The sequence below is a fragment of the Apus apus genome, chromosome 16 (assembly GCF_020740795.1).
Source record: "Apus apus isolate bApuApu2 chromosome 16, bApuApu2.pri.cur, whole genome shotgun sequence".
NCBI classification, from domain to species: domain Eukaryota; kingdom Metazoa; phylum Chordata; class Aves; order Apodiformes; family Apodidae; genus Apus; species Apus apus.
This window is the reverse complement of record NC_067297.1, coordinates 2,209,341-2,497,698: the sequence shown is the minus strand read 5'-3', so window position 1 is coordinate 2,497,698 and position 288,358 is coordinate 2,209,341. Positions and strand designations below refer to the sequence as shown.

The 288,358-nt window shown below is 40.0% G+C and overlaps 1 protein-coding gene across 2 annotated transcripts; it reads right to left on the bottom strand.

The window, feature by feature from the left end:
* Positions 1-82,255: 82,255 nt before the first annotated feature.
* On the bottom strand, positions 82,256-271,920 carry MED13L (mediator complex subunit 13L). 2 transcript variants are annotated; one of them, XM_051633794.1, is made up of 31 exons: positions 271,100-271,920; positions 251,482-251,719; positions 181,492-181,576; positions 176,727-176,810; positions 135,893-136,038; positions 134,375-134,569; positions 133,812-134,003; positions 129,123-129,285; positions 128,193-128,297; positions 123,879-124,607; positions 122,389-122,611; positions 121,430-121,535; positions 121,004-121,128; positions 119,495-119,594; positions 116,917-117,137; positions 113,573-113,778; positions 110,266-111,212; positions 109,173-109,352; positions 107,328-107,551; positions 106,529-106,721; positions 104,366-104,810; positions 102,718-102,937; positions 99,934-100,122; positions 96,824-97,047; positions 96,249-96,391; positions 94,782-94,940; positions 93,635-93,811; positions 91,275-91,429; positions 87,994-88,155; positions 85,959-86,071; positions 82,256-85,179 (listed from the first exon to the last, which is right to left on the bottom strand). In XM_051633794.1, exons 1-31 carry the CDS (start codon positions 271,169-271,171, stop codon positions 85,047-85,049), a joined length of 6,654 nt encoding a protein of 2,217 aa, XP_051489754.1. In that variant the 5' UTR covers positions 271,172-271,920; the 3' UTR covers positions 82,256-85,046. The 2 variants fall into 2 exon arrangements, with proteins under 2 accessions (XP_051489754.1, XP_051489752.1); XM_051633792.1 differs by lacking the exon at positions 271,100-271,920 and adding an exon at positions 270,315-270,442.
* Positions 271,921-288,358: the final 16,438 nt, after the last annotated feature.

Genomic DNA, 288,358 nt, shown 5'->3' with positions numbered 1-288,358 from the left:
CTGTATTTTGTAGCATACAACACAAGGCATTTTAACATATCCTAGTGTCAGCCACCACTAGTTATGCTATTAAAAGTGTACTGATGTAGCATTGATTTCATCCTTTTCAGCACTGGACTTTTAAATGAGCACTTGTTGCTGGGAGAAAACAGATGAAAAAGTTCATTTACCACCATGTTAAGCCAGCCTTAATGATTTTTGGTTTGGCAAAAGTTTCTTAACAAGACTGCTTAAGGAAGATGATCCAGCAACAGAATGAACTCACAATCAGTTAGTGTCATAACACCCGAAGGCAGTCAGAGACCTCTGTCTAAAAAGCTTAATTTCCTTTTGTTTGAGGGAAAGTCTTACATATACATTTTCTAAAGTAGCAAGGTAATTAAAAGACAAATTCCTTTTGAATTCATCAACCCACACCATGCAAGCCACTTCTTACCTCTCTCTTCCCCAAAGCTACTGTCATTATTGCTTACTGTTAGCTAAATGAAGTCCTTTTAAATATAAATTTGCAAACAAACCACCTCTCCCAGGCTCATCTCTGGAGTTTACCACTTACAAGCAATTGAGACAGCACAGTGGGCAACACTTGTTTGACAGTGTTAGAACAAAGACGTGGGATGATCCCAAGGTCATTCCTTCCCAGGAAAATGCATACCAAATCTAGTAAACAGAAGTTCCACAGTGCTTTTAGGAGTTTGCAAGAGAAGAGCAAGTGGTCAAACTAATAGGCACAGGGTGCACATGGTGTGGGAAAACTGAACGTGAGGGGAACTCAAAAATCTCCCTATTAATGCCAACATGCTGTAGTCCAATACTAAAAAAAAAAGTATAAACCTCCATCTATTGAAATCAGTAAGACGTAGGTACCTGATCATTCTCAAAGAAGGGATTCTATCTGCTGACTTTTAAACAGACTCACACTCATAAGTATCTGTGTCATGTGCTAGTATCTCTGCTGGTAATAGCACAGAGGGTAGGAAAAATGACTTGTGCTTTTGAAAATGCTGCCCTACCCAACCTTTAGCAAAGAGTCAGTTTCTAGATGGTAGCTAGCAAGGAATCATGTTCTTCCAACAGGAGTAAGGTAAAGCTGAAAGTCCACAGGTGACTGCACTGGAAGCTGATTCTTACTCAGAGGGCCCAACTGAAGGCCTTCTGTTAGGATGACCTACTCTGATAGTATGGTCTACTTACTGGGCAGCAAGTGAAGAGAGATTAATTCCCTTCACTGGAACACTGAGGCTTGTAATTGATTTGAACAGAGATCTGACACCAGATCCCTTAGAACCAGAAGCTGCATGTTACAAGACTCCTAGGTGCCAGTTCAACCCCTACAAAGACTGTCACAGCTTCCAGGACCTAGTCCCAGCTGGAGACATAAGGAGGTTCACCTAAACAGGTTCCACAAAGCTGAGGTCTGCCACGTCTCTTTGTCTCAGTTGTGGCATGTATTGATTCTACATCCACATACCTCGCCTCCAGCAGATGAGACATTTTGTTCTTCCCTATACCTACTACCAAATTACTTTACGAGGCATAGAGATTGCTATTAATTGCACTTAGAATTTGAAATTCTAAGAAGCACAGGAATCGCCATTCATGTCTAAAAACTACTTAAGTAAAACAGGCCCTCCTTTTGTGGGTCGACGTGAAATAACCTGACCCTCATTAATACTCATAATAAACCTTCATTATCACAAATGGTATGGCACATGTGTTGATAAGGATCAGGTCCCTGGCATAGTGCAGAGGAAGCATTTATCTTGGAACACTAAAAGGTGGCTCTGTAACTGTTAGAAGAAATGAGAGCGGAACAACAAAACCAGCAACTCTCTTGGCAAACCTTGACTTTAACCTCTGGTAGTGTGTTTGCTCTGCCAGAGGCAAGGTGGCAATCATACTGTTTCCTTACCTTGCAGGGGTGTTAGGCTAGTTAGTTAATGTCTTCACAGTACAAAGGAAATGCTGACTATTATTACTGGCATATTATGTATTACCAAGTCTCTCTGCTCAGTAGGACAGGCAACACTAAGTGGAAAATTGCAAATGTAACAGCTAAAAAGCTTATTCACTTCACAAGTTACCTCAATGTTTTTCTTTTCAGCTGTCAAAGTGTTTTATAAGAAGCAGTTCAGCAAAGCAGCCCTCACCCTTTACAATTTGGTTTTGTTTGCTTCCTAACCTGGAAACGGGTGTCTCTTGTCTTTACTTCATTTCCATGCCAAGTCTGAAAAGAAAAATGCTCGAAGAAAAATTCCATAATTACTGGATCTGATTTTCATTTGAACTTTGGTTCTTTCGTATGGTATCAACAACTTTCCAAATTCAATGGAACTAATGTAATTGCAATTTATAAGGAAGAACAAGTGGGCAAGTTTGTGAAGGGCACATATATGATAGACTGTATGCCCGTAAGAGAAAAAATGTACTTACAGGATTGATACACAGTCATTGGAACTGTAATATATGAAACAGCTTTCCTGAAGAAACCAGCCTCCATTTGGGCATTAAAATAAGTGGGGAGATTTTCAAAACTCCCTAGTTTCCACCACGCTGAGCAATTTTGATTATCTGGCCATAAAAATGTCTCAGTAAGAACTGCTGGGTGCCAAGCACTTTTGGAAATCTGGGCTCAATTGTGGGCTCTGAGCATTTAAGAAACCCCTAGCTCCAAATGTAAATAGCAGTTATATGAAGCAATGGGTGAGAGCCATGTCAGAAGCATATATGTGTCTCAAAGTATGTACACTTTCTTAGTTTCCCTTTAACACTCTAATCTGTACCCTCCTCCTGCACGTTACCATGTAAAAAGACAATCACAATATGAAACTTTCCCCTGAAATAAAAACAAACCTCAAAATTACACTGTATCCCAATACTTTCTCCTTCAATGCAGAGTGTCCTAGGAGAACTATAGTGATGCTTCTTAATAATGTTCTGTCTTCACCCAAACAATGCAGGATGGTGCCAGCAGAGAAGAAACTTAATTGCCATGGCAGGAGGCGCTATAAAGTCATTAAGAGCTAGATTATGACAGACAGCATTCATCACACATTTGAAAGTGACACAGTCTTTCCAAGCCTACTGGAAAAAACAAATACACAGAAAAGATTAATATGAGTGGAAACAACAAACAACCACCTCTAACTCATACTAGTAAGTGCCATGTTTACAAGACAACATGAAGACCCATGCCATTGCTCTTTTTAGGTAACTGCCTGGATTTGCTTTGCAGATAATGTTACCTGGTTTGTTTCAGATATGGGCTCATCACAGCCCAAGTTCTCTGAACAGATTTGGTAATGCTAACCATTTCAGTGCTGACATTTAAAAACTGTCTTGCCCACCACCACTCCTTCACTCCCCTCCTGTGAATCCCAGGAAACACACCGCAGCCTGCTGCTTCCTGCTTCTCAGAGAGACTTAGCAGAACACTGATGTTTTGGGGCTAATTCACACAAGTGCCTCAAGATTTCATGGAGTGTGTCCCTCCCCGATACCTTAAAACTGAGGATTGGACTTCCCAGTGCTCCTGAAAAACGGTATGAACAGTTTGTAAGACCACTCTGACCAGCACCATTTCTTGGGGAACACTAGTATACGCTGTTGCCCAGAAAAGAACGAATCACAAAGTCCTTTAAGCAGTAATTACTACCATTTTGAACCACTCTCCATAAACATATTCTGCTAGAAAAACTGTGTTTGTGGGTAAGGAAGATGTAATGAGGAATTTTGCTCCTATGCCTCTGTACAAGCATCTGTTCTGTCAGTGTACAGGTAGCCTTGCTGACAAGGCTCTTCTGACACAGTGAGCTACATAAACAGAACAGGACAGAAATAATATCGTGATCTAGACGACCAACTGCATAAAAAATTGTGGGTATGTAAGGAAAAAATTATCTGAAAACTGTTTGTAAACAACCCACCAACTGAAATATAATCAGATGCAACATTTTTTAGTATTTTCCAATGACAGATATAATTATAGCAATACTTATGGCTTATTTACAGACAAAATTTGCCAGCACTATGTCATATTTTTTCTTTAAAAGTTCTCTCTAGATCAATTTGCAGCTGTATTACAATAATGTTGCACCCAACTCCATCACATTAATAATTTAAAGTGAACACATATCAACTGATTCAGAAAGCTGCAAGGTAAACAGGTACAGCCACTTTATGAAGAGGATAGTTTCTAGTAATCCTACATGCCAGTCATTTTTTTTTTTAATAAAAAGGGAGTTTGAACTGTTGTTTAGTGCCCCAAGGGACTCTGCAGTGCTGTGCAGATGCTGATGATCTCAATGGTCAGGCCAGAATTACAAAAAGAAATCAAACGCCCCACACAGACATAGCTTCGTTAAACATTAAATTAAACTGGCATTAATTAGAAAAGCATTGGCTAGTAATTTAATGAGAAAGATGGACACAGAAAAGAAGGTAAAACAGGAAGACAAAGAAAAACACAAGTGTTAAAAGAAAGGAAGAATGGAATAAAACATTTTCTTCAATTGCTTTTCATGCTCTTCAGAAGGGAATACACAATTCAGTGAAGTAACATTTGAACAAAGAGGGTATTTTTGTTCCAATAAATGCTTCATTTCCCTCAAATCTGGATGGCAGTGCTTTCTCTTTCACAAGTGCCTCCTATTGACTCATAATAGTTAATCCCCTCATTTTTAGGTGACTTTGCGGAAGTGGGGGGGGAAAGAAATCAGGAAAAGGTTTTTGTTTCTTATTTTGCATCCCTCACTGTTCTCTGAGAACTTATGAAAAGTACATTCTTACCTGTAACAAGATTTCCAAAAACTGTGATTTAAATGTGCTAATGGAAATGCTGGGAAAATTTGCAACTTCTACATGTTTGACAGTTTCTAAATTAAAACAATGAAACTTCTGTTGTGAAAGCTTTGGCCAAGGTTTGTTTGCTCCACTCTCCTCTACCCTCAAGCCCCCTCCCTCTCCTCTTCAGGTGCTTAAGAAATCAAGTGGCTGTGTTGTGCCTCAGAGTTGTAGCTCCCAACACAAATGGATCAGATAGTACAGATTATGCCCTTTGGGCCTTTACAACCCCAAACAATTTTTTTCTTTTTAACTGTATAAACCAAACATTTCTTCAAAGCACAACTGTTATTAAGCTACAGCAAACCTCTCTCATCTGTATCAGTCAGAAAATAACACTCATATGCCAGAAGAGGATTGGCGCACTCCCACTCACCAGCCTTAATTAGGATAAGGAAGCTGTCTGAAGTTCAAGTGTGCAAAGCATTTGGAAATTTTCTCTTACTAACACTAAACTGTTCACAGTAAGGTCTGTTGGATAGAAAGGGCTCCTAGACAGGAACATGAATTTACGTGCAGAGTGACTCTGCAATGAGCCTGAATGTGCTCTACAATCAATTGCAAGCATGTGCAGTCAGTCCAGCAGGCTGAGAATGTTGGGCTTAATGTGCCTGTCCCTGATCCCGCACAGGATCATACGTCTTCCGTGTGAGAACAGCCCCTGGGTACCCGTGAACATTCAGCAACAGCAGCAAAACTACAATTCCAGCAAAGCTGCTGAATGTCAGGAAATCCTGGGCAAACAGGCAGAGTTCAAAGTTCTTTTCTGTTTATAAACAAAGTTTCTGGACAAATCTGATATACAGTAGCCCACACATATGCCACAGGTAACAAGTGATCATCACCTTGAAAAAAGGAACACTTGGCAACCCAAGAATAGATGGCCCTTGTGCACTGTGTTGTCAAGTTAACTTACGAGAACTCTGCTGCATTTTGCACAAACGGCCAGATTTTCAGAATGTCTAAAATGCCAGTGTTTAGGCTCCAGAGTGACTAGACAGATTTCTGAATCTAACTAAACCCACCTGATGTGTCCTGGATGAACAAAATATTTTGAATCTGTATTTATTTGCCTAGGTGAGAACTAAAGGCTTCAGAAAATCTGCTCTCCTAACGTTGGATGGCAGTCAGAAATGTACTTTTGTCAAAGACAAAGCTAATCCTTCTGAATTAGACTGGTTAGTATCAGTGTAGCTTTTAACTTGTACTGGACCAGAATTTTCAATATAAGTAATCAGTATGAACTTATTTTATAAATTCAGTATTATCAGATTTTATTTTCCCACTTCATAGCAACTTGTAGCTTTGAATAGTATTGCAAATCCCCTAAAAGGTAAAGGATTGAGAAATAAATCTTTGAACCATTATGTATTCTTCCAGTTCAGTGAAAATTATGCTTTATCCTAGGAAACAGCTGCACTTCAGTAGTGAATGGTAGAAGGTATCTTATAGAATTCTACACGGAGTGGCTACTGTACCTTTTCAGGGAGGAACTCTCAGGAAGCAAGGACTCCCATGATGGCTGAGCAAAAGCTGCAGAGCCTCATCCTCCTTCCATTCTGAGATGACCTGCTGGTACAAGAAATTCCTACTGTTGCTCCCAGCATTAAACATCACAGACTTCCAGGAGATTTCTGCAGAAAAAAGAGAACAGATATTTTTCCTCTTCCCCATCTGCACCCATTAGCTTTTATCACTAATTTCTCACACCACAGACTTCCACATTCCCTAGGCCCACTGTGCTCCCTCTCACTCCCTTTTCAGATAGCCCTGTCAGCCCAGGGAAGGTCCATTAAATTACTAGGGGTTCAACTTGTAAATATTATCTACCACAAGTGTATGAATATATGCAGATTTATTTTTTTTTTAACTTAGGCACTCTACTCACACTCAGTACATCATACCTATATCACTAAAAAGAATCACATGCACAGGAAAGTGATATGGTTAACAAAATGCCCTGATGTTAATTTATTTACCACCCCCTTTTTTTTTTTTTTTTTCACTTTTATGCCAAGAAAACAAGAAATGTAGTTATTGTTTCTCTAAATTTTTTCATCCCAGACATGCTAGGTCACAGTCATAATCCTGAGAATGGTTCTATAATTTTTTAAAGTTGTATTAATAGTTATTAATAATAAATGTTATGGAATTATATGCAGTATTAATTACAGGCTCATTGTGGGCACAAAAGAGACTTTGAGATTGCAGTGTTTATGTACGGACACCACTGACAAGCAAAGATAAAAGGCAAAGCTATTTTTAGGGCTCACAGAAGACAAAAATTCTGAACATACATAAATGTACATGTCTGTAAGCAATGTGTACAAAGATTAAGTTCCTTTTGGGTGCTCATCAGCACGATCAAGAGACTTTTCAGGACATCCTTTGTAGCATCCTGAGCTTCACTGTCCAAAAATACAAATTATATCAAACCACCAGCAGCCTTCCAAAATTTAATCAGCTATGTATTCATGCAATTGCAGTGTATAAGACTGCTTTTTATTCTGAATTTCAGTCCTGCAACTCAGAGTACATTACTCTGCTCATTTCTCATTAAATTCCCAGTGACAAAGAGCAGTTTAATCTTGGAAATAATAAATGCAAATATCTCTCAAAAACAAAAATACAAATATAAATAAAACCACTAAGATTTCAATTGCAGAAGAAAAAAAAATTCTCAAACTGTTTTGCTTCTTTTACAGTAATTATTCTACTAAACTATACTGGTTTCTTTTTTCCTATTGTCATGCAGTGTTTCTAAACAGGATTTGTAAAGCTATGCATAATACTTGAAAGCAAAGAGACAAAGTGACATGTGAATTTGTTTTAAGTTAGCCAAAACAGCTATCTAAATAAATGCAGAAGTATTTTGTTCAGGAAAAGAAAACACATTATTTTGTACCTGTCCTAAATATCAATGCATTTTTTTTTTTTTAAGTATATATATATTGCACAAAGGATCCTATCTTGTTTCAATTGTTTTTAGAGACACCAACATCATCTGCATTTAGTAGCTAGCTGCCAGCAAATAGTCATGATGGACTTTTAGTGTATATTTCTTTCTATCTATTTTTGAACACTGCAAACATTGACGATACCTTTGAATTCGATTTCCTCTGTCACTGGCTTTTAACCTAGAGAGAAAGGAATATGAGCCCTTGTCTCTTGTGTACTTTCATGATTTGAGATATATGGAGGCAGAGGGTCTGTTTAATAGGAAATTATTTCCTAGTATTTTCTGCCTTGCTTGGATTTCCTTTCTTTCTAGTATTTTTAGATCCCAAGATAAAAAACCCCTTGGTTTATTTGTGTTGTAAGACAATCCACCAAATAAAGCACGGATCACTGGGAGACTTTCTTCAATGAAAGGTCCAGTTTAACTGGTTCACTTTTAATTTAATGAATGGCTCTTTCCCTCAGACAAGGAGAAACCGCCACAGACATTTACAAAGACACAAAAGCCAACACTGGGCTGTTTTATGTTAGTTTCTTTTCTTAAAACATTTGTTTTTAACTTGAAATGTTCAAGGCAGAACTTGCAGATACAAATCCTTCCCCTTATAGAAACAAAAGTGTTTATATAGCCCACGGTAAATAAACTCTAATTAAACGCATCCATCAACTACAGTTCTTTTAGTTAATTTACTTTTTGTTTTCAAAATCTAAGAGAATGTTTGATGGAGACTTAAAATTAAATCTTTATCATATATCCAATTTAATTTTTCTTCAGAATTTCACATACTCCTTTCTTCTTTAGGAATCTATAATTTTTTATATATGTGGCTTCTTACCACTAAATCCACTACAACTGTCTGCTCTGTTTGGAAGTATCTTGACATAAAACATAACGACTTTATGCCATCAGCTGCTGCCTCTAGTTTAATACAACTGGTAATTTCTTTGTCTTTCTACAAACATTATTTCCTCTTTTCCTCATCCTCCAAAATTAAAATGCAAACAGCTCACTGAACATAACAAAACAAAAAAAAAACCCAACAAAACAAGAAACAGACCATCTAATATAGTCCAGAATTTTTAAAATTGTTTTTACAGAGCTCCACAGTGAAAATAAGAAGGAAAAATTCATATTTTGTTTTCTGCCTTTCTAGTGGTTTGTGCTTGTTGTAGAAATAAAGTATTACAAATAGAAACCAGAGGGGGGGGGGCAAGGGGGGGCGGGGAGAAAGCTCCTTTAGTTTCCCTTTTTCATTTCCTTTGCTGGAATACTGGTTTGGAACATCTGAAGACAAAAAGGATTCCAAAGTTCAGCTTTCGGTGGCTGCTGAGGCGCAGGCTGCAGCCGGCCGCGGGCGTTCGTGGGGTGACAGTGCCCCCTGACGGCCTCCCCAGCACGGCCAGGCGCTGCGCTGTCCGGAGCCGGGCTGGGCAGAGAGCGCCACAACTCCCCACTTCAATAGTATTTAAAAAAACAATCTCTCTCCCACTTTTTCCCCTCAGACTTTAGTTGGGATATGACTTTGGCTTCTTCCAAAAGACGTTCATCTCCTACAGGTCTGGACGGCAAAGCTGTGAGCATGCATGAAGTGCTTGGAATTATTTAAACTATTCACGTAAACGGTTAGTTTTTCTGATAGTCTAACTATCATTACGACAGGCTTCCCATTATGTTTTTAAACTCTTATGTTTATTGGTATCACACTCAAGCAGGGAAAGCATTCACCACGTAAATAAAAGACTGCTGGATACATGTATAACCATTTCAAAATGCACCGAATAAAAATCTAGTAGCCATACACTGATTTAATTTGTATTCTTACAAAACCACTTAGTTCAGTTTGGTTTCAAAGCTGCGAAATTTAGTTACTTTGTATACTTTGTATAATAAATATAGCTAAAGCATGGTAGACTACTACAGATCTATTTTATTACTTCATTAAGACATAACACTACAACAAATTATCATTGTGAGTGTAAAACAGAAAACTAATCATGATATTTTTGAGACATGAAGATCTGTTGATACAAACTCTTTAGTTTATCTGGTGAAAATTGCTAGAGGCAGAAAGACAGACATTTTCAGACATATAATTAATCACAGATTTGGACCAATATATCCCACAAATTTTATTGTTATATAATTTCACAGTTACTGCCTTCACTATTTTTCTTAATATTGTGTAAACTCTTCCTTCCCAATCCATTCTTTCAGGAGAAGCTAAATAGGAGTTCACCACAGCAGGAAATATGATTAAGTTTTAGATTATTAGCACACATGTATTTCTTTTCAATGGTAAAGAGAATACTAGGCTCAAGAATTCATGAGTCACTTGGATATTTCACGGAATTTTGACATTGCTGATAATTTTTTCCTTCTCTGTATATACTTCAAGAAAATTTTAAAATTCATTACAGAAATTCAATATTTTTAAGTTTGGTATTTCAAAACGCTTCAAGTGTACCAAACTCAGCTGCTTAGTATCAATAACAGGCTCAGAATGGGAACCTGTACAAATATACATCCTTGATACTATCATCCTATATAGGACATCTCAATTCAAAACCTGAGTTTGCACTTTTTATAGAATCTGTAGAAATTTAAGCAAGGTTTAATGTATAATCTGTGGAGGTGTCTGCCTTGTAAACAGTTTGAGAAGTCAAAAATGTAGAAAGACATGCACATGTCAGTGTTTCAAATTCTGTTGACACAATTGTGAAGCAGAAAAAAAACCGAACCGTGTCCGATAAAAGCCACTACAATTTGTCAGTCATGTAGGTGCACACATACAGACGTTCATCACCTGGAGAGCATGATCTACATTTTTCTTTCACACCAAGCAAGGAACAAGCATCCTGTCCTTCCTTTCTCTCACAACTAAGACCTCCCTTTCTTACACACATCTTCCAACAGACAAAAACAGCACCTGCATCTAACTTAATCACTGTTCTGGTAAGGAGACAACAACTCTTATTCTAATCAGATTCATTCACTCATAACATCTGACTGCACAACTTCCAAACAACTTTTGTACTTCCCAAATCTGCCATGAGACAAGAAAGTGATTCAGTGGCTCTAAATTGAGTAGACACAGACGAAAACACAGAGCCATAGAAATCATTTGTAAAAAACACCTTTAGCATGCGTTTGAATGAAAGATACTGCTCCTATGGGAAGAGGAATACGTTAGTCTCCAAAGGTCATTTAAATACCAGTTGGAAAATACAAACTGAAGCAGCTTTACTTAAACATGGCTAGAAAATACAGGAGGAGATTTTTCTAAGAAATTCTTATCAAAACCAGAATCTACTTCCCCGATAGCTGATGTTCTGGCTGCACAGATAAATTATGTTTGTATATCTTACAACATTCTGGAAAATATATTAGCCTCCTTTCTGAGGAAATTAAAGACAATTTTTTAAGGTTGTGACACAAACCAACAAAAGCCAGGAAATGCAGTGTTGGGTCTGACGCTGTGTTCTTACCTCTCTCATCATTGTGCTTTTTCCCCACAAAATGTTCTTACAATAGTGTGAGGCAAGGAGGGAATATCAGCCTTAACTTACATTTCCTGGCTTCTTCCAGCTGGTGTCCAAAACCTTATTGTTGTTTAGACATAACCGAGTTCTTTTGTATTTCAAGTTTGTGTTGCCCAGACATAAACAAAAAATGTGTCAATGAGGACAACTAAAAGGCTGAATAAGCAACTTTTTTGTGCATTAAAAAAGACAAATCATTATTTTATTTCTATATTAAGAATGTGGACATAACTAACAGAAATAGCTGCCAAAGAGAAGCAGGTCATTTTCTGTCATTAATGCTACACAATGTCTTGTACTATTTATTTAACATCATGTAGCATTTTGGATTATTTACCAAGGGCATCAATGCAATGCAAAAAAGGCATCCTCAGTTCTCTTAAGAGTGCAGTTGGTGAAACATCCACGTACATTTGAAACATTTTGTCCAAGAGAAAGCACATACATAGAGAAAAAAGAAGAAAGGGAATGGACAGTTTGAATGTTACTACTATTAGCACTTAATACTTTAATGATACTGAGTGATAAAAGACTGAACATACAGGTTTTCTCCATGTTGATTCTCTGCAGGTTTCTTTGCATATTTTCTTCAGCAAAATGTTTAAAACTTAACTATATTTTAGCATTTGAAGCATATGTGCATGTAAAACTTCCCAGTGTGTACATAGTTATTCATTAAAACAAGTTTTATGGCACTTGCAGTTTATTTCTGCATTTTTAAGGTGCATGCAAAAAGCTTTCTTTTTTTTTTTAATGCATTTCAGTTGGATTTCATTGAATGTGTTGTACACCTTGACATTTTGGGTACTTTAATGGGGGTTTTCTTAGTTACAAAAACAAAGTTCTTGAAAGAGAGGGTTGGGGAGGGGGGAATCCTTTTAGAAAAAGGCTGGGGGGGAGCGGTGCGGTAAAAAGACTTCATTTTCTAAAGCTCAAATTCCAAAGGAGGAAGACGGGGAGAAATAGGAACTGAAACTAATTTACCTGCATTCCTTTGTCACTGCTTGGCCCTTGACTAGTAAATGATTCCTTTCACTAGCCAATAAAACAAAATCAAAAGCAGGCTTAGGGAGAAGAGGGGGGAGGGGGGCAATAGAAGAGAGAATCAACTTAAACTTTCACAAAAAAGGAAGAAAGCAAACTCACTCCTCTTGCTTTCCAGAAGCTCTCAGAAGCTATATATGCCTGACTCCTTCTTCTAACTTCCCAGCATTAGCACAGCACAAAGACATTCTCTACCTGCTTTCTTGCAGTACTAGCTAAGGTTATTCCATTGTTCCCCATGACAGATAGCATTGTTTTTGTCTCTAGTTAATGCTGGCTCCAGAAGCCCTGCCAATTTAGGTACAGTGGAAGGCCTACACAACTGCTTCAGAGGTGAACAGTATCCAAGGGCATGTTTGTTCTGCACAAATTTGGTGCCTGAGTACCATATCTCAGAGATCTGGTTTAAAAAAGCACTGTATAGCAAGACAACAGAAGCACTCAAGAACGCCAAAGAAGATGAGAGCCTGGTGCTGTGGGACACTGCAAACATATATAGCGGCAGCTTCTGCTCCTAGCCTGCTTTACATTCTATAAGATCAAGACAGTTTCACAGGACACAGGATGTATTGTCAGAGTCAAACTTTCAAGTGTCCACGTTTAAGTCCACTTATTCTTAGAATTCTGAATTTTTACCCTATTACTAATTTTTAATAAATAACTATCATGGGTAAAGAGACAAGAGCAGTTCTTCAAAACTAGACAACTTCAAGTGCAATACGAAAATTCTTGTTTTTGAAATCATCATATTATATTTTTACCATCAAGGGGGCTTCCTTACACCTGAGTATACAGCATTTTTCAGGATTGGATTTTTTTCTTCTTCTTTCTCTTGACTAGAAAGCAAAGCTGGGCAGTACTGAGAAAGAAGGCCAGTGAAGAGCATAATAGACAAAAAAAGCCAAATGCAAATCTCAGTTACACACACATCTCTCCAAGTGGTAGCAGTGATGCCAAATAAAAGTAATTAAATACAGCCACAAATACAAATACAGATGATCTATCAAGATCAGTAGGTGCAGACCTCCCAAAGTCAGGCTCATTTAAAACTTTATTCTTTAATTTTCAGGTATTATCATCTTGTGGAGAAAGGGCTTAGGGACTGTGATCCACTCGTGTCAGAGAGAAGATAACCAAGCACTCTAGCACCCTACACATGTGCTACGTGATCAACACTCACAGTGCTCCACATAGCATGTGGATGGGCAAGAGGGCGGAAATTAGATCAGATTTTACTGAGGTACCAGCCCTAAACACTCTCCATGTGCCTGTGGTATCTCTACAATCGCCGCAGACAAATGCTTACCTACTTTCTCCCTGATAGGACATGTTATTAGGCTCTGCCCAATTGACACACGTTAATCTCCACTGTAGAGGAAAACATCAGTATAAGCACAACCATGTTGTGGCATTATCTTAAAGGTCTTTCCTAGCCAAAATTATTCTATGTTTATTTATATTTGTACTGTAAAAGACAGTAGGCCCATGTCAGGGAATTGATGAACTTCCTTCCCACATGAGAGGGAGAGGAGTGTTTGCCAGTTGTTCTGGCTGTGGTCAATCAGCAAAATCTTTCAACCTTTCTCCTTAAGTAAATGCTGCCCCAAGAAATGAGTTCAGCACCCAAACAGCAGGTTAAGCAAACGTTTTTTCCCTTTCAACTTTCAGTCTCAGGGAACAGTCAAGATTCCCCTTAAACAATGGTTGGGGTTTCACGCAGAGCACAGTAAATTTATCTCTAGTTAGTAGGTAATATAACAGACAAGAAAGAATTCTATGACTACAAAATTTCACCTTTTTATGTTTTGCACCTACACACATATAAACACTACCTTTTACAGTCCTTGTTTCCCAAATACTCAAGCAACACAACCACAAATATAGGTGTAATTTAGAAGGTCCTGCTATGATGCTTAATATGGGGAAAAAAAATACAGTTAGTATCAGTATGAAATAAGATTTCAGGACTGCAAATAAGATGAGAGCACTGTATCAGTAAGGACCTATGTTCTGTAATAAAGGACTCCATTTTTAGTAATGAAGTGCAGACACAAAACTAAAATGCCTTGGCGTAGCTAGTCCCTGCATTCTTACAATCACACACTGCTCCAAGACAGGTGTACCACTACACATTTACAGTACAAACAAAGAGCATCAGCAGAAGGTTAACAATATTAACTGTTCTTCAAACCTTCCTATCCACCAAAAGAGCTTGGTTATTCAGACAAAGAGCTTTAAAGGCCCCAAACCTTCCAAAAAGGAATATGGGAAGATTAAGAAAATAGAACCTAACTAATATGTAGGAGTTATTTGTTGTTTTCTTCAAATGGCCAGGCACTGGTTTGGGAGGTATGCCTATTCCAGTGCTTGAAGGAAGGGAAAGTTAAAAGTAAAGGGACTTGTCCCATGTCATCTTATTTTCTCAGTTTCTCTGAGAACTCTGAATGCTGTGCAGACAGCATTGTCCTGATTCTTCCTTAATCTGTCTCATAACTAGAAACTTTTAAAAACCAGCGTTAACAGCTATCAAGCTTACATTGATTTTCAGTGGATGATCAGCATTTCATTCCTTGTGAGTTATTAATAAAAAATCCTTGTATGCACATTGTAGGGAATCCTTCATGCCTGGGAAAGCAACTTTCTTGAAAACACAGTGGACAGCACAGACAGGGAAAGTACTGCCTGAACTTTGAACTGCACACAGACACCATGAGTCAGCAAACTCTGGTGCACAATTACTCTAATATTAGACAAGATAAATGTTAGTGATATGTCATAATTATCAACATAAACAATCTAACAGTCATAACACACTAGAAAGAGTACACTGAAACCTGTATGTGAATTTATTCAGAAATCACCAACAACATCTGCCAGCTTATGCAGCTGCATTCACTGAGATTTCAGATCCGGATAAGCTCTGGATCAGTGACTACCTCAGTAAAATCCCACTAAAGGAAAGTCGCATCCTAGAAGCTCCGTATCTGAGAACAGACTCAAAGTGTTTCAGTGGGGAATTCCAGAGACTATTTCCTAGCATCTCTCAACCACCTACCCACTCAATTGCAGACTAAGAAAGTTATTAGAAAAAAAATACCCAAGCAAACAAAAAGCCACGACCAACAAAACAGCAAAAGAAAGTTAAGAGGAAAACACATGGAAGATAGCGTCACACCTCCTCCTGGTGGCTCAGAAAAATACATCACAGAAATACTAGCTTTTCAATACAGATGTTAAACAAACAAGTACATATTTTCCTTCTGTCACAAGAGCTTGACCAGACGCATGCACATGTCAGATATTCAGACACATTTGGAGGAATGGTAATGAAAAGTAAAATTAATTATTAAAAGCAAATTAAATCAGTAGGCATCTATGATGTCTACAAACCTACCTGAGAAGATGTTAGGAGCTAGGTTCAAATGAAAGCCACTAAGCTCCTAGCAGAGTCGTATAATGTGCTGAAGAACAGCTGGAGAAACTGGTGATAAGTAATGATAATTCAGGGGAAATACTAGGAAAATCTAGATGTTTATTTCAGCAAAAGACAGTATCAAAAAATGGGTTACACAAGGAACTGTTAAAGTGGCCCAAAAATCTCTATTGAAAATAAATTACTCTACAAAGGAAAAGCACTGCCCAGACAACCAAATTCAGTCCAGACTGAGATGTCACTATATGAAGCAGGGTATGTACACGTAAGAAGTCATGGCCCCTGCCTTGAAGTATTTGTGTTTAAGATTAAAAAAGGAATGCACAAATGTTGAATAGTTGGGATGTTCTATGGTCTGTTTGCAGACAAGCCATGATCAAAAACAGGGATGGAAAAAATTAAATTAATCAGGAGAAAATATGCACTATTACTTATCCTAACAGACCTCTACAAAGCCAAGAATTGCTCTTTTCCCCCCCAAGTGTGCCACTGATCACTTCCAAATATTTTAAACAAAATGACTATACAAACATACATTGTTTTGTACATTCTTGGACACTAATACAGTGGAGACAGTCATTCATCAAGTATAACTGTAGGAACTTCAGCATATTTAAGGCCTCTAATTTTTCCCACCAAATTTGGAAAACTTTTTAAGAGTAACAAATTACAATGATATTTTGTTTCATAAAATAATCTTCCTTGCTCTCCCTAATCTCTTTGTCTCCACAGAGTCTATAATATAATGGAGCAGGATGCTCCAAGATGTTGCCAAGGCCATTATCTCTAGTTGTATTAACAAACTTGCCTCCAAGACACACCCATATTAACAATACTACATGCACATACTGTAAGACCCATTTCACATCGAAGGTAGACAACATGCCTTGGCCCCTACAGGCAGCATTTCAAAGTATGATGGAAAAGAAAATATAGGTAGGGCGTGGCAAACATACATACACACATGCAAAAACCACTCTCAAATATACAAGAAAGCAGGCTGTGCAACCCATTTACCAAACTCTAGGCTTCCTTGAGCAAACAAGTCATCAGGAAACTCCTCAAACAAGCCCGAGCGGGCCACACAAAAAGTGTAACCCCTCCCTTTGGTTGTTCCGTGGATAATAGGGCAATCCCTGGCCAGAGGGCTTGAGGACTAGGAAGATGGTAACAAAGTATTTCAATCCCCAGCTCATGCAGAACCAAAATGAAAGATTGCCTGCTAGAGAACAGAAAAAGACTTAGCTCCAGCAACTTCATCTGCAGTAGACACCCTAACATAAAACCATGAAAAAGATGGTTCAGTGAGACAAACTTCACAAAAAAGTACAGAACTGCTTTGTCAGTCATCTGTAATTTGCCTAATAAATACATAAGTTAACAGCAGGTTAATATCACCATAGATACATTCACATTGAAAGGGCAGGGAGGTAAACAGCAGGCCCCTCCACCCTCATCTACCTAGGGACCCAGCCAGCTTGCCACCAGTGTGCTTTCTAGATAACACAGAAACAGGAGATGAGGTTGGTCAACTGTAAACAGACCCACAAGGGTAAAACACCATCCATTTTTGCCATAATTTTTTGGTCTGAGCTGCACTTTCAAGTTCATACTGAAAATACTACAGAAACAAAATGTTTCTTTTAGACCAACCTAATACCTTTCTAAAAGTCCTATTCTTATTCTAACCCCACTCTCTTAACAGATGCATGCATTAAGCCAGTCTTGGCTTTAGCAATGATAGGCTGATTTGCAGACATTCAAGATCTTGTAGCTTCTCTCCCTGCCTTTCTGCCAATCAGGTTTGGTCCCCCTGCTGGCTCTTAACATACTTGTTAACTCAGGTCAGGACACTTCTCCCCTTTTAATGCTTTCTGCAGTGTCTAGTCTGTTAGACCAATACAAGAGGCAACAGTGATTTCCCCCAACTTCTCCATGCTCCCTTCATACAATGGTCTTTTGCCACTGTAGTAGAGCCCTGCAACAGCAGCAAAAGCAGGAAGTAGGCACTGAATTTAGTCATGACAATTACCTCTCTGCCATTTTGTATCTGACCACTTCATTCCTTTTCCTTGGGCCATTTTATCTCTTCATTCTTTAGCACCTCTATACCCATTCCACCCTTGGCTTCCCTGCAAATATTGCCCAAAATGCTAAAGTAAATACCTGCCTGCCAACAACTACAGAAGAAAAAAGTTTCATGAATATATAGCCAAACAGTCACATCAACAGAAAGATGTGCAGTTCTTACCTTCTCTCCTTAAGCTGTAAGAAGGACATTCTCTGGTTTATTACTAATGTGTGGGTCTCATTCCTATCATGTGCCACACTGTGTGTGTTATATCCCTACCCCCCACCCCGATTTTACCCCAAAATAGAAAGAACGGAATGGAAAATGCTTTGTTTTCTCTCAGGAATTCTGAGAAATCTCTGTCTCTAGACAACAGAGAGTTGGGCAAGGCACCATGTTAAAATAACCAAGCTTTGGTCTTAGTTTTCATCTGGAAAAGGAAGTACCTTCCACGCTTTGCCATTTCCAGGCTTTTCTTTGAAAATTCTTTCTTTTCTTTAAATAACAAGGGGTAGCAGTCAAGTGAAAGCAAGGGCTACTTGATCCATTGTTTGGCCCCCAGCCAGGTTCTGCTGGTCCCGCTTTCCCTCTTAACCACCCGTTTCTCTATCGTTCCTGTAATTTGGGGAGATTAAGATGTATAGCCTGTAAATTGGCTAAACTTTTCCAGGCTGCTTTAATGAGACTTAATATAATAGGGTTGGCCTTTTTTTTTTTTAATATTTTCCTTAACGTGACCCATATGGAAATAAAAAGATATATTTTTTAATGTATGCTAGATTATGGCCGACATTTTCCTCAAATTAAAATCCATGCTTCAGCAGCAGCATACATTTTCAATGATGTCAAATATATTTTTTCAGCCAACTGGCTGGGGTCACTCTTATAACTCAAAGTTTAAGTGTGCTGGATAATCAGTAGAACATGTGAGTCTCTGTAGGGCACTGTGGTTGCCTCAGTGCAGCACAGGGCTGGACAGGGAGCACACAAGACCTATTCTACTCAGAGGCAGTCACGGCAGGAGATGGGGTGTAAGACAGTGCAACAGCTCTGCCCCTGAGTGAGCTGACAGCCACAGGGCTCACAGCAAGAACCATGGGGCACTAGACTGCGTCAGCATCAGGCTCTTCCAGCAGAGATCACCAGAATGCAATAGTCATGCTCAGCTAACTTTTGCATTACAGGTTGCTATTAGAAATCGCATCGCCATACGATTCAGTTAAAGGTTCCCACTTCCATCAAAAGAAGGATCATTCAGAATTGCAAAACAAGGTGGTTTGACAAATTTCATAGCTAGCACAATAATAGCTTAGGGTGGAAAACTAAGACCTTGCCTATACTTAAAAGTTGCATGAGAGTATTGGTATAGGCTAGGGGTACAGTTACCCTAATAACCTTAATATAAATGCATTTAAAATGAGTAAAAAAAACCCAAACCAACAAACCCAAAAAACCCCAACCAACCAACATTCAATTTGTTACTTAGTTTATCTTGGGGAGGAAGAAATCCTTATAAACTATGTTGACAAATGTTTCTTTTACACCAGAATCTCTGGCTCCACTCAGAAGATTCAGCGTTACAATCTATTAAGTGGCAAATCCTTTACAATTAATGCATAAATACCCACCAAAATTTCATTTACAGTTGAAATGGCAGGTAATTTAGATATAAGGGATGATGTTACTTCGACTCGGATGCGAAAGGTTACGTGATATCAGTCTTGAGCTTCTCCTATAAATAAATAAATTTGGTCAGTCACACCTGGCTTGTCCAACCCCTCCATCTTCTCATCAGTACTTGGCTTCTCTCATCCGGCTCCCTCTGTTTAATGTTTCATCACGTGAAATATTCATTTTTAGCCCAGGACTCGCAGACATCAAGTGCCTCGGAGTCTTGCTCTATCACTGTGCAACTCTACAGATAATGGCAGTTATTACCGAACAACTGCACCATAAGCCTATTTTTTTGACTGTGCATATTCCCAGATTTTCTGGACAAGCTTCACTTAGTCAAGTGGATACCGTCACCAAATGCTCCTGAAGCAATTTTGTCTCTGGATGCAGGAGACACGAGGGGAGCCGGGAAGCAAAACCTGTCACCTGACAGGTATGGGTCTGCTGAACACATTTAAAACAAAAAGCAGCATTCTGAACAAAGCTGTCTGCCTTTACAAGGAAAACCCAACATATTTTTCTGTACACGCTCTGGAAAAGCAAAAACAAATCTTCAGGTTTTTCATTGAAATTACGTTGCTTTTAAACTCTAAAAAGGCACGACCAAAAGCTTCGGGCCATTCATAGCGCGCTTCACCAAGAACAAACGCGGGGAAACCGCATTTTGCTTCGAATTTACTAATTAATGTCCCAGCCCTTACTCACTGGCTACTTACCCCTCACGGGAACCCTCAGCCCTCGAAACCTCCTGCCCTGCCTGGCGACCCAGGGCGGCTGCCGCAAGCCGGTACCGGGGGGGCTACCGGGGAAGAAAAGAACAGTTTCCCACAGCGGCCCCGCGCGGCCTGCCCGCCTCAGGGCCGCCTCACCGCTCCCGGGGCCTCCGTACCCCTCCGCGTGCCGCTTCCCGCCTCAGCGCCGCTTCCCGCCTCAGAGCCGCCTCACCGCTAAGTGCCGATGGATCGCTCCGCGCCTCGGGGGCCCTCCGCGCGCTGCTTCGCGCCTCAGAGCCGCTTCACGGCTACCGGGGCCGCCGTACCCCTCCGCGCGCCGCCTCAGAGCCGCTTCACCGCCACCCGCCGCCTCCGCGCCTCAGGTTCGCTCAACCCCCGGGGGTCCCTACCCCGGCAAGGCAGGCCCAGCTCACCCGGCCCCCGCTGAGAGGAGCAAACCCCACCGGTTCAAGGCAGGCTTGCTGCTAATTCAGCAGGTAAGTTAGCATCCCGGCACCGCAAGGACCTCAGTGCCCATTCCCAGGGCCAGGGAGACCCCGGGTAGGTGGGGAATTTGCACCCAGAAAGGGTGTTCCTGTCAGAAGGAGGAGGAAGGGCTGCCATCTAGCATCCTCTCCCCGCAGTCCTCCATCCTGAGAGGAGAGGGGGCCTGTGGAGATGCTTCTCTGTGGGAAAATCCCCACTGTGATCTGTTTGTTTCTTCTGATCGATGGCATTGTGACCCTGGAAAAAAACTACAATAAAATAATAAAAATTAAAGGAAACAAATGCCAAGTAGCTGCCTTTAGCTGAGTTACCTATTTTTTGAGGTCCAGAAAATGGCATGCATCGCATTCTACCGTCCTGTTTGAGGTATCAGGACTTGCAAATATTTTGAAAATGTCAGTTATGAACATTCTAAAAAATAAAATCCTTGTAAGGGCCCACAGAGCTGTCTCTACACAGCAGCAGAATACTTACCTATCAGTTGAAATGTGATTGTTCTGCTATCTTGGCTGTATAGGATTAACCCTAGGACTTCATCTGTGGAAGGATCTGTTGCAAAGAACAACTTCACGCACGTTTTCTGTATCAAAATATCAAATTATTGTACTTTGCTAAAGTAAATTCATGGTGTGCTACCACAAAGGAGAGGGGCTGACTTCTGAAACCTCTTCAGTTGTGTGTGCTTGGCCCCCTTTGGGTTGAAGGGAATTCCCTAACAGATGCAGGAGGTTGATTTCAATCTTGATGCAACAGAAAGGAGAGGGCTTTGAGGCAATAAGGAGGAAATGTGGTGGCACTACAACAGAGGGCAATTAACTGTTTTGTCAACATGACTGGATAACTGCAAAAATGGTGTCTACAGAAGTCACATTTCTGCAAATCTTTAATGCTAACTACAAATAAAAGTACTTTTTTTATACAGTAGACTTCCCAGTCCCTGTAACTTATTTATTTTAGTATGTACAGTGGTGCCTTTCTCACCACAGGGTATGTTATTCTATGTCACTGCAGATTTGTATGCACCAATGAAGAGCTATAAGTCATATAGAAAGACAAACTGAAGACTGGAGTTCTGATTAAAGAGAAGATATCACTATGTTTTAGCTGAGCTTTAGAAACATTTCTATCTGTTAGTGAACCTGTCTTCCACTGGAACTCATAGAGGCCCTATTATTACAGTAATCTGTAATTACATTGTATAAAATGTTCTGCAAGCAGCAGTTTCAGGACAAAACCAAGCTGATAGTCTCTCTCTAAATAGCTGTGACTCACTAAATGAACCAGGGCTGTGAGCAGCTGTGAGAAGGCCTGTGATTTTCCACCTGCCCCTCCTAGACTGTTCACCTGTGTGCAGTTCAGTGTTCACTTCTGTAAGATCTTCAGAACTTTCTGGAAGGTGTTAAATAGCCTTGGCTGCCACTGAATTAATTGAAATTAAGTAGTTTTCAGTGACAGAAAAGGGTTATATCTGCAGAATCAGATGCTAATGAAATGTGGGAATGGCTAAGAGCAGTCTTCATTCAAAACCTGAATAGAGCATTGATACAGTTATTCCTTTTGGTTATCAACATTCTCACACTGAATTGTAGTAACAAAGGCATTAAATCTGCAGTTAAATCTCATCATTTCATAGCTAAAACAAGAAACCTCTTCTGAGCTTTAGAAAGATTCCAGACTGGTTTTCTCAAATAATCTGTAGCTGTCCTGTATCTGCTGGTTTAATTTGGGAACTGAAGGATGAAATGGAGCTAAAAGCCAGAGGGTGGGGTTTCCAAACTGACCGAGACCCAGATATATTAGAGATTTCATTGAAATAATGGGTTACATATAAGAGTTCCAGAAAATGTTCTCAATGAAACCTGTCTGTAGAGAAATACCCAAACCCATCCAAGTAGAACAGATGAAAGTGTGAGTTGATACTTCAGATATTCAGAAAAGGGAGGGATACTGGAGAGAATAAATCTTGAGTGGGAAACACTAAGTATTACAGAAATACCCTACTTTGCCTGATGATAGAGAAAGAAAGAGAAACAGAAGATTTTTGAATACTCGGCTCTGAGAATCATCTCTGCTCTCTTTTTAGGTTGCTCAGATAATGGAGTGATGTGAAAACTCATGTGCTCTCTGGTACAGCTGGATTCAGTCCTACAGCCACGTGGAGGCAACCTTTGTTCTACCTGCCAGGACATCCAGCCTGTAAGTGTCAGTAGAGTAGGCTCATGGTGCCTACCAGTCCTGCCACACACAGTCCTGTGTGTGCCACAGGAGCCACAGGGCCATTCCCAGTGCAATGCCATCTTGTTCTCCTGGTGTAACTACTTGGCAGTGTTACTGTAATATTGTTTCAAGTGGTCAGCCAGTACTAGAAAGTTTCTAACAACATTGATGGATTCTAATGGAGCCTAGAGAGGAAACCATATTTTCTAGTGTTCGTTATGGCACTTTGGGAACGAAAATAGCTCTACTCAGAATAAACAAGGCTAAATTAAATGAACCAATATCCCTTCTATAGGACAAGTGTAATAACTTCTAGTTATGGAGCAGTGGAGGAACTGACAGCATCGTTTCTCTTGGATACAATGATGTCACAGAGCACAGCCGAAGTCTGTTGACTGAAGCAGATTTTGTATTCCCATGTATCTTATCATCAGCACTTTCAAATCAACTTTATCCTTTTGAGGAAGGGAAGTGAGAGCTGGAGGTTGGGTTTTTATTAGACACAGCTGGTCCGAGGGACGTCATTTGTTCCTAAAGCTCGGGCTGTCTCACATGAAACCCTCAGCAATGGGGGTGGATGGTGGGCAGAGGGAATCACTCGAAGTGGTTTCAACAGCTGGGGGTCAAATTATAGAGAAAAGTGCAGAGAAGTTAAATTTATAATCTATAATTTGAAACCAAAATAAGAATGAGACAAGCTTATTTGAAGGACTGGAAGGAAAAGGATGTGATATATGGCCTGATAGAGCCAAGCAAAATGAACTCTGCCATTGCACTAGTGCTTTGCGGACAATCCAAAAATCCAAAAGGGCCTATTAAGGCTGTCTCTGTGGAAATCTAATTAGGTCATACAAACAATCCCTGTTGTTAATAGGACCCGTTAACCATTCATGGATGCCTTAATAAGTCTGTAGCAAATATAGGAAAGATTCTGATCCATGAAGGGAATAACAAGTGAACAAGAGAGTAACAGATGAGGAATTGGCATAGGGGTATCTATAAAGAGAATGAAAGCAGTTGGAGAGGAACAGGTAATAGCCAAATTCTCTCCTAGAGATTACATTGTCCTGTTACATGGGACATAATCTGCTTTGCTTCAAGTTAAGAGAATGGAGGAGAGAAATCTGTAAGAAATGCATTTTGAGGCAAAAAAAAAAAAAGCGTGGGAAAGACCATGTTAAAGTGATTGCCATGATACCAATGGCTGCCTGTAACATCCTAGTGCAAGAAATAAAAAGGAAAGAATGGTGTAAATTAAAAGAGAATTATAAAAAAAACTAGTGAAACCACCTCTGGCTTCAGGATATCATGCAGGAAAGGTGTCAAGGTATGTGGCTCCTCAGTACAGACTGTACTTGTTGAGACACCCCCACCACAAAGTGACCTACTCACCCTTACACTGAAAGCCTGGTCCCTGTTGGCTACACTTGTTATCTCTTCCTTCTCAAGCTCCCAGGTAGCAAATAACTATTTCATACCCAGTGCTGCCATTATGTCCCCATAACATTCTGACCCCTCTGTAGCAGAGTGCCCCATTCCTGTACTTATTATAAGTGTTGAGTAATATTTCTATGAACGTATCCTAAAATTTTGAAAGAATTATGGACTTAATCATAGCAGGATACTCTGCAGGCCAGTGAATGTTCAGGTTATATAGCACAGTACCTGCAGAAGGAGAATTTAATATCTGAATATTGCAGAAAGCCCTCACTGAATGGTACAGTTGTTCATAACATAGTTGGAATGTGCTGGTTGGTAACCAGTGAGGTATGGTATTCACATCACCTGAGTCCTGTAATTAACCCACTTTGTGTGACTTTCGCAGATGGGATATTTACAGCAGGGTAGTTAGGAGCTTTTTGCAGTAAGGAATATTGCACACCAACATCTACAAGTAATAATGCATAATTTGATATTTCAGAATATCACAATCCACTTACAAATAGCTCAGTGCTATAAATGACCTAATTCAGTACTCAAAAAGTCAGACAGAATATTCCCATGGATTTTTAAGTCTCAGTGAACCGGATGGTAAAAGTCAACCATGAGAAAATAAACTTCGGGCACCCTCAGCAATCATATGCACTTTCATCCAGCAATGTAAAGGTCCTACAGCATTTGCCAGCAGTATTTAAGCTGCTCAGTACCCATATGAGAGACAAAGGAATTATATTGCTTTATGTCATGCTGAATAATTTCCTAAAGACTGTATAGGGAACCTGTATTTCAGCCTGTAAAAAAACAAACAAATGCTTCACCCAACCCAAACCTTACTTCCCATCAGGACCAGTGCAAATACAGCTATCCTGGGGAAGGAGAGCGCTTAGATGACCTGTTAGGTTTCTATTCTGCCTTATTTTGTGTGACTCTACGCTGGGGTCCATAAAAGAAGTCTGAGACTCTCCAGTGCTTGGACATTTAGCCTTTCGAGCAGCAAGTTACAGCAAGACTACCTTAGTGAAGTGATTGTCTCTACTTGTTGTTACCTTGGGTAGTTTTTAACAGTGTATATTGCCTCAGAAGCAAGAGGAAAGTTTGTGTACTGCTGGTCTTGGGAGGAAGCTGTGAATTTTAGAAACAGCTCTGAAAAAGGCCTCAATAATGCTAGCTACCTGAAGCAGAATTTCTTCAAACTCAACTACAGCTGAATAGGAGTCTGTAGAAAAATATCTTAATTACAGATCACTGTTTTGTTCACAAATCTGTCATTTGTTACTGTATATTGCAAAGGTAGCAGGCAAAGTTCAGCTTGCCATCACTGAGCTGCATTTTGCTTTAGATTGAGATGGAACTTTTTTTATGCTAGATCTTTGCCTGTTACAAATAAATCTCCAGAAGTGTGCTAACAGGGGTTTAAAGAAGGCCAAAAATAAAAGGATAAAAACCTAATTTTATGTATTTATTAAAATGAAGCAATATATATACCAATTATATTCAGGCACCCTGTATATCAGCAGGTGCCACCACAAATAGGAAACTGCAGGCAGTGATTTGGTAGTAAACTAACTGAGTTGATATGGTATTTTGCTGGCTCCTATGACATCATCATTGCTGGATGGCTCTTTGGAATAAATAACCTCTTCCATATGTCCCTAAGCACACAGCTCCCAAAATAAATTTAAATTACTGTAAGGCTCAAGGACGTCCTAAATCAACTTGGGTTAATAAGCAGCAGAAATGGAGGAGGAGGGGAATCTAGGATTTGTTTTTATTATTCCACCAGAAATATTTCAGATGAAGTAATTGTTAAATGCATTAGATACAATGCAGGGCAATCAGGAAATAAAAACAGGAAGGCGGGAGAGATGTTTATATCGGATTTACATACTGAAAACCTGGCAGAACATAGTGCTGTAACTATTGCCAGGCTGTAGTTGAAGTCATGGCAGCAATCAAGATAGATTGAGCATCCATAAGTGTTTAAGGAGCAGTGAGTTTGTCAGGCATCTTTGCAGAGGGTTGTGTTAAGAGAAGTTTTTCAGAATAGAGAAGTTGACTGTGAAACTCCCTGAAGAAAAAAAAAAAGCCATAGTAATGTTTGAAAAGCATTAAAGCACTTGCATTCTCACTCACAAACAGTACAATTAATATCCATGTAGATGATCAGTGCAGGACATGCTAATATAACTCCCACTTAGACCTAATCTGTAATTCTGGAGTATAAATTGTGCCTGTATCTCTTGCTGTCCCTCTAAACAGGAAAATTTAAGAAGACCTGAATAGATGTGCTGTGGCTGAATAATAGATAAATGCCTGTTTAAATTAGAAGCGTCCTGTGTAGGTACTTCTTTCAGCAACTAATAAGTGAAAGCAAGTCCTTAGCCAGTTTAGGCTGTATCTCTTCTAAAAGAAGTTGGAATTGGTCATTCCAATGTTGTCTTGGCTTACTAGTCTGTAATACAGAGGAAATTGTGTCTAGAGGTTAACTTGCAAGTGGCATGTTTGCATTTAGCATGAGCTATCATTGCAACAAAAGGTAGGTTCTATTCTAAATGCTCAGCCTGTGTTCCACAGAATTGTTAAGTTTTGGACACAACTTCAAGCCTTGCACATCTGTGTGATGCACCACAGAAAATACAAGGGTTACGTTCCCTGAAATTTTGTGAAGCTTGAATATGAATGTTGGTTGGGTTCCAGTCTCTAAAGCCATCTGAAGTCTCTTGCTTCTCTTCATAGCAGCACAAAATAGATCTCTCCCCCTTAAACCCAGAACCTTTAGACATTGAATTACTTTAGTGGAAAACTGTCCTTGGTAGCATCCCCAGAAGCCTGCTGCTCTCCAGGAGCTCTAGCAATTTATTGCTCACAGTTTCACAGGCACAGAAGGTGTTGATTTTGAACTGCAGAGTTGAGTTGTGGTTTATATCCAGACATATATCCTTGCTGTATTTCAAATGTGATCACATACTACTGCAGTGAAGGACATGAAATGAAAACTGTTAGATGGATACATGGCTGAACAGGTATTTCATTTATACTTAATGCATTTGCTCCCACACCATCCCGTAGGGTCTGTAGTCAGGCAGGGAGTGGAACATCTCCCTTATGAGGAAAGGCTGAGAGAGCTGGGTCTCTTTAGTTTGGAGAAAAGGAGACTGAGGGGTGACCTCATCAATGTTTACAAATACGTAAAGGGTGAGTGTCAAGAAGATGGAGTTAAGCTTTTTTCAGTGATGACCAGTGATAGGACAAGGAGTAATGGATACAAATTGGAGCATAGGAGGTTTAAGGTGAATATCAGAATTTTTTTTTTTACTGTGAGAGTGACAGAGCACTGGAACAGGCTGCCCAGAGAGGTTGTGGAGTCTTCTTCACTGGAGACATTCAAAACCCGCCTGGACGCATTCCTGTGTGATGTACTCTAGGTGACCCTGCTCTGGCAGGGGGGTTGGACTAGATGATCTTTCGAGGTCCCTTCCAACCCCTAGGATTCTATGATTCCAGAAGAGGTTCTGCAGTACCCCATGTGTTTTGTGTATCAGTCTCTGCTGCGTTTCTAACAGATGATGATTCCCCTCTGAGTTGAACTCACACAGACATTCCACTCGACTCAGTATCCTAAGCTTCCTGAAAGCCACCCTGTCATTTGCAAAAGAATTATCTTTGCGTTGCCCTTTTCTCACTATACCTGAATCAGTGTAGTGAATGGCCTGTCAGGCAGGTGGTAACTGGACAGAAGCAAAAGTTCACAAACTAGCCAATAAGCAAGAAAGGTAGCTCACATAAGAACACAGGTTTAGGTAAATTATAAGCACCAAACAGAAAAATATCTTGTCCTTATGGTTAGGAGAGAGATGAAGGATTTCTCAGTGAGTTTGGTGGGAAGGGGCTGGAATTAGAACTGGGAAAAAGCAATGACACTTTCCAAATATTAGGTTTTCTTTCTTCCCCACCCCCTGCACTAACCCTAATGATTTTTTCTACTTAGAATGGATAAAACAAAGTATAAAAACACAAGACCCTGGCCTGAGTATTGTTTTCCTTTCAGAACTCTTAGGGAGACCATTTACAAGGAGCTACTACCTCTGTGCAAAACAAAACCAGAGAGAAAACCTCAAGTTGGAGCAATCTTATCTGCTTTCCATGTGAAAAAACAGGCTCACCTTGCAAATTCAATTGGGAAAAGTGACCAGTGTCCATACACAGACACCACCTCCTTTTTTATGCTGCACACAGCAGTCACTTACAGTAAGCTGAAACCAAGTTCTCCCTAAAAGTAATGCATATATGCCAGTCGTCTCTGCGATTGGTGAATTTTTCTCCCCATTAAAGTATTTTCTCTTTTCTTTTGTCCAGCTCTGTCTTAAACCATCTGAACATCATGGTTGCACAGATCTGACAGAGTCCATTCATCATCTCACATTTCATCCCATCACTACTTGTTACACCCCTCCAGAGAAGCTGAGGCAATGCCTTCCACTGTATGGTGTGTTCACCTTCCCCACCACTGCTGTGACAGCTGTCAAAGGTGGAGGTGATGGGAAAGCAATGAATGAGAGACCAGATGGGAGCACCTAGCACTGTGAGATCATGCTAGTAAGAGATGGTTTAAAATTTCTGTCAATGACAGGCAGTTGAGAGACACTTGACAGTTTTATCACAGGATAGTGGAGCACATGGTAATTTCACTGTTTACATGATGCCATGTGCTTGCATTTTACTGGTGTTTGTCCATCTCATCACTTAACCGCCACATTTATTTCAATTCAGTGGCTTGATTCAAAAAGTTGCTTTGTGAATCTCAATCCTGTAGCATATGACACTGGACATCCAGTTGGGAGAATTTCATGTATTTATCCCAACTCCTAGAAAACACTAGGTGTTTTAAAACTGAACTGCATGGGAATCTGAGGAATGGTCCACTAAATAGTCACCTCAGATAAAAATCTTGCAGAGACTTCTGCCTTGGGTGAGCATTTCACCAAGTATTTGCTGTGTGGAAATGGTTCTCCCTCTCCCCCATCCTTCCCCTCTCTCCCCCATTCACCGCCTCACCCTTATATTTATAGAGCATGTCAAAATTACATTGTGCTGTTACTGTGCCTCTCACAAAGCAGATATGCCTAAATGGCAGCCTTTCTAGCTACCTCTTGCAGTGCTCAAGAGAACTATGGTTGACATTGTTTCTAGCTACATATATTCACCTTAAGGACTATGGAATGGGACAATCAGTGGCACTAGTGACATTTTGGAGGTCATTATCAGGACTAGCCACATCTTTGATCTTCACGTTCTAAAAGCCTCCAGCTTTGTTAGATCTATCCTATAAAGATCCCAAGCTACAATGTACTATCATATTGTGCTTGAAATCTCACATGCAGCAAGCCCAACCTTCACATTGAATCTCTTGAGGCAGAGACCTTGACAATCATTTCACAGAAGCTCAAGTGTTAAAGATGCCTGCATTAAGCCAGATTTTTGTAAGCCTTACGTTGTTCCACAATCCTTCCACAAAACAGTGAGCGCCTTGTGTGGCAAATTCTAAGTATGCCATTCAACATTGGTCTCAAGATTATTAGCATGTGAAAAAAGTACACACTTTTCCATAACAGCATGGAGTGGTGCCTGGTACATGGAAGTAACTGCATTGGTGGATGACCGGTGTGTGCTCTCTGACCTCCCAAGAAGAGAACACAGGTAGTCTCTGACAAGCCTCGTCCTTCACACCCTGAGACCTTGCTATAAGCACTGTTCCTCCCAACCAGTCAGGGCAGCAAGAGGAGGGCTGGGACAGAGGACAGCAAGCCCAGGGAAGTTTAGTTTAGCAGGCTATAAATCCCTCTTCCCCTCCTCCCCTCTTTATTGCCTGTCTTTGGAAAACACAATCCGATATAAACCAGGGAGAGTGGAAGCAGGGCAATAAAACTGTACGGCAGGAGCATGGAGTGTCGTAGGGGTGTTATATTACTGGCATTCCAAGTGGCTGATGTCAGGCAGCAAGCAGTAGGGCCCACAACCCACCAGGGCAAAGAAATTTCCCAACTGTCCCTTTCGGCCCTGTGACATCCCTTCTGCTCAGATCCATTCTTGACTGTTATGCCATTCACCTCTCCTGCCCTTTGCTACTTCCAAGTCCTTGAATTATGATTTGAAAGGCTCTGGTTTCAAAGCCATTCAAGTTGAGCACTCAGGACTTTTGGCCACAATATTTTGAGTCAAGATGTTCTTGAAATGTAGAGTGTGTTGTCTGATCTGTGTGTCACATGATCAACAGTGCCACACAGATGGAGATTTTTTTAATATTCATGTGGCTGGATTAAAATATATATGTATTGGCTTCTTATGAACAAATTAATACATGAATGTAACCCCTTTTAGATCGGGCCAAGAGTTTCAAAACTGATGAGCAGTTTTGAGCACCCTACATGAGTGATGGTTTTCACAGGATGGGCTCCCAGCACTTCTGAAAACCAGGTCCTTTAAGGTACTATAAATTGGACACTTAAGACAGTTTCCAACTATCTTTGCCAATGATTGCTGCGAAAAATTGAAGACAGACACTTAACCACAAGGAATGAGGTATAAATATGGCTCAGAAACTCAGACCTACTTGCAATCATAGGAGCTTACACAAGTATGATTTCTTGGGGCCAGGTTTCTCTCTTCAATTGTCTAAGTTAGGTGTTTGCTATAAACTAGCTTGCAAAGCTTGTATAATTGGTAGAGTGGAAAAAATGTCTGGAAAATAATTAAACCTGCTTTTTCTAGGATGTGGTTGCACAAACAAAATTAAGCCTGCCTAAGTCATCATGCAGTGACTCTTCTGTAACAATTTGGTTTCTCTTGTGTTGTTGTTGTTATTGTTTAGAGTTGGTTTTAGTTGGATCGGTTTCCTGACTGGATTTGTTATGCGGCTGTATGAATGCACGCTGGCACAAGAGAGATGGTGAAATATGCAGCTAGGGACAAAGGAATATGAGCTGAAGTTGTTTAGGGACAGTCTCTTCTAGCGCTGTGCTAAAGCAATTATGTAACAGCAACCTCAGAGATGTGTACCAGGATGGCTTTGTCATCTTCTAGAGTTGCACAGGTTTCTGTTGAATTAGTGTATGCAAACTTAGACTAGAGATCTGACTTTAGATAACCAAAGTTTGATGAAGTGAATCTCACTGTTATTCATCACTGTAAGTATATTCCAGTTCCAAGGAGTACACAGCATTGAGCTCACTGAAGTGGTAAATTTTGAATGCATATTCACAGAACCCTGTACCCTAAATTTTCCACCATTTTATAAACATGACACATGTTCTCTGGGGTAGTTTGAGTGTGTCAGGAAAAAAATATCCAAATTAACTTTTGAAGTGGACCAATTAAAACACAGTAAATCCCTGTGTAGATGCTCTTCCTGAGTATCAAAGAGGCCTTAATTCAGGTCAAACTAATTTATTTTGTATTGAAGTAAAACAAATCAAATCAAGGTCCCTTTAATCCTAAATGAGAGTGCCTGTGCAGGCGGGTGGAGGGGGCTTAAAGCTATTCAGGATTTAATAGTATTTGATAGCAATTACTCAGAATAATCTCCTTGATGAGGTTTTTGGACACTCCTCTTGAATTCAGTTGTACTGTATGACTGTTAAACTAGTTCAAGATGGTGTTGAAGAGTTAACATTGGAAGTTGAATTCTAAAGGGTTTTCTGTACATAAAATGTAGAGATTTTCAATGACCAAAGAAGCAGGAAAAGGACATTTTATAGCCTTGCCATTATAGGTATGGGTTGCTCTCACTATCATATTTCTACATATTTCTGCAAGTCTTTGCATAGCGCTTTTAGATCCGAGCTAGCTTTTTGGTTCAAGTGAACATAGTGCTTTAAAGAGAAAGCTTTTAGATTAGTGATTGAGTTTCCAGGTGTACATATGAAGGGAGGGTCTCTTCCATGCTTTTCTCCATCTATATGGATATTTAATGAACTGAACATCATACTATTTTGCATGAATATATAACACTTTCAGTCCTGGGATCCTAAAGTACCTTTTAAATGTCAATGAACAAAGCCTCCCCACTGCCCCTGGGAAGATTTAGTACCATTATCTCAATTTTACAGATAGGAAAGACATGATCCTAAGAATTGAATTGTCTTGCCTAAGGTCACAGACAAGGAGAGAACGACTGCATGAAATAAATTCTTCCAAATCCACGTCTTGTGACTCAGTCACAAGACTACCCTTCTCTATTGTGTTATAACAAGCCTTTATTCCACTATCTCCCTTTCCAGAAATGTTGCTGTCAATACAGGCCTTTCTGCAGTAGCCGCGTTGTCTGGCACTATCTGTTAAGAAAGATGGAGAAGTTAGTGGTCATATGATTTAGGGCTGCCGTAGCACTTCAATATGGTGGGCTCTTTCTGCTCCTAATCCATTGTATTAGCTTCTGGCAATTCAAGCACCGTCTACTGAATTGCTAGGGGTGAAAGGTCAATGCATTAAGCATAGCAGATTAATACACTGCAGTAAATCCCAGAACCAGCACTTTAAGGAGCCAGTAATATTTCACACGTGATTGTTCTACCAATTGATTGCACCATCTTGCAAGTGCGTGTGTGTATGTGTATTTCTTTTACTCCATTTACGAGCTTTCCCAAGCTCCCCTGTTTAGTGGAGATTGCTGTATCCCACACTGGTTGCACTTTGATCAGGGAAATTCAATACCTGAGGTCTGGGCTTTATAGGAAAGCAAGGTCCAGATTAAGGGAATTAGCCACAGTATATCACAACTAATAAAAGAGTGATTGAGCCCCACCACAGTGCTGCCCCAGGGGACAGGAGGAAAAAGGAGGGGGGGCAGTTAGCAGAGGAGGGGGAGAAAGACTTGCAGATAAAGGCATATCCATAATTAGAAAAGAGTAAACGTGCTATCACATCATGCTTCTTATGGTTCTAGTAACCAAAGCAAAATTTTTAACAAAATCATTCATCTACAGCCTTTTCTTTCCCTTTTATCCTTATAGATGTAAATTTTTTTCCCATTTCTTCTTTCTCTTAGCCCTGTCCATCTGCAGGTTTCCAGTACAACTGAATTATAAGTCCTTTTTAGGAATTCTGTGGAGAAATAAATCACATATTTCGCTGAGTCTTACGTCCAGTTCACACACTGCTTAACTCTCAACAGTAGGAGCTGCAGTTTAAGCCACTTGCCAAAAGCAAGGCTAGGAGCTACCCAAACTGACATTGTGTGGATGTTAAGGTTTCTCTCAAGATAAGCCTGAATAAAGGTTTTGTGAAGACCTGCTTATCTTATGATGAGCCAAATAAAAAAATCATCCTTTCCTTCTCCATGCTGCTTCAAAACTCAAACCAGATCAGAGTATGCAGTTTGCTCCAGAGTTGTTGCTAGACTAATTTTGTCTGAAGGTTTTCCCAGCAATATGCCAAGACATGGTAGAACATCTACAGATCTAAACCAGGAAACAGTATTTATTATTAATTTATAGACAGTGATTGAGGAAAAAGTAATGATCACACTATCAAAGAGAATCAGACTGTTGCATTATCACAATTACTCGCTTAAAAAAAAAAAATAATATTTTGTATATGCTATCTTCCCTTCAGCTATAAGCTTCATTTTCTTCAAGTTCACATTTTCTTACCTTTTTTTCCCCTGAGTTCTTAATCCAGACCAAACTTCCCTTGAATTGTTTTTGTTCATTTTTAAAGAGATTTGCTTGAAAGAGAGGTGGCCAAACCAGAAAACCCAGCACATAATCACTGTGTCTGACTTCTCCTTTGTCATGAATACATCTGTGGCTGAGTGCTCTGTTGTAGGTGCAGTTGTACATGGGCAACCTCAATTTATTTCCCAAAGGCAGAATACTTGAGTTTTCAGTTTTGATGCTCTTTGCCCCTGACATTTCTTTCAAAAACAAATATAGAAAAATAACTAATTTTATGGCATCCATTTGCATCTACATATATTGTTAACATATTAGATTTTGGTGCTTACTAATTTAAATCTGCCCCCATATAGCACAAGCACTTAAGCATACACCTAATTTGCATGCTTTAAAATCTTACTTGGATTCAAATAGAGTGAATCAGAGCCCAGCAATTTAAACTATACCTATAATGAAAGAAATAATGTATTAATTATATACTTAGCACCTTGCAGAGTTTTAGGATTTCTGCATGCTGAATAAATATCAACATCCTCTCCAATGCTTCTTTTAGTAAATCTCCTAATTGCAGTACTCTTTAACATTACAGTGTGAACAGTGGTGACTACTGAAGACAATGGAAACAATATATTGAACTAAATATATATTTTATCAGGGTTCTAGAATCCATTTTCATTTATTGTTGTTATTATGGTTCATTATTATGGTATAAAGTAAATGGATATTCTAATTAGACCACTGTGCCTCAAATCCATGTTAATTTGCCTGTTAATGCATTTTTCACTCAAATGGCACAACAGTATTGATTAATCATAGTAAAGTTTTACGGTGGTTTTTAGAACTTCTGACCATGCACAGTACTTTGAAAGTATAAGTAAATATTTTTTTTCCCCTCATGCCTGACAGTTAAATTTCCCCAAAATTCTCAGAAGTACATAAAGTACAGGACCAGTTTCCTGCTTTATAACACTTCTTTAAGAGCAGGAATCTTTGTGCTGAAGCAGACTTTTGTACTTGTCACAGTTTAGCAAACTATGTTCCCAACCTTCTCAGCTTCAATATAATTCCAAGAAATTATAGAAAAAAAATGAAGATGAAAGACTGTAATTTCAGACCAGAATATAATGTGAAAAGCTATCAATAATTCATGGACAAATGGTAGGTTAACGTGAGCAGAAACTTTGGTTTTATATCAGTTCCTAGAAAGATTCTTTCCTGACCCAATTGAGTCATGTCCTTGAATTATGTAAAAATTGGGCTGAACTTAACAAAATTATATGTTAGTTGAGAGATGATGACGCATCAAAATGTATGAGGCTTGCCTGAGTACAAGCAAACCCGCTCTGCTTTGATAAGTTGAAGCCCTCACAAGAATATTATTTTAGTTAAAATAAAATTGGAAATAAGATAGGTAAGTTCAGTTTTGTCATCACTTGGTTTTGAGAATTGTAACAGAAATTTCACGTCAGGAAAAACCTACTTGAGGATTTTCTCTTACACAGACTGTTACCTTGCAGTAACTAGAGACCACTTCAAGGGACAGACTGTCTGCAGCAGCACAGCCACTTTACCTTATCTTACTGAGAATGGTCATTTTAGTAAAAATGCTGAGCAGGTTTTCCCACATGAATCCCCCTGTATCGCCTCATATTCTGTCATTAATTGTAGTATGTGCTGGTTTAGATTGTCAGCTTTCATTATTCACTTGCCCAATACAAAAAAGGAAAAAAACCACCTTTCTTAAAAAAAAAACAACAACCAAAACAAAAAAGCCATAGTTATGCCAGATTATGCTTTTAAACACAAGGTCCTATGCATGAATGGATCACAGGTCTGGGCATGAGCAAGACCAACTTGTCAAGGGAAGTCATGTCAGTAAACAAACATGGAAACTTGTTTAAGAAACCTACTTTAAATCATAAACCCAAGAGTAATCAACATATCTAGTGCATTTGGATTTTTCTCAATGTTCCTAGTCAAGTCTCTGATAACTCTTCAAGCTAAGACTAGTGTCAGTTTACTTCACAGCCCTGTTCTGCTGTACCCCAGAAGCTAAACTCAGGGTTATCAAGAATGTCTAGATAAGAGTCAAATATTGAAAATCTTCATGTAGCCACTAATATTTTTCACACAATACCACCACAGAACTCAGTAATTGATCTCTTCAGAATAAAACAAGCAGCCCAAAGTAGTTTAGTTAAATACTATACAGAATTACTAAATGTAAAATTGGTGACATTCATTCAGTTCAAGGTTATGAAGAGAGAAGCTTTCCAACTGCTGATTTTTTTTTCCAATCCACAGACAATTTACACAGCAAGGGTTGCACTGCCACTTCATTAGACTCATTCCTTCTTCTATTCAAGTGAATGATAAAATTTTTATTTTAACAATGCAGGATCAAGGCTGGAAGACCCGATCTAAAGTCTGCTGAAAATTCCCATCAATCCCCATAGCCTTTGCAGCAGGATCCCAGATGAGTGTAAACTTGAAGCAGCTCAGTGGAATTACTTAGAATAACCCAAAACAAGTTTGTGACTGTAACTTAACCCTGCTTTATAAAGTGGCAGGAAATGAAGACACTGTTGATGGGCAGAACTCAGGAAATTGATTAAAACCCTCAAAATCTCTCTTTTGAGATCCATCCCCACAAACAGTGGGTGAATGCTACAAGCGATGATAAAATACCAGTGAGCAGGGCCAGCACACTCAACTGTTTCATAAGTGCTTGCCAGATGAACAGATTGGTTGTCAGAGCAGCAGGATAGAAATACTTTGATTGCCAATAACCATAAGCTGGAATTCTGGCAAGATCAGTTCTTCCCTCAGATCCTGAGGTTTGGATGTTGACTTGTGATCCCTGCTGAGAATGTAATACAATACATATAAATTAAAACTATTTAAAAAGTAGATAGGCTAGTAGCTAAACATTAGAATATCTGTGTAAAGATATCCCCAGCTGTACTGAACTGTGTGTTACTGTATAAAAGCCACCCCGAAAGGATGTTAAATGATCATGTTGTCATCTCTGCATAGTCATGAAAGATACTTTGAGACTTCTATATCCAGCTCAGCAGATATTCCCACTTCCACCTAGACAGTATGTTCAAGTAATGCTTTGTTAAATCCAATCTCAGGTATCTAATAACAGTCATCTTTCATTTTTACACTTTTTTTTATCCATTTATGTCAATATATATCTTACAAAGGAAGCCCATTTGTCCTTATCATTTCAGAGGTAGGTACAAGTGATTTACTCAGTCTCAAAACACTTCAGTGGCAGAGCCAGCAATAAATGCAGTCGGTTACCTGACTCAGTGCCCTTTTGCTGAACCAACTCTACTAGCCTAATTTTCCCTGGCATCTGCAATCACATACAGTAATCTAATTATCAAAACCCTAATTATCTGTTATTATGCATAGCAGTGATGTAGTGCTTATAAAGTGTGTCCAGCTCTCCTAAGAAGAAAGCCACTACCTAATATTAGAGATAATTAATACCTACTTTTCTGATTCTGCTTACTGTTTACCTAACTGGATAATATCGTAGTTATCATCCCCTCATCACTCTGTTCCTACTAATCATGCATTATTGAACCAATTTACTAAAGAAAAATCTCCATTTTACTAAGAGAGCAGGGGAGATCTTGACCTATGTAGTGCTAATATTACTCTTCCCTTTTTCCTTCACAAGGTCCCTTATTAAAGTGGGAACATCTATTTCAGTCCTTTTCTCTATACCAAATTGTCAGTCTGGGCTGTGTATTCTTCTTACACACACTCCAGCTGTCTTTCTTTTCCATATTTATAGAACACTATGAGCAGTTGTCACTGTGACAACTCAATGGAAACCTTTTCTCCATACAAGCGATTTTGTTCATTCTGTACTTTAGCTGGTATCACTTAGCCTCCTACAGTCAGCATCTACCACAATACAGGGGATACTAGTCACAAGATTGCTCTATATTAACAACTTACAGCTAAGCCATTAAGCCTCCTGTTTTTTCCTAAGAAAATAGAACATTCAGGCCTATGATTAATAGAAGGTAAGCAGATTGCTATCCAGATCAGCTTGAAATCAAATACAATCAAGGAATATTTTCTATGAATGTATTCTCACAAGATAATAAAAAGCTTTCAGTGCTTCCTAATATATTATGTAACAATAACAGTATGCAGGGATCTTCCTTGGCAGTCTTGGAAAGGAAATATTTGGTTTGGGAAGCTGACAGATGTTATACCATAGAGATGCCTATCATTTTATCCTGGCAGCTGCTTGTTCTAGGTTGCCACATTTGGCATGGCTTCTGATCACCATTATGCACAGATACTAGGCATGGCATTTTTTACTCAGGCTGCTGTGTTAAAAGGCTTTCTACATACCAACTCTGGCTGATCTCCTTTTCCCCAGGGCTAATCCTAACATTCAGAAAGGGTGAGTTTATTACTAAAGATAACATGGAAATAATACTGCAAAGTCAGCTTCTTAATACAGTGATGCCTCCAGCATGGACTTCTGTAACTGCAGAGAGGCCCATGAAGAAAGCCTGCTCTAACCTTGTATTTTTCTGCTATTTTGTTTCCATTTGGTTGTGTAGCTACTGTACCAATGAGAATGCAAGTGAATAGCCACAGATAGGTTTAAGATTTCCTGGTTTTCCCATTATTCTGATGACAGGCAGGATAGTGGTGTTCAAGAGATCTCAAAAGAGTCTTCACAAAAGTGATAAATGTATTTGATCTTTGCAAAGTGAGGCTTGTTTGGACTGGAAACTAAGGTGCCAGTGACTATAGTAGGGCATTAGTAAGGAGGAAAATAAAAGATCTGCTGTGTAGATCCATGTGCCTAGATTTGCCATGGTGCTATGTAATCAGCTGGAGAAATCCATTCTTCTGATGCACTGTGTAATTTAAGATGAATTTTTCTGGGGAAGGGTCTGGCCTTCTGTAGGCATGGAATGCCTTGAGGCAGCAGTAGGAGGAAAATGGAAAAGCCCAGTGAATTAAATGAAAGGAATGGATGATATGCCTATCACCATATGAATTGCCTCTATGATTGCATTTGGGACATCAGAGGATTTGGGCAAGTGTCCAAACTTGGAAAGCTTGGGACTTCTATCTTGCCGTTCTGTCCTCTCAAGTGGCTGTGTATCCTCTGTGCTTATTCTGCTATTGAGTTACGGCAGTTCCACAAAGTGCCTCCACAGCAAGTTGATTGCAAAGAGGAAGACTCTTTTCCATGAGCCCTCAAGGCCTAGCTGAGATAAACAGAATGCTTACTTCTTTACTATGATTCTTTCGTCAAATTTTCCAGCAGGCACTCCAAAAAATATTCTCACCACCCTAGAGGCAGGTTCTTAATTTACTTCCTGCCCTGCACGGTGTCTCACTCTTGCTTGTTTTTCTGTTTATTTTGAGGGTAGGGGACTGGGTTTTTATGGTGGCCATGTTAATCGTATCCCTGGTGGTCACAAAGGAGTTTAATAAAAGGGGTGGGTGGCTGGTTTAATTATTTTTTCCATCTGTCTTAGGAGAAGAGTGTTTCAAATAAATACAGCTCTGTTGGAGCAGAGGGGTTGCAAGGGTAACGTTTTTTGTTTTCCTTCGTCACCCCATCACACTCCTTCCCTACCCCCTAGTTTATTTCCTGCTGTGGAGACAAGTGACTTAATAAACTATTATTTATTTGTTAAAGATGTCTCTTTCCAGCACTAACTTTCCTGCTGGGGAGATGAGTGTCTGTAAAATATTTCCAAAGGTACCTCCTTTAAAGGTTTAGTGGCTTTCCCAATAGCACACTCCAAGTCCTGCTGCTATAAAGTTGGTGGCTGTTTATTTTTCACCATGTGTAAGAGCCTGAATGATGAAACTAGAGGAAAGTTTTGCTCTTCACTTTTTTTTTTTTACCTGCTTCTAGTTTGAGTCTCAGTTCTGTATGGCATGAGCTCCAAGCCAGCACTGAGCCTTATTTTGTTTAACAGGGTTCTGGTTTAGCTCAACTTTATACCATGCAGATTTGCTAAGCAGGATCAAGACCTTCATTTTAAACAACTTTGTGGAACAGTTGCTGAGCTGGGAGTCTTAAAGGTAAGCACTGGGCTTGAAGGCATTGGGCCACAGACCTAAATACAAGATAGGCCCACTCAGGCTTTTCATGTTTCAAGGCAAGTTGTCATTTTCTTAATACACTTAAAATCTTTGTAGGACATTGTAAATAAGTTTCCTGCTGCTCAGTGTGGACTTTTTTTCACCACTGATACACTGATTTTTTTTTTTTAAGAGCAGGCATTTATTTACATTTTTTCCCCTCAATATTCAGTCTGCCCTGAGTGCTGTCCAGCACTTTTCTGCTTTCCTCAAAGATGTCCATAGAGTTTACTGCATAAATACTGCATATTAATAGTATATGTCATTACAAATTGTTTACTTTTCTTCCTCTTTCTCCAATACTGTAGAATTAGGAATTACTGCTGTAGTAATCATTCCATGTAGTAATCACTCCATGTATGTAACACAGCCTTCATTACAGTCTGATGGCCCAGGCAAGTTTACCATTCCAACATCAAGAGTGATGAATCTGTTCATCATCCTGCCATTTGTTTTTTATAATATCATTGTATTGCACCCACAGCCATGTAAGAGCTACAGGTCAAACCCTACCTTCGAGTCCAATTCTTCCTTGGGAGAAAACATCAAGATTGATGGATTGGAGTTATGAGGTTTAAACAGAGTCAGAGTTGGGTTTTTACTTAGAGAAGCTGTTGATGAAGGATGTGCACAAACTCACAAGTTTATCAGTCTTCCCCAAAGTGATGCCAGTCCTGTTCTCAGGACAATGCAAACCAAGACAGTGCCTCTTCTTAGTGAGCCCTCCTGCCCATAGCAGGTTTTAGGCCAAGTTCTGGTTGTTCAGTGCTGTTGTTGGACCTGGCACAACTGCTAAGCCTTGGAGTCTGATAATGCATATTTAGGAGCCAACTTCCTGCCTGAAACAGAAGAGAACTCGGGAACCTTCCAAAAGCAAGGAGCTCTTTGTGGTTCTCTGCTTCCCCCAGGTGGAGGTATCTGTGCTAGCAATTGGCTCCTAAGACTGGCATGCTACTTGCAGAGGGCACAGAGGGCTAGAGGAAGGGGCAGTTTTACAGGAACAGGGTTAGCTGTGCTGCTGAGTTTCCTTGGGCAAAAAGGAGAATAAAAAATCACCTGAGAGTCCCTGAGACAAACTGGGTGGGAGGAGCAGACTTCTGAACAGAAGGCAAAACTACTGGTAGACACAAAGAAGAAAGAAGGAATTCCTAGGTTTGGCTGTATGTAGAATGAGATTGGAGTGACGGAGATACATGACTGACCGCTGTCTGCTATGCTGGATGACTTGCTCTTGAGACTCTGCCTGTAATCTTCATTGACCAAAAAAACCTATCTTCTCATCACAGGCTGAGCTCACTGTTCACTCAATGCATATACATCACTTTCAAAAGTGTTTTAAGAATATCTGTCTTCACCACTTAGATGAACTAAGAGGTAAGAAGCTATTCAGGGAGGAGATAGAAGGAAGCACTGAGAGGATTGGTGAGAAGAGTTCAAATATCAGGAGAAGGAAGCAGACACTGACTTTTGGTGATCAGCTCTTTTAGTCCTTTGTATTTTTAAAGTTGGCTTAGTTCTTTAAGGATGGCTTTACAGTGTTTGAGACAGTAGGATTCCTGTATCTTCTCACATTATAATACAAGTCAAGTGGGTTGTTAGGCCACAGGCACTCTTGTCCATACAAGGCTGGTCACCCTGAATGTAGCTGCTTGGGAGATTAATTCTTCCCAATCTGTGAAGAGATGGAGAGGTGTTTGCTTCCCCACTAGATACAAAGGGAAGGAAAGAGCCTGATCTCTTGAGGTAGAAGATACTTATATAAGTGTGACTACTAAAAAGTTGCAGTGGTATCTTCTGGGAAGGCACAGAATACTGACTCACATGAAGATCCATTTGCCTCATGGTGCACAGTCTTTTTTGACAACTCAGTTGTCTAATCACAGGAGCCCACTGAACAGAAATGAATCAATGCATGATAAGAAATGGAGAGTGAATGTTGGAACCAGCTTGTTTGTCAGCATCAACTGGCAGCTGTGTGAAAATCTGGAGGTAGATAATTGTAATGGTGCTTCAGTTCCACAGAGGCTATTCAGTTATGTGAATATAAATTACAGACCAGCCACAAGTACAGGACTCAGCTGCTTTTTGTTGTACTTTATACTTTTTGAGGCATTTGGGAGCAGGATAACTAAATGGACAAATATTTTATTTCTATGTAAGGCTGAAAAAAGCTAGAAAAATATATGAAGAGACATGCTATGTACTATGACTGAAATAATTTATATTATTTGAAACTTTCCAATTGTAGCTGCTGACATCATTCAGCATTATAGCAAAGCCAAAGTACAATCCCAGCTTTGTTAATATGTTTTTAAACAAGTTGAATCACATGAGCTGAACTGACTAGCTGACTCAGGAGTACTTACAACAGCAGTTCAAGAAATTATTACTTCTTACTCATCCACCCTGTTTCTAAAAAAATTGACCCGATGAGCTTTACCAATTTTGAACAGCAATGTGGAAGTTCTGCCAAAAGTAAATTGAAGAGATACTGAAGCAACTGCCATAAGACAGGTGATCAAACTAAGTTGGAACTTGTATATTCAACATAGCAATTAATTTCAGTCCCTCCTTCCTTGAAGCTAAGGTGTGATGCTGTTGGTTAAGGACACCAACTTATTGATAGATAGTAAATAGTGCTGCATGCTGTCACTTGGAAATCTAGATATATGCTTTATCAATATCTTGAACATGCAGTTTACCAGAAGAGTTCAGGTGATATTATCAGTCACATTAAATTAAAAGCTATGCACTTCAGACTTACCTATCATAGAATTTAGAAGTCAAGATAAAAAAAAAAAAGGACAAGGCACCCATTGCCCTGAATTCAGACACAATCTAAAAAAGCTTTGGCTGTAAAATGAGCAGCAGAACCTCCAGCATCATCTCAAAATGGCTTTGTCTACACAGGCACCTTAGGGTTTCTGGTTCTATCATTGTCCCAGATTTTGGGCTTTTTTTGCTTACACAGAACTGCAAAATCAAATCTCAGGCCACAAATACACCAGTGTGGAATCAGTATTCAAAAAAGCCATTGATGTGAAACAGTGGAATCTGAAATCAGCATTTTCTCTTAGCTGCAACACCACTTTTCTCATTCATGCCCTAATTTACTTCAAGGACAGTCTTGCATGTGTAATAAGCACTTCAAGATTTGGCCAATAGCCATAGTAATAAATTATTTCTTTATTTGTTTTTGAAGAGCCTGATCCTTCATCCATTAATGTTAGAGGAATTCTTACTTGACATCATTTGGGAGGAACATATCCCAAGGCAGTTGTTCTCAGGCATATCAAAGCAACTATTTTGTATTGAAAGTAAATTAAAATGCAATATTCATAGATTTGCCAGGAGTGTAAATCTCAGCACCACAAATCAAATCTTAATTGCCTATGTTAAATATTTCACATGAAACCTGTGACAGTCAGACAAGTTTGTTGGAAAACTGATGTTTTAGAAACTTTGTCAGAAGCAAGATTATTCAAAGGATTACTTAAAATCGCTATTTAGTGGCTGAAGTACAAAGTGATCTAGATTTAAAGCTTAGATATACCCATTTTAATTTGGAGTTTCTCTGTATTTTCTCAAGGATGCTTGAGGACAGACTGTCACCTGAATGAGTTACTCCCTACACTAACCAGAAGGTGACTGGACAATTTACATCAGCATCCTTATTGAAGGGAGGGCTGAAGAATCATTTTGTTGGTCAGTCTTGCAGAAATTAGGGGGGAAAGCTCTTTCTGAAGGAAAAAAAAAGTAGAAAAAAGAACAATCAAATAGTCTCTGATCCCATGCAACTTCAGAACAATGCTGAGATATTCAGATCACTTTTAGATCCTTCCCCTCCTAGTTTATTAGCACATATTCCACCTCTCTTTTGTTCAAAGTGCAGAACATTTCTGACCCTTTAAATTCAATATGTAGTGCTTTACATCTTGATTTTAAGGAACAATTCTTTTGCTTGTTATGCCAGTGGGTAATTTGGCTGTCTTAAGTGGTTTACATATTTTACTTGTTGTGGAAATCTTAGGGTGTATGCATGTAGATATACACAACACATTCTACATGTATGAGAAAAAGTTTTTCTGGTTTTCTCCAATGTTTCTTTCCAGGGAGAGCAACTATTTCTAGGTTTTTATAAGCTGATGGAACAGGCTTGTCAAATAGTCTTTATGAGAGAAGAAACAGGAAGATGGCTTGGTTTGCAGACAGAAGGTTATTGGGCAATTATGTTTTTTATAGAGCTGTTGTAGGACAAATCACGGGCCTGCTTTTCCCTTTGATGCTATGAGGCAGACGGCCCAATAAAGATCAGAACAAGGGAGGGCAAAGGGGGTCAGGGACAGAGCCTTCCCTTGGGGTCCCGCTTCTGCCTCTTGGCTCAGAAACCAGACACCCTTCCAGATGCACTGTAGCCACTCATCATGAGGCTTCATTCTGACCCTCCTGATGGGCTGTGCTATGAAAACTGGGGAGTGCCTCAGAAAGTGCTCACCCTGTACTGCTTCTTAGAGACTTACATGGATGTTGGTTAGAATGCAGCCCTCTGTGCTGTTTTGTCACAGCCAAGCATATTGTTTGCTCCCATGCATGTAAAAGCCATCATATACATTCTAAAGAAAGTTAGCCTATGTGAAAAAGCTTAGCTTATAAATATCTGTGTAACTGGTAAAACTCTTACTGCATGTGTCCCTGTTTTGATACCTATTTCCTTTGGTACAGTCTGACCTCATCTTTCAGCTGTTCTCTAGTTTTTCACAATTAGGAAGAATTCTCCTTGAGGCAAGTTGTCCTATCAGTTTTTATTTCACCTTCATCTTCAGCATTTGGTAGTGGTCCCTGTAAGTGACAGAATGTTGCTTTCTGTAAAACACAAGTTTGTCTATTCTTTTATATAAAACAATATTTAGTAGAGTGGTATGTTTATTTTCATGATGTGCATTTATCATATGCCCAGAGCAGGTACACTGGGGAGATAGCATCTCTGAAAATACTTCACACAGCATTTCTAATCCACAAACCTTTTTGCTATCATTTAGAAATACTTCATTTCAGCAGTTGATTTCCAAATTAGAATAGAACGATAAATTTGAAAAAAAGAAAGTGGTCACACATTTACCATTAATCCTTTCCTCACTATTGATAGCAGCACATGATATGAACCTGACCTGCTTCTGTTCTACTTACTTTCCTTTCAAGCACCTTGATTAGAGATCACATCCTCATCAATGTTGTGACTGGCATACTAGAGTTATCTTTGAGAATATCCTGCCTTCCTTTCAGTTAGGTGATGACTAAGATAAGTAGCAGAGGCCAGAATTGCAAGGGAAGGAGACCTGTGTCTTAGACACTTGACTGGCCAAAGCAATAAATACATACACAGCAACATACCTGGGAAATGCTTTGGGCAATTAATCTGTTAGAACATAGTTGTTTCATAGGAGTAAAACTGGCTCAGCTACTTGAGATAGTTCCTGTACTGATACTTGGTGTAGGTTTCTAAGTTAACCTATTTTGATCACTTTCACCACTTTTTTCCCCAAAAGGAAAGTATGTTTTAGCATAGAGGTTGAAGAGATCAGGAAGAGGAGACTAAGGGTAGGACAACTGGAATCTCACAAGGATGTGAAGTGTGTGTTATGTCTGGGAAGATGGAAATTCTCAGTGTGCAAGTAGTGCATTTTGACCCTTGATTTCCTCTTCAGAGTATTGACCTCCTTTCATCACTCATGCTATCACAATTTTGTTTAGAATGATCTGGACTTAGCTTTCACACTGTCAGTCAATTTTGTATTTAATGAGTCCTTTTTTACCTTCCCACCCTTCTGAACAGTGTGCCACTAAGCTATTTGAATACCAGTGGAAAGGGCAGGAAAATGCATTATTTAATGAAACTCACTAGTATTTGCTGTATATTTTATTTGCTAAAGGCTTGACCAATTACAGAGAAAGGACCCTGTCAAATTGTTAATGGAATACCAGCAAGATTAGCTAGGGAATACATGTGGTGTGCAGATTGATCAGTTCTGCTTACTGTACGTCTTGCTTTTAGTGTAACTAGTTTTCTTAGTTGATAAACCTATAACTTTATTTTATCTAGTGTCATAGTTAGGCTCTTCCTGAGATGTCTGTTGCTTCTTTTTGAGAAGTGGCTCTTTCCAGGTTTCTGTTGTAACAAAGTAATAGGATTAGTTGGTGTTCATTGTTCTTACTCACAACTCAACATCAAAAATTAGATTTCATTCTGCATTCTGACAGGTTGAGACCTCTGAACTGTAGCATTGCAATGACCAGCAGATTCAGAGTCCTGTATCAGGGCTCCCTACAGGGTTCATGTTTCCATGCTAAAAGATTCTTAAGTACTTCAAAATATGAGACTTGATGGAAATCTCAGTAAAGTTCCATGCATAAGGAGATAAAGGTGTGGAGCTCAGAAGATCTTACTTAATGTGTGTTGGAAGTCTGAAAGTCTTGAAGATGGCTCAATTACAAGGCTTAAGCCCTAGAGCTGGGAAAACCACATGTAGCCCATTAGCTGAGCAGCAGGTTCCTGACAATCTGAAGAATTCCAAGAACTGTCCCTGAGGCCTCTTCCGGTACAGTCATGGGCCAGAGTCAGCACCAAGTACCATGCCTGAGACATCTTGAAACCTAAAGGAATTATAACTGCCTACTCCCTGCCCTCCTCTCAGCCTCTGCCCTCAAGTCATGTTTGACTCTGTAATTCACCTACCTTTGGAAATCTGCAAAATTTCACCTGTGACAGCTCTGCTGACAAACAGGGGAGATCAGAGCCTTTCATCTGGGTGATGAACTGCCAGCCTGTCAGAGCAGTGGCGTATCTGTACTGTGCTGAGACAGGTCAGAGCTGCCGCAGGGCGTCTGCATTCTGACCTTGGAAAGGCTTGAAGAGGACTTTCAACTGTACCTGTTCCTAACTCTCAGGGTCTACAGGACAGTATGTGTGTGTTCTTGCAGGAGACAGACACATGCTGATACACAAAAAGGACACATCCCTCAGTGCGTACATGGGTCAGAGAGTTTTAGAGATACTTAGTTTCCCCACTGCATACAGTCATACTCCATTTCTTAGATGAGGGCCTCTCAATCTGGATGATTAATTGGCAAGTAGGTTCTAGAAACTAATAGTGAGGTAATTCCATGTAAAATTAGGTCTTTCTTTCAAATCCCCAAGTATGAAGCCTAAAACATGGCGTTATCTATGCGCAGTTACTGTACAGCACAATTTGACTCACCTATATTTCTGTATGTTTAAAAAGGATCAACAGCAGCAACTTCTGCTCTGCAGGCTGGTAGTTGTGCATAAATTCCACTCTTCTAGGTCTGACATAGTGTTATTAAAACAGAAAATCTGTTAGGTACTGACCCAGAATGAGGGGAAGTAAAAGAATGTTCTTGGCTTTTTCTTTCAAATCCTATGATCTGCTTTCCCCTGCACTTGTTCTCAGTGCAGTGGCTTGGATGGCCATGTGCTCAGTTCCAGGTTAAAACCTGATCTTAAACTATTTTGGGGGGCAAGCAGGAGATGGAGGAGTGGGAAGAAAGTGGCAGCAGTGTTAAAGGATTAAAGGTAGATGGTCAGGTTACCTTTAAGAGAGCTACCTCCATGAGTAAGGGTCTGTGGAGTATGAACTCTGAAATACTGTTCTGTATGACACCATATACATGAGAGTATCTTGTCACTTTCTCACTTGTCTTCCAGCCTTTGAAAAGAGAAGGGCCTTATCATTCCACTATCTGTTCAGGAAAATGCACTCTGGGTTGTGTTTTCTGCACGCTTGTAACCACATAGATCAATCCACTGAACAGCTCATTGCCGAGTATTAGAATAGAGGAACACAAATGCATTGACCACTCACTCTTGGTTGTAAACAAACTACCAACTGAGAGATGTCCATGCCCTTCAGCTCCTGTTAGAAAATACAGTATCTCCGACAATTAAGCCTCTTAATAATTAAACTGGGCAGAGGTGTTTCTGACAGCCATAAGCCAAGGCATAAAAAACAGGTTTAGTTTATATTAATTTATTCATTTTGCTACTAAGATGAGGCAGAAATTTCTATATAGCATTAAAAATGAAACATTCCACCTCAAAACAAAACAGATCTAGCTATTTCTTGGAGGAAGAAGAGTGGGCATTTGTAAGAAAAACAAAAAAACCCAGAGGTTATGGTCATAGAACTACTTGCCATTACTTGTTAACTCTTACTGAAAGCATTCATCAGAGGCTTTAGAAGGCCCAGTTTAATTATCCTTTTATATATCTGAAGTAATCTGAACCCACAACTAACATCTGAGTGTCCTGAACAGTGTACTACAGTTAGTCTCAATATTTCATTAAAAAACAAAATAGGACTAAACCTGAGTGGTCAAGAGCCTCTCTATCCCAATATGCAGCCTTGTGCCAGTGCTTTCTCAATGAAGATGCAAGATACAGGCTTCAGTCAAGAAGCAAATCAATGTATCTAAGCCAGGTTATTAGTTACAGGGATGAAAACTTCATCAGGTCCTCAACTTGGTTTTAACCCTTCCTTTCAGTTCAAGTGCTTTTGTCATTTCAATGTTATTTTCTGTCAACAAGAGGGAATTTTGCTGAGTAAAAGTTCCCTATCCTAACACATTGCAAACACATTTTTTGCTGCACACATCTTGACTGTGAGGTCAAAAATGGAGGTAGAAAAGGTGGCTTTCCTTCAGGTGAAAGTGTGTTCAAAGGGAATTAGTCACTGCTGTATAACATTCATTCCTGGGGGAACTGAGCTGGTACAAGATTACTTTGCTTTGTTTCTTATAAGCTTTCCATTTGTATCCACTAATGACCACTGTAGTCACCAGGATGCTGGGATAGATTTAGCAGTGGTCTAACCTGACTCCACTTGTGATTTAATGGTGGCTGTAAGAGCCTGTTTCTGCAGTGAGAAGATGTACAAAGTTTACCCCATTCAAATAGTATTGATTGGTGAAGTTAAAAGACTGCACTGCATGTAAGCACTTGACAGGACACTGACTTTGTTCATATGTGGAATTGAGAGGCCTCTGGAGGCAAGTGCCTCGATGTAGAGCATGCTATCATTGTTCTTTTCTCTCCCAAAATTTAAGGCACTGAACTGTTAAGATCAGTTGCCTCAGGTTAGAATGTTTCTCAGTGATATAACAGGATACTTTTCTCCTGGGGAAAGTACCGTGTCTAACTAGTTAGTACCTCCTTGCTGCTGGTGATTTATTTATAATGGCAGAAACTGGAATTCCCCTTTCAAGCTTTCCATAGTAGACAAATACAGTAGATTCTAGCTGTTTGTTGGGGGGGGGATTGTTGGTTTTGGTCTTTTGTTTTGTTGGGGTTTTTATTAGCTCTGTGTAATACTTTCTAACTATTCTTGCTCATTTGTAGCAGTCTAGTGCTTCAACACTTTCCTTCAAGTGTACCAAGGAGGTTTGCCAGTAAATTGCAACCTAGCATGTGAATGCCACGTTAGCTGGACTGGTAGTAAAATGCAAAAAACAGGGCACACCAAGATGTTCTGGGCAAGCGTTGATCACAAAGAGAAGAATCCAGTGGAAAGTAAACCTCATAAAAAGGGTGGACAGCCTCAGCAATGCTCTTTTGTAACTTAAGATATCACAGAATAACCCCGATGAGAAACTCATAACTCCTTAAAAGTTCAGAAGAACTGATGGTGCCTTTTGAGCCTCTCGTTGCTCTGTGAGCACAAAATACCCTTGTAGGATTGGCAGAAATGACCCAGGCCAAGCCACTGCATGAAAAGGTTTCTCATCTAGTCCTTATATCTTACCAGAACATAACAGGGGTGAAACATACAAGGAATGCTGAAAAAATATGAGAAGTAGGGAAGTGTACACCATGCTACAGAGCAGCCCCTGGAAGTCAGGTACAGTCAAAATGGAATAATGTGAAGGTCAGAGTCAAAGTTAGTATCTAATATCAAGGGCAAAGTGTAGATCTCCGTATCTGTCCCTACCATTAGCAAAGGAACTAAAAGATCTGCCTAAGCTTTTCTTAAACCTTTTGTTATTTTCCTTTCCAATTGTCTCTTGAATTAAGGTCTTTCAGCTATCTCCCACAAATTCTGCAGAACAGTGAAATATTATACCTGTATTGTCTGAGGAATCTAGAGAAAAGTGCTTAACTCTTCAATTAGTCACTTTTCCTCCAGTCTCCCTCTGTCTTACCTCTAGGAGATGTAAATTACATCACATTAAACTCCCTCTTGCTATAGGTACAAAAATAAAGTACATAAAGGCAAGAAAGGGAAGGGAAAAGGCAGGGAGGCAGCAGTTTATGCCCCTATAAAGTAGGTTAGAAGTGCAAGTTTAGTAAGAGATGTACAGTGTTACAGGTCACTCATCCTGCTATAGCTGTGTACTAAGTGCATGAAGGGTGATCTCTGAACGCACTGTGGCATCATATTGTGACTGAGCTCACTTATCTTGCTTAAGTCTGATCAGCTCTTATGTGCTTTATTTTCCTTCTTCATGGCATTTTATCAAGCATCCAGCTGTGTGTTTTACAAATACCTTCCACAGCCATACTTAGCTGGCATCAAATGAGTGGTGCTTGCTCAAGTTTGTTCCACAAAACGGATAGATATGCCTTGCTGCTGTCGTTTAGGGTTCTGTCACTAGTACCAGGAACTGATAGATTTTTCTACATAGGTAGAAAAATCTTAATCTTAAGACAGCCCTCTCTTTCCCCAAATAAAAGCATCACAGAGGGGCTTTCCTATCCTCTTTCTACAAAGAACAAGCCAAAATCCCATTTCACCCTCATGTTCAGAACTGCCTGCCTGTACCTGCTCCTCCTGCCTCTGCTGGTCTGGTGTGTGTGTCTGGAATGAAAGACTTTCCCTGCAAGCCACCCTGAACCCCTTCCCTGGCCTGTCAGGCTCTTTTATCAGCACAGGTTTCTCAGTGGGCCACAGTGATTTACTGACCAAATAGTGCTGTTCTTTGTCAGAGATTGTGATCGAAAAGCCATGCTTGGTAGCTATTAAGAATCTATTCCCTTTCCCTCATGTTCTTTTTTACTTTTCTTCAATATTGTTTTATGAGCCCATTGCTTACTATCTGCCTGACACAGAAGCTGTGCCTCGGGGCAACATTTTCTCACCTTTAAGCCAGAGGGTTGCTTCTTTGATGCTTGAAGAGCTTGGAAAAACTCCACATAGGGTATCTACCCTTGTCTCCTCAGGGCAATTATTCAGGTGAGGAAAGTTTCCTTCACACTGGCATTTTGGGCATTGTTTGTTTTCTTCCCACCCCGAATCAAAAGGAGGAACAACTCATATCTGTTTGAACCAGGGCGTGAGCCTTTCAATCTGGAATCAGTACATAACATCCAGGTCCTACCCAAAGCACATCGATTTATCTGGAAAGATTAAACAATCCTGACTTTCTAATGCTAAACAAATACAGTTGAGAATCTGCAGGATATTTTAAAGTAAAAGTAGATGTCTCTAAAAAAAGGGTACTGTCTCCTTATCAGTGGTTGTGATTGTTTTTTCTTTAAAAATGGCCATGCAACCAGAAATCCCATTCACTTTTAAAATAACCTTCAGTATTTTCCTGAGCTGTAAGTACAGGATCTGAGATCAGATTTGGATTGCAGTGGCTACACATAGCTGGAGGTATGTTAATCTAGCCCTTGTTTAGTCGGATTAGTCCATCTAAATGCTATCTAAAACATTGGATCCACTTCTAAACATCTATTTTATTCAAAGGTTATCAAGCTGGAGAATTATAGTAACCTTAAACATTAAGAAGCCTGTAGCTGCTAGGTCATGAGTTCAAGCCTTTATGTGAAAGTCTACTACACGTCTGAAGCACATCTCTGAAGGCTTCTTTCATTTCAGCTCTAGCTCCAGTTGAGCACCATCAGTACATGCAAACCCTTACTCAAATGTGACACTAATTTCCCTGATGGACTCAAGAGCTCTCCACAGTGTGCATGTCCTTGGGCCCTCTGTCTTTCTCACTGGAACTCAGCTGACTGGGATATGCCACCACAAACTGCTCAGGCTCCTGTTAACTAAATATCCTGAAGAGTAAAGAATCAGTACAGGAAGTTTCCCTAGATTTTTAGTGCATCTGGAACAGTCTCAGAGTTCAGTTATGTAGTTCTTTAAAAGGCTGGCAACTCTTTGGTCTGCCATGTAATTTTGGGAATTGTTCTGGGCACATTTCTTGGTCACATAACTAAGATAGAAGTAGTAGATATTAACTGAATATCCAAACATTTTATAAAGGGCAGGAACTTAACACTTACAGATGCTTGAGAACGGTAGCATTAACAGGAATGAGGAAAATGCCTATTACTCACTCATAGAATCACAGACTGGTTTGGGTTGGAAGGACCTTAAAGATCATCTAATCCCAACCTCCTTGCATGGGACACCTCCCACTAGACCAGGTTGCTCCAAGCCCCATCCAACCTGTCTTTCCAAGGATGGGGCAGCCACAACTTCCCTGAGCAACCTGTTCCAGTGTCTCACCATCCTCACAGCAAAGAATTTCCTCCTGATGTCCAACCTAAACCTCCCTTCTTCCAACTTAATAGATTCACTACATGTATCCAAGGCTAAACCCCAAATGCTTGGGTACTTTGTTCTGCATGTCAACATAGCAGTCAGGGAAAGAGACTGCAGAATACTTCCAAAAAAACCCAGAAAAACACAACTATCCTTTCACTAGCCCACACCTTGAATTACTGCTTGTCAAGATCCTACACAAATAAGAAAGGTGGTGTTTTGGTATTGATCTCAGGCAAACCAGACATCCTACTACTTCATGTTCATTAAGTTTCCCCTTAATTGTGCTATTTTTAAAAAGATCCCATCTGGTTTCTGCCTAAAAGTTTGCATACTGAAACTATAGCCATAACCTGTAAACGAAGTCTTGTCTTGAGATGCCTTCACCCTTGTGGAAGCATTTTGGTAAGCTGATAAAGGGATACTGCAAATACTCCAAATCTTTAATTCAAGCACAAAAAAGGCAAATCAGAGACATTGTTATTTCAAGCACAAGGCAATGGAGATGTCTCGACTATTCATAATTCCACTCTAAATGGATTTTTTCTTTTTTCCTCTTATTTTACAGAGGCACACAAGTGTGTATTTCACTATTTATCTTCATACTGTGAAAGTGTGTATTTTACCTTACCATCTTTTGCAAATGCATGTTATTATCTTGGTGTACACCTGAATGGTGATTTGACAGCCTATCATTTTCACATGTTAGAACACATTTTAAAGCATCATTAAAAGAGCCTGTTCTTAACACCAGCTACATCACCCTTCAACAGGGCTGCTTATTAATCATCATTCACATAAAAAGCTGTTTCCTTTGACTGTGCAACAAACACTAGAAAAAGAAAAGAGCAAGAAGGTAAAGATACATAGATTCTTTGAGACTTGGTTAAGTGCATTTGTAGTTTGCATGCCATCCCAAGGAGGGATCTTGTCAAATTCCATATATTTTAAACAGAATTACAGAGCAATCAACAATAAGAGCTCCCAAGTAAATGCAACCTTACAGTTAGTGACATAGATCATGTAATTCATTTAGTGGCATGGTTACTAAACATCCTGCAGCATTCTTTGCTAGTAGAGAGGTGCTAATACTGACATCCTGTCTAAATTCCAGCTGCAATTATATTCTTTCCATTAATGTCTCATTGAATTTTCAGTGGATACACGATTCTTTGCTTTGTCCTGAACTGTTGTATAACATTCCTCCATCATGTTAAATGGCTGCCACTTTCTGCCCTGAAGGTGGCTGCAATTAAGTGGTGGATTAATGCTACCCCTAGTTTGACCAAAACCAAGCTTGGGTTCTTGCTGAAGCAGCAACCTTCTCCAGCTATTTGAGTGCATTGCTTGGCTCTTAGAAGGAAAAGAAACAAACTTGCCCACTGGCTAATTTGTGCTGGGACTGAGAAAGTCAGGAGTACCTGTGTGTTGCATTTCATGTTTGACTGAAGGTCCAGAGACTACACATAATCTGAAATAGGCAAAACTTACCAAAACAGATCAGATTAATAGCTCCCCTTTGTTTTCCTTCTAAAGCCAGGAAACCCGATGCTGGAGTAATAGTAATAATGAAAACCCTCATACTGAAAACTTCTTCAAAGCCTGTAATGTGTTTTCCAGTTAACTTTAGTCTACTTTGCCTTGTGCCATTTAGCATCAAGCAAAAATTTGTTTTTTCTCATTTAGTTTTGTCTTCAAGGCTTTGGGATTAGTATTTGGCTGAAGGAGCTTGATGAACACACTGTTGCTCTGTTATCAGCAGAACCCAACACCTACCGGTAGGCAGGAGTAAGATACCTAAAATACTCATGATTCCTAAAGTGTTTTCAGCTGTGACTCAGATGAGTGACTGTTAACTGAGATTTGAGGGCATGGATGAAGACACTGTGATGCACCTTGAAATGTGCAGGTGAACAATGTTCAATAAATGCCACCACCAGCCAAGCACAGGGAGGCCTGTGTAATAAATTCACATTCAAACTGAAGATGTAAACTCTTATGCGAGAGCTGGTGATATGCAAGGCTAAGATTTTTCTGTATGATGTTTGGGTAAGGTGCCTATGCTCATTATGAAGAGTTTGTTTGATTTGCAATATAAATAATTCAAAACTATAATACTTCATTTGGTATAAACAGCCAGGGAAGTTTGATAAATCCTCAAATGCCACGTAGCAGGACTAACCTGACATAGCAGCAGTGTCACTGAATCATAGGTTTGAAGGACTACAAATAGCACAATGTTGTGACCATAAAAACCACTTGTTTGGAGTGCATCATGTCAATTGACTCCTCCAGACACCAGCTTCCATCGTTTGATAAAATGAATGTTGGAAAAAAGATGGCTAGTCTAGGAATAAAGAAGTGCATAGCACAGCTAGCAGCTTGACTACTCTCTACATATGCCAATGTAAAATTTATAGAAGTAGACTTGAAAGCAAATTACTTGAACTTCTTGCTTTGTGATTAATTCCTGGACAGAACTGCTTAGTACAGTAGAGTTTCCCTATCAGTTTAATGCTATAATGAACTCCACTAGTAATACAAAGACAAATATGAAAAAAAAATCAGACAAGAATTGAACTTCATGTTCTATCACCTGCCTCAGCCACAAGGGAAACTAAGTGAATATATTGTCATGTAGGCAATTAATATTCCAGAAGAAAAAAATAATCAAAACAAACCAACCTAAATCATCAACTGGCCAGGCCTTGGAGAGGCCACTTGCACCTGCCAGAAAGAACCTAGCAAAGGGTATCTCCAGATAAAGCATTTCAGTACTGGGCTGAACATCACCCTGAAAAAAAGCTATCACATTGAATACCACACCAAAGGCTTGCAGTCCTTTCCTCCTCTTTGCTACAGCACCTTGGAAAGAGCCTGCTCTGATGTATGGAAGTATTTTCAACCTTAATTCATTAAACATATTAATGTCAACAGTGACAGTTTCAGAACTTATACTGGCAGACTCACTCTTAACACTTCTGGTTTCTCCCAGACTTTAAGAATCAGTGCATCTTAGTTCTGTAAGAACAGGCTGCCACTCTCTTCCCCAACACTGCACACCCCTTTAAGAGCAGTAATCATTCAAAAGGGTACTGGAATAGCTTTTATTGTATGAAGAGCTGGTTCTTATATCCTTCATGTAGCTTCTCAATTAAAGCAAAAACTTATTGTCAGTGGAGCTTTGTTCCTCCAAGTCAGATTTGATTTTGTGTGTATGCCAAGTATTTATGTGATCTGCCTGGAAGTGTTCAGCATTAGTGGTATTTGTTATAATAGTGTTTTCATGGCCCTCAGACATGGCATCTCTCACTCTTTCCTAAATCTGAGCAGCATTTGAGAGCAAAGACTGTAATTAACAATAGCATGTCAGGTAGCTGCTGGTGGCTCCAGTCTTGGTTCAAAGGAGCATCTCTGGTCACACTTGACAGCTGAGGGGAAAGAGAAGGAGACCTGCACAAACAAAACTGCAAACCTATGCTCCTTTTAAAAACTGTGTTGTAGCAGTTAGAAGAACTGTTTAGGCTTTAGGATTGCATTTTTTTTTTAGGCTCTTAATTGTTGAACCAGCAGTTCAGCATTTTAGTCTGCTCTGCAGTTTTCTTCTACTATGCTTGTGTCAGAAGGGATGTCGTGCATCAGACCAAGTGCCCACTGGCACAGGCACTGAGGGTGTCCAGAACGCCAACTGCAATTAGGCATTTCTGGTGTGAAGTCCCACAGTTTGTGCATGGCGAGAACAACTTCCCTCACTGTGCAAGCCTGCCAATCTCAGCTGTAAGGAAACTAGGTGCCTTTGCCTCTCTTCCCAAGGAGGGTTTTGCTTTCAGGTATTCAGACTCTCAACAAACAGAGGCATACAATAAAGAGTTGCAGCATGTAGATTTAAGCAATGTGTGACCCTTTTGTGCATCCATACACTGCTTAAAGAGAGCAGAGATAGAACTTGCCTCTTTTCTGTCCTCAGACTTCTCTCCAAAATAATCATCTACTATGTGAGAGAAGTTCACTTGACAGCTTTGCTCCTCCTGTTAACATTAGTGTTCTTTGCAGACAGATTTTAAAAATACATGCTCATCCAGCAGATCAAGCACAGTAAAGAAAATAGTGCTCTGGATCTTATTGTCTCTTGCTGATGTCAGAGCTGACATAGGTTTTGTCTGTCACTATTATACACAGATAACATGCAACTGTGTATAATTTAGCACAGGATTTGGCCTGTAAACCACACTAATAAAGGGCTGGGGCAACTGGTCCTCCCATTTTGGTGTAAATTACTGCTCTTACACATTTATCTTGAGTCTGCAGAGCCAGCAGTTAATGTTGTGATCATTTTACTTGCAAATTAAGCTCACTTGGCCTGGAGTCTTTATAATGCAATATCAGGCAGTGCTTCCTTCACAGCTGCTTTTGCTGTAGATTGGCTCAGGAGGCCCTTGCTCTAGTACTCGGGGTTTATACAGGACTCAGAGTTTGCCACCTCAGGTGGCGTAACTTAATGGTTGTGATATTCAGCTAACATAGTACTTCATTTTTTGCAAACAGAAGGTTTTTCTCGCACAGCAAACAGGTTTGGATAGTGCACACTTGCTTCCTTTGGGGATGTAGGAGACAAGGCTGGAGGAATAAAATCCATTATATCTTTTTGTATATCCTTGTCATGAATGCCTGAGAAAAGGAACTAAGAGGATCACTACTGAGAAGAGCACTATAATTGTAGCTCCTGAGCACCCCATGAAGAAGATTGCCAAGGCAACTAATCATTCCACAGCAAGGGCAGAAGTAGTTGAGGTAAGATGAGGTTGTTACAAACCCCTGCTGTGCATAATCATATAGTAAGAAACATTTTTAAAAGGCTCTTGTAAAAAAATAGGACAGAGGGAAACGGAATGAGAAATTAATTTCCTGTTTTTCTGCTTGCCCACTGATTGAGGTACAAGAGCAAATTATATGCATGTCCTGCACCTGAGGACACTGGAGGCTGGCAGGGAAAAGCTAACTGCTTTCTTCACAAATCCTATGCAGAACCCATGACAGGTAGGGCAATGGGCTAGTTTTATCTGGAAAGGTACCCTTTAGCTCATGATGTGTTTTTAAATATGAAGTCTGTTGACAAAAGTGCTCTTCTAATGCAGAAGCTTAAATTTTGGCTATTTTTGTTACAAATTGCATTCTTGGGATACTGTTTAAAGTCAACAAGATTTTTTGTGAGTAAAATTTACTCATTAAGTATGAGATTTGCAAATCAAATCCCTAAAACTTAAAAATGTGTCTGGAATATCCTTCCATCAGCAGCAAACTCCTCTGTAGTAGCTCTTTCCTTAGCTTTCCCCACCCCAATGCTCCTAATTACTGATCTGTTACAGGTGCTGGTTCAAAGTAACCTTCCCATGTAGCTGTTCCAGTGATTCAGTCTATAGTGCTGCCCCACAAGCAGTTAACCAGCATAACTGAAAGCAGCACCCATAGCCAGGACTTGGTACCCCTAAGTCAGATTTACTGCCAAAAAAATCTACCATACTACTTTACTGCGCAAAACTAGTCATTTTTCAAATTCTAGACACTGCTCTCCTCCAGTGGCCTTCCACTTCAAGAATAATTAGTTCTTCACAAGTAGCTGTTTCCATTGGGTTTGCTTTTTCCTGTTTTGAGTCTGTTCAGTTGCTCCTTTGCTAAACTGATTGCAAACTAGGCTGGTAGCATTCTAGACCCCCTTGCACAGATTCCAGTTTCTATATGTTTATATTACTCTGATTTTCAGTAGCTAGATCTGCTATCTGACAGATTTTCCACCGTCAGCAATGAACAAAACACCACCCAAACAAATTTCAGCTCCTATTGATGCAACACACAAATTATTCAGTAGGACTTACTGCTTATTTCCTCTACCTAGGACATAGAGCATCACTCCAACAACCTAATATGAACTGTACTCAGCAGCACCAAAAGGAGGAGGATCAGGACAGAATAATAGTTTTTATCTGCAACTTGTATCCCCCATAAATGTAATAGACACATAGTATTTCCTCCAAAAATATCAAGGTTTGATTTTTTTTTAAATACTCCTCAGGAAATGTCAGTTTGTACAGGACAGTCAGCCTCTCTCTCAGGGCCATTGGACTTACCCTTCTCTATGAACTTAACTCCATCTCTTTGTAGACAGAGGGGACTTTCTGCTGCTTCTAAAGTTCTTCCCTAGGGTGTTAATAATATTGCTCTTTCTTCAGCCTGAAGATACCTCCTTGATGCTGTGGTAGACCTAAGGCAGAGTATAGGCAAGTTGTCTAACAAAGTGTGCAGAGCAGAGCTAAGACAACTGAAGAAAAGTCTTACTTGATACTGCTGAGTGTTGAAAGGGAGTAAAGGCTATGAAACAGATCAGAGTGTTGCTCATTTATGCACAGGCTGGTGCAAAGCACAGAGAGGTATAACTATTTTTTAACTCATTATTCCACTGTGTTTATTTGTATAAACTGAAACAAAACAGCTGCAATTAGTGTACTCTGAAAAAATGAACAGAGCCTCATGGAGGAACAGATGCTAGTTGAAAAAAAAAAAACACTTGGTAGAAAAGCTGAAGTACTATAGCACTCTATGACAGTCTGAAACTTTGCCTTGGAATAGTCTTGAAGTGTCAAACACAATATGATATAAACCTTTCCTTTACTGGCAGGACTGATAGGATTCATTCAGATATCTAGTGTCAGGCTAACTGCAGAGCTTTCCTGCATTGTTGTCTGATTTAGTGAAGTTCCAGCTAGATACTGTATATCACTTGGCCAGATATTTCTTTTACTAAAAATCAGGCTTTAGCTCATTTTAAAACTTAACTGTATGTTTGCCCATCTGTACTCTCCCCCCAGTGAACACTGACTTGAACTCAAGGAGCTGAAGAACAAGTTATTGAATTACTACAGGGCCCTTGAGGAAATTGCTTCTCCCATACAGAAGATGACCAAAAATATGGATAGTTCTCTTACATGGAAGGATATTTGGTAGTCCTGCAGCTCAAGTTCCACTTCAATATTGATGTTTTAAGCCCCCCCAACCCTTTTATAATCCTCAAAGTAAACTGCTTGTCTCTTTATTGACATAGTCTATTGAAGTCTTCCCTACCTTCAGTAGACAAATGGGTCCCAGTTTCAGTTATCCCAGTTATGTTCAGTTATTAGGAGGTCTTTCCCATTTTATACACTCCCTTCAGCCTGCAATATCATGTCTTTTCCATGAAGAATTTAGGTGTGGATTTTGTTTAGTTTTGGTGAGGAAGGATGCTTTTATGTTGAGGCAGACAACTACAGTTCAGGGTTTTTAGGTTCTGCCCACAGGGCTTTTCACTAAGTTAGCAGTATGTGTAGCAAGTCCTTACTTGACTTCTGTGGCATTGCTAAAAAAGATAGGGATAATACTTTGCTATTTCAATGCAATGAAGAAAGATAGAGTAGCACTTTTGAAACGTGCTGAAACAGCCTCTTTTCCCCCAACTAGAAGATGCAACTAGAAGAGGCAGTGGTTTGTTAGTGTTATCTATTAACCCAATCTCATCTGGATTTTACATGTTTTTGCCTGTGGTTGTTTATGTTGAATAGGTAGGAATACTGGAAATATGATTATATGCTGTGAAGTAAATTGCTCTTATTTGCTGGTTTGTCTGTAAAAGCTTCCTGGAGGAGCTCAAAGGTAATTTCAGCTATGTAATAGAGGGTTTTACACACCAATGAACATTTTATCCTCTTTGCTGTCCTCATTGCTGCCCCAAAGTGACTTGGGTGTCCACTTCTTCTCAGCCAGGTTAGTGAGGAGGCTATCTGGTGTGACATGGCTAGCTCATCTAGTTATAGCTAGCTTTGTTCATGCAAGTTGCCCTACCAAATCCATCTGCACAAGGATAAACTCAGAGCTTAGCAAGATTTATCTTTGAGACATGATGGCTTTCCCTTTGCTTGAAGCTGACTGCACTTTAGTTCCCTTCTGGTATGACTTGGAGACAGGACACAATTACTCTGTTTGACAAGGCTTTTACGCAGAACAGAAATCATATAAACAGCATTTGTGTAACAGCTCTGTGCCCACCTTCTCTTTGGGACCAGAAGGAAAGAATTGCACAGTACTATGATCATCCAGTTGGTGCTGCTTGGGCTCTTCTGAGCCCAAGATCTGTTGGCTGCTTTCAGTCAGACTTCTACCCTTAACAAAAGAATAGGTCATCTCTACTTGGTTCACTATGCCTTACTCAAATTCCAACACAAATTGTGCCAAAGTACTCAGGAGAAGTGAGAACTGTCTTGAACAAAGCTATAAAAGTCTTACCTAGTTTTACAGGCTTCATAACCTCCATCATGCACACATGCTTCTGTCAGCCTGTAATGCATACTGGTGGCTTGGACTGAGGAGGACAAGACTCTTCTGAACACCTGGGTTCTATGGCCTTGATTTGGCTCACAGAAGTCAGGAGCAGTCCTCTTTTTGAAGCTGAAGACAGCATTCCTAGTCCAGGGGAGCAAGGATTGGGAGACAAACTAAGGTGTTCTGCACTTCAGCACAATGCACTTTATGCAGCTTATTCCAGAGAAACAGTCTTATGTTTGTGCCAGTGAAATTTTGCCATTAAATGAGACCTTATTTCCCTTCCCTTACATTTGAAACAACACAGAGGGGGCACCAGCTTATCCAGCCCAAGATGCTACAAACCAATCTTTTATTTCTCATGTGAAAGCTGTGCATTCTGATGTCTCTCAGGTCAGCATTTATCTTCCCAAGTGTGTTGTAAGAGCAAAAAAAGTTATTAAACTCCAGGGAGAAACTAGTTCCTTTTCTGAGACGTTTTGTTCCCTTTCCCATTCCCTACAAATGTCATTGTATCTGCTGTTTGCTGAGCAGGAAATGCATTATTAAAGCAGTTTCTCCTCTGTAAACTGCTTTGCATCTGACTGTTTCATTGTAAATCCATAGCCACAAAGTCAGGCCACCTTGGGATAACCCAATGTGAAATCTGACCTGATGAAAATGGTTCATGCCTCCCAGCCTGCATTGCAACCTGTGAGAAGGGCTTTTATTATTTATTCAAAACCTGTTTAAATCCCCCTTTTTCTGAAACAACCATTTTAAAAATATTAAAACGCCACAGCTAAGCTGGGAGATTAAACAAGTTTAAACCTTATCATCGCAGGTGGGATATTAGTTCCAATAAAATGAGGAGAGATGGCAGGCTGCATGGTAACTGGAGCCCCTTCTACTCAGTAACTAATCACTGAGAAAGCATTTGGTGAAGGAGGAGGAGAGCGGATGAGGCAGTGAGACAAACAATGCATCCAAGCTCCTGGCAACCCTAACTGTTTACCATGGTGATGCACAAAAGGAAGAATGCCATGCAGAGCAGCAGACCTGGATCTGTCCCCATAACACTTGCCCTAGATTCAAGTGCTCTGGGAAGCTGAAAATGTGACCTTCAGATGTTTTTTTCTGTTGGGTGTTGCTGCAGCCAGACAGCACTGTTCCAAAGCTGCCAAAAGGCTGCAGAATATTTATCTACATATCTTCCATTATACATTTTTCTTTTAAATGTTTAGTCATCAATGCTCCTCTACCAGATCTCCACTCTTGTACTCACACTTTTTAAAGGGAACTACAGTCTTTCTGTGAGTCTTAACCCAGAATGAGAGATTCATTAAAAATAGTTTAATTAAAACCCATCAATTTCCAAAGTTAGCAGGGGAAGAAGGGATGACTTGTTAAAATATATTTTCCCCTCTTACGGGAGCTGAGATTTGCTAATGTGCCATTCCTGTTCTAAGGCATCTTTCCTTCAGCTTTCCATTCAGGAGTGGTCTACAAGAGCAGCTTATATGTCCCATAACCTTTACCCTCTTTTCCCAGGAATCCCCACAGACACAAGCTTGCATCTAGTCCTATGATGCAGAAGGACCACAAGTAGAACTACCAAAGACAGCACAATGAGCCCCTGCAAGCAGGTTGGACACCTGTAACTCTGAGGTACATAAGCTAAGCAGAACAATCCTGCAGTGCCTAACTATATGGCACAAGCAGAGACTTATCAGTGCACATACTTGTCATCTGAGTAATGAAAAAATCATTTAAATCCAAGAGATTGGTTACATTGGTTACTTACAAATGTTAACCTCCTTTTGTCACCATCATGGAAACCTATGCAGTAGGTCCATGTCTTGGGCACCTTTCCACACACACATAGTGGAAAGAATGCAATAGAAGTGCAAGCTCCATGCTATTTCAGGAAGTCAAGTACTCTGGCCATGAGAAGCTTTAGTAGGAAAATTCTAACATGTAAGAAACCTGCTATGATCTCAAGTAGCTGAAAACAAAAGAGCTTGGAACCACAACACTACTCCTGACCCTCTGTTGATTCTGGAAAACTGTTAAACCAGACACTAACACCCTCCACACTGCTCCTCTTCTCCCTCACCTCTTCTCTCCAGCAGGAGAGCTGCCCAAAGGAGACAAAGTTTTGACAGTTGGGAGCTGGCTAATTTGGGCTGGGCAGCTCTCTTCCAGCCATTGTTGAAGGAAGTGCTGGGTGTATATTAGCTTGTTTTAAACACAAACCTATTTCTAACAGATGAATGTGCTTTTACCATGTATTACTTTGTTCCTTAGGCAGGCAGCGTGATTTCTATAAACCCAAATCATTAAATAGCCCTTGGCCACTGCTTAAAGTGAGACAAGTACCTGCCTGAGCTACCTACTTAAATTCTTAAAAGGGGAAACAAGGGGGGCAATGTTAATGGAAATATCAGAGTTAAAACACAAGCAAAAGTCCTAGGAGGAGAACTCCTGAATGCTGCATCCAGAAATACTTAAGAGAAGGAAACAGAAAACAAGGCTTTGATGCCTCAGAGGGGCTACCAGTGGGTGTCAAGGATTTGAATGCATTGTTAGAGACTGATGGGAAAACCCAGATATAACCTTCCTGGGTTTGCTAGAGACAAGGGAGAGATACAACAGTGCTGCAGATCAGGAACAGTGTGGTGTGAGGCCAGCTATCAGGGATGCATGAGCATCCCTGCTTGTTTAGCTGCTGTCCACATTGCCAAGCATTCTAATATGCCATCTGCCTCTCCTTTTCATTAATGCACTTTTTTTGTTGGAATTAAGAAATCTGTGGTTCTGGTTGAAAGACCACACCACCAAGGTGTGGGAGAAGATAGATTTGATTGAATTAGAGATTTTCCTGAGATTCTGGTGAGTAGTGCATAAGAGAATGCACAGGCAGGACCCACACGAGCCACAAAGCATCCTCTTCTGCTTTGTATACGAGAATGGACTTTCTACTCATGATCTGATTTGGGTAAATTTCCAACTATCAGCTTTATAGGATTAGAGTCATTTCCCCATGTTTTATTTTTTTGATAGGGATTTGGTGGCAATTTTTTATTTGGTTGTTTGTTTTTCTAAATCTCCCTTTTTGCAAATATAATCTCTGCAGTCTGGGATATTTCCTTTTTCTCAAAGTGACACAGGCAGTTAATTCATCCACATTCACTGCTCCTGTATACAGCTTAAGTTTATGCAGGAGATAATAATCACTTCCTATCTCAGCTACATTTGTCTCTTCCTGTGTACCAGCAGCTTATAAATACTGTTTGGGATGCGTGATGTCTATAAAGCTTGATGCTATAGTGTTCATTGTCCACTTCACCATTGTGATGCCTGCGTCAAAGCAACACATGGAAAACATCTTGACCTGATGTGCATTGTTATAAATCACCACCCTAGATTATCCACAGTTGCCCAGTTTGCACCTTGAAAACGCCACAAGAGCAGCCAGTTCTGAGCATCTGTTGTGCTGGGTGCTGTGTTTGCAAGCACAACAAAAAGCTGCAGTGCTGCATAAACTTCTTGAAGTCTAATGGCACTAATGACACCTGGAAATTGTGAAGTTACTGACATGGTCCACAATATGTCCAGTGCTGCTTTCCACACTCAAGGCACTGCCCCACAACCCCAAGACAACACTGTCATCAGCAAAAGTGTTCTTTAAATTTGTGTCTGCTTTAATACAAGTAAACCAGATCTTAATTAGATCTCTTCCTTATGCAAAATTCAATATTTGTCAGACTAAGTCCAAAATCCTTCTGTATTTCAACATCTATTAGGCTTTAATACAAAGTAAACTATACAGAAGGCATCCCATCTGGCAGCAGGTTCAGCAGGTAGAGACCCACAGCTTCCACCCTGGCCTGCAGGTACAATCCTGCACATCAGAAGCACCAACAACTTCGAATGCGCAAACAAAAGATTTGCAGGGGGAGCTTCTGCCTGCTGCTGGCAGAGAGCAGCACAGAGGAGGCACCCCACGTAGTCCAGCTCTAGCACTTGAAATTCAGTTGTCACACAGGCCCCTTTTTAGAAACCAGTTTCTGTCGTGGGCTAAAGCCCCGCTGTGGGGGGTGCAGAGCCCGGGTCAGAGCAGTCGGGAGGCACCGGGCTGCCCCTCCCGCTCCCAGCCCGGGGCTGCGGCGACATCTCCCGGGGGCTGCAGGGACCGACCCCAGGCCCAGCAGCTGCGGCAGTGCTGCTGTGCCTGCGTGGCACCAACTTTCCTCTATGCGATTGTCTTTTGTCCGGTACTCTAATTCACCGTTTATAAATATCCTTTTGATTTTAGATGTTAGTATGGGGTCCAGAAACTTCGTGCCTACTCAGCATTTGTTTTATTCAGTCTTCAGGCAATCCTTTATCAGGAAAACTTTCTGATCTTGCATACACCACCATTAGGTTTGTAGGAAACAAGATAGTAAGCACTTTTCTGTACAAGAAAAGTGCTTGAATCTAAATGCTGTGATAGTGGGGAAGAATGCTTGCACAGTGGTAAAGGGCCCTATTTGCTTGTGGACCCAGTGCAGAATTGTCAAGGGCCCAGAACATGTGGCTGTATAGATGTATGCAGGTAGTTCCTGGGAGTTACTCAGAAATAAGTACATGCACACACCAGCAATGTTAAGTCCCAGTTCAGCCCAGAGACTCTCCCGTATTATGCAAAGCCTTTGTTCTGGTTATGACCTTTGAAAGGCAATGTATCAGAATGTAAGATGCTGTTGGGTGATCCTTTGAAAATTCTCTTTTGGTGTGACTGGGTAAGTCATTTCCCTATCAGCCTGTGTACATAATCCAGTTACTGGTGTCTGCTTCACTGTAAGAGAGACTGAGAATTTAAGACTCCTGTCAGAGACAGAACTTTCCCAAGTCTAAGCAGCAAGGAAGGGCACAGAATATCCTTATCTTCTTAGTGATTACTTCAGCTTCACTGAGTAAAAGTGAAGCCTTCCATAGCCCAAGTCACACACCACCACTGGGACTAGAACTCTCAATACAAAGCCACCAGGTGGAACAGCCTGAAGACTCTAGCTGCTTAGAAGTCTCACAATCCTAGTTGACTCTTGGGAGGAACTTCAATATTTGTACACCAACATAGATCTAAGGATGCAAAAGTATCCTGATAACCTCTCTGTGAAAAAATCCCTGGGATTTCACACAGCGTTCGGCTCTCAAATTATGGGGAAACTGGATACTGACAACAGGAAACAGAATTGACTTCTTTGTGCCACTGCAGAGACCCCTCATGTCAACCTAGTCACATCCTCTTTTGTCTCCTCAGAACCCCATTTCATCCAGGAATGGTTCTTACTGCTCTTCAGGAACAAACACACAGCAGTATCATTACATTCAGGCACACAAAAAGCATACTAAAGCTTCTTAATTTAAGCTAAAGTGGGATTCTAAAGTGTTTTTGGCAACTTGGGCATATGCTGTCTGTTACTACATAGTGAACAGCATAGGAACACTTGCTACAGGCCAGTATTTAGCTGTTCTCAGTATCTTTTTCCTCAGAAATGAGTGTTAGAGTTTTAACTGCAAGAGTGTTCCTAGATGCTTGGTTTTCAGTCTCAGCCTTTCTCTTAAGGGTTTTTCCTCCCTAACAGAATGGCACAGGTGACATAACAGAAGAGCACTATTACAGTTTCTATGAGGCCTCTTTGCAATTCTGCAGGCTTTTGACACATTCCTGAGGAAGCACAAGGCCTCATCTAGTGAATGATTCAGATAAATATCAGCCTGGCAGCTAAAGATGGAGCAGGAGATGAATATAGAACTGGCTCGAGCTTTCTGGAACCTCTTTGCAGTCCTCAGCCGCCTCCTCCCCTGGTTCCCATCTTCTTTGGAAAATAAACAGCTCTGATTGTTGTCCACTTGAGATTATGAAAACATCAAGTCCATTAGTATTTGGCAAAGTGCTCCCTCATTTCCTTCTGATGTAATAATTGAGAGAGAGGGAGCAGAGACTGCAAAGATAGCACAAGGCACAAGTTAATGACCTTCTCGCATGTATGTGTGGGCTCTTTTATAGGGAGCCTTTTCCAATCCCCATCTCGCCTCCACTCATACTGTTTCAGCTGAAACACTGCTTCAGTGTGGCTTTTATTATTTGATCTGATGTCCCTTGGCTGGCCTTCAGAGGCAGCTAAATGGCAGACAGGTGTGGGGGTCTAAGAGACAAAAAGCAAATGGAGCTAATGCTTCAACAGGCCCACTGCACAGAATCATTCAGGTTTCAGTCTCAACAGGCAAATGCCACTGTTGCCGAATTCTTGTTCCCTCCTTTGGTTTCTCTAACACATTTAAGTTAAGGGGGGGGAACATGCCCTACTTCCTCTTTTGGGGGACATTCTTTGGAAGACTGAAGGCCTGATAAAATCAGGATGTGGGTGGAATGACTAAGTGTAGAAATGGATCAACTGTTTAAAAGAAAATTAACAGAGGTCAGTGGCTGCTACTCTACAAAGTATTGGACTTACCACCCACTTATTTGGTTGCCAAATTTGTGGCTTTACTTTAGGTATCTAGAGCCAAATAAAAGTGGAATAAATTCCACAGAAGTGTATAGTTTCCTACTGACTCTCTAGAAGCTTTACTTCTGTCTTTTGAATTGCTTGTTGAAGCCTCTGGAGATGTGTAGCTTTCCACATTAGCTAAACTAGAACCTAAGCCAAAAATGCCATCTCATTAAAAAAAATATTAATTTGACAACTCAAATTTCGGGAAAACAAAGATTACCCCTCACCAGGTGGTCTCATTTGAGTACACCACCTTGAAGTGGCAAGTTACTAGGCTTCCTGAGGCAAAAGGTGCTAATAGATACCCTTTCTCCACCAAACTGAAGCCAAATCCCTCACTGTCTCTGCTCCCACTGGATTCACAGTAGTCAGCACCCTGGAAAGAAGAAGCATGCGCAGGATCACAAGGAAGTTTCAATGAGGTGTAGGTAAGGGGTTCTGTCAAGACAGACAGTGCCAGCAGGCAGGTCACTTTATCTCCTTGATGCCTAGAGAAGGTGTCCTTCCCACTTCACCCCCAGATAAGGGTGTGCATACACCTCTTCCTTTTGTATCTGAGAGCATTTTAGTAGGAGTTAGGCAACTTAGTTTGATATATTCCAAGTCTCAGCAGGGTTTGAGCAGTTCCTTTTTTGCCAACAAGGCACCCTAGGTTTACATGTTTCAGGATAAGTCACATAGCCTTTGTGTAGCAGCATTAGAAGACTGGCAGGGGGATCAGTTTTTCCTCTTTTCACCTCCAATTCCTAAAAGGAGCTGACAAATGGATTACAGAATTGATCTGTCCCAGAAGACACATGATTTTTGAAAGGCTCTTTAGAAGGGCCTCCAGCTGATTTCAAGGCTGTGTAACAGTATTTCCTTGCCAATCTAGCATACCCTTATATTTAATCATTAAAGTTCTCATATCATAGAAAAATGGTCTTTTTCCAGACCTAGCTGAAAGTGTAGCTGTTTCCTTCTTCCCTGCACAATTTCTCCCCCCATATTTTATACACGCAAAGGTAAATACATTCTTACTCCTTTCTGCCATCCTTGCACAGCTTCAGTTTTGATTTCATTGATTGCACACTCCAGTGTCCACAAAGCTGCCTTAAGTAAGTTGAATCAGTTGGGAATTCAAGGTGATTACATTTTTCTCCCTCAGATACATTCTTTCAGTTAAAAGCCACTCTGGCTGCTCCATAGCAAAACCAGACACAATGGGCCCCATTGTCCAACTCTTGGCCAAGGTAGCATGTATGGATTAAGTGATAAATTGCAAAAAGGGCCTAAAAGCCAAGTTGTAACTTCACAAAAAGGCCATTAAAGGTGAGCACTGTCAGTAAAGTGCCCATTTAGAAAGGCTATTATGATCATGGGTCTTCCAAAAATGTACATGAGCCTCAAATCATTCAGTCTTCTGGACTCCTGCTGCCCAAGAGACAGGAGAGGCCTTCTGCAAAGTGACAGATTTGCATCTGCACTTGGCAGGGAGAGCTGCTTGCCACAGGGATGGTGGCTCTAACACTTCCAGTTCGTGAGGAAAAATCAAAGCCTTGGTCATAGTCACAGACAAGTCATGAGTCTAACAGCACTGAAACGTCAAGATAAAAAAACTGGGGGAAAAAAGGAAAGAACAAAAGCACACACTTTTCTGGCTTTTTTACTCCCTAAACTTCACTCCCATCGATTCTGCATAAGGTCTGTTTATGTGTCCTTTGATACTTGGCTTATAAAGGGCTTTTCAGTGCATCTATGAAGCATTTCAGAACACCAAGTGTCTTACAGATTTTTGGTTATTAGAGGGAGGTACTTGAAAGCCAGGTAGGACTACAGAATAGATGTCATATAGGACAGAAGACTTCTTTCATGGAACTTATGGTTGGCCTCTGTCCTGTCTCCCTATCATCCAGGCAGCACTGTTGTTAAGAGCATCACCAGTTCTTTAGGTAGTATTTCATAGCAGTAAGTTTTTTACTAGACTGAACTTTCGATCCATGGAATATGAAGAATTTACCCCCAGAGTTGGTGAAGGAAGGAAAAGCAAAGGTCAGAGAAGGGTACCCACAAATATAGGCCTATGAATCAAAGTTTAGGTGGCCACTATTGATTAAGCTTTCCAGGCTTCCCGAGCAACCCTTGACAAGTCAGCTCCATCTTCTGTGCCTCAGTTTCTCTTTACAGAGAGATTAAGGTTATTGCTGTTGTAGAGAACAATGATCACACACTTCAGTTCTGATCTTAGGCTACTTTCAGGACCCTGACTAGAAGGGGCTATATATCACTATGAAATACTTGTCATTTTGATGCCCATTCTATGATCTAAGATTTCCCATTCTTAAGGTATTCAGTCAGGGTACCTGACTAATACACATACAGAAATTAGAGTAATATCTGCTGTTGATTGTAAGAGCAAAATATAGACAGTAAAAAGGATTCAGAATTTTCCTTCTAGAGGAATTTAAGCAACTAGTACAGCCTGTTATAAGAAAATTCAACACAGCTAGAAAACCTGACCACATTTACAGTCAAATTCAAACCTATCCTATAGTCAAAAGACTGCAACCCAGCTAGAACAAGTGTGTGTCCTAGAAACAGGAAGGCAAAAACCCACTAGCTTGACAGGACACAGCCCCACCAGCCCTTGTTTTCCACCTCAAGTGGAAAAGAAGAAAGAGCTTGGAAATGGAAGGAGTCAGGACCACTCATTGTGAGCTGTGGCATTCCCTGTGCCTACTCTGTACTGTTCCTGTAACCTTTCCTTTTGTACTTGGGACAAACATGTTGGAGTAACAGTCACAGTCCCAGGCAGAAAGCCTGAAAGAGCTTGTAAGTTAAAGCATTGAAGTACAAGGGTAGGCAGGTGCTAAAAAGGAGGCTTGTTTTCAGTTTAGGAATAGGAAAAGCAGTATGTTTATGGCAGCTGAACAGGAGGTATGAGGATTCACTGCTAACAGAGAAAGAACACACAGGAAGAAGAGCATGTCAAGGATATACAAGATGCCTCTTAGGCAGAGATTTAGACAAAAAGACCAGTCAGCAAATCCCATTGCACAACATAGAATAGTATAGTGCTCTAACTTAAGTCATATTCCTGATTCCTCTATTAGAATTCAGGGAAAGATTTTCAAGGCTATTTATCAACCCATGAGACTCTCAAGTACTTTAAACAATACCTTTGCAGGCAAAACAATATGGAAGACACAGGAACCATTGACTTCTGCAGATTGCTAAGCAAAGACTGTTTCTTTAAGCCTACATGAGCTTAAAGCTTGCCCTTCAGACACATGGTTTTACATCAGAAAAAGAGTCATAGGCTAAGAAGTAGACAGTAGTGGTCTAAACCAGTCTCTTAACTAGGAAACAACAAGCTAGTCACAACCAGGAATAGCTTTATAATCCTTTTACAGCTCCTGATGAAAAAGTAAGCTTACTACATCTTTGGCTGGCATATGTCCTTCTAAAGGAACAAAAAAAACCAAAACAACACACAAGCCAAAAGAAACCCAATCACCATGTTGAACAGCAGAAGAAGTACCAATATAGCAACACATTAATCAAAAGTTTATCAGCACAAGAGAAATCTTCTTACCCTGTAGGTGCTGTAGCTGGGAACCAATCCAGAGATTATTAGAAGTTCCTCAAATGCAGACTGCTCAGGGAGCCCAAATAGCTTTTTAAGAAAAAAAAAAAAACCCCACAGCCTAACCACAAAGACCTCACATAGGGCTTATAGAGCTATGGGAGATGGGAGGTAGCTATGTGCTTATATACCTCTTTATGCATACCTGAAAGGTTGAATGGGATTGGTCAGAAGGAGACACAGATGGTAATTTAGGGTTCACTGACAGCAAAGACAGGTGAAAATACTGAATGATTCAAGTCCTTTAATGAGAAGATAATGGAAGTGGGTTGAGCTGTGCCCAGATAGGGATGTTTTACTACAGCAACACACCTACACATTGTTAAGGGTACAGTATTTCTTGGGAAAGCCCAGACTGCATGCTGTTTCTGCTCCAGCAGGCATGCTGGGTATTTCCATATTTTGTTGCTGAGAGAGAGGCTATTCCAAAAAGTATAATCACTTAATTCAAAAGCATTTCATCTCCACCTGCTGCTTCTGCCCATTTGAGGGTAATGAGCCTTTCCACAGCTGTCTGTTATAGATGATAAAAGGTTCAGGACACAGCTGTTTTTATTCTTCTGTATCAGTTTTATTTTCTAATTACTAGGAGGCAAACTCAGGTGATGCTGCAGTCCTTATACTTTAGTCATTCTTGGCTGTATGGATCTCATCTAGGGTCAGGGGATTAAATTATCACAGTGTGTTAGATACTTCCCTGAAATGCCATGGCCTTCTCAGTCTAGGATGTTTCACTAGACTTGCATTCTGTAGTAAAATTAGAGTTATAGGAAGACTTCTAAGAGCACCAGAAATACCTTTTTGCTTTTCTGTATAAATGAAAAAATTTAAAAGTTGACACTAAGACTTTTTGGATATTTCAAAGCAATATGAGAGTTCTGAGTTTATCAACACTTTTTTAGGCACATCTTAGAATTTTGTATAGAGTGGGAGAGTCTACATAACAGAGATGAAAGATAAACAGCTCAAAGTGTTGTATCAAAACACCCTTTTCTGTCTTCCTTTTGCCTCTGCTTCAAGTAGTCAAACTTGATTACCTGTTCTGCATCTTGAGCAACAGAAGAGATCATGTTTACTATAGAAGTGAACCGTACCACCAGTCCAAGCCCTTTACCCAGTCCTTTTTCTCTTCTCTGAAAAATTAAAGGTTTTGGTTTCCAAAATCAGAGCACCTTCCAAGAGTATATTCCAGAGGCAGAAATGAAACTGCTGTGTTCGCAAGTAAGGGCTGGTCTGTATTATTGTCCATGATTGGATATTACGTAGATGTACTGAGCTATCTTCAGCTAGGTAGCACAGGTTCTGAAAGATGTCATGTCAGTAATTTAGGCTGCAGGTACAGCATGATCACCAGCAGTTGAAGACAAACCTGTACACTGCATCCAAAAGTTACAATTAGCTTGAGTAAGCTTCCCTGATCTGTAAGGTCAACTTTACACATACTTTACTGGCATAGACTTCCTAGAGTCTAAATTGTGCCTGAGTTTCCTTACATGCTGGATTAAAAGCTATTGAAGATGAAGGAGAAGGGACTAAACCTAATCCTGACTGTTTCTGTCAAGCTTGAAAAAAACCAGTTCATAGCGCAGTAGATTAATTACCAAATTTTAATTGGTCTCTGAAGGAAAAACATACATCTTTATTCTTCATGGGGGAACTGAAAGGAGCAGTTTGTTAACTTCTGTACGATGCTTTGAAATCTGTTGTTTGGTAGACGTGTGAAATGTTAGATGATGGTGGTCTGAAATACAGAGAGTTCTGCAACCCAAAGCAATTGAGTTTACCCAGAGGCTGAAGCATTGGATACATCATACAGCTTAAGTGAACAGTCATTTCTCACTTTGGTATCAGTAGCTGAGAGGTGTTTCTTGGGCAGCTGCATTTTAGCTTGAATCATATTCCCTGCTTTCTCCAGCTGTTGGCTGAATTTATTTTTTCACACGTCATGGAGGACAACAGTTTTGAGGCCATTTCTTTCTTCACAGCATCAGATCCTCTTCTAGCACTGCCTTTCTGCCCCAGCTGGCTTTGCTGATATCCCCTTCCTTTGACCTGCCTTGCCCCTTGATATTTAAATTCCTGCTTTGATCAAGGTGTAATTCTGAGCTGTAGATAAACCTTTCTCATTTCACTTTTGACTGAGAATAAAAGCCAAGGCTGTGAGCTGTAACCAGCTAGGGGAAGTCTTATTAATTTGATTGCAGTTATTTGCTCTGATGTTGCTGTTTCTTCATAAGTGACTCACTCCCCACCACCCACTTGGACATAGACATGCTCCTCAGCCCTAACAAAACCAGTTCTTTTGGCACAGTGCCTGTGTTTGGGGCTTCACTTTGACATGTCATAGCCTCACACATTGCTGGGAAGGTGTTGGGAAGGCACCACAGGCCCTCTCAGAGCAGTGCTCTTTAAACTTTCCACTGATTAGGAGCCTTTTAGCACTCAGCTGGCTTTTCCTAATGGATTTTTCCTTTTCATTCAGACTGTATTTTTTTTTCAGGCGTTGCCAATGTAAACAGTTGTGGATGGCTATTTGGAAATCAGGGGAAGGAAGAAAGGAGTAGAGAATCAGAACTGGTCCAAATGTGTCCAGACACGCACTATATATCAGTTGATATGTATTGAGGGCCAAGTGCTGTTAGAGTGAAAATCTCTGGGAGAAGGAGGCCATTTGTTGAGAGACAAAATGGACCAAAGATGCCATGCCTGCATCCTTGAGCCTTTAGGAGGAGCAGAGTGTGAGCTTGAAATTAATCATCCCCCTTCTGATTTCTTTCCAAGGTCTTGAAGGCAGAGGAGGCGTATAAGTAATTCAGACCTTAAAGACTTACAGAGTTTGTGCGTATCAGTCCTTCACTGCTCTGAACTAGATAATTTAAACTTCAGCCAGCTCACTTTGTGGGAACCTATCAGGCACTATCCCAAAAGAAACTCCCTTCCTCTGTGCTGCTCTGGTCAGTGGAAAACCACATCTCTCTTTGGAAATGTTCAAAATTTGGTTCAGGCCATTAAGGAAAGCTGTGCATAGCAGCTGTGCTCCCAGCTGGATCCGTGTGCCTGTTCTCCTTTGTGCAGGCCTTGAATGCACTGCAGATATGTATTATGGATGGAGTTCACTGGTGGCCTGCATTTTTTTTCTGTCAATCAATCAGGCAGGGCATATGTCTCTGAAAAAAAGTTGTCTTAGATCTTACAGTTCCTTCTTTGATACAAAGTATGAAAGGGACCCTTTGTAGACAAAGATCTTAATTCCCTGTCCCATCTCAGTACTGGTCTGGTCCTTAGTTCAGCCAGCTGCTGGATCCCTGCTCTTCTGCTTCCTGCTCAGATTAATTGCAAGAGTTCAGACTTTTCCTCTTCAGCTGGTACTTGATCCTTGCTGGAAGCTTCAGCTTTGTTTCATCTTGCAAAGCAGTTAAAGTTCACCTGGCTTGTTCTGGTCAAAGGTGAGCAAGTTCCCTTATCATCAACAGGGTATTTTTCCTCCACGTCCCCTCTACCAGACAGAGCATAATTGATGGATGGACAGTTTGGGCTACTGACAGCTAGACCTGATCAGAAGTCCCAAATGCTTAGGACCCCCACAGGCCTCCTGTCCCCACAGCAGTCTCCTGAATGTCCAGTCTCATGTGACTTTGATCCATGCCAGGAATGGATTCCAGATGGACACTTCCCCGGTGTTGGCTTACAGGCATGTTTCATACAGCATTGATGGGATGTTAATGATGCTATAATTTCAGCCAAGCTTCTTAGATATGCTGGCTGGGAGTGAGGAGAGCAGTTCTTCAATAAAAACCTGATGTAAACCAGGCACTTCTACCTGTAGCACAGCCAGAGGTGTTATTGGTCCACCTGAAAAAAGGAAGTGAAGGTGCAGTACCTGCTTGTTACCCACCTACTGAAGCAACAGTTAATCTGTTTTTCATTAGACTTTGGCTTGAATCAGGGCCCAAGATGAAGCCATTTTTGGAAGGAAAGTGCTCACCCTCTCAAACAGTTGAGCTTCCTGTTCAGCACAGTGCCCCCACATCTGCCCTGTGTCCCCTCCGGAAAGCCACCATGCTGGGCCACGAAGCTGTCCAGGGAAGCTCTCCAGAGTTTGCTGAGGTGGCACTGCTTGGCCTGTGTGGGGCAATGTGCAAGTGGTGGCTTGTTCCTGTGGGTTCCAGAGGAGATTTGTCACTAGGAGCTGCAAATCAGTTGAGAAGGGATTTGAGAGGAAGAATGCAGATGGGTCCCCACTAGAGGTGTAACTGGCTGCATCCCTGCCACCACCTGCTCCAGCAGGGCCTAAGGTGCTCTGGAACATGCACCTCTTTAGGTCAATCTTGTGTGTGAAGGGATGTCAGAGTGCCCTTCCCCTGCCCTGAATATCTTCCTGTTTCTTGGTGTGTGTTGCCATGCTACAAACAGAACAAAACTGAGCCTTTGAGCAATGCTTGCAGTGGCTGAGTGGCAACACCCACACTGTCTGAGGAGTCTTGTACAGGGGACTGACTGGTCTTGGTTCTGTTTCAGGGAAGGGGAGAAACCCAGTTTAGGAGGGTGATACATCTGGAGTGGGCGTCATCCCCTGCACTTAGCTGTTATCATGGTTTAACCCCAGCAGGCAACTAACCACCACAGAGTCTCTCTCTCACTGTCCCCAGCGGAATGGAGGAGTCAGAAGCTGCTTCATCCATCGCTAATCAATTGTGCTTTGGCTGCCATTGCTTAGTTGTATGGATGACTGGTACAGTGTCTGGCTTAGTTATAGCGTCTGTTGGTTATGTTTTTTCTCTCCTTGAGAGTGCTGCATAATATTGAGCAGTGTTTGATAGATGCTGGCCAGGTAATGGAATGGCCACAGCTTTTTTTTTTCCAAATATTTTATCACTGCATCAGGATCCTGCAGTTATTCAGGAGTGAAGTTCCCAACCACTGGTGCAGGACTCCTAGGTGTTGCTATAACACAAATGCTGATGCTACTGAAAAAGCATCAGCATAGCAGAACTACCTTTTCCTGCCTCAAAAACACCAAACCAGTCCCAATCTGCAGAAGCAGCTCAGCATTCTGGCATCTTTCATAAATCTTTGCAGGAAGTTTTAGTTTCCATTGTCCTGAATAATTTTATATGACTTTACTATATTGATTAAGGTTTGCAGACTAATCCTCTGCATTCTTCCGTCTGAGGCTCTATCACTTAAACTGAACCAGAGATCCAGGCAGCTGTACCAGTGTTGTTAAGACTGTTATAGACAAGGAGTAACAAAGCCAACAATCTGTCCCGTATCACATCAATTTTGGCAGGTTTAGAATCAGAGTTCAGATCTTTTCTCTGCACCCAGTCCTTTTAGCGTGCCTCCCTTATTTGCTTATTAAATCTGGAGTTGTTCTTCTGTGTAACTGGAGACTTAATAATTGGAAATCCATTGTTCAGGAGGCTGAACTGGTGGCTGGTAGTTGCACAGAAACTTGGAATAGCAGTTCCATTCCACAACTGCTTGGCCTCAGGCATACTGAGATTATGCATTAATGCTTTGTGCCAGTGCCCCTCACCTCCATAGGTACCCTGGGCTGCCATCTGCTTGCCCTGATAGTTGATGTGGTGGGAATGCCTGTGAACCTGAGACAGCACAACACTCTCCTGCTTTTTGCTACGTCACCACAGTGGAGGGAGGCCAGAGTAGGCAGAGGTCTAGCTGGGACTGCAGGAGATGAAGCAAGGTGTCAACCATGAGAGAAGGGAAAGATGGAAGCATGGACTGGTGCTCTGTGCAGGGCTCTGCCTGGTAGCTGAGGAGAAGGTGCAACTTGGCTTGGCGCCTTGACTGCTTGTATGCATTTGTGCATGGCTTTTGGGTTCAGCACAGGGAACAAGGCCTTCCGTCCAGCTCCCTGCCTGCATGGGTGCATGTGTGTGCTCTTAAGGGTGTGCAGGTTCCTATATGATCCCCAGCAGGAACTGAACCACTGTGTTTTTAAGTTGCATAACAGAAAATAAAAACTGGTTTCTGAGTTTCTAGCTTGCACTGAGATTTTGCTGTCAGGTTTTCATTTGCCATGACATTGGATAGGAACTTTTTTCCATTCTTATTTTTTAAGAAAGTGGGAGTGCAGAGTCTCAAGTTAGGCTTTGCATTCTTACAGTGTAGGCATTAAGTAAGAACAAGTGTCAAAACTGAAAAGAAAGTAATTGCAGTGGAGGACTCTACAGTTGAAAATCTTGCAAATGTAACACAGGTCACCCTAAGCCCAGCTCCTTGATCAGAATCTGTAGACTACAAAGTTTGTGTTGCCTGTATGGGCAGAAGACTCAGGGATATAAGTTGTCTCAGTAACTTAACATAAACAGAGATATTCTGGGAGAATGAAGCCCACCTCCCACAGGGGTGAAATGGAGCCGCTTTCTATGTTAGGTGTTCTTGGGTTGGTTGTTAAAACATTTTAATTCACCTTCTTCCTTTTTTAATTCAGCCTCTTCCTTTTTTAATTCGTCCTTCTCCCTTGCTTGTCTTTTTCCCCCTCTGCATTCTCCCTGCTTCCTAACTGAAACCGTTGGAGGGAAGGCTTTGCCACCTCAGTGCAAAAATGCACTTAAGGAAAGTGTTGTATGTTCACTTGAGTGTGCTGAGGAGGAGAGATTCTTTTAAACAGAAGCAATATTTCACTATCTTAAAAGGCCCAACATCAAAAAACAAGTCAGCAACATAAAGTGCTAAGAGAAGGGCAAACAAGTGATGGGGGGGCGGTGGGTGTGGAAGTCTCCAGTTCTGCTGCTGGCAGCGGGGTGTCCTGCCTCCCTCTGCCGTTCTGCTGCAGTAGAGAACAGCATGGATCTTGAGGAGTCAGGCCCGCTCTGAAGCGTGTTGTTTTCCACTTGGACTCCGTGTTATTTATATCTAAAGTCACCCTGAGACCAGGCTTGCACGCTGCCTATTTCGTGTTCCCACTCTGGTTGCTTTTCTCCTGCCCGTTGCTCGACAGCCCCGCTGTGCAGCCGCGTGTGTCATCGCAGCACGCAGCCCCCACGCGCTCCCGGCTTTTGAACGGGGAAAGAAATACAAGGGCAATCGCTTTTAACTCTGAAAGGCTGCTTAATCCAGCAGCTAGGAGAGTTGCTCACAGCACCTTTCTTTTAGCACTTCCATGGGCCATTACCCCGCTGGGATTAACAGCCTCCCTGTCCCTGCCGTGCGCACCTCACCCCGTCACCTGCCTCTTGTCTTTTCCTCAGGCACTAATGAAATTACCACCGAAACTGATTACAAGTAGGGGTGGAGCACTTTGACCAATGAACCCACACCTGCTCGCGTGGTTGACCTTTAATGATCCAGCTCAGTAGATGGGTGTAGTTTAATTTGGTTTTCTAAAGACCGTTCCATGCGGAATCTGTCGTTTCATTTGCCATCAGAACGTGACCCCTGCTGGACGCCGAGGGACATGACCGCGATTTAGTGGCAACCTCAGCACAGGGAATGGGATAGATGGGATTAATGTGACATGTCACAGCTGTGACTGATTGCAGTTTATCACAGGTAACTGAAAAACTGGGTGGCTTAAAAAAGACTTCCTAAAGTATTCACCCGACTGCAAAGGTAAAAAAACCACAACGTTGGTATTTGTGGGGTTTTTTTCTCGGTGGGATTACGTTTCACAGGATTGCAGGAACCTGTGAGCTTTTTGTGCGGGGGGGAGGGAAATGTGTGTGCGTGTTCATTTTTAAACTAGGATTCTGGATACTGGTATCTGGGGGCAGGAAGTTCTCAAAAAACTTGAGGTAGCAACAATGCATTTCAGAAGGTAGGTTATTCCTAGATTTACACCAGTTTGACATTTTATCAATGACATAATATTTAACTAAAAACAGTGTCAGGCTGGTAGGACTGTTTTAAACATATGTCTAATTTACTGTGTAAGGAAAATAAATTCCATTTCTGAAGGACCTAGGCCTGCTACAGTTGCCACGTGGGCTGAATCAGTTTTCTGCTGGCAGGTCTGTGTCTTTTAAAATGAACCAGCTGGAGTATCACTGCCTGTGAGGTTAGATGATGTTGATGCATAGATGACAAATATCTTGTAGATGCAGATACTTCTGAAAAGGGAATAGGCCAGAAACCACTTTCCTGGGACGTAAAGGTGGAAGCTGGACACCAGAGGGTTGATTAAGAACTGAAAACTGAAACATGGCTCTGGGAGTGGAGGAGGTGTTAAGAGCAGAGGTGCTGTAGTGTCCTCAGAGCCATGTGAGAGCTCAGTCATGCCAGTAATTAAACCAGTCTCTGAACCCTGTGGAGCAAGCAGTGGTAGCCAGTGAATTCAAGCAGGTGCTGCCCTTGATTCTTGCTGCAGGACAACTCGTGTAGAAACACTTTGTACCAAGGTGTAGCAATTTCAGCATCCACACTGGCTTTCTAGATGGGGCCTTGAGGTGAAGTATAGTAATTCAGAAAGACTTTAACAGACAATTCTCATAGGCAAAAAAAGCATTTATTTTCACTAAGCAGATAAGTGAGCATATATTACATGTTTATAGCTTATATTGACTATATTATATATGCTTATAGCATGGTTAGACTGGCTGTTGGCTGCCAAGTCCCAGTCTAGAACCAGAGTGAGAACTGATGTGTACTGAACTGGTACCTGCCCACTGCCCTGAGCAGGTGGCTCCTGGGTAAGGTGGTTCTCTGCCCCTGGCAGCTGAGGGCAGCCTGTACTCAGAATTGGCCTCTTGCAGAAGTTGGTGTCATCTTGTTTGAGGTATTTGAAGACTATTTCAGGTTTCATTAAAACAGCACTGAATGATTTCTGTCTCCCTGGAAAGCCCTGCAGGACCTGCTTTGGCACCTGGGAGAGGAAGAGTCAGTTACACATAAAACAGGGTCTGCCCACATAAACATTTGTTGGAGTGTTAAGGTTCAGTTTCAAAATAGGGAAGTGGAAGCAGCGTCATTTTATAAATACCACTTTGTTGTTCAAGACCAAAGACTTCCTGTTTGGGAATCTCAGGGCTGTTTCTTTTTCCACTATTAAATGGTGAGACTGCCCATAAACCTCATGTTTACTTCCATGACTTCTGATGCTTTCTACATGTGCTAAAACTCTTGTCAGGTGGCCATGATGTTTTGCCAAAAGCAGGAATGGCAGCTGGAAACCAAAAAGTAGTTTAATGTCAGCCGAAACTTTAAGACCGTTTTTTCATTGGTATCAAAGAAACCATCACCACAGTACTGTGCCCATAATACTCATAAATGTTACATTATGGTTACAAATCAACTGAGATTTTAGTGTTTCCATTCAATTCTTAAGAGTTGTCCTGGAACAGAATATTCCATTGGTAGCTTTTGTCTTTAAAGCCAATGAATTAGCCACAAGTAACTTCCATTTAAATAATACTGCTCTGCAGTATTTCCATCTCCTTCCAGCACTTGGAAGGCTGGAATGTCACTACTCTGGTAAAACTTGTACAAGGAACTGACAATTTACCAACAAGATACAAGCTTAATAATTAAAAAAAAAGGCTACATCTTAGGGACCTTTATTGTACAAATCTAATTTTAGATTTAGAAATAAGATGCACCAAGATAGAGGAAACCTCATGTGAACTGAGTGGCAATTCCTTGATAGAGGTGCTGGAGCTGTGACAGGATACAAGTGCAGGATGCATCTCTTCATGGAAAAATGAGGTTTTTGTATGCTTTGAAAGAGAGTGAGGGACGAAGATCAGTTCTAAAGGAACTTTGGGTCTGTAGAAACTCTCATTTCGACAGTCCCACTGCTGAAGAGGAGGCTCCCACCAGCAGCCAAGGCCAGCTGGGGCTGATGGTGTTGTCACAACTGAAAAGAAAGGATGGGACAGGTTGTACCTTGCTGTTGTTTTTTTTTCTTGTTTAAGAGTAAAGCATTATATAAATTATTATTATTATACAAATATAATAATAATTAATTATAATATAAATATACTTGGGGACATCACAGATTAGTCAATTCTGTAACTATAGAAAATTATCTATTATCTGAAAAATCTGTTAATTTTTTCCAGAACTACTCTGTCGGAGATGAATGCAGAATAGACCACTGGTCCTGTTAAGGTGTAGCACTTGTGAAAGGGCTTGGGGTCTAGCTGTTTATTTCTCCTTTTTTTGCACATCTGTGTTTAGAAGGTAACCTGCTAAGTAAAGAATGCCTTGATTTGCAGGGACCTCCTGCAGTCAAACGGTCTAACCAAGCCCCTGGTCAAAGCACGTATAATTTGATCAGGCTGCTCAAGGATGTGGCCAGTTGAGTCCCAAGCTTGTCCATGGAGATTCTCCAAGCTGCTGTGAGCAAGCTGAAGCACCAGATCTGGGTTCATGTTGCTCTTTAATCTGGGGCTGACTGCACTTCAGGTATCCTGCCTGTGATCCTGCTGTGGGTGGGAGGCCCCACGACTGAGACGCCACCGAAATCTCCTTTTAAAGGAATTCTATCATGGATGAAGCACCAGTGCTCAAAGTTCCTAAGGTAAAGCAACTACTGCTCACATGCCACCAGATTAACCCAGGTTGTCTCCACCCACACCACTTGTCAGAATTTTACATCTGTTCTTCTCAGCATGTATATTAGTGGCACTAAAATTCCTCCCAGAACAAACATGATTTTAAATTACAAGTCTGTTCTGGTTTGCTTATTGTTTCAGTTTTCAAGAAAGGTCCTGGTGCAGTGTGAACCTCAGCACCTTTCCATGAGCCTTGGCTTCAACACCATGCAGCAAATCAAAAAGGCAGGTGGGCACTGGGTTCATCCAGGGCAGGCAACACGGCATGTCTCTCAAATAAATAAGTATAAAGAGCCTTGAAATTAATTTTAGTTCCACCCATATCACATGGAATTTCTACCTTGTATTGCAAGCCCTCCTTCACTAGGAATGCTAAAACTTAAAGAGTTGAAGACAATACTCATAAAACGCCACAAACAGTTTCAGTAATTCAATAATTTATTCATCTAAAAAAGTGTGTAAAAGTATATAGCTCTCATCCACAAGGTATATATGAATGACATTTAAAATGGAGGTCTTTATTATTATTGTTTCTTTTTATCAAAGTCTTTTTTTTTTTAGTGTATTGTACCAGCGATATACTGTAGATTTAAAATGAACTTCACATTTTTTTTTTGTTTTCTTTCAAATTGTCGGCTATATATAAAAGAAGCTCACTGCAAAATGCTCAGAGAGAAAAAAAACAAAACAAAACAAAAAACCAAAACAAAACAGAAAAGAAATTCAGAACTCCCCAGAAATGTACAGCTTTTACATTTAAAAAAGGTTCTGAAATATACATACAAGCATGCTGGACATTCCCCACCCCCTCCCTCTCCCTTTAGCTCAAACAACTGTAATAATAATTCTGATTTAGGCATGAATTTCCAAAGTTAGAAATAAAAAAAAAAAATAAAATAACTTTCTTCACTCTGTAGGAAAGCCAGGGCTTGTACATTTCAGATTAATTCAGTAAAAAACTCACAAGTAAAATAATGCATATTTAAGGGAAATATTATACAGAACTTTTCACACAGAAGTACATAAGATTTTTCTTTAAAATCTATTGCCATTCATTTATTTTGCACAAAAACGTATAAATATGTCACCAGCTTCTCTTAACTTAAAAAAATTAAATAAAAGACACCAGATGAAAACTACTCCTTGCTGCCCTTTTTTTATTTTTCATTTTTGCTTAGAACCAGGTTTCTGGGGAAGAAACACCCCTGGATAAAAATGGCCCATTTAAAAAGAACAAACAAAATAATAATCCAAAGTTCAGATGAATCCTGGGAACAAATAACCCCCAAATGGTAAAAGATTACAAATGTCTACTTTACATTTTTTCCTCCCCAAGTTAAATTTTTTTTTATACAAGTTTACAATCTTCATCTTTTTATGCTCTTCAAAAGGCCTTGAGAATTTTCTTTTCTGATTAAGAAAAAATAGTACTGCAATATTTTTTAAAGTCAATTTTACACTGTACACATTAGATACAAATGGTTTGATATCAGATTTTTTTTTTTAACCTATACATTGCAAAGAGGATACCCACATGGGAGGTGCAGAGAATGAAATAATCCATTTACAGGTTTCTTCTCTGACTTCACCTTCTCATTACACAAGCAATTTTTTTTTATTCTTTTTTATTTTATATAATTTGTTTTAAATGTTACATTATCTCAAGAAAAATACTTTTTAAAATCATAGAATTTCATTTTTTTTAACCAGAACATGAAAGTCTTTTGGAAGAACTTTAAAATTGGTAGGGTTTTTTTTCTCCACAGATAGATAAGTAGGTCACACAGCCTGATCAAAGTGCCCGACCCCTCCCGTAAGGCAGTCCATGCCTGCTGCACAGTGCAACAACAAACATTAGAAAATGGAGTTTAAACATAAACCCCTTGAAGCCTGGAATGAAGGAGTCATAAAAATACTTCAATTAGCCATTAACCTTTAAAATGGCAATCATTTTACTCAACAAAGTAACTTTTCCACCACAGTGGTATAACTTCAAGTACTAATTTAATGATATAATTTTTAAAAATTATTTCTTTGAAATAATATTCCTATAGTCAGAAAAAATACACCAGATTTGTAACTGATTTAGTGTAAACAAAAACCATATTTTTGGATATGTACATGGACGAGTCTGCCCAGAATTCAAGGGCGACTTGGGTTTCAGTAAATAGTTTTCTAGCATCACTAAATTTACTGGAAATATATTTCAATCATACCTCTACAATAGATTAATTTACCACTTTCCATCTGCCCACACATTGGGCTTTAAAGTATTTTTCCTCCCTACCTCTCACTCACTCTTCTTCCATTAGGTAGTGTTATCCTTCATTAAACACTGGCCATTCCTTGCTTTAACCAGGCTACATGCAGGGGGGAATTCCTTAGAACACCAGTACATCCTTACCAGAACACACTTCCCTTCCCAGCTTGAACTTTGATTGTTAGTAGCTTCACTTTTGATTTCTAGGTCAGAAGAGTGAGAGGTATGTAGATAAATAACCCTACAGTGGAACGGAGCTGGATTTTTAAGATATTCTACTGTTCCTGGTCCTTTATAATTTAATCCCTCCCCTCCCCAAACCTAAAAATAAATAAAGTATCTCCAGACCATTCATATCTACATGGACAGGTAACAAATGCATGCATTCATCCCAATCCACTCTGACAGGAACTCCAGGTAGACAGAAAACTCCAATATTTATACAAGACTACATCTGTGTGGTTTTTTTCATTTGTTTTTTTGTTTTTCCTCCTGCAAAGTCCCAGTTTATGATGATCGAACAACAAAGTAAGTTTTGGACAATCCAAACCGGTCACTACAAGTTCTTTTTACTTGCAGGGCTGACACTGCTCTTGGTTGTTGATCAGAGTTCCTAATGCAAAAAGATACTGTAGTCTTCCTTAAAAAAATAAAATATTAAAAAAAATAATCACACTGACCAGTAACTACTGGGCCACCAAACTAACACTGGCTTGAGGTTACTCTGTGTTCACTGTTCTTGGATGTTCCCAGATTTTGGACTGAAGCTGCCAGAGATGTTAATGGGTAGTTTAGTTTTGAACACTGCAGAACTCACATGTGCTTTTGGAGGAACAGAAGCACAGCACAGGACTGGTCTGAAGAGAAGCAAAATTGTGATCTTTGCAGACTGTGGCACGTTTCTCAGGTTGAGGGGAGAATAAGCCAGAAGAACAAGTGCTTTTCTATCTATTAAAGTATATTCATGATGGCATTGTACAATTGAGTGAGCACCACAAAGTGGACAGGAAGGCAGGAGCTGCGATCCTGAGTGGCAGGGTTACACGTAAGCCAGGACAGTGCATTGTACTGCTCCAAAACAAACCTGCAGGAGAGAAATGCAGAGAGAAATTAAACTGGAATAGTTTACTCCTTTCCTCATCTTTTCTAGATGATCCGTTTAAACTTATCTCTGGTGTTTCCTGGAGATACAGTGTCACAAGGACTGCCTGGCTGTACTAACTTCAGTGGCGCTGGCAAAGTAGGAAACTCACTGAAAAGGAGCTTGAGTTTTATTTGAATTGAATTTAAATTAAGTTTTTTGTATTTGAATTTTCTAATTTTAATTTGAGCCAAGTTGAGTGTAGGCCCTCACCAGTACACAGGAGAGATTATGGAATCAGAGTAATTCAGGTTTGAAGGAACAACACACAACCCTGTATTAATTCAGAAAGAGAGTCTTCTTTATACCCCAATTCCTAAGATACTGGTAGCAGGAGAGCACTCAGTTTGGTTTGGTGAGTAACAGTAATTACTGACACAGTCCAAATGAGACGATCAGCTAAACAGAACAATCTTTGGGGGGCAAACCAAGGTGTCCACTGGGTCAGGCAAAGCTGTTTCTATGTTTTCTTTACATAAGTTTTGTACAGTAGGATGGTAAAGTGATGCAGTGACCATCCCAGTCCTGTCTTGGGTGGTGGAGGCAGCAGCTGTGGTAAGAACTGGACACTGCTCTGAGCCACCTGTGCAGGCACAGAGTTACAGGCTGTTGATAAAGCTAAGAAATCCTTGTGCCACACTGAAAAGGAAAGGTCCCTCTAAAGCTTCAGAGCTCTGTCCCCACAGCCCTAGAGAGTAAATGCAAAACCTAAGAGGCATTACCTCAAGACATCTGATGTAGTTTTAGAGTCTAGGGGGTGAGGGACTCGCTGAGAATTTCTGGCAGGTAGCAGCTCATCGGTCTGCGCTACAGAGATATGGTGATGTAATGAGGCCTGTGGAAAGGAGAAAAGAACAAATTAACTCTTCATGTAGCAAGTACTTCTAAAGATTCACAGTGAGCAAATGCTTTCTGAGTTATCTCAGGACAGCATGAAAAGCTGGCAATTCTTTGCTGAACCCACCATGACCATGTGTATTTCCAAGTTCCATAATGATTCCACTTTTTTAATACATTGACTTCTCTTTTGACTGGGATCAACAATCTTTGAAAAACAAATGCTGAATTCTGTTACTAATTTTGGTCAGGGAAGAAGTGACAAGGTGAAACACTTGGGATGTTGTCTGTGGTTCTTTTGGTATATCAGTAACAAACCATTCTGATTGTTCAAGCTCTCCCCGTAGGACACCCAGCACACAGCAGTGGGGTGTCCAACACTTAGTGCAGCCTTTGTCCTGCTCTCTGCTGGAACAGTTTCTCCATCTCTCTCATCTTCCTTCTGGAGTCAGGCTTGTGCATTAGTTTACACAAGAGTAGGAAAGGGATTTCATATTGATCATGTGCAACCACGTAACCCTTTCAAGTGGGTAGCCTAATACACCACACAGCCTGCTGGGGCAAAACCTCTCATTTATACCTCCTCCAATTACAGCACCCACATTAGAGGTGAAATGCTTTAGCTCAAAAAGACTTAATCCAAAGCAGACAGATGACTTGACTCTGTGTGCCTCACATGCCATGCAAGTTTCCTAATTGCAGCACGAAGCAGACAGCACCCCCTGCTCACGGAACAGTGTACAAGTTCCTGCATGAACACAGCTCCTTGCTTTTATTAAAAATTGTCCAAACCAGAAAGTATGTTCCAAGTCAAATTAAACATTTAATTCAGCCTAGATCTGAGAGAGCAACTGTGCCGGGCAGGGGGTGGTGGTGCAGGGAAGGGTGGTGGCTCCTTCTCTCTAGTACAAATCTAGCATAAGCTTACAGAAGGAATTCAAGAGGTTGCCTGGAGCTCTGCTGACTGGGTTTTACTGCTGGAACTGAAACACAGCCTTTGCATTACTAATTCACAAAAAAAAAAATAGTTTCAAGTTTTGCATAAAACTTCATCTCTAACTCCAAAACCATGGTGGTTTGTTTTTCATATTCTTTTGAGCTCTCCGTTCTGTCAGTTTAAAGAAAATCACATGCTTCAGGGAAACCTGTCCATGAAGAGGGCAGGGTGTATGGGATGGAGCAAGGCTCAGTACTTCAGTGGTGCAGGTGCTATATGGACTGTAGAGCCTGCCGTGCTGACTGCAGGTCATGGTTAACATCAGTCCTGAAATGGCTTCTTTTGCATGAGAAAAGAATCAAGAGATACTGAACACAATACTCTGATAATTGATAGACACAGGTGAGAGAATATAGAGACTTGCAAGAATGTTTAGTATTTGTTAATTAAGCTGGGAATGGATGAAGTAAGTAATACCTTTATTATTCTGTATGTTGTTTGCTTACATAGTTACGTGATGCTGTTCAAGGCTGATTTTTTTCACCTTCTTTCCAAGCTCCTTAATTTTTTTTTTTTCACTCATTCAGATAAGCTGCATGACACACTGCAGGGACCAGTGAATCTCTAATGGCTGAGCCAATTCTGCTCGTCTCACAAGCGAGAGCAAGTCTGGAAGGGGAGGTAGGTCCCTCCTGTCTGAGGCTGACTGAACACAGAAGCAGGGATGCTCCTGCAATACCAAATGCAGCTTTGCTGATTCTGTATTTAGAAGCTGCCAAACAATCCCATTTTCAGGTAAGGGCTTTAGGAACAGAGGATTAAGTTTTAATAGCCAGCTGTCTCCAGTGAATTCAAACCTGAAGTTGTATTTCTGTTTCCAGTACTGTCACAGCTGCGGTAATGCGCAAAGCCAACATTTTCAAAGAAAATTCATAGACTACAAATACAATTTTTTTTCCCTTGTGAATGTCCCCAAGACAGACCTTCAGGAAGAGGGGACACTGGTTTTGTGCCTGAGGACAGGATGACCAGAACCACTGCGGAAGATTCTCAGCTTTGGCAGTCGATACGAAGTATCCAAGAGCAAGAGGTTGCTGCTTCAGTTCTTCAGGGGCTTCTCGGGAAAGGAGACGTTCCCCTTGGCTCTGAAAGGAGTTCAAAAAAGTCAGGTTTGTTGTTTTATGGCATTACATCCCACTCATTAATTTTGTTTACTAATTACTCAGTCTTTAATCCAGTTCTGTCTTGTTATTAATGAGCTATCCTTTAGTCGTTCATGAATCTTAAGTCAGTTGTCTCAACCCTTCCTTCTTCCCCTGTAGTTCAGTTCTCCAAGCTTACATTCCAGAACCACTTTAGACTCCCCAGCAGTGCTGACCTCCTAAACTGAACTGAGTGCCTGTGGAATGTGATGCTGCAGAGTAACTGAGGTGCTGGGCTCTGGCTGCAATCTGAACAGCTCCTGTGCACATACAACACAGAGCAGTGTTGAATTTAAGTTCATGAAGCCTCACAGGCATTTCCCACACATACCAAACCCAGCAGTTTGCACTGGAGATCTTCCTGACTTCAGCTAGTGGAAGGATGCATTTACACACTCAAATATGGGAGAGAATATCTGCATCTTTATAAGGCTGGTTGTGTTTGCTCTTTTAGTTACATTTATAGCCTAAAAACCCCCAAAAAACTAGGTTTGCTATTCTTTGCTATTGACATGTGGACAGAAGACGCTGTTCTGTGTTTGTGTTTAGTACCACCAAGCTGAGGTGAAGTGTGGGGAAGAAGAAACAGCTGTGCTGCTTTTTAGTTACTTAATTGTAAAACTAATTTAATCAGACTTTTGAGTCACTGCCTGTCAGCATGTATGTCTGTGATGTTATTTCTGCAGAGGAAAAGCTAGATGGACCTTCCACAGCTGGGGCTGTGGGACAGGGACACTTGGTGTGAGCTTGGTTACCTCAGCCTGTGTGCGTCTGTTCATACCTGACATACCATGAGCCACATCACCAGTCCTACAAGGGTGTCTCTCAGGTTTCAGAAAGGGCGACTGCCATTCCATTCTAGAGCAACTTCCTGTTTTAAATACATTTAGTTTTTTGGAAACACCCTTTTATTGTTTTTCTTCTATTTCTTAGAGGAAAAACCCAAAAGACGCCTGCTAAGTATTTTAGCTTGAAACTTCTGCCAGCTCATTTAGTCCATAAACATCTTTTAAGTCAATAGGTTAAAAAAATAAATTATTTTAAAAATTCCACTCCACAGAAACCAGCTTAATCACAAAGCCTTCGCTACTAGTCCTTCAAGCAGGACTTTCTCCAGCAGCAATATCTTGACCAAGAATCAAAGGAAGTTAAACAGCCCATAAAGCTTGGAGAAGGCTGCAGCTCACCTGGCTGTGGGCACTCAGGAAGCCCATCAGCAACCCTGGAAACTGGCTGCTGAGCAATCAGGACCTGCACTGCTGAACTGCAGCAATCAATTATGGGCTACATGGACGAAGGCTCAACCTTCCCCGACCCACAAGGTAATGATCACACGCTGTTGCTTTTTTAAAACCAAAAATTACATGTCAATTACTAGGCCCTTGTTAATGGTTAAACTGAATTACTATGACAGCTTCATCTAGAAATGGCTTGTCCAGGTCTCTAGAGCTCTTTGGTCATTAACCTTCCAGTGCTGTTCTTAAGCCACTCAGATGGAGTTCTGTGGAGAACAGGTTTTGTAAAGGCTTTTCTAAAAGTGGTACAGAACACAGATTGTTGAATGAACTAAATAGGAGTGATGCATTGTGATTTATGGCTGGAGGGTTTGGAAGAAGAATTTAAAACTCTTAATTTGCCCACACACCAGTTTGAAATAACAAAGTGACAGTAATGTGCAATCACTGAGTCTTTGAAAAGTGGGCTGGAGCGTTAAGATCAGGTGAGGTGGTTGTGTACCAAGATCACAGAACACAGGCCTAGCATTTTTGTGGCTGATGCAGAAGTGATTTTTCACCCACAGACTGCATTAAGCTGACCACTGAAGCATTTTTGGCAGAGGTTGCAAGGAAAATACAGGCAGGGCTTTTTCCTTCTAGGGGGTAAAAAGAACACCATTTAGTTCATCATTTGCAAGGAGTGAGAATTCTTTCTTAAGACATATTACATTAGAAAATTGCACTGCTTTGTAGCAGAGGCTGAATGGGTGGCATCATTCAGGGACAAATACCTTAGCTGTACATCACCTCCTCCAAGTATTTATCCTGTATTTCCTTTCATACCAGATTTACAGTTTCTTTTGGTAAGACTGTTTAAAGCCACCAGTGATAGTCATAGATGCAGATCTAGTTTATTGAAGTATTACAGACCACTAAACCAGAACTTCTAAATGCACAGTTATCTGTTTCTTGTATAAAAATTAGCCTGTTTCTGTAATAAAATACTGCATTATTTAGTAAACAAGTAATATGCTACTCTTTTAAATGTACTATTTCTAGAATAAAACTTCTCCAGAAAAAAAGATGGTATGCCAAACTTCTATGGATGTGATGGAAGCCATTTTAACAGCACAAGTCCCTTACTCAATTACATGTCTGAAGTAAAAGAGTTCCATCAAACATGATCCAAATTATGCTAAAGCAGATTAAAAAAACCCTCAATTTACCAAAAATAATTTGCATTTTAAGTAATCACTGATGGAAGTAACTTTATAAAAGCCACTTCAAACAAAAATAACTGGCAGACGCTATGTGCTCTGGGATAATTTTCCCTAAGAAAACAACATTTGCATAAACATCCAGCACCTGCAGAGTTTCTGTGGGGAGGGTTTTATTCTGAGAAGAATTATTGCCCTTCTTGCCTCCCCTGGAATTGCGTGCGAACAAAAGTGTCAGGGCTTCCTTTCTCTCCAAGACCTGTCACTTTGTGCTAGGGACATTCCAGATGATATTCCAGAAAGAAATGGATGAGTAGAGATGAAGTTTATACAGGGTCAATAGATATGGCTCTGCCACACAAAAATAAAGCTTCTACCTCCTCTTCCTCCTCCCTTCCTCTCAATTGCCTTGTACACTAACAATGGACTTTAGAGATACGAACAGGCAAGGCAGAGGCATCTTCTACAATAGGATTTAACCAGCACCTTCAGTTTTAATATGAATTCTTGCTTGCTGTTGCCCTAATTATGTTTGAGAATCTACAGGGGAAAAAAAAAATTGTTGGAGGACTTGGGTCTTTTTGTTTTTGTTTTAAGTGGCATATGCTCTGAAGCGCAGCAGCCTTACCCTACTATGCTGGAAGTGAGATCCCACTCCAATGCCAGATGGTGATCCAGGGGAAGGAACTGGGGAGGAATTTGGTGAAGAGTGAAGATTCCCTGTTATTAAAATTCTGATGTCATTGTCCATGTCATCTGGGAATGGGAGGTCAAACATGTCATCTGAAAAGGAAAAGAGAGAAAAACAATTTCCAAAGTGCTTTACTTGTTTTTGTCAAGAAATTTTTGTAGTTTATTACCATTCCCTTTAATTTATTATAATTCCTTTTTTTTTTTTTTTTACATACTCTTAAGCCAGATGAAAGCAGAGATAAACACTTTACTGCTTAATCCTTCTTAGTACCTTTGAGTGCAACCACACAAGACTTGAAAGGAAAACCTGGCAGACATCTGGGAGAGTGATGGAGTTTAACAGTGGTCAGAAAGTGAGCAAGAATCCTGTCATACCAGCTTAATAAAAATCCAAACTGAACTTTGTAACAGAAAAAATGACACCTCTCTGCAGTTGGTCACAGAAATCCATTAACAAAATACTTGAGATGCATTAAACAAAGCTCAGTCTCTCACTCCCAGCAGGTGCTGCTACTTGGCACGTTTGCTCAAGAGGTTCTGGGAGCAGCCCCAGCAGCTCCCAGGAGCAGAAGGGCAGCAAGGCCTGCCCCACACTCCCAGGCAATTTACCTTCCTGACTGTTCCAATACTGCACCAGGATTTCATGCAACACAGCTTTTAATATTTTACCTTTATCTCAGAAAATAGCTATTTTAATTTGGATTATGTTAATATGTGGGAAGGGCATGAAGATCTAGTGAAAATGAGTTTGCATTCAATGAGAAGTACATTCCCTCATTCATGTGAAACACAGGTTATGGCACCACCAGTGACTTCAGGATGGAAAGCTAAGACATTATAAACACTGAGCAAAAAATCATAACCATCACAAGATGGTTTGTAGGGTTTTTTTTTTCCTTATTCAGGTTTCTTAGCAGGCAAAGATATTTAAACAGTAGAATGATATTTAAAGTATATTTTAGGGGAGAGAAAGGCACAGTGGGAGCTGTCTGAATTAACTGGAATCATTAGAATTGCAGCCAAATTTATACTAAAACACATGGAGCCCTACACAGGAGTCTTGCATTTCTATATTTTATATATATATATACACACACACTTACATATATATATATATATAAAAATTAATTCATCTTGAAAAAGAAGAATTTACCCTGCGTGAAAAGAGAAAGGAATGTGCATGTCTGAAACTAACTTCACCTGAAGTCCTAGGGTTGAAATGGGTAGGTAGTTGTTTTTCTTCATCTTCTGAGGAGAAATACTGGATTGCAAGAGCAATGAATTAACTTAGTTTATTAACTTCTGTCCTACGACCTCAGCAAACAAAACAGAACTCCTGTCATGCTCTGCTTAGCCTCCAAAGCATAAATGAGATGGCTAATAGCATAGGAAGCAGTTTAATCATTAAGTAGAACACAGTTAAGAAAATTAAATTTAACACCATTTTGGAAAACACCAGTTCTTGTAGCTGATTCTAATTAGCATCTGAAGCACTAAAGGGCAGGTTAATGCAGGTTAAACATTTGTCAGCACAGCCTTCAGTCAGGAGCTGGGGCCTTGAAAGGACAGCTGCCTCACTAGTGAGAGGGGTGACTTCCCTTTGGGGAGGCCTGCGGGAATTCCAGGAGGAACAGATCAAAGCAGACTCTTTCATTAACAGTAGTGCCCCTTTCTTCCTCTCTTTTCACCAAACACTTCTATTGTAAATGTTTGCAGTTACTCTTGATGGAAATTATTTTACAATCATTTTTTAAGGACTTAGGGCAAAGCAGGAAAATACTTGATATCAAGTGTTAAGAGTCTTGCTGACACAAACTGCAGTGTTAAATATGCTTGGAAAAGCACACTGCCAACATAATGAATTCTCAGGTTGGTCTGTTTTGCCTGCTTTACAGGAGGATTAAGATTCTAAACCAAGTACCTGCTTCCTCACAAGCTTTGTACACAACAGGCACAAAGCAAACCACTACTGCAAACACCAAGCTGGCCTAATCAAGTCACAATAAGAAAAAGCACTTTAAAGTCTGTGGCATTTCACTTATTGATTGGTAAGTATCACTCCTGGAATACATCAGTATGATTACCTATAAACAGACTTTAGAAGAACACGTTATTATCCTGTAAGCAGAGAGTGTGGTGCTGTTCTCTTTACACTAAATCAGGGTGGTCTTGGGGCTGTGGGAGAACATTTCTCCACTCTGTTGTCACTCACGAGCACTTCAGTTCTGCTGATGTTCTGGACAGGCCACCAAGCATTCACAAGGCATCCCACACACTGGACATCTGCCTACTCACCATTGGTAGGGCTGAATCCATCCTCATTGGGGTAATTTGCTGGTGCCACCTGGATAGTAGCAGAAGTTGGGAAAACCAGGATGTGTGTACAGGAGGCATCCTGAGGGGTGTTCAGCTGGGATGACTGCAAGTTCAGTGCAGTGCTCCGGCCAAACACTGACCCCATGGTGACAGCATCTTCCAGAAGAGAAGAACAGCAGAGACATTAATTTGCATCATCTTCCAAATGTATGTTCTGTGTTCAATTAATTTCTCATCTGGCTTTGCAAGCTAATACAAGTGTTTAAAGGTCCTTATCTTAAAAAGAATAAATTACTAGAAGAGCTTGAAATTAAGATCACAAGTTGTAGATAATGTTTAGCTATGTGAATTCCCATACAATGCCCCACCTTTCCTCTCATTCTGCTGCCCCTTAATCAAAGATTTAATTTTTAAATGAGCAAGTTAAATTTATTTTTGCCCTCTGTGTAATTATGCACTATACCCTGCTTCAGTTGACATGAAAAAAGCATCAACTTGCCATCTATTTTCTCACGTTACAGAAACTCTGCTTTGAAATTACTCAGTTTTATGAGTCATTTTCAAGCTTGTTTAATTCTGTTCCATGTAGCAATCTTTATTTCTCAACTAAAAAAAAGAGACCTTCATAAGGGTATTTCACATGTACATGACAAAATATATCCCTATGTAATACAAAAAATAAGTGAAGTGAACCTCAAAATTTCATTTAATTTCAGGTGAACTCTGAACTGCTGCTTATTACAGAACTCTCTAGCTAACTGGAGCATATGAAAAGGCAAGTATGTTTATCCTCACTCCCACATACAGACTCCTGCTCTTTCACACTACTGCAGTGTCTACAGTCCTCCTGCATCACATTTCAGCTGATGAGAACTGCTCTACCTGAAAACATCACCTCCCCAGGGCAAAGTCCCCCTAGGAGCCCACACTCCCAGTGTAGCATCTCCTCATGGTATTTTGGGGGATTCCACTGACTCAGCCTATTTCTTCCTACTACGTCTAGCCCTGCTAGTCAAGGTGTTCACGTTGGTCTCAAGTTCTCCCAAAATTCATGTGTTATGTGGTAAGCAGGGTAAGTAAAAGAAAAAAAGCTACAATGGCATTTAAATAGTTGGATCAAATGTACCTGGCATCACAACAAAGGACCCCTGTGGCTCCATGGCAACCAGGCAGGCACTGAGGATGGATGGGGAGTCAGCCGAGGAGATGCCACACATGCGGCACACCTCCTTCAGCTGCTTGCTGATTGTCTGCAGGGAACATTCCCCAAGGAGGATACTCCAGTCTGAAATGGAGAAACATCACAGTAGAACCATGGGGTGCTGAATGGTCAGGGACATGCTTGAAAATAGCAACAGATCAGTAACATTTGGCATGTCTTTTACTGCTGCACTATTGTGAACTGCCTGTGTGAGCAGGGCCCATGGCTCTGCAGGCTGCACAGCTGCAGCACGTCAGGCAGGGAGTCATGCAGCCAACACCAGAGGAAACATCTCCAACTTTGTTGTCAAGTACATTTCAGTGGAGGTGCACATATAGATTCAAAAAACTACATTAACCATTTAAATGGCATGTCCAAAAAGCAGAAGCTGCTGAATAAATTCCTCATCTGTTTTCCTTCCAGATTTAGCACCTGTATGTGTGATGGATACTAAATTGCCCTACTGGGGCAGGCAACAACTCTTCTTCCCTGCCTGGGAATACTCTCCCCAGAGTATTCCTTTGGCCTTTCAGACTGAATTGTTATTTATTGTGCATTGTTTTTCTGGGGTTTTTTTTCCCACCTCATGACACACAGAATCTCTCACAATGAGCAGCCAAAGGAATTCATGTCTCCTTCAGTTACTAATGTAAAAGGACAAAGTCATGGAATATTTTTATCCTCTTGCCTAATTTATCTTCATGTTCCAACTCAGGAGATGGGAGCAGGCTGAGAGGACCCCCTCAGAACCTCATTTTCTTTTCATCAGTTACCAAACAAAACCTGAGTAGTGGCCACAGCATCAGCAAAGGAAGAAAAGACATGAATGCAGGTACTGACACTGGTGACAGGAATGACTGCTGAAGACAAAATAGGCAGTCCTGACCCGTGTTGGATTAAGGCACCTAACAGTCCAGAGCACCCTCTGAAATCCCATGGCACTGTTAGGAATGCTAAATCTGGGGAACTCTGCAGGATGCAGAGAGTACCTCAGTGCTGCTTCACACTGATCTTCAGTTAGTTTTGTACACCACAGAAAAAATTAATTTACTTTTTTGGCCGTTCAGTAACTTTTTTGGCAAGACTTGTTTGTTTAGCTTAAGTTTAGAATAAGGACTACTCAGATCTTTTTCTAATATGTGACAAAACCTATGACTTCCACACAGAAATACACTGTGCAAACACTAGTTAATCTACACAACAGCTACAAGACACAAGGGACAAACATCAAACCCAGTGCAAACTGTTGATGCAAACCAGTGCCAGAGTGCAGAGCCAGGCCAGTTCCTGGTTTTAAAGGTTCATCCTCACTTCTGTAAGTTACTGCCTGGCACACCAAGGCCCTGTCTTCATTCCAAAGCCACCCGTGAGGACACCACTGACACCTCATACCTTTTAGCTCCCCGTGGCCCAGGCGGCCGAGCCGCCCGATGACAACTCTCCAAGGCAGGGATGTCATCTGCACAATCCCAATGCACCATTCCCACAGCTTCTGCAGGCCAATTTTACGTGCAGACAACTTGCTCCTCCTTGACCTGGAGGTTCAGGAAGGAAAGAAAAAATAAAAATAAGAGAATCAAGGACAAAATTCAGATTTCTGCTTTATGTAATGATTTCACTGCTCACCCTCTACAGGAGTTCCTGAGCTCTGTGCATTGCCCAACTCACCCCTTACTCACAGCAGCAGAACAAGCCTGTGTCTGCTTTCAGTGCTGATACTGCAGTGACATGTGAGGTGCTCAATGTTCTTGAAGGTAACTTTGTAGCAAGCATTTGTTAAACAAGTGTAACAGTAACTTTTGTCCTCTGCAGTTTGTTAGAAAAGTGCCAACTGAAATGTTATCAATGTAACATTATCATGATCACATTAGCAGGAAACAATCAGAAGGGATGTGCAAGAAACTAATGAGAGAATGAGGGATGACGACAATAGACCCAGATATCATGTAAGAAATAAAGGTTTCTACCTGTTTGGTAAATCAATATTAACTATGCAGGTTTCCAGCAATTCCCCATGAAGGTCAGTGCAGGATGCCAGAAGCCAACGCTGGTCATGAGACAAACAATACCCAACGAAGAGCACGTTGTATTTCTGACTGGCCTCTCCAAATGTTTCCCCCAGCTCTGTCTGTTTGTCTTTGATGGGTGCCAGGATGAAAGGAGGAGAGTACAGCTGGATTGGGCTGGGCCTCTGCAATGAAGGGAACACAATCATCACATATACCAAAAACTATTTAATGAAAGAAACACAAAAAGGCAGCGAATACAGAAAAATGTGAGTTTGAAATAATTAAATTTGAGGTATTCATAGTCAAGAGATATTGGGGAAAAGGGTGGTTATAGACAAATCTGAAATACCTGGAGGTGTTCAAGAGTAATACAGACATAGTACTTAGGATATGGTTTAGTTGAGGACTGGTGAGTGTTAAGTTAATGGTGGGACTTGTTGATGTTAAAGGTCTTTTCCAGCCAAGGTGATTCTGTGGTATCATTTCTGCTAATTAAAACTGATGCACTTCAGAACTTACCTAAGATTTCTCCAAACATACAGAGAATCTAAGGTAAGAAACAGTCTTCGGACAGGGTAACACCCATCTCTGAGACAGGCAGGAGTTTAAACCTGTGATCCTGTTTATCCTTCTGCTAAAATTGATGGCATCTGCTCACCTCCCTTAGTTCACATTATGTACAGAGCAACAGACAGGGTGACCAGATGTGAGGCAGAGGACTCCTTGTAGTGTTCAGACTTCATGTACAGTTTTTATCTGTGCATTGGGTGTAACAGACTGTACTGACATCAGGCATGATGTCAGAAATTCTTTAAGTCTTATAAGCCGGCAGGTTAATTTCAGAAATACTCTGGTTTTCAAAACAGAACTGAACTGATTCATCAGCTCTGCTGAACATGTGATAGTGCTTCTCTTGAAGAAACAAACTACCCTTCACCCCTCAGAAAACTAACCTCTAAAAGGTAAGAAGTCAAGGCCTTTTGACACCACTTAATGATAAGCAGACAGAAATTAGCATTGTAAATGATACATGTTCAGTCCTCCTGCAGAGCTTGACATGAAGATGTTATTAAATCCATCTTTTATTTTAAAAAAAAGATCATAAAGTCACAGGAGACTGAGACTGGAAGGGACCTCTAATCATCTAGTCCCATCCTCTAACCTTGTTGATTAGACCAGGTTGCCCAGGACTCTGAGTGTCTCAATCACTGGGCATACAGAGATAGTGGAGAGATCATCTCCCACAACAGGGATGTTTAGCCTGCCTGGGCAACCACTTCCAGTGTTCAATCATCCCTACAGTAAAAATATTTTCTGTGGTATTTTTGTTTGTTTAAAGGTAATTTATTCTATTTCAATTTGTGCCCACTGCCTCTGGTCCCACCACTGAGAAGAACCTGGCTCCACCTTCTTTACTCCCTCCCACCAGGTATTTATACACATTTATCAGAGCCCTCCTGGTCAGACAACTGCAGCTCTCAGCATCTCCTCAGGTGTCAGATGCTCCCGCCCCTTAACCTTGGTGGCCCTTTGCTGGATTTGCTCTGGAATGTCCATGTCTCTTGTACTGAGGAGCCCTGAAGCACACAGTACGTTCCAGGTGAGGCTTCACCTGTGCTGAGGAAAGGAGAACAATCCTCCCCCCGTGCTCCCCTGTCAGCACCCTTGCCAAGGCAGCCCCGTCTGCTGGTGGCTCTGCTGCAGGGGCACGTTGCTGGCTTGTCCAACAGCACCTCCAGGGCTGCTTCTGCAAAGCTGCTTCCCACATGGTCGGCCCCAAGCCCATCTTTGCTTTATAAACCTCTCTGAAGAGAAAAATGGGCCTGACCAGACATGCTCAATAACTTAAGAGATTATTAGGGCAGTCTCCTAATTTTTCAGGCAGAGCTTGGAAGTCTGCAGTGCAAATCAATAGGAAATGCATGGAAAATGGGAAAACCAGACACCTCAAATGAGCAGCTAAATGCAAGCTGCTCATCCAAACCTCTGCCCCTTTTTTGGTGTCTTTTGTTTCGTCCTGAAATTAAACATGAAATGCAAAGTGCATGTTAATCAGCTCAGAGGAATATTAAGTTACGGTGTGTTCTTAGAGACATTAAGGGGTATCTTATTTCTGCTGCTTTCACCACCTACAAGTACAGCACCCTGGGAGCCCTGCAGGAACATTAATTAAAGGGAGGGAGATGCTTGCAGGGGTCTTGCAAGTTTATTGCTCTTCCCCTTACACCTAAATAGCTTGAAGTGTGAGTGTTGTAACTTCCTGCAAAATCCATCCTGCTGAACAGATACCTGTTGAGGGAAGCGCGAGGAGAGAACCTGAGGAAGAGATGCCTGGGGAGATACTGCATTTAGAAACGTTCAGTGAGAGCTTGTGGTTTTACATGACTAATGAAATGTGCTGATAGGTTGGTTTCATAATGATTTTGAAACTAGGTTTTTAAACCTTAACAAGCATGTCTTTATCCCATGGTAAGTCTTTAAGTGTTTCCCTGGTCCATTAAATTTAAATAAAAACCAGTCATCGTTATCTTTCAAAGAATGGAAAACACTCATGGAAGGTGGGATGGATTATTCTTTTGAAATCCCTGAGATCCCAGAAACAGGGCTTGAATATTTACAGTTTAAAAAGCAGATGAAAGATAAGCCCACTGAAAAAGGGAGATTTCTCCATTACCTCAGGGAATTAATGTAATATCTGTAATTAGGCACATGAACTTATTTCATATATATGCATATATATATGTATCTAAATAAAGGTTGGACATAAACACTTTACTGTAGGAGTCCTATAGACTACAACTACAGAATGTCTCAGAATGCCATGTAAAGGTATATACTTTCTCTTCTTTCACACTGAACTTTAATTTAAGCTTTTACTTCATGATTCAAAACCAGAAGCTTAAAATGTTTGGAAAGCAAGTAATCTGACATTTTTCCTATTATTTTCTATTTAGTACTTCCTTACCTTTTCCCTTTCTAAGATTGCCTTCTATAGCTTGAAAAAATACTCCTAAACAGTTGAAGCGGTTACAGTTTCATAGCAGGCTTTTCCTGACACCAATACCCACCTCAGGATTTTTGAGGGTCATCTCAATGCTGGCAGCTGGCCCAAAGCCTGTGAGAGACTTGATGTGGATCTGGGTGGGCAGAGGCCTCCTGCACTGGCAGTACACGGAAAATGCCAGAGACTTCAAGTGCTGAATGTAGAAAACCTGCTCATCCTTCATTGTCTGCAGCATGTACTGGCAAGGCACAATCTAGAAAATTCATATAGACAATAAAACATGATTTAAAGTCTTCAAAGAGCTGTTCATTAATATCAAACCAGAGTCACACAGTCATTAGGCAGTTAACAATACTGTGTCTGTGGTAGTGAATTATGGGCACTAGTGCCTGTAGCCTCCTGTCAGGGCTGCTTGCCCTTCTGCAGGAGTGGCTACACCATCCAGCCACTGCATTCCCTGACACAAAGCTGCTGTTCCCATTACAGTGATATATTCAAGGCTCTTGCAGGGCAACACCAGCTGACCAGTACCACAGCACATCTATAGGAGCTGGCACTAGGAACTCTACAGGAATTTTGCTTTCTGAGATATAAACATCACTGAATGAGAAACCCACTTTTTAAAATTAAACCTTAAAAATCCTCAGTCCAAAACCAAACATCCATATTCAAACATCTCTCTATTTTTTTTTTAAACAGTTCTTCTGATCAACATTTTGGTTTGCAGGTCACCTTTACTAAGAAATCTCAGCATTCCAAATTTCAAGTTTAGGCAGGTTTGGTTCCACAGTCTGTGGTCAGAATTGGGATTTGTTTGCTGGTCATGTGGGAATGAGCAGCTGGGTGTCAGTCTTAGAGCAGACTGTAGAGAGCAGGATTAAAATTCTATTATCATGATTGATGTGGTTGCTTCTCCTTTTCACTTTAGTGAACAGTGGAACCTCAACAATCCTATGCTGCTGTTCATTTGCATTTGTTTCAGCAAGTTCTGTGAAGCCAGATACTTAAACTCACATGTTCAACCATCAAGAAACAAACTACAGTAAGATTAGCTGGGGAGGTTTAAGTTTGGGGGTTAAGACTCATCTGAACAACAAGAACAGGAAGGAGAAACATTCCTTGAGAAGGTAACAGAGCACAACAAAAATATCTTTTAAGTTCAAATCCTTTATAAAGTAAGAATAAAATCCCTGTAAACTCACTTTTTTTTTTTTTTAAATGTACTGCTGACAAATACATGATCCTACACATGATCCTTGCTTGGAACAGCAAGATCTTTGGAGCAGAAACCATCAATACAAAATGTTTACGTTGCATCTAACACTATGAGACCCAAGCAGATGCTTTTAACAAAAATTTTTAGTCATAATGAAACTTAGGTAATAAAGCCTTTATGACTCTGGTTCTTGTCTGAACCACTGGAACTCTGGTAGCATTTTCTACTTTCTAAACATGCCTGCATGTTTTTAAAAGAAAACTTTTTATCCAAGAATTTCAGGAGCTGGGCTTTTCCATTCCATATATGAGTTGTAATGAATCTGTAAACATTTGGGTTTGATTTGTTTTGAAATACCCCATATTTGTGTATACTATGGTACAGCTGTGGGAATATTGTGCTGGTAACTATATCCTGTTACCCTTTACTTAGAGAAAATTGTCTTCTGTTTTGACTTACACTGGCAAAATGCCACATTTTGAGAAACAAGGGGTAAGTGCCCAGAAAATAAACAGCACTTAGGAAGAATTTGTAAACTCATTAGTTGTCTTACACAGACTAAGAGACAATTGCAAGACACTGTTTACATGTTCTTGTATTTCAGACATGGCAATATCAATGGCTATTTTATTTTTAGTATCTTCAGGTCTGAATCAATTTAATAGTCTTCAGCCTTCCACAATATGAAGTTATTAATCTGATTTTCAGTTCATCCCCAAGCCTAATATATTTGGGTGACAGTTTCCCCCATCATTTCAGGGAAAGAGGAAGTCAAGATGACCAAAAATGACAAATGTTTTCCTTGTCAATTTGAGACAGTAGAAGAAACTCTAATTATTTTTATTTTTTTTTTAGTCATTTAAAATAAAATAACTTTAAGCAAAGTTGAGCATACATGAATTCAGAAATCATTCACATGCTAGTGCTTGCATGTTTTCACATGTGCATGCACAGGCAGTAAATCTCTGGCCTCCCCTTTTCCCCCCTCATTTCTTCAGGCTCTGTGGGAGCAGAGCAGGGATGGCAATGTGCAGGCAGGCTGGGCAACAGGCCAAGCTCTGCTTCTGACTACACAAATTCAATTCTTAGGAAATTCCATAGTAAGTGACTATTATTATATGCCAAGTTACATGGTAAATTATTTTTAAGAAGCAGATAATAACAATACAATAGTTAAATTATGCATTAAATGTCTGGTTTCACTTACTGCTTCTGGATTAAAAAGTATAAATCAGAGCGAATATGAAAAGCAAACAACCCAACATGGAAAGTAATGAACGGAGCAACTGGATGGTTTTGGCAGTGGAAACCCATGTTGCAACTTAAATAATTGAAATCCCTTTTCAGGAAGCATCTAGTGTTTAGGATTGCTAGAACCATGCAACAGATTTGATGCAGGGCACTGTGGCTGCCTTCAATTAATTTCTTCATCAAAATAAAAGTAATTCAGTTTTGTAAGCAATTTTATTTTTTAATATGTAGCCTTGTACTGGCAACAAAATAATGTGCAAATGTCACCGAAATTTGATATGATATCTTCCATTTTGAATTTTTCAGGATAGCATATGTACCAAGTGTACAGTGTGACAGAATGACCCTCCAGTGTGAGGGTACAGAAGAAGGCAGAGTTACCTGGAGAATGAAAGAATTCCTCATATTCTCAGGCAAGTTATCCAGCATTTCTGTGTAGCATCTCATCAAACTTAGGAGCCAGAAGTTGGTGGAGGCAGATTCCTCCTCTGCAGTGTAGGTGAAAGGGTCCACCATGTAGATGACAACAGCTGGAGGGTAGGCGTTGCTGTCGGCAGAGTCGGGCTCGGTGGGAATCCCTATTCTCTCCCTCTCTGTAACACTACAGACAGGAGGGTTGTTAACATTCAAAAGCAAGTTACAGCTGTTAATTACTGTTCTTCTGTAAAGGTGTGCAAGGCTGAAGCAGAGGAGGAAAAATGGGAGTACTAAGTGATTCTCATGGTCAGAAGCAAAACTAAGATGACAACAGTGATTAAGGAGAGAGGGCCTTTAGTCACAGCAGTTCTTAATACCTGCTACTAATTATGCATTAAAGATACTTACCATAAAGTCTAGCATTATGTCATTTAATGCAATCACAATAGATTGTGTGTGAACAATATGGTAAAGCTGGCTAACATGAGCTCTGGGTTCTCCATTTCTGTATGTACATGCCTGGGCTTGGGTGCTGTTCAGGGTTTTCTTTTGGGAGAGGTGGAAAGGGGACAGAAGGAGTTGAGAACAGAGGAAAAATGCCAAAGTAATATTCATGGATGCTGAAGTCCTCTGTTTAGTTGCAGAAAAGTTTCTACTGGAAGGAGGAACTGGACATTTTTTACTTGGTAAAACTCCTCCCTGCATCAGCCACGAATGGGAGGCTCGACATCTGGAAGTGATACAAGCAGCCGAGGCTGGTGGGTCAGACACCACACTGCAGCTGATGGTGTTTTGAAGAGATCCAGTAAGCAGATGTCTTAGGGATAACCCCAACTACAACAGGATGTGGGCTTTTCACTTAAGATACAGGAACTCCATAACATAGAGCATGACTATTAGCAATATGCATTATGATGAGAGTAATGAAAAACATGTTCACTCAGGAAGTTATTTACCTAAGATGTTAAAAACCCTTTTCCTAATTTTAAAGTCTGATGGATGACTATTCATAATGAAGTCTTTAAAAAAGTTGCGTTGCTAAAATTTATTTTAGAGCAACAGCAATATAATCCTGTTTCCTGATCTCACCTAAACCTGCCTGCAATACAATACTTGCAGTGCAAGCAGATCAGGAAGAAATCCCTGAATTTTATTTTCTATCTGTTAACTTCACAGGTGTGTGATGGATCTGCCTGGGCTAAGGGGCATTCCGGGCCACAGGAGATGTCCTGCAGTACCTGACACCTGTGAGACTGAGCCAGCAGATACAGCACAGAACCTGGGAGACACATGGTTTTCCTGTCCTGCAAATGCAGGGCAAGTGGAGTGTACTAAGGCATCCCCAACAGCACCACAACACCCATGTTCAACCAGCTGAGTCAAGCTTTATTTCTTTAGTTGAAATAGTGGGGATTTGTTTTTTCCACCTCCCCTTTATCAGTAACTACTACAAACAAAACTGGGCCCTGCTCCATTTACAGCTGGTCAGAGCACTGCACGTCAGAGGCTCTTTTCCTTCCAAGGATCTATACAAGGTTAAAGGTTGCATGAAAACAGAACAGTGGATTCAATTTGAGCACTTTGAGTCACTTGAGCACTTAAAGCAGCTTACCCTTCCTGTCCTTCTTGTTGCTGTTGGGGTAAGTTTTGACCCGATTCTGTGTCTCCTCCAGGAGCTGCACTTCCCTGCGAGCGCTCTGCTGTGCTTGCCCCAGTGCTGGTGCTTTGCCCTGACCCGACGTTCCCACTAAACCCCGGAGTAGAGGTACTGGCCATCTGGCTCACACCAGGTGTTGCAGAAGATGCTGACAGCTGTGGCACAGAGGATCCAGAGGATGAACTGCTTCCTGCAGGAAGGCTAGTGGTCCCACCACTGGGTGTGGAGCTCAGCGAGCTGCCCGTCGGTGCTGCCCCAGCAGCAGACAGACAGGTTGGATTGGAGGGTCCAGGTCCAGTGTTCCCAGGTACTGTTTGAGGCTGGCTCGCTGGTGCTGGGGTTTGGTACTTGGGTGGCAGCAAGAGGCTGCTGTCGAGCTGCAGAGTGGCTAAGTAAGGTGCTGCAGTGCATGTGGAGAGGAAAGGAGGTTACTGACAGTCTGTCAGATCAGGAAACTGCATTAACCATCAAGTCATATTATTTTAGAATATTCTAACAGTGTAAAAATGCAAAGTGAATATAATCTCCATTATAAATATTTACTTTGGAATCCATTCTGCAGGGTTTTGGGTCTAACTGATAGGAATCAAATCTCTCTGAGAACAGGGGTGACTTTGCAGAGCTTTGTGACTACAAGTCGGTACTGACACGTTGTTACCTCTGGCCAGATTGTGTTGTGATAAGAACTTTATACAGAGCTCAGCTCTGCCACCTGCTACAGGTTATCTTTGTTAGACGGAAAATCTACGACTCCTTTTTACCTGAGCTACAGCAATGGCAAACTTCAATAGTTATTTCTGCTCCTCAGTATCAGAGAGCTATCACAGTGATTACTTTTAAGTAATAAATGAATAAAAAACAAGGTCATCTGAGACAGATGAGTCTGCCTAACTGTCCTCAAAGGATGGGTAGAGCATTCAGCAGTCTATAGAACTGCCCAGCTAACTCTTGATATGTTAGCTTCAACTTTTTTCCAAAACCAGATCACCAAAGCACACAGAATTAAGTGTTGTCACACCTTTTTCAGAGCAAAGGGAGTAAGTGCTTTCCAAGAAATGAGTTAAAAGTTCCTGGCTCTTTTTAAACAAACAAGCAAACAAAACATTTGCACGTTTCGGCTGAGGTATGCAACATTCACCTGCCTGGTGCTCTTTGACCACTGCCTGTCTTGCTGACCACCCCTGTCTCAGCAAATGTGTTTCCGGGAACATTTTGGATGGGTCTGTGTCTTGTGCTAAGATCCCATTTTTAAGTCATACACACAATACATGTTATGTTGCTTCTGGACTCATTCTGGGATGTAACAACCATGTCTCTCCCCATATGAAATCTGTTAAGAGTCCAAACACTCATCGAGGCTCAGCCAGGACCAGTCTTCTAACACCACCCCAATAAACTTTACACCTTTCCATACTCAGCTTCCACACTCCTTCATGAAACAAGCACCCCTGATTTTATGTTAGAGAAGAACAAATATGGCAGGTTTCCATAAAAAATAATTTAAAAAACAACAACAAAACTATTCTTTTAAAATATGTCACTGCTTCAGGATGGAAATAAGCCTACAGAAGGTCCAGGAGACCATGTCTACAGGGTAATGTGGTTCCAAGTATCCACACTCAGTATACTGAGGCTCTGGTCATCAAGGACACTCTTTTCACCTGTGTTAACTCGCTCTTCCTTTGCAGAGTTTTATTGAACTTTCCTTTCATATAAATTAATGTTATGCTTGAAGGCATTATGCATATCATTGTGCCACACTGGGGTGATCACACGTATCAGTAGCACATAAACCAGATCAATTCACACCTTCAGTCTCGTGTGCAACATCTTTGAGACACAAACCACCTTATACCAAACTGACTTCTGGAATAAAAATATAAGAATTGGCTTTTGAATCTCTGGTATGATCACCAGACTGATGAATGGCTACAAAACCTTCTAAAGTAGGCAAATTTAAACATGAAATTGATTAACAAATTAAGACAAAGCCTCATAATAGCTTCTTTAAATCTTAGAACAGATCATGATCTGTACCTATAGAAAAAGCACCTTGCTTCCACCTCCTGCAAACACCCTCCAGAACACCTCCAGGAGGCCAACAAGTGCTGGACTTACCGAGGTGATGCCGGCAAACTTGGGCGTAGAGTTTGAGCCTGGAATGATTGTCACACTCCTCGGTGCCCCAGGGCTGGCTGAACCATTCGCTCACCAGCTCATCCGTCAGCTTCTGTGCCACAGTCTTTCCCACCCGCATGATTCCATCTCGTAACACTTTGCAGATGGGTTTGTGCTGGCCAAGCCTACACATCTGGTGAGGAAAGAACAAATGCTTGTAACCAGCTGCCAAGCACCTGCCTAAGTTATGCAGCCTGGTTTGCAGAGTAAACCCTTTATTACCAGCACGCATCTGGTGGCTTTTTAATAAATATAAAACCAAAAGGCTACATTTATCTGTTGACCAGAACTGCACTTATGGCAAAACTAAGGTTACAAAGTCATCTCGCCTATCCCTTGGTACAAAATGCACATGCTGAAAAAGGAGATGGTTTTATCTCCAGCCTGGCAATTACAGAAAACAGTTTTGTTAAATCTGCCCCTTGCTTTTTAGGTTTGGTTGGGCCTTCATGGTAGCAACTGTATGAATCCTAGTGTCATATCTGTAAATGAAGAGAATGCATGCTGGAAAGAGCAGATGGCAACAAATACCCCCAAATGTGCAGAGAATCACAGCATAACTCAATTAGATCGGGTTCTTGGACTCTGGAAGTGCAGGAAGTCCTCACAATGAAAAAAAATCCTTATTCAAGTTACGTTTACTTAAAAGAAAAATCCCACTGATTTCTCCCAATGAACATGCAATAGAGCAGAAATGACACTTAAGAAGAAATAATCCAGTGTGGTTCCTCTTTCCAACCTCGTATACAGCACTCAAGTCCCTGAAGAAAGTTTTGGCTCCATCGAGCAAGGCCTCATTTTCTGGACACACCACGATGTAGGCGACATCCCGATGGCCCCCGTACGGGTCTAGCAACAGCCTCTCCCAGAAGGGCAAGGAGAATGGAGAGATTGTCAGGAAGTCCTTGTCATAACCCACAAGTAAAGTCGGGATTGGAAGAGGCTCAGGAGATTCCTCAGAGCCTTCAAAGAAAAAAAAAAAGAAAGAAAGAAAAAAATGTTAAAATAGCTGGTGTAACTGCAACGGGTTCTCTGATGTACCATGAAGTGGGTTCCTTTAAAGGAATATTGGGAATCCCTAATTCCTTGCCATGCTGAGTATCCTAGAAGTTTGACCATAGACTGGGAACCTCTAGAGGCCATATCGTGCCTGATAAACCCCAGCCCTCTTCCTTGGAAAATAATATTTAATAAAGGAGAAGATTTATATTGTACTTAAGAAATGTCATAAAATCAAAGTTCATTCAGCCCAAGAGAGGGAGCTGATCCAAGCAGCATTTAAACTTTCCTAGAAAGCTGCAATAAAACATCATTCAGTGCACCATAAATATGTCTTGCCCTTCCTGAGGCTTCATCTCGTGGCTTTACTTTGTCATAACCATAACCACATCTCACAAGTTCCTATTCAATCAAAAGTAATACAAGAATCCATAAAATCTGATTTTACAGTTCTTCATCTACCTCCACCTGGTCATGCAAAATTACTAAGTAAAACGATTAGGCAAACTGATTCCCAGGTATGTAATACTAAGCAAAATTATCATAATGCTAAGAAGTGCCTCCTGCTCCTCTCCATAGGAAGTGCTGCAGAGCACTTGCTGCCAGAGCTGAGAGGAACCATCCAGTGGAACATGGCACCTCCCAGACACTGTGCTCATTAGAAGAAACACTGTGGAAAATTTCAAGCTAAAATGTACCCAAGTAGTTTCTGCAGAATATAATGCAACTTTATTAAACAGCCAACATTCAGTAGAAGTTGCTGAATCTGTATGGAAGGCTCTGCTACTTAATACATGGTGGGTTTGGTCTAATTCTCTAGTACCAACTGGCAAATCCTAACTTAGAGTGACAAATGCTGGAAAAATCCTGAGATTAGAAGTGCTCCTCCTGAAGCACACCAGCTTTAGACAGGAGCTGCATTTACCACAAAGTGTTCAAGCTGCAAAGGAAAGCAGCAATATATCAAATATCAACAGAGAGAAAATAAAGCAAAGCACAGCTGAACTGTAGGGAAAAAAAACCTAAGACTGCACTAGTTAAGACTGAAAAAAAAGGTAATAAGTAAAAAAAGCTAAAAGGTAAAAAAGGTAATAGGTATTTAAATGTCAGACACTTTTTTTTGCAAATGTGCAGGTACACATCTGGCCTGTGATTGTGACTTTTGAGAAGGGGATACTTAAACTGAAACTTCTTAGACTACGGGAAACCTTAGAACCAGCAAACCTTTGGTGGAGCAAGGATACCCACTTAGTGTATTTGTATAGCTCAGAAATCCCCTCTTCCCCATGACTGGCACAATTTTAACAGCTCCCTCAGTTCCTGTTAGTTATATTCCAGGTAGCTTCAGCACAAGCCAAAACACAGATTCAGGCAGGGAGTTTTATCCTCACCCAGCATTTTTCCACTCCAAATATTCATCAATCTGGAAGGTAAAACCTCCATGACATGATTCAAGCATGTGCCTTTTCAGGCATGTTAAAGCTACATGAAGAGCCCATTTGTTCTAACATTTCCAGAACAAAGTGCCCATTTCTGGAGAATTATGCTCTATTTCAGCTCTTGGCACACACCACAAGATACATACCATAGGTTCCCCGTCCTGCCATCTTATGGAATTGCTGCCAGGTGAGTGGTCCCTGCACATGCTGGATGTTCTCCCAGGTCCTTCCTGTTCGTTTCTTCTGGATGGCATCCTGGAGAAAGGGCTGTAGGGAGAGCAGCATGCGCACCACATCCTGGGAGGAGAGCATGCTGATATCCAATACTGCAAGGGACACAGGAGCATCAGTCATTTTCAGTGAGGAACAGGAAGCAATATTTTGAGGTGGCAACATTGCCTGGTTTAATGTTCTTCTGTATTGCTCTTCACAGTGCCCATAAAATGTGCAAAACTCTAATTAGCCTGATGGCATTTAATATGCACTTTATGAAAACATAGCTGAAATAAAAATGTCATCACAGTTCTTCTCACATACCTTTCAGTGTTAAGTTGTCCAGCTCAGTTCACAAGAAGTCAGAGCCTCTTCAGCACACAAACAGGTAATATTTGATTATAAATTAACTTTTTTTTACTTGGTGACAAGTTTCATACAGAGCAATTCTTGATTGCTTATACCCTTCTCCAAAAAAAAAGGGGCCATAATTCTGCCCTCCCCTCAATTTCTTTTGCATCTCTTCTTCAGATTTGCAAACTTCCACAGATCATATCATCATAGAATGGTTTGAGTTGGAAGGGACCTTAAAGATCCTCTAGATCCAACCTCCTGCACAGGCAGGGACACCTCCCACCAGACCAGGTTGCCCCAAGCCCCATACAACCTGCCCTTCAACACTTCCAGGGATGGGGCAGCCACAGCTTCCCTGGACAACCTGGGCCAATGTCTCACACTAAAGAATTTTCTCCTAATATCCAACCTAAATCTCCCCTCTTCTAGTTTTAATCCATTACCCCTTGTCCCTCTCACTACAGATTGCTATACAATTTAGACCACACAGTCTAAGAACAACTGGATCACTGGTACTTCAGGTGTCATTTATAAAGCTTTCAGAAATCTACTTTTATCTTTTATCTTATTATTTCCTACATAAAGATTAAGCAGCTCAGGATGGGAAAGTTTCAAACCAATTTATGGAGGAGACAAATTCGAAGAAACAAAAATATCTGTTCTGACCCATACCGTTGCTGTGAGGCCAAGAATGTACAGTGGCGCTTCTGACAAGGGCTTCATCCACTTTTCCACCAGTGGGGTTGTCCACGTACTGCCTGCCCTGCTCAAGGGCATTGAAGCATTCGATCCAGGAGTCGTTGCTGTCAGCCTGCAGCCTGTCGTAGCTCCAGTTCATGCACGGGAGCGGCTGACGGTTGTTGGAGGACATGTAGTCCAAGCAGCTCAGAGATGTGAAAGGCTGTGTGTGCTGATTCTGGAGGAGGAGGAGGAGGCTCATCGGAGGTTCCTGGGTCCTTCTAGCTCCCTCCCCCAGCTGAGAAATCAAGTTGCTTTGACAGATCATCAGTCGTCTTTCCGCAGCTTGGCCAATGTCCGAGGTCTTGCCAAAAATATCCAGCTCATCCTCAATAAAGAGCCCAGAGTTGTAACCCAGCTTGCGGTTCATGATGGCGCTGAAGCCGCAGGTGCAGCGGTACTGATCCTCGTTGGACGAATCCGGGATGTACAATCCCACGTCAGCACCCTTGATGTTCATGTTGCAGGCGCAGATACAGCAGCTGTCAAAGTTCCGGTCCTTGAAGATGTTCAGCACCGAGTCTGAGAGGATCAAGGTGACGTACAGGCTGTGGGCCTCGGGGATGGGCTGCACCGTGCCCGGCTCCACCGAGTTCAGCGGCCGGGTCGTCGAAGGGGTGGAGGCAGGTGACCCTTGATCTGTGCTGTCGTACTTTACAGACCCCTGCCCGCTCGCTGTGCCCCCTCCTCGGGGAGTCCTGGGGGTCCTGGGGGTGCGGGGGGTGGGGACGGAGAAGCGGGGAGTGGCTGGCGAGGGCAGGACCCCTGCGCCGCTGTTGCTGGCTGGGGCCGCGCTGTTCAGCGTCACCGGCGTGTTCATCTGGGGAGTATTCATCTGAAGATAGTCCTGGTCGGCCAAACTCCCCACACTAGGCACATTGCTACAAGAAAGAAACGAAAACCAGTCACGTGCCATCACCAACTGGTTGGTTGTGAAGACCTGATTTTGTCAGAACCTATTTTTAATTACAAGGAGATGATGAAAACTGGCAGGATTCAGCACAATTGGAGTAAAGGAGGAACACACCTTCTGCTCATAACTTAGGTCTCTCAACTAAAATCATAATTCTCATCACGAACACCATTGTTTCTTATCAGTTGAATAAAAAAAAAAAGCTATTATCTCAGGCACTTGGCCCTCTTAAAGATTATTCTCATGGCCTAAAACTCAAATGCTCCTGAGAAAAATTATCTAGAGAAACGATTATCAAGATTTTAGGGAAAAGAAACAGAACTGTAGTTGATGTTCTAAATACAATTATCTGCAGAGCGATGTACATCAGTGGAAATCAAGAAAGTATATCAGAGGCACAGAAATATTACTTTATCTCAGAAACCATCATTTTTATTACTGTCAGAAGTCAGGGGTGTGGCACTTGCATCCCCTCACGGTGGGATGCAACTGACAGCAGAACTGCAGATACTTTAAATGCAACTGCCCATTTAGGATTACACACTCTACAGCACAATATGACACATTTCATTTCAAACTCTGAGTCAAGTAAAGCTAAGAATTGTATTTTTGGGTCGTATTCTGTCATGACTGCTTTTTATTACTCTGTTTTTGTCATTTTTTTTCCAAATTCAAGGGACCTAAGAACAGTTTGTACATTTCCGTGAGATCTATCTTGTCTCTGCAATGACTCATTGTATCAAGAAACACGTAACATGGGGCCAGTCAAAAGAGTAAGATCTTAACTTTTCTCTTTCCAAGCTGCAAATAAGCTTCTCCCTTTCCTTGAAATTTGTTCATTACATATTAGGACAAGGCAAAAGTGTAAGAACTCAATGAGGCTCTTGATAAAGAAGGGGAAACAGTTTTTTGTCATTATTGTCTGTTCTTACTGTGTATTTTGTGTGTTATTTAAAGGGGCATGAGCTTAATGCTCACATATCATCAGTGACTTGCAAAGGAAAAGAGTGAAGTCCTTATTCCTTAGGGTAATTTTATTACCTTGAACCAATATATGTCCAACCCAAAGGAAGAGAGGAAAAAAATAATGAAGCAAGGTTTGAAGGAGTTGTGAATCTAAAGCACACGGAATGCCTGGACTGATATGAAAAGGTGACCTAGAAACCTTGATTGGCAATCACCACTCTGTTGGAAGCCTGCAGTAATCATCTTCACTCTAATTGGATTATACTGAAAATGAAAGGTTTTCCCCCCACCCAACAAATACCTGAAATTAATAACCAGCTCAGGCCTGGTGAATCAGTTACTCTTATGAAAAAACTGAGAATTAAATTGCTCCCTAGGCACTATCAAGGGCTTACAATTTCTTTTTTGCAATTCTTTTGAGAATACTGAAGGATCCTTTGGAGCTGGAAGAAGACTGATTTAAAGGACTTACAGACTGATTTAAAGATACAGGCTGCTTCCTCGAGAAGTGAATGCAGGAGACCTTTGGATTATTATTATGTGTTTAAAGACGTTTTATTAACTGAATGGTGAACTTAATAGCATTCAAAATCTCCAGTAATTAATTTCTTCCATAAGAATTGCTAATTTCTGAGAACTGATTAAAGAACACGAGGTTTTCAATCCAAGAGCAGTGTTTGCACATAGGTTACAGCTCTGTCACACTTGGCATCTTGTTGTGTTTAGAAAGGGGAGGATAGCATGTATCTGTTCATCAGCAGCTCCAGCTGTGACCCATTCAGGTTAAATCACAAGGACTCAGAGGAGCTAACATGAGGAGGTGGAGCAGAGAGCTGCCACAGGCCTACACAGCATCTGAAGAGTCCTCAGAAGGCAAACTGGTGTTTCAGGACAATATCATCAGACTGAAGCCCAAGGTGAACACAGGGGCACCAACAGGAGGAGAGCCTACCTGCAGGCTAGAGAACTGCACACTGCAGTGGGAGCAGAGAGACAGGAGAGGTTAACTGCACCAATTTTCTTCCTTAACACTTCTGGGTCACGTTGAATGACAATATTTTCCTGTGTCAGTAATTGCAATTAATTCAAGTGTTACATGTTCCTGTTCTTTTAGTAATGCAGTGGACACACTGTAAAACCACCCATTTGTAAAACCTGTTATTAATTCAAATGTTCCTACTATGAGAAAGTTTTTTTTATCTCAGACAACAGCAAACTGAAAAGGTTTAAAAATATATTTGCAGGTTATTATATGGTTCTGGTGTGTGGTAAAAGCACTGTTAATATATGCAAACATTTTAGTTCATAAGCCATCTTAGGTATGGGCATGACAAACTGATTTCCTACAAGACTGTAACTTACTTGTAACCATCTCTAATGAAAGTGGCTGCAGGCGGCAAAGGAAGTTGTTCAATTTTAGGAGGAACAGCCCAAGAAGGCCTGAAAATGCAGGCATCTGGTATCTTCAGAGGTAGGAGGCACTGGCTTGGCAGTATCTTCAGTGGAGCAAACATGGAGGAGCCCACGAAAGGTTGAAATGATGGAACTTTGTGCACGTACGAAAAATCCTGCAACATCCAAACGACATCGTTTGCAACAACATGGTAAGGTTGCTCCTTATAGTTAGATATTTATTTTCATTTAAAACCTATGGCACTCTTTGAACCCTCTACAACTTAATTTTTTCCAAAGTTAAGTATATTTACTCATTCTACAAAACATTCAAGGAAACTCAGCTGAGGCTCCTTGATACACGGAGCTGTTACACAGCTTTACTGTCAGCAGATTTAACAACCAGATTAGACTCATTTAAGATAACCTATGTCTGAAAAGTGACTATTGTACTATGAAATTTTCATACTACCTAACTTTAAGCACCTAATTTAGGCACTTAAGATTCATCCTTGCAAGACTATTAAACTGCTACTGTAGAGAGGCAGTCACTACAAAATCTTGGGTGCCTGCAGTCAGCCTCTCTCAACAACCCTCACGCTGGGGATTAATATCACCCACAGAGGACACTTTATACATTCAAAATATTAAATAGAAATACATAATCAATCTAGTAAACATAATATTAAATATCACTATAAATGAAGTCCAGTCAAACTGGACTTCTCACAGACTGTCAGATTTGTTTGCAGAGAACGATGGGAAGAACTTCAGCCAGAATTTCTAGAGCTATTCCAAGTTTATTTCAGAAGAAAAGAGCTAGTCCTTTTAAGGCACTACTGCAAAGTAAAAATCATTATTAAAATAGTAACAGTAGTCTTTTTTAGCATTTCAGTATTTAACAACTTATTAGATCTTTGCAATTTTTCCCTTGCACCTTGACAAGCATTGAGAGATGAGAAATGTGTGGATTACTATCTTCAGCTGCAGCACAAGGAATCTACTTCCATGTTCTCAGAATGATTAGCAATGGGTTTAGGTGCTTGTTTCCCCCACTGGTGTAACATGAGCAGGTGTGACACATTTAAAAGCAAGTAAACTGTGCTGTTGGAAATGTTATCAGGCAGAATTAAAATATGTATTTTAATACTCCTAAAATGGTTGTGAGGGAGATCAAACTAGCTTCAGTATCAATGACACCCTACAATCTGTTCCCACTCAAAACCTTCCATCTTAACCAATTCCAGTACAGATTTTCTTTCCAGACCCGGATTATCCTCATCTTATGCAAATACTTTACTGAAGAAACAGAAGAAAACAACCAGCAAGGTATGTGGCAAGGTAAGTTCTTAAAAACCTTATAAAAAATTCATTTCAAACTTCTACGGTGGTATGAAAATTGGTGGATACACGAACTATAAAGGGCAAATGGACAACTGTTCTTCAGCAAAACCTGCAAAGAAGATGCCTTTTCTCATCACACCTTCAAGTCAGGAAATTGGGGTGGAAGGAAGAAGAGATCTTGCAATAACCAAGCACTCTTGCTATATATGCCCAGCTACATATGCCCAGTGGTTAAATATCCTCACCAGGGGAGCTCTGATAACCAATTCCCTGACACTTTCCCAGAGTCTCCTTCTCAACAGAATTGTGTGTAAAACTCTCTACCAGCTCAGCCCCTCACGGGTGTCAACTTCATGTTCAGCCCTGTGAGCTGGAACTCTTGGGTCTGCTCCACATACTTGATCCTACTCTGGAGACATAAACCCTGAAATGCACCAACCTGCCTGAATTCCCTCCAGGGACAGGGACTTCCTCCTCTCCCAGGAACAAAACAGTGCTCTTGTGGAGGAAGTCACCCCAAGGTTTGCCTGGGCTTTACCTTCAGTCTGCCTAAGACACACCAGTACTGCCATGCAGGAAAAATTGCTAATCCAGAGATGACTAAACTATTTATCCTAAGGAAAAATTATATATCAGTATTCCCATACTGATATATAGCCACTTCTTGTCCATGCAACTGCAAGTGCTCTGTCCTGCCATGTACAGTTCTCCCAGCAGTGCAGATGCTTGAAAATAAACCTTTGGTTAATTCCAACATTCACAGCAGCACAAAATGAGAGGGAAGGAGGTGGTGCTGGGGAAAGAAATGGCTGCTGAAGTAGAAGAACTGGCTGTGGCAGATTAGGGGTAGGGTGAGCCTGAAGGAGAAGAACTGAGCTATAATATCAAGGGTTGGGGACTACCAGAAAGACAGTGTCCTAGTGCCTAACTCTCTTTTTATCACCTGTGTACAAATGAGCTTGCTGCATAACAAGAAAATGTGCATTGTTAAAGAAAAAAAAACCCTGGGGCTATAGGCATGGAAATATGGGAACAGTAGCTTTGACAAAAGTGGGAAAAATTGGCTCAAAAAGTTAAGTAATGAAGAATACACACAAGCAGGCAAAATGATTTTATCCTACCTCTTCACCTGTGCTGAAGATGGAACAATGAAATACAAATCAATGTGCTCTTAAGTGCATATGTTAAGTCCTCTTATGTGATGCTATGGAAAAATGGATACATCTGGATATGTAGAGTCTGGGAGGCGAGTACTAGTACCCAGCAGCAGAGTCCCCATTTCAAAATAGTTCTTTACTCAGATACACTATAGGACTCAATAGAGGAGTAACTATGTGACATTACCTGACCTGTGTTATACAGAAAGTCAGATAAGAATGGTCCCATCTGGCCTTAAAACTTGTGAAGTAACATCAGCTGAAGAAGAAACAGAGCAAGTTCAACCCCTGGGCTTTCTCACAGATTTTCAACCCTAACCAAAAAAGGCAACATTTCAGAGAGAAAAAGGCAGCCCTTCTACATGCATGATTTTATCCTAGCTGCATCCCCAGGGACTGGCAGCAAGGAGGGGCTATACATAAAAGGTGCTACAGAAAAAGTATCTGAACAAATCAATAATTTAACAGCTACTTAGTCACAAGTATGTTTTTTCAAATCTGTACATTCTTTCAGTTAGGCATAGGGCTCATTTCACATACAATACTGTTTGTTTCCTGAGAATACTCAAAAACATTACAAATATAAAATTACGAGAAGAAAAACACCTCTAGGTAACGTCAGGGAAACAATTTAAAAGCTCTTTTACCAGAGAAGGACTTTTTTTTCCCAACTAAAGACTGGTATGTACTTTACACAGATCCTGTTCACATCTGATACAGTAGGTCTGCTACACACAGTAGGTGTGACTTGTTTATAAAAATTAGAACATACACAGACAAGATGATAAAAAGACCACATCTCTGGCTTGTTACCTTAATTTCTTCTGGTTTAGGGCTACCTAATCCATCTTCCACCTCCATTTTAAACTCAGCAAGCTGTGTTGGAACCATGTTGACCATGGGACTTTCCATCATTCCCAAGGCAGTCACAGTCTCTGAACTTATTCCATCTTTATAACTCATTACTGGGGAGAAGGCAGGGTGTTGTTCTAAAGAGGGTGGTGTTGGGAACATCCTTTGGAGATCTGCCACAGCTAAATAGGATGAAATAATGCACTGTTAATCATTGAAATACAAATTCTGAAGGAAATTCAATAAAACTGAAGATCTATTTCATCAGTTAAAACCTAGCAAAGATTACTGCAGTTCTGACACCAGTATAAATCTAGATGGAAAGCTAGGGATAACCTCCAAAAATTCTTAGTGATACTTTAAAAGCTTATTGTTCAGCAGAAAGAATAAACTGGTAGGTACACAAATTCTATGTACAGTTTTAACAACAAATATTTCAGAGTAGAAGAGACTGACATTAATGCAAAGTTCACCTCAGCAGCTGTTACTATGGGGATACAGAGTGGGTTTTTTTCTCATTTTTAGAGCTGATGCTGAGCCCTAAAACAGGAGGCTTTTGGAGTTAGTGTGCACTGAGCTGCATTTTTCCATAGATGTAGAGTTATTGTAGTCTCACTGGGTCCACAGTGACACAGCTCCTGAAGAGCAGACAGGCTAGTGTTGCTAACACAAACACAGACTGCCAGGCATCCAAACATGACAAGTGTCAGAGAAAGCCAAAAATCATAATGGTGCATCACAAGACATTAAGCCAGGAAAATCCCTAAATTACTTCTCAGTAAATGAACAGAATGTAATCAGCCTTCCTATAGTTTTCTTCTTTCAGCAAAACAAACAGGACACCCCAACAGAAATGATGAATGAAATGTAATGCAATCAAACAAAATCAGAATAGTCTTGTATCTTCTCCCCAGCTACACTCTTTTTCATTCCAATTCCAACAGATGAAGTCCTCTCAAAATGGATTTCTGCTGGTAATAGTCAAAGCTGAACCCAAAGGCTTTCACAACATAGAACAGTAAATAATAGGCTATGAATTATTATTATGATTATTCCCACTCATCTTTTTTTTTTAATTCCCTTGCTCAGTCTTTGAATTAAAAATTTAGAAGACCTTAGTCTTGTCCTGATACTGGATAAATTCATGTTGAAAACAGGTTCAATAGAATGGAAAAAAACTATTTTCCACCCAATGCTAACATGAAATATAATCTTCAGGTTGCCAGCTGGGTTGGTCACTGTCTCTGTTTTTCAGCAAAGAGAAGTGTGCTTTAGAAACTGGAGAAAGGGGGACAGGAAGGAAGGTTAAAATGAAATGTGGTCAGAAGGGCTTTATTGTGATGCACCAGTCAGTTTGGTCCCCTGCAGATATTGTTATGCCTCGACAGCGGGTGTGAAGGGAACAGCTACAAACCAGAACCGGGGTGTAACTATTGAACTTCCTTTGTACAGCCCCACAGTATTTCATTTTCACACACTCAAGATTTCTGCAGTGCAGATTCATAAAAAAGTTTAATTACAAAAGATCCCTCGACCCTACAGCAACAGGCTAACCATCATTATTCATTTTCATGTGTGTCATGCTTGAAAAAGCTTTGCATATTTTAAAAAGCTATGGATCAACTAAACCTGTCAAAATTCAATCTCTGTATACTTCAGACTTCCACATTTGAGTAAATCAGCCCAGCTTTTATGGCTCCATAAAACTCTGACTCATCTCCTTCCAACTGTTTTTTTCCTTCTCCTCAATTTGTTCTCATTACCAGCTAAAGTTAATGAGAAGGCATTAAAGAATGACTTGCAGAGAGATTTGATTTCTGCCTATAGTGGCCAGAAAAATCAAACATTCTTCCTGCTCACCACTAAGTAATTTTTAATTCATAATACAACTGGTTAGTATTACACCAAAAATTCTCACCTTTCTTCTCTCATACGCACAAAGACACTTTTTCATCTCAAGAGAAATGCCTCCTATTTAAATAGAACCATAGAATCATTTAGGTTGGAAAGGACCTTTAAGATCATTAAGTCCAACCATGAACCTAAGATTGCCAAGGCCACCACTAACCCATGTCCCTCAGCACCACATCCACGTGGCTTTGAAACCCCTCCAGGGATGGGCACCCACCACTGCCCTGGGCAGCCTGGGCCAGGGCCTGACAACCCTTTCAGGGAATAAATTGTTCCTAACATCTAATCTAAACCTCCTATTACAACCTGAGGCTGTTTCCTTCTTCTAAATGAAGATTTGTAACAGAACCTTCCCATACTTCCAATCTAAGACAATCATGTCAAAAGAACAATTCAAATCTCAGCAGGCAGATTAAAAAAAATATGTCTGTATTATCACCCACTGTTTTTATTAAAATCTGCTTATCCTCTTTTAATACTGGCATCTGGTAATAATGGAACCAAATAAGCACACTACCTCTTAGTCCTGAGAAAGTGACATTATAAGGCTCCTGGCTAGAAGGCAGCATGGTAGCCATAAGGAGGTTTTTGGCTGTCAACAAAGCAGTCACCAGTTGCTGCTACTTACTTGGTGGGTAAGGTACTGCTGTTCTACCATCCTTCCCCACAGGGCGCTCCTCAGATCCCACCGTGGGCATCTTTGATGACCGAAGAGCTGGTGACACAGCCTAAAAGCAAAGTAATCACATACCAGATGAAAAAATACACAGAACATTAACATTCATAAGCTAATAAAATTCTGAAAACTCTGAATGAGCTTTCACAAGGAAGAAAAAAAAAAAAAAGGGGCACTTTTCTGCTCTCTCATTATCCCCCCAGGGAGTCTGGATTTCTTTTTCCTCTCTTCCAACACTAAAAGTCTCTGAAGTGCTCCCCTGTCTGTACACCCCTCCCAACGTACAGATACATACATATCTACATATCTACATATCTATCTATATACATGCAAATTATATTGAAAACATTCTCACAAACACTGAGCTTGGAATTAATGTTTTGCTGTTTGCTTCCACGTTTGGGCTACTCTAAAATAATAAAGAGAAAACCACAGAGAGAGCAGGAATGCCATAAGCTGACTGCCACGGGACAGCTTGACACATGCAAGTATTAAGACAGGAGGAACATCAGGTCTGTCCAGGCCAACTCCACAGTAAAAGGTCTTTTTTTATTTTCACACTTCTCTAGTTGATTTGCATATTAACTGTGACATCTTAAGTGCGGTCTGTGTGGACTCACAGGAGAGGGAGAAGCAGTAAAAATATCAGTGTACTTGAAAAGTACTGCCGAGAACCAGACATTAGATTTTTCAACTCTCTTATCTACTATCAGAAAGTTTAAAAATCACCTTCTCTATCATTATGGCTATATTAATCTTAAATATAGTCATTAATCAAGTCTTTGCCTTTCCATGTGTCTTGCTTGTTTTTCCTGGAAACTGATCTAACTCTGCTTTTCCTTTTGGTTTTCTAATATTCAGCAATTATTCCTCTTTGCACTGAAATAAAACTGCTTGTAGGAATAGAAAGAAACCTGCTTCAGTGAATTACTGAAATTCAGGAAGGTTGAACTGATATTTCTTTGGGCAGCTTCTCAGCCAAGATAAAAAACTAAATCACCAGTTAATGAAACTAGGATCGTTTCCATAACTCTCCAAAAGTCACAAAATAGAGGCAAAAAGCTAAGGACATAAACCTGGATGTACTGCATTTAAAAAGCAACCACTTGATTTACCTGTGGAAGTATTCCTAGAGCCTGCCTATGCAATGACTGTGTCAGCACGTTGGCTGTATACAGGCTCCCCTCCTGGCTGAAAAACTGCCAGACAACACACACTCTGATGTTACATGAGTGACTTCCTTATACACCTGAATTATACACAGTGATTACTTCTCTCTTGGATTCCTGAAAGAATTTCTCTTTTCTAGCAATTTTTCTGAGTTCAAATCCAAGCCTGCCTACCTCCCTATCTCCTCTCCCTCCTCTTTGGGATAATCTCTCCCGCCTAGGATTCCACCACCCTCCTTTAGGTTTTTGGCCAAAGTTCAAGTCTGCCAAACCCAGTCCTACAAAGACTTACACCAAGCTCATCTTCATCTGAATTATCAAAGATATTATCTAGATCATGGAGCGATGGAGCCAGATCTGTCACCTGGGTGAGGCTCCCGGAGCCTGCCCGGCCCGCAGCGCTGTCTTGCCGAGTATCTGCCAAAAAGGAAACACAAAATTAAACACAGAACTGCCTTTTTTTTTAATTTCTCACTTGAAGCAGGGGACAAGCAAGAATCACCAAGGCCCCTTTTCTAAGATGTGGCCTAGAAAAAGCCTTGCAGCCAAGTTTTAAGCCAGCACCAAAGGACATGGTGTAATATAAAAAGAACAAGAAGAGTCAAGTTTTGTCCATCCCAGGATCTCTACAGCTCTCATGTTGCAGCAAAATGTTCAGTCTGTGATTCCTCCTTTCAGCTTTTACTGCACAGCTTTGAGTATTTTTGTCTCTACTCACCAGTCTTAGGAGCAGAACTGAAAATAGACATGGCATCTTTTCCATCAGGAACTGGTGTAGAATGACCCGTTGTGGGGATTTCCTTGGTACCAATTCCATCTTCTGGCTATATAAACAATTCAAGAGTTATTAATGGATATGAATTTACACTATGTAAGAACAACTGTTTTCCTCTGTCAAGCCAAACTCAGGGCTCTGGATTCAATGCTTTGAGAAGGAAAAAAGGATTCCACACATATCAGTTAACAGCCAGGACAGATAAACTGCCACCTCAAATCCTCCAGTAAACACATCTAGAATCTTAAGCCTGGTGGCCACCCCAAGAGTAAATGAGGAGCCAGACACTGAAAGAGCTCCATACTGGGTAAGATATATAAGAAGTATCATGCACACAGGGCAGGTGATGACCAAGGAATGGTGAACAAACTGTTTTCCTTCACATACAGAAGAACATCCCAAAGGAAATGTTCAAACCAATAGAGCAACCCTGCCACAAATCCTCTCAGCTACACTAATTTTGCCCAAGGGAAGAAAAATAAACTTGGGCTGAGAGATCTGAGCTTTGCAGTGAGGTAACATGTCAAGCTTAAGCAAGGCGTGTGTGGGGGGGAAGCCCAGCAAATGTTTTCATCTCTACAAGTGAATGTAAGGCTCAAAATATTTTATTTCTTAGCTTAAATCTGGAACCTGCTGCTGGTTAAGCTGAATATAGATAAACAGGAAGTACTCCTTGCAGCAGCAGTGTTTTCATACATCAACAGGTTCAGAGGGATGCCAGCAGATGCTTGTTCAAAAGCACCAGAGTGAAATGAAGGGGTTTTCTGTGATTTGGTGCAGGGAAGAAATACAGAATCTCTCTGATTATGGTCTGTGGAACAGTTTTGTGTCTTCTGAGAGATGCAGAGCTAATAATGAGCTACAGTTCTGAAAGTCCAATGAGAATGTTAAAGACATGTTACCTTGTTCTTTTTCAAAGGATCCTTCTCAGCCCCAAGTCTGCATTTCTTACTGCCAGTGAAGCTGTACTTTATATCACCATCCTCAAAAGTGTAAGGATCACTAGTGTCTCCCAAGCCTTCTCCTGGCTGTTGTAATAGGGGCAAGGGGTCAAGATAGTTCAGTGTCTGCACTGGTTTCTGCTCTTCCAAAATTTTAAACCGTTTATTAGGTTGTGCCAAGAGCCTGAAAGTAAAGATAAGAAAGCAAACAAAGCCATCATGAAACATAACAAACACACCTTTTAAAGCAAAGAAAAATAACAGCTGTCACACACAAATACAACCCATGTCTCACTCCATCCTCCTTGATCTAGCAGAAATTAGTTTTTGTCCTCAAATAAAGGATGCATTTGCCTACCTTTAGTATTAAACAATTTATGTATGAAGAACTTCTACTTTGGAACAATTAACAAAGAATTAATCTTGTCACTATATATATCAAAACACTCTGAAGTCCCCAACCTTTTCAGCCTAGCAAACACCATCATAATTAACAAAATCAGTGTTGTCAGAACTAAAAAATTCGTCCTCAATTAATTTTAGTTTATACATTTTCATTAACTCCTCTCTTTGGTACATCTTTTCTATTCATTGTCACAATGCAAAATAGTTTTTAGGCCAACAGAAAATTAATTCAAATTAATTGCTATGCTAAAGCTATACATAAATGCTAAAGTTATAAATAAATGAATGAACAAATAAATATCTTTGGATATAAGAAAAATCCATGTTTAAAAAAATAAGAGACAGCTAAAAATTCCTTCAAGATCAGGTAGTTCATGTTCTTCTCTGAAGAAGACACTGTATGTTAACTGTATTTTTTCTAAAGGAACATTAACAGGAGATAAGCATTTGCTCTTTTCTGTGTACAGACCAGAGGGGCCTCAGTCTATCAGGGTTTTCAAACCTCAAGAGGCTGCAGCAAACAGTAAAGCTTCCATCAGTTTCAAAGATCTGACAGTGAGTTTACAAAGAAGCAGTATTATTCCATAATACAGTATCAGCTACTACTCACAGGAAGCAGAGTACACTGCAATTTTAAGCCCACACAATTGGACAAACCACACTGAAGTGCTTCTACAGTGCCATAAACACTGCTGCACTAAAAACCAAGCATTTATGTAGCTGGAAGTTTGCATAACTAAACAATTTGTTTGTTAAACTATTAAAAGGGGTAAGTTTAATAAAACTCTCACATTTACTCAAATTACTGTGATATGGGTTGCAAAAAGATTTATCAGTTCTTACAATGTCCAACAGAAAGCCAGATATAAAAAAAAGTAGGTATACTAAAATAGCACATTTCTATTGAAGCATTCAACGTTCTCTGCAGCACACATCAACTCTGATGTCACAGTGAAGCCTTTGACTTGTTTCAGTTTCAACTGAAAACAATTTGGTCATGCTTATAATTAAATCAAGCCCCCACCTGAATGGAAGTGCACTCTCACCTTTTCAGTGCAGTGCTGTCTGAGCTCATCTCCATCTTGGCATCGTATCTCTCACAGGGAAGGTCTGGCGGCCTGAACTCTGGGTCATCACTTGATGGGACACTATAGCTCCTCCACACATCTAGAGACTCATTGTTCTGCATGATCCCACAGTACAACGCTGTCTCACTGACCTCTGCCATCAGAGGTAACCTCTGTCCAACAAGGACTGCCCTATCATCTAAGCTGGGCAAGGGCTGAAGCTCCAGCCCACTGCCATAGAGTGCTGGGTTTACAGGTACGGAAGGTGGGTCCAGGTTCTCTGCTTCCTGACCTCTTGGCTGGGGACTAAGTGTGGGAGGCAGAGGGGAAGTGGGGGAACGGGGTGAATCCATAGGATTCATATTTATTTGCTTGCTTGGATTTCTAGCAGGTATAGATAGAGGCTTCTCATATTTTCTGGAATTAGGGACTTCTAAGGAGGGTTCCATTCCTGCTAATCCCAGTTTCTGCCCTGACGTGTCCTGCTCCATGCATAGCTCTTCAGTCACAGAGGGCCGATGGTGAAATGGCATCATAGGCCTTTTTTGCAGTTTCTCTCCTTTTTCCTGTCTCTCTGTGGTTTTGTGCTTTGAAGAGGCAGGAGGTGGCAGGGACGAGGAGGACGATGTCCCCACGCTGAACCCCGGCTGGCTGATGGATGGGGGGCGGCTGGAGCCAGCAGCACAGCGCTGCTTGAAAACCTTGTGCCTGAAAGCAGAGGCAGAAACAAGTCACTGCAGGGTCAGGGTCTATCCAGTTATCTGATCTAATGGAAGGGAAAAAAAAAACACAACACAAAACCCAAAGAAAAGCATCGAGAAACATTCTGTCTATTCCTGAGCTTTTAACAGATTCTGCAACGGTCGCAGGAGCTGGACCAGGTCATTCCAGCCACCTCGGCTGCAGTTCCTCTGACATGCAACATGGAAAATGACAGTCTCCAGAAAACAGCATTCAAAGAAAAGACTTAATGTTTATAAAAGATGAGTACCGCTCAAGCGGAAGGTAGAAGAGCAAAAAAATGGAAGCTCATGTTGTTTTCATTACCCTAAAGACAGAGTCCTGAAATAAAACGACAGCTGAGGAACCACACCAGTGCTCCTGCACACTCCTGAGCATCTGCTGCAAGGGATGCAGACTGGAATTCAGCGCTGTTCACAGATGCAATGTATGGCAGGATGTTTCTGTAAGTGTCCAAAGGGTGGGTGCAGGGAGGATGGAGCCAGACTCTGTTCAGTGGTTCCCAGTGACAGGACGAGGGGAAACAGGCACAAGCTGGAAGATGGGAAGTGCCACTGAAAGATGAGGAGATACTTCTTTCCTGTGAGGGTGACAGAGCCCTGGGACAGGCTGCCCAGGGGGGTTGTGGAGTCCCCTTCTCTGGAGACATTCCAAGCCCTCCTGGCTGCAGCCCTGTGGGATGTGCTCTGGGCAATCCTGCTCTAGGGGGGAGTTGGAGCAGGTGATCTCTAGACGTCCCTCCAACCCTGACAGTTCTGTGATCCCAGTTAAGATCAAGACCAAACCAGAATAAACCACCAACAAAAAAAGCATGAATATTTGAAAATATTCAAAACAAAAAGTGCAGTAACATCCAAACTTGTGATTGGTTTCATATTTTAATTTTTTTTTTTCAGTTTGCATCTTTGAGCCTGGGAAGCACAGGAGTGAGTGTCAGTATTTCTGGTTCTGCTAAACAGGTTTTTCATCACATACCTGAAGGTCCCCAAGGATGTTACAACAGGGACATCAAACTCTGCCCACATTTTTATTGGCCTTTGTTGGTTGTTCGGGGTTTTTTGTTTACTTGTTTGGTTTTTTTTAGCTAAGCATCAATTAAAAGGTATGTTGTGCTTAATATTTAGACCTGTTCAAAGTGAAATGCCTGTTCAAAGTGAAATGCCAGTTCAAAACAAATCATTTATAAACAAAAATAGGGATGGAATAAGAGAATTGAGGACAAGACCAAAACACTTAAAAGCAAATATTATGTTTTTTACTCACAAACTACATTATAGCAAGTGGACTACTAGAAAAAAGAAAACCAATTCTCCTTTTATGACTTAGCTGTGCAAACACTCCAGCTTTGCAGCACACAGCAGCTGTCAAATGGTACAAACACACCTTCTGGTACTTGCTGCATCTTTTTCCTTTAACCATCCATGTCATGTGGTATTGTCCTGGCTTTCTTTGTGGGCTTTGCTGTTATCAGGACATGTTGCAAATTCTCTGTTGCAGCAGATGGTCTTTAGCTGCAATCACCCAGAACGTGGAGCTAATGCCCCAGTAACTGAAGACTTGCCTTAAGCGTGTTCTTGTAACATTTCATTGACCTAATTCTCCATCATTCACTGTTTTAACTGACCACAGAAAATTATTTCAGACATTCTGCTCTTCAACACAATAACTTGGATCCATAGAAGATTTAATTTGATGCTGAGGAGCAGACAATTCTTTAAGACTCCATATTTAAGATCCTATCTTGACATTTATAGTCTCATTTATATAATATATAGAATGGGCACAGTAATGATTAAAACAATATCTAAATGACAGTCTCTGTGGCTATACAGACATTTTTCATTGCTGACTGAAATCAGGTACTGCCTTCATTTTAAGGATAATGTTTTCATTTCCCAGTTGCAGTGTTTACTAACTTCACCATGATGTAGTTATCACTGGGGGTGTTAAGATACACTGTGAAAATGCAAATGAAGCTGAACCTTTCAACAGATTCAGGTTTCCATTGTCCACTTTGATTCCCTATGCTTTCCAGGCAAGGCTGGACCTCAGTTTTCCATAAGAAACACCTGGCAACCTGACAAAACATGTATGTGTTCCACATTCTTGTGTATATTCATACAAGCAATAAATGATCAGGGGTAAAGAGCAAGGCTGTAGAAGTTGAGCACTCTCCCTTAGGATACAGCAGAGTCTCCATGTGGAACACTCTGTCCTCTGTATGATGCACAGCTCCTCTGCACCCCTTTATCTCTTCTAAACACACAAAGAAATAGCTTCATGAGAAGTCAGACACAAGAGATACAAGGACACAATCTTGCTTCATTCAGTTTCGACAATGGGCATTTCTAATCACCAACCCTGCAGAGATTATGAGAACACTCCATTCCTCAATTTCTCTGTACAGTCAGATCTGCACAGAAAGCTCTGCAAAGACTGCTGTGGCAGGTAAGATATGTAAGGATTTGGTCAGACAATATTTAATTTTACTGTTATTAACAGCAGTATTTTCTCGAGTTTGCGTCACTGAAAATAAAAAATAAAACCCAGTTATGCCTCAAACAGACAGAAAGCAGAGAATCAGTTTGGTCCCATCACTGGCTGTTTTGCTGGCTATTATTTTGGCAAAGAACCTTGTTTGCAGCTGGGGGAGGACAGGAAAGGGGGATAGGCAGGAAAAAAAATACCAAAGGGATTAGCACAGTGTGGTAGATCAAATGAATGACATCTACATCTGATCAAAGTTTAGGAATAACTTCTTCAGGTCACAAGCACATCTTTCCCCTTCTTACAAGTCGATGGTGATCACAGGAATTAAAAAAATCAGTAAAAGTCATTTCACTGGAAGCTGCTTTTTTATAGCCCTGTAACATCTCTCTGATAGTTTTAAGAATGTTAAGCAGAAATGGTGGTGCTGGTTTGCCTTTCCTGGGTAGTGCTGGAACTTCAAGAATTCATCAAAGATGACAGATAATTTAATAAACTCTTCAAGCGTTTGTGTAAGTGAGCTGTGACTCCTTTTAGATCAGTTGACAGCAGATGACCATGCTCCAAAGGTTTTATATTCTCTGGAGTGGTTTTTGGTGTCTGATGAGTGATGGCAGACTGACTAGAAGTGTATGGAGTACAGTGATTCTTAGGGATATCCTTCCTCTTCCTTTGAACAGGGACAGCAGCATTATCCCTCCATCAGGATGCTCTGTAACTTGGGCAGCTTCTGCCCTCCTCTCTATGAGTCTCTCTACTCCAAACTGTAAAGCTCACACTTCTGAAAAGCCTGAAGGGTGAGTTAATTGCAAATGAGAAATGTTTGAGTGATTCTAGCCCTCATTCTCTAGTCTAGGATGATTTTTCTACTCAAGTTGACTACTGCAAGTGACAATGATATGAGATGCATATTAATCACCTCAATGAGAGTGATGATCACAGCTTTGATAGTAGAATTTTCCCTTCTCTCAGCTAATGCATAGCTCCCTTTTCTAAGTCTACCTCTGTCTGAATTAAACAGGGCTCTTCCAATATGATAAATGCTTTACTCTCTTCAAAGCTCACCTGGAACAAGAACAACTGACTCTTTGGACTGGATCCACAAAATCCCAAGAAACAGTATTGTTAGGAACTTCCTCTTCCAAATTTGCAGTTGTAATTTGATTCCTCCTGAAGAAGATAAAATTATTTTAGCAGTTAACATCTTTCGAAAAACAAAATTTAAAAAATGCATATGCATAAATTCACATACGTTCCCCTCAAATAAATTACAACCTTCTTTGAAACAGAAATTCTGTATTTAACAGCAGCTCCCTCTACTACTCCTTAAAGCTTCATTTTATTTATGTGGGAGGATGGTACCAGCTCTGTATCAGATAGCTCTGTTTGGAGTTGGAGCAAGAGGCAAGCAATTTAAACTGAATCCAGACACTCTTCTGACATATCTAACGAAGAAGCTGCACAGAAATAGTGAAAAATTAAGATCTCAGGGCACACCATGCCAAAATATATATTTTACATCTCCAGTAATAAGGACCCATGATACTAACAACATGAATTTACTGTACCCTTGTCAAGTGGAATTTAGTCCAACACGTGTAATGCTTTACAAATATTAGCCTTGGAGTTGTAAACATCAGTTATATATTGTTCCTTCTTCTGTCACCCAACTTTCAGTCTAGTAACTACAACTGGAGCTAGCAACTGCAATCAATAAATCTGAAGGCATCTAGCTGAATGCACATATTGTAGATTTGTAACCTCAAAGACTGTCATAATTAAGACACACAACTACATATACAAGGCTAATTATGAGGGGTTTTCAACTGAATACAGTAGTCAATTTTCTTTGATAATGCTGTTCTGCATCATTAGCTTTGATTAGTGGAAAAAATAATTCTGTGATGAATACAATTATCTAAGGCAAAAGTACTGTAATTGTATCTATATATTATTAGACATTGAAAAATAAAACCGTGAGGACATCTGCCTTACTTGGACTGTGACCTGTTGAGGATGCATTCCTTCCAGACACGGTGAACCATATGATTGTGAAATTTTGGAGTAATCTTGCCTGATTTCTTTGGACTGTGCACACTGACTGTCCCCTCCTGCACAGCTGAATGGCTGACACTGCTCTGAGAGCAGCCACTTTCTCCTGCAATACAAATTAAGCATTAATGTTATGGCCGCTCTTAATACTCACATTTGATACGTTTTCCTGAGAAGACTTTCCCTCTTATGAGGCTGCTGACTACACAGATGTTCACATTCCCTAGAAAATGCTCAAAGCACCATTACAAAAGACTAAACTATATTTCAAAGCAACTCTTGCCTTCAGGGTAAGAGAGATGACACTGGGTTACAGCAGGTAGATGTGCAATGCAGTCATGCGAGTGCTGCACCTCATGTGACTCTGCTGCTTAAATTTAGTTCAGTTTAGATACAGCCCCCACATCACTAAGAAACAGTGCAAAGTTCTTCCTGGATGACAAACTTCAGTTAATACAGTCTTTGGTGAGTTGCTTTCAAGACTAAGTTTATTGTAATAGGGATGGTTCCAAAAGCACCTATTAAGAAAGCCAATAATTTACACATACTGTATCAAAGCAAGAATCAGTTCTTCATCTTCAATGAGGAAATGAATGGATTAGTGTGATGCTATTGCTTTCTAATATGCTTGAATTAAAATACCAGAATCAAAACTTGCTTTGGTAAAATCTTAATACCGCTAGAGAAATTGTTCAACATTTGATCATCAGTATTAACAGAATATGTGAGATTCTCAGTAATACCGTATTATTATTGAAGAGATAACAAAGGTATTACTTCAACATGCTCATAATCTGAAAACTAATTTACATTCTGCACTTCATTTCCTTCTGCCTGTGATGCAGAAACCTCACCAGCTATTGTAGAGCAGATGTTTCTTTTTCTACTATGAAATACGTTTTTGTTTTTGATTAACTGAGATCACCAGAGTCATATATCCAAACACCAGCTACAACAGCAGAGGGAGCTTTAGGCTCACTTGGCCTGGCGACTGAGAAACACTGCTCTGTGCTCTGGGTGGGAGGTGAGGATATGCTGCATTTTAACAAGGTCAAATCAGCGTACGGAACACTTTGTCCTTCTGCCTGCAGCAATTTAAGAAGCCTTAAGAATGAAACACTGAAAGGTTTCACTGCTACACATCACTGATCAAGGTAATTCTGCTGTTTTCTAGGAGGTGACTTTCAAAATACAACTTCTAAACTTGTATGCAAGCTGAGTATCTGATTCTTTATGCTTATAATATTTATTTTTTTCCTCCAGGTAAAACTTCCCTGATTCTCTTTTTGCCAAGAACTCCAACTTTAAAAGAGGCAGTAAAAACCATAAATCCCCAGATATACTGAGGTTTGTGGCTTTAACAATTTATTTCACTGGCTTTCAAATGTTCTACAACATCGTGAGCTTGACAGCATACAAAGATAAACAGATCTAAACTTCAGAGTTAGCAAATCTGTCCTCCTTTGGGGGGCAGGGAGGAGGAAAGAACGTGGATATATAAACAAACATCATGTGCACACATAAATATCACATGCATTAATAGCAGGACAGTTACAACTGTCAGGGAAGAAAAAAAAGGAAGGAAAGGGAAGGGGAGAAGCTATGAGAAGATAACCAAGGAGCTACCAGAGCTTTCAAGTTACATTTCAGTGCATTAGCTACTGGTTTCCAAAATTCTGTAATTGTTTTGTACCACACAATACAGCAATACGTGGCATAGCATGAACACAACTTTGCAGCAAGCAAAAAATTCTTCTTCTCATACACTGACACAAATTTTTATCCATGGAAATCACCAACAAAATACTGGAATACACACAGATATCTATGTCATATAATGGTGTAACTACTGGAGGATGCAACCAGCCACCCACCAGAGGTCACTTCCCCATCCTATGGTGCTCTCTTGTTACTACAAGTGAAAAATGCCATTCCCTACTTCCAGTGGCAATTTGTGTCCTTACATAGTTTAGAAGCAATCATAGAAAACATGACTGAAAGAGACCTTAAGAGACCATCTAGTCCAGCCCCTGTTGAAAGCTGGACCAACATATTTGACTAATCTGCTCTTTATCAATAAATCATCAAGCTCACTCCCCACCCCCCAAAAAAAACAAAACCAAACCAAAACCTCAACAACCCACCCATCTCTCCACTAACTGAAATTCTGTAGCTCCCCTCCAGGCCATTTATTCTAACACTTGATTATCCTTCCTCAGAGAAAGTTTTTCCTCATGTTTAACCTAGTTTTGCTTTGCTCCAGTTTAGGTTCATTACATATTGGTTACAGAGAAAAGATCATTCTTTTTCTCCTTTTATGTCTCTGAATACTGCTACACCACCTCTCCTTACAATTTCTCTTCTCTAGACTAAACAACCTCAGTTCTTTCCATCTTTTCCTGCAGGTCCTGTTTGCAAAATCTACAGTCATTTTCACTGCACTTTTCTGGACTCCATCCAATTTGTTCGCAGCTTTTAGTGTTTCAAACTGGACATGGCACCACAACCACAGTTTCACCAGTATGGGCAGAACTGAAGGCATGAATCACTCATCAGCCTAATCCACTTCTTGTATCCCATGTACTGATTCTGAACTGCATGACATGCATCAATACTTCCACAGAGATTGTTACTTGTGAGTCAACCATCTTAGTTACTAACGCATTTTATTTTGCTTTGAAAAACAGTATTCAAAAGTGGATTTAAATCTCACATTCTGTATTGTTAGCAGGAAATACTACATACTTTGATTGTCTTCATACACAGTGTTCGTGGACAAGTGAATGCAAACAAGTACTTCCATGGCAATGAAGCCAGTGATGATTAGTTTTTCTTTGACTCTGCATCAAGATTGATCCTCTTGATGTGAGAGAGCTACCTAACAAAGGCTAAGCTAGCTTGGCAGCTCCTTAGACCTCTATGAGGGTATAAAAAGGATTCTTTACTCCCATCTGGCTGCATAATCTCCCAGAAACTTGTAGGAGCTTCATGTCGTCAACACTTCTGTTGCTCCAAGTTCAAAGAAAAAAGGACAAGTTCAAGCAGAGGTTGCCTAGTGGTGAGCAGTCTCTAATGATTGTCTAATGTGACTCAAGTCAGAGAACCTTCTGTGAGCTGAGAACTCAATTCAAAATTACTGTTAATTTGCAAAGCACAAAACAGGCCAGTGTTTGTGAAATATTAATAAAGGTTACAACGATAGGCTGAGAAAGCTGGGGAAGGAATGTTATTAACATATACAAATCCTTGACAGGGAGAGGATCTAACCAGTGGCATCCATTGAAAGGGAAGAAGTGATGGGCATAAAGTAAAATAGAGACAGTGCCACTGAAACATGAGAAAGAACTTTTGACTGTGAAGAAGGTCAGCCTTGCAATGGGTCACCCAGAGAAGCTGTGGAGTCACTGTCCTCAGACATACTCACAACCTGACTAGGCAACGTTCTGGGCAACCTGCTCTACCTGACTCTGCTTTGAGGTTGGATAAGACAATTTCCAGAGGTCCTTCCAACCTGAACTATGTTGTGATTCTGTTAGTAACTGCAAGTCTGTAAAGAGCAAATTCAGAAGACAATCTACACAGGAAAAAAAAAAAAAATTACTTGTAAAGATGTCTTCAAAATATTTTTGGAAGGGGGAAAATAAATAAAAATCACTGACTTTCTTCTGTATCAGATTTTTTGTCTGTCACTCAAACAGACATTTGACTCTTCTATCCTTGAGTTCTCACTTCAAATTGCAGTCTCAAATTTCTTACAGCGTAACCACACTGACAGCAATTCATCTTCAGGTCTTGTCTCTATTCCCAATGAGGACAAGTTACAGATACTTGTTTTCATTCCTCAGAAGCAACAGAATATATATATTACTTTCAGTGAAGCAAGATGTTAAGGATCCACTACCCAAAAGACTAAGCATCTGGATGGCTTCTCAGATTAGAACTACTATAGATCCACATGCTTGAAAGGGGGATACTCTATCCAGAAAAAATACGTGACTCACTTGCAAATATGAAGCAGCCCTCCATTTGCCATCTGGGTAAGATGCAAGCCTATGGCAGACCTCAGCTGGGAAGCCCAGCTCCTTATTATCAAGTCTAGAGACTTATGCATTTCTTGTGAATAGCACTTGATTAAAACCCAACTGTGTCAGGTAGAAACAGTAAGTAGTATTTGTAATTTTTTATTATACTAACACAAATGCTTAGTGAAGTGCTGCATTTCTAGCTCTTTACAAAAAGAGCTACGTACTCCTGTATGTTCACTGTACTCTTGTAACCACTATGAATCAGGATCTTCCTCCCATCCCAACACAGGAAAACACTTCATAAACACTGGCAAAATCTGCCTAAAGCACTGTCAGAACCTAGACTCTCAGGAACTCACACTGGTGCACTAAGATAATGCAGCTACAGAAAATGGAGCTAAACTGAATTCACAAAGTTTTGTTTAAAGATGTGTCCCCTTCAGAGGTGTTTAAAGCTCTGGTTTTAACTTGCCTCAGACCCACAGAAAAAGTCTTCTCCTAATTTTCAGTCTATTGCCTGTCTTTAATCTGCTACTGTTCTCTTCCTTACTCTCTCTTATCATGAGCTATGCAAAACAGACCCAAGTCTCCTGAGTTTATTCCTTACCCATAACAGCCTGCTCTGGAGAAGTGGGTGGAGTGAGTGGCATCCCACAGGTACTAGCAGGATCTTTCATGCTTCCAAGCCCCTGCTGTCCCATATTTATATGGCCTCCAGTACTGGCAGCATTCTGTGACACAGGGATGTCACTCTGGGAGATGAGAACAAAGGCTGAAGGATATACCATCCTTACACCACCTACAAAGAAATGGAAAAACAGAAGTCTTAAAGATACCTGATAATATTCATCAGTCCTAGCTACTTCCAACTCAGTTTCAGTGTCAATTAGACAAAACTTACTACCCAAAATACAAAGAACTAAGGAATTTCACATACTAATACACATCTACCCCACAAAGCTGAAACAAGGAGCTTGATAGTCTGAATAATAGCATGTGGGATACAGGGAGTACAGAAGCTTGAGGCAAGATAACTAGTCAGATGTTACAGTGTCAAGAGAGCTACAAGAGGAGATAGGAAAATTATACAGGCTGTTTCTGATTAATTAGATTTTCTTTTTTAAATCATGTGGAGGAAAATAATCCTTCAGGCAGAATACTGAAACTTACCAACAATGACTTCAACTGCCACAGGGAAATCGTTGTCATATCCCAACTCTTCTTCCTCTTTCATCCCTTCTTTTTTCTTCAGCACCATAGGGTAAAAATACTGCCACTCCTCCATCAATTTACGAGTTGCTGGGTCTGACATCTTGTATGACTGGCCCGTGAGTGTACCATTTAAACCATAAGGACTCACCAAAACTGCAAAGGAAGAAACAACAGTCCCTGCAGTATGAGTATTTCTACCAAGCAGCAGGCAGGCTCTGCCTCCCCAGCTGGAGTCACTGATCCTTTGGCAACCTGATTTAAGGACCTGTCTTCAGGGGAAAGCTACTGCAAAGTCAGGTGAGGGGGTGAATTTCAAGATGTCTTACACTGCAGTAGCTTCCTGTACAGCCATCCTTACAAGCTAAAAGTGCATGTTTTTGCAGTTTAGTTTAACAATTTCCACAATTAACTACTCTTAAGAGTGCTGAAGCAGCCCCTTGCTATGGCAAAAGACTGATCACACATGGAGATAATAGAGGACAGACACAACAACAGGGTTTTCACCAGGAACTTACATTACTTGTCAGCATTTAAAAGGACAGAGGTAACAACATACAGAGAAGACTACAGCCATGACAAACCAGGAGAACTAGTTTCTCAACAACAGGTATCTCCACTCAGACCTAATTTTGCTTTTACTCAAATTTGACTCGAGAGCAATGCATTTAGTTCACTTCAATAAAACCTTCTATGATTTAAGTGTCTGAGCTTCTGTCAAAAACTTTACATTTTGCAACAAAATGTTTTTCAATAAAGTCACTATAAACTAACGTCCCTATAAATGCTCATTTTATAGTCCCTGGGCGTTTCTTTACAGTATATTTCATTTTATAAAGATCTGCTTTAACTGCTTTGAAATTATAATTTCAGACTGTAGCAAAGACACTATAACTCAATGACTCAAATATTCTTCATATTTTTTTGACACAAAGCATTGCAGCACAATTGCATCATGAATTTAGTAAGCCGTTAACTTAATTCTGTAATTCTTACACTGGCAAATGAACAGTCACAAAACATCATGATTTTCATTGTTTCTGATCTATTTTTTTCTTCTTGAAAAACAAAATAGTTGACAATCCATAAGTGAAAAGTACTCCTAAATTAGACAATGTTAGTATCTGTATTCATGTAGCATTGAAGTCACAGATTTGAGCCCACTGCCCCCAGGCATCATGTAAGACAATCAAATCAGTGCACTCACTTTCTCAACAATTCTTGTTTAAACTTTTACTTACTATACACAGGTAGCTTTAAAAACAACGTTAACTAACAGAAAGCTGTGGAAAATTCCCATACCATTTAAGTCTTCACATTTTCCCTGTCATCCACAACCTCTTGAATAGAAATGTAACCCACTGGAAGTGTTACTTAATCTTACTTTGTTCACCTCTAAAGATAGCATCCTCAGGAGCAATGTCCCTGCCACAGAGGAGTGAGGTTCAACACAGAAAGTTCCAAGTGCAGCTCACTTACCTTGGAAGGGTGAGGGGGAGGACTGGGCCATATGGATATGCTCTTCATTGATCAGGTAGATGGGCTGGTGTTGAGCAATCTCCACACTTGTGCACACATTGCTTTCCCCGTGGAGAAAGAATGTGAAGGCACAGGACAAATGTTCACTGGAGGAGACAAATAAGAAGCAGACTTAGCATGTTAGTAAACTTGTTAGAGGTAGTGATTCTATAGCCTCAGAGGCCAAATATATCCTCTCCTGTTTTGCGACTTGTGGCTGTGGAATACAGGTTCAGTGACTGACTGGTAATGACATGGAAGAGAATGACAAGTCAGCTATCTGACTATGTTGACAACTATCTCAAAGATTTGTCTTCCTACTTGTTTCAATTATTAAGATCATTAGAAATAAATGGGACTTAAACCAGGATTCAAGTAGTAAAAATAAAGGTCTTGAGAAATTCTTCAGAATTCACACTGCAATGAGTTTTAGCTCAAAAGGAACAAAAAAGGAACAGGAAAGATGTTTGTCTAACACCTCAGGAGAGCCTCCATTAAAGAAAATAGAATCACATGAATAATACAAGAAGTTGACAATGGTCTAAGGTGAACCATAAATTTGCCACTGACAATTAAACTTCAGTTGAAATGAATGCTATTTAAAATGTTCCCACTTTATTCTACCCATAGAATGACCTCCCATCATAGCTATTTGCTTAAATATTCCTTCCCGCAAAGCCACAAGAAAACAAAACACATTTCATGCTTTTTATCATCATTTTAATCAACTAAAAATTTACAGAGCTGAAGTGGTAATTACGCAGTAATTTTTCTGTAGAATACAATAGCTGCACAAAGCTCTGTAGCTGTTGGCTTTGGCACTAGGCCAGCCATAATGTAACCAGTATTTTAAAGATAGCTCTTGACTACCTTCACCAAACAGAAATAACACAGGCAACTACAGCAATCTCATCTCAGTATTTAAACCAACCAACTGCCTTACTCCTGTCAGCTATTTTTAAACAAAAGCACCAATGGTCCAGAATAGGAAGCTGTTTTAATCTCACTAAATCTCTGAATGAGTCTACATACCACACAGAACAACTTTTTGTCCTGTACTGCAAGTGACTCTTCTCCAAGTCTCATATAATACCACAAAAAACTCAAAGAAAATGGTCAGCTAAGAAAAATCTGGAGAGAAAAGCCTACTTAAATGACAGACAGCAGCTAGACTTCCTTGGTGCTATCATCACCAACTCAGAAGTAATTTCTAGCAATCATTTAATTCCATGAAATAAAAGGTTTCACTAGATCTCTATTTTCACAAGAGAAAGGAATTTCACTATCATCAGTGTTGCACAAGTAAATGTATCATCACTTTACATGGGAGGGGACAGGTCATGGGACAAAATGGATTATAGATTCCATGTAATTCTGTCCAGCTATCTTGCCCTAAGAAGAAAAAGAAATCAATTAATGCCAAAAAAAAAAAACCACCAAAAAAAAAAAAACAACAACAAAGAAGAATGGATTTTTGCACAGAAAGGAAATCCAAAAATAAAAGCAAATATTTACTCAAAACCTATTAGTTCCCTTACATAGGATGACAGCCCTTAATTTAAAAGAGGTCTTAAAAAATAAAAGATGAGAAATCTGGTCTAAGACCAAGCAGGGATAATCTCTGCAAAGAGTTCAGTGTGCAGCAGGTCAGCCTCTCTAAAGCAGAGAGCAAAGCTATTTGTAAAGTAGTAATTTTCAACTCCTGTCCTTAGGATATTACACAGAAATCCTTCTGATTCTGCAAGCTTCCTACAGTGTTTGCATGTAAAAGTCTTGCTTGTACTGAAGAACTGAAGGAAAAAAAAAAAAAAAAAAAAAAAGCTTCCTGGGACCAGACAGGGACTCGTTCAAGTCTCTTGCAAAGTGGTCTGGCATGAAAAAACCATGTGCAGCCTTATGCAACATTCACAACTACCCATAAACACTGTCAGAATAAGGAACAGACTAAATCAGAGTTTAAAAGACAAAGGATTCATTTCTTTTTGCAGGGAAGGGAATGCATGCCACCACCTTTTTCAACTGAAAATCACCTAACACCAAAATTAATCATTAAGTTCAGACTATTAAACAGCCTCAGATTAAAAATGTACACAATGAATGACAGTATTAGCCCATTTCACTTTCCACAAATATGAGAGATTAAGGAATAATAGTAATGAATATTACTACCCATGACCAGCAATAAATACTTCATTAGTGAAAGATGGTGCATTTCTAGCACAAAGTAAAGCATGCTCAGCTATAGAAAGAGAACCAACTGATCACATTCACTCCAGTATTCCTCTTTTTCAGAGCAGAGTTAACAAGCCCTCATGGTACCAACACCCTCTGCCCAGCACCTGAGCCTGGGACCAGGACTGAGCTTCCATCTGCTCCCCTTCCCAGCCCTCCTCCTAGGGCAGCCTTGCAGTGCTTTTCCAAGAGCACAAACAGCTCCATCAATTCTGTGCTCCCTCTGGTGCCACAGCCACTGCTATAAGCTCAGCTTTCAAGCCCAAAAATAATAATAAAAAAAAAAAAAAATCAAGGCTTGGGGACTTCCTACATTCCTAATTAGCTTCTGGCAGATTCTGAGTAATATGTTTACTTTAGTAACAAATATGACTTTTATTTCAAGAAAATAGCATCAGTGCACTCTGTGATGTATTCCACTCAGGCATGTACACCCCAGCCTCCTGACATTCCTGTCTTTAGTACATTTCACACAATTCCTCAAATACCGATCTGCAGAAATCATTCTCACTACAAATGGGAGACAGATCTCCAAATCAAATTCAAGCAGAAGAAAATTTACCAAGCTGAAAGGAGCCTTCAGAAACAGACTGAGCACTGAGGCTTTACTTCTCATACCCGTTTAGCTATGGCTCTACAGCAGACATCAAGACCTCTGTACTTACACTGAAGCTCTAAAATACACAAATGGTGCAGGTTCTCACTGGTGTTCCAACAGTGTTTTATCAACCTCCAGTTTTCTTAACAGCCCTGCCTCTCTTTGTGCTAAGAAAGGCAACATAAAAAAAAAGCTAAACACACAATGCAGACCAGACTAGTTTCTAAACACATTCAGAACCATATTGAGACAGATTTTTAAAATATTATTTAAATTTATTTCAACCTCGTTCAAAACCAAAGCTGACAGGCATCTGAGAATCCACACTACTATCTTTCCAGGTTTCTAAATCTTATCCCCCTGACATTCAAAATACCAGAAACCGCCAGAGAGGCATGTGAAAACTGTTTACTCTACAAAGTCTGTTGGAATGCCTTGAACTGTCAATTTGCACCCGTCCAGAACAAGTACAATAACAAAAATACTACCAATTTTGAATAGTGGAATTATACATTTACTTTGCACATATTAATGAATTCCACAAGAAACAAAACGAGTTTCAGAATCACAGTTTTGAACTTACACTGCTACCCAGAGGGAAGGAAGAAGGGACAAAGTCTCTAGGTGGAAGTGTGAAAGCAAGGTGACCATCCTGAGCCAGACACTGGACATTCCTGATCCCTACCAGGGGAGTACAACTTGCCATATATTCCCTAGAAGTTCCATTCCAGATACCTGACTCAGTTCAGGGTATTTCAAATTATTTGTGCCTCAGGTGTAGTATGAAGTGAAAATGCTTGGCTATGTACCCATGAATTTTGCATGAAATACACTTCAGGTGGATTAATTCAGCTACCTACCATATAGGGTTTGAGGGGTTTAGCTTCTCCCTTTCCCTGGGTCTTTTCAAGCATACAAACAGTGACACCAAAGACAATAGTAGCAGGTTTTAATCAGAAAAATTTCAACACCAACTTAAGGCAGACCTATTCTTTTCCTCCTCTTTTATAAAAACTAGAGACATTTTAAAATAATGTCATTCTGTAATGCTACTCTCAGCACACTATGCAGGAATTACTGTCTTCTTTTCACAGGTACCTTTTCAAAAACATTTCTTTCTTTACAAAAGACCAGTGGCTGCCTCAGGATATAATCTACCCAAATTGAATATATAGAATATATATAGAATATGTTCTTTCCAAATATAGGTGCACTAAGGCCAAGGTCTGAAAAATGCTTACACTGAGCCAGCACAACACTTGAGTATATACTTTCAAGATTATTTCCATTGAATGCACTCAGAGACTTATGTGCCATAATTAAAACAATAGTTTAAATAAAAGGCTTCTATAAATAGAAAGAAAAACAAAGAATTAATCACTCCTCAACTACACAGTGAGAAACCCTTTGTGTCATTTCACTTAATTTTACTTTGAATCTGTTCTTGGTATTTACATCCCCACCTTTTAAGACCAAGGAAATTGGCATGAGAAAGTCCCAAAACCCCAAACCAGCAATGGCATATAAAGTTTTGTAAAAGAAAAGGTCTGTGTCCTTCACCTAAGTATTACAAGTATATTTCCCCCCCAAATAACACGGAAAAATCTTCAAACAAAAAGTATTTACATTAATTAGATCTTCAATTTGGCACCTCATCACCTACAACTGACAAGTGTTTCTCCTGGGATCTTCATCACCCTAAATAGCCTTTGAGAAGCCTAAAAATGTAGTTGCACACCATGTCAATGTACCACTTAGGACCTCCCATAGTCTTTATGAAGGTAAATTCCTCCGTTACTAAAAATGACTTAAAAGGAAATAACATTATGTTTAATTTACTTATATAAAAATCAGATTTAAACTACACAACATTGGCAGAGAAAGGACAACATCTGATGGATTTTCTTTTTTTCCATTTGTTAGTAAGTTTATATGACTGCCCAGTGGAAACTGCACTAGTCTGGATTCCAACTTTAAAGAGAGTATTTCCATACAAAAAACCTCAATGAAAAAAATGCCAAAGGATTGCAGTTCATAAACTGAGCTTTGAATGTATGCACTGAATGTACATCTGTGTGTGAAGTCAAACTGAACCTCATAACATTTCAAAATACCTAATTCTGGATGACAAATATGGAAGTCAGTTAATTCAGGAAAATAATGATAAAAAATGCCAATAACAATTACTTCTTTGGGATTTGGGGGTCACGAAGAACAACCTATAAAAAAAAACTTCAAAGACCACCACAGTTATTTCTTCCTATTAGAAGGATATTCCAAAAATAGTTTTATGATCCAAATTTTCTCGTTACTATGTTAATGACTTGAAATAATTGACTGAAAAGCACTTTTCTGTTTTGAAAAACACTCACTGCTGTGCAGCATATAGTTTCTAAGCTAGGTTTTGTCCCGAGCGTGGCAACCTACTTATACACCCAGAAGCCATAAGAATGGTAATAAATATTATTTTTCTACAGATGAGATTGAGCTCCTTTTCCCTGCCACAAGCTGCTGGTTCCTCTATTTTATAAGCAATTGCTGATCAAGCCACCGACTGCACACAATTAATTATATTTTATGACCAATAAATTGTACTGCTGTTCTAATTCCCCCCAAAATTAGGGTTGGTACCTGAAAGCCCTCAACTCACAGTTACCCCAAAATAGCTTTATCAAGTCTGGTCTCAGAAAAGAGGCAGCAGTCAGCCACATGGATTAAGAACACAGACTAGTCACTTGTTTAATGCACACTATAAATAAAGAGGGCATGAAAAGACTCTGTGCAGACTTGGAACATAGCATTAAGTGAAAGCATAATAAAAGAATTTCTTTTATATGTGTCTATAGCAACAGGACAGTTGTTGGCAGGTCACAGTGGTGGTCTGGACAGGAGATGGCAGCACCTAGACAGACCTGCAGTCAGTGACACTTGAACAGGTGAGAGTAAATTATTAGCCCAGTATGAAAATTACTTCTTTTTAAATGATCCAGAAATAGAAATCCTCAGTGAAGTTAGAATTTGAACAAGCTCCCAAAACAACCACAGACTGACTGTAATTGGAAGAGAGAAAGAAGGCCTTCTGCTTTGATTTTAGAAAAGTCAGACCTTCTGTTCCAATGCATTCTCCTTAAATGAGAGAAATTCTGCACACTCATAGTGCCCAGATGATCTCCAGTACATTTCTCTAGGACACACAATGGTCCAGTTTAGGAACTGGTTCTACTAACAGGGACCTGCCAGGGAGTTGTGTTAGCAGAGAAAGCTTCTTCACACATACCAAGGAAGCAGAAGAGGACCTAGAACTGAGACTTCACCAGTAGTAGCAAATAAAGAAGGTCAGGAAACATTTTCTGTCCCTTAGGGGAAACAGCATGTTCAGATGGTAAAAGCTCTTCATCCCCAGAAGAGTGGCACTGATTTACTGGAAATGGTCCTTGGCTGTGCCACCCCCAGGACCTCTCCTGGGCATTGCCTTGGCAGAGTGCTAGCTGCCACTGCTGAAAGCCAAGTAGGGAGCATGCAACAGGAAAGCAGTCTGGATGAAATCATGACCTGTCTGGTCTAGTAACTAGTGTAGACACAGTCTGAGAGGCAAAACATTTATGTGGCATTTCTCATGTTTGCAAGTAACCCATAACATACTCTCTGCCTACCAGATGGACTCGAATGTTTCCCAAGCTGAAGTAAGACAAAGTTAGATATTCAGAAGTACAACTTCAGTAGTTTGCAATATACATGCATGAAGCACTGCATAATTAGTGGCAGTTTTTGCAGAAACCACAACAAAACTAAAATGCAAAGCATTTCCAGACATAAGGCAATTCCAGAGTTTTCTGGATACAACAGCCTTCCAACAAATGGCAGGGAGCACAGAGCTGACCACATTTCTGTACTAGGCATGGAACTCCCACAGTTGGTTTCTCCATGCTATGGCCTCAGATGCAAGCCCATACCCAAATACGTGAAACAGCAACCTGGAGCCTTCTTCATGCTCTGTAACTCCATACATTAACCACTGGCAATTGAAGACTTGCTGCCCAGCTGCATCCCCCATATGGTGTGTGTTACAGCTGGAGAGAGGGCTGTGGCATTTCACTGCAGCAGGAATTCATTTGAGAACTAATAGGGAACTCTTCAGAAGAGCTACCTGACCCCCCTGTATTGCAGCACTTTCACTGTAGCACTGGACTTGAAGCCTTTTTTTTGCATGATACACGCCCTGGTGTCTCATGAACAAGGGAAACTGGTCCTGGGAGCAAGCTGGTTACACAGGGAAAACATGTAACTGTGTTTCTCCCAATCTGCCTTTCCACAGCTGTTTCTGCCCAAGGTGAGAAAATCTTTGTGTGGCAGAGAACAAGGAACAATGCCCTTTGTCTATTATTGTCTCTTTCTCAGAAAAGGGAAAAAAAAAAAGGGGGGGGGGGGAGGGAGGGGAATGTGGGGGCTTGGGAGGGGCAGAGATCCTCAGCTTCCAGAAATACACAGGTCTTTAAATTATTATATTTTATAACATTATATGTTGTCTCACACATGTTGCTGGATTATTTTTTTAAATGTATGAGATGCATGCAGAGCAACTCAGTCTAAATATTAATTACCTTTAGTGTTTCTCCAGTGGTGGAGTAAAGTACTAAGATAACAGTTTCACAACGCAGCACACATTTAGATAACATTATCTAAGCACTTTCTGTGTTACAGACTTATTATCTCAACAGTTCTGCACTTGTCACCAACAAAACCTCTTGCCAAGGCTAATATATGCCTCACTTTGGGGATTCTCTCCCTGATCCCATCTATAACAACCTGCTATTCCTTTCTCTGTATAAATGTATGCACAGGATGACCTGCTAGCCTGGAGGGATCCTGGAGTTTATACTTCAAATGGATACATCAATCTGCAGCGTGACAGGGCTAACAGCAGTATGAACACCTCCACGAAGTCAGGGGGAAACTGCTGCACATCACATTAGCTAACATTTTGAGGAGTAATTACATTGTAGTCTCTCTACATACTAGACTGACTTCATGTCTTTGCTGGAAAGGTCACGTACACTGCACATAACCTTTAATCTGAACACACTACAGACTGCTCTGTGTTCTCTGCACTGGCTGTTTATGATGTCTTCGACTAACTTAGTTCCATGCTTGGTTTTTTAATGACCTTAATAAAGATGGACTGGACTATATACAGAACAACAGAAGTGGGCTTACACGCTGTGAGTGAATTATACTGTGACAGAGCTCAAGCTTCGGAGAAGTTTTCACTTTGAAAAAGATCAGTGAGCTTCTGCCACACAACTTCTGAAGGGAGGAACATGTTCTACAGTAATAGCAATCTCATCTTTTCCCTGAAACCTATACAGAAAAATAAACATATTTTTACAATCCATTAAAACTGAGTTTAATATTTGGTTTGTTTTCTTATTAATGAATTATTTAAAACATGTGAGTAGCTCCTCCAGACTACTGGCATTTCAAGATTTTTCTTCCATGTACAACTGAAGTAGGAGTTTTATTCCTCTGATCCTCAATTAAATGCTACACCATAACGAGTGAAAGTCTCCCATAAATATTAAATATAAAAATCTTTTCTGTATTAAATAAGTGCTGCATGTTGAACATGGAGACTTATTGATATATCACTAGCTGCATATGTATATTATGTGGCTTGTCATGCTGTTCTGATCTAAAATTTGCCCCTCATTATTTTAAAGATGACCTGAAATAATTCTTAGACTGTTGATGATTACTAAAGAAATAATCTAAACTAACACAACATTCCTGAATAATTAAATTAGGCAGCAGCAGGCTGCCATGACCACTGCTATATATTTCCTTTCTCTATATCCAAAGACAAATCCTACTTTTCTTATCAGTTCATACCAAAGACAACATGGAGAAAGAAGGAAGGCTGAAAGCCCCTGGATTAAGTATAAGGTTTATCCTCGTGTCATATATGTGGAAATATGGGACAAGGACAAATGGCACAAAGAGGTTGGTCAATACATCTGCTAATAAAAAATGACCCTGTTAAAATCAGAGTGTGGCAATGCAGTATTTTGTAGTTAACACTTCATGACTAGAAGCACAACCCATTCAAAACAACTATACATCATTCCTGCTCTGCAAATGGGACTAGATTCATCCCTGTAATAAGATGCCACCTGCAGATCAAACTACAGGAATCTACATGGTACTACTAATAGGTGAAGATTATGTACATCTTCCTACTAATACTTATAACTCATGAACTTTTAAGGCACTTCAGCTTAGAAAATATACTGTCTGCAGACAAGAAAACAAGATAAACAGTTTCCCTCTACCAGAAATTCAGATCACTTACAAATTTTGTTGCTAAATTTTTTTTCATAAATCTAAATTGGCAACACACACACACCAAAAAAACAGTCTAATGGATCTATAAAATAAAATTTCTGCAATGAAATCACAACCAACACTCTTCCCCTGGCAGTGGGTAAGTGATGTAGTCAGCAACACACCACAAGGTACAGCCTGAGGCACAAATGATTACTGAATGCATGCTTTTTTTAACATTTATGTTACACTTCAGAATAGTGCTGATTTAGAGCTACAACTTTTTGAGTTATTTAAAATGTCAGTACAGAAAAATGATTCAGCAAGTCTGTCACATTCATTAGGAATATAAATTCACTGTGATGAAACAATGGATTCTGCCCTATTTAGGAAACACAGACGTTGTTGTCACCTTGTTTTTACTGTAATACAGGATTATATAGTCTGGACAATTAAACATAAAAGCACACCAAAAAAGAAACATGAAAGCTATTAAAGGTACATTCAGGTCAATGTTGAAATAAAGATACATTTTTCTTTGGAAATTCTGAGTTCTTCAGATATATGTCCTTAACAAAACCCAGGAATTTCCTGTATCTGTACCAGTATTACCAGTTATTCTAAAAGCAATAGCACCAACTGGTAGTAGCTACAAAATCAATGATAATTAACTAGAAAATTATCAGAATGGATGCAATTTTTCTTGCTTTAGAATACTCAAAATACCAAGATCAGGAAAAAATGCATATAACACTTGTAAAATCACTGCTGTTATCAGCCTTCTGACATCTCTCTTTGTCTGAATCACTAAGTTTTGACACAGTGTTTGAGATGGACTCCTTTGGAAACCTGATTTCCATAGGAGATCTAATACTCTTTAACAGGAATGCAGCCAGACAAGCACATAAATTCAAAGTGACACCTAACATTAATGGCACATGAATAAGTTACATGTTAAGATACACACAGTACCTCCAAAAAAGCCCTTTTTTTGTGTTGCTAGTCTTAGTGTTTTATGAAATACCATGCAGGCATAAAATCACCTCAGAACTGTCACGAGCAGTTGTGCTCTAGAGACTAGGGCTGAAAAAAATCCTTTTGAATATTAATAACCTAAGACTCAAGAATAAGTCTGACTAGACCTGAAGGAGCTTTGCCAACCAACTCTCCCATTTTTTCAGCCTGAGGCATAAACTGACCTTTTCTTAACAGCTCAGTATTGCAAAGTTTAAAACCTGGGTCTCCTTAAATTTAAGCTTTCCTTGGAAATTTTATCACAGATAATACAGCTATCAATTACCTCCTCTCACAAAGTGAGCTGTATTAGAGTCATTGACAGGGAGAGTTACACAATGATTCATCTGTGGGTCACAGACCCACATATAACTGAAGCTTCTCCTTACCCACATAAAGATGCTTTCAGCAGTCATAGAGAGGGTAAAATGATCATCCTTTCCATTACTATTTGTGTTGTGCTGCTCCTGAATTAGCAGCTGTTGCACACTGGCACTGGTGGGCTACTGAAGCATCCACTACCAGACACCTAATCTTCTAGTCAGCCGTGCCACCTACACTCTGCTGGGCATTGTAACCAGGACAGCAAAATCCTCCCACCCCTCTGAAGAAAGGGAAAGGACAAGGGAAATGTCGACAGGTTCAACACTGATAGACAACAGGCACTGACAGCACAAGGAAAGAAAGTGAAGCAGATAGTCACACACTGCCACTTGCACACTACTGCTTGTATCATGTGTTTAAAAACAGGAAGGGTTTGTGTGCAGCTTTAAAATTATTTTGTCCAAAATCTTCAAAGACTGTAAGATTACTGTACATAAATCCCTAAAATGGGGCTCAAAAAATAATGAAAACTGAGATCTCATAAAAGAAAAGACAAACGTTTCTTGTAATAGTGGAACCTTATTTTCTAACGAGTATGCAGACTTTTCTAACAAGCATTGCTTTTTCACTCATTTAAGAAGCACTGGCATGGTCATCTCAATCCATAGAAATTTACAGGTTAATAGACACTACAAATAATCTGCTGGATCTCAATTTAAATTTCTTTTTTGCTCAGAGATGCTCTCCTCGCTTGTACACAGGTTCTGTCACCATGGTTAAGAGACCAGATCACAAACACAAAGCATACTTTTGACGTGTAAGTTATAAAAGCACAGCATATCAAATGTTACTCCCCTTCTCGGCAAGGCCTCTGAACACAGGCTTACTTTTGCTGTCTGCTAATGTAGGTTAATGCACCCTTCTCCCCTTCACCCCCATGAATGCTGAATGCTATTATCCAAAGTAGTATTATATTAGATTAAGGCCATTCAGAAAGGATATTCTTGAAAAAAAATAGGAGAAACTGGGAGGGAAAGAAGGGATATAAGCCCATACTTCTTTGTCATTAAGTTCACTGAAGATGAAATTACATTTATCAGTTTCATTCACAAAGCAAGTAAATCAACAGGGGGAAATGTGATGACTTGGTTGCTTCAACACAGAAAAAAAGAAGCATATTACTCTCAATATCTAACAGCTATTAATGAAATTTTGATTTGTGCTTTCAAACAGCTGCTTAACATGGGTATCGCAAGGGAAAAGTAGAAACAAAATCGCTATTTCATGAGTTTCATGTCACAGATCTACAGAATCTTAACATCCAAAATCATCAGGTATTAAACCCATGTACCCATTTTCCAGTAAGAGCCAATTGTTAGTTTTTCTGGCAGGTAAGTTTCAGCATTGGGAGCTCTCCAGTGAAGAACCAGCCGTGTTCTTAGAACCAGTAATCTAGGTAACTTCCAACCATTTTATATCAATTTAAATATGACACATAAAAACAGGATTTGTAATTGCTGAAGACTTAATTCCCCTCTACGTTTGTTTCTCCCCCAGAACAAATCTTCTGATACCTCTACATTGACAGAAACCTATAATAATAAAACAGTATTTAAATTACAGAACAAGAAGTGATACTAATCTTGATGTAGTGCTTTAATATTCACAGGAATTCCAGCTAAGCTCCTAAATTTGGCAGCACTACCGTAAAAGAAAGCCTTTTCTGTCCCCTAAGAGAAAGAAAAAAACCCACATTTTAATTATACCTTGACTGAATAAAATAAATAAAAACCTCACCAACAGAAAACCCAAACTGCAAAGCAAAGTATCTAAACCTCTCGATCTGTACTTTATCTGTACTGCACACCTTGCTCAAGTACCAAGAATTAAGTATATGTCCTTCACACTTACAGAATCACAGAATAATTTTAGTTGGAAAAGACCTTTATCATCAAGTCCTTCTAATTAAAAAGTGCAAGGTTTAATGACTTACACAGAATGGACTCAAATTTTTAAGAGACCTAACCTGTTTGTTTTACAGCATCATTCCAGAGAAAATATTATTCTTTGCTGTTGTGTCTGTAAAGAGACTGCAAAAGATGTAAATACCTACTAATTCACATTTAAATTAATGCTGTAAACCTGCTACCAGCTGTCCTTAAGGATGATGGTTGCACAACATTATTTCACATGCATCCATTATGCAGTATGATCACAACTAATGGAATAAATTTTATTATTTAAAACAATATTAAGCAACATGTAGAAAATACTAAAACTATGAAAAATGCATTAATTTATTCACTGCCATGCATCTGTGATCTTTCCACTGTCAGAGCAGAGTTTAATTGACTAGTTTAGATACCAATTAATCCTTTTACATTTAAGTCAATTACTGAATACTCTCAAAATAATTTAGCTTCTACATACTGATTCCCATTTGAGGCCCCTGGAGAGTGAATGCAGTAGGAACAGGTGGGAAACAAATAGTGTTTAGGAACAGAGAAAGAACTTCATGAGCAGGGATACGAAGCATTAAAAATAAAGACTCACAATTCAGTCAACCATACTCAGTCTCTATTTTCTAGTGCTCCAGCTCCCAACCATACCCTGAATGTTTTCTTTTTAAAATAAAATTTAAAAAAAATCACAATTGCAGGTCCCAGATAATTATTTTCATTAGTTTCTAGTCCTCATCTACCTGCTGCTCCTCTTTTCTCTCGATATGGTTGTACAGCTGTTTTTCTGTATCACCTTAGTCTTCTGCTCTTCTGCCTCTGGTGTGAGCTAATGCTGAATTCACCTGAAGTAATTTTGGGAGATAATGTCTTGTTTACCCTCTTGTTTCTTGACTTCAAAGCCCACACTTTCAGGTCCTGTAATGACCCTCTTCCTCCTAGGATTACTCTCCTGTCATCAGGATTTTACTTTTTCTTGCCAAGCACAAAACCCCTAGTTTTAGCAGATTCAATTGCACTGTATTGCATCATGTGACTTTATGAAGACCCTAACTTCATTTCTTTATGAGGTACAGGAAAATAACTTGGTAGCAAAGACAGGGAGAGCTGCATCTGTCAGCCAAGAAAATCATTACTCAGAGGGGTAACAGATACTGGACATCATCCCAAACCAGTTATCTCCTGCAACACAATCTTAAAGGGGAAGAAATTGAGGTTTTGGCCTATTAAAACCACTCAGTCTCACCAACATTGGAACTGGATAGAACTTTTTATTTTCCCACAAAATAACACAGTGAAGGGTATCAGAATGAACACAGGATTTGTCTATTTAAACACAAAGGTAAATCTGAAAATGAGCCAAGCAGTTCACCTTTTCTGTAAGCTGCCCAACCAAGCAAAAAAGATAAAAAGAAAAATTACTTCAAATCAACTGTAGTTAAAAACACTTCCCAAAACCACATGAAGCTCAAATGAACAGAAATTAAAGGCAAATATTATTTCTGTGCATCAGTCCAAGATCTGTTGTATTTTAAACATTTACATAGACATATGATAAACAAATTATCTGAAAATTGAAGAAAGTATGTTCCAAGAACATGATTCAAGAAAATCACATGAAGGAAAATATAATTATTCTATCATGGTAAACCAAAGATTCCCTGTCTTCAGTTCCAGCAAGTAATCTTTTAATATAAATTATTTCCTCCTTAGTTTTTCCCTTGAATTAAGAACAAGTTTCTGTCTGACACTGCTACTAAAATAAAAAAGCCCCGAACCACACACAGAAGCGTTTCTGCAGTGAGAAGTATTTTATATAAATGCCTGACATACCAATTATGTGCTTCACAAGAATGAAACCACAAATAGTGCTGCAGAGTATGTTTAGCCAAACAGAGAGCCCTGGTGAACAGCACCCATTCCCGTTGGGAGACCCCGAAACAAAATGACCACTAGAGAAAGAAAAAGTAGTCTCATTTATTCACTCCCTAATTGTGATAAAGCAGAAGGGGGACATCTATAAACAGTTACTGATTTCTGCATTCTGAAACACATGAGAACTTTGTGCAACCCCTAAGCAGGCTCAGACTCTTTAAAACCCAGTGTCTTGGCCTATATTGCCATCTATACTGCTGACTCAGGAACTCTGCCAGTTCAAACAATTCCTTAGGCAGGAATGTGCTGCAACCATCAATTTTGCACTGAATTCTCACCCACGTAGAGGAATGAAATGGTTGAAACTTTAGGCTAGTTCTGCGATGCTAGCTATAGTAATGTCAGGTTTGTTTGCAAGATCAAAATTACTACAACCCAAAAAAACCCAAAACAAAATAGGAGAAATTACTCAAAGAGCTTACTCTATGAATTACTATGCAGAAAGCACACAGCTCTTGCCTCTGCACAGCCACTGTGTGCAGATGTCTACCCACATGTAGTGCTGAGCTTCAGTGGACAATGCAAGCCCACATGTAAGTAGCATAGGGACAAAAAAGATTCAGTCTGCCCTGATCTTTAAACCAGCTTCACTAGATAATCTATAAAGTACTGAAAGGGAATCTAAATAGCTGGAAAAGCTGAATTCCATAAGCTGTATGCTCAAGCTATTGTAAGGTAAATTATCCACACTTACACATACCTCTGAAATGTTTAGACTGTACAAGGTTCATGAAACTTTTCTGAAAACCCCTAAGACTTCATTATTTCTAATAGGTCACTGAGACTTGGCAGGATTTTCCTCAAGGTCAGAAACAGTCTCTTCATGCTTTCAATTAAATACTGTTAAATTCTGAATGAATTATAGGGTGAAGAAAAAATAACCACTTCCCAATTCTGGTTCCTCCTGTCCCCCTACCTCTCCCCCACCATGCTAACTTGACAGCCTGCCAACATTTCGAACATTTAAACCAAGTCCATGCTACAGCTATTACCATTACCATCCTACTGAAGAATCCAGAAACAAGAGAAAACAGGTGTTACCAGTAAACGTGGGAGAAGGGAAATGAGTTAGACTGAAATCACATTGATATCCTTCAGTACAGTCTGCAGCTTCAGGATCCAACTTTTTTCAGTCTAGCCTATAGAAAATGTCTCATACCATACTTAATAACATGGAACCAAAAGAAAAGGAGTGGTACATCCATTTCCTCTATTTTAGTTTTTTTTAGCTTCTCACATTTGCATGTCAGATGAAGCAATGCTTCATCAGCTATAAAGCACACACAGTTTATTGAGAAGCTACTTTGACAGATAAAAAAGCCCTTCACTCCCAAGAAATCGACTTCCAATGCTTCATATTGCCCCTCTGAAAGAACCTATTGCAACTTTGTCTAAAGCAAGCTTGTTTGTTTAGATGTATATCCTCACTCAATGGCTGATACATTATCTTTTATACTATTGTGACTTGCTACTGCACTGGAGCTCAGAATGAGCAAGGGTAGCCCAATACTATTTTTCTTTCTTGGTAGTTCAGAATTCCTGGAACAATTTAGAAATCATGCCTGCAAATCTTTCCAGCACCTTTGTTACCATGGAAAAGAACTAGTGCTGTTGCAAAGAGCAGACAACTGGAAATAAGTCAAGATACTGAAAAGAATGTTCAAAGATTATCCCTACCAGGAAATTCTCCCATAACATCAGCAAGAGTCTCTGTTGCATCTTCAAACTTTGGTCTCTATATTGGCACACCACTCCATCTATGGTGCAGACAAGTATTCTGCACAATGTGCAGCCTCACCCAGGACTCACTCTGCCCTCAAGAGCTGTGTATCAACCCTGAGCTGTGTGGATACACCACACCCCAGTAGTTACAGCACGTCTCTGTCCTGGTACCCTCTGCCCCAAAGGGAAGTAAGACAGCAGCACAGAACAGCAACCTCTTGGTAACACTGAACTGCTCTTTTTTCACACCTGAAGATGGGCAGAGTCTTCACAATATTGTGTTTGCATGCCCTATGAAGGAGGGGATCACTTCCTTTTGAAAATATTCTAGTAAATGGTAGGATTGTTCACCAGTCTGACTTCTATCAGGGAACACAAGAAAGTTTTTGAAGATGCAGGTACAATAGGCTGCATAATCTTAACACTGTTCCCACAGAGATGTCAGGCTTCCATCATGCACTGAACCAGCTGTCTGCACACAGACCTATATCAAGCTCCTTTGTTTTAGCATAATCAACTATTGCACAATATACATTCATGTAGTCTTGAAAAAACAGGCACATAGCTTCTTTGCAGAAGAGCAAAGTCAAAGTGAAGGCTGTAATGTCTGGTCTTTTGTGGGAATAGGGTGGCAACACTAAGACTGCAAATGAATGAGAAGAGTAGAGCACATGCAAGTTATTTCACCTTTTCCTTTAGGGCATATGATTTCCTCAATGTCCAAGCTACCCACCCCATGTAACTACTGGGAAAAAAAATAAGCCTCCTTTCTCGATGCTTAGGGACCTATTAAAAAATTCCACTGTACAATAAGACTGTCTTCAGGTGTTACAAAAGGTCTTGAGAATCAGAGATACCATTTTTTACAGATGGCAACAGATGCACTGCACAAAGAGGTACTACTGAGTTCCTTTATTCTGCCAAAAAAAACTTTTCTGACCTTACAATCATGGAAATGATAGAACCACCCTGTGGAAATGTCCTTATCAATAGAACAGCGAAAAGGTTCAGTCCGGACTTGCCTTTTTTTCCAGGCTTTAAGTCTGAAATGTAAGACACAACTGTTTGCACAAAACTGGTATAGAATGGAGTCACACAATGTTGATTAAGAATATCTGTAAATTCACTCTGTTCTCAATTTGAGGGGGAAATGAGGCAAAGCTGCCCTAGTGACATCACACCTGCAGCTTTACTACTAAAGCCCTGTTACCATAGCAACTGCGACAGTCTCAGTGTCACTCTCCACAATGACTAACTGGAAACAGAGTGTATCACAACCCAAACAACCACACACTTAGAGAGAGAATGAGGAAAAAGTCTTAGTTCACAAGGGTTAAAACAAAGGCCATTTACTCCCTCCAAGTGCTTTTGTTTTTTTATACTTATGTAAGTTTGTTATACTCACCTCCCAGAAAGTACACTGAATGTCAGAGAACACGCTAGTAGTTGTGATCAGATCCTACTCTGGATGAAGAGCAAAATAGTCTATTGTTCCTTTGAGAAAACCCAAAGCCTGGAAAGCAGTACTCCTGGCAAGACCTCCCTCTGGGGAAAGGCAGCATGATTTGGGAAAACCCAAATCCTCCATGTGTAGAAAAGTCTCTGAGGTAAATACATTCTTCTATTGTTCCTTCCCCCCCCACACTCCCAATCACAGATGAAAAGCACACCAGAGTATATGGAGTACAGAGGTATGTCACTCTGAGGAACACTTAGTCCACAGGTATGTTCAGTGAGCAGAAAACAGTGAGCAAATTCTAGCTGTCTGCAGTCTTTGGCTGTCTCGTTAAGTGACTCAGATATTAAGTCAGAAGTCTTTACACGTGCTTTCATTTCTACAGTTAAAACATGAAGGAAACTTACTAGGGATGGCCTGAAAAAATTTTCCATGAGTGTCATTACCTTCTACAAGTGATTCTGAGTTAAAGAAATTACTTTCAGATTAACAAATTATTTGTATTAGGGCAGTGGGCATTTCTACTGAGGCTAAATTTTTTTGAGAATCAGTCTGCAGGCATTTGTCTTCTGCACACAAAAGACTCTTCTTTTGTGATGTTTTAGTTTTACCAATATATTAATAATAACAGCAATTACTTCATAAAGACAAGGCTTTATTTTCCTTTAAAAATTATTATTATTGGGAAGAAACAGCAGATTTAACAGCAAACTTCAAAATGGCCAAAATATACAACAGGAATGTTTAGCAGCACTATGAACATCACTCTCAAAGGAGAGAGTATTTCATTAGCACTGATTTTCTTTTTTTAAAGGACTTAATCAGAATGAGAAACTTATCTTAGAATGAAATTCTGGACAGATTTTACTTTTTTCCGCAGGTAGAAAATATGAACTATAAAAGGCTACCAAGTGAAGGAAACAGAGACGAAAGGAAAACATTAAGCTTGCAAAATATACTACTTCCTTGTTTTTAGTGAGGGAAAATCAAGTCACTTATTTTGGAAAGTGGAGTATAGTGGATAGTGGGTAATTCTGTTTGTGGAGGTTTGCTGTGTTTGGTTTTTGAGGGGGTTCTCAGGTTCCTTTGGAACTGGGGTTGGGCTGGGTTGTTTTTTGAACTCCAAGCCTAGCCTGGCAAACCTTAGTAGAGTGTTACTGCTTGAAGCCCCAAACCTCCCTTCCCTCTTGTCATCTTTTTTGTTAACCCTGCCAGAACAAATCCAGGAGGTTCTACACTTAACATTCCTCTGGGCATGTGAGAAATACAGAACCCTCTAGCCTTTTTCCTGTACAAGGAAGGGACCTAACAATTTGATTAAATGGCCAAACATGGAACACAAGTTTGACTCACGTTGTACAGAGGCCCCACAATCTTAAATTTCTTAAATTAAACATTTGTTTAAAAAAAAAATAATACAAAAGCATAGCATAAATAGACACTACCAGACTTAAATATCTTTAAATACCTTTAATCTCAGGATTAAAATGTAAAATGTCATGATTGCATTTTCATTTCATAATGCATAAGACTCTTCCCACTGTCAGAATCCCATACAATTACTCTTCATGAAGATCATCTTCCTGTGTTATCTCCCTGCTCCTCACCCCAATAATACTAGGTACAAAATAGGGAAAACACAGATTTTCAATGCTGCTTCAATCTCAGATTAGATCTTCTCTCCTCTTAAAAGAAAATTAATAGACTAGTTTCCCCTCACTTCTTCCCCCACTGCTCCATCTTACTGAAAAAAGGGCTTACTGGTAATGCATTTGCAAAGCAAATCACATGGGTACTCTATGTCCAAAAGCAGAAAACAGATAACATGTCAGAAGCTATAAAGGATTTTGCTGCATTCCTGCTGAGAACTCTGCTTGTTAGGCACAGCATTCGTACATTTATGTCTTGTTCTGTTACTCTCCAGGAAGGGCAGACTGAAGCAAGCACATCTTTGGTACCTTCCTCCTTTACAGAGGACATGAAAAACAACCCCACTGTAGTACCTCTTACACCACTGAAGAAACTACATCTCCATAATTTGAACAACATTAGACAAAAAGAAATGAAAACTCCTCTTAAAATGCCATTGTACCCCCACTAAGTCCATCATTAGTTTTACATAAAAGTTTTTTAATTACTTAAATCAGTATTTGGCAGTAAAACTCTCTTCACATATCTACACAGAGCAGAGAACTGCTACTTCCAACCATCAGTACTCTGCTACTCCCTATATGCAGTAATAAATCCACAGAATGGGAACATAAGGAAAATCCTACTGCTCCAGATTGAAAGCTCAAAGCAATCAGCTTAAAGAAAGCACCTGAACAAGCTTCAGAAATGTCTTTATAATATATATCATGTCTGAGAGAAGAAAAAAAAAAACTGAAGCCCGTGGCATAATTCTACAGTGCTTATTAACACCACTCTAAAAGGCTAAGGAAAAAAAAACACACAGCCTTTTTTATCCATACAGGTCTGAATGGTGTGATTCTGAAAAATAACTTTATGGACCATGAGTTTCAGACCTATGAATTTTAATCCCATTAAGGCTTGAACTTTTCTTAAAAATGCTTTTTATCTGAATTTAAAAAACAACAAGAACAACAAACCCCCCCCAAACCCCATAACCATTATATTGACACAAATACTCTTTTTTTCTCCCCTATAAAAACTAAGTTGCCAGAAGAAAAGCATTTAGTGCTTTGTAATAGATCCCTGTGGAAATACAATGAGAAGCTTTCTGAAGAACTACTTAGTGGCACTACACTGTGTAGGCAATAGTGTCCCTGATAACACTCCTGTGTCTGAGAAACATTTTGCCTATCAGATGTTTCCTGTAACATTTATTTCAGTAGCCTGCAGACCAGGTAAGAGGTTTACTTGGTAAGACTAGGGCACTAGAACAGAAGATAATATCACAGTAACTATTTTCTAAGTTTAACAGAATTACCACAACTGAAGACTGAGAAAGGTAAAAAAATACAGGGCTCTAAAACTGCTCATTAAGCTAAGACACTACAGTAAGTGATTAAGCAAAATACCCAAAATGAGAAAATGTTTTTGTGTTTATTCTTATACTCAGTCTGCTTCAAGAACAAAACTGAAAAGCAGATGTGGAAAATAATTCTTCAGATACATCCATAAAGTTACAGTCGTTTAGTCTAGCTGCACAAAGGCAAAAATAATGACATGATTGTAGGAATTTCTTTAAGATATGGCACACACTGCAGATAGGAATGCAGACAAGCAATAAACAGCTTCACACGAGATTTTCCTTCCGCTTCATTCCCAATGCAGCACCAGCTGCCAATACTGACAAGCTGACAAGTATGGCTCTTAGCAGGTGCCCTTGTCCTTAGTACTTAAGGGAGACTAATGTTTTATCAAAAAAACCCCACCCAAAAGTAATTTTAAAATATCACTTTTTCTCATCACCATTTGTCAAAACCAAGCGAATCTCTGGAATTCTATTCACTTACCATCTAATTTAAGGTCAGTATGGATTAGTATTTGTAACAAAACTGTGTTTGCTACTGCTGTACTGCTACACAACTCAACAATTTTTTCACCCACTTTTTACACTATCCCATTTTCTGGGATAGTGAACTACTCGTCCCAGGCCCCTGCAGGTACCCATGGCATAGCTGGCCAGCTGACAGACCCTGTAACAGCTCAGCCCCATTCAGGGCAGAAAAGGCACAGTAACTCTGCCTGCATGCACAGTCCATCCCTGCCAATACCTGGAACTGTACATTGCACCAAGGTAATGGCTATTAGCATTCACTAGTAATTAGAGCTGTACGCCATGAGAACCAAGTATCTACCCATAAAAGAAAAAATACTGAATATACGCATGAATTAATGAATTCAAAGGATTTCTGCAAAAACAGAGGATTGGGACTTTAATGAGAGGAATAAGAGAGCCTTGAAGAGCATGCTAAATGACACTACAATTGAAAAACTGATTCAAGGAAAGGAAAGTGATTTATGTTCTCATCTCATCATTCTAACTTTTGGTCAAACCCAATCACTTAGACTTCAGTACACAACCCCACTACATCTAAATTTCCTAATGAAATTATTATTAAGCAACTTCACAAAGCCCATCAAGAATTCAAATGAAGAAAAAAAAGCAAACCAAGGAGCAGAACATTTATGATCTTGAGGAAGCAAGAGATCAATACACCACATCTGCCCTCCTGAACAAAGCCAAAACCACCAGAAGCAGTAGTCCCCCAGTTTTAAGTTATTCTATTAAGTGATTCTGTTCCAACCATCAGCAACACAATTCAACAGGAATTGCTAAAACTTACAAAAGAAGAGGAAGAAAAAAAAAAGCCCCTTCCCATCACCCCAAACATGAAATCTCCCCAGCTGCATTAACAACCTTACATGAGTGATTCACTTTCTTGGTACTTCAATGGCCTATATCAGGATCAAAGTCCCTACATTTCTTACGCATTCTGTGGGCTTTTTCTTCCAGATTTATAAGAAAGGCTTTCAGAGAAAAATAAAACTTCCCTGGAATACAGAATTTCACTCTGTTCTTGTGTAAAAATTAAGTGTAAAATTAACATTTCAAGTGTAAAGGTTTTTGTTACAGTGGCCAATAATACAGAAGTGGCAGAAACTGTGAACATTTTATGTTTAAGTAGTCAGCAACTTGCAATGAGTACCAGCAATGAGACAATTTGTTTCTGTTACTGTGTATGCATTATACAGAATTCATTATGTAAAATACAAATGTGTAGCTTTTTACATAAATGTTACTTTCAACAAGAATCTGCTTAGAGGAAGAAACATCTCAATGATAAAAATTAAATTACATGTTTGTGAAAAGTTGTATTTCCATATTCACATGTAAAAAATATTTTTGTCACATAAGTAGGCAGTTTCAAAGTAAGAACTGCATTAAAATCCTGTATGAATCTACTATTCTTTCATCCCAGAAGAAGTACTGCTTAAGCCTGAGAGGCCAGCAGTGGTGTAATGGCTAGCAACTGCCAACTAAACACTGCAAAAGTTTTTGTATGTAGTGATGGAACATGATATTCTTCTTATTTCAATCACACAACTAGTCCTCCACCAAGCTTAAAAGGGAAGTCATTCTTTCTGGTACTTCTAAGAACATGTATACAAGAGTTAGAAACAGCTTATCTCATTCAAGACATCTAGTCTGTTCTCCTGACCCATTTCACTGGCTTCTTCTTGGAAATAAAAAGAATCACCCTGATAAGAAATACAACTACACTGAAGCTGAAAAGAGCACGGAACACTTAGAGAGGATTTTTTCACATGTAAAAATCCTACTGAAACATAGCTGAGACCTCAAGAGGAAAGCTCCAACTCTCTTACTCCTCAAAGACATAACTATGCCAGCAAAAATCCTACTGGAGATTAATCTGTATGAGCAGTGTTACCTTTTACTAGAATGATTTCTTGAGAGCTGCTTTAAACCACTGTAATACAGTAATTCTTGCCAATTTCAGCCATGCCAGTATTAGACAGGCTTGGTGGGTCATTTCTTCATCAAGTCTAAGCAGAGAGAACTTTCAGTAGTCATAGCTGTTGAGTCACTACAGTCAGGATTCAGAGGTGGGAATGGTGAGGTACACTTACTGAAAACCCATCTTTTTCCACTACACATTCATAGTGACTGCTGAAACAAGGCATCCATAATCACCTTTTAAAAAACCTCTCTGTAGAAGTATACATATAATGATCATATAGGGTACATGTGAACTACAAGAATAAGGTCATCTGAGTGAAAACACAAACATGTAACTGACTGTAAAATACTGCCTCTCTCTGGGATTTGGGAGGAAGGCAACATATTTTTGCAGTACAAAGTTACTGGAGTGAGACACATAGGGGTTTAAAGAAATGACCAGTGCTGGGAAAATTGGCAATGGCTGTGACACCAGTGCCTGGCTTCAAGGAACAGCTGGTATTGTAGCTACCTAGGGGTGCCTCCATATCAACTAGGACACAGCCCAGGCTGGGTACGCTGCATACTCCCTAGTTGTTGCAAAAGAAATAAGCCGTATGAAACTAGTTATGGACTGGATTCTGTACCACTTTATTTTTTCTTCAGAAAACAATACCAAGATTCTTGCAGTACCTAAAAACATGTCTCTCACAACAACTTGGTAGCTAAATATGTTTTTCCTTGCAATTTCTTCTATAAAATCACAAAGGCTGATCATAAGCAGCACAGTACTGATCCAAGCTAGCCCCAGAATTTCCATTTCTAAACATCTCTTCATAAACCAGAAAATATTTCGATTTTCCAGAATGGGAATTCAAAGGAGCAGAGGGGAAAAAAAAAAAAAAACAACAATGTTAGATGCCAAATTTTTTTACTTGTGGGAGTTTGAAATAAATATAAGGAAAATTATTTAGAGAAAATCATGCAGATTTAATACCAAGGCAAGACACTGCCATCAAAAGTTTGTTTTTCTTGTGTTAGGAGCAATCCATGAGTTGAGTACAAGGAAAGACTTCCTTCAGGGTTGAAAGGGTAATTTAGTTTCTATGGTCCATTAATTTCTTGGCTTCTTTCCCCAGTCTGCTCATTAGTGTGAAGTGCCGCGATGAGTTTCAGAAGATGGAAGTTGAAAAAGCATTTGCAAAATTCCTTCACAAAATGACTGCAAAACATCTACCAGAATTAACATAGCTTTGAATATTTTTTTACCTAGAACACATACTGGTGGCCTGCATCAATAACTGCATTTACCTTTAAAAATTGTATGAAGTCAGTTAATTATATTATTCATGGCTTCTCACGGTTATTTATCAGCATTTAAGCCAACAGCCTCCAAACAGACAAACTAGTTCTACTCCAGCTGAATTAGTAACAGATGGAGAAGATACATTACCCTCAATCACAAGGTTAAACAGATAATTATGAAAAAAAGCTAGTCTTTGATATTATCTGATCCTATTAATGTTGCATGTGCAAAAAGTAACACATAGATGAGTTTAGGAATAAGGAGAATTATTTAGGTCACTTAAACAGATTTCTCTATTATTTCTTTCCTTCTTCAAGCACAGACTGCAACCATTGAACTGCAGAAACCAAACTGGAGTCACATATAAGCTTGAAGTCTCTGTGTGAGTTCCAGACTCCAGAAAGAGTTCCCATTCTGCAGTGGTATTAGCTTGGTTTAAATACTAACAGGATTTGACCCTTTCTTTCCAGAGGGCAGGATAAAAAAGGCTGACATTTAGTCTTGTTAGCCTATTTAAGACAACTTTGTATTACACCTTTGTATTCTCTAACACACAAGAGCCACCCTTTCTCATGCAGAATGAGGTGGCCTGGGTTAAAAATAGGTAACAACATAAAAGAGTTAGGAGTAGTGAGAAACTAAGATTTCAGCTTACCCTTCATGCATTCACACCCTGTACCTCAGGACATGGTCACTCATTTATTTTCTTTTTTAAACCAACAGTAAAAAATTGTATAAGCTTGAGGAATGAGCAATTATTTTCTTAGCATCCATCTTCATTGTTAATATTTTAAGCAGAGTCTCAGTGGAATAAGGGAAAAATTTAAGTAAAAAACTGTTTTTTTTTTCACTGACACCACTTGACAAGGGAACACAAACTTCACTAATCCCTACAATTCAACATGACTACACTAGAACTGCCTGTAAGATGTACCAGATCTAACTCAAGGCACTTGGGGGTTGCAAAGCCTAACAGCCTATTCCAGAAGAAAGTTTATTTTCCCTGCAGTGAAACAAACTGTGACTGCTGTTTTCTTTTAGGTTGGTTTTCTACAGCAAGTTTCCCTTGACAGAGAGGGTAAAAAACTCTAGCAACATATACAGCTTGTCAGAATCCAGGAGTAGATCTTTTCATGACCAGCTGAACCAACCAGCTCCAGCTAGTGAGTATAGCAGGATTTCACAGTGCTGGTCTACACAGGGTGAGCAGCAAGAGCTGGAAAAACCTAGAGAGTGTACTACAGAGTAAGAGGAGAGAATAAATTCCATGTTAATTTTGCCTTGTCCTTGTTAACTTTGCTTGACTGTGTTAGTCTTTCAGTTCACAGCTTAACACTTATGGGCAAATTATCACACAGTGATCCCAGCAAGTTTCATGTTACTGCTCAGAGTTGTCCAAGAGCCACCTCTTATGGGAGTCAGCCCTGCATCACAGTTTGCTTCTTCCCTCCTGTGTCATTCCAGACTCTGATGGTAAGGTGGTGGCTGTGTCTTAACTGATTAGCCCAGCACAACAGCATTTTGACAAAAGGGAAAATAACCTTGTATCCACCTGCTTTTGAAGGCACAGATATAAAATATAAACTCTGCCTTAGAATGATTTACTTCCTTGAAAAAGAATCAGACTACCTGCACTCCTTTCTTACATCTACCAACACTCGCCCAGTATTGAAAAGACCAGGGTGGAACAGGTCAGCTAACATTCTTCCATCATTAGCAAATGTTTCCATAATGCTACTGGTTAAAGGCAAAATTTTAGTCAAATTAATTTTCTTTGTGATTCTTAAAATGCTACTATCTGCAACGAAGACTAGGTCAGAGCAAGCAGTAAGGAAGAAAAATCGAAATATTTACTTAAATTATTAATTACCTGGCCACAAAACTCTAATCTAAAATTAGGCTCCTAAAAACATGGCTACATTTTTTTTTAAGTGTTTCTTGAAATGCAAGCTATTGTGTGCATTCTACCAACAAAATAATACCACAGAATCAAATTAGAAAAAAGAACACAACAGTGATAAGGAGAGCATTATATTTCTAAATACATGTACAGAGACATAACATACACCCACACATGATCATTCTCAAATAATCACCTGCACAAAACCTAAGGCCACACAGGGAGGAAGAAGCTAACACCCTTCATCCTGTGAGTTAATATAGCCAAACATAGGGTGTGCCTTGGAACCTAATGTCACATTGGAAAGTTTTAAGATGTTACAGGTACATGACTGGAATACAATTAATGAGTTAATAAAAAAAATTATGGGAATAAGTATCTAGCATAAGATAGTGTAACAAATGTGTAGTAGGAATATGCAATTCCTGGTTTTGTAAGTGCTGGCACATACAGAAGGGTTTTATTAATACATGTTCAGGATTGCTGAACTGCTTTGCAAGTGGAAAATCCAGAAGTTAATTAGGCAGCTTATATGTCGGTTAAGCCTTTACACTGAATTGCACCATCTTATATTCCAAACATAGCTAATACCTACTTTAGCAAACAGTCCAAAAAAGTTGCTCAATTTAAAATGGAGATTTCAATTGCACATTAAGATCAGAAAGATGAAGTATCACTGGCAGGCTGTTTGGCTGGGAAAAGAATCTCTTTGAAGCTGCTCATGAGTTTGGAATGTACAAATGAAGACTGTATCCTAATTCAGCCAGACAAGGAAGGACATAACTTTAAACAATCATGTGGTTACAATGGCTTCAATGGAATGTGATATTCTGAAATTATGCGTGGCTCAAGTGTTTTTTTAAATAGTAACTTGAAGTAACCAAACTGCAGATGAAGTCAGAGTACTACTAAAACCAGCATGAATGACATACAAGAGCGCTTACACGATGCTGTAACCGAACATGCAAAACGCATTTCTCATCTCATTACTTGCCCTAGCTCAGCACACACTGCACTTCTGCCTTCTGCAAGACAGATGTGTTATCGAGTTTATGCTCACTGAGAGAAATCCACCCCCAAAACCTTGTTTCCTGACCATTACTCTCATTAGCTGATTTCCCTTTTCATTACTCATGAGGCCTACCTCATGATAAGTCAAACCTGTATCAGCATTTTTTTATTTGCAAGTAACTACCTTGAAAGAAAAATAATTACACAGAGGTTAAGTATTCCTTTGCTCTATGAATTTGATAAGGAAAGGGTTTTTTGGGTGTTTGGGTTTTGTTTAGTTGGTTTTAATGACACCAAGTTACAGGTCATACTAGTACAGTAGGTCCATGGTTAGGTTTTTCCAGCCACTGACACAGATAAATGTAATTTCATTCTTCAAACAAACCTTTACAGGGTTTTTATAAGTAATCTAAATGGAACTGTATACATGCAGAATTAACTAATAGTGAAGTGTTTACCACATCTTGATCTTTAAGCAGTACCATTTGGCTTTGGAATTTGAAATTCATTCTAACCGCTGTTATTTGGATTTTTAGAGAAATATTTCTACAGAAAACATTCATTTATTCAATGACAAAACACAAGCTCTGTATATGCATTTCAGCTTTTCACTGAAAATATCTGAAAACTATTTGCTCACCAGAGAATCTAGTTAAAAAGAATAGTGGCAACACATCTCTCTCTAGAGCTGTACAGAAGCTGTAATGTGTGGACATGTGCCATAATGGCCCTTCAGCATCTAGGCTTCACGTTTTTGTACTGTTTCTACAGTTTATTTCACTATAAAGGGCCTCTTCTAAACTAATAAACAAAGCTAAAAGCAAAGAGTTTTTAAAAAGATAATCACATACAGATGTGTCATCTGTACTAAGGCAGAACTGTAATATAATTTGATCAGCATCATTCCTTGGTATATAGAAAAGGGCCATCTAATAGCCAGGAAAGCCATTATCAGAGGAAATCCCTTCTACTTCATTGACCATACGGATAAAAGCTCCTCAGATGGGGTCAGGTCTGCATGGTCAGCAAAAAAGAAAGTAAAAACAGCTTTCCACTCCCACTTCTCCAGGGAAGGTGGAATATTAGGCTATTAGGTAGTCAGATACACTACTTTATAGCTGGCAAAGCCCCTGGGTAATAAGGAATGAGCACAACTGCCACAGGCAGCGTTACAGGAAATTGTGTGAAACAATGACAGATGCTCCAGAATTGTTTCAAAATAAAGAAAGCCAGGAAGAGCAGTGTGTCAGCTGAGGGTTTTTTGCTCATGAACTATATTCTCTAGCATTCTGAAACTACATGCATAAAAATTACATTTTGAGATTATGCACATATGTACACACACAGCCATATGAATGCAAAGTTAAGAGAATTCTATGCATAATGAAAATATTTTAACAAATACATATTTCTGTTGCTTTTCCCCAAGACAGTTGGCAAAGCCTTCCTCATTTAACAGAGATTGCTTGAGAAGCTGACCAGGAACAAAAGCTAGCAGGAGTGATAAAATAAAAGCTTTCATAAAACACTTCCCAAAAAAGTTTAAACCTTTTGTCAAAAAACACTCAGGTATTTAAAACACTCTATCTCACAAACCCTCAGTTGGATTTAATACTCACTCTGAACACAGAACTATTAGTTCTGTTAGTCGTTAACTAACTTTGGGGCTAGATTTTAAAAGACAGCAAGCAGGATCTTAAAGAAACAAATAATGCCCAACTTCAACTGAAAGAAACATGAAGCAGGTGCCTAAACATGTCTGAAGACCCTACAAGTAGTTACCTGCACATAAATGGCAGAGATGCTACTAATTGCTCCCCAAAACAAGCTTCTCAAGATTTCCAACTACAGTGAAAAGTTATGTTACAGATTTAGGAACAGTAGAAGAGAGATGAGTCTTTTACATGGAATCACCTGACAATCTCCTTGGTTTTGGCAAAGTGACACTGATCTTGTTTTGCAGTGCCATCTGACTGTTTAATAAATACAGCTGATTATCTCTGATCTTCTAGGTGTTCCATGTGTGTAACTACCCACATCTTTTTCTTGCTTAATAGATGTTTACACTTCCATTTTTTTGGTATGAACTGCTTTCATCTATTTATTTGCCTTAATAAGCTACCAATGCAGTATGTAAAATTCATTGGCTGGCTTTTATAGAGACCTTTATAAAAACTAATAATATTTAAAAGCTTAGCAGTAAAATCACATCAATAAAGTCAGCTCAGTACTTTTCAAAACAAAGAAGTGGAATTTCAGTAAAGTATGCACCTGCAAAGTGTAAAGACAGGTGAAATTACTGTAACTTTGCCAACTGCATAAGCACTTGATTTCAATTGTGATTCTAGTTGCTTATTAACATTTATAGAAAACATTGTTACCTTAAAAGGAATTTGGTCTGGATTATTTCTTCAAATTCTAAACTTCATAATCTAAGGAATAATGCTTAACCCTCTTCAAAGAACTTCGAACACTTAAGCGTGAAAAAAAATCTTGTAATATGACACAGTGAAGAAAGAACAAACAACTGTCCCAGCTCCAAAGGTGGTGGAAGCCAAGAATTTTTTTAATCTCTCCAGTTCTGCATCAAGCAAAGTGTGTGCTCAGCCTTACTAAAGCATTCAATAGCAAAACATGGAGCAGAAGGGAAAAAAAAAGTACACCTCCAAGTAGCAGACAGGTCATACATGCATGTAAGTAACACACAGGATGCTGCAAGAAAGCAGAAAGGCATTATGACAGCCTTAAAATAGATTAGTGCTATTTTTAATTTTTAGTTGCTGTTGATTGCACTGTTCCAGAAATAGATTCTAAAATAAGTATGGGGGCTTGGTGAAAAGTGTCATGGTCCATGTGTTCTCCATAACAGTTGCATTTTTCTGTAGTACTACACAAAGGACACAAGCTGCTGTATGTGAAGCTGTTGTTAAAAATAAATATATAATTAGAAGAACTTTCACCCAAAAAAATGCCATACAGCAAAGTCAGTCCAGTCTCTGAACAGTGGTTTACAGTTTTCAACTTGAACAGAACAAAAATCACTGAAGTAACACTCTTATTCCTAGATCTGTTATGATAGTACATGGAAAAAGGACTGACTAGTTTATTTTTCAGCTCCAAGTAAACCATCTCCACTCACATAAAAGTCATTGGAACATTAGGTTTTTCTTTTAATACTCTTGAACTACTTATTTAAATCCAAAACCAATCTTCAAAGATCATAAATGCTATATAATTGCTATACAAAAGGAAAAAGAGAACAGAGCTGAAATTACCAGTGTGTGTGTGATGTGATTGTGAACGTCCACATTTTTGTGAGACTAGTGGACATAAGAAAATGAAGTGCTGTACTGCACTCCTCATTGCTTATGAAGAAAACACTATAACAGAAGGGAGATTTAGTCCCATTAAACATATTAGTGTTATATCCTGTAAATAAAATTAAAATGTGATGCATGGGGTGAGGGACTAGATAATTAAACCCATTGGCCAGTACAATTTCTCAATTAACTGTCTCACAGTATGCAATTCCTTCATCAGAATAGCTTTTTCTATGGTAACTTCCATAAGTAAGGTATTTATTTCTCTATTGATTTTTATGAGTTATGCAATAAAGGTCCTGTAGGTTTGGATTAAACTGTATCAAACAGGTTTGTGTGGGTAGTTTATACATGGCTCCAGCTTACTTTAATTAGTTCGTTTAGTTCTCATTTATACAAACACTACAGCTACTTATGTGCCTCTCCTGAGATCACTTAACCTCTTTTGATTTCTTCACCATATTAAGACAGACCTTGACTTAACTTTGCATTTAAAACAAATTTCACAATTATTAAGGCGAAATAATGGGAATTAGAAGAAGAGGGAGAACAGCACAATAAAAAATTATTCTATTTTTGTGATACTGGAAAAATATGAAAGCCAGAACTCAAGGCAGAGAACTTCAGGGCCACTTCACCAGAGCCAGTTAAGAGGGTGAGGAAAAACCACAAACTAATTGAATACATATAAATGTACAGAAACTATACGGGGGGGGGAAGTAATTCTGTCTTAGGGATTCTGGCTTTGAATAAGATATTACTGGCCAAGAAAGAAGTTCTTGAATCTAGAGTAAACAGTTCTACACAGATTCATCAGCTCAGAAAGAATAAAAAAATCTCAAACAAAAAACCATTACAACATCCAGAGTTCAGAAAGGGATGCAGGACAAACAGAAGATCCCATTGCAAGAGCTCAGAAAACCATGAAGCATTTATATAAAAATAAGTCATATTCTGATTCGCCTCTATCCAAAGGAATGACAGTAGAGATAAAAGATGCACAAAGAGGTAATAAAACAAGGTGTGAAATATAGAATGATTTCCATACAAAGAACAGCTAAATACATATGGAGCCTTTATTGTGAAGAATAGAGTAGATGTACTAAAATGAAAATGATTGAAACAAAAAAGAATATAATTACATCCTCTCCTTCACACAGGAAGCAGAAGACCTAGGAATACACTAATTAATGAAAAAATGAAAACAAAAACCCCAGACCTTTTTCCATCCATTGCATAGATGAGCTATGGTATTAATTACCAACAAGTATTTGTGCATGCTGAAATTCTGTGTGGGTTCAAACTCAATTAAACTCACAAAAGAAAAATTCATCAACAGTCGTTAAACACAAAAATATGTCAACTTGTATTGCCAAAACCAGCAGGAAGCTGACCAAGTGTACAGAAAAATAACTATATTCTTGGCACGACCTTATAGTCTTCCTTAAACTGTTCCACTTTTGACCACTGCAGGAGACAATTTTTACATTACGGGATTATTTCAGAAGAGTATGTGGGTATCTTTCTTTTTAAGAAACTAGAGGAACATAATAGCACACAGCTTCCTGAAACATCCAGAGTGACTACATTACACTGCTTTTTATGGTACTCAGTTAAATGCCACATCTGTCTCATGGCTGTGTCCAAAGTAGACAGGATCTGAAACTCTTCAGGCAACATTTCCACTCCTTCTTAAATTAAATGTTTTTCTAGGAATAATTTCACTATATGTGAACTGTTCCTCAAAACATCAGATCACAAGTGTGGTTTAAGCAATACTGTGTGCATGCAGACATGTTTCTACAGAATCTGAAGACTAGTAAGAAGATAACTCCAAACATCAGACATCAAATTCCATAAATTAGACTGATGGAAAAAAAGAAGATATTTTAATGTTCTTCCTTCAGATCTTCTCCCTCAGCTTTCCAGTCAACAGATGGAAATTATATAATTAAATGTACTGATATCATCATCCAAAAAACACTGGCAGTTCCCCACGTCGTTAACAGCTGGTGACATAAAGAAATTAAAAAGAGGTGAGATCCCTCAAAGTAATTTTTGCAGCTTGCTTTCTTCAAAGATGACAGAAAATTCCCTCCTCTGGTGGGAAATCCAATCTACTCCTGAATTACCATCTTGTTCTTTTTAGATTCGTCTTGTAACAGTCCTATCATGACTGTGGTCAGAGCGGCCATAAGGATTCCTCTCACTCTCCTATGCCATGTCATGGAGCATGGGACTGTATTTTAGAAATCCTGCATGGTGGTGCCTCCCAATTCTCATGAATGGCCTTCCACTTCTCCCCAGGCAGGCAAATTCCAAAAGAAGAATTGTCACCATGACATACAGACAAAAAAAAAAAAAAAAAGAAACAGGGAGGGCAACTGTTCTCCATGTAAGTTGCAATTTTCCCAAATATACTGGTGTCTAGTAAGGCACTGCTCTACTGAAAGGTGGCAATCATTACTCAATATACCTTAAGAAAACTGCTCTTCAGTCCAAGTCTGAACTGGTTCTCAGAAATTAACAGAAAACTTGAACAACAAGCCAAGAAGAAAGGGTGGAGAGGAGAGTGGGAAGTCTACTCATGTAGGAAGAAAATCTCTTTGCAAGTCACAGACAGAATAGGTTCAGACATCACTAAATCCCATGATGCATGAGGAATAACTGGGGTTTTTTCTTATAGATCACCAAGGATCAAAATGCATTGCCACAAAGAGATCTGAGATCAGAGTGTACTTCATCTCTAATTCCCTAAATAGGTGAACCCTGACCAAAATAAGTAATTCTACACAAACACTGGTTCAGGATTCCTTTCCCCTATGTGATGTAAACTCTTTGTAACAGATAGAAGCTAATCCAAAAATAGTACTTTAAATCCTGAAGAACAGTATCCACACCCATGTATTACAATGGCAAATCTGCAGAGGTGTAATTACAACAAAGCAGTTTGGACCACGTTTTCCCACGGAGGCAAGCCCTCATGGGATCCCCGGCTGCAATGACCCAGCCTGACGGCAGTAGATGGCAGTATGACGCACAGTACTGGTAAAGAAGATTAGTTCGTAAATACTTGGAAGAGAAGAGCTCTTTGCCAGGCATCTGGAAAAAAGGTCTACTCCTTAGTAATTACTCAGCCTTAGCTTTATTATCAGGGTAAAGTCCAGAGAGATTAAATGCAGCCTGATTTACTACAGCTATTTTTATGCTTACTGATTTTTCGGCAAGAAAACAATGCTGTGACTGGCAAAGAGAACTGCCTACATCCTAAATCAGAATCAAGAGAGCTACAGTGGATATACCCACTTGGATATATAATGGTTGGACTTGATCTTAAAGGTCTTTTCCAACTGAAGTGATTCTATGAACCTGAAGTCAATCTAGACACTCAGACCCAAGCACAGCAAGTGGCTCGTTTTCTTTTTCAAAATTGTACCCACTGTTTGCTCACTGGTCCAGGATTTCTCAAATTCATAAAGTGCATACATACACTTAGAACTTAAAAAGTCACTTTTGTGATTGAGAAATTACCTGCTTCGCACATACTCTTCACCTTGCCTCAGGCCTGAGACCACTTCCAACTTATATGAAGTCGAGACTGAAGGAACAAGGTGCACCGTGCAATTCCAGACAGGAGGCTGTTCCTGAAGTTTTGCCCTCAAAGGGCAAAATTTCTCAACAACTCAGCTGAAAATCTCAGTTTCTGGGAGGTACGTAGGCAACTGTTGGCACATCTGTTGCCAGACCCTCATCCTCCCATCCTCTCTACTCTTCTCAATGAAAAAGCTGGACTTTTTCCAATTTGAGATTTGTAAAAGATTAAAAGCAAAAGCCTAGTCACCAGTCAATACTTCTTCCTACAATGCACTTGGAGAAAGCATCCAAGAATAACAACCAGTGGCTTCTTAATACACTATCCAGTTTGTAGGACAAAACATAACTGCTCTAATTACTGCTCCTCCCATTCTAGACAGGTTTAACAATTAATACCACTGAGCTCAGAACAGAGCTAAGTTACAGTGATTATGAAAGAGAAAAGAACGAACCCTCAGAACCAAAAAGCAAGGTGGGAAGTAGTAACTCAAAAGCCTCGGCATTCCTTTTGAATTCCAACAACAGGCTGGAGCCATACTTTAGAATTTAGTTTGCTTTACTCAGTTGCCAAGTAAATTGAAGAAAATTCATTAATGGTGATACATTTTAAGATGTATCCACTCTGTAATTACTGTACATCAGCAGATTGGTCCCCTGCAATGTTCAATTTAGTCACAAAAAGGATGGCTTACACCTTACTGGTTCATTATTAAAGGAAAGAACATAAGTTTGTTTATATTACTAGTCTTTCACAGAAGAATTGGTTTATGTAGCTTTATTCAGATTATTTATGACATACCAAGTCTTCATTCAAGTTCACTCTCTTCTAAACTAGCAGTAAATTAATATCAAAGACAAGCAACTTCAAAGCTGCGTTATTATCCTGAATCTGAAAACGTAATAAGCCAAAACACAACACATTTAGAACATTAATTCAACTTTCTTTTCAACTTTATAAATGGTTCCAGCCAATCGTATTTTAAAAATAAGCATTTCCATACATTCTTTGATATATCAGCCACAGAATACTCCATTTATATTGCATAAAATCTGACGATTTCTTAAACAAGCAACCTGCTTGCATAATGCCTAACAGACAGTTTTTGTTTTGCAGTATTTTAAAATACTTGTTCTACAGACCAGAGATGCACAGAACACTGGGTTGGCACACTACCTGCCCAGCTCACATTCCAGAGAACTCACTAAAGATATACCCAAATAATCCTGAGATTAAGATGAAGAGAAAGACTGGGAAAGAAAGATTTGGGGGATGGAAAGGAGAAAAGAGAGTCTGAAATAATTGCTTTAACCTGTTATATTTAACATGACTGCAAAAATTACATTAAAGCTTGAAGGTGTGCTAGCAGACAGATTAACCAAAAATGAAATGGTTCCACAAGAGCTAAGAGGAGAGAAAAAAAAAGACTCAATCAAATACCCTGCAGTACAATTCCCTTTTAGACTGAGCCTTCAGAAAACCAGGGTTAACAAAAAATTAAGTGAACATTAGTCTGAGAAAACAGATTTTCAGAATAAATAAGCTGGATACTTCTGCTCTGAAACAAAGTTGTATTTCAAGATTAAGTTATTTTTAAGAGGGATAAAAGTGTCAGAAAGAAAAATTTAAAAGGTATTACTGTTGACTGTAATAGTTCAATGGAATTGCTTTCAACTGAAGTTTTCTTTCCTACTTTTGGAGAGAGACTGAAGAATTTTTTGGCTTTAGGCATCAATTTTTATCCAGGAATACAATGAAATGTATTTACTTCTGAATTGGCCTGAAAACAAATCCTATACACCAAAAGACCACATACTGCCTACAAGGATTTTAAATCTGTTTAAGCACAAAATCCAGAAAGCTGCTATCTCTTGTTTGTGGACGTTCTTGCAGGAGCTGGAACTACAATTAAAGTTGCATCAGATTTAAGTATTCAAAACTAAGGCTCTCTAAATATCTACAAAAGCCCTTAAGTCAATTCATTACTGATAGAGTAAGTGACAACACTTGTGTTTGGCAGACAGTGCAACTGGGAGTCCTGACAAATCTAATTAACAGCACATCAGGGGCACTTAGTTTATCCTTTATATACAGTGCCAATAGTGAGTGTATAATGAGAAAAGGAGCTTAAACATTAGTGGGACTTCACTAATTGGTCACCAAGTCCTGATTAAGCCAGGCTTCATATATAATTATTGAAATTCAAGTGTCTGACACCAGTGTATCTAAAAAACACTTAATGAAGATAAGTCACTTCTAAACTACATAAATAAAAATACGGCACAAAAATGAGAAGAGAAACAAACAAGAAATATGCAACTCTAATTGTACTGAACTACTTGCCATTTGTATAGCCCTAGTCGAAAACATTCCAACTGTTTAAATAACTGTTTTTAAAAGTTATCAGTGTGAAAAATAATGTAGTGCTTAAATTACATTAAATAATGCCAATATTTGGAATATATATAGGCATTCTAGTAACCTTAAATATAAATATTTGTATATACAATAAATGTTGCCAACAAATAGTAACTACAAAATAAGGTTTACAGAAGTTAAATATGACAAGAGCAGCTTCATGTATTGGTTCATTTACATTAATTAAATCAGTAAAAAGATCCTCAACTCCAAATTCTAGAGGTAACTGATTTGCATTATAAACTGGAATCCATAGAAGTATATGCCATCGTATCCCCCCAAATGGTCAAAAGGTGACCTGAAGCAGCTGAAGGGGGTATATGCAGCACACCAGCACTGCTCCAGTGACACCTTACCACTGACTCCCCCTAGGGAGTCCTTCTGTTGTTCCCAGGACTTTATCTTGATTGACAAGGGTCAAGGAATCCAAAGACTCACGCCTGGGGTTGCTTTGCCACTGTCTTTCTAATGCTCTTATCACAGGAAAGGAAAATGAAAAGGGTGTGTTATTATCATGAAGAAAGTAGTCCTCAATGGTAGCTGCTACAAGTGAAATAACCCAGCTCACTGCCTCATTTATTGAGGGATGTTCATAAAAAGTAACAGGTGTGGCTGCATACCATAACGTAGAGCTGTGCAGGGGTAATGCAAATTGGGTCAGATATTTAATACATTCCATGAAAATTTTACAGTTTGGGCTGTGAGATTTCTTGTTATCTTTTAGAAAACACTGTTCTATTCTTTTCATTATTAAATGAAAAAATCATTTCATTGACATGAAAAATCATGTCAATACTGGACACTCCTTTATTTACAGGTTATCTAGAAAGTTACTTTGGTAACAAAGAACATGAACATTATGACCTTCACTCCTTGTTCCTGCACAGTGTGCTGATTTTTCCATTAGGAAGAAAACAATCACTAAAATCATTAGCAAAGTTTTTTTGTCAGTAAGATGTTAAACATGTTATGGTGGTGCTTTCTGAAAGAAAACATCCCTGTATGAGATCTGGAAAGTGATTCTGAATAGACCACGAAGATGAATTTTCAGCACACAGAGGATGGCACTATCCAAGCCCTGTACTGAATTCTGTAAACTCCAACCATACTGATGGCCTCTAGAAGTCATGGAGATAAATAAGCAAGTTTGCCATTTTGCAGCAGTAGCACAGAAACATACTTTAGACACACACTGCTGTAGAACAGACGATAAAACATGAAAAATTGTTTAGTAAGTGACACATAATACTAAAGATACTCGGGAAAGAAAACCCACAAGTTCTGCTCTAAATTTCCTGTCAAAAGCATCTGGTTTGCACTGTAAGCAAAACAAAACTCCCCCTGCTGTTCCCTCACTCCTTCTGGCAAGACTAGAAAAGCTCATCTTGCATACTGTTCCTAACACTGCCTTGGAAGGTCAGCTATTGTTCTTAGACCTCCTTTTCACATCTCAGACTAACTAGGTCACGGCCACTGCCATGCTCCACTTCATCTTTGACTTCATTCTAAAATCACAGAGCTCCCCGCCCTCCTCCTTTAGGGCCATTCACAAAAATCACAAGCCCTGAATGAGTGCAGTCTCTGAAAGGCAGCTGCCTGAGCTTTAACTCCTTCCCCATTGTTTATACCCAGTCCAAGACTTTCCAGTATACTCCTGAAATGAACTTAGTAACTCAGGATTATTAATATTTGAGATTACAAACTTTGTCACAACTGAAAGCATAGAAGTAGACTCCAAAACCATTTGTATTTCTTTGTCCAAATTATACCTGCTCAATTTTTCTCCATTCAAGGTGGGTTTATATCTGTATAGATCTAATATATCCATCCATCCATCTTTCCACATTTAAGAAGAATAGTGCACACATTTTCAACAGGGATTTCCTGTTTCCAGAGTTCAACCTGTACATCACTGTACATACATGCAATTTGTTGCTTGTATTTTACATATGTAAAGTGATTTAACAACCACTTTAAAAAAAAAAAAGTCACTTTTTTTGGGTTATGAAGGCATTACTCCCACGGCTAAAATACCTACACACTCCCAGTGGGCCTCTTCCTGTGATTGTTCCTTACTGCTTTACCTACAGCAAGTGGCTGCTTACAACAAGATTTTCACCAAGAATTTATACTAAATTAACATGAATCACTTAACTTGTGCTATACTGAGAACAAAACAACTTAAAAGATTAAAAGTGTCCAGACAGATCAGTCCCCAAAGCCACCTGCTATTTGCTACTACTGTCCACAGTTGACTCTACTCTTTAACTTCTGCAGTCTTCACTCCCATCTTTCAGTAAGATTAGTTAACTCCAGTAATTTTTTTATAGAAGAAAAGTTAACAACCTGAAGCAACACAAAACCAATCTCAAATTAAGGCATAGTTAGTACTGCTAAATAAATGCTCTTAAAATGGTGTCTATCCCTAGGATCTATAGTATCAAGTACACTTTATAAAAAAAACCAACCAAACTTAACAACCCCCACAAACCAACAACAAAGAGTCTACTCTTCAACCCTAAAATTCTCTATTAAAATGTCACAGTTTTATATACAGGAATGATGTAAATGCAACTGAAGTTGAACATTAGTTCATTTTTTTGCAACATGTTCCAGACCAGATACATTCATGTCCATACTGTACGTATCTTTACAATGTAATGATCCTCTACGGATCATCTCACTGTACAGGTGATTCAGTGTTACACACATGTAAGTAAGAAACACGACCTACTAATCTGCCAGCATTCTAAAGTAATGATACCTTTCATGCCAGTGCTGCTGCTGGCTTTGACAGACACCATCTACTGCCTCAGATACTTCAGTTCTTAAATCGATACATACCAGGAACAGACACAAATCTCTTATATACATTTAATCTGAGCACTAAGATTGCAACAAAGTTGATAAAACAAGTAGCTTTTGCTGAAAGGAGCTGTCTCTCTTTTCCAGAAGCTGGAAAAGACACCACTTCTTACATCACTTTAGGGAATTTATCTTCCAGAAAATTAAACTTGATATTGTTGTGATCAGAAAAGCAGCAAACAGAAGGGAGGAAGGTGGTTAGAAACAGCCAGGACAGAGACAGGCAAGGAAAAACCTGGACCTTTCAATGGCTTCTTGCCATAGATCGATGTGAAATCAAAGGTTACACACACACAGTGTAAATCTACTTAGCTACAAAGAGTAAATAGCAGAGATATCCCCATGCTAAGTTAATGCTTTCAGTTTTCAGAAAGGAAACAAATCCATGTTCAATTACTGCGTTATATATTTAAAACAACTGCTTTTTGGCAGTACCTGGTTAGCACAAAGTCTCTTACAGTGTAACACCACAAACGATTGGCTTAATTCTGTAACAGATGTCTGACATTTCTGTTGTAAGACAATGCAGGGAGATCAAAGGATGAGAGGGAGAAAGTACGTAAGATCTACAGAATCACTTCCACCTGTACCTACAGCTGCCATCAGACACACTGTTGTGACTGTAGCTACGCTGGATCAAGAAGGTACCACCCCACTTCATCTCCACTTGCTCATTACCTTTAAATCTTCCAGCATAACTGCGTGTTTAGTCACTTCCTAACCCAGTTCTGTCAAAATGATTCCTGTTAGAAAATCTGTGTTTCAGCTTAACTCAGATTATTTTTGACAGAACTTGTTTAGCGGATGCCTATAAATGCAAGTACCAGAAGATCTGAGAACATTGTAACCTTCAGAGCTAGGAGAGGATACCGCAGTGAGCAGGTGGAGACAGCCAGCACTTTCCCAGGGTTGTGTTGCTGCAAAAGAAGCCCATTAATCAGACACAGAGGTCTGATTTGTCGGCCTGCCTAACGAGGGAGAGCTGTGCATCAGGGCTGGCAACTTTAAAGAAAATAGATAAGTAAATCTATAAACTACTTATTTTGCTGCTTAAAATGTCAGGCTGGGTTAAGTGTCCAGAAATTCAAATAATTGGATATAACTATCTGGAATTCTGCTGTATAAAGACAAAAACAGGCAGATGCTATTCAAAAGACATGACATTTCTGTAGAGTTAAGGGATAAATACCAGCCTCACCTTCTTATCTTAAATTACCATAACAAGACCTGAAATACTATTTCACTGCTTTCTACTTACTGCTGAAGTTAAATAGTGTCTGTGGTTTTACTTGTTACACTGTAAAAGTGCAAAAACTACCACCAAAATGCAGCATGGAATTACCATCATGTAATACACAGCTTTGAAAGGAACAGTACTTAATCTATAGACCACGTTACCTTTTATTGACAGGCTTCTCATCCTTGTCATAGGGCCTTATGAACCATTTTCCAATTCTTACGAAGTTTTTATCCATCAAGCACCTAGAAAATAATTACAGCCACAATTACTAGCTACATCTTAAGATGTAATTAAAAGCAGTCTTTGAAGGCAATATATCTAAGGGATTAAGCAGCTGAATTTCCATAATTTTGAAATTAACTTTGTAGCTTTTGAGTTCCATGTAATTTTGCCACTTTCTGTTTTCCCACACTAGTCATAGAGAATCACTGTCCAACTACACGATGCTGTCACTGATGTTGATCCTCACACATGCATTTTCCCTTTACATCCAACAGGATCTTTTCCTGTCCATGTTACTCTTTCAGTGGAATGATCCAACATCCTATTTTTAAAACTCCTTTTCTTGAACAAAGACAGGTCGTAGCACTGATTCTTTTCTATACAGTGTTTCTCTCAGACTTCATGATAAAGAATACGCATTCCTGTATTTATGGCAAGTAAATGGCAGAATATAGCATATGAACGAAAGGAAACTATATTAAGCAAATATTAACAATGAACCACTTTTTCTTTACATGATCCACAGCATTATTTCAGGTGTTGAAGCTTCAATAATTACTGTTTCCTCTCTCAGAAAACCTTATTCCAGCAAACATACACCCATGGCACTAAATTTAGAGCAGTAAGTTACCCATTTTCTGTGATCCCTTTCTAAGTGCATAATTCCTTTACAGAAACTCTATATTCTAGGGCTTTTAAAAAAACTAACAGTGAGGATGCCAAGTGATCAATAACCAATTTAGGCAGACATGTTGAGGACTGCTTGATGCCTTTCTGAGTCTACTTGTACAGATGAATCACACTAGCAATATGCCAACACTACCTAAGTATGCTTCATACATTAAACATGATGTTGAACATACTGCTCAAGGGATCATAGACAGGAACTTGTTACAAAGGAATATTTTCCAGTAAGGTAATTTATTATGTTTCAAAAATCTAGAAAAACTGTTACTAGTGGTTTATTTATGATTATGAGCAAGAAGCAAGCACTCCCTATGCATTTAATGTCTCATCAGCATTCTTTATTTAGATGGAATAACAATACTTCTCTATTCTTCAAAGTTTTTCAATAGTTTATTTATATAGCAGATGCTAAAGACTAGCCAAAACAAAAGTTAAAAATCACATTAAACCTTCTGGGAAAGTACATTCTGCAAAGTTTAAAAAACTTGTGTGATCCATACTTCAAAAGCATACCTAGAAGATACATACAGGAAATGGATGACAGATGATGTAGATACTAATATGCTCCTAATTCTTCTGTACAATCTTGGCAGGGCTTTCCAGACCTAAAGCTAGGCTGAAGAAAATTCCACAGAGCACTTTCTCAAAGCAGAAAGAATCCAGCCCAGTTGAACATACCAGTATCTTAAATTGAATTTGGAAGCTAAACCATCAGAGATCTAAAGACACTGCTCTTCTCCTGATGGGAAAAAAAGCATGCTTACCAACTGTTTCCCTAGGAAATATTTGCTATCAGAGAAAGTCTGTCAGTGCACTTTATACAAACAAAAGGAAGCCTGTGAAGTTTACATCAGATCCCTAAAGAAAATAATCTGTACTACCACTGAACATAATAAACTCTCCTCCACCACATGCACACTTTAATGCCACATCACCATGTCTCACAATGGCAAGTTTAACTGCCTCAAACTAATGCTACTTTACCACAAAAAAAGTCTTCATGGGTAGATTCTGCCTTAAAAATCAGCCAACCCTCACAAGACCAACTACATCAAAGATTATTTAAGGTATAATCCCATACAAAATGGGAAACATGATTGCAGAAGCGTGGATCTCAAAGATTCAGCTGAGAGAACAATTAATGACAGAGCAGTGTTATTTTTGCTGTGTAAGCACTCAATGGTAACTAGTCTTTAACAGCAACAATGAATTTGTGTAAAAATAAAACACTGGTCATAAAACTCCAAATGAGTATGCACTTCAAGGCAGTTATTTAATCATATGAAATACAGACATAAAATATCCTGAACTCCTTGGCTTACTTCTCTAGTTAAGGCTAGTGTTTTCTTCCTGAAGAGAACAGCTGTTTAGAGCATTTCCCTGTCACTCAACCACTCCTATTTCTCATTTTTCTACGAAAAAAAAATGACCTGACAAGGGTACACTCATGATTATTAAATAATACCGTAATATTTTTAGCATTATTTCCTCACATCTTCCAGAATTCATTGCCAATGAACAAACTTCTGATCACCAACTTGGGTACTGAGAATTAAAACAAGATCACACAGCGGCATAAAACACCCTTTCTTGCCCTTCCCAGGGTTAACTTACACCATCCACCTCTCCTCCCTTCTACCTTGCCACACAACTTCTCCTGTTTACACCCCAGGTTTTCCTCGGTCCCTCCCAGCCGCTCCGTGAGGCGAGGGCCAGAGATCCCCTGCCCTTCCCGCCGCCATTTGCTTCCCGCCACAGGCTTTCCCTTCAGGAAAGCTTCTCCTCCCTTCCCTCCAAGCAGCTGCTCTTTCTTCCCTGAACGGGGCTGAGCCACCGTGCTGTGGGTTCCTGAGGGCTGGAACCGGTTGGGAGCGGCTCCCTGGAGCCACAGGTGCGACCACTCAGCGCAACCTGAAACCGCACCTGGGAGGGACGTTTTGAGGGAGAAAACCCCACCTTCACCACTGAAAACCAAACCACTGAACTTCCAGCGCAGGCAGCAGCCCCGGCTCTGTCAGGCAAGATCAAAAAGAAAGTTCCAAGTCTTCTTGTTTATTAATCGAGCTCTTCCCTAAGCCCAGGGTAAAACGGGTCTTTAAAAATTAAAGTGTTGTTTCTCCTTTTAATAAAGCTTATGCCTTTCTGCTGTTACTTTAAATGAAATAATCACGATGTTAACTTCAAATTTGGTAGGACAAGCAAAAAAAATTAAAAAAAAGAATTAAAAAAAAGTGTGTAACTTAAACTCAACTATAAAAATGAGGTAACTAATTGTACAGACATGGGTTAAACATGATCCTAAGTCACCTCGACAGCTATTTCATGAGGGGACTTCTGAAGTCAGGCTGTTCCTCAGATCATCTCAGCCACCTCGGCACCCCCAGGGAGCATGGGGACCCTCATCCCCAAGGATCAGAGTCTGACCAGCTTATGGTGACACGACACGAGGCCTTGGGGGAACACCTGAGGGGCGGTGGCATTTCCAAGATTTGCTGAGAGGAAAAGAGCTGTGAAGACTTATCAGCCACAGCTGGGCAGAACCATTCTGCTAACTCTGCCAACTGATTTCAACTCAGTTATTTAAAAACTAAATGAAAAAAAAAAATAAAATTACTTCACAAGCTTAAAAAAGGCCCAATGAATAAAAATAACCAGCAGGAGTCTTACTTAAAAGTCAGCTGGCTGGGTACCACAGATGAATATACACATACAAAATGGTTTTTGTTTTGTTTTTTTTTCCCTTTTATACTGCAAAGCTACCAAAGAACTAGAACATTCTAGCCAGTGAATTTCATTTTTATGCTTTTATTCACTCTAAGTAGTCAAATACTTATGTAAAAATCCCCTAAAAAAAGACTCATAAGTTAGGAAATAAAACAACTAGTCCCTGTACATGTGTACATGCACATAGGCAGCCATTCAAACTTCACTTGCTAGTAGATATGGACTGCAAGTCATGGGGAAAGTTACTACACTCATGGAAAAACAACCTCAAGAACATAATACAAGCCTGATTACTAGTGAATCCACATCAAAGCAAAGAGGATATAAATGAGACAAGATAAAAGTATTTTTAATTAGCTTATTTTCTGAAAGAAATAATACCCTGTGCTACATTCTGCAAAATTGCTGTAATACAAAAGTACAGGAGAGGTGCTTTGTATTTTCTTGTTGTTATTAATATTATTCAGAAAAAGGGGGAATGGCCTAATGACACTTAATTCTGAAAAAGATCTCCAAAGTTGTAAAAAAACCTGAAATATAATACAGGAAGGTGATGATGACCTGAAGAACTGCAGTAACAGAGAAGGAATAAAATGCAGTAGTCCAAGATGCAATGTCATACACTGAGAGCCAATCTTCAGTACAAGATTGGCTCGTACAAGTTCAAGACAACCTTCAGTAAGCTTAAGAGTTGATAGCTGGGCTAAGAAGAAAAAAGCTCTAAGTGCATTAACTCTATCATAGAGTATCTTTGCTGTCAAGTCATATATATTTGTATATATAATCTAGACAAAAGAAAGCAATGCTAGGATACCTGAGGCCTGTCAAGAGGCAGGAACTGTTAAACTTCAGCCTGAATATTGTGCCCCAATTTAGTCCAATTGCAACATGCACGTAACTAGGACGACTGGAAAAGAAGAGTTAAGATCTTTTAATGTTATCTGTTAAGATATATACTGTTTAACCTCATTGAAGAGGTTGGAGGTCAGATACTCTGCAAGCACCTCAAGAAGATGAAAACTTTTTTTTTTTTGCTGTTGAAAGCAGCTCCCTAACAAGAATGCAAGCAGATATATTTATCGACATTATTCTTTGTATGAGTGTTTAATGAGTCTGCACAGCATTTTATGACACATTACCAGAGTCAATAACTTGAGATCCATCTCCATCCTGCACCTCCTGAACTAAAGTTTCACTAAAAATGTGGTTGAAGATCAATAATAATATAAATGGCCTGTAGGTATCCTGCATTATCAACATGAAATATTTGAGTGGAATAGTTTTTCTTACCTTTCCAGAAGATTGTGAATTGCTTTGAAGAGCAAGGTCCTACACTCATAGGAAAGTCCATTCTCCCACAATCCTTCTTCCACCACTACAAAAACATAAAATGTCAAAATACTCAGAATAGTGAAATAAAAACATTTATTAAAAAACCAAAACTCCAACAGCTTTAATTTTCAACAGCAGCATATTCCATGAAACTGTTTCAACTGTTACCTATACTGCCAAAGGAGCTTTAATTTTTACTTGCAGAAGACACCAACTTAAAAAAAAAAGACAAGACAAAAGCATAAAAGCAACCACATTTGTTCACAGCACTCAATATTAAAGCAGAGGGGTGAGGAATTCACGATCATTCTTTGCCATGACTGCTGAGAGATACTTTGAAACTTAGCCACAGATGCAGACAATCAAGAAACAAAGTGAATCATTACAGGTGTGAATCCAATTTATGTAACTTCAACAACTCTCCTGAACTTCTCAAGTGAAATTCCTCCATTGCACTGACGTAAAAGCAATACCCTGCAAATACATGAAATACACAGCAGGTTTTTTTTATTCCAAAATGAAAACTGTGAAGTCAGTAACTAACTGCAGAGTTTTTTAGAGTTCAAAATAAATCAATCGATCAGTCTCTCGGAGTAGAGTGCAGCATGAACTGCTCACCCAGCTGAGGGCCTGAGGGATATACAAACCTCAGAAGTACCTGCTGTCCTTACTCCATTGCCTCTGGATGCTAAAACTACCAAGGCTAAAACTATTTTTGGTATGCCTGTAGCAGATTCTAAACCTTATTCAGCCAGAAGATGCAATCTCAGCTACACAGTGAAAACAGATGATTAAATAACTTTGTTGAGGAGTAAGAATTTGTTAATTGTCTGCATTCTGTCATTTCAATTTTACAGGAATACTCTGCAGATCTTTAGAAATGCAAACATGAAATTCTGCAGCATGTTAAGAACTGAATAGTTAACACCCTCCTTAGCCAATTTAAAGGATGAAACCTTCCAACAGCATGTCTATCATGCAGAGATTATTATCTAAGTATAGTTTACTCTACAATCATGTTTAAAGTACAGCTTCTAAGGGGCTGTGTGAAAAATACCAATATTGCCAGCAGTCTTCAGCTGCAGCTTCAAAGCCTCAAAACCCAGCATTGTTCGTTATTCTGCTGCTTCTCCCAGTAAGACACATCACCTCAAACAAGAGGCAGCACCTTTTCTGAATGTGTAATGTTGTGATATGCTAATCAGCATAATGTTGTGATACACTAAGCCAGGGCTCCAGTACCTAAACCACCTTATCAAACAGCACAGTTACTTCTGAGGAAGAATGAAAAGGCAGACTTGTGCTTTTGGGCACAAGCACGAGCCAAGTCTCTTTCCCTGTAAAAGCATTAAAGGCCCCTTTAATGCTTGCAAAAACTTACTGACACTGAGTATGCAACTTCACAAGGCCTCACATTTCATGTTTAAAACAGTATTCTTAAGAAACTCCAGAATCTCCCTGCATTTTCAGAACTATTGATGAATTAATTCCACTGTTCAGAGCTAGTGAAGCCAAGGAAACCGCAAGACTGGCACAGGCACTCAGAAACTACACAATTCTTCAATACCTGAAGAGTTATACCATAGAATCATAAAATGTGTGGGGTTGGAAGGGACCTTTAAAGGTCATCTATTCCACCCCACTGCAGTGCCCAGGGATCTTTTTTACTAGATCAGGTTGCTCAGAGCCTGGTCGAGCTTGACCTGGAATGTCTCCAGAGATGGGGCCTCCACCACCTCTCTGGGCAACCTGTTCGAGTGCTTCACCACCCTCATTGTAGAGAACTTCTTCCTAATGTCTAATCTAAAGATAAATCTACCCTACTCTTGTGTAAGACCATTGTCCCTCATCTTCTCCCTTGTCCAAAGACCCTCCCCAGCTTTCCTGGAGCCCCTTCAGGCACTGGAAGGTGCTCTGAGGTCTCCCAGGAGTCTTGTCCTCTCTAGGCTGAACACTCTCAGCTCTCTCAGCCTGTCTTCACAGGAGAGGTGCTCCAGCCCTTAGAGCATTTTTGTGGCCCTTCTCTGGATTCATTCCAACATAAACTTCATATTTAAATAAAATCTCAAATTTATAGACAGTGTCATGAAATGGACGGAATCTTTAAAAGTCAGAAGAAACTCCCTATTACACAGCACTGAGCTCTTCTTGAGTTCCACCTTAATCCCATCAGAGCACCCATGCCAGAAGACAGCACTGGCCCTGCTTTAAGAACTTCCCGCAAAATGGGAGAGACAAGAATCTTTTCCATGCTTTTACAGGAAACTTCTGACAGCCAGTTCTGATGTTCTTCATCGTAACTCACTCTCTGCTCCCAAGCATGCACAGCAAATTAATGGGACCCAATTAAAAAACAGCTTATAACATCTCTCAAAACTATTTTGTGCAAGTGTAATTTTTCCACCAACTCCAGAAGAAATAAGATCTTATTTCTTTACACTGTTTGTGAGGTAAGATTCTGGAGAGTTGGAATAATTTTAATACCAAATGATTTAGGTACTGGATATTGTGTGGTATTCTTTTGTCCTGCTTAGCTGTGACACAGCTCTTCTTTGGGCTACACCATCCTATTAGTCTTCCCCAAGCTGAGAGCCATCTCCCCAGGACTGGTGGGGTGTAAAAGGCCTGCCTATCCCAGTAAAACCACTGAAAATGAGGGAATGGGAATTGGCAGCAATTCCTCTCTCTACACAACACCACAGCTGTATCCGTGGCTATCCTACACTCAGCACAAAGAATGGCTATGCAAGGGAATGTGTCCCAAAGCCCAGGAAAAAGCAATCTTAACTTGGCAGTGGAGGTCCATGTCATTAAGTCCCTATGGTCAAGTCTGCCAATGACATCAGACTGGCTGAGGAACAGCAGTTGAGTGGGACAGGGAAAAGAGGACAGTCTGAAGCAGTACCATGCTTCAATATTCTAATTTTACAAATTGGCTTTCCTATTACTTGGCATTCACACAAGTTATATGTGAAATTAAACTATTTCCCTCTTAAATTTAGCTCCAAGTATATCATAAGACATCTTCATAACCATTTTCCTATAATAAATAATGCCTTGGATTCCCAGATATATTAATGGACTACACTTACTGTAATTACCTCTAATACTTATTTATCCTACTAAAAATGTTAATCTCACAACTGAGAGTGTGCACATATGTCTGTTGCAGTAAAAAATTGCAAGGAAAAAAAAATAACTTCAGCATTTCACTTCCCCTCTGCTCCTTGGCTCCCTGATCCAGTCTGCAAACGAAAAGAGCTTAAGTAAGTGGAGCAAGTTACAACTTCAAGATGCAAATGGTGACCAGTAACAAAACCTGGCAAAACACTAGAGATGAGACTGTAAATCACAGAGTTCTTCACATGGCAACAAGAATTTGATTTTGAAGAATATTTTAAATTCCTTATAGATGATTGAAGACTGGGAAATAATTGTTGGTGTCTGTCTACACAATGATTTGTAACCCTTGCAACACTCAATGCTTTCAATTCAAGCCCTCATCAGCCTTTCAGTGCTGCCTGACAGCATTTTCAGGCACACAGCTCACACAAAGCAGGTGCTGCACAGGCTGAGAAACATCCTTGTGCCAAGCACCTAGATACTGTCCTGAAGGCACTTTCTGCTACTCTAGTCGGAATATTTCTCTTTAGAGGCAACACAATTGACACTGTACAACAGCTGTGAAAGCCATCTTCAAAAAGAAAGCTGCAAGAGGAAGAATCAAGATTGAATTTTATAAGAGAAAGACCGTGGCAGAGCAGGTAACTGCTCCATAAAAGTCAGAGAGGGACATGAGTTTTGTAGAGACAGCAAAGCAGATGGACAAAACTGTGGGTCATCACTTCCCAGGACCTGTGCAAAGCCATCACTAATCTGATCAGTTTTTTGCAGCAATCCCATTTTGAGTAGGATGTCAGACTGGATGACCTCCAGGAGTCCAAGCTCCTTCTCACCTGTGTGATCTGTCAGATCACTGATCCTCACTGTGATACATTTATACAGAGAGCTATCTATGTACATATGTATTGATCTGTATTGGTCCCTGTCTTATCCCAGCATGTGCACATTCCAGAGTAGTCAGGGATGACAACTGGGACCACCATTTATTTTCTTGTAAAACAGGCAGTTCATCCCTTTCTCATCGTTTCTCCTGTGATAGAGGGATAACTTTCCCACTGTATTTCTCACCAAATAAGCAACTACTGTGTGTCTTTTGTTGTTTGGTTAGTTGGTTTTGAAAAATGAAATCACCTCTCAAAATAAACAACTAAATCTATTAATACTCTAGTCAGCTAGTGAGTCTCACTGCCTTTATTGCATCGTTCTCTGTACATGCTCTTTAAATCCAGTGGAGATCAGCACTAAAGAACCATATGGATCCAAAAAGAAGCACGAAATTTTCAGTATCTTTCAAAAAGGGAAGAAAAAAGAAAAGAAAGAAAACAAGACTCGAGATAGCCAGCTTTGTACAACAATATTCTATTCATTTATCTGAAGAGGCATAATTCTTTCAATACATAAGTTATCGAAGTGAAGATTTTGATGGAAACCAAAGCAATGTTTTAACAATAAATTATTCTGTGTAGGCTGACAGGGCACGGTGTAGTAAAAACAAATACTATTACAGCTGAGCAACTGCCTATTCCATTATCCAAACTACAAGCATGCACAGAAATAAGGTAAGAAACATTTTTTGTTATGAACACCTGAAAAATAAAACAATGCAGAGTTTTCCAACTGCAATCAAACCTTTCACAGAGAAAATACTTTTTCTTTTCTCCTTGTCAAGATATTAGCAGAAAATCCAACAAGTAAAAAAAAGTGTATTTGATTTTTATAATGGGTTATGACTGAGGTGCTAGATCTCACTGCCAGCCTGCATACAGAATGGGCATTGATAGCCTTCCTATATCAAGTTTTGAAATGTTTATTAGAATTTTGTTTTCATAGGTTCAAAAAAGGTTTAGAACACTTGTGCTGATTATAAGTTTACCCTGGCAGATCAGATGTTAAAAGAATTAAAGGCAACTACAATAATTTAGTCTCACACTGGAAATTTAAAATTTAAACATGCATTAATGAGCAGCTTAGTTGGCTTGGGGTCTTTTTTTATTTTCAAGTCAGAGATATTAAGGTCTTCAAAGTGTCCAGCAATTTTTATGAAGCCAGCTATGTTCTCAAAAAAAAAAAAAAAAAAAGAACCATTAAAAAAATTTCAAGGAGAGAAGTCAGAGCAAAATATCAAAGCAAATACTTCAATAATTTTAGGTCTCCCAGCAGAGATACTGGAAAGATAATAAGATCTCTGTTCTGCTTCAGTGACCAAAGTGACATATTTTACTTTAAAGAAATCTAGGAAGGAAGGAGAGAAAGCAAGTTCAGACTGTGTCGGCATCGCAGAGATGGTTCTACCTTTAAGAAATTCAGCCACCCACATTTTAATAATTCAGGTCACACTGCCTTATGCAGTTTAAAAGTAGAATTAGTTTCAAAGAACACACATTTCCTCAAAGCTATGTTACATATTTCCTTTTAATGTATCATATTGCAGCAACAGCTGAAATGAACGTCTAGACATCAAAACCAGTCTTTATTCCCACCTACTGCTTTTTTACCTCAGGCATCAAAACTAATGAAACCCATTATCCAGAACACTGACTTCAGTTACCACGTTGGCCACTGCAAATATGAAAAAACACTCTGGGACAGGACCAGTTATTCAGCCATTAAAATTACTGAAAATCAATTTCTTGCTACACACTGCAGAAACAGTGATAGATTAAAGCAGGACACATGGGACAAGGAGATTACATCAGGGAAGATTACTATGTCAAACTATGACTACGAAGGGGAGTTACTCAGCTGCTCAGGATTCATACTCAGAGCATGTTCCCTCTTACTCTGTGGTATTTTGTCTCCTCCTTACCATGAAACATTAATGTTTTTAAAAACATACAGCCAAATAACTCCGACAAGATCAGAAAGTCAATTACCAAAAGCAAGCATTTAATTTTTCATTGTAATTTGTATTAACTGTGCCCTTAAAAAAATATTTCAAAGACCAACTAGCATTTTGAAGCATCATTTCTTCTAAAAAAAATCGAGTTAAAAGAGTAACAAAGAAATGCAACGGTACATTAATTCTGAAAAACTATATTATACACATAAAAATCCAATTAAACGCCATGCTATTGATTGATCATTGTTATACTGCCATTGATCACCTTGTAAAATCTGCGTTTGAAGTCATTAGTGATTAAATTGACTTATTACTAAATCAGATTCAACCCACTTAGAGATCTAATTTCCTTGCACTGGTTATGATTGTAGGGAAATTGTACTGCTTACTCTTACAGAACTGAGAATTTATCTTGGCTTTCTGGCTCCCAAGCCGACTCATCAGCCAAAAAATAACTGATGCAGAAGAAAGGCTCACCAGAACAATCCAGTTGTGTTCATCTATTTATCAACAGAGGCTGAAAATATGCACTGTACATGCACAGAAGCATCTACAATCAATGTCCTACCAAGGTATCCCTGAACAGCACGAGTTGTGCTCCATATTTTCAAAGAAATCAGAGTATTAATGCAGACTCTCTCTGCAGATTGCTGTTCAGACCCAGCCCAAGTTTGCATTTCAATGGATCACAGTTTTCAAAATAAAAACTAACACTTTCAAGCAGAGTTGACTATGAAACTAAAATTGTTGCACTTCAGAAAAAGAGAAATAAAACCTTCAAAGGCAACAGCTGTATCACAGGAATACTATGAGGCTTTAATTGTTGTGCATTGAAACAGAAATTAGCATAATAGCTATTTATTGAAAAACAGATGGTAGGTAACTATCTGCACTTAGGATTATGCTAGCACTACTTAAAGCATTACTTTTATCACTTCCTCACTCCTGGAAGGTACAAAATGTGGGGTGTTTTTTTTTTTTCCTTAAAATAAACATTAAAACATTACATTCCCTTCCTTTTCCTGCCCGAAACTCTCACATGGCTCTGCTCCTGCACAGTCTCTTTTGCCTGTCCCTTGTCACACAGCACAACACAGATCTTCAGAGTGACATTTTCTCAGTATCACAGTTAACTATGCAACATTTCAAAGGGCAACAGGAACAAACTGATCCCACAAAATATGTAATCACTTCTGGTTCTTTAGAAGTTCACTTCCAAATATTCAAAAAATCCAGGGGTAATATCTAAGTTCTCCAAAACCAAAATTATTATCTAGGAAATCAGTATAAACATTTCTGTGTAATTAGAGCTCAAGTCTGCTTTCTGTGTAGGAATGCAAAATTAACTATGCCAGAGAGCAAAGCAGCTTGGTTCAGAGATACAAGAGATTCCAAATAAAACAGTGAAGTTTGCTGTGTGGTTTTTTGCTTTGAATGTTTTTTACAACCACTAGCTCTGTCCCAAGCAACAGGAAAATGAACATAAACATGGCACAATTTTTATGCGGTTTGCACTGCTTCCTACAGCAAAGTGGGAAGTTGTTTGGAGTGTGAAACCCGCTCTTATGTGCCAGAAAATTCCCCCCAAATCCCTGATTTACATTTTTTCATTTGTCCCACCACTTGGTTGTGTTAAGCAGTTTTATTTCCAAGCTACTTTTAATTTATTTACAGAAGCATTTGCTACAGATGAAAAGCGACCATAGTGAAAATGGACTAAAAGGTTGGAGGGATTCTCACCATCTTCTTTCCAAGTGTTCAAGCCTCAGGATGCCACTAAGAAATAAATAAGTACTTGCTTAAATTTACTCCTGGGAGTTTGTAGCATTTCCTCCCACACTTCTGAACTTTTCACTTTCCATTACTTCTTGCTTCCCTCTTCAACTCTTCAGTTTAAGGGCATTAAAAAGCAGTTTCTCAGAAGAACATAAAAGTAACCCAAGAAATTTGAACCAAACTGATTTTTTAGAAAGTATTCCTAGGCTTTCTTAGTCCAAGGAAACGATCTCTGCTATCTACACTTGATTTGCTACTTTCCCTCCCCAAACCTCCAAGTTTTCTTTATTTCCTCCCGTTTTCACTGCCTACCTACAACTTGGAGCCAGCACAACCCTCATTCCAGCCAAACTCCCCCCGCTTCTGCCTTTTGATCTTTCTGGGTTCAAGGAAAATAAAACCACTGAATTACATCTACATCAGTAAGATCTTCCTCTCTGCACAGATAGAGCAATGAGTATGTGGGCTTGTATTTTCTTCTCTAAACAGAAATGTTTTTCATCAATAGCACCTGGGGTGTATTCCCCCACCCCTACAGTCAAGGCGTTGTGTTGGAGGTAACAGAGGTAACAAGGGCTGCGAGTCTCTAAAGAGAAATCAGAGCAAGTTCAGCCATCACCAGAGTAACACCAGGCTTGTTCTTTGGAAAAACACAGTTTGTATTAATCCATACTTGGAAAGCGAAAGGAACCAAGTCTCATTTATAAAATATGCAAGACGTCATTCTTGAAATACAGATAGATCATTTTGGAAAGCAGTAGTGGGATGCTTGCTTCCCTCTTCTTGAACACAGGTTTGCCTTAAAAACAACTGCACAGGTCAGGACAGATGATTCCACTTTGAACTGCAATTCTGAGGAGCCAAGTTCCCTCTCAGCCTTCCCCTGGCACCCCACTCCTGCCCTGGCCCTGGTGGGTGATCCCTGCAGCTGGTGGGGAAGGCTGGGCACTGATCCCTGCAGCTGGTGGGGTACACTAGGGGCTGATCCCTGCAACTAGCAGGGAAGGCTGGGCACTGATCCCTGCAGCTGGCAGGGAGCAGAGGGTGCTCGGCAGCCTCTCCCCCCAGCCCAGCCCCCGCAGTTCTGCGCTTCCTACAATCATCCCAAAGAGCATTTTCCAGGAGGTTCAGCCCTGGCTAAGGACGCTGTGCAGCACGACCAAGAGAACATGGACACACGATTCATTCGACATGCCTGGAGCGCTAACAATGGAAGCGCGCGGTGCTGCCCCGCTCCGCGCAGCTTGTGCGCTGCCCTGCGCGTTACACAACGGGCAGGGAAAACACACCCGCGTCTTGAAGAACGGCAGCTTCTGTCATTACCCCTTGCTGCTTTGCGATGCGCTGGCAGGCTGCTACAGTTTTCAGTTGATAGGCTGAGTATACAAATAGAAGGAGGACAAGATCTCCAACCTATGCGTTTATAGAGAAACTGTGGGGTGTAAATGCTACCCATAGTCATGGAGAGACTGGGCATCTTCCACCCACCCACCCAGGCTGCACTTTGTAGAACAATAAACCTGTCGTGTTTTCATCTCACTTGTATGCTTATTTGACCGAGTAAATCTTTGGTTTTCCATTCACTACAACCAGAGCTTACTTTCCTGCATAAGAATTCAGAATGGTGCTTATTTTGTCTCAGTTCACGCTGCCTTTTGGCACCGTGTCCCTACTTACAGCCCCCAGACTATTTTTCCTTTCCTTCAATTTTTTTCCCAACCTAATGGTTATAGAAATAACAATTTTCATTAGAAGGTCTTCTTTGCCATAACTTCCTTCTAATGTTATCTGGTGAGAAAAGAAGACTTTGATTTAACTAAAGAATACAGGAAATATTTTTATGGCAGCCTCCCATTTGAAACATGTGTCATGTACCACAAACACAAAACAGCTCAAGGTTGCAAGTGTGAACTACAACACTAATTCCATTATATATGGAACATATTGGATAAGTCCTCTTCATATTACTTTCTGAAAACCAGAAAAAGAGTTGAGCAAACACATTTGCTTCTAGTTTATACATCACTTGAAAATAATGTTTTAAAGCATACTTTACTACTTGTTTTCATACCTCCCTACTGGAATTCATTATAATATTTTACACAGGAGTGAACTACAAAATGGACTTGGCAACTTGTTCACTTACAAACTTGTTGAAGTAAAAGTTGAAGCAATTCATAAAAAAATAAAGAAAAAAAACACACAGCAACAAAAAACCAAAAAAACCCAACAAACTCAAACCCCACCCATCAATCACCAAATATGCAAAGAGAAAGTAATAGTTAGCAACAGGCAAAACCAAATTTAATATTGCTGGCAGATGTTCTGCGTAGCAAAGTCAAGCAATAAATTTCAGCTTATAATGTTTATATATATGTTAGAAGCAGAGGGTCAAGCTTCAGCAATAACCTAACATCATTGCAAAAAGGTTTATGGTCAGGTTTGATGCTTGTAAATGAAGTACCAGATTTTCAAAAGCAAAGGTAATTTTCCAGACTCTCAGTTTTGCCACTATTTTTAGAAAAAAAAGAAAAGAAAATGCATCTTAAGTTTAGGTATTAAGAACAGCAGAAGTGGTTGAAATGAAGTCTCTCTCTAAAAATGCGACCCTGCAAACTGTTTCCCTCATACACGTCTCAAGAGAACAGTAGACTTTCAAAACCACAGGCACAAGATAAAAGACTAGAAAAGACTTCAGAGACAAGACAATCATATTTTTGTCATTTTGTTTGTTCTTTTCTGGATTTTAGTGCTCTCCAGGAAACATGCCAGAATACTTTGTGCTCTTCTATGAGCACGTTTACTGTAGTTTGCCATGATTTAAACTGAAGTGAAAACACCAGCTTTTGTGCAACACCACCATGCTTTGAGTTCTACCAACAAAGTGGGCTGATATTTAGACAGCAGAACGTCAAGCAGGTTTTAAAAATATATTTTTTGTGATCTTTGGACTAAAAGCCAGCAGAGGGAGCTGCCTGTAACCAGGTCCTGGACTCTTCCCATAGGATCTGTTTTTCAGATTAAGGATACAAAATCATACACACTAAAAACAGAACTTCTTAAAAACATTACCACATTCAATAGTAAATGTATTAGAAGAGGGCAGATTTTGAGTAGGAATAGTTTAATTGCTACTTTGAAAATAAAACCCTCCATATGAAACAGCTTTTAAAGCAGAGTAACTTCCTTGAAAAATAATCTAGTTCAAGTGCTCAATAGCAAATCTGTGCAAAGACCCCTTGAGAACAGCTAAATAAGATCTTGGAGAAACCCTATGTCCGTTACTTCCATTGGTTGAACAGATAGGTACATGTTTGCAGGCATCTCTGATTTTTAACTAATGCTGTTTCACACAGTTAGTCTTTCCTGGAAAGCTTCAGAATGTCTAAACTCACACTTAGCCAGGCTGCCACAACAGGGAGGGACTGTGCTCTGCAGATTGTTACCGTGCTGAGCTTCACTACTGCTACCTGCTCCTACAGGGGCTATGTTGGCAGCACCTTTCAACACAGGACACTTTGGCTATAAAATTAATCAATGTAGATATGCTCAGCTTCTTGCTCCCCCCTCACAGAACTATCAAAATGGCAATCAGACAAGCTTGCTGCACGGCTGTTTGTGCACCGTCCAGGCCAGAGCAAAAGGGACACCCAGCACTGCCCCAAGGCACAGGCATTAAAAACTCCCTGTTGGAAAACAATCCCCCTCCCTCTCTCCCCCCATCTATTCCAATCTGCCTTTTCAAGCAGGGAACACTACAGATGCTCCTTCAGATGGCGACAAAAACTAATTTCTTTGTCAGCATATTCTTAATTATAAGAATGTATTTATTTATTATATATAAACAGAAGGGATTATAGAAAATAAAAAATAAATGAAGAGGACACAACATGGTACAGAGCATTGGGGATGGAAAGAACAGATTACTAAAGACTGGAAAGCCATTCTGGAAAGACATGAATCCTTGGAACTGTGCACAATAACAAAGCAAGCATCAGTATTTTTACAGACCGAGACGATCAAACAGGCACCTTTTCTCATCGTCATTAAGGCTGAACATATATATATCAATTATCAACTTCAAGCCAGTCCTGTTCTATAGCAATCTCTTCTATGAGAGTCACTGCAAACAGGAGAGAGAACTGAGGACAATTGCCCTGCTGAGCAATAAGCCAGCAGTGAGAGGAACAGCCAGGAAGAACGGACAACTTCATGTTTGACCAAAAAAGTGATGCAACTTCTGGCTCTCTTATACTTGGAACTCCTTTTAAAGATCAGTCTTAGGGATCTGAGAAAACACATCTATTAAAATCAAAATTTCCCCTTCAAAAGCATCTCCTGTATTCACTGTTGGAGCTATTTCACATATCCATGTTTCAATGTATCCATGTTTTCAGCCATCTCCCTCACCCTGATTCTGCAATGCAAATGTAATATGTTGTTCACTTTACAGTCTGTTGCCATGGATATTAATGTGATGTCATAAATTGTTACATCTTCATTGCAAAAACAAAATGAAAGGACTTGTAAGCAGGAGAAAAATAAGAACTCATCTAAGAAAGCATGTTTAAGAATAAGCAACTGTTGTACAAATCACAAACAGAATACACATACAATTGTATTTTAATTTAGTATTGTTTAATGTTTCTCTACATAAGAACTACCTAAAAGATTACAAAGTACCTATTTAATTCTACTCTTGAATTCTATTTGGACTGTTAACCTGCACAGCAGGATCTTCTCGGCCACAAATATAACAGCACTTGTGTAACTTAGCCTTTCATCATGGTTGGAAATACCTTGTTTCTGAACTCTCACATGGGCAGTGGCTCCCCATCCCAGCAGTGGCTCCCCATCCCAGCACAGCCTGTGTGACTCATTCCTCCTCTTCCTTGTATTCCAGCTACTCTTTTACTAAGAATTACACCTATCGTGTGTGGGCCATGTCAGAAGCGCAGGGCTGCAGATTGCCCTTAAAAATCATTATCTACACAGTTCTAATGTTATCATTATCTACACATAGTTCTAATGTTTTGCTCTCCAAGGACTCCAGGAGTAAACAGTGAAAAAACCTGTCTTTGCCTTATAACAGTAGTTAAGATTATGGCAAATCAATCTACTTCATCTGTAGATACACGAAAATTAAAGAATAATTTAGTTTAGAGAAAAGTGTAATACAGTATAAAGCACACTCAATGTTCCCAGTAAATTGACATCTTTTAGGATGAAGAGAATCCAGGATTTCTCTCCATTTTCAATTAGTTAAACTGTCTCGTTTAATCTTCTTCCCAAACACTTTATCTTTCCTGAAAGCAGATTTAATCAAGTCAAAAGACACACAGCAACTGGGGGATGAATGGATGTTTCTGCCTGCTCAGACCTGCTGACCTGCCAAGCAATAAACTACACGTGAATTACACCACTCACATGACACAGGGATCAGTGTGCACCCATTTCCTGCCAGCAAGGTCACCAAAACACCCAAGAGCCACCTAAAGGTGGAGGCAGCACTTTCGTAAGGAGAACTCCTGTGCTGTCTGACCCCCTCTACTACTGAAATGCTCCCCAACCTCCCGGGAAGTAAAGTCACTCCTCCTCAACTTCTGAATATTCCCTTTCTTTAGCTGACAAAGGAGATATTAAAATTAAAAAAAAAAAAAAAAAAGGAAAAAAAAAAACAGGAAAAAAAGCCTCAAAATTGGCCTACATTTCTGATTTCTTGTGGTACTTTTGCCTACGTCTATTAGTTCAAAGATGAGTAACATCTACTTACAATGGTGTGTGAAGTGTTCTTACCCCTTTTCAAACTTACTTGAACTGCATATGAAATGGAAAAAATCCAAGGCCTTCCATTCCAACCAGCTATCCAACACTTGCGCAAGTTTAGACAACAAGAGATCTCATCTTTCACAATCTAAGATTGTTTTCCCTTGTCTTGCCTGTGGTTTCCACTTCCCCATTCAATCTAATGAGAAGCCTTAACCTTTTCCTCAGCCTCTCTCACTACTTAACTCTCCACCCTAATTCATTAAATACCTTTTTGTTTCTATGTGCCCACCCATCTGGGGAGGACTTGTGCAGAAAGAGGAGAAACATTAAGAAGTGCTTGCCATTCAAATTTCTTCAAAACTCAAATGGTTACTGAATAGCTGGACAAATAGAAAATATAAACTTTGGGAAGCCAGGTGTTCTGCAACTGCAACTTTACTAGTCTTTGGAAGATGTTCTCCTTGTTTTTACTTGTTTAATTCACTTGCTTATGAGATCAGTACTAATACTGAAAACCACAGTGAACAGAAACCCTCCCAATGAAACAGAAAGCTGAGTCCCTCACAGCAATGTCACCAGTAGCATCAATTCTGCAGTAAGTGCCCCTGAGCATCAGGTGTTTGGAATCACCTGAGCAGCTCTGCTAAAAACAGGTTACCTATACATTGTGTTTCTGCTCCTATTTATAATTCAGTATCTGAAAGGGCAAATAAGCCACAAACCAACATCACCCTAGTCAATGCTGAATTCTTATGGATATTGGAAATAAGACCCAGACAAAAGTGTCATATGCGAGACCAGGACTGGGGAAAAGGGGGCAGGCCATGGTGTGTTATCCTCCCCCTGCCAGACCTCAGCTTGAGGCATTAAGTGTGGGTTAGTTTAAGAGCTAAGGCAACTCAAAGGACAGATAATTTTGCCACGCACATGGTTTGGTTTCTGAAGTGTAACCTAAAGGACACAAGCAGGAGTGTCACCCATCACCTTTCTTGACTTTCTTTCTTTTCTTTGTACAGGTTCTCCCATTTAGTGAAACCAAGGTTGTACACCCACATTAACTGCTCACTTTCCAACCATTTCTTGATTGGGATTGTTTCATTCAATCCCAGACTCTGCAGGTCCCTAGTGTAGAAATAATACATATCCACTGCCAGGACATCACCAAAACAGGCAGGCCAGCAGAAACAGCCATGGAGATAAGCTCCGAACAGCGAAGCAGTAGCTACTGCACAAGGCATAACATTAAGAATTTATCTTCCTTGAAGGATATTCCTCCTATCATTCTGCATACTTAAGGAAGTCCGGGGTCAAGGGCAATGAAAACAGACAAGCTTACAAAGACAGCCTTGAACACACACTGCAGTACCAAGCTGAAATATCAAAACCATCAAATGGAGCCAAACAGGAGCAAGAGCAGCACAGGTGATGGAGGAATATCTGCAGGGTGCAATATGAGTGCAGAGGTCCCCAGAAACTGGCTCTGGTGAACCTACAGAGTGGTACTGCACACTCAGGAGCTGGCATCTAGCTGTGATGTAGCCAGATTCCCTCAAGGGCAGTGCTATGCATACACAGCCGTGCAGCTTCTTTCTAGACTCCAAATGTTTCTGTGCATCTAGCCCAGGGGTCTGCTGGGAATGAGAACACAAAATGCTATTTCTAAAAATAAACAAAAAAACCATCCATCCCACCTAAAAAAAATGAGGGTTTATTTTATTTTTAAAATGTAATCCTGATTAAAAACACACCTATACCAAGGTTATACTTCAGTCTACCTAATTTTTTCTTCTTATATTAGTAAAGAACAACCATATTTTTATGGATCCTAAAAGAAAGACCTTAGCTGTCAAGCAGAAGGACCTATGCACGGAATTCTTTGCAAGGACTTAATTGAAATCAGAGCTGACACTGTGATCCCAGCAATCTTCATATGCCCTAAGCTGAAACTCTGCTGTGGCTGACCATGCAGCCCATGTCAGCACACATTAGCTTCAGCTCACACTTGCACAGCGGTGAAGTGTTTCGTCCTTTTGTGCTTGCCTTAGGCCACTGCCTCCTCTCACATTCATCAAACCAACTCCACTGGACACTCCAGAAATCTAACAAGCAAATTCAGGATACTGACCCAATACGACAGGGAGTCTGTGGGATCATTATCAAATAGGGGGGCGGGGGAGAGAAGAAGAAACGTGCTGGCAGGCTGTTTTAACTGACATTTTACTACTCTAATGGACATAATAATTTTCCCTTTCTGTCAACAATTTTAGTGTCAAAAATTAAACACACAGAGTTATATACCCAAAAGACTTGCCTGCAAGAACTGTGGCTGTCCTTCATGTAAGCAAAAATAAGCTGATTTTACATAGATGAGAAACCTCTCCCTTCAGAATGCCTACAATCATACACAAATTCTCACCTCCTTCCAACAGAAGCAGGAAAGCCATGCTTAATTGACTTTGTCATGCTAGGGATGTAAAAAGCAACTCCTAACTACTGCCAAAAAAACCCCCAAAAACCCCACATACACACTCCTACATCACTAAATAAAAATCACAGCACTCGAGTTTAAACTGCAAATTAACAATGAAAAAATCCCCATCTGAAATATCACATCAAGCTGGCAGCCTCGCTCAGCTTGATCTCTCTTGGCCAAGGAATTTCACTAGCTTGTAACATTTAAACATAATCTGACAGTAAATGAGGCTTACAACTGAAAATTACTATGAGGTTGAGATTTGCTCACTTCAAACCCCCGCCCCCCCCCGGAGATTATAAAACAACTGAAAACATAACCTGTTGGAAGTTTACTAAACTCTCTATTATTTATCCTGATAAAAAGCAACTATCAAATATAACTGACAGACCAGTGATTGACACTGCTGCCATTTTAATTTATTTTCTTTTTTTCTTTCCTCTTTGTTTATTTGATGCCCAAACAGCGTATGAGGCATTTGCCCTTAAGCACAAAACACAATTACTCCAGATACTATTTTGCTGGCATAAAAATCCAGATATAATATGTTTACAAGTCCACAAATCATACCTAGGTTGTTTAAAAGAGGGTAACAAATAGGGAGATAATCCCAGTTTAATAACTCTAGATGTAATTGCTCTGAGCTACCATCTTAAGCTGCCTTACATAAAAATCATCCCCTGTATCAATCTTTATACTCCTTCCTTCTGATCACAGCTTTCTACACAGCTCTGTCTCCTGACCCAACTGTGCTTGACGACTCAACCCACCACCATCAGTAGAACCTTGGCTGTGCACCTCTTCGAATTAATTTTCAACATGATCACGGCAAAGATTGTTTTCCATTAAGTTAATTCTACAGAGACGTGAAAATTGCCCTAGTATTTTGCAGTCAGTACCACATGAAAAGGAAAAGACACCATGATTGCACAAATCACAACCAGTTATCTACATTCTGAGGTGCTTTTTTTTTATTAGATTGAAGCATTAGCACGTTCAAACTGTTAATATGCAGCTTATTTCTAATAACAATTATCAGAGAAGCTTTAATGTCTAAAGTAATTGCACCACCTCTGTTTTAGTTAAAAAATAAAGGTCACTACTGCTAGATTTTCATTATCTCCAAAACTTACTTTCAGCCATAAGAGTGGTGGGCTTTACCTCTGAATAAAAATCAGGTCATTGGCTTCAGGGAGGCCTTGTTACCATGTTCCAGGACTTAAAGGGTGGCTACAAAGGAGATGGAAACATCATTTTTACAAGGAGTCACATGGAAAAGACAAGGGGTAATGGACAAGTTGCTCCTGGGGAGATTCCAACTGGACACAAGAGGTGTATTTTTCCCCATGAGGACAGTCAAACATAGGAAGAGTCTCCCAAGGCAAGCAGTAGATTCCCCCACACTGGACAGTTTTAAGTCTCATCTTGACAAGGTGCTGAGCCAGCTCATATAAACTACTGTATTACCTGAAAAGGTTGTACCAGATGATCCTTGAGGTCCCTTCCAATCTGGCATTCTATGATTCCATGATGCTCCATGTTCTCACTACTGCAATTTTTTGCATTTCACAGGAACTGTTTTGAATGTCTTTTCTTTTGACAAGATGTCACCCTTGAAATGCTGTATTTATTCTGCATTTCAAAAAATATATACCCCACTCAGCCTCCTCTTGGTCTCTCTATATATTAGAATGCTTTTTAACATGACATCAGACTCAAATTAGTCCAAAAGATTTAAAAGTTATGGTATCATTTCCTCTTAGTACAAAGTGTCTACGACAGGCTCAGTACTGCTGCATCCACTGGTGCCAATGCAGCTTCCAAGACAAGGTTAAGGACAATATTTAGCACTTACACATTTATAGCACCCTGGCAAGCTGTCCTCATGCTCAGACTTTATTATGCTGGAAATGCTAAGTTCCTAATTACAGAATTAACTGACAGCTTCTCCTTGCTCCAGCCACCACAGAAACAGAGAACTATGGAGATGAGGACATCCTCCCCCTGTCCTGGATCCTCAGCCTTAAATAACATTCACTTACTGATATTAATTTACATCAGAGGAGCTTAGCAAAAAAAACCCTTACGATATATTAACTTTGATTTTAAAAATATTTCACTAGAGGCAGATGTTCACGAAATACAAATAGATTAAATCACCATTTGGGTCTTTCAAGAGAGACATGATTTCTGGATGTCAGGAGCCTGTTTTCAGGCTTTAAAGCCCAAGTTTCATTGAGAACAGCCCACAGGATCAGTCTGGCTGTTAGCAGGAGACACTGCTCTCTAACACCAACCCAAGCAAGTAAATAAGATGAGAAAATTGAAGATTAATGGAAGTTTCTTTGAACTTCCTGCTTGCTTAATTCTCAGCAGCTCTTTTTTACAAGAAGTGATCCAAATGTCAGTGACTCCTTCCTGTGATAGTCCCAGCCCAGAGATGTCTGCAGGGCAGCAGAACACTGACATCACTGACCCCCTTACCAGCCATCATGCACTGATACAGTAAATGAGGAAAGGATTAAAGGACATGCTAAAGTGACATGCCAAAGAACAGCATTCCCTTCATGCTTTGCTGAGTGGACTAGGAGGGTATTTTGAAAGGACGGGTTACAGAAATACAGGGGATGTCACAGTGTGCAAACACATATTTTTAAGTGACCTAGTTTTGGTAAAAATTACAGAATCATCACAAGCTAAGAGGAAAAAAGTGATTTAACTTTTCATCTATTTTAAACTACAAATTAAGAAAGAGAAGTGGCAGACATCATCCTGCAGCTGTTTACTTCTGTGTATCAAACCAAGATATACATGTAGACACATATAAAACAAATAAGGGTTTTATACCCTTCACCACCCTTTAAAAACATTACATTGATTTTCAAATAAATTCATTATTCAAGAAATAATACAGAAAGCTCCACAGACACTTTTAAACATGCTTTATTTTAAATTTCTTGGTTTTTTTTTAAAGCACCTAATGTATTATGTACTCATAATGCTTAGGAACAATACCTTCCAAACTCAGAGATATTCATGTCAAACAAGTGCACACTAAAACCTTGGAACACATAAAGGCTTTTCAGTGGAAGCTGTTAATGTAGTGCTGGCTGGCTGCCCAGTGGATACCAGAATACATTTTATTCCAAACAACAGAATGGGAAGGAGGAAGCTCAAAAGCAATTTCAAATCTATCAAGATTGAAATATTACCTCAATACAATAACATCATTTTCACTTTGGGAGTTCGGCCAAAAAAGAATAGTTACCCTACAGTAACTATTGCTCTTTGGTATGTTATTTTAACCAAGAAGCCCCTGTAGAAGTACAACTATCTCTGCTAGCCATCTCTTCAAGAGCTAGAAATACAAGTTGTGTTCAATGTCTGCAAGAACCACAGACATAGGCCAGAAGGATCCCACTGCAGCTTGCTGACAAGAACCATCCTTCCAGGCTGCTACCAATAAAGAACTATAGATTCATCAGTCAAAAAGGTTTTGCAACACTCTTCTCTTGACCTTGACATATGACCCAAGAATGACTGACAAACAATGTAATCCTAATTGCTTGCTTACCTATTTCAGGCTTCTAAATTCCTGAAACAAGCCAAGTAAATGTTGACAGGGAGGTGTGAAGTCTCGGTGTGAGTAAGCTTGGTGTGCTAGTCAGCTAGAGACACAGCAGGCATTTCAACACATCTTTGATATTCCTTAAAATCTACCAAAAACATTGGCTATACAAACTTGGCACCAGAAGCTAAACAGTAAATTGGACAGAGAACCTCAATTTAAAAGATAATTATAGGAGCTCAGAGAATCAAGATTGCTGCCACTCAGATCTTCATGCCTCAGAAGACCAAGCAGCACAACCCAACAGGCAGGAGCATTCACTGTTTTGTCCCATCAAGTGTAAATATCAAAATACACAGTGAGAAGAGATCATGTAATTATTAAATAAAAGGCAATTAATAATTGTACAATGATAATTAGTAATGATATTTGCAAGGTACAATTCTTGCTTGCACCTGCCAGTTTCATTCAGTTAAGCTGGTTGCCATTTTTAACAGCTAAATTACTCGGCAGAAAAAAACAGAACCCACATCTGAGAAAAAAGGTTTAGGATGAGGATGCTGTTGTAGGGGTGTACATCTATCTTTTCATGACTATTAGATAGGTTTTGCTGTTCATGGATCAGTTATTTATAGCTCATCTGGGCAGCATCCACATCTTTAATTCTGTAACAGCTTCTCTTGCCTTTTGAATTAAAAATTGAACTTTACTCCAACTGATTCTCAAGGGAAAAGCATTAAATGTGCCAAATCCTGTTCTTTGTTTCAAAGCAGCAGTGTGAAATAATGTAAAGAGCTAACACAGCCCTGATGATTACTGCATATTTCATTAAGACTCCAACACTCTTTGTCCCACTTAAAGGCTGACTCCATTCTTTTGGCCATATGGACTTAGTTAAATAGGCCCTGTGATTACTACTCAGAAAAATCTACAACACAGAGACTCTCAGACAATTCTCAGTATTACCATTATTAAACTTGCATTTTTTTGAACCTTGAAAAGGAATCTTGCACATCATTGTTAGTAGGTACTACTAACTTAACTACTTCAAAGTCAGACTCCAGCAATCTTTTCTAGGGCAAAATGGATGGCCAGCAGGTGACACATTTGTGACAGGTCACCTCAACCAGGACCTCCTGTAAGCTTAGTTACTTGTTTTGCCTGTCTTCTAAAACTTTCAACCAATTCCGTTTCACTGGATCACTTTTTGGCTCTGTAACATGGACAAATATTAAATCACAGATGAATCTGTGACCAAAGAATTCTCACATGGAGCCTTACAGGGAGCTGTCTGATGACTCCACTCCTGCAGCCATGAAGAACCCCAAGTCCACCTCAGTGCCAACCCACCAGTGTGACTACCCAGCCCACAGACAGTAACAGCATTTTCTCCTGCTCTCTGCAGGCACGCATCACTGCAAGATGGTTTATTTTCACTGTCCAGATCTATTTGATTAATTAGATAATGTTTGTACAGCATCTGGGAAAGGAAGACACGCTAATAATGTAATCTCGGTTGACAATTATATTTAAGTTCACCACAGACCTTTTAAAAGCAATCACTTCATTTTGCTCACGCTGTACAGGCTCAGAGGCTGCCCCTGAGGAGAGGCTGCCCATGCTGCACAGCCCCTGGCACAGCCCTCTGCCTGCAGAGCACAGATGACATTTATAGCCAGTTGTCAAGAGAAAGAGGACGCACTGAACCAAGCTTATCTTTCTGAGGCCTTTGGCTTGGCTCATCTCATAAATTCATCCAGGATACACTAAAACTACTTAGCTTTTCTCCTCCCAAAAGCTAGGGGGTGGGGAAGGAATGTGGTGGGGTGACAAAGGAAGGGAAACAAAAAACGTTACCCATGCAACCCCGCTGCTCCAACAGAGCTGTATTTATTTGAAACACTCTTCTCCTAAGACAGATGGAAAGGATAATTAATCCAGCCACCAACCAGGAGAGCAGTGAAGAGCTGGCTAGTGCAAGAACACAAAGAGAACGATAGCCTAGATGGCAAAAAGAAAGACATAAAACGTCTGGAAATGCCAGAGACCACCTTCACAAAAGTTTTTCAGTTCTTATCTAGAATTTCCTCTTCTCTAGAACCACTTCTCTCCCCTAGCTATTTCAAGTACTGACATACCTACCAGCTTCTAATGGTTTACAGGAAATCCAGTCAACCTATTCCCTACTCTTAAACATCAAACACTCAATCTCTTCTTTGCATTTCTGCTCACAGAAAGGGCTCTCCTTCCCACTGGCACAAAGTCAGTGTTACACTGGCTGCACAAGAGAAAGTAAGTTTTAAGGTGATGGAAAGAGAAGGTGAGGAACAAATGCAGAAAGCAGTTCTCAAAAGGGCTCCTTCATCCCCTCCCTCAGAGGAGATGTCCCCAGCTTCAGCATCCCCACATGGTCCCACAGTGACCCCAGGCTCAAACCTCCCTGTGTTCTGCAGGGACCCTCAGTGGGACTCTAGGGAGGCGCAGAAGGAGGAGAAAGAAAAAAAATATCTCACTCCCTTGAGAACCCAGAAACTCCAGAACAGAGTAATATCTAGCTGAAGAAAAACACCATCTATAATTGCTCATATACACGTAGTTGATATAAATGGGTTTTTTATCACATTAATTTCAATGTAAATTACAAGACTTTTGAAAAATCAACACCGTAACAACCCAACAGAGTCCTACTACCCACGCTAATCACCACACACAACACAGCAGCATCATCCACTCACTTTGATTTAGGAACAGCCTGTTTCCAAAAGTTAAAACAGGAAAATTGATTATTTAAGCAGGGAGAATTTCTGCACCGTTCTCACTCTGGCACGCAGTTGATAATATGTGTAGAGCATAATTTAACATCTTGGGCTTAAAGATGTATATATTAGGTATTAGAACATGATGTCTTCTATACAACAAGCCTTGCATTTCTTCTGTCATGTTCATTCAGGCCAGAATATCTATACAAGCAAAAAAAATCTGAAGGCTTCATTTTAAAAGACACATTTTCATATTTTTTTTTTATTTTTAGCTTAATGATTATGATGTCCAGTAAAACGAATTTTGTTGTAACTACCTGCACGACTTCCCTTTAAAGATGGGTTACAAAAGCAGTATTTAAATTTTTTCAAAGCACAGTTCAACTGATCTCGTTTCCAGAGAAGCATGTGCAGTGTTTGGTTTATTTCACTCTGTTCAGCCCACTAAGAATGTCTAAAGAGGAGAAAGTTCTCCAAAATTGATCAGTAAAATCAAATTCATCAGGAATTCTATTAACATATTTCAGGTGTTTTAATATCAAGCAGCATATATTCTCCTTTACATCATTTCCCTGAAAGAGGCTCAGTGATGTTCTATGACTTCATGGCTTATTATAGTCCCAGTATTATAATGGATATTTAAAAGCAAAAAGTAAAGCATTTTATGCAGAAAAACAACACTTACAGCATATGCAAAAGCCAGTTTAAGACCAAGCACAGAATTAGCTATAGAGATATTTTTTTCAAGTTTGACAGTTAAGCCTTCTGTGCTTGTCATGCATATGCCACATTAGGAAAAATAATATTCTTATGTAGTACTGAACACATGTTTATTTAATGGCATCTGCCCAGAGGAATGATATATTTTCTAGTTAGCATTCACAGAACTGTTTCTCTCAAACCAAATCACATTTGAAATATCTAGGTTAAAACAGATCTGGAACGGTTTGATTTTTTGAAAAACAAGACCTGTTTAACTTTTGAGAATTCCAAACCTCTTTTTTAATACGTAGCTGCATTTAATGTGCAGCAAATTATCCACATCTGAGAAAGGAGTACATTAAAAAAACATATTTTTAAAAATATTATAACATCTATGAACAGAAAATATGGTCTCAAATAAAATGCTGGGAAATTTTATTGTCAGTTCCCCCCAAACCACACTGGCTATCCTGATCTGTGTCTTTAAGCTAGAGCCACAGGGAAACAGAAACTAATGCTTCAAATAAAAACAGGTTTGCATGGTTTTGCCGTGAATTTGTGGGAGGTTTTTTTGTGGGTTTGGTTCTGGGGGTTTCTTTGGGTGGGGTTTGGAGATTTTCATAAAGTGAATACTTACTACTTAGGGTATTTGTTGAAGGAAAACATCCAAGTGCAGAAAAAAAAAAAAAGCTTGTACAAAAACTTGGTCCTTTAGAAGATAAAAAATGATAGGAACCAATGGATAAGGCTCTAAATAAATAAAAATGAGAAATCCCATCCTTCATCTTTCCTCCTCTTCTTCACAAAGTGATGGCTTTAACTGAGTGGCTCAATATTTGTTCTTTAGCCTCATCACCCAGAAAGACCAAACAGTGTGAATTCATTCATCTTAAAAATAAGAAACCCTCCCAGCCTTTCACAGCAGTGTCTGGAGAACTCAGTGTAGAGCAATTCAGGAGAGCTGAGGGAAGTGACATTTCTGCACAAACACCCACTTTGGATGGACTGAAATTAAAAAAAAAAAAAAAAGAAAAAGAGGATTTAGGTCTCCTTCCCTTTCTAACTTTTTTTTGTTTTTAAATCTGCTTATGTCAGAGGAAGAAAAACAGTTAACCTCCTATGAAAATACCCTATCATCAGACAAAGGAATTTACATTTACTGTACTAGGTTCACACACAAATTTCAGATACACCCTAGATCTTGCTACACTCTGGCTGTATCGACAGATTAGATAGAAAGGCCATGTTCAACAGGATAACCACAGATTCTATGTTGGCCACTTCTGCTCTGACTCTCTTCCAGGGGCAATTAAACAAGAAAAAAAGAAACTACAGAAAGCTTCTGGATCAGGAGCAATAAAAAAATTCCTAGTGAGCAGAAGTCATCTACATATTGTGGTGAACACACATAGTGTGATAACGGCTGCTGTGCGTGCCACCCTGCAAGTGTGGGGGGAATTACATACCTTGTTAGAGGTGTGGATTGTCACTTGCTGTTGACTAAATCTGCGTGCAGGTCTGATAAAACTATGACTGGAAATGTCAGAGACACAGAAGCTTTGCACAGAAGGAAGTCTGACCAAGTCATTCTTACTCAACACTCAGGGCAAGAGCTCAACTACCCTCACCAGCCAGGACTCACAGCACCCTGCTCCCATGCTGGTGCCCTAGAAAGGCCACATAGATTTACTCCAAGGGTCACATGTGACAGCTCAGACCCTACTAACACTTAAACCCTGGAATTTTTTTCAGGACCTTCGAGAACTGCACTCTATATATTTTAACAATTCACATCCGATATTGTTTTCTTCAGAGAGCACCCGAAACTTGGATTCGACAAGAAATGATGGTTCTGAAACACATTTTGGGCATAATAGTAGGAAACCACAGTAAGGAGTTTTTCTCTGAACTTTGTATAAGCACTTGAGTCTCCATTCTTCTTAGTTTAGAGGCTCCTACCCATAAGGCCCTCAGCGTATTACAAGGTCTACAACTTCCCAGCTTAACATCCATGTCACAGCACAGGCTGAATATGTATCCCAGCATTGCGTGTGACATTTACTTCCTGGCTTCTACAGCCTCACTCCTTTCTCCAGTATTTTTTCCTCTCCCTATTTCTCTTCCATTCTGTCATCTCCACTTTTCCCTCCAAATCTTTTTCAGCTTCTATCAGAATCTGCGAGGACACAGACCTCTTGTGACTTGCAACTCCAACAGTGACAAAGACAGGGACAGAAAAGCATGTCCGGAGGGAAGGGGGAAGGAATTATCTGCTTTTTTTGGAAGTAGATCAGACTCAAAAGAAGATGATCTTGAAGCAGCTCCTTCTAGAAGCAGGAACACCTAAGATTTCTAATATCATTCAGAATACAGGCTTAAGGGGAAATAATCTGGAAGCAGAAAATAAATTGCACAGTGAATTATCATTTAAACAGAATTCCTACAATACACATGATTGTACATTGGGGTTCACATGCTGTTAACAACATGTTCCTGTCTGAAATGTCCAGGCAAGCAATACATGTAGCACACACAGTGATTACAAATACCATGTTGTGCTTCTCTACAGCCTCAGAGGCTGAAAAACAACTGCATGAATATCTAAGATGCTTTAATCCTGGTTTGGTGGCAGAAAGCTGCAATACCTGAAAAAGGCATTTTATGTTATGACATTTTCTAGTGCTTTCTAAGAACAAACTTCTTATTTCTACTGTTACAAGGAGAACAAAATTAAGTAACAAGCCAGTCTGCTCTCCAACTTGTTTCCTCTGCCTTCCTCCTGGAAAATATGGCACGAGGTTGCTTCCATGACAGTGATTAAGAGCTAAATGCTCTAGATTAGCAAAGGAATATCACAATTTCTGAACAATTCTTTGCCCCTTTATCAAGGCTGGAGATTTGGGGGTTTCTGTCAATTTTGCATTCTTTCCTATCTTTTTACTGCTAGTGTACTAATAAATTTATTATAAGCTATAAGATAAATCATGTATTTCAGATGGTATCTGAAGCTGAGGTATTTGTCATCCATTAATTAACCTTTCAGAGGTTTTCAGGGATGAACTAGAGAAACAATAAGCCACCGTATAAATGGGGATTTAAATCCCTTACCCTCTCATCTTTCATTTCTCAGAGAATACTCAGTGTGAGAAAGTCTATTCAACAAGGATCAACATACGAAACACACAGAAGCCATCCACCCTACAAGTGCTTCCTTCAGAAGCAACTGCTGTGATTAATTTACACTAATTTCTAGTTCAAGGAAAGGAAACACTGATAAAAATCTCACTACTAAAAATACAAAATGGAGAAACACAGAACACACACAGCAGAGATAATACTTCACAACTCTGTGCAAATCAAAAGCCAAATTTGTAAATAATAAGAGTTAGTGTTTTCATCCTTCTCACATTCCACCTGAGAACTGTCAGCATCCCAGTTCTTGTCATTGATATTTAAAAAATGTAAATATGTTCTACATCTTGGTTTCACCTCTTACCCATGCATTTTACTTTCTGAACCTCAAAAGAGTACTAATGGCCTAAGATGCAGGAGCACAGTGTAACCCTTGCAACATGCACACAAACATGACAATTTCTGAAAATTGCAGATTTGTCTGTTTAATTTTTAAACTGAATACAGTAGCAGCTTGGAAGGTAGTGATTTTTTTTTGCAGTCGTTCACATTTATTTCATCTAATGAGGAAAAAGATCTTAAATGTTTTATTAGGTTAGTCTTTGTATTTTTTCTTATGCATGTCTTATTTGCTGAAAAACAAAACATAATTTCTAATTATTCATTCTCCTTCCGTAACAGCCTTCCATCCCAAGGGCTAACCTGATTTTGATATTAAAGATCAGAACCACTCCACACACCCAAAGGCTTAAAAGAGCTGACAGCCATTAGCTGGAGAGTAAAACAAGTAATTGTATTATTTCATTGTGGCTTCCTTGTGTCTTGCTATAGGAGTAACTGCACTATTAGTAAAAATTGAAACATGTATTAAGTTGTCATTTCATGTACATCTGCACCACTACAACTTGGAATGCCTACAATAATAATATATAATAATAATAATAATAATAATAATAATAATAATAATAATAATAATAATAATAATAATAATTTCCTAAATTTCAGGTTAAATTAACTCCATGGTGACTTAGAAATGTCTTATCCTTCCACCTAAACAATACATTCAATTATTAAATTCATTTTTGGTTAATTCAATTGTCTGGCAAACATGTGATATCGACATCACCCATCACCCCAAAAGGCTTCTCTTGCAGCCAGCTGCACAGCCAGCTGCCATTCACCAGTTTTAATCAACTTTCAGGTAAAGTTAAATTAGAACAAGAAAATAATGTCTCAAGTGTTTGTATCTTCACCCTTTCACCAGTGCTGCAATTCAAACCTATTATGGATGTAGGCAGGTACTTTTCAAATCAGCTTATAGGTTATTCAGGTACTGTGTTGAGGTTTGGCCATCGTGTTTACTTTGTGTTTTCTACTCCTTATCTCAACTCATGAAATTCTTTACAGCCTTTCCTGTAATCCAGAGGAGACATAATACAGCAGACTCTGCCCGTAGCTCATGACACAAGTGTCTCAATCTGGACAGGAACCCTTCCCCACAGGCTTCATCCAAAGCTCACCTACAGAAAAGAGCTAAATAAACCAAGAGTAAATCACCACCCATCTCACCCCACTCTGCACATCCACAGCTCTTCTAAGTGTGACACTGAGAGGCCTTATTATGCAAACTCACATTTTTGGCTTTGCTCTAACTTAGGTTTTGCAAAAAACAGGAACATTGCTCACTTTTTACTGTATTTCAGTGGAGTTTCACAATGTTACATTTACAGCTATAATGAAAAACCGATTCCAGGAAACAAAATTAGTTAAGTAAGCTGAAACAAAGACAGAAAGTGGTCTAAGCCCTCATATAAACATTAAGTGTGCTTACTGTGTGCTGTGCTTTTGGAATGGAAACTCCACTTTAAACACTATTCACAGTACTACCTGGAAGTGGTTTTTGGAAGGCAATCAACACATTCATAAAAGGGACTTTTTTTTTTTCTTTTAAGCCAGCATATAATAATTGTGCAGGTTTCAGAACTTTTTGGAGCTGATCTGTGGGTCACACCAACAAAGTAGCATTTCTCTTTTTTCACTTTTTCTTACCCTCTCCTAATCACAAAACCATCTAATTTAAAGTCAAATGCATTATACCTATGTAAAATATTATCTTTTCACTTTTTTAAAAATAGATTGCACGCATGTTATCAATAAGAATATTTTCAAATACACAGTCCTTCAAATAGCTTTAGAAGGACAGAAAAGAACAGAAAGACAGCCCTCCTATAAAGGAGGGAGCAACCTGGCTTTTCTGTTTGGGGTTTTGTTGTTGTTTTTTTATTTGTGAGGAAGAATCTAAACAAAAATAAGAAGAAACAAGAAGAACAAAACATGCCCCAGCTCCTCCTAGAAGCTGGCTAACAATCTAATCCAACATTAGTTTTAAATCTTGTGCTTTACCCAACAAACCCTTCCAACCTCCTCTCAGGCACAAAAGGATATACAAGTAACCACAGATTTTAACAAAAGCTTTCCTAAGCTATTTTAGCTATTTATCATAGCAACATGGATCCAAACTTGAATCCAGCTTTGCTTGCACATTTAGCCCCTAGAAAGCACAGTGCCGACTGGAATCAATCCTGGGCACATCACCTTCTGAAGATTTAATCACTGAAAAAGAGATTAAGGCTACATCCTTAATTCTTTCCAGTTCCCTGAACAGAGCTGAAATCAAACAGCAAGAAATAGCTGTTCTGCTCACAGCTCCAAGTTTCCTTCTACACAACAAATGATCCCAACAGTTTCCAAGGTTTTCTTAGGGCTCCGTTCCAAAGTTTCTCCTGCTCATGGCTCCAGTTTTCCTGACCCAGCTTCTCTGATAGTTTCTCCTGCTTCTCTAAAACGAACACCCAAGTCACTGATCACAACTCTTGCCCTTGCAATTGCAGTGTTCCTTCAGAGGAAACCTTTCACCTTGCCTGGTGGAGCTTCTGCTCAGCCTTTCCAAAATGTCTGTGTTTTGGCTAGTTGTGCATCCAGTTTTATTAGTACAGAAACATGGTTTTATTTAATCTTGCCTTCACTTAAACTGTTATTACATAGGCCCAGCCTCCCTTCTTATCAATGTCAATAACTTCTCAACACAAAGATGTGTGCCAAGTAATCATACTATAGCTAGCACACCATCTTTCCTCAGATACCCAGTCACTTGTCTAAAAACAAGGAACTACAAGTTTTGGCCCCTTGAAACTGGTGAAAATATTGTTCAACACAACAAAGCCAGGACTTGACTTTTGTATTAAAAAAGATACTGGGCTTGTGCTTTCAGGACTGAATGTAGATATGACAGGATGAACTGGCCTTTTAAGATAAGACAAGTTAAATCTCCTTTCTGCCTAATTACCAACTTCCCCAACAGCAGACTTAGGTTTAGAGTATAAAAATCACACGATGGACCTTCATATGATGAGAGTTTGGAGGAAATATTTTCCTAAAAGAGGAAGCAGATAACATGCTAAAAAAATAGCCTGATTGTATCTCACAAATTATTCATTCCCTCTCACCAACTTCCTCTAATTTTCTAAGCCATAACTTCTAGGTGGAGAATGGATTACTTAGCATGTCTGGCACCCAGGATCTCACACAGGCAGAGCCCTCCCCACTGCACACCTCCATTAAGAATAAGGTCCCCTCAAAATACCTTTCTTATTTAAAAAGTCCTGTCAGAAAGTCACAGAATATTCCAATGTTCAAATCTCAACAGAGAACAGGGGGGCAGCAGGTAGTTAAAAGCAGCCATAGCACACATTCACATACAGAGAAAGAAAACCTAACAAAGCACACACAGCCCTGTCAGGCAGACGACCAAGTACAATCCCTACAACTGCCTTGAACAGGCTCCTGCATTCAGTTACAGAACTCTGCCAATGCCTCCAGTCTTTTAATTTGGATGTCATTTGTACAACTGGGCATAAAATACTCTTCTGTCCAATCTACATCATCTTCAATCTTGCCTGCTATATATCAGGAAATTACAATTCTAAATTCAAACAGAAAGCAACTCTGGCCTATAAAAGAGAGGAGAAAAACAAGTGTGAAAGGACAGAGAGCCTGGCAAGTGCTGTATTCTTCTCAGGCTGTACTGCAGAACAGCACCTAAATGCCTTGCAGGACATAAAAAAGGGGTCAGTGAACAATGCATCACCACCCATTAATGACCAAACTGCTCTAAATAACTAACTGGATGTTTCAGTTCAGAGAACTTCAATTTCTTTAAGACTAAGATACTATAGGAAAAAAGTTTCTACCTCAGAAACAAGCTAAAAAAAAAAAAGGGGGAAATTTTCACAAAGCAGAAGCTGTGGGGCACAGGGAGCATCAACTAGAGAAATTATTCCCAGTAGTCATTCTCTCATCATGTCCAATCCCTAAAGATTGTCTTTCATATTTCTTGGGGATGCACAGAGAAAAAGTCTGCTTCTTTCTCCTGTAGAGCCACCCAGCAGGTAGCCAGGAACAGTCATCAGGTCCTCCTTTAACCCTGTCTGCTTCAGGCTACAGAGAACACAGCCCAGTCTGCTCAAAACTGTACTGCAGATGCAGTCTCACCTGTGCCTTGTACGAAGAATAATCAATTCCCAGAGCAGTAGGAAGTTATCCATAAGGGAATCACTACTGTTTCATATTCAACTTGTTGCTCACCAGGACCCCAGATCATTTTCAACAATTGGTCCCCAGGCTGTTAATGGTTGGTACAGCACATTATTCCATGCCAAGTGCAACATTTTGCATCAAATCCAGTATTAAGTCTTGTGAAACAGCACTGCTAGCTTAAACACCAAATGGACTTTGAACCACTGACCACTTCTCTTGCAGCCTAGCAGCTCAGCGAGTCACTTTGCCACTACAGAGATCAAAAATACTCAATAGCAGACCTGAGTTTGGCCAAGCAGAGTCCCGAAGATGGCACTGAAATCAGAAAAATCCAACTTCTCCCAGTCCTGTTGCCCCTCTAGAAGCCTCACACTTCATGGTCTTTTCTGCCTTTTAAACTGGCCCAGGTCAGAACGATCCAGTAAGAACAAAATACTCCCTTTAAAAGCTACTAACATATTTCATTTGATGCTGCTGCAACAACCAAACCAATCTCTTTCCCCCCCACAGCAAGTTATATATGCTAATATATGCTAACAGTTCAGTGAGCTAATCCTCCGAGCTGAAAACCTGTTTCAAGAAGAGGTAAATTTCAAAACATGCATCAAAAAAAGCTTTCAATTGAAATACATATTTATTACCTTCACAGACACAAATGTACCACAGCACACTACACTGCAGGTGGGCTCAACAGCAAACTGAATCAAGTGCACACATTTGCCCAGAACTGAGGGACAAGATGGACTTGTTAAGAAGAAATCCTCTTCTCCTTAGAGGAGATAAAGAAAACAGATGGACTGCACCAAAAATACTATACACTGCCAGTCTGCCTGAGTGTAGAAAGCAGGAAAGCTGTGTAGTTTTGATCTTTCTAAAGATTATTTTCAGAATTTAAAGAATTTGTAGTGTAGCTTTATTAACAGGAGCAAATACAGATTATGTTACACTGAGTGACACAGTATTTGTTCCACATTGTAGATTCTACTTAGTAAGAAAACCACCAGGAAATCAGTCTCCATATACTGTTTTGACCATTTTGTGCTTTAACAAATTCAAAGAGAATGCTGTGGTAATCTAAAGTATGTCACATTTTGTTTGTGTGTGTGTATATATACACACAATGCCTATGATTAGGGCAAATTTTTATAATTACATATGCAGGGAGCTCTGCAGACGTATCTCAGGGAACTGGTTCGAATGGCACAGGTTGCGTAGAAATGAGGAACTGTCACATAAAATCTGGAATCTGTTACCAATCCAACTGTTCCACTTAATCAAAAGCAAAGCGACTCCAAAGAGCTCTCTTGCTACTTCTGACAGCCAATTTCCCAAAGAAAGAGCAACTGTGCTAACAGATCTTAATAATTCACAGGGCCTGGAGAGCTTTTGCTTCAAAAAAAAAAAGGGAAGGAGGTAGGAAGGCTTTTCTTTTTGACAAAAACCAGCAAATGGCCTCATGAAAACAGCAAGAAAGGAGTCTGCCCTGCCTACATACAAGTCTGCAGAGCAGGAGAGAGCCAAACTGTGCCCCATTTCTCATTCATTCTGTGTATTTCATAGCTTTTTCATGCCTAGGAAGATGTACAGCACTGCTGTCTCCAACGTGCGCCCTCCCACACAAAATGTTCCCCTCCCACACAAAATGTTCCCCTCCCACAAGTGCACCAGCTCAGAAGGATGCTGCCACCTTTTAGAGATGTTCTTGTTCAATAGATGACCTTGTCAGGACACCTTACAAGAACCACTGCTACCACAGCCATTTAGTTGAAATTTAAGCAAGAAGAGTCTGGTAAGAGATTTATTTCCTTTAAGTTACAGTAAAAGAACATGCTATAATTTTTGTAGCTTATGGAAAAACCTCCCATAATAAGTAATAACCATTACCTAATTCCTGAAACAATAACCAATAAAACCAGCTGAAACAGAAAATTACTGGATATCGTGACTGTCAGATAAAGCTTTCAGGATTCAATCAAATGAAATTTATAAAGGAATTTTTCTATAAAATGAAACCAACTTTTTCTTACAGAATAGTAGGAAATTTCTTACGGTATTTGTAATAGAGTATGGCTCTGAAGAAGTGTTCAACTTTATTCTTCACTATATGAAAAACACATGTTACTGCAGAAGAAAGGAAAGCCTAACTTGGAAGAGAAAAAAATCTGCAAGATCCATTAAAAAAATGTAGGCATGAAAATGGTGTTCAATTCCGAAGGCAACACAGCTGTGCAAAGCAACTGGAAAATTACTCAAGTAGTCTGATAAGAAAATAATTTCATATGAAGGTCTATTCTAGCTGGTTTTTAAAGAAAAACACCTATTTTTCACAGTCACTGTGGCTATATGTCTGAGCAGTTGTGCCAGAGGTCACGGTCCTCAGCTGCTTCTCACAAAGACAAGCAGGAGAGCAGAGACTGGCTCAGACCTGCCAATGGGGCTCCCCCACACATGCTGCCCACTCACCGTGCCACATTAGCAAAGCCTCTGAAAACTCTACAGCCCCTAAATTGCATACATACAAATACTACAAATTCAATTTCTGAAGTGACCTAGACCTAGTGTTGCCACCAGGCTTTCCAAATTTGTGGAGCTAACAGAACTGGGAAGGCACAATTTGCTGCATTTTCATAGAATCATGGAATGGTTTGGGTTGAAAGGGACCTTAAAGATCATCCAGTCCCATCCTCTGCATGGGCAGGGACACCTCCCACCAGCCCAGGTTGCTCCAAGCCCCATCCAACCTGCCCTTCAACACTGCCAGGGATGGGGCAGCCACAGCTTCCCTGGGCAACCTGAGCCACGGTCTCACCACCCTCACACTAAATAATTGCCTCCTGATGTCCAACCTCAATCTCTCCTTTTCCACTCCCCCTTGTCCATGTTTTCCTGGTGATGGTGTCACTCGTCTGTCTTGCAGCTCAAGTTCAAGTCTGCAGGAGGGTGGCTCTTAAGGCCAGGTGGAAGTACTGCTTAGAAACAAATCCACAAACCAATTCATTTACTTCATATTACCTATCATGCGGATTCTGGCAATAATTCCCATTCACCCTAATTCCCTAAATACCCGGGGAGGAAACAGCTCACGGATCAGGCCTCCCAACAGGAAACAGTTACGAAACAGCAGATGCAGGCTGGCTGAGAGAAGGCACATTCTCTGCCAGAAATAACTCTTCCTAGCTGAAACACTTCAAACAATAACAGTTTTACTTTTTTAAGCAATGCCTCAAGAAAAATAAGTACAAAGAGGACTGGAAAAGCTGGCGTATTTGTAACACCAAAAAAAGGTAAAATACAACAAAACCAAAAGCAGGGTCAGAAAAGTCTCTTATAAAAATTCACTGTAAAGTTTTGGAAGGAAAAAAAAATAAGTTAGAACAGCCTAATAAAAAAAAAAAAGAGAGAAATTTTTTTCAGCTGTTTTATGGAGCCTAATAAATGAGGAATAATGAGTCTAATAATAATAACAGAAGCGTAATAAATGAGGAATGTAGGAATGGTTGAAACTCCATTTTATAGATCAGTTTTGTTTTCTTGATCTGTAACTTGATTTGAAACCAGAAATATGCTACTGTTTATTTTCTGGCACTACTGTTCATTTTGTTTTCTTTTACTTCTGAAGAAAGATAAGACCTTTGTTTCCAAGCCCATAAATCATGAATGAATAAATGAATGCCTTCAGGGTCTTATATTGTTTGCACGGCACTCCAAACATCTCCTTTGTCATTCTCTATAGGGACACAAAGATAAACAAGGTGGATAGTGAGGTTACAGAGACCAGGTTAAAGGCATCAGAGTGAAAAGCTGCCTGCTACAGCTCTACCCTTTAGAAGAACAGCACAGTCTTGAGAGTTCAAACATTAGAAATAACTGTCACCAGTCCTACATGACAGTTGAGGCAAATTAGTTTGATGTACATATTAAAACCTCATCAGTTAAGCTCAGAATCTGTACAAGTCAATGGGACTGACAAAGGACACCTCGAAATGGCAAAGCCCAGAGATGCAGAAGTTTCATTAGCACCATGCCATTAACAGGCTGAATTTCACAGATGTCATTTTACTTAACATGAAGTTTTAAGCTTTCAAGGCAGAAATATTTAAACCAATAATTACATGCAGAACAGGGACTGCCAAGTATGTTAGACTGTACAGTTTCTGCTACTTGACAAATGAATTACTTAAGTTCTGGGCCTCATTGCAGAAGAAACTCAACCTTGACTGATCCAAATCCATCTGCTCGAAACCTGTCAGCCACTGCCTGAGAGGGGCAGATGAACTGAGACCATCAAGCACTGGGAAGCTCACATCTCCACTAGCATCTCTGAGAGTTGCTTTTTTCATGAGTTCAGGCTCTGGAACCCAGAACAGGTAGCAGCAAACGGGAAAGCTGACCTGGCAACTAACCCTTCAGAAGGCTCTACCTCAGACATTTGAAAAGGAATAATTTTGTGCACAGAAGCACAAAGCCAGAAGAATCACTGCATTTTGTACAATTCACAAACTACTTAATCTTCTTTTTCCTATGTCATGAATAGAAATTGTATACAAGCCAGCCCTCGTAGGAAATGCAGAGTTTCAAATATTTCCACAAAGTCTTCCCTGCAAACAGAGGAAGCATTTAATATTTTCATACCTGCTTGCAAGTCCATACTCATATTTTTGGAAAAGAAAATGCAAAGACTCATGTCTTAGCTGATCGTGTTTTGAGGGACACAATAACAGGTCCGAAACTGAGACACATGAAAGTATGAGCTAAAGCATAAGCAGAAAAGCCTCCAAAAAAAGGACTCCTGTGGAAATGGCAGGTGTGCCAATGGCGTCCCCATTCCCACTCACCCAACCCACAACAAATAGTAACTGTAACCAGTCTCCAAGTGTATAGATAAAACCCAAGAGCAAAGTGTTTCGTTGATAAACCTATAAAAAGGCTCTTTATCAGGAGAACACTAAAGCTAGAAGAAATTACTACTCTACAGAAATTAATCTTGTGCGTAAAGCAACACCAGCAATACAAGATTTAAATAAAAATGAAATAATTATACTATACTTTAACATTATTGTTTAACTATTATTATAGGCTTGAAGAGATTTTTATGGAGATTTCTCAAAACAGTTCAAGGAATTCAGACACCATTTCCATTAAATTGCAATTCACAGGCAAAAAAGCCTTTGAAAGGCTGCGACTATTTTAATAAAATGTATTTTTAAAAGAACTAAAGAGTCTCCGAAAACAGAGGTTCATAAATAGAAAAGGCAACACAGGTGACCATTAACTTCTGACATTTACAGAAACAGGACTATTTTCCATGAAAATATAGAATTCTGGTGACAAAAGGTCACAAATTCAAATTAATACTCAGCGACTCAAGAGCACTGTAAAACCTTTAATAACAACCATGTAACTCTTCTAAGACAAAGCACTGAAAAGCATGGCAGCTTCAACTCAATACACAGCAGCCAAGCCACTTGGTGCATCAGCACGCACACACACACACACACACACACCACTCTCCAGAACTCTCAGGTCTCCTTGTGCCAGTTAATACCGCAGCAAACATTTCTTGCTCAGCACAACACTCACAGGATTTTCAAGACTAACTAAAAGTCAAGCTTACTACACCTCACTATTGCTTACTCACCCAACAACACTGTTTCAAAACCTAGTAAAAGCAGCTTTATCCTGAGTTTCACCTCCTTTCCCTCCTCTAAAGCACCAAACACAACTTCTGTGAAACCAGCAAGTCTGATTTAAAAGCGCCGACTGACACATAATGCCACTAATAATGACAGTCAGTGTAATGAAATACTTCATGTCATACGTTAAAACTTGCACATTTTGAACTTGCAAAGTCAGGAGAAAGTCAGATAATGACACAGCTTTACTATAAAGTTCAAGCCCCATCTGGCTGCAGTTCATTTTCCAAACCGCGGGATCATCAAGCACAATACTTGACTTTTCATAAGGATAAATGGAATGGAAAAGTGGTTTGGTTCCCTTTCAGCCTTTAAAGAAAGATTTGCTATCCATATGGATACCTGTGCTGGATTATAACCATGCCTGAACTACAGGTGTGCAATATTAAAAGCTACAGGAGGGGGAGGTTTAGAGTAGATATTACTCTCTTTTTTTTGGTTGCTTGTCAAAAACTATCCATAAAGAAGGAATTTGTGCTTCTTATGTTTCACAAATCCCTGCCTGCATTATTTGATCACAAACAAATCCAGCAAAACCTACACACAGTATGCTTTTAACAGCTCATTTTATCCTGCTTTACATTTTAAAGAGTCCACCTACACATGACCAGTATCTGCTAACTCTGAAAGATGATCCAACTGTTTTCATCAAGTCCATGCCTGTTCAAACTCTTCTTTTCAATTTTAACCCTGAGCAACACTTAACAAATTCCTAGTAAATTATATCACACTGTATTTATTACATGTAACCCACTCCAATTTTTTCACAAGCATTATTCAATGAACAGTGAGAATACACAGGCACCTTTGAGACCGACTATGTCTCTACAAACACTTCCCTCTTGTTAACCCTAAACCTAACAGGTTTAGATTAATCTTTGATGTCCCAATGGAGGGTAAAAAATTAAATGTTACTGATGCAATTCCTCTGTTTGAAGTACAGCAAGTATCCTTTGCCTTTTTAATGTGCTCTTTTATTTTACAATGTATTGGTTTTCACACTTCTCTCCAATACTCTTTTGCATCACTTATCCAATCTAGACCAGAGTTCTGCTCCCCTCTCAAACATGAAGTTCAATAGCTGCCAAGAGGATTAAGAAGTCATTTACTGCTCTCTTTGTCCTAGCACTAAAAATAATCTTTAACCAGCCATGCCAAAACCACCCTATCAGCCCAGGTCATCCAGAACCATTTCTGACCACCTGAAGCAGGTGCCCTAACAGCCTAAAGATGATTGTTGGACACTCATTTCACGTATACAACCTCAAGCATGTATGCCTGATTTGTCAACAATTTATACACGTATCACTTAACAGAATTTTAACTTCTACAAGAAGAACATAGTAAAACGTGATTAGCGATTTTGCTTCAGAGCCATGAAGTGTTCCATTTCCAGAAGCTAAGGAGAGGGTCAAATCCAACAGTGATACTATCATTTGTTTCACAAATTCTGAGCAATGTAAAACAGAAACAATACAATAGTTTAGCACATGGCCTCTCCCAAAAAGCTGTAGAGAAAGGTGAACCTCATCTTTACCTCCAGAATTTTGTTTTTCTTTTTGCAGCTAAATAATGGCAGCAGAATTTCCGAGTTCCAGGAAATGATTACGAGGATCTCAGTAACAGCAGCTAAATACACTGTTCTCAGGGCTAGGAAAGCCATTTACCATGCTTAAACTCCCTAAGAAATGCTTACCAGACAACATTAGATCAATGCAATAAAAATAAAGAAGCAGCTCTTGAAGAACATGATTGCCAAGGCTCCACTAAAAACGATATTTGATGTAACACTAAGGGCAGTTCACCTAATGAATCTGCACCTTAGCCAGCAATTTTTAATCTCATCAAATTCTTCCACTGAAGCCCTGGATTGCCATTTTGGTCATGCAAACCTGAATTTGCTGTACCAGGAAAGCCTCCTTTTTGCTCTTAAAATGCAGGAACTCTGAAAGCTTTCAAAGCAAATGCCCAGGTTCAAGAATGAGTGTATCTGCCTAGATCCACCTGCCTAGAAAGCGTGCTAGCATTCTCCAGCCTAGGGATGGCAAGGCTTTTTGGCAGATCATTGCCTCTAATGCCAGCCCAAACCCAGGTTGATATAAGCTCAGCATTAGTATTACTACTGCCAACACCAATATATAAAAAGCTTCATTAATTATCATTTCAGATGAAATTGTCTCTACAAGAGTAGCAAACTTAGCAGCACAGCAATTTTCAAACCAAGACAGACAGAGGAGCTGATGTGCACAGAAAAGATACTGCAATATCTCAAAGGGGTTTATGAACAGAGAACTGGCAGGAGTTCTGATTGAGTACTGGGTTGAATGTCCCCTAAATGTGACTGCAGATCTTTAAACTGCTTAAGGTTTTGCAAATTCTTGAAAAATACAAGTGGAAAGGGGACTAGGGGAAAAAACACACAAGTCTTTTACACTTCATCAGATTTTTAGTTCGGGAAATCAAAATTATAATTATCTTTGAGGTTATTGATTATCTCAGATAATGAGAATGAAGAAGTCTAGCAATTCTTAAAAATATTCTGATTTCATTATTGCTAATGTCCTATTAAAAAATGAAACCAATCTCACCAACACTCACTCTGACTCCACAAAGACAGATTTTTGAGAAAGGTCAAAGTTTGTTTTTTTGCATCAAGAGTATTTGACTCTTAATGCCTCTTGTCATGAATGAGAGTATCATTAGACTATACCATCCTGTAAGAGGAAAAGAACACTTCTGTAATTAAATTGGAAATAAATAATTCTGCTTTTTTAATGTATCGTTCTAAACTATGCAGATATTTATGAACTAGCATATCATGTGTAATACTGAGCCTTAGGCCTGTGTGGAATTATGTGCAACATCACTGAACTGGAAGAATAGTGTCAGATTTCAAGTGACCAATACAGAGTCAGCTTTATGGCCTTTCAGGACTCCCAGTAATCTAAAAATGTTCAACAACTTTGATACGCATTTTATTGAGCCATCTAAGCCCACATCTGGGTTAGAATTAAAAAAGAAAAAGAAAAAAGAAGAAGCAAAAGCAAAGTCACAGCACTAGTTACAATGTGAGCGATTCAAACCCTCACACAGCTCATTATGTATCCAAATAAACCTGGCATGGCCTGTCAAGGGAATAACTTCCATATGTTTGCACTTACTGTTCTCTCTACTAAAGAGATTGCATTAAATTGAACAATTGCTTACTGTCTGCAAGATAAATCCTTCAGCAGGTGTGGTGATCAAATCTTGTTTTCACCTTTATTGCCCTCGGACAAAACACTCCAAACTTCAGTAATTGCATTTACAACTCCAAGCCAAATGCATCCCATGTAAGATGACATTACTCAGTCTGAGCTAATAAAGGGATTCCTCAGAGGCACTTAAGCAATGACTTTTTCTGCATCTGATTTTTGTAATAGCTTGAATGCAATAACACTTAGAATACCTAGTGTAAAGCAGGTAATAAATACTTTAGTGAGACTGTATTTACCGAATAAAAGTTGCTTAAGATGTCCCTGACCATTTTAGTCACATCCTTTACATCCAGGGCATCCTTTGAACTGACTTTCAGATGAGTGTGTTTACGTCAAGAAACAGTTCACTCCGTCAATGGCCTTGTCTTGGTGTTGACCCAGAAGTGCCTTGCAGACAAGATGCATTTCAGAACTTCGTTTATAGCATCAGAAACCCACAAGTCTGGGTTTTCCTAGAGGGGGGAAAAAGACAACTCCAAGTCTGCCACCAGAAGTTACCCAAAACAGCCAGCTCCTGTTCCCTTTGGCTGCTGCCCTCCTTCCTCACAGGGCTGCTTTACTGCCAGAAGGTGTCCAAAAGCATTCAATGCAAGTCAGGCCAGTTAATAAATCTCTGAGCTACATTTCTATGCAAAAAATGATTAAAAAAAAACAACTTTAAAAAACTCTTGCAAGGCTTGAAAGTACTGTTCCCTGCTCATTCCTCCTTCTTTACATATCCTAAACGCACAGTCACCTCTGTTGGCCAGTGGTGAGGATGCTTGCAGATTACAATTAATGCTTCCCTATTACCACTCCTATCAGGTATTAGATTGAGTGAATCCCTTTAAATCACTTTCATTAATTCCTTAAAAAAAAAAAATGAATTGTTAGCTTTGACATTAAGAATTATGTAGATTACAGAAGTAACCTTCTAATGCAATTCTAGACACTATTATTCAGTACAAATACAGTTTTAATTCTTTTTTAGCCGAGTGCCTTACACCATTCACAAGGCTTTATTTTAGGAGGGAAACAGGCAAGGTGGTGTTTTCTGTTTGTTTTGTTTTGTTTTTTTTTAATTTAAGGAACAACCTATTTTTCCTATTTTTAGCAGGTTCTCATACCTTATTTTCCTTTACATCATGTAAATTTACTCATGTCAGCTGTAACTAGATAGGAATAACCTCAAACAATTATTATGATTTCAGAACTTCTAGCACCTACTGGTTTGGGGTTTTTTATTTTAAACACAGATTTGCATAAACCTCTGCCTGTTGGCATTTGAAACGTATTGGACATCACAACTTGTCTTCATTCTGTACTGAAGGGCAGCTATCAATGTCTGCACAGACAGTACTGGTTACCTGAAAACTAAAAGATTAAATCCAGGAGCCCTAAGAGACTAGCAAGTGCCCACAGCTCTAGGAGACCTGTGAAGACTGATGTTCCGTATAGAATCAGTTCTCTTGCCCTTTAAAGTGGGAGAGGGAATGGAGATAATGGAGACAGGAATTCCTAACACCCAGCAGATTCAGGGTTTTAATTACTTGCCTGAAGTTACCATAGTAGATAATCCAGAGATTATTACAAACTCCTAAAAATGAAAATGCTACCATTTCAGTTTTGGCTCAATTCAAAACATTACAGAGGATGTGGAATCTCCCTCCACAGTCCAGAATCCATACTGCTTCACTGAAGTAGAGAACAGCAAAAGTTCAGTGAGTTGGGATTGAACAAAGACCAATTATGCAGTCAAAAAAATCCCCAGCACCTCCTGATTCAGAATTCCTACCTGGGAATACACAAACCTGTCCATCCAGAGGGGCACACACACCAAGCACAGCACAGCAACCCCACTACTCAGCAGCAGCCGCAACTCAGCTCCACCACCCTGCAAGTCAGAAGCCTCACTGCTGCCAGTAAATTAAATCTGTTCTCCATGGCTGTGTAGCCAGGGGATTCAGAATAAAAATTAAGCCTTTTAACAGGGAACCTAAACCAAACCCACAGACCTTTTCTGTTTTTCTGCTCAAAACCAAGAAATAAACCCCTGCCTCCTTGCAATAAATGTTATCCTACAACCTACCCAATTTATACTAGACAGTTAAGTATATTTTAACACTCACAGGCTAATACGTTTCCAAATCAAAGAGCAGAAATAAACCAGGTCTTTCAATAGGATCTACCAACTTCTAAGGCTAAATAATTTAAAATTTTCATCTCACTTAACATAAATAAAGCCCCCTAATGTGAATAAACACCACAATATATATCCTGTTCATCATCTTCCACTCAGCTTTTTCCTAGTGACAGTATTTCTTAGTTTAAATAAACAAACATATTCTCAAAGTATAGTCAAATATTTTTACAGCTGATAGAGTTCTTCCCTCACTGAACATGAAAGCTGAACAGGGAAAACAAATAAGCAAGTGGTTTAAAAATTACAGAAAAAAGCATCAACTACTACTTGAATTAGGTAAGTAGCACCAATAGCCAAAAGAATCCCAACATGGACTAAAACTGGAGTACACAAACACATCTACAACTAATCCATGTTTAAGCATCATATGCTCAAAGTCCTGAAAGAACAAATATAAATTTAGCTTTGGAGTGTATCTCCTCTCACTGATGGGAAACCCCATGAACCCTGGCTAAGCAAAACAAAAACAGTCACCAGAGATGTCTGCCAGCTCTATAATCTTGCTTCATCAGGATTTGAAAATAAAGACCCATCTAACAGAAGGGCCACAGAAACAAAGAATCACAGAATTGTCACAATTGGAAAAGACCTCCAAGATCACTGCGTCCAACCATCAATACCCCCCCAAAAAAAAGCCCATGTCCTGAAGTGCCTCATCTACATGGCTTTTAAATACTTCCAGGGATGGTGACTCCAGCACCTCTGGGCAGCCTGTGCCAGGGCCTGACCACTCTTTGGGTGAAGAAATTTCTTCCTAATATTTTCTCAGTGTTGACCAGTGATAGGACAAGGGGTCATGGGATCAAATTGGAGCATAGGAGGTTCAAGGTGAATATTCGAAAAATTTTTCTTACTGTGAGAGTGACAGAGCACTGGAACAGGCTGCCCAGAGAGGTTGTGAAGTCTCCTTCTCTGGAGACATTCAAAACCCACCTGGATGCGTTCCTGTGTGATGTGCTCTAGATGACCCTGCTCTGGCAGGGGGGTTGGACTAGATGATCTTTTGAGGTCCCTTCCAACCCCTAGGATTCTATGATTCTATGATTCTATGAATATCCACTCTAACCCACCCCTAGTACAACTTCAGGCCATTTCATCTCATCTTGTTGTTACTCACTTGGGAGAAAAGGCCAACACCCACCTCCCTACAACCCCTTTCAGGCAGCTATAGAGAGCAATAAGGTCTCCCCACAGCCTCCTCTTTTCCAAACTAAACAATCCCAGTTCCCTCAGACTGTCCTCACAGGACTTGCTCTCCAGCCCCTTCACCAGCTCGGTTGCCCTTCTCTGAACAAGAAACTGCCCTCATAAGAAAAGCAAACAGGAAACAATGGCCTGACAAAGTACAGAATTAAGAAAAAGAAATTTAAAGCAATAAAAGTGGCTGAGAAGACTCTTTCCCAAGAAGTTTAGAGGGTTGATAAAATTTATTGAAGGGAAGAAATGCTCATCAGGATGGGGACCATTGCCAGAGCATTCTTTGAGGCGACAGCCCCATCAGCCAGCACTGATCTATTTATTAGAACCCTGATCCCAGCAGCTTCTGCCCAGCACCTCCACAACCACGGGTCTGGTTGGAGCACAACAGCACAGCAGCTATGGATGAGGATAAAGAGTGACTCACACACCAGGATATCCACCATAGGAGTTGTAGGGATCAGCTGGAAAACCAATTTAAGGAAGAGTATTTTGTCCAGATAGAGGTCAATATTTCTGCTGCCCTAGGAATTACTTTTCATTTCAGAAGTGTCAAGAAAGCCAAAAAATGTTGAAACACACAAACACAAATAAAACAAGACCAGCAGGAATGCATCAGGGTATTTATTGCTACCAGCTTCTCACTGTAAATAATTTCCTGCCAGGCTCAATATTTGAACGCAACTTCTCGAACAATATCCAACCATCATCTCTCTTTTGGTGTGGGATGAGGAAACATCCATTAGCCCACTCCATAAAAGTGGGGACATTCTCAAGCTCACATTCTGGCTGTTGGCTGAAGCACATTTCTAGTCAGCTTTGAAAAAGGCACTCAGGGTGGCCAATAATTTTATGATGGAAAAAGAACTATGAACACTGAAGCCCCAAACACCTTCTCCATCGGCTTAATCCGCACGTGTGAGCACAGAACACAATTTATTTGGAATAACAGAGAACAAAGAATAACACAGCAGGAAAACTTGGGCTGAACCAAAGAATTTCATCTAATGGAACCAAAGGTAGAGGAAATTGGTTTTCACTATTCTAGCTTCTTGAAAAATCCACTTAAAAAGATAACTTCTGGGCTTCAACAAGTGGGGTTTTTTCTTAATTTTTTTTTCTTTTTTTTTTTTTAGCTCTTTCTCTGAAGAGAAAATTACTTGCACTGCCCTAGGCAGCCAGAAGATCTTAAATAATAAGCTCACTAGGAGACAGGGCTCTTATGACTGCGAAGTGTATTTTGAAAGTCTAATACTATTTTGCCAAATCAGAATTTTAAGCAGCTCAATCTATTCTTTAAATTTATTTATGAACACTTCATCCACATTTTCATTAAAGAAAGTGTGAGTTTAGTAAAAATAATAAGGTCAAAAATATCATAAATGCACTAGTTTTGTATAATTTCCATAAATTGTTCAGCTCTACTTGTTCAAATAAATTCAGCAAGCAACAGTAAAGATAATGAGATTAAGATGTAAAACCAATTCAAACATGATGGATTCACAGAAACCTAAGAAAACAACAGAAACCCAAAAGGGTAGTTTATCATTACTATTACAAAAGGCAGCAAACATTAAATTCAATGCCAAATGCAGGAAGCATTAATGAGGTAAAGGCAGGGGTTCAGGAACACAGCAAGAGGAGATGTTCATCTGAGATCAGGCTGTGCCTCCTGCAGATGAGACTGAGCTACAGAGAAGAAAGAAGTACTGCTGTTATGTTGGGAACCAGAAATATAAAACTCCATATAGAAAAGTCTGTTTAATGCAGAACTATGAGAAGTATTTTACCTCCAAATGCTAAAATCTCATATTTTGAAAATTCTTAGGTAACACATAACACCAACCTCTTTAGTTTTGTAATAAATGCTCAAAAAGCCACACCTCAGAATTTCAGCCAGAGAGTAAAAAGGAGGAAAGACCTCTAGTAATTTTGCTTTTTAATTTATATTCTGATGCTGAAATTGTTTCCTAATACATCTTAGATGAACAGGGAAAGTTATAAGAAGAGTACACCTAGTATTATTCATTTTCTAAAACCAATCTAAATAGAATTTAAACAGGTAAAAAAAGACATGCCATAGCATGTATTTTTTCAATAGATGCTCCACAAATCACAGGTATTGGCAGCTGCATAATCACCCCAACCCCTTATCAATTTTTAAATCTCTCTGAAATGCTAAACAAAATAGCTTTTAAAATTAGTTTGCCTTTTCAATCACGGATCTTTTAAGACCAGACTCAGTAAAAAAGGCACAATGTTAACATCAGATATTGCTTGTTGTACAGTTTTCCTTACTACATTACAACAGATATTGGGAATAATCAGGTTTCTTGCAGAATTTTTCCTGCAGCAAGTTATTTTCCTATCACACTCCAACTATATTTTTAATACTTAAATACACACCTTACAGTCTCTTGCAATTAATCCCCTTTGTATTTATAAATACCAAAGTCTTCCAGGCTTTAACAATAGAAAAAAATCCTGTGTCACCTTTTAAGAGATTAAGATGTTTAGGGTTTGGACATATCCACTGAATAAGTACGTAGGAAACTAAGCTCCTGCAGATCTTACACTTTTCCTCGGTAATCTTCTTCCTTCTGGGTATCAGGGCTATCGTGATATTGCACAAAATAGTGTTATTGAGGAGCCTTGGTTTTTTTATGAATCTACTTAATACTAATTAATACTAATAACTTAATATTAATTTCCTTTTCTCTTTTTGTTTTTTTAAAAGCAGTGATGCTACCCAAAAAAAAAAAGTCAACAGTAGAAATCCAGAACAAGATGGTGAGTTAGTGGTCGAGCTGCTAGATCTGCTTCACAGAGAATTTTTATTTGACCCCAGGAATGATAGTTGCTCAAGCAGACTAAACAACTTTGATTTATTTCTATGTGTTAGGGTTGGGGTGTACAGATCTAAGCCAGCCTGGCAAGGCTTAATAATAGTTCCCATGCACCATTTCTCACCAGTCTTCCCTACCCCACCCTACCCCCCATCTGCCAGGAACAAAGTATGAGCATCTCTAAAGCAAGAGAACAAATTCTGAGTATCAACAAGTTACCATTCCTTTAAAAGAAAGGGCTGCTCCTAAAGCAGAATTATTGAGGGCTATTATTCAAAACCTGTATCATAAATTTTCATCTGGGATAAAGCATTATGTTGTTATTTTGTGTTATTAACAGGCTTCTTGACTCTGTTCCAACTTTCCCTGATACTTATGCATGAACCCATCTGATAGCACTGTCTACAGGAACGCAGGCACTGATACAGTCAGCAACAATCTGTTTGCCTGGAGACAAAACTTATTTTCTTCTACAGACTGAAGTTAGTTTTATGCCACCTGGTTTAGATAAGCTGCTCAGGTTTTGCCTGTTATGATTTGAACAGCTGCTCCTTGAAGATGAAGGGATGAGGCCAGTTAATAACTTTCTTAAATGGAAACACTGTTGAATCATTCATTTTCCTCACAACAGATTGTGCAAAACCTTCTCAGTGTTTAAGTCTAACAAACCTTTTAACTAGAAATAGTAATCCTTGGTGAGATTTTCCTGTCCTGGCACCAGTTTCAAATGTCCATCTGGCTTCTAGCTAAAGCTGTAAAAGGCATTTATTAAAACCAAATTTTGAGAGCTAGGGGAAGGGGTGGGTGGAAAATTCAAGAAAACACCCAAAATCTGTGTAGATTTTTTCCTACAATGCACAAGGGTCTTCTCCTTTCCCTAATTCAGAAATGTGTGTTCTCCCCACATGTTCTTCCCTCTCCAGCCTTTAACTTGACCACTGATTCTCTACGCCAAAAAATTCTTCTCTATTGGCTTTCACAGCTGCAAGCTTTGTGGCTCTCCCTCCACCTCTCCCATATTGCCTTCAGTCTCTCAGGTGAGACACCTGCTTTCTTTCAATTCATCTATTTTATCAGAAGAGGCAAGTAAACAATCAATGTATTCACATATACTCATGCACCAAATAAACCAAAAGACACTTCTAAATTGATAGTACTAGGAAATCTTGCTCGTCATGCCATATTAGCTTGTTTATTTTTCAGCTAGAACTGGCAGCTTCCACCTTGTATGGAATCAATTTCCCCTTCTCTAGGTCTTCCTCAGTTTTGCCTTCTGTTTATTCTGCCTTTACGTACTTCAGGTTGAATCATTAAATCATACATTAAGCAAGAAGATAAAATCCAGCATCTCTTCCCAAAAACTGTCCCCTGACCAGTTTTCCAGTTCCTCTCCTCCTGTTTTAACCCAGCCAGCTCCTCAGCCCACTTCAACAGATGACCCTACAATACATTCACTGGCACAAAGCAACAAGCAGCTAATGGGCAGACCCTTCTTTTCCCTGCAGAGCAAATTGTGACTTAGACCCCCCTGGAGCAGGATGATGCCAGCAAAATCTCAGGCACCATGCTCCAAGGAAACTCCATGGATGAGTTCAACTGGGGAACATCTTATAAATAACACTATTAATGTCAGCAATTCATGGTGTCCCAAGAAGTAGGTCTGATAAATTTTAAGGAGCAGAACAAGCAAAGATTTAAAATACAATGAAACAGCCTCTGGCTACAAAATGTCACGAGGCTGGAGGTTGCTGAAATTTTGGAGACAAACTGGAGGACACACCACTGTATTCTTGCTTTCCTCTTGCATTTTTTCCCTAGACATTTGCTAGGTCATTATCAGTTGCAGGATATTAAATGGATCTTTGATCCGACCTAATTCTGTCAGATCCCTGAACAAATCCCCCCACCCCTGGGGGCTCAAATACTTGGGCTCAGGCCAACTTTGACAGTGCAGCCATCCAAGCATGAATCAAGTGCTATCAGAAGCCTCAGCAGGGCTTTGTCCCCCTTCTGCTGCCTGTAGCTCAGACAGAACTTAAGGCTGGAAGCCTCAGCTTATGCTACAGGTAAGTCTGTGCCTCCCTGTGCCTGGATTTGTACCACCCTGACTCTGATCCTGAGCCCGACCTGGCTTTCTGGCTTGACACTGGACCTGCTCCATCACTAAGGACTTGTTTGGTGGCCTGGACTGTTTGCTGACCTCATGGACCGTCTGTTCTCCTTGAGCCAGCACTGTGACACTGTGACCTTGCTGGGGAGGCCACGGCCTCTGCCTGACTTACTCTGATTCTCTGCTCCCAGCTGGAGTTTTCTGATGGAGCATCAACCTTTGCTATGTTTATTACTACTCTAGTTCCTTAATCTTTCTTAGAAAGCAAGAAAATAAAAAATTCAAGGTGGATTAATGATAAATTATACAGGCATTTTACAGGGTTCACGAAAGACAACAAAACTGACAAATCTCTAAAGCAAAACCACTGCAACAGTCACCGTGACACCAACCAAGGAAAAGGGTTAAATTTAATATAAAACCCCATTAATTCAAGGTGGTATCATAAAAAAAAACACACAACAACACAAAAAACAAGCACAGCACAAAACCAACCACTTGTAGATTGTTCACATTCGCTTCTTTTTTTTTTTTTTAACAGTAATTATTATCTTACTTGCTATTCCAATGCTGGCACCAGGGAAGTTTAAGCTGAATTTCATCCAAAGTTAAAAAAAAATGTTAACTGTAGTTTAAAATAGTTGGGATTGTTTACTCCTCCTCGGTTCTCCATGCCAATTCAAATACTGAAAAAATGATGAAAACACTAAAGCTGCCAAAATGAGCACCTCTCAAGTGCCCAAGTCACGATGCACAATAAAGAGAAGCACCAAGATCACGACTACATGGCCCAGCATGAATGGAGTGCAATTAGCAAACTCCAACTATGTTCCCTATTCACCTCCCACTCCCTCACCCCCCGTGTGTGCACCTTAATAAAATTAAATACTCATTAAAAGTGAACAGTATCTTTATGAAGATGTTGAGTTGCTAATTAAATTTGAAACACAAAAGATGCTTAGTACTCTGCTCAAATGCTGGTTTTTATATATACTAAATATATATACCAGTGCATATACATACACACACACACACACACTGTCATCCAAAGTAACTAAAAGAGATCAGCCAGAGGGCTTTTGGTTCCCCCCAAATCTAAGTATTTGAGCCATAAGTTAAAAATCTCAGTGGTTCCAGAGGGGAAACATTTCACTGATCCCATAGTAAACACCTTTTCTGATTAAAACATCTGACTCTGTAATGAAAACCTTTTTAAAGTTGAAAAGTGTTTTTATTTTGAGTAAGGCTTCTGCACAGAAGTCCCCTTTCACAAGAGCCTATCAATTACTACAAAGCTACACAGAGTATAAAATGCTACACTACATTTCCTCTCACAGCATGTGCTGTGGGCTAGCAGGCCAGGGGTTAGAAAGCTTTACTCTTCATTCTTTGGTAAGAGGGTAGCTATCAGGCTATGAGAAGATAAGTGTCTGGGAAAAGAAAACAATCAAAAAAACCAAAAACCCCACCCCACATGCTGCTACTACTACCCACATCTTGAGAAATCAGAAACCTTGTAAAATGTCATCTTTGTTTACCCCTTGATGCCAAACTCCTGCCAGAAAAAGGCACAGGGTGTGCAGAAGCAGCATGACATCTACCACGTTCAGCTTAGGGGAAAAAAATATTAACAAACCTAAACCACATAACTTTCCTTGTACTTCAATTTCAGAAAGTCATACTTGTTTAATCAAACTTTCACGGAATTTAAATCAAAAATATATCAGCAAAATGGAAGTTATAATATTTAATAGTCTTTTTCCATACTAGTCAATGTACTTCATGCATGCACTTGGCCACAACACATGCTACCATAGATAATTTCTGTCAAATTCTGCTCAATACCACCGGAAATGAGAACCAAGCACGGCCACATGCATCTCACAATAACAAAGTGCACAGACCCACTTCTAGGGATGCTTCTGGTAACTCTTTAAGCTCCCCTCTAAAAAAAAAAAATATCTATCTATTTCCATCTCCTATGTTAAATATCAAGCAAAATAATATCGCAAAGCCTTTATATTGTAATTTCTGTTTGGCAGAAGGTTGTAAAAGTTCTTCATTTTTGGGGGGTGGGAGGTTTGCCATCAGGCTATTGCTGAATAAATTTTGCTGCTGAGCTCATTAAGTGTCAGGAATTTTGTCTGGGATCACAGCTAACATTTAGCTACTCAATCAGCTGTCACAGACCTGACAAGGTATTTGGGGCATACAGAGCCAGTTTCACACTAAAGACACACAAAGAATCCACACAGGGACAAGAGGACAGTTTTGTTTCGTGCAATTTACACCAAAAAAATTCAGATTTAACCACTCTTAACATCAGCTTTAAAATAAAAAAAGCTTTCCATAGGGCAGATGCCTGTTTAAGAAAATGGCAAACAATCTATTCTGTATTTTGAAGTGTCTGTTTTATCACAAGACAGGTTCAAGCACAACCTTTATCAACTTCATCTCTTAGATGACATCCATGCAGATTGATCAAAATGTCGTCTCATCACTTCCTCCACAGCTCGAATGATGATGATTTCCCCTTCCACAGCTTCATTGGGAAGGTGGAACCTATGGCTGCTGCTTTGTTTTCTGAGGTTGAAGTCAATAAAACGCTGCCTGAAGTTAGAGCTGCCTTGTATCCATCCACTGGGGGAAGCATTTCCTTGAAGAGGCTGGGACTGACACAGAAAGGAAACTGGTTCTGCTATTCCAAAGACCTGAAGGCAGTTATGAGTCAAGCAGAGTGGCAATAAAACCGTTCACATAAGGATGTACTTAAATACATCAGAGATAGTGCTTCTGCTTTTATAGGTAAAAAAGATCAAATGATGGATGAAAATAGTCGGTACTTCAATGAGTTTATAAAAGCCTTTCATGAATGGCAGGAAGGATGACAGAAATTAGAAAATACCTTCAGCCAAGTAAAACTCTGCCTGCCTGCATTGAAACTACACCACCTGCTTTGTGTTGCCTCTCTACTTTTACAATACTATCCAGAATTACAACGTTTAGAGAAAGTGAACACAGAGGAGGGGGGGGGGGAAAGGATTATTTACAGCAGTAAAGTCCTCCTTTTACTTCCATGTTCTATATAAATATTCTGGGTGCTTCAGCAGCTTAGTAAAACTGGCTTTTGTAAGCTGAACACAAAAAGCCAACGGAGGAAAATTCAGTGTTTTTTTCCCCCCTCAGCCAGAACACACTGAAAAGAATGCAGTGTTGAAGCAAAGGCAGAGTAAGCTAATTATCAAGCACACAGCTGCTCATACCTGGCATAAAGCAAAGGAAAAAAAATTCTCTGAGTCATCAAATGCAGTTCCTAAATCTGGAAAACCCTTATAAAAATAAATTTGTACGAATAAGGGACTAGCTGTGGAGAAAAATGTAATGCAGATAAGAAGATCATTATTTCAGAATGAAAAACTAGTTACAGTTCAAAAGGAAGAATTTTTTTGGCAAGGCAACTACTAAATATGTCATCTAGCTTAAACAACAGCACTTCTTGTGGTTTGCTGGGGCAGAATGAATGGGGAGATCTTCTACCATACTCTTCTTATATACAGAACACTGAAGGGGGGTTGGAGGGGTAATTTCTAACTGAATTAAGAAAATCTTTATTCCTCTCCATTACCATCAGTACTTCTTCCCATCCACCTTAACCAACACACACTGAACTCCAGATATTCAAACACAAATTGCCACTTGACTAAGAATGATCCAGCAATTTTCCCAATAGCCTAATTTTAATGTCTTACTTTAAACAGGAAGAATAATCATCACTTCCCACTTGCAGATGTACTTCTAGCCATAAAAATATACAATTGCTGTGTTTTGGTAGAATAGCACATAATTTCTCATCTATTTTAGAAAACAGCAAATAAGATCCTCAATTATTTGTAGGAAAATAAAAGAATTTGCAGAAAAAATACCCACTTTTTTGCTTCTTCACACACCACTTGAAGTTTTAATTTTTTTTTATTTTTCATCTTTGTTATTAACTTTACAGTTTCCCTCAGTTCTTCAGGGAGACGTTTTTTACAGTTACATATAGAATGACTGTTAAAACTATATTATGGTGGCCTTAAATTTGAAAATAGATTGAGACTAAAAACTTAAAGCCAGGTGTGACATTTGGGGCAGGGTGTTTGCTGTTGTTTTCCTGGGCTGTGTTTTGTTTTTTAGCCAGTTCTCAAAAGAGGTAAGTTCCAAAACACCTACATAACCACTTACATACAAGAGCTACTGTTGCCAACACATTATCTTACTAAGACTCAGTAAATCAAAACTGAATTTCCTTCAGTTCTCCTAATTTTTTTTTTTTCATATTTCAAGCCCTGAGATTAAAATTATTATTAAAATTATTTCTGAGAAGACATTCACTGGCTCCAAAACTGATCCCATGCAGCAATTCCATTATAAGCTGCAAAATATCCCTAAAACATGTTAGAAATGCCAAAGTCCCCTTTATGCACAAATTGTCAGGTCTTCCTTCAACTACTGCAAGCTTCATCTAGTTTATACTTCCACAGTTTTCTCCTCCTAATAACACTTACTAGAATTTTGCTTCAGGATAATTTTAAAAGGAAGTCATTAGATTTACAATTAACATTCCAAAGTATTTCTTGTTTAAGGTTCTCCCATTGCTAATCATTTACCCAGTGACAAAGCAAGCTCGTTGTTTTCTATGCATTATGAATCTCACAAAATGTAGCAAGCACAGAGAAAAAGGCCATATTTACAAGAAGGTTGTCTGTCACATTTCCAGCTTCCTTCCAAACTGGCCTTGTATTCCCAAATTTTGCATTCCCAGTCAAAATTTATTCAGCTAGAAAATGCTTCCTTTTGATCAAGCTTCTATTGAAGATGACTATAAATGAAAAATTATTGCTAAACTAAATAGTTATATAATTATAGTTAAATATATATATTTATTATGAATAAATATATAGATAATATATAAAAATATATAAAATATATATCAATAATTCATACAGACTGGCAAGAGGTTTTTGGCTTTGTTTTCTTTCTCCCCAAGATCCCAGAAGACATCCATTACATTAGGTCTAGTAAATACAAGTAAGATTAAATTGGGTCATCTATAAAAAAAGTCTGTTAAAATACTAAGAATGAATCGATGTGACAAACCAATTTAATAATGAGCATTTTTTGCTTTAGAGGTAAGTCAAATTAAAACTTTATCCTCGTCTTCCAACACACTTACAAATCTATAAAAATATATCTATCACCTTTTCCAACTGTGATCACAGAGACAGCTGATAGAAAGACTCACACCACCTGATCAAGTAAGAAAAAGTGACATAAAGCCCAGAATTCAGAATATACAAGTCACACTGAGCAATAAAAAGGCCAGTTACTCCTGGTTAAAAATTAATCCACCCCAGATCATCACAAAACACAGTGTGTAGAGACCCTCTGCATGCCACATCTTCGTAGCATTTCATATTAAAAAGAGAGCCATGAAAACAAAACAAGCCTGTCCTTCAGGAGGTAGACTCCAGAGAACGTTTTTACAGTTTCAGCTCGGAAAGGTTTACACATTCACACTGGTTTGTACTTCCTGCAAATGTTTACTTCAGTTGGTATTTTCCATTACTGTTGCAACTTCTGTCACTTGAAACACTACAACAACAGACACACTGAAGCCTCACTACAAAGCCAGAGAGAACAAGACGCTGCTCAGAAAGGCCACAGCTCATTTTCAAATCAGAGGACACCTGTACAAATACTTGTTTCTGAAGAGGAAAAAAAACCACCAAGACTTTTTCAAGTGAAGAATAACCTCCCAAAAACATACAAATTAAACCAAAATAGTCTAGATAAAAACAAGGAAGCTCAAATGCACCTCTATTGCATAATAAAAGGATTGGTTTGTTATCTACAGTGATTTTTTTCCTAAGACAACATCCACCCAGACAAATATTTAATATTACTCAAAAGCAACAGTCACTGTTTCAAACTGTTCTCTAAGACCAACAACTCTGTTCACCAGCCAGTGTTTATAACAAAAACGTGCTTTTTATATCAGACAGTTTGTGCTAACTCTGCAACATTCAGAGTTCAGTACACTCTGTACCCGTGGTACTTGCCAGAAACTCAGCACTCCGAAAGCCTTTTCTTATTTATTAACTATTTCTTTCAAAATAAAAGAACTAATCACAGTATTTCAACATTCCCTTCCCAAATATTTAACAAGAAATTAGTTTGCCTAGCAAAAATACATGGAGAGACTAATGTAAATATCATAACAGCAAAAAAATGTGAACTATGTAAATCATACAATCTGATGTTTCAGTTTGAAGCCAGCGCAACGTGAAGCCAACAGGCACATGACTCACGAGACAAAATTCAAGAGCCATGCAACAGCCAGTGCTAAAGGCTTCTTGTCTTTTCTCAAACATCCATTTTAATTCAGTAGGTGTCCTTTCTTTTAATATATGTTAAAATGTTTAGTAACTTGCATAGAGAAGGGTAGTTGATTTTACAGTCTAATAGAAGGGCCAGGAACACGGGCACTCGCTCACATACAAGCACAATACTGGAAAGAAGGCTCCAGAGAGACCTTAGAGCACCTTCCAGTGCCTGAAGGGACTCCAGGAAAGATGGGGAGGGACTTTGTACAAGGGCAAGGAGGGATGGGACCAGGGGGAATGGCTTTAAACTGGAAGCGGGGAGATTTAGATTAGACGTGAGGAGGAAATTCCTTAGTGTGAGGGTGGTGAGACCCTGGCCCAGGTTGCCCAGGGAAGCTGTGGCTGCCCCATCCCTGGCAGTGTTGAAGGGCAGGTTGGATGGGGCTTGGAGCAGCCTGGGCTGGTGGGAGCTATCCCTGCCAATTCAGGGGTGTTGTGACTGGATGGTCTTTAAGGTCTCTTCCCACCCAAACCATTCTATTATCTATGTTCAGGGTAGCAATGCACCTCTGGCACTAGGAAGGAAACATACATCCCCAAGAACAACCAACACACCTTCACAGTGGCTGCTTTCTCTCTTCATACCTAGAAACCATGCCTGAAGCATGAGGGCTTTCAACATTTGTCTGCAATTTTCAGGCATTTGGCAGTCCACATATATACCCACCACAAGCCACCCCTGCAGCAGACCTGCAGAGGAACACATCCACAACCAATTCAAGGCATCCTGGGTTCCTCAGGTTTATGGTCCACATGTTGAACAGACCTTCTTGCACACTAAGTACAGGATGCAGCAAATCCCATACTCAAACTTATGTATGTGACACAAATACACGTTGTCACAACACATGGAGTCTCTTCAGGGAAAAAGCCACTGGGAAGTAATGCCATCCATGCAGACAAACAGTAACTCCCAGAATCACAGCAGTATTTAAGAAGCAGAGATACAAGGCAACTCCAATCACATTTATCACTCTGCCAATTCTGGTAGATGCAGAACAGATTCCTTTTGGCAGCAACAAAGCCAGGATCTCTGTTACACACACACACTGAAATACACCCAACCCCAGGAGAGGACAAAAGATTCTGAACTGAAGGGTCATTCTTTCATTTAAAGCCCTGCATGGTGAGGGCTTCTAGTCCAGCTGAAACAAACGCCTGAATTTCATACGGTGTGTACTGCAGGACCTCCAACCCCAGAGCTTTTATCTATACTGCTGTTCTTTCACTGAATTACTCACTAACATAGATATCACCTCTGAAAAACTTAATCTACTTTCACAAGAATCCGATAATGAAATTTCTGCTTAGGTTGACTGTGCCCTAGCCCTTCTTTTGTGTCTCACTCTCTTATTCTGAACACTGCACAGGACAGTCAAATTCTCTGCAAAGCTTCCATTAAATAAACTACCATTATATAAACATAGCTACATTTTCACAGTACATACATTTTTGAAAACTCCTTTATACACTGGCCAGCTAAAACACTGAATAGAAGCTACAACCACAGTTATGCTAGATGGCATTTTTCTGACTTCAAAGTTTAAGTTTAATGTTTTTATTTGGTTGCAAAATTCTGTATTTCTGACTTGTGATAGGGATTTACAACTGCAACTGCTCAACGTGTTACAGTGACAGGCTGGGACAATACTTACTAAATGTTTCTCAACATATTGTCAAAGACCATGGCAAATAAAACTTGAGCCTTTGTACTCCTAATGCACTCTATTATTTTCCAATGTATTTATACAAAATATCTTAACTCTTTCAATTTTCTTCAAGTTCCATATATTCAAAAGCCTTAAAAAATTTACAGTTCATGGGATTTTAGGGTTGCATTTCCTTTTTCTCATTTTTCTTCTTTTATTTTAAATTTATAATCTCATCCCAGATGTGGCATCAAAAGCACACAGCTGGATAGCTTCCTAAAGCTTTACTTTGTAGAGGTCCTTGTGTCATCATCCCACATTCTTAATCACATGAGGATTAGCATGAAGACTTAGCTGGGAGCAGTGTGAGCAACACAAAGGGATACTGGTTATCTGCTGCTTTTAAACAATTCCACACCCCCTCTGCTCTGCCCAGTGTGCCCTTACTACCAGAACAAAGTGAAGTTGATAAGCAACCAAACCTTAATTTTCATTTATCATCTGCATTGCCTGCTTGTTTATCAGAGGCCAAGAAAAGCTATCATGGAGCAGAACTCCCTCAGCCTGGATACACATCCTGGATAACCTCACAAGTCAAGGTGCTGAGGAAACTTAGATTGGGTAGCCAGGGTGAAAAAACCAAACCCACACACCTTGGCTTGGCTACAGTACCTCAGGGTTCCTGGCCACAATCAGTTCAGCAGCTAAAAACCCAAAAGCAGGAGTAACCACTGGTATTTTCTAGCCTTACAGCAATCTGTGGAAGAGCTTACAAACGCCTGCAAACAGCCAGGTGAGACCTAGTGTAAAGATATGACAGATTCAACACTCAGGTAGAGCTTATCCACTCCATTAGGAAACCAGGATACAAACTAATTCCATTTGTTCTACAGGCAAACAAGCAAACTGGTTTATTTTCCTCCACAGATCAAAACCAACAGATGCTGGGGAATGTGTCCATTTTTAGCTTGTCCCTACAGGTTCTTACACTGAGATTGCTTAACACGTGCAATGCTGAGACAACCACAGAAAGCCTCTTGACAAACTGTACAGATAACAATAAAAATAGTTTTTAGGATACAGCCATTCACTATTTCATTGCAACAGGTTCTTTTAAATGGCTGCCTGGGATTAAGTAGTCACAGTTCCAAAAAATTCAGACTCTGCATCGTCGAGCGTAAGCTGCAAACTCCAGGAAAAAAATGGATCTGCTGACAAGAGAACTCCAAGCCAGAACAGGAATGAAAATCCATAGGTCTGATACAGGGACTAGTTCTAACAGCAATTAACAGAGGTTTGTTCTAGCATGAAATTATGAGATATCTTAATATCACAAAAATAATCTTCTATTCAGATCACTTAAAAATTAATTAAGAGCACTATTGCATAGTTACCCCTAGTTATCATTTTGAATACATTAAAACCTTGCTGCCCCAGACCAAGACTTTAAACAAACAAGAAGCAGCAAGCAAACACAACCACTTCATTAAACCAATTACACAAACTCTCAAGCCAGACTTAATTTGAATTAATAATAAAGATAAAATTGAATGTGTAAACATGCCAGTGTAAAGTATAAAGTTATAACAAGGATTAAGTGGTTGATGATATCACATATCAAACACCTGACAATTTCATTAAACTCCCCTTGTCATTCCTATGACATGATACATTTAATACTTGATAGATCAGATAGGTATCAAATTAAATAAAAGCTGAAGTCTTGGCCCTTGCAGGACAGATTCTGCAAAGTAGTAGCAAAATTTAAAACTACTACTGGTAGAGCCACAATATAAATGCCAATACCAAACACAATCAGAGCAAATGAAGAGTATTCCACTGTTTGGGAGAAGAGCTGAAGTGTCACTTATGACACTGCCTGAGGTTATATATCAGTTATTTAAGATGCTGTGGATTGTTCTCTGAAAAATTTCTGTCCTGTAGGCTGAGATCTGCTTTCCCCAGCCAAGCTCCCAAGGGGAGACTCTCAGCCCATTAGTTACATAAACTACTTCTATAGTCTTACTCACCTCAGTAGGTCATCTAAATATATGCACCAAGATTTAAACACTGCAGTGCAATCAAAGCACTTTTTCTAGAACAGAAGAGCTGACAATTTATAGGCTATTCAGTTTTGCATGCTTTTATCAGGCTGGTTAGTTGAAAGAAAATGCAGACATAATTACTTAATCCCATTAAAACAAAGACAAATGACAGTACAAAACTACAGAGCTCAGCAGTTTGAGCAATGAAAGATTCTGAACTAACATAATAATGAATCATGCAGCCTTATCAGTGTGCAGCTCCTTCCACAGCCCTCTGTTATTTCAGCTAAATCAGCAGCATGTTTCTTGTGTATACCATTCAGCTACATAAAATGGAATCTTTAATAATGAATAGCTACCATAGATTTTCCAATGTCTGAGTAATCCAAGATCACTATTTTTTCAGTGGAGTGATTACATGTCAATTAAAGTAAGCAATTCAGATGAAAATACTAAAAAGTCAGTTGCTGCTTCTGATATTGAGGAGGGTGGGGGAACATAAGCAGGAGGCTACAGAGACAGCAAGTGCTCCAGTTCTATACTCTACCTGTTAAAAGTTAAGATATTTTTCACAGAATCACAGAATCCTAGGGGTTGGAAGGGACCTGGAAAGATCATCCAGCCCAACCCCCCTGCCAGAGCAGGGTCACCCAGAGCACATCACACAGGAACGTGTCCAGGTGGGTTTGGAATGTCTCCAGAGAAGGAGACTCCACAGCCTCTCTGGGCAGCCTGTCCCAGGGCTCTGGCACTCTCACAGGAAAGAAGTTCTTCCTGATATTCACGTGGAACCTCCTATGCTCCAGTTTGCACCCACTGCCCCTTGTCCTGTCACTGGACATCACTGGACAAAGCCTGGCTAGAACTTACATGTGTCAATGGATAGCTTCTCCAGGTACAGAGCATCTCCAGAGACATGCATGAAACATGTTGCTGTTCATTGCTTTCCACTTCACCTCATCTGCTTATTAGCACCTGAACAAATCATTTCCCAAAGAACGGGAAAGGGAACTCCTCCATTTGGACTGTAAAACTCTTCTGGGTGTAAACTCTAGCTCTGAGTTTGTGCAGTCTAACAGAGGAGTTTATCTTGACTGGAAGTACCAACCAGCCAGCAGAAAAGAAGGAACAATGCTGACATTACTTCAGGATACCACTCCATATTTTTAGTGTGTCCTATTGAATAGCCCAGCTTTTGACTTATCTCAATCCTTTCTCACTTTGCTGAATTACAGCAGTTCATCCCCAAAATATGCAGTTTCTATATAAACACCATAATACTTCAATAAACTGCAACCTACATAAAGAGACATGGTTCCTCATGTGAAGCTTAGGGTGACATGCAGTGTACTACACAGCACAGAGGCAAAATGGCACAAAAGCCTAAAACTGAACTACACTTCCTTGTCCCAGGAGGCAAAAGCTTATCAGTCTTCCTTTTTTTTAATTTATTCTGAAGTGGCTTACAATGAAAGAGAGAGAACTGTCCACATTAACAGTTAAAAAGTTGCAGCATATATATTCTTTCCACTTACTGCTGAAATCAACAAGGAAAGAAGAACCACCTTTGCTTTCCAAGTGTTGAATTAGCTGCATCTATTTCTACTGCAGCAATGCAAACCCCTTGTGTTTCCATTATTGCTCTTGGTGTGTAGCAGCAAGGAAAAATTGTATTTTACTTTTAAAAAAGAAAACCAGAATTAGCCTACCAACTGAGGGCTGCTAAGGACACCAACAGAATCCATCAGTTATTTATAAGTCGTTCAAAATAAAATGCTAGCACTAAATAAAAATAAAATTGTAACTTTCAATAAGCCAATTGCATATCAAAATACACCTGTACAACTTTTGCCAGAAAGACACATTCCTCTTGATAAGCAGCCTTTTAAGGCAGCAGGATTTCCAGGCACATTCAGAAGTATCATTGGATAGAGCAGGATTTTCAGTTAAGCTTTTCATCCTTCTATCCCAACCCAACACAGTCCAACATCATAGCACAGTAGAGAACATCAATCAAATACAGAAGCCATACTTCCTTTATAATCACCTCTGATTACCATGATAGCATCCTTTGAATACAGGGGAGACAAAAAACCCACACACTTCCCCTTGTTTGCCTTAGAGAACAGATTCCAGTCAATTTTGTTGACATACATTTCAAAATATCGCATAGAATAAATTTTATTGAACTCAGAAGGGGCCAAGAGATTTTATTTCCATTCCCCAGTTGGATAACCAGCTCTCCAGAATCATAAACACTTCAGACTATAAGCCTTCCTGCTCCCCCTGGAGACACAATAATAATTTTTGTACTTCCCATCTCTTAAGAGAACATTAAAGAATACATATGAATTTCTTGAAGCCATGCAAATAAAAAAAACACTGTGCAATGACATTTTCATCACCTATTATTTGAAGTTTCCCTTGGCTGTAAAAACAGTATCTCTTACATTTCACAAAAGACAGAGCAACTACAATGTCATGGAACAAGTCAATTAACAGAAAATAAATGTTTCTTGAAAACACAAAAAGATAGATGTATTTCTTGGAGTCCTGCTTAGAAACTGCCATGTCTGCCACCTTCTGTTCTTCTTTCTGAGACCAAGTTTATCAATACATACTCCTTAATATTGAAACGTCACTCTTAAATGTCTCCAGAGGTTTGAGATGCTAACTTTGCCTGCTTCTTTGTTTACTACTGACCCATCAATTTCTTATCCAAATTTCCATTTGACCCCTTTGTTCCACTGATGATTCCAAAGCAAAAAGTGCTCCAGGACTTCGTGAAAAATCCAGGAAAAGACTAGCAAATATCAAACCAGTGGAAACAGAAATAAGGCCTGCAAAGGTCTTTTAAGCAAGAATGCCTGGGCTGCTCAGTTGTGAGGGAAAAAAATTAGTGTGGTTTGGAGTAACAGGAATAGAAAACCATTTCAGCAACGTGCCTGTCCTCTGGTGCACTTTTCCTTCAGACTACACCGATGTTAACTATTGCAAAATCAATTTAACACTGTTTCACTGGAAGTTGTAATTATCATTAGGAGTGACTGCAACACACAGTTGCTTGGGTTTTTTTTTAATAAGTAACTAATATTTAACAGCAAAACTCCACCCTTTTCCTGTTGAAACCCACAACTCCCATGGCCAAAGGGCAAAGGTAGGAATCCAACCTCCTTCTACAAGTATTCTACACACTACAGCTCAATCATCCTGCACTTGCTCCTCTTCTTCATTCTACCAAGAATACTTCCTTGTTGGCATATTTCTGGCATATGCTGTTTTGTAAATGCCATTTTATATGACCTGTACTTGCAAGTAGACACTAGGAAACAGACGTCATGTTTCAAAAGCCCCATTCCCTATGTACCACAGTGCTGCTCATTTCAAGGCTGATCACTGACACTGCACCACATACCACATCTCACAATTGCTACTCCTTCATGTTCCTTGGTATCCAGTGTGCTCCTAATAGACATTGCTGGGAAATCCTTGGAGAAGTGAGTGCATGTGTATAATTAAGGCCACTTGAAATGAACCTAGTCTGAGAACTGGGGTACAAGAATTTTGTATCAAGATTTAGACCTCTAAAAGGAACTTTATTTAAAGTAACTTTTATGTAATGGAAAATAAGTCCCTCTTAACTTCAGTGTTAACTTCAGGGTTAGCTTCAGAAAGTCACATTTTCTATTTGCAATGCAGCAGTGTGTGTATGTCACTAGAAGTTCATTAATTATTCTAAACATGGCAGGATCAAAATGAAAAGTTATGCAAATTTGTTATTATTCATTTTTTTGAAGGTGGCATTTCATATATTTTTAAAGACGAAATTTACCACTGGAGCTTACTCTGTGTTCTTAGGATTACTCAGTACATGAAAACACAAACATCAGTAATGAGCTCTATTAATGCAGATTTCACTTCAAGCTAACTTAGATTTACTTCACACAGTTAAGTGAGCTCGTTTCACTGGGGGGAAAAAAAAAAAAAAAAAAAAAAGATTCCCTGGAGCAAAAAACATCAACTCCTGTGGATGATATTGCCCAACACATTGCTGGAAAATAAATTCTACTGATTGGATTTTTTCATTTTCTCCCCCTCAAGCAGCACTTTTAAAAAGACAATCCTTTAATGATTGTTTAATTTTCATATAACTAGCATATAAATCCTTTACATACTGTTCTCCTGCAGCTGCAGTGTAATGTCTAATTTTTCATGGAAAAAACATAATTACATGGTTCACTGAGCTGCCTGTGGAAACACATCAATTTTATTTACATTCAAAAGTTGGACTTCAGTTTGGTCTCAACACTCCAGTTCATTTCAAGCACATTTTATACAAGAGTTCTCTCCAATTCATTAGTAATACCTCACTCGAGCTTTTATTTGAAAAGGATTCTGAGCTATTATCATCTTGTTTCTGATTTCCAGCCATTTCTGTGCACATTTGGAGCATCAATTCTATTCCACCCTTAAATGTATATGGTTTGTCATAAAGTCTAGGCTCACTGAAACAGTTCTGCCCAAGAACCATGAAAATGAAGCTATTAATGTTTCACAATGAATGCCAACCCAATTTTTCCACAAAAACACAACAGAAAAACAATAACTATTGTGTGGCCAATAGACTAATTACTCAACATTTCAACTACTTCAATTAAACTAAGCTTATATTTTGAAAACAGGAAGATTAAAAGGAAAAATTATGGTGTTCACTAGATAATTTCTTGGCTTTACCTTCCACCAGTGTCTTTCCTTCAAACTCTTTCAGAAGGTTCTTTGTTGCAGTTAACTGTGAAACCTCCAAATTCCCAAATATTAAAAGATTTAAAATATTAATTCTTGGGAGAGTGGAACGAAAACAAGAAAAAGAAAGAATCAGGGTATCTTACACATGATTTGATATTTTTGTGCTACCTTTTAGACTTGGATAATTCAGAAAGTAAAAAGGGATAAAAAGCAGCATGTTAGAATGGTAGATTACTGCCTGGAATTGATCATGAATTCAGGAATGCCATATGTATCCAGTTGATACCACTCTGAGCACTGAGATTCACTGCTAATGCTGAGAGGAAAAGAAGAATTAAGGAAAAGTTGAGGGCAATCTGACTTCTAAAAGAGACCATCCAACTGGAATTATTTTTGCTTTAAACAACTCATACCCTCCTTGCCTACAACCATCAACTACATTTAAAGTAAAAAAAAAAAAAAGGGAAGAAGCTGTGCTGGTGGGAAGACCATTTATTTTGAAAAGAAAACAACATAAAATGAAGACATCTTGCCCAGACACAATAAGGCTCTTGTCAAGTGCATGTGTATAAAAGGAGTTGGCATTTTCCCATGAAGCAATTCCTTAATCCCAAATGATGGCATAATAACCTCATTTAATATGCCTCCTTAAAAGAAAAAGTTTATTTTGTCTAAGCTAAACTTCAACTGGCAATCACCGGACACCAATTAACAGTGTCAAATCTAAGGGTCACAGAACAATTCTGCAAGCTGAAAAAGTATGAATGCACTTTTAAATCTTCTCTTCTTTCGAAAAGATAGTAGAAGTTTAACTATGTTTTCATATCTTTGGAAAGAATCTATGCTAGGCAATTAAAAGAGTGCAAATGACTTATCTTATTTCAAGTAATCAACCCAGAAGCAGACTTTTCAATAACTTAATATTCCAATAAAGTCTCTGTCATATGAACCTACTTGCTAATTTCACTCTTAACTCAAGAACCAGCAATTAACCATTTTCAGATTTAACTTCGAATTATTAACAAGTGGTACTCAGCTGCTTGATATTCCTGGCTTCTTTTGAAACTGAAAGCCTTCAAAAATACTTCCATTTCAGCTCCTGCAAGATTCATTTTATTCCTTGTTCAGAAACTCCTTTCCCTAGATTAGCTGGTTCCATTCTAAATAATCCTGAGCATGACAATAGTTACGGGTTTTATGGATTCTGGAGAATATAAAACAAATTGGTTTCACACACATTCATGCTTGCACACCCCTCCACTAAGCCTACTGAAGCAGGGACCAAGGAGATAACCTCCTGGCAATTTCAGTATCAAAGCTGGCCATAATGCCATTTCAGCAGCAAACACTCCCTTCTTTCCTACTTTCATATCCTTAGAAGAGCATGAAAGATTTAAGAGCACTTTCATTAAAAGCAAGACTCTTAATTTGTATACCCATTTCACAGCAAGGGGTGCTTATTCTTCATTTTATGCATTGCTTCACACACTTAAAATATGTTTTGACAGCCAGGAACATCTTCTTATCCAATAATTAATATATCTTGCTACCTACCAGCTAGGAACATACTTCCTACCTCCCAGAAGAGTTCCCAGTTCCTTACAACTACAGCAAATCAAGCACAGCAGCTTCAAAGAACCTGAAATAGACTACTTTAAATTTAAACAGAAAGCAAAAGAGATTTTTCACTCCTTTATCCTCTTTCACAATAGTGGAACAGACAATAAAATAACTTCCTTTCTTTAAAAATACAAGTATTCCTTTTTTTTTTTTCTTTTAAGTCCTAATAAACACTGAAAAACACCATCTAACTTTTACAGGTGAAACAGTTACTTCATTTAGAAGACTTAACTGATAAAATAAACTTCAAAATCTGGAATTTAATAAGTGAGCACCAAGGACCCCAGCTAGCTGTAATAAAAACACCTAAACTGAGCTCTGGCAAGTTGTTCTTCGCAGGAAGCATCCTTTACACCCCAGCTGGTGTGCTCTGCTTTTCCTGTACATGAAAATCTACCCACCAGCAATTTGCAGGTAGAAAAAGAATATCAGAAATTAAGTCTGGGTCACAACTATATGCTCCAGGTACTCTGCAGAAAGAACCTTCCCTCCAGCCAACCTTTTTTCCCCTCTACCTATCAGCTCACAGGGATCACAACTGCTTCAGCCCACTATGCCAAGAATTCATGAACTGAAGCTCCATGTTTTTCCTGTCCCAGATCAGATTTTACCTACATTTTTAAACCTACCAAGCTATGATTATCCTGAACAATAAACATTCAGGAAAGATTGACCTAATTAATATAAGATAAACTACTCTTCGTAAGAGCTTCCATCAAAATCCGGATGTTCTACATCCAATATACTACAAAGTTACTAGTATCTTTTTTTGAGGAAGTATCTCCAGCAGTTAATGGTGCAATACTGCAGACAATGCATAAAAACAAATACATAAAACAAAAGAATGAAAGGTACAGAAAAACAGTGACATCATACATAACCACCTTTCCTAAGTAAGCCCTTCCCCCCACAACAAAAGGTTTGCAGGAAAGAACTGTCAATCTGATCTACTTAACAGGAAAAAACTTTAAGTGAATTTTAAATGAGAGACAATTATGAGTTAACTGCAACTTTACCAACACTTGAAGGATGACTGTCCCAAGAGTAGCAAAATGCTAAAACTGTATTTATTTTCTCTCAAGGTACTTTATACTGTTAAGCTTCTATTCTGAAGCTGCATGATGAAGTAGCACATGTCACCACCCTGGGTTTCCTCTGCTGTGCCAGGCACTGCTTAGGCCAACCACAACCAGATGGGTGTTCGGGTTCGTCACTGGTTCCCCAAGTTCCTCATATTCCTTTCTTTTGCCATCATAACTTCACAAAGAAACACATACGATGGCAATCCCCAACACCTACCAGAATCAGTGATTTTAGGCAAACCAGCCTAAACCAGCACCATAATCCCTGCATTCCTCCTGAGAATTCAAGTATTCTGTACCCCAGATGCAAGGGGCAAAGCCAAATACATCTATAAACTCAGTGGGCAGATCATAAGTTTACAGACAAAACTGACAGACAAAAAGGTTGTTTAAAACATCAGACATAAGGATTCTTTGCAAAAGCCAAGAAGGCAACTAAGGAACAGTTATCACCTGCTTATAATCCACACAGAATGCACAGGGTACAAGATGGGCTGGAGGAAAAGAAAAAAATACACGAGTCGCATTTCAATTCCCTGCGATGCTCCAGATGGTACTTGGTCACCAAATGCAAATGAGATCACTGCAACTTGCAAATCTACAACTTCCCTGTCAAAAATCCTGCCAACAGTAAGATACTACCTCCTCTCCCTTCCATTTCTTCTGTAGAATTTACAAAAAATTGTTTTATAGGAAAAGGCACAGCAGCTGTAGCACCTGCCAAGCTTCTTCAGGCAGTAACAGAGCAGTAATAAATAGCTTTTCTCCCTGAGAAAAAACTTCCACAAACTAAAACACTCCTAACTTTTTCAAACTTGTAAAACCACTCCATTTTTTCTCCCACTCAGTGACCCCATCATACCAATTACCTCTTTTCACTCGGGACAGAAGAAGGATGTACTGTCTTTCTTCAGATTTAAATTCCAATCATAATAAACACCAGGAGAAAGAAGTGTAGGAGTGTGCCAGACACACACCTATGCAATTCACAGCTGTCTAGCTAATCTAACTATTTAACTGATCTATAGCTGTTCTGCAAATAATTGTTTTTACTTAATCTCCCCTGACAGCATTTAATTATCTACAGGGTTTTGGAAAGCTACTACATAATCAACAATTCCTAGTACCTCCCATTTGTAACTACTAAGTTGTTTTCCCTCTGACTACTTCAAATTCTTTTCTTAAAGGCAGATTGTTATTTACAAAATCATCTCTCTTGAATGTTATAAAGACAGTGTAACCCACACAGTTCATATATAAAACTTTAAAAAGTGTTTCTGCAAGAAAAGTCTCAGTCTGAGCTTCTCATTTATTTAAGGAAAGTCCTAAATGTCACACAACATTATGTGAGTCACTCTGCTATTCAGAAAAATCAGTAACTAATTTAGACTCGAATGAGTATAAGATAAAGACTTAGATATAGGTTGCCACTAATTTTTTAATACCTTAATGAGAATGTCACTTTTAAAACACAAGTCCTAGGCAGGAAAAAAGAAATATAAAACTTTGTAAGCAACTTCACAATCGGTAAGGATTATTTATTTCCTAAAGTTCACACATCCCAAAAAAGAGGACTGGTAAAGCTGAAAACGTTTCAGACAGCCTCTGGTCTTCCTCTGGGATTGGCAGTGTCAGATTTCTGGGACTTGTGCTCATAAAGGTGCAAGTACAACACAAAACCAAAGCTCTGGTCGTTGAACTTTAAGTTACTGAGGACAGTGACAATCCAACCCATACAAACAACATTTTAAGCCTGTGCTATTTATGTCATGACTAGGTTATACCAAAGCAGACAACATGCTATGGTGGCTCAACTGACAAGCAAGTCAGCTCCTCTCCTTCAGTTACTTACCTATTTTCTGTTTACATGCTGACATGCAAAGCAGTCTTTGATCTTCAAGAGCACGTAAACTCAATAAACTAATTTCAACTATCAAATGTCTCAGTACTGTAGTCTGCTTATACAATGAAAAGCAAAATAATCTTTTTTCTGCCTTGCTGCTGCACAAAACACTGAACCCAGTGTCCTTTGTCATACTTCAAGGAATCCATGTACATAAATGCCTCGTTCTGGTAGAATGAGATGTTTAACATTGTGACAATACCAATGCACGTTTGAAATCTAAAAAACTACTGAAGAGAGCAGGACAGCTCTATCAGCAGTAAAACTGATACTACTTTGACAGTTACCTCACTTTCAAATACCATCTGAGAAGTCACTGCAAAAACTTCAACATGATTTTAACAGAACAAGTAAACCTATCAGTTTACAATTCACATCCATTACAAAGAACTTCAAAACCTGTACTGGAAGGAAGCAGAGCAGCTGAGTCCTTCCAAATTCCTGCAGGGCCCTGACACAGCAGGAGCATTTTTCTTCTTTCAATTGCCATATACTTCACTCCCCTAAATGAGTTACACAGAGTGCTCCTTTCTCCATCTCCAAACTGAACTTTCCATCTCTTCAGATCCCTCTTCAGACCTTTTCACTCTATTGCAAGAGAGGGAGCACTGGAAGTAAGGATCACTCCTTGTGATCACATCATATTGTCCCAGGGTAGACACATCTTTTCAGTACAGCTGATTGCACTGTTATGAAACACTGTGCTCAGACTGGTCTTTATCAGTGTGCTACTGCTGCTGTTGACACTTGAAAAACAGAGCTCTTGCAGACAATTTTCATAAAATCACTATAAAAGTATTGTGCTGAAGGCTCCAGCCTGGACGCCTCATAAAATTTTGGACCAGGCAAAAAAATGTGTCAAAGTGATGGTCTTCTCTCTTTGCTATACTCTGTTCCATATTACAGTTGAGCAGGTTCAGCTATTCCTGCATTTAAATGCTTCACCGTACCATGATCACTGGGAGTAGCGTTATAGTGATGTAACCAAGAGGTTAGATATAAACAAGCTACATCCATTTTCAACAGAAACACCTGCAACTCCCCTCAAATAAAAAGACACTTAAGTCCCATACACTGCATTTAAAATATTAAATAAACTGTATTTCACAAAGAGAAAAGCATATATTATTAAAGCTTTGCTGGGTAAGTAGAAATATTACCCATGCCTTCATTCAAAACAGGTGCCTCATAAAAAATTCATGTCAGTGGAATGGCTTCATGCAGCACTTCTGAGCCATCTCTTTAATTATACATGATCACACAGCTACCTGCATGAAATATGCCTAAAGATACAGAGGATTTCATATCCGTGATTTCACAGGCTATACTACCAAATAAACAATCTGGTATTCATAAAAGTATGAAGTCTGTAACCCTCTGAAGGTCGGTGGTTAGTACAGGATAATGAGTAAGAAAATGAACCTAGCATGAACCAGGACCAAAACAGTGTGCAGGAGAGGGAGGGAGGTAAAGGACAACTAAAGCACACTTGACAACTACAGTATTCTGTGTGTTTGAATTGGCATACAGATTTGTCTTCTGAAAGACTAAAAGGTACCAGGGTGAAAACTGACTGAAAAAGACCAAGGAACTGATCCTTATTTTTTGTTTGAGAGGGTTTTTTTCCATTACTATTATTATTCAAGGATTGGTGGCCTTCCATTGTTTCCATTCAAGACACAAAGGTGAAAGGGAGGCATCTCCTCATGCAGTCTAATAAAAAAACCTTTGAAAAGTTCAAATTTTCAGGCAAACTAGATCTACTCGTAGCCACAACACACCAATGAAAAGAAATGAATATACAGTGGATATAGTCAAGAGCACAGGATCATAACAAATAAGTTAGTTTTGTTCTGTCCTCCTAAGGCTACAAATTCTGGAGACACTGAGGACAACGCAAGTTGCACAAATCTTACCATTGCATGAACTTCTCATTGCCACCTTTGTTCTACCTTTCCCTTCCTTCCTTGTGTTACAATCACTTGTTGCAACTTCGCACCATTTATGCTCAAATCCTGTAGGTGACCAACGTGGCAAGTTCTGACTGTGCAAATTTACCTGTGCTGCCATGGAGTTTACCTGACTCCCTAGTACAGGGGTTTTATTCCACCACCTATTACCATATACCAGAATTTTATGCTTTATTTTTAACCTTTGAACTAGAATTTACTCTTATTTTGCAGTGCATCTGAGGTTTCACAAAAATCCAAGTAACGACATTGGATAGAGGACTCCTAAGTTCAGCACAAGTTTTATTTTACACTTTATCTGCAGATCACTTGCAGCAGAGAAGTCAAATTTACAACCTGATTTTTTCCCTTTAGGTCTTAAAACACAAAATTGCAACAAGAATCACATCTGGTAGCGAGTTAGAGCTTTCAATGATAAATTCCTTTTTTCACTGGGAAAAAAAAAAATAATAATAAATCAAGAAACAAAGGAAGAGAGTAACTTACTGTGCAGCTCACGATGTATCACATCTACAAGGTTTGGCTCATCTCCCCACCAGAAAATCCACAGCTCCTTACAATCCGGTTTGACGTCGCGGCGCCACACACAGAGCAGGTTGGCCTGCAAGCAGCGGATGAAGCTGAGCAGGATTGGATCATCCTGGGCTGGGGCTGAAATGATAGGGCCACAGTCCCCATGACCTTCAAAATTGTACCTACGCCATTTGATGCCTGTGAGTTCAGCCTATGGAGGAAAAAAACAAAGAAGAAAAAAAAAAAAAAGCCATTAAATCACTATCTCAAATAGTTATATTTGTAGCACTGGTTTGTTTGTGTCATGGTTTAATTGCTAGAATTAAGATCTAAACAGTTGAAGTTAAAAACTCCTCCTATTCTGATATTTTCCTCTTTTCACCTTCAAGGAAAAAGGCAAACAATTTTTGGTAACAGTATGGAATAAACCTGGCATACTCCTGCTCTCAGATTTTTCACCACAGCTTGACTCATTCCCAGTAGATTCATTCACTTCTAACCTTCCTGTTACTTTATTGTAATCTTACAAATTGGAAGGGAAACAAACAAACAAACAGGAAGAGGGAATAACACCCACCCATTCCCTATATGCTGCTTGGCAGTCAACTCAGTTCAGTGTCAGCCCAAAAGTTCACCACTTCAAAGTCAGAAACAGAAAGTACTCCAGGACACAGAAAAACAAGTGACTTTCTGAAAATGGTGACAGTTTCATATTGCAACGTTGCAGGTTCATCACACATGCTTTTTATTTTTATTTTGCTCAAATGAACAACAACAGAACAAGGAATGCTGGCATTTACTGTATCTTGGCCAGACAGAATTCTCTTATTAACCATCAAGGAAGAATAAAAAGAACAGAAAAATGGCTACTCAGGCTTTTGGGAAAGATTTTCTCCTACACAGGTTGAGAAGTCTGAAGGAGTGGAGATGTCCCCCTGCATAGATGTGTGTATGAACAACTGCCAGGGCAGAGGCTGCCAAAGTACTCAAACCATGAAAGAGTTGGCAGCTAGAAGCAGGTCAGCAGAGCAGTTGTTCAATTTTTTTTTTTCCTCTTTTCACCTCTAATAGCAGATATTCTCAGCTGTCACATTCAGTTTCCCTTTTCTGAAATGTCTACAGTGATACTTTTTTGTCTACTCCTCTTACCCTGCCCACCCCCTTCACATCCCCAACCTGCTGCCTGGTTTCTCCTCCCAGTTTTCCTCCACTCCCAGTTTGTCTCTGTGACTGTTGCTGTGTCCTCCTTTCTCTCCGCTGGCTCTGGGAGCCCATCCATGACACAAAGGGAAATACTCCTGTGGCTTCTAGTCTAGCTAGCATGAATATCATTATAAAATAAAAAAGCAGTATGTACATACTCTGTGTTCACAGTGGGCTTGTATTTCAGTTTCTAACCCACGTTATCAGGTTCTCATTGCTGCCACCACCTCTGCGACTTCACTTACAGTATTCACACTCTCTCTTTGGTGCTCAGAAATATCCAGTGTGCTCAGCTCTAGAGTGGTCCTACAGGAAAAAACAGCTGGTCTCCAGCAACAAGCTGCAAAAACTCAGCATCTACATATTTGACAAAAGAAGTCACCACCAGGGAGAAGAGCACTGACAACACCAGCTGTAGGGGTGCCTGCCCCCCACAGCCCTGCTGAGCAATACCTTAAGATGTATCTAAACAGTAAACATTCCTTTCCTTCCCTGGACAGTACATACAGAAAATATCAACAAGAAAAAGGATGATGTTTTACTCTTAAAAAGAGACTTGCAGATCACGTATTCTGCCAAAGGACATTTAACCTGCTGGCCTACACTGCTCCTCCAAAACCTACAGTACATGTCACACACAGAAGGATGTTCCTTTTCAGGTCCACAAACTTAGTTCATTTAGAAGTTTAAACTCTAAAAGTTACTTTCCTTCACCACAATAACTGGAAGAAGGCTGTTAGATCTTCAAGAGCTAGCTTGTCAATTGCTGAGGAGCTAAAAGGGACCTTCATCATACCAACCACACAAGCAAAAAACATTTCTATTTCTTTCATTTCATAAATATATCCTCTAAAACAGTTTCACCTCATTCTGCCCATATACTGCCCAGCACCTCAGGGCTCTGACCCATGACAAGAGGTTCCTGTGACTCTGCCTCAAGGCCTGTTCCCCCAAACACATGTTACCCAGATTGCCTGTTGAAATTTCCTCTGCAAAGGCCTCACCAGGCTCTCAGGAATACAGTAGCTGACCTCCACTGGGAAGGAGAAAAATCCAACACCACACTTAACAGCAGTGAAATTGGTTTTATTTTTGCCTGCCCCTGAGCCACTAGACATCTTCAGCTCCACACTGCAGAGCCGTAGCATCCTCCATCATGCCAGCAGGACAGCAATAGTGATCAAATCACACAGCACTGGATTGTTCCTACTGAAGACCTTCTAGAGCCAGCACAACTGCTTCTATACTGAGACAGAAATGCTGAGTATTTAATCAAAGTGCTGGGGAGCTATGGAAAAGCAAATTGGAAAAGATAGTCAGGACTGGCCGAGGTGCACAGCATACATGACATGTCCCTGGCACAAAAGATGACATGGGATTGCAGGAGCAAAAGGAAAAGATAAAAATTATTTTTTCACTGCAGGGTGCTGTGTAGCACTGGAATGCCTCACACATCAGTTAATACTCTAAGAGGAAGTACTTACACATGCTTCTCCAAAACATCTACATCTATTCTACATGGATCTCAAGCTATAGCTTGGAAAAGGAACGTACAGAGTTTTTCAAACAGTGTAATGAATATGACTACGAATCACAAAACATCCAAGATTAGTGCCAGCACAGACAACCTAAGAAAAAAACGTTTAATGTTTATGTTATAATCCACTAGGAACATATGGTTAGTCACAAAAAACACGGAATATGAGGATGAGAAAAACAAAATCCAAAAAACCCAACCAAACAAAAAAGGCTACTCAACAGCACCACCCATTTGATCAACATAACAGTAACTAGAGATCAGCTGTTTGAAACAGCAGACAAGCTCTTGCAGCTTTCTGGCAGCTCAGAGGTATCAACCCATAACATCCCATCCACATTATGGATGAAACAGTCAAGAAAAGCATACAGAAACCAGCAGAGCTGCATCTCATTTAATTCTACACTAACAAACTTCTGGTGTGCCTAATTCTCCAGACTGCGAGGAATGACTAACTACTAGCGCTAACCAGGATCACTAGTGACCACCCACACAGAAAATCACTCCCAAAGACAAGTACTGGGGATTATGGATTTAGCAAAGCACAAAATGACATCTCACACATTGTTCCCTAGTCGAAGTCCCAGAGATGCAGTTCAGTGCAGTTGCTGTGTCTGTTTCTGCTTCAATTTTTAATAGGTAAGCATCAATACTAATCCCTCAGAACTTCTAGATTTTGTTCTCATGTTAATTAAGACTGAACTCAAAAGATCTGAATCCAGAAGTAGTACACAAGATGAGACTGCACCAGCAACACTTGCTTATATTCTATGCTTCTGCAGATGTTGTGTGGCAAGTATTTAACACACTAGAGTGAATATCTGCATCCACATGGAGGTTTTTTTTAATCAATTCAGAATCACAAAATCACTTAGGTTGGAAAAGCCCTTCAAAATCATCAAGCCCAACCATTAATTCAATTCATTTAAGCAAATGGTTTTTGAAGTCCTTAACCTGCAGCAGGTTTTTACAGACAAGACAGCCAATGGCCTGTGGTTCTGGTGACTATATTCTAGAATTTAATGTGGTTTCATTTGTGCTCAATCAGCTGTGAACACAGGCTGCTCCCAAGATGGCAGCCTCTTCCTCACCCCCAGCCATGCATTTCCATCTCCCAGCCTGATATTAGATCTAGTGATCATGCCATCCTCGGGTGAACAGAATCAGTTCACCACTTAAAAGACGGGAAACAAAAAGAAAGAAAAAAGTTGATCAGATCAGCACACTGACAGCTTACCCTGCAGCCACACAGGCACTAGAGCAGACAGAAGAGCAGGACTGAGAAGGCCCAGCTGAGCACAGCACTGCAGTGGGATCTCCCCTTTCAGTGACAGCTCCAATCAGATAAAACAGAACATTAAACTGCACACAGAGGCTGTTAACCTACACCTTAAACCAACACAAGCAAGCACTGATGCCAAAAGCAGCCCTGGCCTGGCCTGCCCTCCCTGCATCAGTCATCTGCTCCTGACTTCATCCTCACTCCCGCTTTCCAGCAATGCTGTTGTCTGCACAGATTCACACTGAGGAGAACTGACTAAAAATCAGAAGTATTACATTAAACGGATTTTTCCTCTACTCAGATCAGCCCCCATACCTGGCTCATTAAATAGCCACAGAGATGCTTGTACCAGTAAGACAAAGAACAGCAAAGCAGGCCAGGGAGGGCAGAACTGCTGTTAAAGCAGCCTGAAATACTCACTGAGAACAAGCAAGATTGCCAACCTGAGGACAATACTGCCCATGTGCTGTTTTACTCACCACTGGTTAGAAATGAATGCAGAACAGAGCAAAGTATTGCCAGGTGATGGAATCTATGGTGTTTCTTGCATCTTTTCCTCTATGAGTAGGTCTTGGCTTTTAGGCTTGCTACAAGGTTCTCAGCACTAAAAAACCTGACTAAAAAGGGACTTACAAATACTGTTAATCAACATTGCTAGCAAATCATGCATTACTCAAGAGATTTTTTTTGCTTTGGTCTATAAAGGAACATATAATTTGGAGGACTGTGCAGTGAAAGGCTCAACTTCCTAGATGAGAGGGCCTTTTTAAAAACTTTTTTTTTTAATTCAGTTAACTGCAATTGGACATATAATAAAGTGCTTGTAAGAGCCATGTTCTATATGCACTGGGCCAAGCTTGTAAGGAAAATCAGAAACTGGATCTCTAGGTTTAACTGTAATATCCAAAAATCTTTACTAACACCCAACTTTTTACAGTAAATTTCCCAAGACATAAAAAGATCTGTTTCAAAAGCAGCTATCAGGGTGGAAGAGTGCCTTCAAACTTAGAATTCCATGTAGGCATCCAAACACACCAAAACACACCCAAAAATGAGGCATTAATGAAAATACAGGCATGTCAATGCTTTCATTCAGACACATGGCCAAAGAAGGAATGCCATATATAGCCCTTTGCAAAGGACTGCAAGCTCAGGTTTCCTTCCTTCTAGGTGACTGTCTTAACCCTTACACTCTGCAGAGCGAAGAGGCTTCAAAATAAATAATTAACTAAGAGTATTCAAACCTTGGATATCCTCTATACAAATAGAAGAGACAGAGAAAGCAAATTAGTACTCCTACAAGCTGCCCTAAATACAGACCCCTCCAGATCCCTCTGCAACAGCTGAGGGCTGGAGCCATTTTACCTCCAGCACAGCATCCAGAACTGTACATTCCTAGGAGACATAAAACCTAAGCTCTGATTCTCTATCACTCCTCAGGGTTAAAAATCAGAATAACAGACAGCTAGGAAGGGTTTTCTGCTGATCTCACAGCCCTCCATTCAGATTGGCAGAGTTTAGGCTGCTAAAAATCACAATTCCCTAGTAACATTTCACACTGCACAACTTGATTCTGGCATGCAACCAGCAACCCTAAAGATTTAATTAGTGCTGTGTAGCCACTGTGACTGTTTTCCTCTTCTACAGTCCTCACAGATGGAACACAAACAAAACACATCTTCCACCTCCTTTTCCATTTATTTTTTTCCCCTTCTCATCTCCATCAAAGGCTTTTTGGACTACGTGTGTTTTACAGGAAATGGACAGACCAATTCTAAATTAACTTCTCCAGAAGACAGACGTAATTCCACCCGTTTTAATGCACAAAGCTCCCTGGGAGAGATCATACAAGAATACAGACACAGAACAACCAGAAAAAGGCAGAGCACCAAAAGTTGGAGAAATTCTTGTATTTGGCCACAACAAACATAAAGCAGATTTACTTCTGCATTTTTGTACTTTTCTACCTTACAAATAATGCCTAAAATTATACAATCATATGTTATTTTCCTACTTCATATGGCATAGAAAGGTGAGAAGAGCTAAAGCAGATTCAGGCCTCAGAGTGTAGAAAATCAGTAACCCAGTATTTCCAAAATAGGAAGCATCTACATGAAAAGCAGGCAAAGATTTACAGAAAAAAGCTTGAAGGATCTTATGAGCAAAAGGATTAAATATCTATCACACAGACCCCCAGCTCCAACCCTGACTTTCTCCAAGACTTTTAACATGGCACTGGCCAAGTGATTTTATTTTTCTCAATTGTACCTGAAATGAAAACAAAAAATCAAAATAGGCATAAAAATACGCCCCAATTGCTCATCCAAAAGGTGCTGCTCTAGCAATTTCAGGCTGCACAGTGCTTCAAACATAAGATTCTCTAACTCTCTGTAAGAAAAGAAGCAAGTATTGTGAAAAAAAAACAAACCACAAACAAACCACCTAGGTACTTCTATAAACAAGTTTCAGATAACTGAAGGGAATATAAAGTTGAAAGAGCTTTCATTATATGTCCTTGTAACCAAGGAGAAGATGTTAAGTTGCCCAGGGTACTTCAAAGTGCTGTACTTACCAGCTTCTGAAGTTGGGGGCAATCGAAACAATTCCTCTAATCTAGATTTTTGTTTGCTTTTATGTAGGATACTGTAGTTGCTAAGTGTCTTTAGTCTACAATTTATGCTTCAAACTGGAACATAAAAAATTTAAATGCCATATATATATATTTGCCAGTTTTATTAAGAGTCTCATCTTAAGAGAGCTTTATTCAAGTAAGTAGCTATTCTGAAGCCACTAGAGACTCATACTGAGAACTACTCACATGAGTAAAAATCTGCATAAGAAAGCCCTTCGTTCATAGTCCAAGAATTTAAACTGTAGTTAAAGGTGTCATGGGAATTACACCACCATTTTAATTAAATGCTATAAGATCTTGCAGACAGAGTCAAGATCAGCACCATCTGTTTTGGTTACACAGTGTTTTATTTCAATACATCAGCCTCACACAGCAACAAAATAGCATTTCACACTCTACTCAAGCCCTTTAAATACCAGCTACAAGTTATGTCATTTTGATACACCTCAGCAGGCAAAGGAGGACAAAAGGACAGAGCCAGGTGGACTGAAAAATACTCTGGCACAACGTGTGGTTCTGGGTGAGGCAAACACACAGGCTGACAAGGCCTCTTGTCCCCCACTTCCACCGAAGTCAAATACTTAGTAACAGCTGCCTAAATCCGTCAAGTGAATTGGAAGAACAGAGGCAGGAAAAAAAGCAACATCAAGGAAGGGAGGAGACTTCTTAACTAGAAGAAAATTTTTTCTTCATAGCTATATATTATTTCTACCCTCTAAGAAATACTCCTATTTGGATGGAACAACTTCCTCTGGTAAGAAGGAAGCAGCAGCAAGCACCTGCACACAGACACTTTATCTTTTCCCCCAGGTCTAGAACTCTCTTGGTTTAAAACACAAAAGCAACCCAACCATCTCAACACTGTGTAGTCTGAAATCAGATCATTTACTAAATTACATGTTAACATCTCCCTCTTTATCCTATCCATTAAAAAAAATAAAAGGCTGAATGATTTGTGTTCCCTTCCCTCAGGGCCTATCCCATTTGCCCTGGAAATAGGGAGGACCCCTGTGGCAGCAGAGAGGCCTCATCCTGCACTGAATGAGCTGTGCCTCAGCGTCAGCCTGACATTTCTGTGACAAAGCAACTGGCAGACAAACATGGCAGTAACTGCCTCAACAACATTCAAGTTTTTTCATGCTTGGAATTCAAGAATGGAAAAAACCAACACATTAGCAAAAAAACCCATCCAATTCTGAGATGGGCCTCAAATGCCCAACAGGAAAACTGTGACATGCTGAGTGCTTCAAAGAGCTGCATGATCAGCTGAGCATCACTGTTCTTAATATGTAACTGATCCGCAGCAGAAGTGCATGTTTGACTTTATTCCTTTCCTCATGTAAGCCCACGTTCAGGTGGATGGACAAAGCACAAAGAACAGCCACTAACAATCTTGTAAAAATGATGGGTGAAAAAAGTGACCTTTTTGTGTGTGTTAATTCATTTGTTCTTAAAAGCAGCAGGGGACTGAGCACACCACTGCAAGCAGCACACGAGCCTGAAACAGCTTTCTGCTGGATAAACTTCTTCACTCCATAGCATGCTGCCCAATTCCTTCACACCCCCTGGAACCGATTATCTAAATGCTACTACTGCTCCAGAGCTGTTTGTGACAGGCAACAGTGTCAGGGCCTTTGTATGTCAGCTTTTATCTCTGCCGAGTCTCAGTGAAGGGTTTAACTGTAACCAAAATCCTATTAGCAGATACCTTCCTGATGGACTTCTGTATCTGGGGACATCCCAGATACTACATCATGGTATTGAGGACCAGAAAACCAAGATACTTTTAAAATAATACAGGCCACATACACTATTATTAAAAGCCACCAACTAATAACATGAGCTGTTATGCCTAAAAAGTCAACAGCACTGACAGCAATGGGATATTCTTCCCTACCCTTCCTAAATGTTAGTGAGATTCTGTGTATGTGGAAGAGGAGGCAGCCAGGAAGATTAATAGGTTGTTTCCAAGAAGCAAAAGTCAGATTAGCCTCAAGAGGAATCTGAGGGGGTAACTGAGTACCTCCTTTCCCATTGGAAAACACAAAAGGACCCCAATATTAATGCTGAAATTTCAGACACTTTGGCAGATGCAGAAGCTACCAATAAAGTTGTGAAAAATCCCAAGAGTGGTCAAAAAGTATATATTCCCTACAAAAGAAAGCATTCAAGGATTAAGACTGTTCAGTCTAAAATATGGGAACTATGAGGGTCTCTACAGAACAGCTGCTGGTTGTGTCTTCCTGGTGTCTAAATTAGCAGAATGCAGACTCCAACCAAAATGAGGGCTGATCCTTCTGTGTCAGGATAAGAACTTAGGTACAAGTTTTAAAACTGTCTATTAAATGTCCACCTGGTTCAAGTAACCTTTCAACCAAATATATCTAAAGCCTGAGAGACTATTCAAAGCAATTCTTACTATGTCCTTGACTTAGCCTTATATCCTTATCCAGCTAACTGGCTCAAGTTTATAGCAGTAAGGACAGTTTTGCAGCAGAATTTTGGTTCCTCTTTTCTTCACCCAGAAACACTGCAGCACTGTTATGAATGGACAGAGCCATGTAGCAGAGGTTGCTCTTACTGACAACATACCAGCTGCTAAACTGGTACCCATATAACCCTTCAAACCCAGTGGGCCAACCAACCACTGGCCACCACTGACACTTTGGTGGACTTTGGTTCTGATTCAACAAAGCTGTTCCCATGCAGCACCTTTAGCTCAGTACCATCTTTGAAATCTTTACCAGGACTTAAGGAGAAGCTTTAATGGTCACCCTCAAAATAGCTCTCAGACCTGCCAACCTTGAGTCAGTCCATTAATAAACCAGTAACAATCATTCAGGACCAACTCCAGGAACTCTTAAAACATTTTATTATAAAACAAAAAATGAACAAAAGAAGGAATTTTTGAGAGAAAACCTTTGAGTTACATCAGTGTTTTCTCCTTCAGTGAATGACTCTGGTTAGCAAATCTCCAGTCCCTTAACTGATTTAGCAGCTCTCAGGACACAGCTCCCAACTGACACCTGGCTGTCAGCTCTCTGCCACTTGAAAGACTGCAACTGAGCTCATCAGAGATGTGGAAAGACAATGTGATAAGCATGGCTGGATGCCAAAGGGTTGATTAGCCAGTACTTGAAAAGATGCTTTCAAGTAAAATATGTTCAAGGTACCAAGATATAAAGAAACTGGAAGATGGCAGCAACATCTCAGGTCAGCAGGCCCTTCCACAGACTGGTACTTCACTGGTTTGTGCATCAACTCACACACATGAAACATGAAAAGGCAAGTTGTCCTGTTTGAGTCTCACCACCATGCATGAGAAAGAAACCAAAAATCCATTTGAATAACAAAACAGGTACTGAATTGGTGGGAATCTCAGTTTCAGAGGATGGTATTTGGCCTAGCCAAGACAGACAAAAGCTGCTAAAAACAAGACATGGTGGGGGTTGATTTGCTTTTATGGGGAAGAAATGGAACAAAGTTTACCCGTAGCAGAACAGAACGTATGTCAGTGTGTGAATGGAAGCATGGATGGAAGCTGTATGTCTGGAAGCAAAACACCATCTCCAGACAAAAGACAGCAGGAATTGAATATATTCTTTTGATTTAACAAATTCTAGGTTTACACAGTGAGCTATCCTGCAGGCCAGGTTAAGGACGCTATTCTAGGGAGCACACTGAGTTCCACAACACTTCACAGCCAGTTTCTTTACAAAAGAAGTATTTTAATTTCTGAAAAGATGCTTGAGAATAGAAAATAAAACTACCACTGCACACTTTAGATAGCACACCAAAAGAAGATAGCAAACGTGCAACTTGGTAGACAAAGAATCCCTCCCTCTAAGAGAGGATGAATGATAAGGTGTGCAAGTTCCCTTCAAAAAGACAGAAGCAGAACTAAGCAACTGCCCATTTTCCAAATTAAAAAGCCCCTCTTACAGAAAAGTAGTCCAGCACATGAAAAGAGATGACAAAAGATGTGTCACCAGCAAGACAGCCAAATTATAATCAAATCTGCAATTAAATGAAGGAGTCTTCTCTCTTCCCCCAACTTCAATTTTTTATTTTTTTAACAAAGGAGGAAGGAAATGTCAAACATCAGAGTCATACAATGGACTATCAGATGTTTCCCAAACCAAGTAATCTGACATATGGGCAGAAAAAAAAAAGAAAGGGGTGGGCTGGAGGAAGGAACAACCAGAGCAGAGTAAACTTTGGCATACTGAGTCAAATAATGCAGTTCCTTTTCTTCCCTTCCACAAAAAAACCTGTACTTAAGGGCTCAGTACCACAACATTTCTGTACACCACATCTAAGCAGAGCTGCTTACTGAATACCAACAACAGTTCACATTGTTGCTTTACATACGTGTCTATCCCCGACCTGCAATGCAAACCATGTTGCCTGCCCAAATGTGTCCCGGCTCTAGGCTAGGAGGGCAGTACCAGCACAGAAACACAGGCAGACAGCCCTGGTTCTTGAACACAAACATTGTCTTTCACAGTGACACCAAACAAAGCTCAAATAATTAGGCAGCGTGCCAAAACCCTCAGTCCTTTAAAAACCCACCACCTTAAAAATTCTTTGGTATCAATCTTCCTTAATATAGAAAGAATTAAATAAATCCACTACATGACCAGTCATGTAGACTCATTTTGCCAGCTTTCTTACTGTCATTCCTGCCAAGACAAGATGAATCCAGCAGCTCCTGACAGAAGGAAATGCACTGAGAATTCAACTCAAAATTTTATTAAAATGCACACCCAAAATTGAATAACCAGACACAGACACACCAGGCTAAAAATGAAACCAGCAAACTCAGAATAAAGTAATTTAACCAAGTAACTTATTCTGCCAGCAAAGAAGTTTGGGGTTTTTTTAATAAAAATACTTGACACAGTCACTACAAGATGTTCCTGGAATGGATTTTATAACTAACCCAGAACTGCCTACAGATTCAGTAATATCATGGACACACATGAACTGAGATTCATAAAAACCTGACACTGTAAGACTGCAGATAGACTAGACTAGATTTGAAAATTTCCTAGTAAATCAGAGACTCTGATAAGAAAAGAAGTAATGGTTTCAAACTATAATAAACCAATACATTTTGAAACTTATGTCTCATAGCTGCTGCCTGTGAATGCATCATTACCAAGAAACTGAAGATTGTCAGTGCCTGGTCAGTAGGTACAGAGGAGTTTTCCTCTAAATTTTGTTTTCAATCCCATGTTGTTATGAAATACTGTATTTCATGGGGAAATATGGAGCTGTAAGCACAGGCAACAACAAAGAACTGACAAAGCACTTTTAGCTCTTCTAAAGCTAAAAGATGAATTAAAACAAAGTTCCACTGAACAAGCTTTAAATCTCCTTCTCTAAGACATGAACTGTGGTTCCATGGCCACTGTGATCTCACTTCAATCCATGCTGCTGCCAAAACTCAGTGGGGAGAGAGACGAATACGGGTCCACAGAGCTGGCTGGGGTGGGAGAAGGGGGAAAGGTTCCTCACTAGGTCAGTTCCCTGAACCAGGCTTGAACACAAGCCTATTAATCCTTTTGGGGTCACCAAGGCCTGGGGTAAGAGCCCAGGGGGAGGAAAAAAACCACCTTCTACTCTGTAATTAATATTATATTCTTTTAATAAACAAGAATGTCACACGACATTGTAACACTGACTAAAGAAAGCAGAGCTATGTGCCTAATGAGAAGTGATACAGAAATAAGGATGTCATATCTTACACTAAAAGTTCATTTTAGAAGATCTCTTTTTTCTCCATTTTCATAAGCTGATTAAATATATTCCTTAGTATAGAGCTCTTTGTGTGTTTGAGTTCATCTGCGTTAGTCACATAAATGTAAATATTGCCTAGAGGCACACTATACAACAGCAACACAATAAAATTTCCTGTCTCAAAAAAAACCCAAAACAAACAAAACAAAAACAAAGGAGTCAATGACACTAAAAGCTCAAGTCACATTTCCACAGGCACTACTGCAATTCTGCTCAGGATAGTGGATTAAGCCACACACGACTCCATGAGAAACAACCTTTTTTACACAGATTGAGGTAGGAAGTGAGAGTCAGGATTTATCAAAATTCACCAAAATTCCCAGCATAAACTGAAGAACAGACTGCTTAGACCTTTCACACTTGTGAGACACTGAAAAACAGGCATCATCCTAAATCTAAGAACCCTCCTGATCTGAAAAGCTGAACTTACTATATGGTATCTAAGTGGTTTATGTTCAAGTATCATCCTCATTTTCCTGTACAGTGATCATACTAATGCAAGACCAAGTAACCAGCTGAAGCCACAGGAGGAGACAACCCAAGCTGTCACTCTTAGTATCCCAGGCCTGTTATCCCTGTGGTATTTACTTCACAACTGGGTGCAGAAAGAACTGAACACAAAGTTTTAGTAATATTTTGAGGTCTTCTAAGGCAGAATATTTTTATTGGCTGGTTTCTCTTTGAAACTGTCACTTGGTATCAGGGAACTCAGTGAAAGAGGATCTATTTATAAAGCAATACCTCAAGCTTCAAACGAAAGCAGCACAAAAGCTTCCTCTGAGGAAAGGATGCCTTCATATAAATACCTACTCCACATAAACAAATCTTCTGGATTTGATTTTCTGTTGAAAACACTTGTGCATTTTCAAAACTGGAAAGATAACACTAAAACAAGCTCGCTTCTAGTCAGAGCAGCATTTTTGTTCATATTATTTGTGTTACTATGGCAGCAACAAGTCACAAATCCCACTGTGCTGGACTCGATACAAAAAAGTGCACTACAGAGAACACAAAACAGTCAGTGAATACACACTGACTTGAAAGAATATAAAACTGTACTTATCCGCCTTACCAACAACAGTCCAAAAAGCCCAACCACCCATTCAGTGTTGCTAGGCTGTAGGATTCCACAAACAAGTTTAGGAAAAGGGCTTGTAGGACAGCAATGGAGTAAGCCTGTGGACATCAACTGGTAACCCTCCACAAATACAAAAGAACAAGCAGCAAAAAAACCCAAACAACACAAACAAACTAGAAATATTAATTTATATTTTGATCCTGGTGTACACTGGAGTCAGGAATGAGCCAGTAGTGAATGAAAAATAGAAGGCAGAGAGGGAGTAGTTCTGTGGGCTGTACAAGTGGAGGAAAGCAGAAAGGTGCAACATGGCCTCAGCCCCTGGTTGGGAGAGAAAATCTGTATCTTGTTGATATGAGCAGGGATGTTTGTCAGGGATGGATCCTGACAAAAGGATGCTGCTGTAACTGAGGATGGAAAGTGGAGTCTGGGTGGGTGTAAGTCCCTGGAGTGATCAAGTAGAGACAACAGGCTAAGATTTCTCATCCAGAAAACAGAAAGCTTCAGACAACATAGATGTTCAGCTTAATACAAAGTATAACATTCCAGTAGTATGTACACTTCTAGGCAATTAAAAAGCAGTTCATCCACATACATCCCTTTATCAAGGCACAACATTTCTGAACGGAGATTTAAAAAATGGAAAAAATCCATAAAAATTCCATCTTCATCAGGTGACCAAAGTTAACCAAGTTAAAGCGTTCAGCAGGTGTATCTCATATGCACCACCTTTTTTTTTTTCCACTGAAGCTCAAAAATCTCAGTTTCTTTAGATTTTCTTCAGAAGAATTGGATTGTCAAGAAGCAAAACAGAAGAAAGGTCTACAAATAGGATTAAAGGGTTCCTTCTTAACTCTCTTTCACATGAGGAAGTGACATCAGAAGCAGAAGTGGAAATGAATTCCAGATTAAATTGATCTGGGGGGTTCTCAGAGGGTTTATGGTGTCAATACTGCATTAATTATGTAGAAAAATCCAGAAATATGTATTTTCAAATAATATTACAGCAATTGAAAATTACTAAGATCTAGTTACCTAGGATTTTTTTTTTTTTAATACATTGGCTAATATCAGAATATTTTCTCAGTCATGTTCATGAACAAAACAGGCCTGTCACCAAATGTCACCAAAATCAGAAGCCACCCAGGACGACTCACAGCCCTGGGATGTGTGTGCATTCAGAAGATAATCAGCATTTCAAGAAAGCCTTATGCAAGTATTTCTTAAGTGGTTATCCTGGGACTCTTCAGCATGCTTTGTCCTGAACTGCAGATGGCACCTCTGCACACCCAGTTCTCTCTGTCCAATAATCAGAAAAGGTTAGTTACCTGACCCAGATTAATTAATTCCCCTCTCCAAGCTGGAGAAGCTGAGAGAATGTCCCTCAGTCTGAAGCTCTCCGTGAATCTGGGTCTATTTTCTTCAAACTTACAGCCTAGTAGATAGCATTAAACTTTCAAGTACTTTAACAAGGCATAACAGAAGCCTACCACTGCCGTGATTTAACCATGAAATAATCTTTAATTAGCAGGAAGTGAGCAAGCTTTCTATCTTGCTACCTAATCAAATTCAGAATAAAAATAACTAAAGAATCAAATACTTCGAAAAAACTTGAGAGGTTCATTACACTTCTTCCATACATACACATGCAAATTCACACCTACATACAGTTTCAAACCAGGATGCTATCTGCCAGGTAGTGATGAAACATCCTGCATGCCAAAGAAACAGCCTACTGCTTGGAGCACTGCATTTATGATAATTCCACAAGCAAGAATGACTACTGATTAATTCACTACTACTTAGGGATTTGGTTGGGCAATCAACCATTTACTATGAAGTCCTTTACCAACAACTATGTAACACCAAGGAGTACCTCACCAGCAATTTCTGCATTCTTCACTTTCTGATGCCATGAAAAACCTTTAAGAATTCAAATGTCTTCTCAGATTTCCTTGACTTATTTCAGTTTTATTAGGAAAACAACAACAAAACTCACTGATCGAAGGCAACAACTTCTGTTCCTGTTTGCAAACTGAACAAAGTAACAGCAGGCATGACCTTGACAGTTTGTAAATTTGCCTTTGAACATTAACTGGAACAAAGACACAATTCCCACTACCTGGAGCTTTCTGGCTGCAGGTTTCTGTTAAGAAAGCCTTTAAACAAGCACTCATTACATCTACCATACCAGTTTCTACAAAATCCTACATCAATAGGTCTCACTTTCCAAAAACACAATTATGTCTTTTTTGGGCTGAAGACTCCTTAAGTATCTCGTCTTCCACCACATGAAAGCTACTCCAAATTTTAGGTCATTCTTGACACCCTTTTCTGTAGTGCTTTTCCAGCTCCAACATATGGAACATTATGCAACTTCATCCCAGTTTTCAGAGACTGACTTGAGCCTTTGGCTCTACCACGGCAACTAAGCCAGGCAGTTGAGGAACCATCTTCATCTTTCATGCCAGCCCTCTCCATTGTATGATTAAACCTTACTCACAGAAAAAAAAAATCAAACCTATTTCAGTAAAACTACTTTTATGATTAAGAATTATTCATAGGAAGACTGTTTGCCAGCTGGGTCTGAAGTTTTAATACAAAGCGTATTACCTCAGAACACTTTGTCTCTAAATAGTTATTAGACAACTCTTAATTAGTATTTAAATAAACTGGCCCTTAACAATTGCTTCTTAAATACTGTTTTGATAAACAGACGTTCTTTTTCAGAAGCTGCAGCAGACATTTTGACTACTGCAAAAACAGAGTTAGGATAAATATAATTTCTTCTACTGTGCTAGAAACAGCAATTTCAGACAGAAAGTGTATTTCTAATGAGCAAGTCTATTAATCTGCTGTGTGTGCCAGTATAAACAAGTTTATAGCTGAGGTGTACTCTGATGACAGATATGCAAACTACCTCTTGTATCATCTTACTGAGAAATTTAGAGCAAAATTCCAGATTTCCTTGTGTAGGCTGTCCGTGGGACTTTTTGCCTGTCAGAGCATACGAACGTGAACCCTGACAGGGCACTGGACTCCCACTGCAGCTCAGAGCAACACACAACACCAACAGCAGCCCTTGCATCCCCACGCCAAGAGGGACAGCATGAAAGCCAGCAATGCACACCTGAGACCACACGTCACACCTGGATATTCAAAGCTAAACCCTTAAGACTGTGCCTTCCCCCTCACGTGAAATATTTTGAGCTGAGAACACTAAGGACCTCTATACACTCTGGACAGCACTGATAAAAGAGAAGCAGTTACTAAAAAGCTTTTAGGAAATACTTTCTGTAAAGATATTCAGAAGGAACCATGGTGCCTAACCTCTCTGTAAAGACTATAGACAGTCAACAAAAATAAGCTAGAAATCATGAACTGTTAAACCAACCCAAATCCACTACAGCAAGCAGACAGACTCAACATAGACCTCTGGCTTCTCTTGGGTGGGGAGTCAGCATTCCTTGTTCAACAAAACAAATGTTTGTGGGAAGAAATATTATTTCAACATCAACAAACAGAACAGCAGTAGATTATAACTATTTCAGAACTGCAATGCTTCAGTCCAGAACGTTTCTTTGTGATTCACACCCAAAACAAAGCCTGTGATAAAAAAAAAACAACTTACTCTAATTGTCAACTCCCAATAGAAGAATCAGTTTAAAACAAGATTTTTAAACCACCTCATTCTTCACCAAGGAATGAATTCCCATCAACAGCTGATTTAGCTTGTGCATGTTTTTGTTCTGTAGCACTGAACAAGCAAATGACTAGGAAAAGTTTCTCTAACTAGTAATCCAGACTACTGTAGCTTTAACACATCATAAATTTTGAAATTAGTAAAACAATTTGAGGTTAGAGGGTCAATGATCTTGGTCACATATTTCCAGTCAGCTTTCACTGATAGATAAATCCTCACAAACACTAATGCAACTTCAGATAAATCACTCTAGTTGTTACTGTGTATTTGCATATATGGTATACTAAAAACACTGCTTTATTGGGTTGGTTTTTTTTCAAGTAAAGCCAGAAAGCAATAAAAACATGACAGTTTCATACACAGCACCACATTACAGGTATGGATAGCTCCCACAAAATTAAAGGAAGAGAGATTAAAGGGCTGCAACTTTAACTCATTATTAGTATTAAACCCACTTGCAAAATAATGTTGCTAGAATTATTTCAGTGATATTATAAGCTCATTTAAAACTTAACATTTCCCTGGTCTAGTAAGGTGGGGAGATTAAAAAAACAAACCACAATAACTACAAAATAACTTTATAATTTATGCTAATTGTACTCCCACAACTATTTTTGCTGGTGACAGATTTACAGATTACAACTACATGACAAGTTAGACTTCTCCAATCAATTCTCCATTAATAAATGGGGACTTCACAGCTCTACCTCTGTAAAAGACAAACCATTCACCACCTTACTCTTGCAATCAGATGCAATTGTCTCACTTATGCTGTTTTATTTTTCTTACTAGGTAAAAGAAGTGTATTCAAAGTAACCATAACAATTCCTGCATCCTGATACATACAGCACTGCTATGTATTTATAAATATCAGGTAACGTCATCCAGCAGGAGCAAAGATACAAATTTATCTAATATAACAGTTCAATAAAAAGCCAAAGAACTGCAGTTATTGTCATGAAAGAATCTCTGGGCCACCTTCCTGGTAGAATAAATGACTATAGCTCTTGCCCCAGATTCTTAACAGGCATGAGCAAAATAAAAACCAAACATACAGGTATTTTTTTTAAAAGGCAAAATTATGAACACGCCACAATAAAAGGCAAAACCCACAAAACTAAGAGCTTGATCATCGGCACTTTTAATTAATTTTCTTATTTTCCTTTAATTCCTGTAAGAAAGCGAACAACAATCTCTTCTTTTCTATCAGAAAGCAAACAACATCTGCACCCACCTTCAACTCTGGCAGAGCTCTGATGTGGGGAGGGGGTATCTGCCATGAATCTTTCACACATCCTATCCCCAAACTCACATGACAAGTTTATAACTACACCATACCATGCATTAAAAAGTCCCTCCTGCCCCAGACATCACCCCTGCTAGCACTACAAGGCTCCCGATGATCAAACACTCCTCTCCCTCACTCAGCTGTTGCCCAGGCAGGAAGGATAAAATTCCCGCGTGTGTCAGGTAAAATAAAGCAAGGTATTTCCAAGTGACATTGCCCTTACACAGACACACATTGTTTTCTCGGTTTAAACTTACAAATCCGTAGACAGACAGACATACCATCATTTCTGCGACATTAAAACCAGGCATTACGAGTAGGAAGTTGTCAATTACCACCACGATGGGAAGACAGCACCCCATGCCAACAAGCCATCCAGCACACTACGTTTTCAGCCACTGTTTTTTTTCTTCAGAAAATAAAAAATGAAAAGGTTGGTTGTTGTGTTGTTGTTGTTTGGTTGGTTTTTTTTACCTCTTGCCCCCGAGCACGATCTATGCAAAGAGGAGACCACACGCTGTAACAACAGCTGACAGGCAGCCACAAGAGCCCAGAGCGCCGAGTCCGACAGACAATCAGCTCCATGCCCGTTTGCTGCTGCCGAAATGGCGTTTGTCATTGTGAAGGGAGAGGAAAAAAAACAAAACAAAACAACAAAAACACAACCCAGTTTGGGAGGCACAAAGCACAGACAGGACACGGAGTGCCAAGGGAGGCGGGGAGAAGAGACTGTTTGCCAGGGAAGATGGTCGCACACACACACACACAGGCAGGCAGGGGACACACACACACACAAACCTCTGCAGAGCAGCGCAGCTGTGGGAGCGATCCACACACACTCACAGCAAAGCACGTTAAGGAGCAAAATAAACACGGGGAGCCGGGCCGGGGGAGGGGCCAGCGGAGGAGCAGCCCCCACGGGCCCCGGCTATAAAGCCCCCGGCAGCTGCACCCAACCGGCAAACTTTGCTCGCAGAGCCTCCCGGTTACACGGCGCCCACCGCCGCCCGTTCCTTGTGTCCCCCCCCCCCCCCCACCCCGGCCCCCAAACCCCCGGGGCACTCACCAGCGAGAAGAGGTTGGAGTGACAATCCTCCAGGCTGGCCCCGTTCGCCACCCAGTTGGCCGCTGCAGTCATGATCCTCGGCGAGCCCGGCCGCCAGAGCGGGGCATGTCTGAGGAGACGGGCCCGGCGGGGGAGCAGCCGCGGACACTCCTCAGGCCGCGGGGCTGGGGCGGCTCCGGGGCGGCCGCGATCCCCTGGGGATCCCGGGAATCCTCACACCGAACGGCCCGGTCGGGTAGGGGCCTTTTCCAACGAGGGAGCGTTTGGATCCGAGCCCCCTGGGCAGGCAGCAAAGGGAGGGGGAAGCTTCCTCCGGTTCTCCAGGCCGCCTCAGCGCCGCCGGGCTGCGGGGAAGGGGGGGGGGGGGCCGGGGGGGCCTTCCTTCCGCGTCCAGGTCTGGCCCCCCCCCGGGCAGGGCACGGGTCGCGGCGGGGAGGGGAGGGCAGGGCCTCCTCCCTGCGGGACACGGGCCGGGCGGGGCGGGGGAGGGTCCCGGCGGCGGGCAGTGGTGGCGGCGGCGGGCGGGGGGCGCTGTCTCGCGTGCCGGCGGAGGCCGTGTCCCCTCCTCCCCTCCTCTCTCCCCCGCCCGGCCGCCCCTCGCTGCTGCCGCCGCTGGCTGTGGGTGGATGGTGTTTTCCTTCCTCCTGCTGCTGTTGCTGCCTCTAGCCGCCTTGTTGACGCTCCGTGCGGGGTTCCCGGTGCTGCGGGAGGCGGGCGGCAACCCCGACCCAGAGAGGGAGAGCTGTCCCTGCCCGTCCCGGCCCCCCCCTCCGCCCGGCGCTGCCCGCCCGGCCCCGCTCACCCGCTCCTCCTCACACACTCGCCTCTGCCTCTCGCCACTCTGACAGCAATGGCGGCCGCCAGCCGCAGCGCGCCTCGCCATTGGCCAGCGCCCGCGCACGTGACCCCGCGCCGGAGGGCGGGGCCCCGCGGCTCGGAGCTCCCCGCCTCCGCCGCCGAGGCGCCCGCCGGGCCGCTGGGGGCGCTGCGGGACGGGCGGGAGAGGCGGCCGCTCCGCCCCCCGCGGGGGGGGAGCAGCGCGGGGAGCGGGGCTGAGCACCCGCGACTCGGCCGAGCCCGGCCCCTGCTCTGCCCCTTCTCCTGGCCCTTTCCTTGCCCCTGCCCCTCTCCTGCCCCTGCCCCTCTCCTGCCCCGGCCCCTGCCCTTCCCCTCTCCTACCCCTTCCCCTGCCCGTCTCCTGCCCCTGCCCCTCTCCTACCCCTGCCCCTCTCCTGCCCCTGCCCCTCTCTCCTGCCCCTGCCCCTCTCTCCTACCCCTGCCCCTCTCTCCTGCCCCTGCCCCTCTCCTGCCCCTGCCCCTCTCCTGCCCCGGCCCCTGCCCTTCCCCTCTCCTACCCCTTCCCCTGCCCGTCTCCTGCCCCTGCCCGTCTCCTGCCCCTGCCCCTCTCCTGCCCCTCTCCTACCCCTGCCCCTCTCCTACCCCTGCCCCTCTCCTGCCCCTTCCCCTGCCCCTCTCCTGCCCCTGCCCCTGCCCCTTCCCCTGCCCCTCTCCTGCCCCTGCCCCTGCCCCTCCCCTGCCCCTCTCCTGCCCCTGCCCCTCTCCTGCCCCTGCCCCTCTCCTGCCCCTGCTCTGCCCCTGCCCCTGCCCCTGCTCTGCCCCTGCCCCTGCCCCTCTCCTGCCCCTGCCAGAAAACGCTACTGAAAATAAGTTGTTCGTGGCGGGGGCAGCAGCGGAGCCCTCGGCCGGCCCCGCTCTCATCTGTTGCTGCGCTGCGACTTGGGACGGGGAAACACAGAGTCACAGGGTGCCAGGGGTTGGAAGGGACCTGGCAAGATCATCCAGCCCAACCCCCCTGCCAGAGCAGGGGCACCCAGAGCACATCACACAGGAACGTGTCCAGGTGGGTTTGAATGTCTCCAGAGAAGGAGACTCCACAGCCTCTCTGGGCAGCCTGTCCCAGGGCTCTGGCACTCTCACAGGAAAGAAGTTCTTCCTGATATTCACATGGAACCTCCTATGCTCCAGTTTGCACCCACTGCCCCTTGTCCTATCACTGGACATCACTGGACAAAGCCTGGCTCTGTCCTCCTGACACTGCCCTTAACATATTTGCAAACATTGCTGAGGTCTCCCCTCAGTCTCCTCCAAGCTCAAGAGACCCAGCTCCCTCAGCTTTTCCTCAGCAGGGAGATGTTCCACTCCCTCCATCATCTCTGTGGCTCTGCCCTGGACTCTCAAGCAGTTCCCTGTCCTTCTGGAACTGAGGGGCCCAGAACTAGACACAATACTCCAGATGCGGCCTCACCAGGGCAGAATAGAGGGGGAGGAGAACCTCCCTTGACCTACTAACCACCCCCTTTCTAACACACCCCAGGATGCCACTGGCCTTCTTGGCCACAAGGGCACATTGCTGGCTCATGGTCATCCTCCTGTCCAGCAGGACCCCCAGGCCCCTTTCCCCTATCCTGCTCTCCAGCAGGTCAGCCCCCAACCTGTACTGGTCCATGGGGTTGCTCTTCCCCAGATGCAAGACTCTGCACTTGCCCTTGTTGAAACACGTGGTGACACGGGCCCCAAACCGTGCTCAGCCCAGCATCACCCGAGAGCTCCCGCTAAGAGTCAAGTTCAGCCTCAAGTTCTGCAGAGCAGTGACAGGGGACTTGGCTGAAACTCACCACAGCCCCACATTCGTCTCCCTGAGACATAAAAATAACTCAGAAATACCTGAAAGTTAAATAAACAAATGGGATTCGTTCCTGCAGTAGTCGTGGTTCGGAGAAGAAAGGATAAGCCACAAACCCAACAATAAATATTAAATATTTTGTTTAAAATAAGCATATAATTCATAACTTCTTTTTTTTCCCCACTATTTTCACCCTTTGATCCCACCAGCAGGAGCCTGAGCTGCCTGTGCTTCTCACTGACAGGAGTGCTACAGGTGATAGAAAGCAAATATTGCTGCTTGAAAGATGAAGATTGTTTAGCAATTCAGCTCCAGCTTTAACACACAAACAGCACATTTTCAATTACCTGATTCAGTGGAAAAAGTTCTCCCTCTGTGCTCAATGGCAGGCTCCCTTATCGTGCTTCTAATCTTATTTAGGCATCGTTTTCTGCAATTTACTTTGCTGCATAAGGCATTAAGATTAGTATCTCGTTCTAAAGACTGAATGGAGTCTGTTTGGGCTTACCTCATGGTAACAAACCTCTGACACCAACAAGCATCACGTTTAGCTAAATGACGTGCTCACAGCTATGGACAGAATTCAGGCCAAAAGAAAATTTCCAGCCAGACCAGTGTTCTTACCACGTGCACTCTCCATCTGACAAATCCAATCCATCATGCCCCATGTTCCCTTCGCCGTGGCTCCAAAAGAGAGAACTCTGTCTTGCAAAGGCTGGGCCTCTATTAGTGAGAGGAATAATGTTTTCAAAACCACAGATTAAATACAGTCAGTCACAGTGGCAACGTATTTAATTTTTTAACACCTATTAGTCGGCCAACCAAAGCCTGGACTCTCCCGAGGGAGAAACTTTTATTCTTCTTCTGAGAGAAGCTAAGTGGGACCAAAGATGCTGTACAAGCCCCAAACTGGTGAGGAGCAAAGCTGACAAAGTGCCCAAACTGCAATAGTCTAAGAAATTGCTGCTCCAGCCGGGCAATCCAGAATCAGGGTTGGACCTTGGACCAAATTACTCCCCTTCCTTTTGGCAAAGAGTCTTAAGAACAAAGAACACAATCTGACACTTGTAAATATGTCCAGCACCAAATATTAACCAACCAACCTAAAAACCACATCCTTCCACATGAAAATGATGCAGCTTTTTGTAAATCCACTGCAGCATCAGTTATCCACCCTGTCACTAAAGGACTCTGAGGGTACAACAGAGCCTTTAATGAAGAATCCTATTGCTGGAATAAAAGAGCATCCCTTTTCATGAAAAAATTATTTTCATTTTATAGAAATATTTTGAAACTGAGAATCACATCATTAGTTAACCCAGAGAAAGCTAACAATGCTGTGCAGAATGAGACACTGCAGAATTCATGGTTCTTCCATATGCTGCTTATCCTCCAAATGCTGCTCCCAGTTGTCAGCATTCCTCTTCTGGAACTTCCAAGCAGAGACAACTTACTATGCTTTATTTTCTCATTCAAATGTGGGGCCTAACGCAGGATTCAGATCCATTTTCATGACAGGAAATGTTAATACACACACACTGTGCTGCTCTGGCCATTTTTCAGAATTCTTCTGAAGATTAGTTACTCTTTAAATCAAAAATCTTTTAGCAGAATTCAATTACCTGTAATGGGTCAATGTTCTGAAGCTGAAGGCGACCAGTCAAACATTTTGACCACGTCCTTCTGTTGCAAATTCCATTTTGGTTTTAGGCTGAAAAAAGATAGGATCTATTTAAATTGTTTGCCAGTTACTTGACTTTCTATTATGTTCAATGATCAGAGACACGAGATTATCACGACAATCTAGCTGTTCACTTCACAGCACCAAACTAGGCAAGTTCCCTTGCTGCCTTCTGAACATAGTGCTACTTAAACCAGAAATTGTTCCACTTAGAGATATCATGTACAAGTGACACTTGCTCATGCATAATTATCCCACACGGTATGTGGTGGAACGTGTTTTCCAACTCAGGGTATTTAAGTTTAATTCTGTCTTCTTTATTTCTTTCAAATTTGATCAATGAACATGAACAATAACATTGGGTCTTCTACCTCAATAAAAGAACCATTTTTCCATAGTAGCAAGATAAAGGAATTTCTTAATTAATTCCCTCTAGGAAGGAATCAATTACCTGCCCTTAGAAAATCAGCCCAAATAGAGAAGACAAGTTTCTTTTATTCCAGAGCTACGTAACCACAGCTCACAGTGATGATCAAACCTGTTCTTCCAGGAGGATGGCTCAGCAGTTTCGTAGACTTTGTTTTCACCAGCAGGTGTTGCTTATGCTTCAAACTAAACATGGAGGAAGAAACAAAGATGTCAGGAGGCTAAAGCAAAGCTAAAATGTCATGCAGTTGCTTGGATTTATTTTTTCTTAAAGTATGACCACTGTGCTGAACTTTCAAATACCTCTGATTTATGAAAAGAATATTTACTTGAAGAATATAACTGGCCTGAGCACTGGACTTAGGCAAGGTTCTCCCAGCACTGAGTATGGAGAGTTGGGCCCTTCTTACACCAGCAGCAGACCTGGAGTTCAGCCAAGTTTTGTCAGTGTCAAAAAGAAGCAGTGTTTGACGTTTCATGTCAAAGACAACTCATTTCTGGGTAAATACCTGTTTTTCCATGTATTTGAGTTAGGCACTGTGGTCACGCACCAGCACAAATTCAAGCTTTTGCATTATAAATAATTATTGTCTTGTGTCTAATTTCCGCAAGTGTCATTTTTGCTGTTTTCCAAATTTCCCTCTCCAGTTTCCTACAATAGTCAGTAATGGAGAGGACAAGATGGGGGAGAATGATACAAGTACTGTGTCCAGTTCTGAAGCCCTCAACACAGGAAGTACATAGTGCTCTTGGAGCAAACCCAGAGGAGGCCACAGAGATGATGGGAAGGCTGGAGCAGCTCTGCTCTGGAGACAGGCTGGGAGAGTTGGGGTGTTCAGCCTGGAGAAGAGAAGGCTCCAGGGAGACCTTAGAGCACCTTCCAGTGCCTGAAGGGGCTCCAGGAAAGCTGGGGAGGGACTTGGGACAAGGGTGTGGAATGATGAGATGAGGGGGAATGGCTTTAAAGTGGAAGAGCGGAGAATTCGGTGAGATATTAGGAAGAAATTTCTTTGCTGTGAGGGTGGTGAGAGCCTGGCCCAGGTTGCCCAGGGAAGCTGTGGCTGCCCCATCCCTGGCAGTGTTGAAGGGCAGGTTGGATGGGGCTTGGAGCCACCTGGGCTGGTGGGAGGTGTCTCTGCTCATGCAGGGGGGTTGGATCTAGATGATCTTTAAGATCCTCCCAACCCAAACCATTCCATGATTCTAAGAGTCCCAAACTATTAATATAATAAAAGCAAATGCTATTTAACTGTTCTACATGTCAAAAAGCAACAAAGAAAATTATTTTGTTTCCCTCCTGCCCTTGAGTGCTGCTTAAATAAATTATACTCAAATTAGTAAATTCATTGAGGATTACTAAAACTCAAGGAATTTTACAAGCTTTTTGTCCATGACTTCTGTAGCTTGTTACTGCATGTTCTTGTAATACAGTGGAGATGAACAGTCTAATTTCAGGTCTGTTTCCAGTAGTCCCATCATCTACTTCTAATTATACTGCATTAATTTCTTAAGTATTTTTTAATTAATCCTGTAATTACATTTTTTGTTCATTTATTCATAAGAATCCATAATTATTTTGGTTTTAAGCTGAAACCCTTTACATTCACAAATTGAAGACATAAGAATGAAAAAACCCTCAAAATTACTAATTCATAAAGCAAAGAACAGCATCTAATTTTAGCCTGAAAAATAATGAATTTATTCCACACATTAAATCCATACTAAATAGTTCTTTTTTATTGTTTGGGTTTTTTTTACAACACTGATCATCTACAGATTGCCTGTAAATGAACATTTTAATTTTAATTTTATTAAGATACAGGACTAGCTACATTAGTAAGTTTATTTATTCGTGGCAGAATCTGAGTTTTAAAATAAGATACTGATTTTCCAAAGGGATGGATACTTCTACCTAAGAGGCAAATAAATACATTGGGAAAAGATTTGTTTGAAGAGAAGTCATTCATGAACCTCATAGTTTGTCCTCCTAGTGATTAGACTGCAATTAGTCATTCTTGTTCAGCAGCAGTATCAAGAAATACTGTAAGATCCATGTCATCTGTTTACAACACTAGCTGTAGAAACTAAGTAGAATTAATAACATGGATTATTTTATAGTGCATAAAAGCAAGTCAAAGATGTTCCACATGACTCCAGATCTTCCCACCTGATGCTGCCTGGGATTTTTATGGCGCTGCCATTCAGCACGATCCTTCAACAACCAAGGGCAGCAGGGACAGTCTGCTGGGACTTCACTGAGTTTCTGTTTCTTTTGCTTTCCCAGGATGAAGAGAAGACCAAATGCAGGGGAGTGACAGATGTGATGCTAGACCCCATAGCAGTCACACTGCAGGGATTTTGGAAATGCCTTTCACAAACAAACCTGTCCATGTCTCTGGGACAAAGCACAAACTTCTCACGAGGCACAACTGTTTCACAGTCAGGACTTGGGGGGGTTCAGAAGAGCTCACACATGGCAGAGGTCAGTGTTACAACAGATACCTGAAGAGCTGTCATACCATCATAGCATAGTTTGGGTTGGAACAGACCTTGAAGACCACCCAGTCCAACCCCCTGCATGGGCAGGGACACCTCCCACCATTCCAGGCTGCTCCAAGCCCCATCCAACCTGCCCTTCAACACTGCCAGGGATGGGGCAGCCACAGCTTCCCTGGGCAACCTGGGCCAGGGTCTCACCAGTTCATACACATGAACATTCCCTGACCATTTTATTTGCTCATATGGACACTATACTAACAGTACCTATTAAGAAGCAGTTCGAGGAAAGATTAAATTACCTGGAAAGCCAAGTTTGGGAAGCTTTCTCACACCTACAAGATAATGTTGAAAGAAATGTGCAAGCTGCTGTAGAGGACTTAGATTAACTGAATGTCATACCATTAGAAAGTGAAAAAAAGGAAATACTGAGTCAGTAAAGTCAGTCATACTGACAAGAATGAGACATTTAAGCTTAATCTGGTGAAGCAAACACAAAGCTGTACAAGGAATTAATAGAACGAGCTCCTGTATTTTTATCCAAAACCAAATTATCTTCATAGTGCCTTGTTCTCTGGATTGTAAAAGACAGAAGAGAGCAGAGAAGGAAGCTGTGGTAGACCAGAGGAGCCTAGACAAGATCTGTCACTGTCCAGAAGGAGAGCAGGTCACCTCTGGCTGTAACGGATGAAAACAGCATGAGCTGAGTGAGAGCAGAGAACAGTGGTATGAACAGAGGAATGAAGAGTAAAGAAATGAAGACACCAAAGGTGCCTGACTAGTTATACAGAGTAATACTGGTAGCATGGTGTCTTTACTGGTGATGGAAGTGTGAGGGAATCAGGAAAAAAAGATTACTAAATTTCATAGAATCACAGAATCACAGACTGGTTTGGGTTGGAGGGACATTAGAGACCATCCAGTCCCAACCCCCCTGCATGGGCAGGGACACCTCCCACCAGCCCAGGTTGCTTCAAGCCCCATCCAACCTGCCCTTCAACACTGCCAGGGATGGGGCAGCCACAGCTTCCCTGGGCAACCTGGGCCAGGGTCTCACCACTCTTATAGTGAAGAGTTTCCTTCTAGTTTCTAACCTAAATCTCCCCTCTTCCACTTTAAAGCCATTCCCCCTCATTTCATCATTCCACACCCTTCTCCAGAGTCACTCCCCAGCTTTCCTGGAGCCCCTTCAGGCCCTGGAAGCTGCTCTAAGGTCTCCCTGGAGCCTTCTCTCCTCCAGACTGAACACCCCAACTCTCCCAGCCTGTCTTCATAGGAGAATTTCTCCAGCCCTTGGATCATTTGACTGTGTGAAGGTTAAATTCCTAGCAACCAATTCAAGAAAAGACAAGGAAGGTCTCTAGAAATGTGGCTGTTGATGGACAGATAAAAACAGCTCAGGAGTAGAGAAGTAGATTGATTTCTTTCCCACATCATAGTGATATTTAGATGACATTTCAGGTATAACTGGCAGGGATGAAGCAAATGGCAAAATGCAAACTGTTACTTTCAAGAAAATGTAATGTTAAAAAATAAAAGTTGTGGAAAAGAGTAATAGATAAGATTAAAAAATCAAGCTTTAGGCAGTTCTGTATATGATGTACCATTTGACAGGCAAAATGCTATCTCTGTGGCAGCAAGTTTTTGCTTGTTTTTTGTAAAAAAAACCCATGAGAATTCTCTATGTGTCACAGAGACACAGTCTGAGAACTTCAGGTGTAAGTGGTGTAAGTTCCAGTAGAGAGTGAACTGGCCAGCAAGATCTTCCAAGAAAGATAAAGAAAGGTGTTTATTTTTAGCTGGGGGTAAGGAACAGCTTTGTGCACCAGCATGCCCTGTTGGTTTCTGTGAGACACAACTGTAAATTCTCATTTAAATATTCTGCAGAACCAAAGCAAATGAGCTATCTGGAAAAACAGAAAGAAGCAAATGACAACTGAAACTATTCAGGAATAAAAAGGGGAGCATGATTTAGGCAGAGCAAAATGGCAAATACTTTTTAATTGTAAATTCTTTTTGTACTCAAAAAAGGAAAGAATTGTGATGTTGGCTAGATACCTTCCATTATGAATAAACATACCTGGGTTTCTAAAGGATTTAATAATCTAACATGAAGCTCCTACTAACCCTCTAGGCAGAGGATGGGCCTGTTGGGTCATGGTTTCATACCATCAAAGAGATAGATTTCATCTTTCAGATGTTGTTTTGCTCGCTTGGTAAGAATTCAGCTTATTAAAAGGTGTTAAATAAGATACAGGATAAAAATACTACAAGAGAAAAAAAATTAAAAGAATTAAGGCTGAAAGGCAAAGTAAATATGGAAATAACATTGGGCGAACACGTTCTGAGAGAAAAACTCCAAGTTTATTTATTGGAATAGATTACAGGGCAACTCTGGATGGGTGATGTAGCTTGGTTTGCTCTGACCTTGGAAGCAGCCAGGTAGGCAACACCCCACAAAACATGTGGAATGTGCAGCTTTTGGCATGGGAGCTCAAATATTAAAATTGGCCCATCAATCCAAGTCAAGTTTTCAGTGTTGAAGAATTTTATTTTATCTGGATTTAAGTCCTCTTCCCCTTTGGCATTAGAAGGTGTTTATGGCTGTAAAAACAAGAATTGCAGAATGTTGCCCTGAAATATATAAGAACTTCTCCTGCCAAGCTTACAAGGTTTACTTTGCTGCTTAAAATTAAAACAGAAAAAAAATCTGCCAGTGACAGTAGGGCCTTTCTAGACAAAGTGCAGGAAAAGTGTGGGCAAATGGCAAACATTGTAGATGGCTCCAAATTCATGTCTTTTTCATTCTAAAAATAATTTTGCTTTATAGTGGTGGAAAAAGACAAGGTAAAGGTTTTGCTGTAAGTCTTGAGAAATCTTTGCTTTTTAAGTCATGCACAAGGTCTGTTACAAAAATGCTGAATAAAAACCCTGGCTTATGGGCTGTGATCAGTGCCCACATTAAAGCCTGGACTCTGTCTTCTGTTCTCTTCCAACTCTCCCCCCTTCAAATATCCAGTCTTTCTTTTCTATAGTTCTTGTTCCTTTTGCTGCAAACTGTTATTTCTGAGCTGTACCACCACCCTTCTGGAAAGTGAAGCACTATAAAGAATCCAAAAAAACCCCAAACAAATCAATTTGAATGTAAAATATTGTGACCATTATGATCTGAAAAAAGGAGCTGCTCTCAGTTACAGGTTATTTTGCTTTAAACTGATGACAAGGAATTATACTCAGTATCATAACTGCAGTTACAAGTGCATGAACACTCCCTGAGATTTGACTAACTCATCCTTACAATTGTTTGGCTTTTTAAATTGTACTCTGGTGTAAACACACATTGATGGAAGAAAAGAAAACAGCATCCTTTAGAAGGCAGAAGAACAAAGTATCCACACTATCAGAGTCTGGGTTAGAGCATTTCCATGTGGATTTATGGAAAGAGTTACCACAGTCTATCAGGTATGATAAACTCCTTCTAGACAACAGCTCTAGAACTTAGGCCTTTAGCAATCACTATGCAGATGCCTTGTAGGTAAGGAACAATTCTCAATATTTCACCCTACATACACCCATCGTTAACATTCAAGTCCTTACAGGCACTATTACATTTCAATTGCCAATTTTTCCTCTCCTTTTTACTCTAGATTTATTTTTCTGAGCATGAAGAGTATATCTTATTGTTGCACTCCCACATTTTGTACTTCTAGATTTCTGAGGCGAAAAAGTTGTGTGTCAAACTGACAGGAGAGCAAAACATCCAGCAAGTTTTGAATCTCAAGAGGGGTGTGCAGCTGTTCCTGTTGTATTCTGAACATAAAAATCACAGAATATGCTGAGTTGGAAGGGACCTATCAGTATCATCCGAGTCCAACTCCTGTTCCTGTGTAGGGCACCCCAAGAATCACACCATGTGCCTGAGAGCATCATCCAAAGGCTTCTTGAACTCAGGCAGGCTTGGTGCTGTGACCACTGCCCTGGGGAACTTGTTCCAGTGCTTGACTGTCCTCTGGGTGAAAAACCTTTTCCTGATATCCAACCTAAACCTCCTAATTCAGCTTGACAACAAGCAGTCACTGAGCATGTCTGAGATGCACAGAAACCAGTTTGAAGTAGATGCCATTTGATGGACTTCACCATTTAAAGAGAGATTAGGGTTCAGACTCGTATCCCTGAAAATAACTCCTCTAAAGCCTAACCCAGGCAGCCAGGCATAGGTGGACTGACAAAAAGGCAAAGGCTGTGTCCCTGCTTTTCACTCTGGGCAGGCCCACACGTTTCAACAACTGTAATAATTTCTGTTTTATTCCCACTTTCTGCCCATTCTCTCTTGTGTCTTTCCTTTCCCCCACCCCATTACAAACTGGGAGCCTGAACAACCAGTGAGGACCCACTGGAGGCTCATCAGTACTAACAGCAAGAAAAGTCCTGGTTTACATTCTGTTACCACTCTGACCTCATTAAGGCTTCTTGTTCTGGAACCTCAGTATCAGGACTTCCCTTTGGCCACAAAGCTGTCAAGTTCACTTACAGCTCAGCTAGAAGAAATGTAAATCTAAGCAAACATTAAGCTGTAACTAAATCCTGCCTTTAAAACACATATAAACTTGTTTTTATAGAAAACAAAACACACAAAAGGTGAAGCTTGTTCTGTGAAACATCCAACCATTAAAATAATTTACTGGCTATCTTTGATGCTCATTTTCTTCAGCTGTAAGCATTCAGTGATCCATCAACTGCAGCTAAATGTTGTGCTGAAAGCTTTTGCTAAAAATATGAGAAGGAAGAAAAGAATTAGAGCCATAAGACTTCCATAGATGCCCTGTGTTGACACTGCTGTTTCCAAGGCCTGTTAAATGAAACAACTCATTTCTCTGAGATTTTAAGGTTTCACAAGCCCTAATTTAGACAGGAATCATGGAGCAAATCCTATTTATTTTACTACCACTTCTACTACCAGAAATGTAAAATAATAACCTTATAAGAAAGAATACTCAAATACAATAAAATACTTCAACTGCTTTTAATTTAATCAACTGCTTTCTTGATTACTCAAGAAACCAGCCATGGCTTAAAGTGTTTGTTTGAAAAGAACTTATCTTTCAGACTGCTAGGCAGGCTTCAAGATATCTGTTCATCCTTCTGTTTTCCTTCCTCCCAGTGAACATTGCTTTTTTTGGATTTTTCTAACACTCATTTCAGGAAGAAAGTTTAACAATTGTTTTTGCTTGACACATGATGAGATAAATTACACAGTGGTATTTATTCCTTTCCTAGATGGAGACTGAAGCCTGCAGGCCTCATGTAAGACATGCAACAAAACTAATACCAACTTATCAACTCAGTTGATAATTTTTGCTGAAAATCCTTTGACTGAGATTTTCTGTGGAAGAGCAATTAAATAATGTGAATGGGTTGACAAAGTCAGATGGAAAAAAGAACAATGAGCTGGTCAGAACAGGAGCATTCTTGCTGATGCAGAACAAGTGACTGTCCTTGCCTCCTTGTGGTTTACCTCCCACACCTCACTTTGAATAAGACCCAGAGGTTCATATTAGCAATTATATTTTCTGAAGCTGCAGCTGATCCTGTTCTAGGCTAATCAGGGATGACCTTTGGCATTCTGGCTCATGGACCTAACTCGGGCAAAGATCAACTCTGTTGATTATACAAACCCTTCCACTCATTTTAGAAACAAGTGATGTTTGCATTTGCTGATTATTTCACATTTCTTGGGGCTTTAGAGATAAAAACTTACTCTGAAACGTGGTGGATTTTTTTGGTTAGAAGTATAGAGCATGCTGCTCACAGAGACTTTGCTCAATGATTGACAAAGCTACAACTCACTGCACACTGCAGTGTCTAAATTCTGTTCTACAACTCCAAGCTAATACAGCATTTGACAAAAAAACAGTTGGCATTCCAAATTTGTATTTGGAAGAAATATTTCTGTGCAAAATCTAAACTAAGATCATAGCTGTATAGTTTGAGTAAAAGGAGTAACTTGAGTTTAATAATTCTACTCAATCTCTTGTTTGGTCTCTTAGTATGAGGGACTGTATGAGGGACTGTATGAAAGCACATACATTGTTATTTTGTTGTTGTTAAACAACAAAAACACTCTGTAAACCACTAAATCTTTACTAAGATTCAACAGGATACAGACCACTGAGTTGCAGGCTGAACATATTCCCAGACTACAGTCTGGTATTTTAATTATTTGCAACCAAACACTCACACATAGAATCACAGAATCCCAGACTGCTTGGGGTGAAAGGGACATTAAAGACCATTGCAGGAGGTTGGATGGTCTTTAATGTCCCTTTCACCCCAACCTCCTGCATGGGCAGGGACACCTCCCACCAGCCCAGGTTGCTCCAAGCCCCATCCAACCTGCCCTTCAACACTGCCAGGGATGGGGCAGCCACAGCTTCCCTGGGCAACCTGGGCCAGGCTCTCACCACCCTCACAGCAAAGAATTTCCTCCTCATGTCCAACCTCGATCTCCCTCTTCCAGTTTTCATCCATTCCCCCTCATCCCATCCCTCCCTGCCCTTGTCCCAAGTCCCTCCCCAGCTTTCCTGGAGCCCCTTCAGGCACTGGAAGCTGCTCTAAGGTCTCCCTGGAGCCTTCTCCTCTCCAGGCTGAACACCTCAACTCACTCAGCATCGCATACTTGTATATGGGTATATTTGTGATACCTGCCCAAGGGGAAGCCTCCCCATCCTGTTTCTCAGTCTGCAATATTATGATCCTTTATCAGAATGTTAAAAACTTGGGAGATACCAAAACTGAAAAAAAGGGAGTATGAGTGCTGGAAAACAAGCACTTCCAGCATTATCCTCAGTTCACTTCTTTGTTTTTATGCTAGCCAATTGGCTTCTGGATTACTGCAATATAGGTCAAATATTTGAGGTGATACTCATGGATTCTGACCGAAGGATTACATTATTAATATAAAATGTTACTCTAGAATACTATATTTGAAGTTATTATACCATTTATGATCCCAAATCTAATTTTTAAGCTTGAAGTCAGGAGGCAACTTTCATCAGTTTTCAGAGATGATGTCATAGAATCATAGAATCACAGACTGGCCAGGGTTGGAAGGAACCTCTGGAGATCACTTAGTCCAAAGCCCCTGCTAGGGCAGGATCACCTACAGTAGGTCCCACAGAAATGCATCCAGCTGGGTCTTGAAAGTCTCCAGAGAAGGAGACTCCACAACTTCTCTGGGCAGCCTGTCCTAGGGCTCCATCACCCTCACAGGAAAGAAATTTTTCCTCATGTTGAGGTGGAACTTCCTGTAATCCAGTTTTTGTCTGTTGCCCCTTGTCCTATCACAGGGCACCATTGAAAAGAGACTGGCCCCTCCTTCTTGACACCCACCCTTCAGATATTTGCAAATATGATTAAGATCCCCCCTCAGTCTCCTCCAGACTAAACAGTCCCAGATCTCTCTGCCTTTCCTCATCAGACACATGTTCCAGTCCCTTCATCATCCCTGTAACCCTCCCTTGGACTCTCTCCAGGTTATCTCACATGTATGTCTGCAGTGCCACATGTACTTCAGTCAGAAGCTGATACTTGAGGTTAGATTCTCCAATCCTGCATGGTGCATGTGCCCTGGTTTGTGCTGAGGCTGCAGCTGGGGGCTCAGGCCATCCTCCTGTCAAGGACATTCTGGCTCAGGGTAGGATCAACACCCAAATTCTATCTCTCAGGCAAGAGGTACAACACATGGGCAGTGCTGTCTGTGAGTATTCCAACATGCCTTTAGGAGGTATCAAAGTCAGTGGAGATCCTTTAAATCCTCTTTTCAAATATAATTGGAGCTGTGGTGTTTTAACCTGTGTCTGAGCAGTCAGAAAATCACCTTGGTGATAAGACTTGTTGGTGTCTATCAACTGCAAAAAATTCAGAAACATTCCATGATGCTTCTGATGTTCCACCTCACTTAGAGAGAACTTACCTTTAATAAATTACATGTAACATCACTGCAGAGTTTTAATGTTCTATTTAAACAACACACAACAGCCCAAGTCAAAACCATTGTGTGTCAAACCCAGTATATGCTCATCAACGTTTCATCAGACCAGTTTCTATGGGCAGTTTGTTGGGCAGAGAGAGAACCCTTGACTGGTGCTATCTGGACCGTTCCTGTCTCTTGCAATTACTTGTCCTTGGAGATGCCTGCCAAATTCTTCCTGGTGGACATATGGTCTCAGCAGGTAGGAACAGGCCAAAAGTGCTTTTCTAGCACTGACGTCAGGGGGGAAGTATGACTGAATTCAGCTCCCATGAAAATTAAAGATTACCTGGCTGCTGCCTTTTTTTTTTTTTCCAGTAGCTTGGCCTACTTATTTCTACAGCTTCTTAAGAAATCTTCTTACTTACTCTTCCAAATAGAAAATGTCTTTATGGTTAATTAGAAGATAATACCAGTCAGCTTCTGCTAATTATTTGTATTTTTGCTTAATGCTTATAAATCTACTTGTTCAGGTATTACTACAAGCTAATGTTTGTCTTGTAAGACGCATTAGTTATTACAATTAAGAAGCAGAAATAGATTAGTCATGTGCAAACAATCTCATAAATGAAGTATTTATGCTCCCTTTGGGGATGGAAAGGAAGGTAATTTGAGCCCTTTATGATTATCAAGGGAAACCTGACTTGTCTCTTCTATTCACATTGTTGTTTCAAGACTTTGTTTAGGGCTGTGGGCTTCCTTTCAAGTCCAGTAGCACCACTAGAAGCTGTGTCAGTGATTTAATGAAAACCACCAGGTGTTACCTTCTGCTACGGCTGCTAGTCTGTTATTGTCCAAGTGTCCCTTTTCCCTTTCAAAAATCCTTTCAGTTAATATATCTGCTTTTCCTGTGGCTGGAGGAAACCTTCCTTTCACAGGTATGAATTTAGTTGCTTTGCCTGAGCAGTGAACAAACGTTCATCCACAGACTTAGGGCTTCTGTGACCACTCACCAAGAAAGGAAGACCAAAAATTGGACTGAAATTTGGGATGTCACCATCATCTGTGTGAATGTGTCACCAGTGGCATACAGCAAATCAAGCAGCTCCGTGCAAGACTCCACTCAAAGCATGAACTTTCAGATGTGCCTTCAAAGAAAAGGTTATGCAATAATCTGATCAAAAATGTTAGTCCCAAAGTCAGCTTAGAGGAACTGCACAAGGAAAGACCCTGCAGAAGTTCATGGCAAGGCAGCCTAGTGCTTTTTATTCCACTTTCCAGTGGCTTTTCTTTCGGTCACTTCCACATAAAACGTGTTCCTGTTCCTTTACAGCTTGCTGAGCTGCTCAAAAAACCCTCACTGCTTGGGTGTATAAAATCTCCTAAACAGTCACTTTTAAATAATCAGACTAAGCCAATACACAAGGTCATTTTAAAACTAAAGCCCTAAATCATTTCACATCAGTAAATTGAACAACTTGTGATACTTCCTTCACTGCTAACTCACATGGAGCACAGGTAAGCACAGTTACTGGCTGCAGCCAGGCCCTCCACTCCCACCCAGGCTTCCTCGTCTCTCTTTGCTCTCCTCCATTTGCTCTAATACTTGCCATCAGAAACCAAACAACTCACAGCTCATTCTCAAGGAAACATTTTCTCCAATGAAAGAAGTTGCCAAGCTTCCTGAAGGAAGCTGGGAAAAAAGGAATATTTGTTGCTGTGTTTAGCATGATTACAGAAATAGGTCATTGTTTCTGAAAGAAATGGATGCAGTTCCCCACAACTCATCCTGGTCTCCCTCCCTCCACCCCCATACTCAGTGCTTGAAGCATTCCAATATCCTTGCCAAATTCCCTCACAAATACTTTAATTCTTTACGTGCATGTCTCATTCCATCTGTTCCACATGCTCTTTATGCCATTTGCAATCATTGGCAGAGCCTGTGAGATGACACCACACATTATAAATTTGCCATGTTTTAGAGCAGCTTAGGCATCGTGTAACAGGAACGAGGGGTAGCTCCAGGTCTGTGGTTTTCTCCTG

Coding starts and splice junctions, on each gene's coding strand:
- MED13L (XM_051633792.1), bottom strand. CDS start 270,395: ATGGGGTGCTGTCTTCCCATCGTGGTGGTAATTGACAACTTCCTACTC. Junction 119,595..121,003: donor CAGATGAAGATGAGCTTGGT/GTAAGTCTTTGT, acceptor CTTTGCTTTTAG/GCTGTGTCACCAGCTCTTCG. Junction 107,552..109,172: donor GGCAGGACGGGGAACCTATG/GTATGTATCTTG, acceptor TTTTCTTTGAAG/GCTCTGAGGAATCTCCTGAG.